Below are 226,352 nucleotides of genomic sequence, written 5' to 3'. Positions count from 1 at the left end.
CTGGAATCGTTGACGAAAATATGTATTTTTAGGAAACATTACTAGATATGATACAATGTCATGTAGATAGAGGTGTTCAACAACTACGTAATGAGGCTGACCTACTTGCCCTGCTTATGCGATTATGTTATAGGTCCAATTCCACTTCTACTTGAATATTTTTAGGCACAGGTTTTTACCATTCACTGTGATTTTTAAAAGTATAAGAATTTTAATTATTGAAATGTTCATTAGAACGAAGTGAAATAGTACGTGTCTTTTACTATTTATTCCAAGATTCTACACTGATTCTACACGTCAGTAGTGTCAGTAGCCATTCACTCGCGGGGATACAACTTTCAACTTGAAAAGTATCACAGTCAACTCCGATTAACTGCTACAAATATGCCCTCGATCCCTACTTCCTTTTCTACTTCTATTTGAGAGGTTTGATGTGTCTTGAAAATGGCTTCTTTTACTCGTAATCGAATCGAGTAGAAACCAATTGCACTACGTCTACTTTTACTTTGGGTAGCCAATAAAAAATTAACCTCCGAGTCTCCGTGTAGGTATCGATGTCTTGACGCGCATCGCATGCATCTCGTAATTCCCCACCATGCTAATATTCATGCGAAATTATGAACTTTATATAGAGCTGTCTACTCACGCGATGGACAACAAGATCTTCTGGGTCTCCTACGTGCTGCACGAAAGGACTTCTCAGTCGATTCACCGTCGTTAAAGCCATCTATAGAGTATAACCGATGAAATCGAGCCAGCAGTAGTAGACGAAACCATAAAAGAAAAGAGGTTTCATCAATCGCGCATTCTATCCCGCGAAGACACGTATTATCATAATTACATAACCATTGAAAGAGTGAGCACTGAGCATGCTTGGCAATGGCTGGACAATTGTTCCATACGCGAGATAGGACGGACCTTATTTGATCCGGTCACAACGAATCGGGTACTCGAATAAAAGTCAACTGTAGAATCAACTGTAGTAAATATTGTCACCATCGGTGCCCTCATACTTTGACTCGCCGTATCGCGGCATGCACACATTAAGCACAAGCTTGCGAACATCCATCGGAACCACAATTCTGTAATGAAACTGCTATATGCTATGAATCATCACGTTCGGGAAGAAAGAGTGATATTTAATGGGTTAGTCTGGAATGAGACTACTTGTGGTAGCAAAAGAGACATATTTAACCTGTTAAGTCGTTCTTAGAGTAGCTTCGCCATAGTGAGTGGTACCCGAATAATTGAATTGAAGTTTAATACTAGACTGGATCGAATCTGCCCGGTAATCAATTCCGCACAGCCCGACTATAATGGAATTGACGCATTGCATTTCTGTGATAGATACTGAACCTTATATGGTCCGATAAAGAAGATGAATCTTTGCCCTCAGACAGAGTAATAGTGCGGTAAAAATACAAATGAAATGCAAAATATTTACATAGTCTGGTCAATTGGTCAGTGGTCAAGGCTTGTAGCAGTAGGCTAAAGCAAAATCACTCAAATATGAGGTGTTAAATGCCATTTTCAATTCTGGAGATTTACTTTGATCGAACTTATTATCCGCGTGATAAAGCTGCCGAGTAGCCTATACTCCGTCAATTTCAAGACATCCTTTCAAACAAGTGAAATCAGTGTATAGAAGACTGAAAAATGCACATTGCACATACCAAAAGGTCGCAGTCGAGATCATTATATTTGTTTAAACTCAAACTTACCGATGTCGAGATCTGGCGGCCGCACGGGTTGCCAAATCTCCTCTAAGGATTGTCGATTATATATACGACGAGCTTCCCTTACTTTCTGCACCCTGCACCGCACACAAACACTCATCGCAAGACCGTATTTGAAATACACACTGAAAAATATAGGCTAATAGCATTTCGTTAACGTTACACATCGTACAACCTAGACGACGCCCGCAACACTATCAAATCTGAATAAATTTTGCTGACAACAAACGATACATAATCTAGTACTGCGAGAGTTTCACACTTCCTAAAAAGCCAGACATTCGCTACGGGTAACGGCAAATACACTCAATAAGTCTGCAACGAACATGCGGGTCATTAATTGCAAATAATTACTGGAATGCCGACACCAAGGATTCCAGACTCGACGTACGCACTTTGCTCTCAACCACTACCTCTTCACGTTCGAAAATATAGAGGCGCGGGTTTCGTTTGTGCAGGCTAGACTCTTCTGATGGATAATTATCATAGATAGGCAAAACAGTCACTCATTTGCGGCACGAATTACATAAAAACGCATCGCGGGATAATACGGGCTGATTATACGTACGACCAAGGAAAAGTCTTGCTGTAGCACTTACATATAGTCATCTAGCATTGTTCACAGTTAAAACACATGCAGATTGTACTGAATAAATGCTAGTGAGCGCTTGAGACTATCTGACGCCGATACCACATATCGACTTTGCAATATAGAGTAAACCGACATCCGCCACGTCATGGCCGTCATTCGGCATTATATCCTCTTCGTTTACGTTTTGTTCAATGTATATGCCGCTTAGGTATATATATGTTCTAGGACAAGGGCACCCCACAATTCTGGAGTTTGTCGCAGGGGGTCACCGGTGATCAAGACGCACTCTCAACCAATACATCTGATTTGTTGTGATAACCTCGTCTTCGCGATCATTTGGTTTCAGTCAACTAGACGCGATTAATAGTGGAATTGTGACTCTTGAGTGTGTGTTGCAGATTAGCGTTCAGGCTTCCCTGGCCAACAATGTTGACAACTACTCCTTCGAACAAATGGGCGAGTGGTTGAAAGAATGTACTGCAAGTTGCTTCTTCTCCTTTTTGCGTTTCTGTCGAGTATGGCATTATTACGAGAACCATCACAGAAAAAAGATGCATTGCAGAAATTTTTGCGGCAAAGCAAATGTCAAAATACAATTTAGGAAATGTTTGTCCAAACTAATTTCTCTTCACTTCACAAAGCAGCTCTTCGCACAACAGTAGTGAAGTTGAGCATTCTCATTGCGCACAGGAGTAGAAGACCCCAAACTGAATCGAATCCGATTACGGTAGATCGTCATAAGGCAGTCAGTCATGATCTCGGGATAAAGAATCACTTGCAGAACAATTGAGCTAGAAGTAGTGGTACCGATGGATCAAAAATTGCAAAATGACCTCTGGCCCCCAAACCTTCGGCCGAGAATAGCATATCTTTTGCTGTCTCAACACTTCGATACAAGCTCTATCTATCGCGGATATTTGCATGAATATCCGCCTTTTCAAAAAAATATTTATAAACGTTTAAAGTTTGTTGCTCGAACGTGTCATCGGTCCCCACCCGGTGGGTCCAAAGGCACACGACCATGAGACCTATGAGACATACGCTTAAAAACTCAAATTTGTTACCTTGTTTCGTTGTGTACTATAAGCTAAGCTACAGCAAGCCAATGAATAATGTTTCGTCACGACCTTCAAGAATAAAATAGATTATTTCAACCAAAATGTTGGCATAAAATGATGTTTTGATTTACGCCTAAACTTACAAAATTAATGCCACATACATATTACCCGCAAATCGACATTTTGACTTGCAAATATCTCGTAACAGCGGTAAAACACCACAGGTTACTATGATTTACAGCAGAGGTCTCAAACTCAAATATGCTTGCGGGCCAGTTTTCCAGTTTTGACGACGCCGCGGGCCGCATCATTTATAGGGGTATTCTATGTCTTTCCAAGTAGGCATTATTTGGCGGGAATGAATTGTCCTATTGAAAGTGAACCGATCCAGCAGGACTGACAGTAAACACACATTGTCAAAATGTGATTTACTCTTGTATCAATTTAGGCCTGACACGAAAAGAACCATCACATCTATAACTATTTGAATAGAATTGTTGTTGTACTCCACTCAACGATTAAACATAATATATATTAATGATAAGTAGACACCATAGGGACGGACAAACGTATGATGCCATCATAAAAGCTATCGGGTTATAATTTTGCAGCTACTAAGAATATTTTTAATTTAACAGATTGATAACATAGACTGATCAGATATCAAAACATTTTTAGGTTGAGCATTGTAATTCCAATCCAGGATTCGGATATACTTCTGATAAGTAGGCTATTAATATCTTCAAGGAGCAGAAAAAAATATAAATATAATATAAATCTATTGATGAATGTGTGCTAGTGATTGAAATGTCGGAACACCGAACGGCCCACTGTTGTTACATCGTTGGAGCGTACCACTACGGTATTATCGGTACCTTTAAGTGACCCTATTAACATGGTTTAGCGACCAAAGATGTAACTAACAGATTGCCAATGGTTGCCAAAACTACTTGCTTAGTTAGCGAAATACCAAGCTGCGACCTTCTGATCTATTAGTATCACCCTTGTACCCGACTAGTTTGTTGCGTCCATGGTTATAACAAATTCACGGTATTCCGAGTCCACTCGAGTCATTTTCATTTTGCCATCGAGTTAGGCCGAGTTTGAGTAATTCTAAAAAAGTCACGTCCAAGTCCAACTCACAAATTTCAGTCACGAATCGTCTAAGGGTCAGGTTTTGTCATCATGAATTGGAAATGTGGCGAAATAGTGAATCTTCTACTGCGGCAACGTTTGCAATTGATGTGATACTGATGTTTGATGAATAGTTTCAGGCTTTCGGGGCAATTTAAGAGGGAACATTCACTTTATAACATGAAAAGATCTATGTGACACTCATATATTGTCAAATTAATAAAAATCTAAAATGTCGTCGCGGGCCGCACAAAATGCTATGGCGGGCCGCATGCGGCCCGCGGGCCGCGTGTTTGAGACCTCTGATTTACAGCCTATATATATGTAGGCGAGTTTCTGTTTTTAAGTGATTAGTTGGTCAATCTATTTTGCTTGATTTGGCTATGGTACCATATGTCCCCCACCCCATAAATATTGTAATCGACTTAAAAATAGTCCACTCGAGGATGGTATTGATTCAAATTATATGTCCCATTATATACCCTGATACAAGCCCTACACTTCACATCAAAAATTATGGCGGGTTTGTTAGTCTGAAAGGTGATATAGAAAAATGCAAATGTCGATCCAAATTTACTTTACTGCCCTTAAAACGTAAATCATTCGTCACAGACCCCATAACTGACGCAGGTCGATTTTTTTGCGCGCGAGGAAAGATTCTGTCAGCATGTAATTGTAGACAAATTCACGGAGTCTAATCATGGAATTATCATGGAGAATATTTCAAGTATTTTTGGTCCCAGTGATCCATCGGTACCACATCTCCTCTAGTAGACACAACAGTGTTGGAATGACTCGAGCCAGACTCGAGTGACCTTTTTGTATGTCTTGACTTGACTCGAGTCACTTCGTAAAAATGACTTGACTAGACGTGATTCGGTGCATCCGAAAAGTCGATTGACTCGTGACTCGGAGCAAAATTTTTCGAGTCGATTTCAAGTCATGACTGTAATCGGTGTCGATAAAACTCACTGCATCTTGCACATGTTCGGATTGGTCGCGAAACACTGGTGTTGCCTGTGAGAGCGACCAATCATTCAATGAGCGTGCGTTTTACTAAGCCTCCATCGTTCCGTCACAAATAAAGTAACCATAAACGAAGTGATCGGCGCTTACAGCTTACGTTGTCGTAAACTAGTAGTAAAGGGTTTGGTATCACAATATTTATATCTGTTCTATAGACTGCTAATATTGCTCCGTTATCACCTTAACTAAATCTATTGCTTGATTTCAATAGAATTATAATATATAGTTTGTAAAAGTTTATATTACTCTTCAACCATTGTCGTATATAGGCTTGAATTGTATCTCTTGGATGTGTAACGGTTAGTGCATTGCATCATTTCGATTAGTTTCTAATTTCTGAGGTTTCGTATTCTGTTCTCTATTTTGGCTGATAACTATAGACTGAGGCTAAATAGAAACTTATGTAGTTTAACAGATATACGTATGTGTGCGTGCAAGTATATTTAGCCCTATATTCGTTCCTCGATTTAAAATAAATGACCACTCAATCTGTATTTCGAACAGCTAGTAAAATGCAATGACGTAATCATGCCTCGCACTCCGAAAAGGCAACCTGACTTGAATTATGACTTGACTCGTGACATAACTTGGCTTGACTCGACTTGAATCGAGTCACCTCAAAACATCGAGTGACTTGACTTGACTCGAGTCACCTTCAAAAATGAATTGACTTGACTTGACTCGAATCAAAATGTGCAATGACTCGAGATGAATTGTGACTCGAAGGTAGTGACTTGATCCCAACACTGAGACACAATGCTACTTTTCACCATTCAAACTATGAAAGGTCAACAGTTTCGCCTTGAAAACTGTTCAAGTCGAATTGGAAGTGGTCTGAAAGGCAATCACTGAGGTAAGTGTGGCAAGTAAGTAAACCCTACTCTGAGTACTCCGAATAAATAAATGTAGCTTATGGTGATTTTTCCGACACCTTCGATTTTATATTCGACGTACACTAGCATTGCTCTTTTTGACATGTAGTATTATCTTTTACAGCTACCTAAACATGTACCTAATACGAGTTCTCGGAATGATTAAAAGTACTTATTTACTGACCACTGCCGGTAGTAGATGCAGCCTATATACTACAACAAACGATATGTATACATCTTTCAAAATTTATTCCACTTGAAGCTTTTCGATTGACGCTCATCATGAGCGAAGGTCGTAAATGCGGATAACCTAATTCGAAACCTAGAATGAATGATGTTTTGCCTGTGACGTTATCATGACAAGATCGCCGAGTCGAGAAAAGCAGACGAGAACGCACTGTAACGGTAAAACAGATACAAATTCAACTATAAAATATCCGAATGTAATATTCCCAGCGTATGGAGATCTCCATTGTGGCGGCAGATGAGCGTCTTTTTCAGCATTATACTGGTGGACTCGAGGACCCTGAAATGAAAAATAGAGTGGCGACGAACAACTACGGAAACTTATTGCTATTATAATGTTTGCTTCAGTGGGTGCTGTCTGATGGCGGAATTACATGCCGTTATCTTAGGATAATCGCAAATGGCATGCAATGGAGACTTCTCAGAGACTGTGATGATGAAGAAGTGTCATCTCATCATCAATCAACATAGAACATGTTGACATATAGGCCTGCGTTGCTGCAATCGCTGAGATGCGCGACTGTCGCATCGGCACGTATATTGTAGGGATGGTGTGAACCTCTGAAACGTTTACGTGAACGCGAACATTTTTAAAAGGTTCTGATTGAACGCGTACGTGAACCTCATGACGTCACGTGACGTTACATTGCTAATTCCAACCCTACGTCTCAGTGAAAGGATAGCCTATATCAATGTACAATATACATTGTACACGATACCTATAGCGACTACTCGGGCTACATAATGCCACAATGCCCAAGTACATATTGACGTTTTAAACATCGCCCAGTGTATGAACTGGGGCAATCAAATGATAAAATAATCCCATATAATCAATATCATCTGTCACTTTCCCAACAATGTCGACGCAAGGGAATATAAACTTATGCCAGACCGGACAGTGTACTCGGCTTCTGTGTATTGCTACGTTGATATTGAGCAGAGTGTAAAACGTGCTTCTATACTTGCTACCGATATTACCCCATTGACAAGTTATACAGCAGTAGCCAACAGGAACACCCGCAATCACACGGATTAGGTTTTCATGATACAATAAAAATATGAAGTCAAGATTGACCCTGTACGCCTGCTAGATTTTTTACATGAGACAACGATATCAATTTCATTGATTGATTGAATGATCCTCATTCGCTGACTACATGTAGTGTATTTCGCTATTGATGTTGTGTGATTGCGGTTTCATCTCACAGCAGAGAGTCGCTAAATATTGGCAAACGGAAAGCTGGATATTTCGAGCCAACTTTTATAACAAAGCAGTAAAATTTTTGAGAATGTCAAGGTGCATCCTCGTTTGGTGCTGATTTTTTTTATACTGCCAGCGCCATGCATCGAGCGGCCCTCGGTTGAAATGCAATAAATTGTGAAAATTGTAAAACTATAACACAGAAGAACGGCGAAGGTGAACCTCACGTTCACACCATCCCTAGTATATTGAATATCAATCTGAACAATCACACGTAGGGGAGATGTGGTACCGATGGATCACTGGGACCGAAAATACTTTGAAAATTCTCTATGATAACTCCATGATTACACTCCGTGAGCTTGTCTACAATTGCATGCTGGCAAAATCTTTCCTCACATACAAAAAAATTCGACGTGCGCGAGCAATGGGGTCTCTCACAGATGATTTTTGTTTTAGGGGGTGTAAACTAAATTCAGATCGACATATACATTTTTCTTTGTAACCTTCAACACGAACAAACCAGCAATCATTTTTATTGTGAAGTGTAGGGCATGTATCAGGCTATATCATGGCACCTATTATTTTTTTCAGTACTTTCCTTGAGTGGACTTTTTTTCGATTCATGTATAAAATTCGTAGGGTGGGGACCGATGATACAATAGCCAAATCAAGCAAAATAATCAAGCATACTAATCATGAAACAAATGAAACATGTCTACGTACAGAAAATCTTTATGTAATAATTGCATATGATGTTTTATCGCTATAACGAGGTATTTGGAAGTCACACTGTCAATTTTCGGACAATATGTATGTACCCTCAAATTTGTAAGTCCGAGCCTAAATCGAAACGTGATTTTATGACAACATTTGAGTTAATATTTATTCTATTTTTTGACAGTTGCGACCAAACATTCTTCTTTGGCTTGCTGTAACTTAGATTATAATACTGAGCAAGAAAAGTAGTGACATTTGAGTTTTTTAGGGTATATGTGTCATAGGTCCCCGGGTCGTGTGTCATTGGACCCACCGGGTGGGGACCGATGACACGTTCGAGCAACAAATTTTGAACGTCCATAAATATTTTCTGAAAAGACGGATATTCATGCATATGTGCGCGATAGGTAGAGCTTGTATCAAAGTGCTGAGCCAGCAAAAGATCTGCTGTTTTCGGCTGAACATTTCAGGGCCAGCGATCATTTTCCGATTTTTGATCCATCGGTACCACATCTCCCCTATCACATCCTGTCACATTGCCGTTTGCAAGCATTCGGTAGTCAGAAATTGTTCCACTCGTGAAAAACAATGGCTCGCTGAGGATACAATTTGCGTTTCGTACCTGTTACAAACAACGCCAATCCAAGGATGATGTAAATAGATCGCCGACGTATGTGCGGTTCGGTCCATCGAAGAAGAATACGCAGTAGCATAACACACGCAACTCTTCAGGCAAGTCATTTCCAACCGCTAGAATAACAGATATTAGTTATGTTTAACTTACTCAAGGCCGGGACGAGAATCATTTCGGATTAGCATCAGACGCTATAGAACGAATACCGTTCATATTACAGAATATATCTTGATTTGTACTGGTTATAGACCTTTTGTTTCTTCTGTGAAGAGCGCATCATGTCCATTGCCTATTTAATTTGCCAACATGAAAATAACGGCTAAAAGCTAAGCATAAATCACAAAAAGTCCGACATCTATTTTGAAGAATATTTCTCCTCAAACTTGAGCATATTGTATGTATGAAGAGCTGTCACATATCGCAACATAAACATATATAGCCTACCTATCGTACGTTGGAGTAATGATATGCATTGCAGTTTGGTCCATTTAATAGCATTCGCCAATCAGAATCTATCGATGCTAAAAGAACCGATATGGTATCTATAGCAGTCCATGTGCTGGTACTAGTGTTGGGATGACTTTTTCGTATGACTTGACTTGACTCAGGTCACTCGTCAAAATTGACTTGACTTGGAATGGCGCTTCAGAAATATGTAATGACTCGTGACGCGGAGCAAAATTTACGAGTCAACTTCAAGTCATCAAGTTATCGATGCCTATTATTTACATCACTGTATCTTGTGTATTTTCGGATCGCTCGCGGTGTCACTTGTGAGAGCAACCGGTCATTGACTGATAGTACGTTTCACTCATCGTCCATAGTTGCATCCCAGATAAATAGACCACAAACACAGATTATGTTTTCGTAGTAGCATTATGTTAATCTAATAGCAACGTGTCTCTGTTTCTTAGACTGCGCAGTCCTCATCTTTATCAACCCCTTGTATGATTTAAATCGAGCTAATATAGTTTATGCGTTTATATTCTCACGGGTGTATAGATGGATATTTGTACCAAATTAATTTCTTTCAACTTCTCGGGGCTTGGTATTCGATCCTATATTTTGACTCATAATAACATACTGTAGCACGTAGTGATGTAGTTACTCACTTATTTTATTAACAGTTCTACGTGTGCGTGTGCGATACAACGCCTTTTGCATGTATATTTAAGTTTTGTATTCGTTAGTTGATTCCAGATAAATGTCCAATTAATCTGTCTTTCACAGAGCTAGCTAAATATATTGACTTTGAATCATCAGTTATACTTCGAAAATTCAATTTGACTTGAATTGTGACTTGATTCGTGACTTGACTTGACTTGACTCGAGGCAAAACGTGCAATGAGTCTAGATGACTCGTGACTCGAAGGTATGGTTACAACACTGGCTTGTACACGCTTTGAAATGTTCGTTATAAGTAGGCTACTTAGCAGTTTTTTCATGCTGCTCCGTACATACTCTGATGTTCGGAATGCGGATCCGACACCCAAAAAGGTTAGGGGCCACTGCTTCAGATCCTAGTCTAGAGTCACATCGTTAGAAAACCACCCTGTTAAAGCGGTAGTTTCTAACACGAAGAAAGATCGACTAAGCGCAACTTACACAGAATCAGTGCGTAATTCGTAACATATTTTCAACATCTAACGTTATATTGTGCATTCAAGTCACAAAAATAAACACATTGCTAAAGTATATGCCAGTGTGTTGCTTAGCGTTCAACGACCTTCAAATATACCGTAATAGAAAACCACATTGAGAATAGTGGTATCCTAGGATATTCAACGTCATTAGCACAGCAATGACGACGAACAGAACATATTTTCTTTACATAACAACAAACCTAATGAATAAAATTAAATCAATTTCAGGCTCAACTTTATCAATGACAATTACCAAATATTTGATATGATGAATAATAGCAACGGAATTTTCTGAAATCCCATAAATGCATGCACCCGACTCAATAAAGGTGAACATCAGCTGGTTGATCATTGGGAGTGACGATATTCCAGATAAAAATCGTGGCGTTGTTGACAAATATCAGAATGAAATACCTACCATTCACGCTGACGCCGCCGTCGTGCTCCTTATAATAGTAGTATTCACATGCTAGCAGTGCGGCTACCATTCCAATGAGATTGAGGATATACACGATACCGAGTGCGAAACCTCGACCACCTGGAAACGTCGAGAACATAATGTAATTTTCGAAATCGGCCAACTATATAAGATAGTAATTCTATTAATGACCCGGGCAGGCCTTCAGGAAACCCTAAATATTCGATGAGTCACAAAAACAAAAATCCAACTCATTACTCATGGAATACATTACTAGGAGTAGAACTACACGAAATTCCGTCAACATAGTGTTAACGGGACAAAACAATTACCACAAAACCAAGATATTATATTAAATATTTCTTGCAAATCATTGCCATTTACGCTGTTCCCATTCAGAGACTATAGTTCAAAAATGCGAGGCTTCACATTGGAAAGCGCCATGGTATTGCTCGGTCGAACATACATACGTTAAACAGTGGCGAGATAGCGTAGTGATCTAATCCACCAGTACAAGACCAATGGGTTGTAGGTTGAAGTCCGACCGAGATAGACTCCAGAATTTCTACTTAAGTGTTGGAGGTTTATCTTGGCTCCTCCTCGCCATCTCATTCGCGTGTAAGGGTTGTCATACAAAAAGCCCAGTAGTGGGGCCGTGCAACAAGTCGGAAGATACGGAAACAAAAATAAGGTATATTGGCCTGGCGTAAATGACCATTGTAGTCGACAAACACCATGAATACCACAAACAACAAAGATACGTTATACTAATTGCCAAATCGCAAAAGAGTTTTGTTTGTTCGTGGTGTTAATCGACTACTATGGTCATTTACACCAGGCCTATATTCTTCCTTTTTATTTCGTAGCTGCCGACTTGTAGCAAGTCCCACTTCCAAGCTTTTATAAGACACCACTTGCACGGATGACATGGCGAGGAGAAGCCTAGCTCCAGATAAACCTCTAACACTTAGGTAGGAATTCTGGAGTCGACCTCGGTCAAACTCGAACCCGCAATCCATTGGTGGTGCAGCCTCACCCTGTCCAATACCAAGTACGCCACTGCACGTGAAGTAACCGCGCAATAATCGCGACTTAACTACCGATCCCGCATTGCCTGCAACCAATGGTGTTCAGGACGAGTGTCTCGTCACAAATGATATGTGTAAGTTTAATGTGTGCATTGACCCCCAGGGAGCCCCTGGGACTTGCTCAGGGAACCATGGTTTAGAACCACTGATATAACATATCATCTCATCAATGCAGAAGTCCTTGGAAAGAAACTATTCATATTATTTCAGTGTATTCAAGTAGGCTAGTTAGTACCTGATTCGATTATTTACACCAGTGTTTCTGTTTTGGGAATACTTCCTCTTCTGATTGAAAAGTTTTTAGTCATATTCTATAATGTTTTTTACAATTTTGACAGGTAGAAAGTCCTTTTTGCGAGTCTCCACCAATTATATGAGGTAAGCTATCACGAATATCCCGTGAAATAGCCCCATCTCTCAAGTTGAATGAATATATTTTATATGATTCCATCTGCGCGTAGTGTCACTATAGTCATTTGCGTTAGTCGCGAATATATATCATATGAACAACATCGAAAGTTGCCACCTTCGAATAACTGCTAAATGTAACAAACATAGGCCTACTCGTTGAAACTACCTATTTCGGTTGCATTGAAGATCCTATGTTTCTAATTTTTATTGAAGAGGTTTTACATAAGTCGCAAAGCTGACTACTTTGACCACATCTGCATATTTGTTACGGAAAGGACAGCTCAATTTATTCTCTTGGTCCCTGTATCGGTATCGATATTCCCACCCGTCTACTTGAAGAAGCGCTTAGAGCTTTTAATACTCATATCAACTCAACATCAGGCGAATGTTCAGTTGCCACGACCTGAAACTCGTAATTCCCCATAACGACAATTTACATGCCAAAATGTGGATTTTCTTATACTCACACGATGGGGAAGATCTTTTGGATCCATTAGGTGATCGAGCAGGCTTCTCCGTCGACTCAGCATCTTTCCAGCAATCTAAAAGTCGTGAAATTGATGAAATCGGCCACCAGGAGTCGATGTGAGCATTGCGCACAGTGTGGTGTCATTGATAACACCGGTCTACAGTATTTTTGCGCCATGACCTCTTTGGGTCATTCATGCCTAATTTGGGGGCGCTCAATACGAATCTGACGTTATTTTCGCTCTATCACATCACGTTTTTGAGATATTATATATGTTGAATTATTCTTCTTTTTCGAGGTACTCAAGTAGATTTTGATTACTAGCAGTAGTTACTGAGCTGGTAATGTTTTACAACTACTTAAATATCTACATGAACAGTATTCTATATGAACTAATTACGTTTGCAATTCGGTTATTGTAAAGTAGAAAACAGTGTTGGGATGACTCGAGTCACCTTTTTCGTATGACTTGACTTGACTCGAGTCACTTTGCTAAGATGACTTCACTTGACTTGACTCGCCCTATCAGAAATGTGGATTGACTCGTGACTCGGAGCAAAATTCACGAGTCAATTTCAAGTCATCAAGTGATCGGTATCGATCAAGATCACTGTATCTTGCATATGCTCGGATTGTTCGTGAAACGCTGGTGTAACCCGTGAGAGCGACCAATCATTTAATGATCGTGCGTTTTACTGAGCCTCCATTGTTCTCTCACAAATAAATTGACCGCAAATGAAGTGATCGAAGCTTACAGCTTACGTTGTCGTAAACTAGTATAGTGAAGTAATTTCTGTTCTCCGATTTTTCCTTAACTAAACCTCTTGTTTTATTGAAACTGAATTTGAATGTTGTTTCTTTGTCCTCAACCATTGGCGCAGGCTCGAATTGTATCATATCGATTTGTAAATGTGTAATGTATTGCATTACTTGAAATAGTTTTCACATGTCGTAGAAATTCGTAATTCTACTTGTAATTGAGTAGCAATGTAAGGTGTTGCTTGTGCGACCTGAGTAGCAACGCTGATCACTTCGACCAACTCTAGTTCATAGTAAAATGTTACGGTAAATCAGGAACCGCCAAAAATTTGAATCGTTTAGTTTTTAGAACAGGCGTTTAATCTTACAAAACACTAACAAAAAGGATCGAAACCATTTAAAAGCATCACTGGAAATTAACCAATGCTCATCTCCGGCACTGCTTCAGCATAGAACACATGGTATTTGGTGTATGCCACAGAATGTCCTATGTCAAGACGGATCGACAGTCCTAGAACCGATGAATATTTATTTCTATTGTGAACTAACACGCACTTCGGGTTTCGTGTTGATCTGTTAGTAAGCGGTCTCCCTTCATCTGGTTGTGTAGAATAGACAATGTAAAATAAGCCTTTTATATCATGGCAATTAACCAAAAGAAAAACAATTAAAAAACAGCTTTCCTCGATTCCGATAAAATGTGACGGTATATGGAAACCGGGGAAAACGAATTAGCATAAGTACAGGCGAAGAGTAATGATGATAAATTCTTTCCATTTGTCATGATAAGCACTTTTTCCGTTGTAAATGCAGACATCCTGTTTATATTATTGTTTCAAAACAAGCTTAACGGGCCTCATATTTCGGTCATGTACCTGAGTGAACAATTCTGTTTTACTTAATATACCAAAAAATGCAATGCTTATGGTTTTCAAACTTTCACGTTTTACGAAAGAGCAATGTGCTGTCAGAAAATGCATTGACCATTTAAGTCTGGAGGACAGATATATAAATAGCTAATTTAGGGAACTGAATTAGGTACAGAGTTACTAATCACAATCTTTAAACGAAGAGTGGTATATAAAGATAATGACTGCTACCGAATACAAATAGTTGCATCCACATAAAAATTCATGGGTCGAAAAGAGGTCCTGATCGAAATAAGATATCAAACTACTGCATTTAAGTTCACCGAAAACCGAGTTGTTCTGCTCTACAACAACCCAGGTTTCATCAGTTTATTTAGGGTGGAGTGAAAATGACTTTTTTTTATATCGAAAAAAGGGGGTTCTTAAATCCCGACAAATGATGTAAAACTTCAATAGAAATGAACTGGAGTAACCACATTTTCCAGCCGGTAAGCCCATCATTTCTGCGGGGGGGGGGGGGGGGTGAATGGACCATCTCGGGAACCGCTGGTCGTATAGTCATGATATATAGCTCAAAAGCAGCGGAAACATCATGGTTCTATCTGTCCTAAGAAGAAAGTTTTCTCTATTGTGAACACAAAGCGAGTTATGTGGTATTGTGACTCAACCAGTCCATCTGAGCAGCTCAGGAGCAAGCGCGCACTAAAGTGACAGTGCGGATGCTAAATCGGTTGCGCAACAATGGCCATTACTCTAGCTCTAGCGGTTTGCGCTGTCACTCACCTGCTCCCAGACGGCATCATTGCGTCACAATACCAAACTCAGTTACAATGCAACATGCGAGGCTAATTTTTGGGGGTTCTAGGAGCACGAGCAGAACAAAATTTGTCTTTTTGCAATCAGTACCGCGGTGGCTCTCGATTGATACCCGTTTTATCAAATTTAATGCTCGACAAGCCGGTCTAAAATTAACGTCAAGTTGCATTTGAACAAATGGAAAGTGTGACGTAGACCAATTTCACTGAGCCGTGAGATTTGCTTGTGTCCACACCATATAGGACACTGATGGAACACTAGGATTCCGCGAGCGAATCTCAGGCGCAACTGGAGGTCAAGTCACGCACTGAGCTCATACATATGATTTTTGAAGATACGCTCGTCCTGGCCATCATTTGTTGAAGGTAATGAGGTCCGACCACTAGAAACATTATAGTCCCAACAAATAAAAACAGTGTAGTGAATACTTTTAGAAATTCAGCATCATGTATGCTGTTACCTTACAGAGACCCTCTTTTCGTACTGTAGAAACGCATACGTGGCACCAATTTCTTGATTACAAATGAAATAAAATCGGCACTGCACACGACGTATCATCAATAATAGCCACAATTTAAATACTGATCATACCGAATTGCGTGCAACCAATAATGGCTAAGAGGGACGTGCATGGTTACAAATCATATGTACAAGTCGAGTCTGTATCCTCACGTTCAGCGATCCCCGGTTAGGAAAGACTGATATCAAATACATTATCATAGACTAGAGGTTACTCGCCGATATTTTTTATTATGCTTCCGTAACTATCGGCTTGTCGCAAGGTCCCTCCTAGGCTTTTGTGACATGTCACTTACGCCGATCAGATCGCTATGATCAGCATTTATAAACCGATTCTTGAGTCAACCTCGGTCGGACTCGAACCCGTAACCCATTGCTGTAGCAACTATTGATCACACCACTACGACATCTTGCCACTATAGCTTATGTAGGTTTTTCATGATTCAATTATACTTACTCAAAGAGTTTCAGTCTTTGGACTGCTTTCGCCCTTCTTTTTTTCACAATTTCCCGATTTGTTAAGATAAAAGGTAGTTTTGGTGTAAGTTTTTATTACTTTCATGAGGTGAATGATTGTTAAAATCTCGTGAAATGCCCCTTTTCGTACGCTCAGAGAATATTTTTAAAGAATGCGACTGACGTGTCACTAGTAATTCTGCTTCAGTCAAAAACATACATCCTGCAACCAACTTCGAAAGACGCCACTTTTGAGTAACTGCTAAATGTATGCGACCGCATCAATCAAATACACTTTTTAAAATTACCTACTCGAGTAGTATTGAGAACTTTAATTTTATAAATTCAATTTACCAGGTTTTGCCAGGACTTGGAAAGTGCTGCTTTTACTCGTAATTAGAATTACGGAAGCACTTCTAATTCTACTTGAGTTGTAACGCCGACTATTAGGCCACATCTGCATATTTGTAAGATAATATCAATTGTATCTCCATATCGGTATCGATATTCTCATCCGAATATAGTGATATACCGATTAGAACTGTCATTACTCGTATCAATACAACATCAAACGAATATTAAGTTATTAAGTCGTAATTCGTCATAACGGTAATATAGGCTACATGCTTAAATATGAAATTCATAACTAGAGTAATCTATACTCACACGATGGACTGAATCTTCCGGAGGTACTGTATGGTCGATGGGGCGTCCTGGTCGATTCACCGTCTTTGAAGTAATCTAAATATTTGTGGCACTGATGTAATCACCCAGTGGTTTCATTGATAATGCATATTCCGTGGAGACAAACAACGACATAATTCAGTAATCACTGGAATAATGCTCAGAATTATTCCCACATGAGTCAAAGAGAACAGGCTATTATTATTGGCAGGACATAACTATATTCAAGTAGCTATAAACATGCTATACCTGTACAAGGACTATGTCACAAACTTAACATTCGTGAGCATTGCACCGTGCGATGTTATATATCAGGTTATTGGTATTTTGTATAGATTGAAATCATGTATTCGTCAAATACCACATGACGATTTCCCCATCGAAGCATTAGAAATCAGCGGCTACTGATATAAATCATAACCGAACTGTTCTCTGCCGTTACTCGTGAGTTAAATCATTCTGAAGTAACCGTAATCGCTATCGATTAGCCTACATCGATGAAGTAATCAACCCAGTCTGGACAGAGCAATGCGCTTACCGGACGTGCTCAGTCAGGATCCTTATTACGTGATCTAAAACTCACCCATGTTGAGATCTGACGGTAATCTGGGTTGACTTATCCCCTTCCAATATTGTCGACTATATGCAGTACGTGCATCACGTACTTTCTGGATTCTGCACCTCACACAAACACACATCGTGATAAATTACTGTAAAATGACACTGTAAATTACAGGTTGAAGATGTTAGTCTAACGGAGACTAATACCGGATCAGGACTGATGTATTTGTCGATAAAGCCGGATTCGTACTTTGTTGGTGCGACTGGGGCCGTATCATGCCGGCGTAGTGACGCTAATGAACATGACTGTTGTAGCTACAAACTAGCTGCCAGCCAGTCGCCATTTCCAAGTCAGTGCGAATATAAACGAGCCATTATTATATTAGCTATTGTTTGTATAGATTACTTGGTATGGGACATTATCGGATCGGTTGTGGCACAATAAAAAATAATCCGGAGTCGCATTAGTGTTGGGTACCACCATGAAGAAAATTAGTCTTTAACGAACAAGAGTCGCTTGTTGCATAATTAGTTAAATGTAGGCACCGAGAATTCCAGGTTTGAAGTAAACACTAAACAGTTCTTATTTTACCGCTCCTTCTTTATGCTCACGGTGAATATAAATGCGCGAATTGCGTTTGCACAAGCGCGATATAAAAGAGCAAAATATGTAGGTAGGCCTATATACAAATACAGTCATCCTCAGCACGAATTACGTGAAAAGGCAAAACTCTACAAAAAAAAACGAAAAAACTCCGGCTTCTTGGTCGCTAGGTCGTGGGTTCGATCCCCGGCCGGTTCAGACCAAAAACTCGAAACTGATATCTGCGGCTATCTTGCTAGACACACAGCAATCACGGGTAGCATGGAGGAGAAAAATAGGGGTGAAGACTATATGAACTTACTATAGAGGCTGTATCGCATCTCCGTGGTCCAAGCATCTTGGTGGTGCAGGCAAAAAAAATATCGTCTCTCTCTCTCTCTACATAAATATAATTATTACTTTGCAAGTGGACGTTAAATATGGTGTGAAAGCAACCAAGATCTTATTAGCCTATTATCTACAAAATATGATAGACCACGATCGTAGCACATCCGGCAGTCGACGAGCATGTCAACATTCAAGTCAAAGTACCAGCAGATTATATGAATAAATACTAATTAGTGCTCCATACTAACGGACACCCATCTGACATCGACGTCGCCTTGACATCTGTCACACATCATTCCTATCGCTTTTCCTTTTATGTTACCATCTGTTATTTTCGTTTCAGTGCAGACTACATACCTCTTATATGCAAGTTCCGGGACAAGGTGCCTGATTGAAAGACTAATACGAGTCTTTCAACTCCTTCTTATCTTTTCGTTTTATTGTAATCTTGAGGTGTCCTGAGCTGGTTAAAATATCTATAAAACGTGGAAATGGTTGTTGACGTCTTGGGCACACTGAATATCTTGCAATATATAGCTCATTCGTCCTTCCTAAAACACTGGCACAGGTATATTTTTATCGATAACAAGACAAGATCAATCGCAGAGATTTATGGAACATAGCCGACTGTAGAACACCATTATAGAAAGTTTCATCGAGACTGAATTCACACATCAACCTTTCACACTGCTGACGCGTAACTGTGTAAGCTCAGTGCTCACTGACCTATAAGACTTCCAGCTGCAGAGAATTAGATAACAGCCTGGCAGTCAGACTTGCGTTAGGATTCGAGAATCGATCGCGTATTTATTGAGCATATGGCCGAATGAATGGATCGATTAATCCGGATAATAATTGGGGTATAACGCGAAGCATTCTTGCCTAATCAAGCACGCAGTATCTCGACTTTAATACGCGTATCCCTGCGAAATCGATCTTCTGACGTCTGAGAGGTGACATAGGCTATAACCAATAATATAGACATTGGGATCTTGGTGCTTTCGCCCCTAATTTGCCAGACTAGTTGACCCTACCCAGAGTTACATCGATCACACCCTGTCCTACACTGGTAATTTTCATGTTATTGTTTCATACGCCGATATTATTTTTATTATGGTTAAACGAATCAATAATTTTTCTTCATCTGTGAAGTAATAATGTTATTAATTACACAGACTGTCGGAGCGCTGCTCCTTCATCAGATATATGTGAGATTTGTGAAAGACGTATATTATTCCATCAAGGCAGTGGCTTTACTACCTAAACGACTAAGGAGATACGTGGAAAACACTTACTGGCCACGATATAATGTAGTAAATAGAGTGAGCGAAGCTGTTAAATAACGAAGTACCAATTTTTAGGATTCCACGAGTAGATTGTGCCTACCTTCACTGCTTTCAAAAGTGGTTATGTGCCGTTGCCACAAATACGACGGCCACCATAGCTCAGTGGTAAGAGCACTGGTCTCGTACACCAGAGGTCGAGAGTTCAATTCTCACTGGTGGCTCAGTTGTCGTGGCCGAGTGGTTAAGGCGACAGACTAGAAATCTGTTGGGCTCTGCCCGCGCAGGTTCGAGTCCTGCCGACAACGTTTAGCACGGTTTTGTAACTGTATTGGCGAGTGGACCATGATTTACATGGATTGGGACTCCATATTGGGTCACGCATTTATTTTTACATATGTTTAGCCCGTGGTTCATAACCTTTACTACCCCGCGTCACGCTTACGCTAATCCACCGCTGTCCCCTTTCAGATACGCGTTCAGAAATGTGAGGCTTCACCTTGGTAAATCGCATCGTACCATCCCATGCGTACGACATTGTACCCGACGTACAATCACAACAGTCATAATTCGACTACTGATCGTGCTAAGATATCTGCAACCATCAACACCGGCCCAGACATCCGTATCATCACAAATCATATGTATGAGTTGAACGTAGTCTGTGTCCTGGCATCCAGGCAACCCCTAGTGTTCCGTGGGACACCGATTGACAACCACTGCAGTAATTATTGAGACGGAATTGGCATTTAAAAGGGACTAGGTTTCGACAGGTAGAAATTTAGAACATAACTTCTGACTTTAAAATGTATTTAGTTCTGTAGCGGTGACGGTTGCCGGAGAACCCGGCACTTGGAGAACCCGTCCCTACCAACTCGGCCCTCGGAGAACCCGGCCCTTGGAGAACCCGGCCCTCGGTGAATTCCTCGGGAAATTTTGAAATTAAGTGTATTCACAAGTATTATTATGAATTAATAAAGTAATAATGTTATTATCAACTGATTTGTCAGTCTTGTAAGGAGGTCAGGGCATGCGTAGGTCACGCAGTCACGGCGTGATCAGATCACGGATTGCGCAAGCGCCAAGCGCGGGAAAGAACGCGACTTTCACATATCGACCACGCGTGATTTTGTCGTTTTTATTTATATTAGATGTGATTTTGTCGTTTTTATTCCATTATATTAGATGTGACATTTACCTGATTCAATTGATTGTGTGAAGTTGGTCAGAGCAGGCTGTTAAGGGCAATGCAACTGTAGGTTGAGGTGGGGTAGGGAGACATTAGGGTTCGGGGAGTGGAATATTGGGTTCAGGTAGGATACTAGGGTTGGGGGAGGGGGGATATTAGGGTTAGGGTTAGGATATTAGGGTTGCCGGGGGTGGGATATTAGGGTTAGGGTTAGGATATTAGGGGTAAGGTTAGGGTTGTCGGAGGTGGGATATTAGGGTTAGGGTTGTCGGGGTGGGATATTAGGGTTGTCGGGGTGGGATATTAGGGTTGCCGGAGGTGGGATATTAGGGGTAGGGTTAGGATATTAGGGTTGCCGGAGGTGGGATATTAGGATTGCCGGTGAATACAAAATTTCCCGAGGGCCGGGTACACATTTAATGCATTTTTAATTCAAAATTGTTCGAGGGCCGCATTCACCGAGGTCCAGAGTAGTCGAAAAACACCGTGAATACCACAACAAGTAGACCACGCGTGCTTGATATACAAAATGTCCCGAGGGCCGGGTTCTCCAAGGGCCGGGTTCTCCGAGGGCCGAGTTGGTAGGGACGGGTTCTTCAAGTGCCGGGTTCTCTGGTAATCGCGGTGACTACTGAGACTATCGCGCTGTTTCCGCCCCATAACAATTAGATAGTCATCTTTGTTGTGTAATTCTTACCAAAGTGTGGTTTCATCTGCACACTCCCGGATAGAAAATGACTATAAGAAATACCTGCGGCAATCGTCGCTCCAGTGGCGCAATCGGTTAGCGCGCCGTACTTATAAGACAGATACGGGGTCATGCGGAGGTTGCGAGTTCGAGCCTCGCCTGGAGCAAGTTTTTGTTGTCTCATTACACTGGTCTACAAATTTGGAGAAAAAAAAATGCGCCAACATGTTTGATGATTGGTTTTGGCTAATGTCATGTTGCTGAATCCGATTCGGTGCTCAGGATTTCTCCATCACGTCAGTTTTTTTTTTGGTTTGTATTATTTTCATTTTCATAAATTATTTAGTTAGTGACATTACGCTGAGCGTACAACAGAAACCGATCAACTATATTGTTATTGAAATCATCTATAATGATGAAACCTGTGTTGTTCTACAACAGAACTACTGAGTTTTCGGTAAACTTGAATCAAGTGGTTCTCCATTTTCTTTCAATCTGGACCCCTTTTCGACCCATAAAATTATAAGTTGACATAACCATTTTTAGACGGTAGCAGTTTTTATCGTTATTTACCTCTCTTCGTTTAAAGATTGTGACTAGTAGCTCGCTATACGTTATCTGTCTTTATATATCTGTCCTGCAGACTTAATCGATCAATGCATTTTGTGACAACACACCAGAGTTGGATCAATTGTAATTTGTAATTGAGCTGAATGTAATTAATTACATTTGTTCATGTAATTGTAATTGTAATTGTAATTGAAGCATTTCTGTTTTGTGTAATTGTAATTGTAATTGTAATTTGATCAAAATTTTGCTCAATCACTATCTCAATTACATTTTCATGGTAACCTGAGAATCACAACATAAAATAATAATTCAATCAATCATTTATTCGTCGCACCAGTGAAAATCCGGTACGAACCAGGATGACGACGAGGGGCCTTAAGACCTATAAACAGTCACGACATGTAATAATTAGCCTATTTACATCGGTGTTGTATGCGTGCGGCGTTGTGACTAGATAATTCAGTCACGCTAAACTGTTTCCCATACTTCAGTAGCAACAGAAAACTTTGTGAATTACAATATAGGCTAAACTAGTGGTTCTCAAACTGGGGGCGTGCCCCCTTTTGAGGCGTGAAAGCATCTGAACGGGGCGCGACGCTCCAGTGAACTGAAATCTTTTCCGCGCTGGCGCTTGGCTCCATTCACCTTCGTTTTATGGTTATTGCTCGGTGTATAGTCTGAATTTCGTATTGGAGAATTCTCTCATCAACAGTCATGACCTTCCATACCATCAAACTATATGTAAGGATTTCTAACTTTCTGGTTTCATTGTGTGCTACGACGATAAGGGGGGCACGAAATATTCACTGTCATAAAGGGGGGCGTGTTTAAAAAAGTTAGAGAACAAGTGGGCTAAACGAAATCCTAATATTTCAAAAATGGATGAACAGCAAATAAATTCTTTTGAAACCTGGGCTGAACCATTTCCTACACCACGGTCAAAGTTTTTTTTAATCTCTGACCAGTGCCGAGGCTTGTTGCAACAATAGCAAAAAAAATTCAAGTTTCCAACCAAGGCTTCATCAAACTTGACCATGCATTTGTAGAGATGTTATCCCAATCTTACCTCCAATCTTGGCCAGAAACTTTTCGCACCCTTATGTTCATCAAATGCAATCTAACAGTTTCCGAGCAAGTGAAAATGTAAATGCGAACCAAAATATTGTAATTCGTAGCTATCAGGAGGTTCTTTCCTTTTGCATTTATTTTAATTTTGCACACCTTATCGGTATCATCCTTATCGCTGACACGTTACCAATTACATTTCATTATCCTGACTCAGCTCTGAGTAGCCTACTCGTTTGGTTACATTTCATTGACTGTCCTGTAGCCTATTCGCTGTTAGTCGCTCAAACCTTTGGTTCTCAATAGTCGGTTGAAACATTTTATTTGCTTGTAGTTTTCAGTACTCATGATTAGGAATAGTTCGAATACGTTCGAGTTTTTTTTTAATTAACGGGTATTCTACATATCAGGAATGAAACATGAATAGCCTGAGATTGTTGCTAATGACGTCGCTATGGTTGTCAAAGAACACCTCTTTGCTGAATCAATCACCTGTTTAAAAGTAATTGTAATTGTAATTATAATTGTAATTAATTACATATTTAACAGTAATTGTAATTGCGATTGTAATTTGATATTTTTAGCATTGAGTAATTGTAATTGTAATGTAATTGAAACATGCAAGGAAGTAATTGTAATTGTAATTGAATCAAAACATTGTAATTGATCCAACTCTGCAACACACTTCTCTTTCGTAAAACAGAAATGTTTGCGAACAATAAACATTATATTGTCGGAATATTGTGCAGAAGAAAATTGTTCACTACGGCGCATGGCTCAAATATGTGAAACATTAAATGACACAGAATGTCTGGTTTTCCAAATAAAAAAGTACTTATCATGCTAACTTGAAATGATTCATCATCATTAATCTCTGTCTGTACTTATTATGGTAATTCTTCTTCTCCAGTTTCCATATACTGTCACATTTTATCGGAATTGAGGAAAGCTGTTTCTGAACTGTTTTTCTTTTGGTTTATGGTTACGAGATAAAGGGCTTACTTTGCACTGTCTATTATATACAACCTTATAAATAGAGACTACTTACTATAACAGCTCAACACGAAGCCTGAAGTGCGTGTTACTTCCCAACAGAAATAAATATACATCGGTACTAGGATACTCTACCCATGTCGACATAGGACATTCTGTGGCTCACACCAAATACCATATTTTTTATACTGGAACAGAGCCAGAGACGAGTATTGGTTAATTTCTAGTGTTATTTTAAAATGGTTTCGAGACTTTTTGTTTGCGTTTTGCATGATCAAACGCCAGTTATAAATAAAAGTAGCTTTACATTTTTGGTGGTTTCTGATTTGCCCTAATTTTGTACTATGAACCTGAGTTGGTCGAAGTGATCGGCGTTGCTACTCAAGTAGTACACGTAACGCCTTATATTTCTACTCAATTAAAAGTGGAAGTAGTAATTTCTAAAACATGTCAAAACTACCTCAGGTGGCGGACCAAATCAAAGGTCTGCGGATTACTAAAAGTCAGTAAATATCTAAGTATATTTGATCGGGAAGAGGGTGGTCGCAAACTTTCAACAGTTAGTTGGAGGTGGCTACAGGCTAACACAAAATGTCTATAATGACACTATCCGTAGGTAGAATCTTCGAAAATATATATTCAGTCACCGTGCTTTAGGGGCTGTGTGACGCAATGATCATGTAATCTATGAGAGTGGTGCATTCTTTTCCTTAAACTACTTTCTACTTTTCAAAATCCAAATTGCAAAAGTAAGTAGTTTATCCAAAATATTGCTCAGGTAAAAGTGGTAGTAGTCTGAAAACATATCAACTTCATTAATACTGAAAGCAGAATAAATCTATTTGACTACCCCGGTAAAATAGTAAAAATTGACGTACATATTATATCCCTAAAGTGACGAGATTGAAGAAAACTAACGCCATATTCGTATTCAGCGCCTCCAAATTAGAAAAAAATGAACCAAAGGATTGCTGGCGCAAAATCGTGTAGACCAGGGTCTTAGAACAGTTTCAAATTGTGTGGCATTGTAAAATAAATTCATACGTCACAAATGGTATTTTGTATCAGGATACGAACGCTTTGTGCTGAGACTGGCTGGTAGTCGAACATATCGAATATGGCGAAACGCAGCCATATTTTAAACACGAGTACAACATACCACACACACTTTTGGCGGTGCCGTTGAGGCTAACACGCCGGCCGCCATAGCTCAGTGGTAAGAGCACTGGTCTCGTAAACCAGGGGTCGTGAGTTCGATTCTCGCTGGTGGCTCAGTTGTCGTGGCCGAGTGGTTAAGGCGACAGACTAGAAATCTGTTGGGCTATGCCCGCGCAGGTTCGAGTCCTGCCGACAACGTTTGCATTTGTTTGCATTTGCAGTCATTGTAACTGTCGCGGCGATTGTACCACGATTTACATGACTCCACTCTTGGATCACGCATTTATGGTTACGTACCTTTATACCAGTGGTTAATAACATTTACTACCCCGCGAAACGATTACGGTAATCTGCAAGCCGTATGCTGTTTCCAGTGGCGGCTCGTGACAATATCGGGTGGTGGGGCAAGGGCCACAAGCGACTTGTTATCAATATGACGTCACAGTAGCGTTTTTCAACGTTCATGATGGTCACATGAATTTCCCGTAAACAATGATTTTGGGATTTTTGGTGCGCTTTCACACGCTCTGACAAATGCTTCAGATCGCGATAACCAATTTTGTTCCAACAAGAGCCACTGCTTCCGGTACCGGCACTGTCGAATAAAAGACAGTAAAAGCAAAACAAGGCGTTTTTATCCTCGCTATAAGTAAGCCATTCATTTTTATCGAAATGCGCTGAAGAAAAGGCACGAGTGCGTTTTCCTCCGGCGTACGATTGGACCAATGGGCAATTTCTAGGCTGATACGGACCTAGTCGCTTTACCTCTAATTTTTGCTCTAAAGGCAGCTGGCTAAACGGCGTACGGAGCAAAGATTCAACACGATTCATGTTCGCACTTGACCTGACTACTTATCTGCAGAAATGGAAATGACTATAAATCGAGAGATTGCGTATGCCTTACTGGAAAGGTCAACGAGTTCGGACACATACGCAATTGTTATCTCATAGATTGGACAAGGAAATGTCATGTTGAATCCAAAACATCATTCTGAAGAACTACGGATAGCAGCCTCGGAAATTCGGTCCCGGTACAGCTTGGGAGATTTTGACCTTGAGGCTGGAGATTGTCACACGACACATACGGCTTACGGTCTATAGTGTCTACTGTCTATATGTCTGCTGCAAAATCGCCTTCGGAAAATATATTACCGAATAAATACGTGGATGAAAGCCGAAAACTTGGTACACTGTTACATGAAATCATCGAGAAGTAGCCTCATGACCGTTTTCGGTATGGTACACTGTCAAAATTAATACGAATTGATCAACGCCGAATTTTGCGTAAAATTTACTGAGGAATAGGCTGATCAAGCGATAAGCTGTTAGCCGCCATCGAAAACGAAACAGCTATCGCGCTTGACAGGGGTTGTAATTGTGAGCAAATGGCCCGAAGGCCACCATTCCACGGTGAAATTGACATTGGAGAATATGAAATAAAACTAAATATTTGAATGCAAACCGAGGATGTTAGTAAATTGTTTCATGATATCATCATCTCATCACCTATCTCAGTATGGAACACAGATACACCGGCTTTTGCGTGAAATCCGCAATGCGTTAGGTAGGCTAAGTGTCAGATCAGCGCACATCTCTACCATACTCGAACTTGATAACGAAATTGCTGCCCTAATCATTGAGTGCCAACCTTGAGACTTGGCACAGCGTTCGATACTAAAATCAAGACATACCAAGTAAAAGCTCATGACGGATCTAGCTAAGGAGCATCGTTAAAATTAATGGAGACCAATACCGGCTTTGCGTGAAATATGTTTGCGATACATGACGGATCAGCACACACTCGACTTTGGAAACGGAATTACTACGCTAAACTTTGAGTAGAAACCCTGAAACTTAGGACAGTGTTAAATACCACCATCACGACATGACATACCAAGTTTCAAGAATTATCATGGTGTGAAACACCATCAAAATCGACCTATACCAGCAAAGGTCGACTCAACGCATATCACGGTATCCGAGTTCAGATATAGATACGATTGTTACATCACACCTTAGGGGCGACAGGCATATATGCCCCGGTTGCTCGGCCATTTTACGAATAGGAGAGAGTATATCACCGTTTCTTAATTGTGCGCGGCTTTGAGAGAATAGATAGTGAAAGCTTGTTATGAGCGCTACCGGGGCAAGCCCCGGCTAGGCATTCACAAAGCGAAAACACAGAAGAGAATTCGATTTTCGCAGAGACTTCTCTATGTATGGGCATTTGCAAGCGAAAGCACAAGAAGAACGCGGGTTTTGCTGTGATCTCGGTATATATTGAGCGCTGTGCGTCTATAAATGGTTAAATTGTTATTGAACAGAATTTTAGGTGGGGCAATGCCCCAGTTGCCCTATAGGACGAGCCGCCACTGGCTGTTTCCTTTCGGTGATATCGTATTGTTTGGTCGAAACGCAGGCGTGAAGTCAATTTTCATCTCGAAATGCAGGCGTGACAAATGAGCTTATATACATTGGCGTTTTAGAAATACTGAACTTCGGTTTGAATCGCGACCTCTCCTGCGTAGGTTATGCCAAACACATGGCGTACCACCACAATCCACAACACTCGCAATTCAACTACTGATCTGGACAAGATATCCGCATCCATCAATACTGGCCATGTCTTGACCTCCAGGAAATCCCTAGTGTTCGATGGAACACCGATAAACAACCATCACTGTAATTATTGGAGATATAATTGACATTTCAAAAGGAAGGGCTTTCGACAGGTCGAAATTTCTATCTTCACTTTTTCTGACTTGTACTTGTAATTTATTGTACCGTTAACTACTGGGGCCAATGTTCCCTCTAAGCTGCGCACGTACGCAATTGCGCAATGCTGACACGGTCTCTGCGCACAGGAACTCTAAGTTGCGCACAAAAAATCCGAAGTTATAACCTCTTTTTTAGTACCTACGAACTGTTGTCCAAGGGACCGCGCAGTGAGTTAGTGATTGCGCGCATACTCGTCAAAAATTAGAGGGAACATTGACTGGGGCCAACTCACTGTTTCCGCCACAAATATATTATACGAATTAGATAGTCATCTTTGATGTGCAATTCTTACCCAACTCTATTTTCAACTATACACTAGCGGATATTAAATATATTGAATAAATACGACTGTCTCGCATCGCTCCAGTGGCGCAATCGGTTAGCGCGCCGTACTTATAAGTCAGATACGGGGCTAATGCGGAGGTTGCGAGTTCGAGCCTCGCCTGGAGCAAGCTTTTGTTGTCTCATTATGTGTCAGTGTTCGGATCAATTCACTACCTTCGATTCATCTCGAGTCATCATCATCATCATTGGTTTATTAGCAATTTTATCAGTTCAATACACCACAAAAATGCGATACAATGAAAAGACAGGAAGATGTCGAAGCGACAAGGAGTAGTCGATGGAATCTGACACCCACCTTGGCCTAGGCGATGTAAAGAGGAGGCATGCACACTGAATGAAAGTAAAGAAGATAGTATAGAAAAAAGAATGCGACAAGAAATAGGGCGGCATGTCATGGGAAGCGAGATCGATAGGTCAGTCGTGGTCCGGTAATCTTGAGGATGGACTGTCAAGTCAAGTCAATCTATTTTTGAAGTTGTATCGAGTCAAGTAAGTTCGTTCATTTTCGGAGATGACTCGAGTCAAGTAAAATTGAATTTTCGAAGTATGAGTGATGATTCGCAGTCATTACAGTTAGCTTGCCGGGCCAAGGACATATCAATTGGCACTTATCTTGAATAAAATAACGAATATAAAGGTAAGCATATATGCATAAGGCATTGCATCGCGCTGAAAACTTAGAACTGATTATAAATTACGAGAGTAACTGTGTATAGCTCCATTCTACGATTGTTATTCAATCAGCCAAGCAGAGGATCGAATACGAAGCCTCGAGAAGTTGATACAAATTGATATGGTATAATACGCTACCCATCTACACATCCGTGAGAATATAAACGCGTAAACTCCATTCGTGCGATTTAAATCATACAGGTGGATTGATGAAGGTGAGCACTGTAGGCACCGAGCCGCCTAAGTAACAACGATACAATGTACTACTATTACGACAACGTACGCTGGGATGGAGGATAACTTTAACGTAACCATCAGCAAATAACTGGTTGGTCTCACTATTTTTACCGGTGTATCGCGAACACAATCCGAACATACACAAGACACAGTGATGTAATCGACGCCAATTGATGACTTGAAACTGACTCGTAAACTTTGCTCCGAGTCACGCGTCAATCCACATTTCTAAAGCGACGAGTCAAGTCAAGTCATTTTTACAAAGTAACTCAAGTCAAGTCATGTGCTACGAAAAAGTTTACTCGAGTCATCCCAACGGGGTTATGCATGTGTAATGGGGAAATGTGAGTGTTACCCTCATTGGTGGCTATGTCTTTTCTTAGACATAACCAGGGCTGGGCATCATTGTGTACCTGACGTGTTCGATTTTTTATCGGCTTTTTTTCTTCTGGCGTTCTAGTGTCATTCGTCAGTAAGTCATAACGTATGTATAACCTGTAAGGTGCTTACATGAATCTTTTATGCGAATAAAATAAAAGTGATGTCAGTTATTCATCACATTTAGGCTTGGTTTCGAAATGCTGACTACTTTATAGTGTGTAGCATTTTCCTGGCAGCATGGATGCCCTGATATCTCCAGTCGTCAAATCAGAGAAAAAATCTTTTAACTAGCCGCAACAATCGTATCGGCTACTTTCGATGCTCGGAAAATCATCTATCATATTACTCGACAAGGCTCATTGTACTTTTCATTTTATCACACGCTTGTGGAGTTCTGAACTTAAGCCAGAACTTGATTCGGATTCGAGTAGGCCTACTTGTATTGTTGTGGTCAGCCTTGGACACAGCCTTTGTCACATCGGGCATGGTACACATTTTTAATATACATGACCAAGCGGATTTACATGCATGTCTTACCAAAATGTGGCTTGAACTATAAATTCGGGAGCTACGACTCAAGTTACGGACGCACGATAAACGAGAGAGACTGATGGTGGGAGAGCGCGTGAATGGAAGTCGTACGTAATACGACCGAAAAAGGAATTACCACAGATTGATGTAACTGAACTTAATGTACTGGTGCAAATGACCTCATAGTCTAGAAGCGCCAATGTCTTGAATAAAACAAACAAACAAACCAAGCGTGTGGTTTGAACTGTAAATTCCGTGTACAAAAGAAATTAAATCATAAATTGTAGTTTAGTTCATATTTGGTCGTTGTCAGTGGCACCAACCAAGTGCAATTATTTTCATTTAGCTATCCTTGCAGATCAAACGAAAATCAGGTTTGCTTAATTGGGGGGCGTTAATCGAGCAACGCCTACGCACAGGAGTGCATACCTTCATTGTTACGAGTTCTGTAGCGAGATGTCCTAACGATGCTCCACGGCCGCCATAGCTCAGTGATTAGAGCGCTGGTCTTGTGAACCAGGAATCGTATAGGTTCATTAGTTGCTGGCGGCTCAATGTTGTAATGGTCGATACGTTAATCTGTTGCGCTGCACGGTTCCAGCGTTACAAAATATTTCGTAAAAGGCAAATGTTGTAATTGTTTCTAAATTTACGCTGAACTCATACATTCAACCAGTTTTTTTAAGTCATTATTCTAGAATCTAGATAATAACGCTTTCCACCACTAACGAAACAGCACTTACCAGGTATGAGTATTCAAGTTGGTTTTGCCTAATTCCTCTCTACTGATACTCAAGTTGTGGGATTTTTAATGCAAAACCACGTACTCACTTTAGAATTTGCAAAGCATATGCATCGCTTTATTATGGGTGAAATTGTCAAGACGCCTGCAGCCTAACTATTTATTGCATCGCAACTGGCGCGCCAGAGCCCCTATAGTTCAGTGGTTAGACCACTGGTCTTGTAAACCAGCGGTCGTGAGTTCAATTCTCCTCTCTGATGTCATGTAGCTTGTCGTAGAACAACGGTGGTAATGACAATCTATAGTGTCAATGTTTGTCGGTAATTACATTGCATTGTTCCATAAACTAAATTACCAATCCCGTCTACGCGCGTTGACTGTATATCCCCCGGAGCCTGCCCGTGATGAACTAACATCCTTTTACATGGAACTGTGTAAGTGTGTATGCACACCAATTTCATCCAATCGCATTCCATAAATTAAACCTAAAATCCAGCTGCATTCTCAAATTATTATTTTCGAATGATATTATGGTTAGATGAAGGTAGGTTTTCCGTGGACCCTGCATAGGTTCCAATTAGAATTTAATTGCAAATGATAGTTTAAATTAGAAATACATGTCAATTGACGTAATACATTTTCGTTTTAAGGCGCAGCATTCTTTTCAAAAATGTTTTAAGATCACTCTAACATGAATAGTTCAGTGGATCACTATATCACTATACCGTAAACCATGTTGTTTTAAATCCCGAAATAAAAATATCAATTTTGCAAATCCGTTGTGGTGCACAGTCCCAAGTGAATGTAAAATCGCGACACAAGCATGTATTTAACTATATCGACAGGAATCAATAAAGTTTGGAGCGATGCATGCAATCGGTTAGCGTGCCATACTTATACGACGGATGCGGGGACATGCGGGGGTTGCAGGAAACGAGCCTCGCCTGTAATAGTTTTTTGTCTCATAACATAGCCGCAACAAGGATCAGTGAGCTTTATCCTCATTGGTAGGCATGCGATTTCATAGTCACGACCAGTAATGAATGAAACAGAATGAAAACAAAATTTTTTGACAGAACATCTGAGAGCCGTTTCTGGGGTTTTCAAGGTCGCTGATCACGAATATCACAATAGTTTTCCCAGATTGGCCCATGCTCAGAAAATATTTATACCCGTAAAAAGCCCAAAATTACTGTATATCCCCTGGAATATTTCACTTGATAGGAAGAAAATCGTAGTTTTTTCTAACTTTATACTGCACAGAGATAATAATTGAAAATGAAAAACCCTCATATCGTTCTCAGTCATTCTGTGCGAAATATTTGTTTGTCAAAAAAGCAGTTCGTCAAGCCTGAAAATTGTACTTTTGCACAACGGAAATACATATTCTCCTGTATCAATTGATCACAGGGATATCCCTGATTGGTCATTCTACCAAGATTAAAGAGGAGTAAAAAGCTATAAAATTTGTCCTTGAGAAGCTTAGCTACTATACTCATATGCGTCTCATTTCTTTTGACTTGTAAACGGACAATTTTCCGCTGAGTGAGCAAAGTGGGTATACGTATAGTATCCCTATCAAACGAGAAGCCTAAATCTGGTATCTTTGATAGATTTCAGATTCGAATACGGATGAAATATTCCAATTTCATATAGAAAGAAGTTCACTGCATGGAATTTATCCTGAGATGTAGTGAATAAAACCCAACTACAAACAGTTGATCCTAAAATTCATATCTGCGTACGGATGACTTGGAAAAACATGAGCATAAAAGTTCACTTCCTGTTAAGTCATCTTGTTGACTAGCAAGGGGAGAGGTTCCACCAAGACATCAAAACAACAAAATAAAGATATTAGGGCATATGCGATGAACATGTTATGGCAGACCATTGCTGGAACCCATCGAGAAACTGCACAAAATTGCTTACAGGCGAAAATTGTACAAAAACAATTGTGTTTTAAAATAAACGAATAAGATTCTACTCCAAATGATTAACTCAACTTTACAACAGGTGGTGGACGTGAATCTGATTGAATTAATGTCACATCATTAGAGTATCTAGGTAAATACTTATTTACATGACTGGAGTTTATTTATGTACATATGATATCCGGGAAAGTCTATAACTATGATGAATCTAATAGCCTACCCCTAAATATAGTGCTGTAGCTGGATTTTGATTTAGAAGAGTCTTCAGTGTGACAAAATAACAAGTAGATTGAATTTCTAAACTTTATAGTATGCGTGAGCCAATTCTTCATCTAGTCATTATAGCGAAAATGGGAGATTTTGGTCAAAATAGCCCCTGGGTTATCTCAAAAACAAGAGCCAATTTAAAAAAAACTGAAGTCTTATTCGGAATCAGTGCCCTTCAGAACCCCAAAAAACCACTCTTACTTTGTCTGCCTAAAACTATGTGTTGACCAGTGTAATTCAAAACTTTAACTTGATGTCATAACCAATGTTCCCTCTCATTTTTCATGGGTCTGCGCGCACTCACTCACCAACCACCAACTCCCTGCGCTGTCCCTTGGACAACAGTACGTGATGACTAATCAAAAGGTTATCACTTCGGCTTAGATTGTACGCAGTCACTTTATCAGGAGTTCGCGGCCGCCCACGCGCGCAACTTAGAGGGATATTGGTCAACGCAGGGTTCCGCCTATGACCTGAAGTGAAAAGGTGAATCAATTGATTTTCCAACAAAATTCCAATTTGCTAGAATAAGAAGATCTTAATCGCAAAATCGCCCGAAGCTGTTCTGAGGGTGTATCGTCGCCGCCGCCATAGCTCAGTGGTTAGAGCACTGGTCTTGTAAACCAGGGGTCGTGAGTTCGATCCTCACTGGTGGCTCTCACGTTTTGTGACCGGACCCGATGGCAGCCGTCTTGATAACAGTTAGGTTTGGGCGTCGATCCTGCCGCTGTAGATTTTATTCTCGAGATATATTCCCTTTTTGACTCTATATAAGGAGTCTTGAACACGCGGCACGCCATAGCAGTTTGTGCGGCGAAAACAAGTACAACTACTATTTTATTCGAATATTTAAAAATGTGATTTTTCATGCCGGGCGTGAATTGTTACATAGGACATCACATGAGGAATGCCGCTCTGCAATTTCTCGTGAAATAAGGCCTATTTGCCAACTTGGAAGGACATTGGATACCCCACCTATTGATGCTGCTTCCCGCGACTCATGGAAATCTAGGAAATTGGCCTGCGAGCAAATTATAGTTGGAGGCCCCTGCCCTAAATATTCGTGCCAAATCATGGTTCCCTTCGCCGATGGGGGATGGCTCAGAAACTCATCCTGGATCATTGTCTTGATTGCCATGCTTCATCTTTCACATTTACTGGGCGTCTCATTCAGTTGTGGGGGTCGTGAAATATTCGTCTCAGCTATCATATACATTTAGTCACAAATGTTACCTGAAAGCGCATTCCTTACACAACTAATGGTACAAAAGCTCACTATGCGGATGCACAACTCAATCTCCGTAATTAACACAGGCTGTCATTATCGATTCCGCGAAAGTTCTGTTCATTAACGGGTTTGATATAATGACTATTTCGATGTTGACACTCGCAAACGAACCTTTAACAGTTTCTCATCCGTCAACAATTTTATGGAATACCAGTATTTTCGAGCTATCTTAACATCGCTGATCAAAATCTCGTGGATCTGAGCTATACAACCATAAATAAGAGAAGAGGAATTCTAAATATGAGGACCCTTCGTGACGCACAGGTAGAAAATATTCATAAATATATTCAGTCACGGAAACAAATGTGCTATTTCGTGCTGTTCTCGTGACGATTTCAAATAAGTGATGCAAACTTATAACAGGGCTAATTTCTACTTTTCGTATATGGAACTCCATTCCGCCCCATATTAAAGATAAACCTCTCCATATCTTTCAACAGATGTTTCACGAACATCTTGTAGGAAAGTATGAAAATTCTTTATAAATTTGTTAATCATTATCTCTTTGCCTAGTTTGTGCCCCCGTAACCAGTGCCAAAGTGTTGTCCTGACCATTTTTTAGGTTACCTACTGTGAATGTTCCAACTTAGTTTTCATCAGTTTTGATACATTGCGAACATGTTCTGTTTTGCTTTGTGAACGTGCTATAATTTGTTTTAAGTTTCATATTACAACCATCCTTTCAGGCTGTAGCTGACTTGATCATCTCCCGATCCCCTCGCTACAGCCTGGTTCCGAATTGAATTATATAGACCTGGCTTTGTCATGTAGCCTATATATGTATCGTCAATGTTCTCTCTCTCTCTCTCTCTCTCTCTCTCTCTCTCTCTCTCAACGAATTTTAGAGACTAAGCAGTTTTGCCTAGCAGTTGTTGAAGCAGGGGGAAGTATTCTATTATTATAATCACTTAAGTAGATATACAAAACCGTATTGAATACTTCTGAATAACAGAAATAGTCTACTTTATGGACCGACTACCTCCGAATTCTAGTATTTACCATATTGCCGAGGTAGTTGTTGAATTGGGAGGCCAAACATATCGCTTCGTCATCCTCCTTTCTGTTAATGTCGCATAATATCTGTTTTATGGCATTGTATACATCACGTGTGTTGTACGGTTAAAGATAATACTCCAGTAACCACGATGATTGACGTGCTGGTATTGATCGGTTGGGAGCCTCGACTTCCTAACTGAAGTGATTGTGGTTTCAACTCTGACTGACGTTTCAATGTTTGATATGGCATTGGCATATTAACGGTTGTTGACAGATCATCAGTAATACTATTCACACGTAGTTATCAACGGATCTGCTCATTGACAGCTCACATTGACAGTTCTGTGTAACGTATGGATGACAGTTGAACAATAGGTTGCAATGTAAATGCAATGTGCGAACTAGATTCAAATGTTGAAGTGACTAAAGAAGGTCAGATAAATTTATATGTCCGTTTTTCGGTAAAGTTTTGATGGCTAGGCGAAAATGCAGATATTAGCCTTGCAGACAGTGCGCGTTGAAGTACAATGTAATAGAAACTACTTCGCGGGAAAACGTTAACAGCGGGTGCAGCTGTGAAGTTCTTACAAATTAATTTTCTTGGGCTGAGACGCGGTGATTATCGAAAATTGATTCGATATCAACCGCTGACTGACTCATGTACGTATACTATCGATCAGCCCTTTGCAAATTGTTATTCGCGTCAGCAGCAACTATTGGCCCATTGAGTAGATATGTTAGGTAGCTCACGTCCGTTCTTGATACAGTGGGAAGTGATAGCCTCAGAACCGAGACTTATTCTGATGGTTAAGTTACTATTACTTTCATTAGTTGGACATGTCTTGCGATTCTTCGTTTAATTATAAACCAAGATCATGCGGGCTGGTTGCAAATCGATCGAGATATAGATACTCTTGGCCTAGTGACCTACATTCTTCCAATAACTACCGAGATCTCACCGAGTGTCTGAACGGAACAAACAGCGCTGACAATGACAATGCGAGTGATAAAAGGACTCCTATAGGTAACGTTATTGGAAATAAACAACAGTCTCCAATCATATCCAAGACATTTCGTTATTATACAGGTTTATTGGTGAAGGCTCAATGCACTTAGTTGGGATATTCGAATGTTACTTGATATTTCAGCATTTTGAAAAGTGAACCTTGACAATTTTCATACGATGAGAATCCAGCTATACACGCTACTGCTTACTGATAATTCTGAACTAAGGAAAAGATATAAAAAAAAAATGGTTTTCAGCCCGTAGTTAAACCTCGTATTATGCTGGCGAAAATAATTAAAAATTTTTGTAGGACAACGAAAGATACTTTCCTACATTCTCGGGTAGAAAGTGCCAAGAAAGACGTTCAACAGCAGTAATTGTTGGTGACAACTCAGAAGTTGTGCGTACACTGCTGATGACACACCGTGTTGCTTTATTCTGACAACGTTGTCTACATCACAATTTTTCATCACGCGCTTCGTGATATAAGAACCATGCATTGCTTAAGCATTCTTGCTTAGTTAGCATACTGCGGCACGTTGAGCATAACACCATGTCAACCTGATTGTTTCATTTGACCGTTTATGATTCACAATGAGCAGACAATGGGCTGTCTAAAACGGTAGGCCTATAAAGTAGGCTACAAGCTGCAAAATATCAAATGATAAGTTCATCGCCAATGCAAAATCTACAATACAAATGGAGGGGTCAAAAATTGTTTTACTTGGTATACAATTTTTTTTACCAAACGCTTCAATTTGAGAAAATTTGAGTTACTTTGACAGGTCAAAAAATCGACTTACTTATGTCTAAAAAAATCATCAATTGTAAGTCTGGGACTTACATCCCAAAACGTCATATCAGCAGCCAGATGCTGATGGCGGAAGACATATAATCCGGGAACGATGCCCCAAGTTCTGACCTTTTGTTCTTACCATCAACATCAGTATCTGAATGATGACATGGCCTATACCAGGGGTGGCCAGCCTGCGGCCTTAGAAGGAAATTTGTGCGGCAGTGAACGCGTAATTTAATTAGTGTGTGTTGGCGGCCGTCGATATGCACTTTAAATTTACGAATTTACTCCCGATTTCTTGAGAGATTTTAACTGACGTTGAAATTTTCTACGCGCTGCGCGCGATTCAATGAAACTTCATTTTTGTATTTTAATATATAGTACCACCCTTTCCAATCAGCGCCCACAGTACAGATTCACCCCACATTGAAATACAAACTCGCAATCCTCACTATACCAACAATCCTGAATGTAGGTCAAGAAATATCGGCATGAAACAAAGTGACTAATAACAATTAGCCCATCATTTATAACTTGCCTTGAATTTTAGAAAACACCACCTCCATCAACTTTACCAGTGAATCTGGTCGCATGGGCTAAGAAAGGATAAAGGTTAGATAGTAATATATAGACTACTAATATTAATGACGAAATTCATTGGTGAAACTGAAAAAATTTTCGCGCTTCGCGCGACTATGGTCAGTCCTGCAGCATGACTACGCACTCTCCACTCGCGACTTTGGTGCGTATTGTAAGCCTAAAAGGTAAAATAGCTTAGTCCGGAGTTCACCGGAAATGGCCGCAGACACTTTAACATGGGTATTTGGCGTTCAGCTAGTTCGTTACGACTATATGCCCTGGAATGCGGCCGTAGGCGACATCAGTAGTCGATATGCGACCGTCAATGGCAAAAAGGTTGGCCACCCCTGGCCTATACAGAGATGCAGACCCGCGTTGACGACCTTTCATTTAAGTCGTAAACTTCTCGCACGTTTCACTCAATTTAATTGAAGTGCTGTAGTGTGACGGGAACTATTTTTACCTTTCGGAGGGTGCCTCGAGAAAGAAATGGTTTGGATATATCTCCTACATTCAAAAAATTGATCTTACGCAAATTAGATTCGCTTGCGACGCATGCACGTTTGTTTTCAGATTACGAAAATTCCTGTTCCGAACGCCGGAAAGCGGGAAACAGTTGCCATATGTATACGGAGTGTGAGACGAAAGGTAAGTGATCATAGTCACGTAACAAAAACTTTGTCCATAGACATAGCAAATAACAAGAATGGAAATTCGAAATCAGCAAATTATATTTCTGGTATGCTGAATGTATTTATTCAAATCACTGTGTCGCTTGGTATGATCGGTGTTGAAACACGTCATACGTTTTATAAATTATCATGATTCGTACACCCATTCCAGTTTCGGCTTTTCGTCGCTGTAAGTAAAGCCAATTATATAATATAAGTTGGTATTCGGTCAATTTATGCTCTGTATTTCAGACCTAAAACATAGGGAGGCTCCATCCTTTGAACAAGCCGGGAGACGAAATAGACACAATGCAACACTGTTGCAACAGAAATTTGAGTCGACCGCGGGAAACATCTTAAAGGAATTCGTTGTTCCTGGAACTGATTACGCTATTAACCGGAGCGAATCTCAAGGAATTCATAGGTCATCTCAAAACTCCGTCAAGTTTCCCAAAACTGGTACTTGGTCCACGGCAAGTTATGACGACGAAACACACGAGGAAGAAAGCAGTAAGTCTATTTAAAATTGACATTGGTTATATATGGTTCGTATTATACTTGTGTGGGGCTGGGCACAATGATTTCAGTTTTCGAATCTAAATCACGTGTAAATTCAAATGATTGGAGCCAAGTAATAAGACATGATTCTGAGTTTTATTTCATCTCGCGAACCAAGCCTCACGCATCGACATGAGTGCATTTTTATTGTCAGTATGCTACGTATTTACTGACATTTATAATACAGAGAAGGCGAAGACAACCAGTTGTACGCAATGCAGTTCTATAAAACATGTGTGACGCACGCGATTTCAAATCGTGGTATGTTATTTCATCTTTGGGTCACATTTTTACTGCGGGGGTCACATTGCAAGGACGAGACTATCCGTAGGGTTACCATATTTTGGAAATCTGAAAAGAGAACACTTTTTCAAAATTTTCAAAGTTAAAATACTGGAGTAAAATCCAGAAAAATGGAAAATTTTTCCCGACTCTGTGGTCGGTTGACTAGACAGAAAGTCATACTTCCCGCTCAAATCCCGAATTACCGTTTTCCTATGAGATTTTCTGCAGGTTGACTAAAAAAATAGGTCAACTTTCCGGCCCATCTCCCGAAATGCCCGCCAGGACGTTACTTCCGTAGTGTTTTCCTATATCTCAGTCGAATTTCTATCTATATTTAGCCAAAATTGTCAAAAAAGAGGACAAATTAAAATACAAAAGAGGGCATTTGGGCGTCCTCCGAGAGCACATTGAAAAAAGTAAAAAAAGAGGACAAATCCCTTTAAAAGCGGACGCATGATAACCCAAACTATTCGGTGCCCACCATTTCAAGGACCGGGACATATCAATATGGAAAGTTTTGGCAAACCAGCAACGGTCATTGTGGGTCAAGGTTTTATCGCATTTATCCAGCGTTTGTCGCACCGCATGTCGGCTGCAGCCGCAAGTAGGCCGAAACGCAACCGGGAGCGGACGGAAAGGGCAGCCTCAAAATAGCATTGCATCGCCCTAGTTTGAACAAACCCAACGGTCTCCGGTGGCGTTAAGCAATACTAGAAATATTCTGCCCATTCACAATTGCGAATAAAGTTCTTTCATTAGGTTATGCGTATGCAACAAAAGACAGGGTGCGGCAGTTACGAACGAGCTCTTCCCCTACCTGTACCCGGCCCTAGTATTACTTGCGCAAGTTAGACCTTCCCAAACAAACCAATGTCAGACAAATCTTATCAGTATATCAAACCGATTTGTGTAATACGAAGGTCGGCACATTTTCATGATATCTCCATTGCAGTAATGACTTCTCTGCATGTCTCGCTTATTTGCTATTGTACTGAACAGAGTGACTTTGTATGAGTATAAATCAAGCACGGGATATCGCGCCACGTGCGAAGAAAGTTTGTTGTTGCTCGTAATTTAGCAATCGGTTAGGGTGGATGGCGACCCAAATTTATACCCTTCACGACCCATGCTTTAAGAACCCCTGTCCAAAAAATTAATTTATCACAATGAATAATAGATACGATACTATTTTCCACCGTGGAAGGTTGCGAACCTCAATTGAACGTTTTGCAGCATAAGAAACGTGTAGCAAAGATATACACACGTTCTTGGAAATCATATGTCTGTTAATTCGAGATCCGTACACAACATTGGTACAAATAATCTACAACTGTCATTATATAATTTATGGTCGCTCAAAAGGTACATAACAAACAAACTTACCCCTTCATTCATATTGCTGTGTCGTCATAATGAGCGATATTCCAATAATCAACTCGACTCAAAGCCTAATCTCGATTTAGTGTCGAAAACCTCGGGTCGAATTTACACAGCCCTGGGTAGGGTTGAATTTATAACGAACGATGTTTTATAACACTTTGTTCAAAACACATTTAAGCACTGTCTTATACAAATACATATTAAAAACAATTACGTTATTTTAAGTTGTGAAATTAAGCTCTAATTGTGTAAATACTTTCCAAAAAACATGTTGTATGAGCCTGCAGACAATTACCACCCGATATAGCCGACACATATCGTATGGGATGGTTGAAACCCTCAAAATAGTCGGTTCATCAGAAATAGTACAGATATTTCGTCAAAGGAGCTATATTTACCCTATATTTTCAATTATAAATGTAAATCAACTATGACGTCACACTTGAATATTCATGACGCCATGGCTTTAAATAATTAAAAAATAAATATTGTAAACAAGTTTTACACAATACAAAACAAAACTTTTTTTAAACATGTATCTTTAAATTGATTTTTGATTTAAATGCCACCCTGTAGCCCTATATGGTAACGTCCACAACTGAGAGTTTGTCGGAAGCTTTTATGTTCCGGTCGTTACGGAATTAAAAGAAGAAAATTAGCTTAGTGTAAATGACCATAATAGTCAACAAACACCACGACTACCAGAAACAACAACATCATCAACAACAACAACAACAGGAGGGGTTGTGGTTCGAAATAGGACCCCCGTCCTTATGAAATACGAATTCCATCTCCAATATCTGTAACCTCATTTGTAGTTCGGCAATTGATTGCACGCTGCTGTGTTTCGAGATCGCGCAACGATAACACCTGCCAAGATGAGCATCGCATTTCTGAACTGGTATCTTAAAGGGAATAGCGGAATTATCACTAGTTTGAAATAATTTCTCATTATAATGTTTCCGTTTTGCATGAAAATCATATTTTAGGGCGGATATAATAAAGTTAGCAGATCCGGAAGAATGCTAATCGTGTGATTAAATACTGCTAATGGCGAGGCATAAGTTGAAAAAGGTTACGCGTGATGGTTAGAGGAGGCTTTCCGAGTTCTCAATCAAGTGGCGTTATCTGTTGCGTCATAATTCGACAACGAGTTATAGGCTGTCAGTTGTCAATTTGTTGAATGAAACAGCAGTCTGCTGATAACAATACTGCCACTGCATTAGCGAGAATTATGCAATTATCATCATCGCGAAATGAAAGTCGTGTCCAATTCGCACGGCACAGCTAAGAAACGGATTACAGAATATTGATATCGCTCTGCAATGGCGGGTACATAATTCGCTGATTGTATAGTGAAGTCATTACCTAGGAGACAGTCGGTACGGTCATTATGGGAAATATTTGTGCGTAGGAACGGTACTCAGTGTACGCAGTTTTTATTTATAACTAGTTAACTTCAGTTTGTTCCGGTATGTTAAATCATGAGATTAGCACTAACTTTATGCGCTGCGATCAACCATGCAGTCTCCTTAATCCTGGATTGATAAATCCTAACGAACGTGATTATCGAATTTATTACTTATCCAACTTTATCATCTCCGCCCGTAATGTTAGTTTTTACTTTACAACTCTGTTGCTTGAAATGGTTTAGCACCAGTGGCCTATAATATGATTAACGGTTTGTCCACATCTTTCATGCATCTTGGTACCAATTTTATATATTTTACAATTTCAGAATTCACTGAGCAAGCGGCATGCTCGTTTTTCATCGGTACCATCGTGTTACTCATTACCTGGGTGCCACTCGTCATCTGCGCATCGCACGCATTGCCTGACGATGCGGACGGATGTATCACCGCATTTTGGGGTGTGCTTGGGACAGTGCCCGGAGTGAGTTGCTTCGCTTACGGAATTTGCCTGCTTTACAAACGCCATCGACTGATGCGACCAATGTCGTTTAAGGAATTTCAGAAGAAATCTCGCGTACGATGAAAACACGGCGAGATATCAATCTTTTCACTGTCGCGAGGTGATTAGTTTAATTAGTAATGAAACGTCATGTGTCTTGTAGAAACGATTTTTTTTTACATTAAGAATTGAATGGAAAATATGGAATGTCCCGGTGAATTTTCAAGAAAATATACCGGACTAAGAATGGCACGGAATGTAAGAGAGTAGATCGGAGTGGTTCAAATATAAATCCATTATCAGAATGATGATGATTCGTCTCCAATAGTCATAGCTATGAATATAGATTTTGGATAGTAGGTGTGATACTTGAATCGTTATACTGAGGAACGTAGGATTATGTGATCAACGACGTTCGACTGCTCAGTTGGCGAATTGTTCAACTATAGTGATGGTAAAGCTCATATCCAGGACCGTAACTGACGCACCCCGAAACCTCCAATTGGGGGGGGGGCGAACTCGAAGGGGGCCCAAAATTATTTCGTGAATTAGCATAAATGATAGAGTCTCTTTTGAAAATCTACGCAACTTTATCAATTTTTTTTTCTCGCATCGCGCGATTTCAAGTTGCCGAATATCGTGATTTTTGTGTACTCTTCCTCCAAGAAAAAATACGCAAGAATTATAGAAATGGGCATATCGGCGGTGGCCATTACCGCGCCACGTCACATAAAGTTTTAGGCCATGTAACATGCGACTCCAAGAAGTGTGCCAGAATGATTGGCAGCGAGAAAACCTTGGCCGAAAAGAACTGCCCTTATGCTGACCGAACACTTCGTTATACATACAAAATACTGTCTAGGCAATCTGAACCTCACAAAACCAATACCATCCCGCAGGAAAAAATTATATACCAGCAGTGAAGAAATACCAGTTTGAAATCGTGTGTATCTTTTAGTTTAGTAGCCTACGTTTGGGCGATTCTCTATTTTTTGATGTAGCAGACAGAAGGTCACGAAATAACATCATGTTACGGAGTCATAAACCGGTCCTACAGTTTCCAAGACACCTCACTCAGCTCTATCGGTAAATCTGATTACGCGCGACAGAGACGACAAGAGATTGATATCAATATATATGTACAATTCCCGATCATATTAACCTATTGAATCATGAATTATAGAATATTTTCGCGCTTCGCGCGTTTGGGCGAGAAATGCTGACTCACTAAACGCCCCCCAATGTAGATTATAAGTAGCGATAAACAGCGAAGATCCCGCGACGTTCGGTTTATCACCATATGGGGGGGGGGGGGGGGCAAGACCAATGTTTTTTTGGGGGGGCGAAGTGCTGTTACGGCTCTGCTCATATCCATAACTAATCTGTGCGAATCCGGCTCTTGGGAGTTATCAGTATTTTTATATTCATCGCTGCATTTGTTTGTAAAGCTTAATTCTGTCTATTTGAGCATGAGCGATTTTGGATGTGATAATCAAAGTTCTTCGATAGCTCATAGTTGGTAGTGCGGTGGACTGCAGTCCGTTAATTTCGATATCCATAGAGCACTGGTCCGGCAAAAGGTCGCTTGTACATATATAGCAGTGAAGATTCATCGAAACAAAACAGTATTCCTTCGAGCCGGATTCGAACCAGCTAGGTATTGAACGTTAACGGCACTACAGTCCACCGGCCTGCTAACTGAGCTATCGCAGGACGCTGATTCTTGCAGTCAAAACTGCGTAGAATATAGGCCTACGTATGTAATCGAGAACAACAAATATTATCAACTAAGAATAATCAACTTTTTGTTGTTGTCTTGCCGTTGTGTCCTTGTTATATTTATTTTTTAATATTAGTCATAAATTTCGCATTCGAAAGAATAAAAACTCTTTCGAGCCGGAAACGAACCAGCGACCTATGATGGATATCAGCGCCAACTACTTTACAGTCCACCGCTCTACCAACTGAGCTATCGAAGGGAGGCGGTGGTATTCGAATAAGCATATTGCCACTACAAATTAATAAGCTATCGTTTTTTTGTCATTTCGAGTATCCAATGAGGTTTACCAAGCACATCCCTGAATGTATGTCCATTTTAGGTTCTAATATCGGTTTATTCAAATAAAGTTCATGGCAGTTGACTTGCTGTGAGAGTGAGATTCATGGTTGATTGGCCCGTTACTGTCAGATTTACAAATACATGCCGAAAATACCAGCTCATAGCGCAGTTGTTGATTACATTCCATTATGTTGCATAATAGAAGCGGGTATCATTAGAAACAGTGAAAATTTCTCCGAAGCTTAAACCTATATATATATATACCAGCTATCCAACTATAAATAACATTACTAACGGCAGCATAGATTCTGAGCCACCAGTGAGGATTGAACTCACGACCCCTGGTTTACAAGACCAGTGCTCTAACCACTGAGCTATAGCGGCTTACGGTCCCAACACGGTCCACTATACCCCCAAAATTGCTATCATTTCAAGTACTAATCTTCGTTCTGTAGCAGGGTTATCACATGTCCTCCTATAGGAGGAGTTACCCAATACGGACGTTAGAGCGGGTAATTAGCGAGTCGAATCGGTGAGATGACCTTTTCTTTAGGCAACACAACAAGATTTAGATTTCCAGTAAATATTTCAAAATCAGCTATTTAAATTGAAGTAAAGTAAACTAACTTTTGTAGTTTGATTAACGTGTCCTGTTTTCCCCATCCCAAGATACGTTACCCCTTTTCTACGTTACCCCAAGTGAAATTCCATTGGAGCGGTGGAAAAATATACTCAACGTTAACGCTATGCAGGGAACTGCAGGCTATTACGTGATCGTGTCTATAGAAACTCATTTACGACTTCTGAAAAGTTTCCAGACTTTGCGTGTCGGAAGGGTGTTGAATCGAAATATGCGCGTTCATGCATACATACCTCAATATTTATGTTAATGGAAACAACGTCAAAGGACTTTTAGCACCTATGCAATTTGGGTATACAAGAATGCGGGATCAGGTGTTTGTGGTTCCATTGCGCCCAAGTTTAACAGCTACATAAATAAGTGCAAAATATTGCTCCAGGCGAGGCTAGGAACTCGCAATCTCCTAATGTATCCGTATCTGCGGTATGAGCACGGCGCGCTAACCGACTGCTGGAGCACTGGAGTAATGGTGATGAGAGCCGCTAAAAGTGTAAGTGCAAACGTGAACCCGATGAGACGTTGCACTGGCTATTTCATCACAAATAATTTCTTGACTATGACCCTATCAAAGATATTGCCGAAGATATGTAGCTCTGTCACTCGTGAGAATTTTACGGAAACTGTACGTCTTATGACGATATATTATACTCTAAAGCAGCTATAGTACATAGATACCTACGCAATCAGCCTTCATAACGTAGGACTACATTAAATTATAAACCTTTGTAATAAACTTCGCATTCGAAATAATACAAAAAACTCCTACAAGCCGAATTCGGCACCCAGTTTTTGACGGCTGGACTCGAACCTGCGCGGGCACAGCCCAACAGATTTCGGTATTAGGCTACCCGTCTGGGCTTTTCGTATGACACCGCACAAGCAGTGAGGTCGGCGGATGAGGAGCCCACATAAACCTCCGACACATAGAAACATGTCGCCGAGAGAGCCGAGAGTCGAACCAGCAACCATTGGTGTCGTGACTGCAGCGTTTTACCAACTGCACCACTGCGCCCGCGGATTCTTGTGTGATGGTGCTCTACCAGCAGGTATAGTGATATCTGATGAAGTGGTGTTGAATAACAAGTATAGAAAGAGTCACGCTATTATTTAGTTTACATTCCAAATCATTGTGGATGACCGATTCACGTCATATGACGATTCGGGTTAACCCTAACGTTTACGGTGACATAATATATCGTTACTCCTATGGCTGCGGAGGCATGTTAACGTAGCTGATATAAGCACGGTGAAATGATAGCGTTATAGTATAGGGATCGTTCACACGGTTCAAATATCGAGTCGTGACAAATGACCGATCGCATTCGAACTCCAAGTCTTTTTCTCGCTGTCTATTGATTCGTACGTAACCTGAATAGTACGCCGACTTTCAGTTCGGATTATTCGCACCTTCCATACCGCTGTTTCGCACCTACCGAATAGTCTGCTGTTCACAGTCGGGAAAAGAATCACAAGTATACACATTTATACATTCATTGTATTTATTACTCTGAAATCAAAATCTACATGACAGAAATTATCTTCGTTACGTGTGTCCAAAAGGGTTACCGCGCCAACACGAGTTTCGAGGCACAGTGCGAGAGGGCCCATAAGTACCCCTACCATGTCACGAACGATCTACTACGCAGTACTACATAGTATTTGTTACCGTGAATATCTACGACTGTGCACACCACATGGATGACTTCGCCGCATTCTCTGTTCTATTTTGGGATATTAGTCGACTTATTATAATGACCTGTGACACAACCTACTCCGCCGCGGAGGAGTGGAAACTGTTGGCTTGTTAATGTCATCTTCGGGCCATAGCATAGCGATGTTTTCATCCACTGCTGGATTTTTCAGACACACATGCCACCTCAAATGAGGAACCTTTTGCTTCAATACATTAGATAAAGTAAGTCATGAATCTCTGCTACATCATGTAAAAGGCGGAACCGTCCTCACACCATGTTCCAGTACCGGTACTTCAAAACATGTCATATTTTTGTTAGCCTATTTGACTTATAGTCTTTATAATGCCATGTCTAGGTTAGGAACTTTAGCGACTTACGCATTAATTCTTTTTGAGTAAGTGCAAGATAATAGTTACACAGAAGGAATGAGGACGAGAATCAGAAACAATTGGAAGTTTGGCCGGTGGTGGAATTAATTCACCTTTTCTTGTTACATCGTGAATCATGAAAGAATGTACAGTTTTTTCCAATGTCGTTTTGGGAGTTGGAAGAAAATTTGAAATATTTGAGCATCGCGTTGCTTTGCGATAGGTAGGCCTACGTGAATTTACATTGGAAAATAAGGCCAGAAACTGTTAGGACTGAAAAGATTATGAAATTATGAGTGCAAACTATTCCATATCACTCGGTCATAGTTGAAAAAGGTGGATTTGCACTCGAGTCAAAACAATATGACTCGATAATTCAGTTCTCTCAAATTTCATCTCTCGCTATACGACTCTAATAATTATAATTAACACTCAATTCTTCACGTCAATCATAATCAATTTGCAATATCAGGCACAAGGTGAAGTTAATTCCGTTACCCAATAATGTTGCCATCCGTATTTTCTGTCCATACAGCGTAACGTTAGCCGTGTATCACCTCAACGAAAAATAGGACAGTAAAAAGAAGACTATGGAGTTTTTCGATGAAAAAAAAATCACCCTTTGACTGTGAGATATTTTCGATTTTTAATAGTTGATAGTATTGTCTCAGGACTTGTTGTGCTATGTACGACACAGGCAATCCGCAAACCTGATATAAATTTTCACACTATTATATCAAGTTCGTTAGTAGCAAACTTGGACAACTAGTTAATTCTAAAGCCAGACGCTATCAATCTAATTCTAGTTTGATTTGTAAAATGTTTTTACGATCTAATTGTAATTATGATATTGGCCTAATTTCTGGTTTACCTGAAATTGTTATACACGAGAACTGTACACAGCAAATTGAGCCAAGTTTTCTGTGCACAGACATTTGCAATCCTCGTACATATGGGAATGAACTCTCATTTAATATCAACAAACTCCATTCAATTTACAAGTTTTCGCTTAGCCAGTAATTCGAATTTGAAAAAAAACTGTAGCTATTATTTTGCTCCCAACTTAATTTGAAGAAAGAACTAGTTATAATTCTAATTCTAGTCTAATTTGGAAAAACTGTAGCTAATATTCTAATTTTAATCTAATTTGGAATATGCTTTAGCCACAACTTATTCCAAAGTAATATGAGAAAAACAGTTGTAATCCTAATTCTAGCCCAATTCGGAAAAAGAAATGTTAGCCGTAATTCGAATTCTAATCCAACTACAATTTTACCTCGTATGTAATTTGGAAAATATCTAGTATAATTCTACTTTAATCTAATAATTTGGTAAAAAACTGTGTTGCTATTGTTATGTTCGTGCATTTACGTTCGGTGTCGTACAACTCTTTCTTTCTATAGGATTAGTAATTACCGCCAATCATTATTTCCTCGTGTGTCGTGCTTGTATTTATATCCTGTGTTCTGTTGTCTCGTGGTCTTTTCATTTAACTGCACTCTGGATCGTGTCGCCTGTCTTGAAGTTATTCTGCTGTTAATATATACTGATTTCATATTGCAACCTCGTCGTATTGAGTTATTGTTCGAACAAGATCAAGAACATAACAATTGGTCTCAGAAGTCGGATTCATAGTTATTTCTGCGAGGAAGATAAAGCATGGATTCAGGTATACTGAAGCTGCTCGAGAAGCAGCAGGAAATGATGGCGGAACAACGCGCACAGCATGACGAAGCAATGGCGAAAGTGATGGCTGGGTTGAAACAGCAAAAAAACCAACACAAAGAAGACATGAAGCAACAAAATGCTCAGCACAAGGAAGAAATGGCGCAATTAACGCAGAGATTGAATCCCGGTGCATCAACATCTGAAGCTGCCGCTCCCAAGTTTGATTCCTTTGTAAAATCAAAGGAGAAGTGGGACCAATATCTGCAACGATTCAACCATCACCTTGCAATTTACTGCATTTCCAACATGGAGAAGAAAAGAGCGTGTCTACTCTTATGGGTTGGACCTGAAACGTACTCGCTCCTACGTAATTTGTTTGGTGCTGCTGATGTCAGTGCACAAACCTTCGACGCGTTGACCGAGAAGTTGTCTACACACTTCACAGACTCAATTCATGTGCAAGCAGCCAGGTACGAATTTTACAATTGCAAAATGCAACCGGGGCAATCGTACGCTGATTGGATCGCAACTCTACGCGGAATCACCAAGGATTGCAACTTCATATGCTCAAGAGATGGCTGTGATCAGAGCTACGTTGATGAGCTAATGCGTGATCTCATCATTGAAGAAACGCCGCACGCGGATGTGAGACGGCATTGTCTAACACAAACCAATCCATCCCTTGACGACGTTCTCAAAGTAGCCGCAACACACGTGAGAACGCTGGAAACCGATAGGGTTATCCAGGGCGAGAGTAGCGGAAAAGACACTTCCATCGTCAACAAAATGACGGGAAGTTATCAGAAGGGGAGAAAACCTTCCAAATCCAACGAAGGCAACTTCCTGGAAAGACTAAAATCCTGCAGCCGCTGTTTCATCGATCACCAGAGAAAAGACTGTCAATATCGACATTCAGTATGTCAGAAATGTGGTCGTAAAGGTCATATCAAACCTGTCTGCATGTCTACCAAACCTAGTATCACGCAACAGGTCACATCCGTCAATTTCTGCACAGTGCCGCTCCTCTCCTTCGACATCGATCAACTATATCGACGCGTAGGAAACCATCTCTGGATCAACTCCAGCATCAACGGCATTCCGTTGCCGACTCAGTGGGACACTGGTGCACCCTCCGCCATGGTGGGATTGACTGGGTACAAAACTTTGGGCTCTCCGAAACTCTCAGCATACCATTGCTCTTTCGTAGCATACGGCGACAAGCCACTGAAAGTGAAAGGTATTTGCACTGTAACCGTGCAGGTGGGTTCTGAAGTTCGAGTTGGCTTAAAATTGGTAGTTCTCGACGAACACCGTGGGCAAAACATTTTTGGTCTCGATTGGAGCGATGCTTTCTCCATGACCGCTAAGGGAACGTCTGCTTTGGATGCAATTTCCTCGCAGATGGTCAAATCGCAATCATGTAATACTATCGACATTTCTGATTCGAACGACAAATTGGTATCTTTTCAGTCCAAATTTCCCTCCGTTTTCTCTAATGTATTAGGACGATGCACCAAGACAAAGGTGACAATTCACTTGAAACCTAATGCTAAGCCCGTATTCAACAAGCCACGTCCTTTGCCTTTCGCGAGGCAAATCGCTGTTCAAACCGAATTGGATAGATTAGTCGATCAAGGTATTCTCGAACCAATCAATTACAGTGATTGGGCAGCACCAATTGTTGCCGTCACTAAATCAAATGGATCAGTACGCATTTGTGGTGACTTCAAAGCATTGAATCAACACATTCAGATAGATCAACATCCCCTGCCCTCCTTAGATGAAATTCTTCACAAGTTACAGGGTGGTTGTATTTTCACGAAAATTGATCTTGCCGATGCTTATTTTCAGCTAGAATTAGATGATGATGCGAAGAATTTGTGTGTCATCAACACGCAATTCGGTCTATTCCGTTATCGACGCATGTGTTTCGGAGTCGCATCTAGTCCCGCAAATTTCCAACGTTGTATTGATGCCATGATCGCCGGCTTACCCGGTGTTGCTAGTTTTATCGATGACATAATCGTTACTGGCATTAATGAACGCGATCATTTTCGCAACTTATCGCTACTCTTTGAGCGCCTCACCGAATACGGTTTCACCGTCAACTTCGCTAAATGTGAATTTTTCAAAACTAGTATCGAGTATCTTGGTCACATAATTGACAAGGATGGCAAACGCCCGTCTAACAAATCCGTTGAAGCAATCAAACAGTTGCCTAAATCTCAGGATGTTCGCCAGCTACAGGCATTCCAGGGCAAAGTCAATTATTATCGCGCGTTTATTCCAAATTTCACGAATAAAGCCGCTGCCTTGTACCGTCTTCTTCAAAAAGACGCGAAATTCATTTGGAATACGGACTGTGACGCAGCTTATCGCATTCTAAAAAACGACGTAATCGACGCTACGCAGTTAGCTCATTATGATGTAAACAAGCAGCTCATTTTGTCAACTGATGCTTCTCAATCGAGCACAATGGCGAAGAGAGACCGATCCCGCACGCATCGAAAACACTTCCCGATTCGCAAAAATCCTACTCTCAAATAGAGAAGGAAGCTCTGTCAATCATTTACGGAGTCACTAAATTTCGTCAATTCTTGTATGGTAGAAAATTTACGCTCGTAACGGACCACAAACCGCTTTTAGCTATTTTCTCGCCGGACAAGAAAATTCCCGTGATTACGGCGCAACGCTTACAGCGATGGGCACTAACGCTCATGGCTTATCAATACGATATTCGCTATAAACCGATCAATCAGCACGGAAACGCCGACGGTTTATCTCGCCTACCAAAGGGTCCAGACCCCGAGTTTGACGAACTGGAAATTCGTGAAAACGCGGAGATTGTTCACGCTATTAATATGGCATTCGATGGCTTACCGTTACCTCGCAATGAAATTCGGGACGCGACGCTGAAAGACAAAACCATGAAACTAGTAAAATTATCTGTCACTCATGGTAATTGTAATCCCAAGGTGCACATTGATGATTTTTCTTGGTTTTCGACTCGCAAACATTCGCTTTCTCTGCACGAAGACATAGTCATGCTCAACATTGATGGTTTTCAGCGCGTAGTAATTCCGCAGTCACTTCGCTCGCGAGCCTTATCATTGTTGCACGAAGGACATTGGGGTATCGCGAAAATGAAGCAGATGGCTCGACGTTACATCGCATGGCCTTCCATTAATCGAGACATTGAAAATCTCGTGAAGAGTTGCGACGCTTGCCGCAAGGTAATGAAAGCGCCTGATCGTCAGTATCGCGAATGGCCTAAAACTTCTGAAAGCTTTGAACGAATTCACTTGGATTTCGCAGGTCCAATAAACAATAAAATGTTTTTTGTCATCGTCGATGCGCATTCGAAATATCCTTTCGTTAAAGGAATGAATGTCGGTTCTACCACAACCTTGTGTGTGGTCAACGCTTTGAGGGAAGTCTTCTCTATCGAAGGCTTGCCCATAACAATTGTCACGGATGGCGGGCCGCAATTCACATCGAATGAATTCGATACGTTTTGTTCTAATTTGGCAATCAGCCATATAGTATCACCGTCTTTTCACCCTGCCTCAAACGGGGAAGCGGAGCGTTTCGTCCAGACTTTAAAAGCTGGATTAATAAAAAATTGCGACGGGGGAAAAGATCTCAACTTCGCGCTCCAAACACTTCTCGCTACGTACCGATGTGCACCGCACCCGGGCATAGACTGGAAAACGCCTGCCGAGATTTTACATGGTCGACAGCCGCGCAATTTGTTAAGTTTGTGCTCGCCCTTCGACAAATCGAAACCCGTTACGCCTAGACAATCAGTCACTCATTTTGAGATTGGTTCCTCGGTTTACGCTCGCAGTTACCGAAGCGGACCAAAGTGGGTTGCTGGCGTGGTGACAGAAATACTGGGGCGTGTTGTGTACATCATAAAAACAGATAATGGGTATTGGAGGAGGCACAAAAACCAACTCCAACCACGCTTGATTTCCACTGGTCATGATACAGCCACACGGGAAGTTGCTCAGCCTCAACAGTCACAAGCTGAGCAACCATTGGTTAGGAATAGGGCACAACGTCCTGCAGCTAGTCCTGCTCGATCGTCGGGCAGACGTTATCCTATTAGAAATAGAAAACCCACCGATTTCTATAGACCGTAAATGTGGGCAACCCTCTAACTTACAGGGGAGGACTGTTATGTTCGTGCATTTACGTTCGGTGTCGTACAACTCTTTCTTTCTATAGGATTAGTAATTACCGCCAATCATTATTTCCTCGTGTGTCGTGCTTGTATTTATATCCTGTGTTCTGTTGTCTCGTGGTCTTTTCATTTAACTGCACTCTGGATCGTGTCGCCTGTCTTGAAGTTATTCTGCTGTTAATATATACTGATTTCATATTGCAACCTCGTCGTATTGAGTTATTGTTCGAACAAGATCAAGAACATAACAGCTATAATCCTAATTGTAGTCTAATTTGAAAAAGAAAAAAAACATGTGTAGCTATTATTGTAATTATAATCTAATTTGGAATAAACTGTTGCCTAGCAGTAATATTAATCGTATGTTAATTTGAAAAAAAAACTAATGATCCTATTTCTAGTCTAATTTGGAATAAATCTGTTTGCTATAATTCCAGTGTAATTTGTTGGAACTGTAGCTACAATTCTAATTCCAGTCTAGTTCGGTAAAAAACCTGTGTAGGTGTAGCTATTATTGAATTTTTATGCTAATTTGGAATGAACTGTAGCTATAATTTTAATTCCAGCGTAATTTTACATATAATCCAAATTCTAGTGCAATTTGAAAAAAAAACTGTTAGCTATAACTCTCGTCTAGTTAGGAGAAGGATGTGTAGCTAATATTCCATTTTATTCCAATTTGAAATAAACTGTGGCTATCATTTTAATTCTTACCAAATTTGAAAAACACAAGTTATAATAATAATTCTAGTCTAATTTGAAAAAGCACTGTTAGCTAAAATTAGTAGTTAGCTATAATTTGTAAAAACTGTAGGTATTATTCTAATTTTAATCTAATTTGCAATAAACCGTGTCGCCAGGCGCTTAGCCAGCCCAAAAATAAGGAGGTGGTTTTGAAATGAAAGGGAGGTGTTTCGAATTTACTAATATAGCGTCCATTGATTAGGGTTAAGTACATGCGTAAATGGCGATTATAGAATCTTCTCGTGTTGACGACCCCGAAACGCCCTCTCTTGCTACGGGCCTGTGTGTGGCCACAATTCTAATCCGGGTCTAATTTGGATAAACACTGTACAGCAATTATTCTATCTGATATAGAAAATCTGAATATTTGTTGTCCAAGTCTGTGCTGTATTTTAATGCCGGACAATGTTTCCGAGTAACCTGCCAAGGTTCGATTTGTCGCTACGATAGCAAGACTTACAAGCCGCGTTTTTTCGATCTCCATTTCTGCGCGATCGTGTGCGGTCGGATTACGACAAGCGAGAGTCGGAGCATCGTCATATTTATCGCTTCATCAGGACGTTATTTAGAGGGGTGCTATTGACTGCGGAATGTGCAATAATAACTTTTGTGAGGATTTTCTTTTCTTGTCTTAGTCATGGCATTATGACTCGAGTCCAAGTCATTGTGTTGGCTGCTCAGTTTCCAGTTGAAGTCTTGTTAAACCTACTTTTTATAACTCTGTTTAGTGATATCAAATGGTTCGCATCTATGTTACTAATTTTCCTCACTTTTAGCATTTTCTGGTCACATTTTCAAGTAGAGAACCACCAGTACCAATAGAGGAAATCCCAATCGTGTGTTTCCTCAAAATTGCAATGTGATGTCGCTCTTGGCCGTCCGAGTCTCTATTGTCACATGACTTGGTTCAAGTCATGCGCAATGACTCGAGTCCAAGACCAGTCTATACACTTATTGACTGGAGTTGGGTCATTTCCGTATTTTGAGAAAATGACTCGAGTCAAATCGACTCATCAGAAAATTGTGACTCGAATCCAGTCATGACCCGAGTCATTACAACCCTGCTGGCTACCTCACAAAATTGTCAGGTTGTCTGAAAAGCGAAACACAACAATATGGCTCAATTCCAACCAGAAGGAGACTCATTCACTTATAATTTAGCAATTTTTTTGAAATTTGTAATGAATGCCCTCAGAATTGTCAAATATTTTCAAATGTTCAAAAGATAATGCGATTCCATATTCTCTTGTCGCTAGGTGGACGTGCTGCATGCAAAAATCTTTAAAATCGATATTTGTTGCTTTATCGATGGTGGAGAACCAATAAGAATGTCTGATTATACAATTCTGGGGCCAAGGAATTGGAAAAAATCAACTTTATTGCTCTAAACTCGATGGAAAAATGTTACTGATGAAATAAAATCGGGGAAGGGGGGCAGGAATCAAACTTAAAATCAATGTGGAGTTTCCACAAAACAAAAATTATTGCAAATTGTAGGCTACTTTGAAGCAGTATGGTTAATATAAAATAGGATTTAAGAAGTGCAATCTATTCCTTCATGAAATCTCAATTATTGATTGCTTGAAATAGTATTTACGACGAGCAGCACAGACCAGCTGTTCACTGTAAATGCTATTATTAGCCATGAATAATCTGAAAGATCCATAGTAAATACTTGAAGACTATTCCACAGTAAATACTATTTTTTACAAATCCGAAAATTTTGTACTCTAATAACTTTGCTTTTACTGGTTGGAATTAAGCCAAACTTGTTGTGCATTTTTTCTTCATGCAACCTAACAATTTCATGGGATTGCCAGTAATATTTTTATATTGATCTTTATTAAATAAATATATTACTTTTTCTCATATAGCAATGCTTCTATTGGTTGGAATTGTGCCAAAATTTTTTCAGGCAATTCAACAGTTTTATTAAGTGGGCCGTAACATTTGAAAAAATTGTTATTTTTGAACAGTCCTAATAAGCACACCGCTACTTCATCAAGAATGAGACAAACGCCAGTATATTAAAATGATTTTCTCTCATATTGTCTTATTAATATTTCTCAGTCCCCATCCATTTTTTAAACATTACATATTTTCATCAGCTGAAAAATTATATACATCAATATATATGTGCCTATATCCCACTCCCATACACAGTTTTTATATTTAAACTTCAAATCAGTTCTTGATTGTATCGATTGCTTCTTGGTACGCTGCCAATGTTCCTTTGATAGATTATTGATGTCATTAGTGACTTGGTTCTCCCTCTTTTCAGGTTTATTTAAAAAGGTTATTAGCATACCCGGAGATTATTTTATGTCCTGGGAACTGTAAGCGTATCGTGCTAGGTATGTGCACTCGTTAACTGCTTGATAGTCATTAGTAGGCGATTTTTTCTCCTAAAAAATCAGAATTTTGAGATTTTTAACCTTGAAATCTCAATTTTGACCAAATGTGACCTAACGTATGCAAATTAGGGGTATTCACACATAATATTAGAATTATTATTACTTATAAATTCATTTCTAACGAAGTGGTTCGGCCTGAAAAAAAATTTTTTGCCACAAAAACTGACAAATTTTTACATCAAAAAATATCATTTTAATAAAATCTAGCCATATGAAGAATTCCAGTAGTTAGATTACGCATTATGAGAACAATGAGAAAATTTTGTAGCACAACAAATTATATTTTCCTACATTATCGGGTAGAAAGTGTATGCCTTACTGAGTATCTTGTCAAGAGTAGAGAAAGAAAGTTCATATTCTGACCTAAATCTACAATTTTGACATAATTTCAACGAGTGAAAAAAAAATTGCCCTACTGATTATGCCTCACGATGGCTTTCTAGTTGTTCCGCAACTAATTCCTTTTTTTAAAGCACAAGAACTAGAACAAATCTCTTTCAAAACACGCAACTAGAACTAGAACCACTCAAAAAACGGTATTTAGTTAACCTTCAACAAAACGACATTGGTAGTTTGTGCAGGCGAGCCAGGTCTTTACACTGTGGCAATATGCTATGAATGAGAATGTGTTTCATTATATATTCTCTAAATCACAATTTTTGCTTTCCTTATTTAATTATGATAATTTGGTCCATTTGATTGACTATTTATAGCTGGTAATTTGGTCGATTTTGTGTTCAGGAGCTATTCTCTTGTCTTCCAAAGTGTGGGACGACCAAGCTGCCTGGAATGTGGACTGCTGCCAGATTTTGAAAGATATGACTGTGTGTGGAGGATATGTAAGATATCGTATCTTGTTATCAACACTATTATGCATCCAGACGTGAACCTTTTAAAGTGCACGCTGCACCATGGTGTAACAAGAAGAAACGTGAAGTTAAAGAAACTCATTCGGCAGGCAGATGGTTTGAACACCCTGCTATCTTTGTTAGGTGTCACGAAGCCGGCACGTACGGCAGACGAAACCCGTTACTTTACTTGTAAAGCGCTCGTAGGACTTGCGGAATACCATCCAGTGCGTGAGATCTCACCAAAGCTTCACGTGTTGACCAGCAAAATACATGAATCTATCCGGAAGCCCATCCGCAAAGACAACAAACAGCTAGACGTCAAGTTTGGCAACAATGTGAAGTTACTCTTGAAAGGAATCGTAACAAGAAGAGCAATTCTCGACGCTAAATGGAAGAATGTGATGACAAGTAATGTTGCCTCAAAGACTTGCGGCGCAGGGTATGATGATGACTTTCTGCCGATTATTTATATTTGTCTGTTTTGTCGGATCCTCGCAGGACACTTATCGTTGAGGCTTTTCCAGATGCAGATCATAACTTTTTATTCACGGATCAATATGTGAAAAAATTCGAACCTAGCAAAAGGTTTATTGCAGAACATGATATCGCTCGGTGTGTTACTCTCAATTCTTTCATAGAGAAATGCAGCAATCACAAACACTCAAAGTCGAAATCCGGTAGTACCTTTGCCGCCGTTTTCTCTATTCATCCGCCGCCGTTGCTCCAAGCCTACGAACAAAATTGAAGCATCGATCAACATCCAAAAACGACACTGTTATCGACAAGGGGTTTATCCTGAATGGGGCGGTATGAGGCACGAATTGAGAATGATTTACTGCCGATTCAGACCTGCTGGAGAGACCCGGCCTACCAGGGATCAAAATTAGCGCTTCACGTCTGTTGCGTTCAGTCACGATGACGATTGCGAGCTCATTCTCGGAGACAGTGCTGGAAATTTTCACTTCTCCAAAGCGTCAAACTTCAAAGATCGCATCAAGACAGGAGTTTTTGATTCGGCCGTTATTTAGCATCGAACCCTCGTACGCCGGAGACGTGATGCTGACCCGATCATCCAACTGGTACTCCCACAACTGTGTTCTTTTAGCTATATGGACAATACGTTCGACATAAAGGTAACTTTTGACAGTATTGATTATGTCGAATTTTACACGACCGTGCAAGACAAAATAGTCGCCACGAGTATTTTAATGCAAGCAATTATCTACGACCGCAACACTGGCACGGCTATCAACACCTACGGAAATGACGTGAGTGCTGATACCTATATAGAAGACAACCAGTCGTGTTTCTACCAAAACATCGCGCCACGTTTTCGTATGACGACCGGTTAGTCCTAAGCGACGGGTGTTTCTAGGATGTCCGAAAGCACCAGACGTTACCTGTGCATAGATTTGATGAGTTCAACCAAGCCGTCAGCGGTGTATTCCACCGAACCGTTTGGAAGTGATCATAAACACTGAAGTTTGGGATACAAGAGATTTTAAATTGATTCAGTTGGTACCTGCTCTCGATCAATGCCAATTGCTTATCAATCGTAGCCTGAGTGTTATGTACTCCACGAGCCCACGAAGATTGCCACCGAAGAGCGGTCAGGTTTGATGTATTTTATTCCGCACTTCCGACTCGTCGATTTACGAACAGTTGGGTTTTATCTCTGTAAAACAACAAGTGTGCGCTCTCGCATTGGACGATTTGGATCGTAACGTAGCCGTTATCGAAACGTCGAATGCCGGAGAATCGTCCGTGTCTGTGTGTCGGATGCATGAAGTCGGCATTATGAAGGAGACAGATCCAAAAGATCGCTCAGTTCGTATGGAGAATATTCGGGCGACTATGGCAGGGAAAGTAAATGAATGGTGAATTCTGATTTGATCCGGACTTGGCAACTAGATCTGCTGCGTGATGTCTTGTCATGTTAACTCGATCGTCATAAATCATTATCGTTGATTTGGTTCAATACAGATCTCACGGCTATTCAATGGTGTAAGTCTGAGGAAATAAAATAGTGTTAGTTCCGAGTGCTACCTAAGATGCAAAGGAGTCATCGTTGGTACACGAGAGGAAGTGTAACGGCTTTGATTCCGAGTTGAGTACAAGTAGTTATAACGATGTCAAAGACACGTGCAAAGGAAATGTACCGCATGGAAAGTTTTCGAGTAAGTTGTTTGTAATGGCAGATTTTGTCGAGGAGTACCAGACTTTCGGTATCGTTGTTCGGGAGTTACTCCTTTCAATCGGCACAAAAGCAGATTTTTAACAATATGATTAGGAGGCATTTTCGAAAGTCGAGGCCGATGCTGTGACATAGCGGCTACTTTGCGCGGTTTGTTTGCATATTTCATTTATGTAGGTTCAATTTATTATTAACTATTTCATCATTTCAATCCACCACAAGACTGCGATACAATGAAAAGATAGGAACGCGTCGAATAGACTTGGAGTAGTCTTTGAAGTCGGACTTCCACCAGGCCAGGATATGTAGAGAGTGTGCATTGTATATGCCCACTAAATGATTAGTAAAGAAAGATAATAAAAAGGATAGGAGACAAAAAGAGGTGGTATGTGTCTGAAGGCGAGATCGAAATGAGAGCTCGTGTTCCAGCAAACCTGACCCCTGACTAGCATTGATGTAATCATACTTTACACATTAACCAAGGTCCGAAAATTAGGTGGTTTTGACAAATAATATTGTCCAAGGACAAATGGAAGTAGTACAAAAAAGCATGTCTACATGAGCGAGTAGACAAAAACCATTTGAATACGACGCAGAAAACGGTATTTTGCAGGTGATTCAATTTCGAATCAAATATTAGGCTTTGGTTCGAGGATCGCACATTACGGCGTCATAGCAGTATGGAGAAATGGTAAGTTGAAAGATAGATCTCATGTCAGGAAAAAATTACAGGGATACACTGCATTGAAATTTATTTGGTGCTCTTCCAACATAAAAATATTGCATTGCGCTTTGTGACAATACTGCGGGTGGTACACTAGATGCAGGGAAATGTCTCCACGATCTTGCCCAGCTCATACCTGTAGGGTCAAGTGGCGCATAATTCCAGTTGCCGAAATATACCGGCTCTCTCTTCTCCGCTAGAATCATTATCATCGTTATTGCATACGGATTCGAGCACTCGAATCGTCCTATAAGCAGACTAGAAAATTTTCAGTTTCCCAAAATACGTAATAATTATAATTTTAGCTGTAATTTTCTTCCACATTACATTCGAAGCATGACTAAAGTTCTATTTGGATATAGATTGTATTCCGAACTACTGAATTCGCAAAAACTTAATTGACAAGCTCAAATTTAGGGCCTTCCGGGAGTTGTTTCCAATGACTTGAATCAAGTCGCAACTCCGTTTCTTGCGTAGCTCCATATTCAGATTTGTACAGACTACTGGATATTCTATATGCAGAACTAGAACTACAACTAATCGTTTTTTAAAACTCGCGAGTAGAACTGGAACTGGAACTACTCAATTTTAGAAATACTCAACTAGAACTAGAGCTACTCATTTGTTATAACTTGCAACTGGAACTAAAACGACTCTCTTTTGAAAATCCGCCACTTGAAATAGCACTACTCAAAAGAGTCCAAATTTACGCTCATAACCCATAATTATGTAGGTTGTCTAATTTGATACTCGAGTGATAGTCAGCTAACATATGTAAGCTCCAATCTTTTCTGGTATCTTATCCCAATCATCTTCACATATATATCATGGTTGCATGAGCTGTGCATCCTATTGTCTGGCCGCAAAGAAAACAATATTTAAAAGCTGACGCATATGATCCAATCGTGCTGGTGATATTGCAACTACTCAATGTTTCTTTATTGTTCGAGAAGACTAAATGAGTGTGCAATTGTTACTGCACCTAAGACGCAGGGCCGTAACTGCCGCACCCCAAACCCCACATTGGGGGGCGAGCTCGAAGGGGCCCAAAATTATTTCGTGAATTAGCATAAATTATTAGGTATTTTTAAAAATTTATGCAACTTTTCCAAAAATTTCTCGCGCTTCGTGCGTTTTCAGGTTGCCAAATATCTTGATTATCGGGTACTCTTCTCCCAAGCAAAAGTACGCAAGATTTATAGAAATGAGCATATCAGCGTTGGCCATTACCGCGCCACGATGCACCAAGAAATATAAAGTTTTAGACCATGTAACATGCGACTCCAAGACGTGTGTCAGAACAATCGGTAACGATCGAGACAACATCGGTCGAAAAGGACTGCCCTTAAGCTGACCGAAAACTTTGTTATATATACAAAATACATATAGGTTAAATTACCCATAGGCGCCTAAATGACTGGCGCCCAAGCCCAATGTTCCTGTCTTGGCAATCTGAACCTCACAAGACAAATACCACACTACAGGGAAAAATTATATGCCAGGAAGAAATATCAATTTTTGAAAGCGTGTGATCTTTTAGTTTAGTACGTTTGGGCGATTGGGCGTCACGAAATAACATCATGTAACGAAGTCATACCAACGGGTCCGCCCGCCGGAAGATGTTTAATTATTATTTATGGATTCTACAATTTCAAGACAGCTCACTCAGCTCTACCGGTAAATCTGATTAGGTGAGCAGAGAGGGCAAGAAATTGATAGCAATTACATGCAATTCTCGATCTTATAGACCGATTTTATCATTAATTATCGAAAATTTTCGCGCTTCGCGCTGGCTCACTGAACGGTAGCCTGCATCTGTAATTTCGTGGCGAAAGGTAAACAACGTAATGGTGGGTCGGTTTATCACCCAATGGAAGCCCCAAACCAAAGCTGTTGTTTTTTGGGGGGGCTGACGAAGTGCCGTTTCGTTCCTGCCGACGGGTGTACTGTACACTGGTAGGTGTTTAATTATTATTGAGTGGTCCCACACCTTTCAAACACACCTCACTCCGCTCTACCGGTAACCCAGATTACGTGAGCAGAGAGAGGATAAGAAAAATTGATAGCATATGTAATTCCCGATGATATTGAACGATTTAGTCATGAGTTCGAGAATTTTCTCGCGCTTCGCGCGTTTAGATGGGAAAAGCTGACTCACCCAACGGCCCCCAATGTAGATGATAAGTAGCGGGAAACAGCGTATAGCGTGAGGGTTCGCCCCCCAGACGTTAGGTTTGTCACCTTATGGGGGCCCAAGACCAACGTTTTGGGGGGGGGTGACGAAGTTCTGTTACGGCCCTGCTAAGACGGTGCCATTTTGTAGAATGTCACACTTTTTAGGATCCTTTTTGAGCTGCCTATAGGCATTTGCCATTCACTTGAGTTGTAAATCGGAATTCCTAACTCCTCCAGTAATCCGTGGTGACAGTATTATGCCAATACCAGTATCACGGCAATACAAATAGCTACCGATAGTAGGCCGACGAAGAAAAGGCTAATTCTCCTGATCGAAAGTGAGATAACTTCTTTACCTTGCCAAGTAATCTGTTCTCACTTCATAAGAATGTTAAAGGTTCCGAAAGTTTCTATTCCAAGTCCGAAAGCTTATGTCAGATCAATAACTTGTGTTGATGAAATACACCACGTTCTGAATCATCTTCGACTTCAAAACCTTCATCATTAGGCCTGCTATCCATAACATCTTCATCTTGCTTCAATTTATCGAACATAGGCTATAGCAGTTTCAAGTTACACCAGTGCTTTTCAACCTGTGTGACGGTTCGCACTTGTGCGAATGAAAAAAATTGCAGTGTGAATGACGAACATGGTGCGAACGGGGCGAATGAAAATCCCGGATGAGTGCGAATGACGAAGGTGGTGCGAACGGTGCGAATGAAAATCCCGGATAAGTGCGAATGAAAATTGCGAATAGTTATTTTTAATATTTCTGACCTGGAATAATTCAAATAAACCTAATATGAAATTCGAAGGCAGTGTAACTTTTGTTGCTGCGACGCAATAGTAAAACTTGTTTAACTTACGACCTATCACAAATCGTAGCTCTCACAAGCCATAGTGAATTATTATTTTCGCACTATAATTATTACATTACCAAAAGCCTGGTTTGGGAACTTGTGTAGTGGCAGACATACAGTATATCAGCACGTCCGAGTATAGATAACTAACCTAGGTTAACGTAGGTTAGTTATCTATAGTCTGAGCCTGCCACAGACTGGAAAAATGACGTTAAATTGATATTCTGCTTTCTTTCGCTAAACAATCATCATACTTTCGTAATACCTGTTCGATTAGTGCGAGGCACGAGGATAGTAGTATAAATACCATCATTACAGACTCCCATTTGCAAGTTACTGTAACGCAAATTTTACCCCTTCAAGGGTTATTAAGCATGGACCGCAAAGGGTATAATTTTGGGTCGACACGGTGCCAGAGCTATCTGTTAATATGTATATGTAATATTTGTTGAATTTATTGAACCCTGCTATAGTTTTTACAAATCTGATATGAAGGTATTGTGTAGGCCTACTGTAGCCAATAAGCGAGACACGGGGAAAATATGGCTTTATCAAGAGAATTCATGATAAGATTTGTACTACTCTTTTTTCTCCTGGAATACATGGTTGAAGACCGTTGGGATTAGAGCCCGACCGATTATCGGCTCGCCGATAATATCGAGTCGATATAACGGTTGGAGAGAAATATCGGTATCGGCCATTGGAGGTAAAAAAATATCGGCATTTTCGTGACGTCACAACATGGTGGCAGTGAGTCAGAGAAGATGTGAAGTCGGTAAATTATAAAAATAAATGGTCAAGCTGCGTATAGTGCAATACTGCATACAGGGCAGTAGGCGTGCCTATGTGAAAAATATTATAGATCACTAACCTCCGTTATGCCCCACTGACTTCGTGGGAATCCCCCTGCAGTGATCGATCACCAAAGACAGAGAGCAGCTGGATGGATAGTCGTCTGCAGAAGATCTCAATCACTAAGAGAAATGAGAACTTCAATCATGCTGGACTGACCCTCGTGATGATAGAGAAAAGCGTCGCGTCGAAACATTTCTCTGAAGATAGTGCTATTGGTTCGGTACCAACAGCGAGAATTATACCAGTAATGTATGAAGTCGTCTGACTGAGGCCTACGGGGCCACCATGATAGGAAATATGCGAGCATAGAGGGCAAGAAAATCAAGCAACCGTAGAGTAAAGCCAATAATTGCTACGAAAATTTTTGATTCCATGATGGCATTGGCCAATTCTGGCAAACGAGCGTGAAATATTGATCAATTGATTGTTGAAATGCTGGTCATGGTCAAGACCCAAGGGGGATGGGTGGAGCAGTTGCAGACGTGGACAATGTGAGTTGTTTTGCACATTTTCTTCAGCTATTTGTTATTGATGTGCTGAAGGCTCCTGGTGCACTGCCAGAAGAATATCAATATTTGGTGGAACCATTGAAGGAAAGATCCCCTGCAAGGAAGCGGTGGAACCGAATTGAAGAAAGATTTACAATTGCTGTGTCACTAACTATGGTACCAAGTGAAAGACTGCTCACTGTGTTTAGTACTATATACATCATTTATTAAGACCACAGAAGTGCACTCCTTGGAGAAAAGGCCGAGAAATTGTGCTTCGTGAACTGTAATCCGCAACTGCTGGACTGGTGCTTTTGATATATTTTTATAGCTCCTAGATCATTTATTTCATGTTCAAGCATATCAATGGCTGTCAAGTTGTTGAAATGAATGCTCTGAGGTGTTAAATATGGGTCTTGAGCTAGATTCCATATCTTTTGAATATCGGCTGAATATATCGGGGTTATCGGTGAAGGTACTGGATATCGGTCTTATCGGTATCGGCTCAGAAATCCAATATCGGTCGGGCTCTAGTTGAGATGAACTAGTGTAGAAACTATGGATGTGCAACGAGCGAGTCCAGGTCTATGAGACTCATTCATTTCGAGGCCAACCCCTTCTGTTCGGGTCAAATGAAGACGTAAAGTTCTGGTCAACAAACGGCCGTTAAAATGCGGTGTCAAAACAAAAGCGTCGACAAAACCGTGGTCACGAAATGACCGATGCTGGATGACCAAACCATTCGATATGGATATGCTCCGTTGTCGGCACGGAATAGTCCCGTTCTTGCAAACTGAGTAGACAGCAGTACATCTGCGACAGGCAGATGAATTTAATTGACCCTAATTTGAGATCGCGTGCGTCAGATACATTTTGTAGAGCTGTGTTGGATGGAATTGTGGTGTGCGCGTTCTGTATGTCATGCATGTCCGTAAAATCATAGCATATTGGTCTAATTTTAAAAATGAATTCATTTTCATGGGTGAGGCTCGGGTCATAGATGCCGCAAAAACTCAGAATTTGGTCGTATAGTCTAAAAAGCAGGTTTAACGTTATTAAACTGTTATGAATTCTGAAGTTAGATTGAGCTAAAGAGCAGAACACACGTGTGTACATTACATCGTGAGTTTAGTTGCTCTTCCCACATACTCGCGATACAGAATATGGGAAATCGAAAAAAAAATTGGAGCAACGTATCATAAGGTAGCGAGCTCAAATGTGCTTACTCTCCTTGATCGTTTGGGCCTCATTTTCCAAGACACAAGGCAAAAGCCTCAACACAAACAAGTGCGTTTTTCACCATTTTGACATACTGAAGCCTCATCCCGGACCTTTTTGTCAGCTCTCAAAATCGATTTCTTCCAGCAAGCATTTTTCACTGGTGAAAATGCGTTGTATTTTGGATAGGAGTGCAGAACAGATTTTAAAACATGGCTGTCCAAGCACTATTAGACGTTCTTGTACAAAACCCAACAACTTGTTTGGCCGAGAAGGGTTTTAGTGAAATGGACGAAATCAAAACGAGCGTAAGTAGTTGGGTTTTTAATGACACACTTGATAGCTTAAGATAGATAGTAGCCAATTTGTCGCACATCTGAGCAAATTAATGTTGTATTTACATCTTCTTTTTGTATAATAATTTTCGGTTAGATTGTGCGAATGAAATTTATTCTACAAAAAAAGTGCGAATGAAGCTCAAAAAGGTTGAAAAGCACTGAGTTACACTAATAAGCTGAATGGACCATTGGACCTGTATCTGATAGTAGATGTATTATTTATTTATTTTTTTGCCATATCCTGCAGTTTGCCTCAAATATGTGCGTGAAATGTCCTCGGATGGGTGCATCTTCTAACCAAAAATGGATGAAATCATCGGCCTAGATCGATACCAGTACCTATTTTCTAATTAATTCAATTGAGCCCTTGGCTACATAACTTTATTATATGGTCGGAGTGTGGATTTTTATATGATATGGAAAAATAATTAGGCTAAATTCGTGAAAATTTGCATATTTTGGGCATATGTCGTAGAGCAAAAACTGAACGTGATGGAAGAAAACCAGTGGCATTTTTGGAATCAGCACGACAAAATTAGCCTAAATCAGTTGCAAAATCAAAGTCAACAAATATTTCGTTCAAAAGTGTGGACCAGTGTAATCTGGTTACGTTGATTTTTAACTAAACGCGGTTATTCACCTACACTTGCAAACCCACTCGGCTGACTGTTTATTTTGAGGGGACTGCTTATGAGGGAAAATGAACAGACACGGGAATAGCATTCTAAAACTCCTGATTATTAGCAAAATGCTTGCCGAAAAAGGCAGTCACACAAACCTTTCCGTTCCGACCAGATTTCACATGAGCTGGAAAATTTCAAAACCGTACTAATTTGAGTAAGAATTCGATGTTGTGCGTTAGGAATTCCAAATGACTTGGCATAAAACGATGCAATTGGAAAGAACATCGTATATTAATAATCGTATCACAAATATGACGTCACCAGCATTAAAGAGAGAGCGTTCAATGTACTATTTTTAGGTGGTACACGAACTTATTTTGTTGACAGAGTTTTGGTTGGTGTATTTTGATAAAAGTCGACTCCAAGGCACACAAATGGAATTCTGAACGGCCCCGCCCAACGATTCGAAATCGGTCGTCTCGATAATTATTCGGACAAATCGGATTATCTAACAGATGTTTGCTGATGGCAGAATTAATGGCATTTGATCGGTCAGCATCAATCTTAAGCGGATGAGTTAAGGGTGAGCTTTTCACTGAGTGTGAAGCACGTGTTCTGATAAATCTGGGGACATGTTGGTTTATGCGTTCCTGCAGACGTTTTGACGTTCTTCCCACGTAGCCACAATCACAGTGGCACTTATATTCGTACACTACATAAATATAGGACTTAAAACTTAGAATGGTCGACTCGTTGATGAGGTTTTGCAAAAAGAACTGAAATGAAGCGAAATCGTAAAGCCTCGGATAGTTGAGGTCAACATTATGTATCATATCGCAGTCCATACGAGATCAATGCTCGGTCGCTCTCCTCTGGTTTATAGGAGTACGGAATGTTTGCTAATTGTAAATAAATAACGATCCGCTAGCGATAGAAAAGGCGGCCGATGAACTATTAGACTATTATATTACGATGTTACGGATTGCGTTAAAAGAATTATTGCAGAGCGTGTGTCTTGTTGCGCCTTTACAACTTAGCAATATATAGCAGCGAAAACGATTGTTGGTACTCAGAAGATAGGTCACGGCCAATCAGTTATCGGAGTCATTTCAGTAAGAAACCGTACAATTGTCAACTTCCAAGAAAGTAGTTCGGCACAATATTTCACTAATGATTAGCAAATTATATATTGGTTTCGGAATACCTAAAACGAATATTTGTTGTCCAGAAGGTGCCGATCTTACGTATCCATGATTGCGCACAATGCGCAGGCTCCGTACCATAAATTGTCAGTTTGACGTAGTTTAACAACCAGGAGGTAGGCTATACTAGGTCCAGAGTTCTAATCGCAGTTAGAGCCGGTGATGCATATAGACATTTTAGTATAGTTGTAATTCTAAATACGTCAGATCGAACTGGTAGTGGGGATGGTGAAGCTAGTAGTATCGCTACACTTTTATTTATATAGGAACACGCATATTAATTTTCAAAGACTGTAGGAAATCCTGCTATCCACAAAAAATCCAGCCTTCTCGCACGTTTTTACGTCTGAAGCATTCATGTGCAAACTAAGTCATTGGTGTATGCATATATATTTGGCATATTGCTCCGATGCTATAATTCTAATCTCATTACTGGTTTCCTGCAAATGCTACAGGTAACCTGTATAGTGAGAAACGAGCCCATTCTGCTGTATTGGCACACCATACCCATGAGATAAAATCTTATTTGGTAGGAACTGAATATAATTTAATGTCCCAGTATCGGTAAAACCAGTTTAATAGCCTGCACTAATTTACAGACAATATCTTGGGATTTTATACTTTGATACTGTAGGGATATTACACTGCCTTCTCGGCATACTGAGCAAGATTGCCACTACCGCTGACATTGAGCAGATTCCGCTATCTGAAATGTGTTAACAAACTCTACTGGAATCAGAAATGTGTTTGAATACACTAAGAATTTGAAATATCGCAGAAGATCCTATACGATTTATACAGAAACTTATCACCAATATGATATTTTGTTAGATTTTCAGTAATTGTTTCCCGTCCCTAATGATATCGAAGAAACATCAAAGGCTGCGGGTAATTTGGATTTACAATTTGAATAATTTGGGGTTCTAAGAGGGCAGCCGCCCCGCCAGCACAAACGGTATTGCTCGGCATAGCATTTAAATAATTCGTGAACATTTCATTCTGTAATAGACGCTTGCACTTCGCCGTTTTATGTTACGAACTCTGTATGGCCATGAATTCGACGTTACAAAGTTCGAAGTCGTCTCATAGTAAATATGTAACTATGTCAATTCGCCCAAGGTCCACGCAATGTTGCGAAAGCAACGGAAACAAACAAATCATATCGCTCGGTGACTTGCGCCAACATATATCTCGTTGACTATGAGATCAATGTATGCTGCATTGTATAATCAGGAGTAACTTGCTGCTGACTGAATCATAGGCGAAGCTAGCCAAGGGAAAGGATTTTATACTCATGGGAAATATATATTTCCAATGCATATAAAACCAGTTACCATCTGAATATAAAATCAAGTCGCAGTTGATATAGTTGCTGGGAAATAAGTACCTGCATCGCCGTATAGCAAAAATTCACCGCGTAATTTTAATGCATGCTAGATTACGAACGCTAAAAAACAATCAGCGTGGGCTTTAAGAACTCATAGGCCAATTTGAAAAAATATCATGCATAGGAAATGGAATGGAAAATGGAAAAGCCGTAGTTGATTTTTTCCTTGATATTTGAGCGTCAATGAGTGCAACAGTACTTTTGTAAAATGATACTTGACCTGTCAATGAATTTTCGCTGTTCAACAATTTAGGCCTTTGTGCTCAGCTGATATCCTGCAACATTTACAACAATGGTATACGTATACGTACCGTTGATGGCATACACGAAATCACTATGTTGAATGAGTTTGTTGAGTTTGCGGAGTTATTCGAGTTTTTCGTTGATAATTCTCGGATTAACCTTGATCCGGGAATTATCAACGAAAAACTCAAATAGTTCCGCTTCTACTAGTCGGAATTGACTCAAATTTGTTCTACATCGTCTTTAAAGACACCTCAATAATTTCATGGGGTTGACAGAAAAATTTGAGATTTTTTTTTTAAATTTTTATTATTAAATTAAAAATTTCAATTCAAGATTGCACGGCCTTTACTGGTTGGAATTGAGTCAAATTTGGTGTGCATCGTTTTCTTGGACAACCTGACAATTTAGTCAGTAGGCGAGTGAGATTTGGAAGAATAAGTTTTTTTTAACAACCCTAATGACCATAGTAGACGTGTAGCTCTGTAGTACCGACGATAAAGTGCAGGCGTGTAGCGCAACATTATGTTTCCGCCGAAGACTTTGGAAACTGTGAAACCAGCGCACAGCAGGGCATACTAGGTAGCAATGAGTTTCAGTTCAAACTACGTCACTCTCGTGATACTACGCTACTTACACTGCATACAAAGCCCGATTGTTGAGCATCAGTCGAGTCACTTGACGAATGCAACCTCTACTCATATTGCGGGATTGCTGTTATCGGAATCACGCTAATATATTCTGGTGGGATGAAAAATTTGCGCAAATAGACTGAGCATGTCAAATACTGCGAAGCACGCAATATTATTCTGGAGAAACTCATCGGCAATGGGGTTGATGGTTTGATTGTATCACTGAATGCTTCCTTATTCCCGAGCACTGGGAGGTGACCGCACCAATGTTCCCTCTAAGCTGTGCACCTGCGCAAATGCGCAGTGCTGAAACGGTCTCTGCGCACAGAAAATCTACGCTGCGCACAAAAAATCAGAAATGATGTTTTTATTTATAGTTGTTGCGCATTGTTGTGCAATGGACCACCCAGGCGCGCAGATTCGTGAAAATTAAAATGGAACATTGCCAGGGCCAAATAGTGTTATCATTGAAGTCAGAAACCGAGGTACAAGTGCGCCCCGCAAAGGTAACTATTGCGCTCCGTGAAGAAATGAGAGTTCATAATCACCTGCGCCTCACGGAAAATATTTTTTTAGTATGGCCTCGTACACGTGAACGATACTGATATCATTTCAATAGCGAATTATTTTCTGGGAATGGCGAAATAACATGGTTTACCAAAGTTATGAATAACAATGGGCTAGCTCGAAGTTAATCTGCGTGAAACTAACGAATGATAGTCTTCTCCGCGTGGCATGAACATTGCGTAAGATTTACTCAGGACCGTAACTTTCGCCCCCCCCCCCTCATTGGAGGGGCCGAGCTCGAAGGGGGGCCAAAATTATATCGAGAAGTAGCATAAATCATGGTGTATTTTTTGAAATTTTTCAAGAATTTTTTTTTCGCGCTACGCGCGTTTTATTATTGTAAGATATCTGATTATTGGGTACCCTTTCCCAACATTAATTAGGCATGATTTATAGAAATGGGCAGTTGGTCGTCGGCCATTACCGCACCATGACGCGCCAAGACGTATGAACTTAAAGGCTATGTAACATGCGAATCCAAGAAGTGCGCCAGAACGATCAGCAGCGAGAAAACCGTGGGCGAAAAAGACTGCCCCGGTGCCGACCAAAAACTTCGATGTATACAAATATATGTGTAATTGTGCGATGTCCATGGGCGCCTAAATGGCTGGCGCCGAATGTTCCTATCCTCGCGATCCGAGTCCCACAACAAGACAAATGCAATATCGAGGGAACATAATTTTCCAGTTAAGAAATACCAATTTGAAATCGTTTAGGCTACGTTTTCTACTTTAGTACGTTTTGGCGATTTCAATATCTTTTGCCATAGCAGAAGGGGGTCACGAAATCGCATCATGTAACGAAGTCATTATAACAACGGGTACGCCCGCAGATGTTTTATTATTATTTAGAGGACCTATCTATTCCAACACACTTCACTGGATCAGCTCTACCGGTAAATCTGATTATGTGAGAAGAGGATAAATTGATAGCGATACAGGCTATATGCAATTCCCGATCATATTGGCCGATGCAATCACAAATTATAGAAATTTTATCGCGCTTCGCGCGTTTAGGGCCGTTAATGACTACTAAATGGGCACCCAATGTACATGATAAGTACCGGAAGAAGCCTAGAGCCGCAGGGGGGTCTGGGGGGCGAAGCCCCTCAGTAGTTAGTTTTATCACCCTATTGTAGAGTGGTTGCGCACTGTTGTCCGAGGGCCCGCGCAGCGAGTTGGTGTGTTTGCGCAGACTCTTGAAAAATTAAAGGGAACATTGGACCGCACCACCCGCACAGTCGGATAATGCTTGGTGCAGTATATTTACATACTTTGGGATGTTTTCTGACCATATTTAGGCCTACTTTACCTTCGGTGTTGCGTAATACGGATTCCGGATCACTGCACATTATCCGCTACAAAGTTTTGATTTGCCACAGAGATTTGTAATGCGTTCAACCCGCCCACTTCTAGGCAGTATCCTAAAGTCAAGGGCAACAAACAAATCATGTATTAAACGATATCACTCTGTGACTAGTCCAAGTGTATCGCTTATTGACTGATTTCGAAGTATGAACTATAGATCGTAGTACTAATATTTATTAAGGTTTTGCGGGCAGCAGAATTCGTGAATTGACTTTTAATCGAAGATACCCATGAAGCATACTGATTGCATGGTTACTCAACACATCGTTTCCAAATAATATAGGATATTACATATTTGTGGACATGTGACTGTTGTCGGGTCATATTGCTCGACTATATCTATCAGATCTACGATAGTTCAGTGCCAATAACTGATAGACTCGGATAGAACTATAAAAACTAGATTGAACTCAGAAATGATGCATCATATAATGCAATTAATACGTATATTTTCAGTATTACATATATTTTCAGTATCGTCGTAGACGCTATCTCATTCGTACCACGTGAACAACATCATGGCAGAAGGGGGTCGAGATCACGATTTTGGTGTCGCTGATGTCATGTCTACATCAGTGTCACCTGGAACAAGCGGTTAGTAGTGTTTGTTGTATTGGACCGCACATTACTTGAAATTTGAAATAAAAGTTACTTATAGAATAGTGGTAAAGTTATTTGAATACAGCACATTTCGCTCGTTTCATGAATAAGATACAGAAGATAATAAAAGAATCCATATTAGTTTATTATAAGACTATCTATGGAACCTGGCACTCTGTACAGTAGTCACGTGTGTCTTAGGTTCTGCGACCTTGGCGAAAGGTGAAAATGTCACACAAAAGTTCGAAAATAGCAATGTTAACGTCGTGGCCGGAAATCAGCAGATTACTGTAAACAAGTTCGTCTGCAACATTACAAGTGCTGAAGGAGAATCAAGTCTCCTGGGACAAGGTGGGTGCAATGTTTTAATTTCGTTCAATACTGATTGTAATTGAGAACAATGGTCTACTTCAAGGCACAATTTCAATGACGAGCAAAATGTGTTATAAAATATCTTAAGGCAGAGGTCTCAAACACGCGGCCCGCGACGACATTTTAGATTTTCATTAGTTTTACAATATATAAGAGCCAGATATGTCTTTACAAGTTTAAAATTGAAAATTTCTTCTTAAATTGCTCGGAAGGCCTGAAACTATTCAACAAACGTCACTATCTGCGACCATGCAGTAAAAGATTCACTATTTCGCCACATTTCCAATTCACGATGAGAAACCCGGACCCTTCGACGATTGTCGTTTACAGCATTATGCTTAGGCTGACTCGATGGCCATATGATAATGACCCGAGTGGACTCGGAAGGCCGTGAATTAGTTGGAACCATGCACTCAACAAACTATATTCGCGTGTCATGGGAATATATAGTATAATATATCAGAAGGTCGCAGCTTGGTAATTCGCTAAATAAGCAAGTAATTATGGCAACCTACATCTTGGATCGCTAAACCGTAGTGGTACGCTCCAACATCTAACAACAATTGGTTGTTCCGCGTTCCGTCATTCCTCTAACTATGACACATTCATTAATATGTTTATATTGTTATTTTTCTGCTCCAACATTCGAAGGTATTTGAACATGAGCTTAATAACCCACTCATCGGAACTTTACCCGAATCCTGGATTGGGCTACACTGCTAAATAGCAAATACTGTGATATCAGATCAATCTCTATTATCAATCTGTTGAATTCAAAATATTCATAGTAGCTGAAAAATTATAACGTGGTAGCTCTTATGATAACATTATATATCTGTCCGCTTACATGTCGTCTATACATTTAAATTAATATATATCAATTACAATAACACTTCCATTGAAATAGTTATAAATGAGATGATTTCTGGCATGCCAGGCCTAAATTGATCCCAAGAGTATATCACATTTTTATGATGTGTGTTGAATGTCAGTCATCTGCTCAGCTCACTTTCAATAGGACAATCATCCCGTCGAATAAGGCTCATTTGGAAAGACATGGAATACCCCTATTGATGCTGCGGCCCGCGGCGTCGTCAAAACTGGAAGATTGGCCCGTGAGCACATTTGAGTTTGAGACCTCTGTCTTAAGGCTTGCTAGTCATGATATTTTCATTAGTGTTATGGGTATCAGCGCGTTGATATACGCAATGGCACCCAACAGTGTGGTCCGGCTGAACTTCGAAGAGAAGACCTGCTTTTCATTCAAGTATCGTTCGCCCGATACTTAACTGTACGACTAAATGTCAGCGGTGGGCCAACATTGCATTAGTGCTATCGCCTAGAAGCTAGATGGTAATTGTAACGAAGAGTTTTAAAGGCGTGTGAAGGAGCGATGCTACTTGAACGCAAAAAGAAATTGTGGTCCCACTTCATTACGAATTTGATTAGTTTAATATCATTATACTAACACTCAAGCAAACAGCTCGACTCGACAAGAAGACATATTTAGGTGTGCCCTTTGCTTCAGTCCAGGCGTGGCCAACCTGACGCCGTAAGAGGGAAATTTTGAGGCCCTAGACACGCAATTCAATTAGTATGTGTTGGCGGCCGTCGACTTGCAATTCGAATTTACGAATTGACTCCCGATTTCCTGAAAGATTTTAATCTTAATTTTAATCTTAATCTTGAAATTTTCTTCGCGCTGCGCGCGATTGACTGCGATTACATTTTCGATTTTAATATAGTAGCACCCTTTGCAATCAGAGCCCCACAACACAGATGCGAACATCAGTGGAAAATGATGCGACTCACATGCAAATATCAGCTTGGAATCGTTTGCTCCTCACTATACTAAAAATTCTGATGAAAGGTCAAGAATGAACAGCATACTACAAAGTGACTAATACCAATTGGCCCACCCGAAGATGCATCATAATTTATAACTTGCTTTAAATTTTCGAAAACACCCCTACATCAACTATATACCAGTGAATATGATCACACTGGATGAGAAAGGATAAATGTTTGAGGGTAATATGTAAAACTACTAATATCAATGACGAATTTCATTGGTGAATTTGAATTTTTTTAGCGCTTCGCGCTACTATGAGCACTTCCTTCCTTAACATTACCAGTGACCACTCGCGATTTTTATGCGCATAGTAAGTCTATCATTAAATAAATTAGTCCGGAGTTCACCAGAAATGGACATAGCAGTTTCAATTTACCTTACATATCCGACTACGAAAGTTGACATCCGGTGTCGTTAACAAAGTTGGAATACCAGCGGGCTTGATAACAAGTCTTTCAGTTTTCGCAGTATAATCCTAAACTCGGTTGGTTTCTGTGATATAATCCTGCCCTTGCACCATGCGGTCTTCAAGCAGTATCCTAAAATTTGAAGAAAATCAGAGAAAATGATGCATGTACTCAATTTAAATTTGACTACGTGATATTGATGCAAAACACGAAACATTTTCTGCTTATAGGCAATATTGATTTTCAGAATGGATTCACAGCGACCACAGATACAGGTCTGAGTGTGTCTTGATTAGAAAACCTCGAATTGCCTTTGTTATAGAAGTTAGCAAATTAGCTGGATGTTAATGATTACCTAGGAATATGTGCTGTTTGATAACGATCCATGACTGTTGCGCAGCATACGGTAATGCAGTTCGATGTGACGTCGACTTGGTTGAAATTCCCTGACAAGATTTTGTATGGTAACCATCCTAAAATTGAAAAAAATAACATGAGGCATAAACGTTTAGCTGGCAATTTGGACTGGATTCTAAACTGCTAAGGCATCTGATATGTGCACAGATGTTGTCGCATTGACTGGCGTTGTGCTTGAAAATAAGCGAGTCAAAATACAATTTTGCAGCTCACCTTCGTATAGTATATTACTCACCAACAAAATATTTGATTTCACATTCACAAAGTACGAGTCTGCCACTAATATCAATTTCTCCTTGAATCTAACATTAAGAAGATTTGTCCATATTATGCAATGCACAGATCGTGTGTAGGCCTATTTCATATCATGAGTAAAGGAGTGCTTGTATTAGAATTTTCGTGCATTGATAAAAAAAGTGCAGTTTATTAACCTTGGCAAGGCTATGTTTGTCTCATCATATTCATAAAAACATTGAAGACCAAGCTAATCCGTGCACTGTTACACACTGATGTGGCTGTAATAGTGTACGATGATACTCAAGCAGTAGATGTTAATTTTCACTCAAGAACGAGTGTATGAAGCTGGCAATGTCAAATCCATGTCGAAACTACTTTAAATAAAATAAATATATTAATAGTACTCAGATAAGTACAGTAGTTTCAAAATAAGTAGTTTGTTTGACGGGTTACATACTCTTACCAGTTAGTCAGAGGTGGCCACTGTCAAATATGTAAATCATTCTCCTTTTTGTCGCAGATAAGCTATCTGGATGAACGAATCATGCTGGTCATCACTGATAATTCACCCCAAATACCAATGCTTGGGGTGTGTCTCTTATGGTATGGGTGTATTTGGCTTATTCATATCACTAGCATAGGTGTAAGTGACAGATTTAGCACCCAAAAAGTTGTGATGACTCAGAAAATACCCTACACTGGGGTGTGAATTCCAGAACACACACCATGATCGTTTACAGTGTAGTGGTTTTTGACCTTTTATTCCCCAACGTCCAATTTCAAAAAATACCGTGCGCTACGCCCCCACTCCATATTTAAGGCACTGTAATAAAAACAACGATTAAGATGGAGGCAGTAAGACCACTTCGTCAGCTCCTACTCTCAAATACGTTGGCTTTGGTCCCCAATAGGGTGATAAACCAAACTTATGGGGGACTTCACCCCCAAGACTCTCGTCGCGAGTTTTCGATGGTCAGCTTAGTTTATGAGGCCTGGTCGTGTTCGGGGTGAAAAATGTCTATACTGCATGCACGAATCGGAGCAGAATATTGGGAATTACATATATATATTGCTGTAGATTTCCCATCGTCTCAGCCCACGTAATAAAAATTACCGGTTGCGTCGAGTGAGGTGATGTCTTGGAAATTGTAGGGAACGTAATTATTAACTACATATATTCGAGCGGGCCTGTTGGTGTTGTTGTTGTTGTTTTTATTAACGCATATAATTAGCGCTTGCAACATCGTGGTTATTTGCGCCCACACAGTACATTTCATAATGTCATATTGGCATGTCTTCTTGAGCTTGAGTCTTTTTTCGGCTCATTTGCTGCCTCCTTTCACGAGTTCGGCTCTCTCTTCGTCTGGGCTTTTCAATGCGCTGTATTACAGCGGGATCGGCGATGAAGAGACCAGATAAACCTCCGACACATAGAAACATGGCAGAGCCGAGACTCGAACCATCAGCCATCGATGTCCTGACTATACAGTGTTTAACCAACTACGGAACTCGCTTCCCCAGCCTGTTGGTGTAATTACTTCGTTAAATGTTGTTATTTTGTGACCTCCTGTCAAATGATATTGACATCACATAAACGTACAAAACTAAAAGACTCAAACTATTAAAAATTGATATATATCTTCACTGTCAAATAATTTGTATCTTAATGATGTTATTTGATCTGTGGGGTTCAGATTGTCGCGACAGGATAAATCGGCACGAACCATTGAACCACCTGTGGACAATTAGACATATTTGTAATGAAGTTTACAGTCACCATGAGGGCAATCATTTTCGGCTAAGGTTTTCTCGCTGACGATCTGTTTGACACACTTCTCTGAGACCCATATTGGCCCAAACTTGATATGTCTTCGCGCATCGTGGCGTGGTAATGGCCGACGCCGAAATACTAATTTCTATTTTCTTTGAATCATGCGTATCTTTTCGTGGGGAAGGGTACGCAAAAATCAAAAATTTTGCAACGCCAAATCGAAAGTTGAAAAAAGTCGCATAAATTATCCAATAAAATGATGTTTATTCACCGCAATAATTTCGGGCCCCTTCAAGTTCGTCTTCTGAAATTGAGGGTTCCTGGTAAGAGGTCAAGGCATGGTCGGCCATTTCGGGTTAAGACTTTACTATTGAAAATATTTCGCGCTTCAATCTCGCCCAAGGACCACTCGACTAATAAACGATATAATAATTGTACGTGGCGTAGGCTATTCTTGATCAAATCAAGCTTGTTTCAACAGTCATCGGGTACGGGCTCATACCATGTGGCTTGAACCAGATGTACAAATCCCAAATTCGCACTTATTGGGTGTTGTTGTAGTGCTTTATGTGACTACTAAATCAACTGAGAATGTGATGGAGATAACTTCCTACATTGAATTTAGTACTATAGGCTACACCAAGTTATTAATTTTAACATGAAGGTATTCCAAACAAAGCAACTCATATTATATACCATTCCCAAGACGTTGTGGACTACAACACTATATAACAGTGGTTCCCAATGTGGGCGATATCGCCCCCCAGGGGGCGATTTAGCGGCCTAGGGGGGCGAAAATGACGAAGGTGGCCGAAAATGGACAAAGGGGGCGAAAATAGCGAAGAGGGCGATAGGGGGGCGATGACGCGTTAAAACAGCTATATTGGAGTCAATTCGGAGAAATGACCTTTTTTTTAAGTCAACCCAAGGAAATTTGGTTGCAAAAGTGTAAAATTCGACAACGATTGCAGATTGTATACCGATTTTTCGGTTTACAAAATCTGGGGGGCGATGATCAGCGTTGAGCTTGAAAAGGGGGCGATGAGTCGAAAAAGGTTGGAAACCACTGCTATATAGTATCATCATTTATGATATGAAGAAGAAATGTTTGACCATTGAATTTTGCAGCTCTCAAATACCAGTATATCTATGCAATCATTTTGTCTACAAATCCTAAAAGCATATTAATAGCATATTACGACAAGTTCACTAAAACGTAAGCTGTAAGCTCCGATCAACTCGTTTGCAACCAATGTATTTGTAATATAACAATGATGGCTCGGTAAAACGTACAATCATTGAGTAATTGGTTGCTCTCACAGATCACACCAGCGTATCGTTAACAATTTGAACAAGATGAAGCGATTTAGTCGACGTCGATTACTTGATTACTTGTAATTGACTCCTAAATTTTGCTGCACCAGTCAATCCGGATTTCTGAAACTTCGAATCAAGTCTAGTCAAGTCACTTTTGCAAAGTGACTCGTGTCAAGTCAAGTCACACGAAAAAGATGATTCGAGTCATCCCAACACTGCCTGATATACGTGACTCGAATAAGTCACGTAACATGTGTCGATTCTTGCGCAATGACTCGAATACAAGTAGAGTGTAGAGTCGATACATAAATTAACTCAAGTTATGACTCGAGTCTTTACAAACCTGCCGGACCTCATTGCTAGTCGCCTTAGAAAGTTGATGCGCAGTCGAATTGCCATACAAGAAAGGATGGTTCTGGTAACTAGTAATAGTAGATTTGCAATATTACTTTCTTTTCAGATATAAGCTACACAAAACTCATACAAATTTGCAACGAAAATGCTATGGATGTGACGGCCATTGGTATCCTTGATGAATTTAGACATGAAAAGCTTCAGCAACCTGACTTTGAGGTTTACCCACAGATGCGTCAAGTTGACGTTGATGATTATTACAAAGGTCGTTATGACAATAATCAGCTGACACAGGAAGTTGGATTTCTGCGGCAGGAAAGAATGAAAGCGGAAAATATAGGAATCGGTGACGTAGTGGCATCCATATGGCAAAAGAAAGAAATTGACTCACCAAAAACAGTTGGTATAACCGCTATTGTGGCATCTGCAGGATCGGGAAAATCCACACTTACACGCAGAATAGCTCGACAAGCTCTCGGCACATCCCCAATAATTGAGCGTGCTGAAGATCTGTCCCCTTACGGTAAAAAAATGGTACATTATATTGAATTGAAGGACGTCGAAGTGAAGGGCGATATTAAACCATCGAAATTTTTATTTGGAGGGCTCTTCGATAATGAATTTGAAGAGGATCAGGCATTTAAATGGCTGGATAAACATCAATCCGAAGCACTCCTAATATTCGACGGACTTGATCAAGCAAGGTGGGATTTTGAGAAAAATCCACGCAAAATGAAAAAGCACGAAAAAGCAAGCGGCGGGACAATCATGTACAACATTTTATCCCGGAATATCCTACGTCACGTTAATGTCTACATAGCTTCACGTGAATTCAAGGTTTCAGAGTTACCGGCGATGGCGCGACCCGAAACCATTATCACGCTGAATGGCCTTACGTATGAAGACGCGCATAGGCTATTTGCATATTTACTTAAAGAGAATGGTGAGGAGCTCTGGCAGAAGATTGAAACCATATCACCAAGATTGCTCAACCTAATCTCTGTACCCGTTTTTCTGATTCTAACGGCAGTTGTGATGGGAAGGGATCCAGATAAACCCCCTCCAACAACGGTAACAGAGCTATACAACAGGATCATATCAGCTCTTCAAAGCGTCGAAAACATTCGAAATCGGGAACAAATTTTATCGATCGTCAACAAACTGAAGGCATTGTCATTTCATGGCATGAAAAAAGGAAGAGTCGTATTCAGAGAAAGCGACTTGGAAACATTTCAATTGACCGCGGAGGAAGTCCAAGATTTAATGACAAAAGTTCCGGGAAACAATCTACTCAGCCGACATTTGATGCAAGGAGATTTCACATTCTTCTTTTGTCATCAAAGCCTTCAAGAATATCTGGCAGCGATCTTCATAGCAGAAATGAAGATCAGCGAATTTACTCGCTTTGACGAAGAATATCTTCATGGAGAACGATGGTCTGTCGTTCGAAGATTCGTGGCAGGCGTCGTTTTCAAGAAATCAGGAAATGATCTTTACCAAGGTTAGATATCATACATGTTACTGTGTTTTATGATGCCTGATTTCCACTCCTGCAGTGCTAATGGGTACACAAAATCGACTCATGGAGCCTCATAAATTGGTAGAGTCTGAGCAATTCAGTTGGGAGCATAAATTTCCCCATAATAAATGTCGCCTTTTTCGGATTTGTAAATATGGCGGAAGGGCGGCGAAAATTTGTGTCGAGATAGTTAAGGGGGCGATAAGTTGAAAAAAGTTGAGAACCGCTTGAATAGGCAATAAATCCACCCAATATTGTCTTAAATAAACAGACGTTACCTAAATTACACATAGTAGTCTCGAATACTCCGAATAGACTTATCCGGCGGAGTTTCGGTATAATAATCAACTCACAAAACATAGCTGTATTGATGTGTTGATGTAAGCAACTAACAACATGCTGCTAAATGCCAGTTCCACTCCAATATCCTAACATGTAATCATAAGCTTTTGACTATTGCCACGTACAATGTACTTTATTGTGTACGGACCACCGTGATCAGCGAAATTCACTAAAGTTCTGAGAAAACGTGTGAAATTCCTTTTTAGTTGTTCAATTGAAATGTCACAAACAAATATAAAATGCGTGCAGCCGCATTAAATTTAGGATCGATCATGTAGGATTATATAACATGCATATGTATACCAGCCCATTAAAGTGTGGATGTTTATTTGTTCCTCATCTGGAAAACCATACCTGCATTCTTAGGCGTCGACGCGGATATTCTCAAGTCCTATAACTTGGCCTTTAGCTACGTTAGCGACGTGCACCGATTGTTGGTCATACGAAACACGCCAGGACCGCGGTAACGAGGTTCTTATCAATAAAGTCGCCGAATTTCATGTCGCTATAACCAACTTCATGAAATTTTGATATTAGGTCTTTGTCACATCTAAAAATAGCCTAATACTATGGCCTACTTGTTGAAAACCAGTGCTTAAATCTATCAAAGTGAAGGATAAAGCGAGGTGATTGATGTATTATCTGGAAATAACATGTGCTATATATGTTGTTTATGCAACTCATTACTGATACTTATACTGATGTGAGATTTCGTTCGAAATGGCATGATGTTCAGCTATTACTTCGAAATATTTGCTGACAGGTGACAGAGAAGCGGGAAGTAAAGAAACGGGAAGTAATAACTGGTTGAAGAAAATTCATCGAAAGCTTAAAAAGATTTTAAAGTCAAATAACCAAAGTGGTAATGATGGCGGCCTATCCATAATTTTTATTTTATGTATCGTCAACGGGTTGGCTCTATCAACTTAATAACATTAGTGTTTACGTATGTAAGCGTTAATGAACACGCCTCTTCGTACTGACAGATCAATTATAATTCGGCTTGGAGCAAATGACGAGCGGATGTTGATTTTTGAGAATCCGAATCCGATCGACAGTTTTGGTGTCTGCGGAACTATCCGTCCGACTCCGAAGAGCCTCATCCAACTATTCGACTATATCCAAAAATGTCGTCCAATAATCCGAAAAATCCTAATCGAATAATGATATCGCAGAATATCAATTGTACAGCTGAGCTTAGATACAGTTCTGCACTAGAAGATCACGAATTGTATCTATGGAATAAACAAAACCAAAAAGAACAACAATTGGAATTCTAATTATAGGAAGGTCAACGCGAAGAGACAGTGTGTGAACGAAAGTGGGATCTCGGATCAGAAGCAAATGAAAAATGACAGAGATTATTAGTCCATGTATAACAATCACACATTTAACCATATTACCCAATATATATCAAGACGTAATGGCAGGTAGTTTTAGCCATGTAGCAACCAGTGTTGGGATCAAGTCACTACCTTCGAGTCGCGAGTCATTTCGAGTCATTGCACATTTTGACTCGAGTCAAGTCAAGTCATTCGATTTTCAAAAGGTGTCACGAGTCAAGTCAAGTCACTCTATTTTTGCAGGTGACTCGAGTCAAGTCGAGTCAAGTCAAGTCAAGTCATGAGTCAAGTCACATTTCAAGTCAAGTTGCTTTTCCGAAGTATGTATGGGGCATGATTACGTCATTGCAATTTTCCAACTGTCTGAAATACAGTTTGAGTGGTCATTGTTTCCGAACCGATGAACGAATATAGAGTTATATATACACGCAAGAAGGCGCTGTATCCCTCACATATACGTAAAACTGTTCAATTACGTAATTGCTTAGCCACAGTTTATAGTTACCAGCCAAAATGGAGAATACAAAATATGCAATATATTACCCGTTTACAAATAGATATGATACAATTCGAGCTTGCGCCAATGGTTGATGACTAAATAAACTATATATTCGAATATAATTTCAATATAACAATAGGTTTATTGGTTAAGGTAAGAACAGAGAACGGAAACAGACATTTGGCTATTTTATTACTTTACTACCAGAGTTACGACCACGTAAGCTGTAAGCATCGATCACTTCGTTTGCGGTCAATTCATTTGTGAGAGAACAATCCAAGCTCAGTGAAACGCACGATCATTGAATGATTGGTCGCTCTGACGGGTTACATCAGCGTTTCGCGAACAATCCGAACATAAGCAAGATACAGTGATTTTTATCGACACCGATTGCTTGACGACTTGAAATTGACCCGTGAATTTTCCTCCGAGTCACGAGTCAATCCTCATTTCTGATACTCCGAGTCAAGTCAAGTCAAGTCATTTTAGCAAAGTGACTCGAGTCCAGTCACGTCCAGTCCAAGGTGACTCGAGTCTGACTCGAAACAAGTCATGACTCGAGTCATCCCAACACTGGTAGCAACTCGCTGATGCTTATAATACCTTTGGTCATTAATTCTAAGCTTGGATCACGACGCATATGGTCGAATCTAACAAAATGTCAATAATAGCACAATTCTGAAATTACGTCCGTTAATACCATTCCAAATATCCTCTCAATAACAGGTCCGTATCCCCCAATAACAGGTCAGTAGTTGTCTTGCCGACTTGTTTATTGGAAGAGGAGAAAATTATCTTCAACTTTGCTGTATCCTTGGCCTTCCAGACAATGTTCCCTCTAAGCTGCGCACGTGCGCAAATGCGCAGTGCTGAAACGGTCTCTGCGCACAAAAAATCCGAAGTGATGACTTTTTATAGTCGTTGCGCACTGTTCTCCAAGGGACCGCGCAGTGCGCACACACCACCGTAGGTTGCCTTGCCGTGTCAGCAAGGCATCACAAGTTTACTGCAGCCTGGAGGGCATTGAGGTGGAGGTCATTTTGCAGTGTTACAATATCCATATCCAACCGTTCAGCATGCGGACATGACAGATTTCATTTTACCGGACTGCTGCAACGATTACAGAAAGTTAGAAACATGGTACTAAACTGCGTTGAATGTATAGGAAACAAGCTTTGTCAAAAGATGTTGAAGATATTGAAAATATGCTAGTACTTCACGGCTGTCTGCTACACAGCTACCGTATAGTAATTTTCTATTCTGCTGTTACATTCTCCTGGAAGTCGAGCTACCATAACGGACCCCTTCCATTTCAGGAAGACCGTGCCATGGATGGCATTCCGTCATGTTGCATGTATAGTCAGTGCGCCGTATCCTACGGCTTCGATATCTTGTGATTCTATTACATGTTAGTAATTACTAATTGTAATTGACGATATTTGATATCATCATTTTAGGGGTTTATATATTCTCATTTGTAAGTTACATCTGTAAGTTACATGTTAATGCGATATAAACAAGAATCGATAAACCAATCAATCTATATATTGAAATGCCCACTGGTAATAATCTGACGAATATTGGTAAATGCTGCCATTCGATCTATTTTTAGAACAGGCTCGAGGGCTACGTATCTAGTCCTCACGGACACCGCTTTGGTGACCTCTGCTGTAAACGACTCTCGGCGGTAGCACGTTTATCTGGACAAGGCAATTTTGCCTCGACTCAACAGACTCACTACTATAAAATCACATGGATGCCATCATGAAGATAATTAGTTACGATCAAAACCCTCTAAATGTCACTCTCTAGCACCATATAATTGCAAAGAACGGTTGCATACTTTACATTTTGACTTCATATTTATTTTTGAAAGTCCACCGGTCCGCCAGACATTTTTTGAAATTTTACCGGTTCGCGAGGGGGAAAAGGTTGAGAACCACTGGTGTAGACACTAGCGATCGTTCCGCTTCGGCCGTTTGGGAAGGCTGCGTCCAGATGCATTCACTGCCACTTGAGCATAGGGAAAAGTTGTGTTCTAATCAGATGTAGGAAGTTAATTGGTTAGCGCGGTATGATTTCTGTGCGTCATTCTTGATGATGAGATATCAATTTATAAATTAAGATGTCAAATTTTGCTGCCGGTAAGGTTTTTCAGGCAGTGTAACCGGCATGTTATCGTTATCATGCTATATCTACGCCAACATGTCTTTTGTATCATATCAGGCAAGTAATATATCCGACGTTTCTATAATTTTTCAAATGCGACCTGTGCCTGGCACCAAGAATCCTATTCCTACAGTCACACACCTAAGAGAATTGCAAAGTTCAAGGAATTTATTGAATAGCTAGAAGCTGTGGTGCAAGACGCGTATCGGTTACAAGAATTCCACGCCCTTGATCGCTTATGAGAGGAAATGAATGGATTCGATTAACAGAAAGGCCCGTTATCTCTGAATTACTGATGCTTGATGAAGACATTTTGCGAATGCATTCATCGTGGAAAAATATCTATGCCGGAAGTAACTGACGACGAATTTCTTTTATGGAAGTCAGGGTTCATTTTAACACCCTGAATGGAGATCGTTTGGACTACAAAATATGGTCTTAAAAAGCTTGATCAGTCTTAATTTTAGGACAGAATCGTCTTGATAATTCAATATGGTCTTATAAAGCTGAATCAGTCCTAATTTTAAGACCGCATTACCTTGACAATTCAACATGGTCTTAAAAAGTTTGATCCGTCTTAATTTTAAGACCGAATAATCTTGACAATTTAATTTTGTCTTGAAAAGCTGAATCAGTCTCGATTTTAAGACCTCACCTCATCAGAGAGACTAAATTCGCTGAAAATGAGACCAAATCTTCTCAATGTCTTAACTTTAAGACCAAAATTACAAATTATTTTTTGTAGTGTACCATCATGGCTTGAATGCAGAGATTATATTGCATGTTCCCAGCTAGCACGCCCACTTGGTATCCAGGTGGAATTTAGGTGGTTAGGTGGGATGGATAATCGGAATGGGTTAGTGACATGTAACCCACATCGAAACCAAGCGGGATTTCCATCCATAAAGATGCGTGGTTATACCATACCAATCCAGGTAGATTGCAATAAGTCTCTACTAATTGTACCTATCAATTTGAACTCGGGGGAGTTTTACTTGTTGAGTTTTTGATATCAAATCATCTTGAAACATGAGAAATCCACTTATAGAGGAGCTCAGATTTCCCATACATCACCCACACAGGAACCAACCTAATTTTCCATCAATGTTATTTGGTTTATTTCATCGAATAATAAGGGTGGTTCCGTATGTAGCAAAGTTTTCTAGCTATTATGCTATCCCTGTTGGTTGCTCGAACATCGAACATTACCATGCCATGCTTTACTTCGTCAATGTGATTTGAACTATTTAAAATTGACCGTTTGTCACACTGGTGTACTTAAATCTCTGTTGCTAGAGTACTCAATTCCTCACAGCGTGCGTTATAATTTTCTTGCGTAGATCCCATTACCTTTCTCCCTTATCTGTATCTATTATTTTTAACTCAGGATCAATTTTACTCGTAAAATTTCTGTGATCAAATAGTTGGAACTTGTTATTTTCGTCAATGAAGACGGGTCGATTTTTCATACGGCTCTCACATGTGACCGAGTAGTTTTCCAAAATAGATGCTTCTTTTATATTTTCCTACAGCAAGGATTGTTCATCTATATAGTAAAGTCGTATTATAATCGGTTTCCTATTTATTCATTTGCGATGCTGGTCGCTGGGACATTTCCAAATTGAATTCCACCTCCATATGAATTGAATTCGGGTACTGGTGACGATAAGCGCCTAAGAATCGGGCGGCCTCGGTTCGACTCCCCTCGGAGGTTTGTCCGGGCTCCTCTTCTTGCGACATCAGACCCGAGAATGACTTGACGAAAGAATGCACTCACAAGTTATGGAAATCGCTAGCAAGGGCCGTGGCCTCGAAAATGATCAACATAGAGAGTAACTGTGACGGCGGGCACTCTAAGCCGAGGTAGATGTCGGTCTAAAAGACGGCAACTGCGCGTCGGTCGGCATCCTCCTATCTGTTCATTACATTACTTTGTGTCTTATCGCATTGTACATTGTGTGTGTCTTGTTCAGTTGAGAATATAACTCAACGATTACACTTAACCGTTTGGCGCCGGCGTGGGTATTTTTACCCATTGCCGGTACGAGGGAAGCGTACTGTAATAGAACCACTATATGTCCCGTTCTAATCGTGCTAGGTCGCTACTGTTCATTTCTGTGGATAGATATTGCTTGTGCAAGTTCATTGATACCATATTATTTGATATATATTATATCTAAGACGTCGAAATCGGACATCAAATACCGTAGATAAATATGTTGCAAAATACACTGTCTCGGCAACGCGCGTCATTGACCACTCTCACATAACGTACTGTATGTTTTGTTCTGGCCGTCTTAGAGCATAGTTGTTTCTTTCTATGAAAAGCTAGTGTCCATACAAGTTCACACATATCTTCATATCTGATATTAGTTACATATAAGGTGTTCAAAATCTATGTGATAGGCCGCGTGACAAAGATATCCGCCGACCGCATCATTTCGCGGAAACGCGCGTTCCCGATACCCATCATATAACCTGTCGTATATTTGGTTGTATTCGTCATAGCCAGTTGTTGTAGTTGGTTTCTATGAATAGCGCTTGTCAGCTTCTGATTTTCTTGCTAAAACAACTATACTAGTTATGTCTGCATCGCCCAAGGTTGCATTTGAAAATCGGGAAGAGAATTCTCGCAGCCTACCGTACCAGCTTCAAGCAGATGGATGAATACTGGTCACATAACCGGATATATATCGAGTTCTAATAGTGATATACCTTCATAGATTGTGTCTGTGAATAGTTGTTGCCTATACGATTCTAAATAATGGCTACTAGTCAAGTATATTTCGGAATAAATACAATATTACTCAGCGCATATACCTACGCAAAAGTGTGCATCAGGATATACAAAGAGCTGTCGTATAACGATATATATCTTACGTTGTAGTAATGAAAGACATTTACGGATTTTCTCTTTCAATAGAACAAGCCAATCTCCACCTTCAAGGTCAAAATAAACAAAATTAGTTATGCCTATGTCACCCCAAGGCCGCTTCTGAAAATCGTGAAGAGAATCCCTGCAGACGACCACACTAGTGTCAAACGCAGGGACGAATATCCGTATTCCGTAACATAATGTGTTATATCCTGAATTTTATCGGTAGTTGACATTCTTAGATTGTTTCTGTGGAGAGTACATGCCCATAAGATCATATCTACATCAGACTAACAGCTAATAGTGATGTATATATGGCAACAAGACCAATTCTACACGCAGTGTATTCCGCGCAAACGTGTGTATCATGTTTGTATGAAGTGCTACCAACTAACGTCATAAACCTTACGTAGTAGTAAGATATGCGTTTGTGGTTTGTCCTCATGGTTAGGTCTTGACAATCTCCGTTTATCAATACTAAAGTGACCCATTTACGTGCTCTATAAGCTTTGTAAATGCCCTGGAAGGCTACGCTACCTAATAAATACACGCGCGTCACTCGCTCACTCGCCGATGACTCATTCACTCTGCGGCCTGGTGCGTGTTTATTGTGCAAACCGTCAGTACTGTATCTATTGGATAATGGCGATATTAGGGCGTATTATATCGACTGAGCCATCTCCATGATCATGATTTAATCGCCGATATGATTCACAAAAAGCCCATGTCACCGGATATCCATGTTAAGGTTTATAAGAGTGCAGTAAATGTAATACGTTTCTCATCAACGAATTCTCGGCTTGCTCTTGATATAAGCGGCCAGACACAGGGCTCAAAATGAAAGCGAGTGGAGCAATCGGATCCGCGTTGACGTTCTGATTCGAACGCTACCTTGGCTCCCGTGTTCCAATCCCATTAAGGTACAGTTTTTCGTTTTTGAAAAATGAAGCAAAATTTTTCGAAAATTGCAGCCGGTGCCAATCGGTACAGTGAAGACAGCCTCACTCACCCACCGTAAAGGTTATTATATACTCAGATTGCCGTATATATTGGTTTGAGTGAGTGGCGGTAGCAGGTTAATGTACTGTACAGTATACAATGTTAAAGTTAACTAAGGTGTAGGGTTTACCTATCATCGCCTTAGCACATATGTCTACTTCGAATTCTCGGCCCATTTACAATGTCAGTGCTACTGCTGCTGCTACAAGGACCGGGGTCGTGATATTGTCTTCACTACCAGCTTAGTGGGTTACCCACATGGTTCCCCAGAAAATACCTCTATAATATCGGCCCAAAAATGTACGGTTTCCGACTGTTTTCCCCAGCTGGTTACCGCAATTCATCTCACCTTGATACCTTGTGGTACCCAAGTAGTCGTGCTACCTGGGTTATTACCATGGTAATTCCTCTTGGTAAATGGATTTGCAAATATATATTTCAGCATATATGTAGTAAATGCCTTCATTCGCATCACTTGAGAGATGAGAGGGGATCACTAATTGCAGGTCCAGCGGTAGATCTTCTTGATATTTTTCATAGTCATACGAACAAGACTTCCAAGTGATAACCTTCCAACTAGAACCACTTACAGTTACCTGCACTATATTGTGATAGCGTTGGGTCAAGCACCAGTCAGGGTTGATATTGGCTTTATTAAATATATTCAAGAGATATGGCAACGAGTCAGCAAAATTGTTGAGACCAGAGGCATACTCAAAGTTGCAAGTTGTATGAGGAAAATTCAATAGGCATATCTATAAATTGTATGATACAATCATAATAATCAAAGTGCAATACTTTTTTGAACTAATCTGACCAAAATTAATACTCTGTTCTGCACAGTTTGGACAAAAGATATATGCTATATAAATGCGTGAATGCCATTTATGCAGAAACAATTATTCAAGTACAAGTGCTATAGTTCACTCAAGCAGGAAGTATAAATTGTAACTCAAACATCTCCATCTGATTATGCAAGTTATCTTAGGCACATATATTTCACAACAACCAACTGATGGATGACAAAGATGCGTGGTTTTCGGCGTTAATATGCAGAGATCAGTTGACACCGACAGAAGATTGAGGAATTTCTAAAAATGAATGAGATGTAAGCGAGCACCCATACCATCATATTTTTGGCGCTTCGATAGAGGCTCATAACTAGATCGATTTTTTTGACATGTCAAAAAGAGTTGTAGCATCAAGTCAAAAAGTGTCAAAAAAGTTGAAACGTTTTTGCAACCTGCATTTGGTTTGTATCGTAGATTTTGCACTGTCCGTGAACTTATCATTTGACATTTGGAAACTTGTAACATATGCTTACCGTTGTAGACGGCCCACTGTCTGCTTATTGTGAATAACAAACATTCAAAGGAAACATGGTGTTATGCTCAGCGTATCGCAATATCTCAACTGAGACCAGACTGCGTGGGCATTGCATGGTTCTTATATCAAGAAGCGCATGATGAAAATTGTGATGTAGACACCATTGCCAGACTGAAGCAACACGGTTTATTGTTACCTGCAGTGTACTCACAACTTCAGTGTTGTCAGCCAAAAACTACTGCTGTTACTCCATTCTTGGCAAGCTATTTAGTGAGGGGAAAGACACTTTCTACCCGTGAATGCAGGAAAGTATCTTTCGCTGTACTACAAATGTTTTTAAATTATTTCTGACATAATGCGTATTGAATTATTTCTACCACAATGCGTAATGTTAGAATGTAACTTTCGGAATTCTTCATAATGCCAGTCTTCGTTAAAATAAAGTTTTTTCATGTAAAAATTTGTCAGTTTTTGAGGCAAAAAAGTTATGTTTCAGGCCAAACTACTTCATATTGTAAGGACAGACGGTTCCTACCAGAAATGAAGATGAGTATTACAATTCTAACATTATGTGGGAAAACACCTAATTTTCATACGCTAGGTCAAATCTGATCAAAATCAAAATTTTTTGGTCAAAAAGTGTAACAATAATTTTTTAGGTCAAAATCGTCCGTTTTCAAGGTTACAAAATCGCCCTACTCATAACATTTAGTTGCTGGTGGTCAGGAACGAAGTATTTCTACATTTTCATAATAGGATACATTAGTAAACGTTTTGCCTATCTGCACTACTTCTTCAGGTGGCTATGTCTTGGAATACCTCCAGTTCTACCTGGAACCGTTTTCTGTCAAAAGTCCTTTTCACAATGTGGATTTCGAAAAGTATAAATTTGATTCGGGAAAAGTTTGCATCACATTTACAAATTTTCTTGAAAACCACGTGATATAGCCGTATCAAGGTAACTGAATAGATTTTCGAGGAATCTACCTGTACATCATGCCGGTATTGAAATGAACTCAAATATTTTCAGCTGGCACTCTTGCCAAGGGTAATCGTCTGTAGTCGAGTAGATATTTACACAGTTATCTCAATTTCTACTTGAGTAGCAGGGCTGACTACTTTGTCCACCTCTGCATACAGTACTTCAAGTGCTGTGGTAACCGTATTTTGCATATGCTCTATTGATCTCTCTTTCAATTTCACTTCTAGGATGTCAGAATTTTGCGACAAATTTTACCAACATTATCTGTTTAAAGCAGGGGGAGCAACCGTTTTGCTATTCACGGCAGTATTCCGATTACTTATGTAGCCTACGGCCGCATCCCAAGGCATGCCCATAATGGACGCCAAATACCCATGTTTCCCGCCGCCAGCACATAGTACTAATTGAGTTACTGGTCGACGGCCGCAGGTTGGCCACCCCTGATTTGAAGGTACCATCTTGACCGAGGGAACTATGTGACCCCGAACCTCAACGATTCTAAAAAGGTTTTCATAAAGCTTCCGACATACCGTGAGAAAATGTGCATGGCCTCACAAAATCCATCTCCCGAAGAAGCCTCTCGCACAAAAAGACGAAGTTTCTGCTAGGCAAGATATGATTCTGTTGCCCGAATTATTCCACTTCATGTAAGTGATCAATGGGTTGCCGCTGAACTCGGTACTTGGTGAATTCGGCCGTCGGGAAATTTTGTGTTAAAAATGCATTAAAGGCCGTATCAGACGAGGCGATGTCGGCCGATAATTTCTCTACCATCATGTGAGAGATCGTTGCACTTGATTAGTTTCAGAAGGCGTTGACCCGTTGCATTTAAACCTGCTCAGGGATGATTGACATCTGCGAATCGGTTTTTTGTTGTTGTACAGGTGAGGCACACTGTGTACGTACATTAGGGTTGTTCAGAATTGACCGACTTTCAAAAAGTCCAGGTTTTCAGTCCGATTCCCATGCCTTATACCTTAAAAACATATTCTGGCTACTTTTTTTTGTAATTCGTCCCCTGCATCCGTGTGCATGTTGAGCTGGAAGAATATCAGCTGAAAATAGGGGATTCCCCTAAAATCTGAGTGTCACGATTTTCCCTAGCCCAGTTAAAGTAACATATAAAATGGATTTATGCAGCTGTTGCGGTTTGGATTGCTACAAAACCCCACTATATAAGGCATTCCTAGTTCAGGATATCATTTCCATGTCCCACACTGCCTTAGAACTGCTCAAACCTACCTAAAACTGATAATCATTTTGTTGGATCACATATCCTACACCCCTCAAACCTACTCGGCACTGTTCATCAATTTCCTGGATCCCCGTGTGCAAGAATACAACTGTAAATGTAACATCCACTCACAGCCACATAATAAACGTCACAGGAAACGAAAAAATAAGGCAAGAACGAGATCAACTTGGAAAAATATTACATAAATCAGGTGGATGAAATGGTTGCTTTCGAGAAATCTGCATATCTGTTCCGGTGATCTTCCACGGCTTGTAGGAGGCTCGCTCGCTGTTTTTTGTCATCCGTTATGAACGCAGCATAGTCGGTATTCAATTTTACCATACGCTCTGCTGCATCATTAACTACCTCAACACTATTCACAAATTCTTGAGCAGTCACGAAATCCGGATCAGTATGCCATTCCAAAACTGGAATACTCAACCAATCATGTCCCACATGTATAGCATCAAATAGAAACCACGATTCTGGCCCAATCAAATCGACCATACTCATTGACTCAGAGACAGAGTCAGAGATCAGACTGAGAGGTATACCTCTGCGAAATTGTTCAGGGATTGGCATTTTCAGCAATTTAGCAGCCATCGCTTCCTTCACTTTGTCAGGAATCTTTGGATTAGCCGAGAACATGGTAAATACCACCATTTCCTCAGTTAGATACCAATGATGTTTTCGCAATTTCTTGTATGCCACATCAGCAACAGTGAGATCGCATAATGAAAAGTTTTTCATGTCATGAAGGAACTTGAGATCATTCCAAGGTGCGTCACATGCAATACCAGTTTTCAACCAAGCTGGAACATAAAACAAAGCAATGAATGTATTGATTCGTTCCAACTTTTCAAGGAACTCTTCAGAATAGTCCATTTGCTCACTCCACATGAACATTTTTTGACAGTACAGGACTTGACTCATCCATCTAGCGCTATGAGTAGCACCAGGCTTGCGAAAACGATGATCAACATATTTGTCATCCAAAATTGCCAAGGTGCCTGTTGCACATTCTCTGTAGTCATCTCTTATCAAGACTTCTTTCTGCTTTCCATCATAGGGTTTCATCAGTGGAATTATTTCTTGCTTTGCTTCATCAGCTTTCATCGCCAACCAGCTGCCTTCAATAAACTTCAGCGTTTTATAGCTTCTTGATTTATCAATATGTTTCCACTTCTTCTTGAAGGTATTAAAATCCGTGTTTTCTGGGCCTGTGGTTGTCGATCCAAACAAACACTTCCAAACCTCTCGAATGACCAGTTCATAAATATGATGGCGACAGGCATTGTAGAAAACTTTCCTGTTAATCAATTCTTCTAGTAACGGAACCGCACCTTTGTTTTTACCACTGTTTGAGGATGTTGTGTCAAACACAAGAGCTCTAACAGATTTTGTTAAATTCCAAAGTTCCAGCAGTTCAAATGATGCATCAGCCTGTGCTTTTCCTGTAGCACTTTCCAGAGTTTGAATGCCAAGAAGTTTCCCTTTCTTAAATGCGCCGGAATACGCAGACGATGCGAGCACTGCCAAGGCCTCGAATTGATCTCCTAGACGACTCTTGGTGAGCTTTCCATCCCAGTGCAATGCAATGTGCTCTGGTGGATTGGTGGATATTTTTTCAAAGATAGATTCGGAAATTTGCAAACGATTTGCAATGCGCCATCGATAGGTTCCAGATCTTGAAAGATGGAAGTCATTAGGGTTGCCATCGCAAGCTTTAATCAGTGCTGCAGTTATCATGGTAGCGGCATTATCACTGACTTTCAAGCGATCAAAAACCTGGCATAGGTCTTCGTCGCTGAATAGGTTTACAGGCGCTTTTAGAGTCACAAATTTAGCGGAATGACCAGATGTCGACTGTGCAAGTTCAAAATCAGTGCTGTGAGAAGTTTCAGCTACCTGTGAAGATATAGATGAGCTCTCTGTAAATTCACCTTCGCTACTTGATGCTGGTGCAGACTCTCTTGCACTCATGGTCCGTCTCTTTTGTTGCATGATTTTCGCTTTCAACACTTTATCTTTGCCACCGATCGTTGCTAATCTCGGACCCCTTTGATCCTGATAAAATGCTATGTCTTCACGTTTTTTATCGTCAGAAAGAAGTCTACTTGCTTCAATTGTCGCTATCGCGTCAGGGGCTCCTATATCCCATAGCTTACTCAGCTTGGCTTCAAAGTCGCTTTGTTTTTTTGATACATATTTCTGGCCTGCAGTTTTCTTTAGTGACAGCCATTGTTTCCACACTGTTTCCAATCTTTTAGTGGCATTGACTTTTGTGATAGTCTTTATGCCAGCAAGTAACCAAAAACCGATCACTTCATCTACTGCGATCTGGATGTGTGACTTGACTGGTTCATTTTTTAAAAATGAATGCTCTCTCAGGTGTAGCACATATTGCATAACTTGCCTCAGAGTGGGCAACTTCGATCCTGTAATGGCTTCCTCAGATGGCCCAACTAAGAAATGCTGTGCCTGCGATCGTGTTCTTCTAGTTTTCTTCGGTACTGCTGCACTAGATGACGATTTTCTTTTTTTTCAGACATTTCGCACTACAGCTAATCCTAGAAAAACAGATATACATAAACTCAGTCAAGCAACAAAGAATAGTGGAAAACATTTCAGTTCTTTTAGAGTTTTAGGTCGAACACATACTGCATAACTTTCACAGGAGTAGCCAGATTAGATCCAGTTATAGATTATCAAAGATAATTATTCCTAAATTGGAAAAACTCATACCAGTATATTGATATCTTGGGATATAACAAAAAATTAGAGCAACCGACTGGCGGTTTTCCCCAGTCACTGGAATATACATTTGCAAGCTTTGTTTCTATCCCAGTAGAAAGGAAAAGAGTATCAGGTCTATTATATCAAATAGTTGTACACTGCTATAATACTATGTTCACTAATTACGCGCTAAACTCGCTAATAACATGAGTCAAAACGCCGCCTGATAAGTCCTGCACCTCAATCGTAAACACAGTCCATCAACAACAAAGCAGCAAGGCACCTGACTAATCAATGATTCCCGTTTCACAGCCGTGCTCAGCGCTTCATCAACGCTACAACATACGCGTCACGTCAATGAGAACACAGGCCATTCCTGTCGAGTCACTGACAATGGGGGAATCCCCTAATTCGGATTAAATTTTTAGGTGCATGAAAAAACGGCAATATGCACACGGATGCAGGGGATGAATTACAAAAAAAAGTTGCCAGAATTTGTTTTTAAGGTATAAGGCATGGGAAACGGACTGAAAACCTATACTTTTTGAAAGTCGGTCAATTCTGAACAACCCTAACGTACATACAACCGTATTATGATCAGTGATGGGCGGACAGTGATTTCTGAGAATCCGAATCCATCCGACAGCTCAAAGCTCTGAGGAGCAATCCTTCCGAATAAGAACAGTCTCATCCAAATACCCATGCAAATCTGAAAAATCTTGTCCACAATCCAGAAAATCCGAACAGAATAAACATTCCGAAGAATCCCAATTGCGCAGAGGAGCTACATACATTTAGGGCCTAAAGTTGGCCGGTTTATATTTGCTTGGACCTTTGACAGAACAACTTAAGAGTGCCATAAGTCCTATAACAAGGGGTACACTGTCCGTTTTGGCTGTCGAGCTGACGATTTTTTTCTTTCGACTTGAAGTTAAAAGTCACGTCACTTCTGGTCAAAATTATCCAGAAACAAAGTAACAACTAGCCGAAAATATTCGAAACTAATTCTGCAATATGGTTATGATGCCCGTCTAATGTGTTCATGCTACAATGTCTTGTCGAATGAAACCTTCTCGGAACCATGGTAGTATGGTATCTGTAAGGGTAGGTCAAAACAGTTGAAAGTAGCACGAGTTTTGACTGCCGTGATAGCTGCAGAAGAATGTGCGCGTGCTGGTCCTACTCGAAGGTGGTGTGTGCATCCGATTTTGCAACGCCGGCCTATACGGGATACGAGAAGCAGCTCAATAATTTAGTACTACATTACAGTAATTCGTTTCGCAATGTTTCGCCAGAAGGTCCGTCCGCCAAACGGCTTGAGCAAAAGTGACGCTATTCAAGTCTCGACACTGGCTTATATATGGATACGCATGAGCGCATCTCCCACTTCTCTCATCGCCGGCGATGTCGCGGAGTTGATTGACACTGTCAAATAACTTCGGCGGCGATCCGGCCGATAGCAGCGATGATAAAACAAACACTAACGCTCCGCCGACATCGCCTCGTCTGATACAGCCTTAAATATGAATTATGATTCTCAGATAAGGAAGAATCACGTGCCGTGGTAGATCTCGTAGCGGTACCGGTCACCATGATTAGTTACGGAAATGTTTGCCAGTGAACTCGGTACTTTGAGTTTCCTATTGTGACGCAACAATATCATCTGGAATAAGAAGCCGCAGCCAAGCAGCTAGTTGCCTTTGGTCATATGGAAAGAATGACGTATCCTCATCTCGCCTCAGCTTGTGCTCTGTTACTTAATATAACTTACACTGACATCATAACCTTCAACAGCCTGCCCTACTCTAATCAGCTTCACACAAGCAATTGAATCCGGTATACGAGTCCCATTGGCTAAAAGAGAATATCACATCTAATATAAATAAAAACGACAAAAACACATCTAATATAAATAAAAGCGACAAAATCTCATCTAATATAAATAAAAACGACAAAATCACATCTAATATAAACGACAAAATCACAGCTAATATAAATAAAAATCTAATCTAATCAGGTTTGTTCTTCACAAATAGGCCCATTAAATTAATGGCATTAATACCAGCAATTTCTTCTAGTAGGCGACGGGGTGTCTTCCACCCTTTCTTTAATCGATTCCAGAGTTTATATAATTGCCAATCAATCAATCGACACTCTCAGCGGTGTCGTTTCTTTATCTTACCTTCAGAGAGGAGGGCCACCTGTTCGTACGAGAACGACGCTTCCTCATTCAAGAGAAGAATGAGGTTATACATTGGCATGTTGTGCCGTCCTCGCATGTTCAGGCGGGTGTGCCATCCATCGACATCATTGTTCGTGCGGATTGCAGTATCGTAAACGCTCCAATTCTGCGGCTTGAAATTTTTGGATGTGATCCCTGCGGTTGATTCAACAATATCGTCTTCCTGCAAATTACAAATATGGCCAAAACTTGATCACATCCAACTGCATAGCATTGTTTGACTTACGTGGTTGTAAAATGGCACTGATCGAGTTGCATCCAAGGCACGTGCCCCTTCACATGCACATTCAATAAGTTGAGCACCGGCGACGTGCATAATTGGAGATTGAGGTGGTGGCTATAAAATTAAGATGAATAAAACCTAAAAACCAGAAAGCAGGCTTATTCGAATTACTCACAATCAAATCAGGTCGACATTCTGTACATTTGAAGGCCACGCTACAATCTTCCTTAACAATTCTTAAGTAGTCTTCTCGAAACATAATATCTTGTGGGCCACAAGCGATGTGCTGCCACATGCCGCACCCATCGCATTTCAAGGCAGCTTCATCCTCTAAAACTTCATTATTACATGAAACACAGAGATCCATCTTCTTAAACGCCGTACGTCCGTCCCTTGCCAAGTCAAATCAACACTGAGCCGACCACGCATGGTCGATATGTGAACGTCGTGTTAATTCCCGCGCTTGCGCAATCCGTGATCACGTGGTCTAATCACGTCGTGACTGCGTCATCTACGCATGCACCTCCTTACAAGATTGACGAATCACTTGGTTTTGTGGGGATCATGAACTCCGAGGTGGCCCGTTGCTAAGTACCGAATAGTGTCTACAGATTTCTCGTGTAGCAAGCTGAATTGCACTATCACAGTACAGTTTCGCGCTGGTCAAAACGTTAACGTGACGTCAAATACGCGAAAGAACGGAGGGACAGTAAATTGTAGCTGGAAGGGAGTGGCGCGGAACGCGAAAAGATTTCCAGTCTATAATTTTGTTAAACATAATCATGTGCAATGGTAGATAGTAGCAGTAACTGATTATAAGCTCAATCAATAACCAATGACAGGGCTACATGCATTTACTAGTTATTCATCATTCAGGAACATATTCTGGTTAGTGCAAGGTTCGGTATCAGTCAAAATCTAGTATCGAATTATAATTAGAATTGTTGAAGCGTTCTATATGTGAACCTCTGAAATTTAGAGGTTCACGTTCACAAACGAACCTTGATAGGTTATAGATTAGGCTTACCATATTTTGAAAATGCAAAAAGAGGACACTTTTTCAGAAATTAGCAAGATACAAAACCGGAGTACACCGGGTCGACTAAAAAAAAAAAAAGATCTCAAAATACCGTTTTTCTCTCCGCATTGCCAGATGGATGACTAAAAAATAAATAAATAAATAAAAAATGGTCATCTTTTCGCTCAGAGCTAAATTCACCGTTTCACTCCGAAATATCCGCCGGACCGTCACTTCTGTGCTAATTTGCGGCACATCAGACCTAAATTTTCAAAAAATAGGACAAAATCTCAAAATCGAGGACAAAAGGGCGTCCTCCGAGGACACTTTCAAAAAAGTCAAAAAAGAGGACAAATCCTCTTAAAAGAGGACGTATGGTAAGCCTATTATAGATAACTAACCTGCGGATAGATACGCAGCACCCGTCGTCACGCTTGTTTGCCCGAAGGAAATTACTGCTCAGCAATCTGAACGCAACATAATTGCTAATCCCAAAGCTGACGAACCGCGTGCTTAAATTCAATAAAGTTGATCTTATTTGAAAGCTACTGTCGCACTGATTCCGAAAATATACAATAAAATCTAATCAGGGCAATGTAAATCCCTTGAAATACTCTTCAAGGTCTGAAAATCGGCATTGTTCTGAATAATCGCAACCACGCAAGGGCCATTGTCGTGGTCATTGTGCTGAGCCGCTGAGATTATTTAGAACAATGGCAATTTTCAGATTTTGAGGTGTATTTCAAGGGATTTACATTGCCCTGATTGGATTAAAATGCGAATGAAAAATACTCATGTGAACTCGATCCAAAGAGTTCAATCGCTTCATTCTAACCCTGTGTCGCCACAGTAGCATATATCTTCCGATTGTTACGAAAGAGTGCACTGTCAACGATTACCACGATATTGCTTCTTGCGTCACAGTCTCCGATGGAACAGAGAAGCATCAAGTTATTGCTCGATCGCTTCTCCTTCAACTCGAGAAGAACATGAGAGAGAATGTGAACAGCCTCATTCTCATGGAACTTTACACAGCGATCTATGAATCAGACGACGAGGATCTCATGAAAGGCCTTGATGGCATCACTGCATACAACATCTCACTGAGTCGGGATGAAGCTCATATCGTTGGATCGCTTGCAGCAAGGAATCAAAGTCTTCATTATTTGAATTTAGCCAGATGCAGTATCGACGATGAGCTATTGGGCATCATAACAAGGTGTATCAAGGATCGAATTCACGTGAGTCACTTCATTAAATCATAGCTTTCGTAGGAAAACAACAAATAGCGGTTTTCTACATTCATCGAATCGAATTCATACCTGATGTGTTTTTCAATGCGATGCCCTCCGTAGCCAAGTATTCGGTAATGTGTAATCCTCATGCATTCCTCTGGTACAGACCTGGGCAAAGTGTGGCCCGCGGGCCAAATGCGGCCCGCGGAGCTATTCTGTGCGGCCCGCGAAAGGTTTTTTTTGAATTCAAAACATCAAACCTAATTTTTAATGTTGTTGTGTGAACTAAAACCATAGGCTGTATAAACTGAACAGGAACAGGTTTACTTTGAAGCCTGTTCAATAATATGCCACGATTACGCTGGTTACGTACCTGGAAGCATGAGTAATCCACATTCAAAATAAAATCAATGTAGCAATGTATGAGCAGCATTCGGTCCCGTACAAGCCTTCTTGAGGCTCTCATGGACTTAACTTCTACCTGTAGTGGTGATATAAACTTCTATAGATATTTTTCTGTGACGAGCTAATGACCAAACAATTTTACTACCATCGAGATGACAGCTAATAGCCTAGGGTTACCATACGTCCTCTTTTAAGAGGATTTGTCCTCTTTTTGGACTTTTTTGAAAGTGTCCTCGGAGGACGCCCTTTTGTCTCTTTTTTTGAGATTTTGTCCTCTTCTTTGAAAAGTTAGGTCAGATTTAGAGGAAGTTGCGAGTGGTATGCCGCAAATTAGCGCAGAAGTGAAGCTCCGTCGGGTATTTCGGAGGGGAAAGCGGTTATTTTAGCTCAGAGCGAAAAAAGACCTTTTTTTTAGTCATCCAACTGGCAATGTGGAGAGAAAAACGTTATTTTGAGCTCTGAGCGGAAGTGATGAACTTTTTTTTTAGTCAATCGATCACGAAGTGGGAAAAATTTACCGGTTTTTGAGAATTCTTCTCCAGTTTTGCATGTCTGAAATTTCTGTAAAAGTGTCCTCTTTTTACATTTCCAAAATATGGTAAGCCTATAATAGCCGTGAGTTCAATTCTACTCCGCGTATATTCGCAGGCAATGTAAGTCCATTATGGGTGGAAAATAGGTGAATTTACCGGATTTCATCCCTATAGCTGGATGTAAATCAGTTAAGCAGCCCTTTCAAGTATCGAATTTTACCTTGAAAATGAGTTAAATGCACAATTGCACTATGCACATTAGGGCTGCTCAAAAATAACGTTTTTTCGGATTCCAGCAATTCACTGATTATATTGTCAGGTTACCCTGAAAAACGCTGTACACCAAATTAGTTTCGATTCTAACAAGTATAAGCCTCCGCAGATTTGAGTCAAATTTGGTGTGCATCGTTTTTTAGGCAATCTGACGATTTAATCAAGTAGCGAAAAAGATTTGGGAAAAAACAGTTTTTTTTAACAGCTAATGGTTTAACACATGCTAATGGTCGTTATACGTACTTGAGCATTTTCATGCGGCTCCACGCGTACTCTGATATTCGAAATGCGGCTATGACATCAATAAAGGTTGGGAACCACTGGTTTAGAGCATTGAATATTTGTATACTGGAGTCAGGGGTAAACCCGTCATTTTAGTTTGTGCGGAGCAGGTCGCCGAGATTAAGGCTCCTAATTAAAGTCGGTCTTATGACAAAAACACGAAGACAGACACTCGGTCAAGGTAAGGTGAATTTCAGAAGAACTGCAAGCTTCACTAAACATCATGGCTGTTTCACCAAGCTGCACTCTGCTGTGAAGGCATAAGGCGACTATAGACAATAAGCTTTGTACCATCCCAAATACAGTTTACTGCAGGCGTCTCAAACTGGGAGGCGTGAAAGCATCTGAGGAGCACGAAGCCGCAGTGAAATACAAAAATTTCGCGCTTCGCGCGATTCACCCTCAAACTCATGGGTATTACTCTGTGTATTGTCAGACTTTGGCATTTGAGGATTGTCCCAGCAACAGCCATACACCTTCCATGATATCAAACAGTTCATTGAGATTAATAGTATTCTGATTTCTCTCATTAATAACATTCTGTGATATCGCGATAAGGGGGGAGTGTCTAAAAAAGTTTGAGAATCCACTGTTCTAGTGTCTTAGAAGAACGTGGATACTGAATTAAAGAGAGCCAAATATGTATCATGTTTAACATTGTTTCGAATCATGACTGTAAATAAATATTTTTTAACCATCGGTCCCTTTCTCATTACCTAACATCAACAGATTCACTGAGCAGCATTTATTAACAATGTAATTTAGAAATAAAATTAAAATGCGCTGGAGAATATAGCTAAAAAAATTCAATCGGCCCGCCAATGTATTTTCTACTTCTGATTTGGCCCGCGGAGAAAAATAATTGCCCACACCTGCTCTGGTAGCACGAAAAAAATCAGCACGAACCAGCAATCATTTTGCCAATTTTAACATTTTCATTTCCTTTTTTAGTATCCAAACCCAATTCGGCGAATAAATTCCATTTGACAGGGCGAGTGAAACAGATTTGCTTTTCGGTGGATATTTGACTAATGTTTCTGGCTATTTCTTACGCTACATTGCAATTTACATGAAAACATTCGTACGGTATGTGAACTTGAGTTAGAATTGAAATGTCACCTCTAGAGTTACCATGAGTTCATCGAAGCGCATCATTTCGACGTTTCCCCGATTCAGTAATGGTGCACACAGGGATATCTAGAAATCCCTGGGTGCACAACACGAATAGATCGAAGTACCGGTAATCAGATAGGAGCAATAATCTGATGTAGGCCCACCGGTAGTTTAGGTTTATTGTATGAAGGACTGCAATTTTCATATTTGACGTGAACAGCAAATTAGCAACCGTTTCAACTATGATATACATATGGCATGCAGGAAAACAACTTTGTACAATATCTGAAGCTGCTAGACGTCACATTGGTGTGATGGACTCTTTCATCTCCACAACAGATATTATACCAATGTTGACTCTGTGGGCGACGCTTCAATTCCTCCTCAATTGCTAACCTGTTTATGTAAATTGCAAAATTAGTTTACCAGGCTGCCAGACACAGATCAGACCCACAGTTTTTACTTGTCTTTCGAAATATATTCATGTTTACTAAAGGCGAATTAGCCCAGTATAATTCACGGTAATCAGTTTTCATCCCGATCATTTTTTATAAATGAAGATAAAAGAGTGCGTATGCCTTACTGCGATACTGCTCTATTAAACATGAAAAGTTATCCATTTGCGCGTGCGATTGGATATGTGAATCTCAAACATCGACACAGCCAAGTTATATAATTAATTAATAAAGTCGCTGCTGTGCAGGGATGCGGATTGTGTTTTCTCACACGATTAGGTTCGATCCAGCCGATGAGTTTGTCGCTGTTTCGGGTAATCATGGCGTTTTTCGACTGCATCCGTCATTTACGCCAGACCGATATTATTTTTTGTTTGTCTGTCTGCCGTCATGTAGCACGGCCAACTTATAACCGTTTTCTAGCCGATAAGGTTGAAAACGTACGGTATCGTGCCGGTTTCCAGGCACACGCGTTCAGATGTCACTTCGTCGGTGTGTACAATGGACTGCCCTAGTTCGTTTTCGGCTGTGGTACTATACTATGTACATCAAGCGGCAGTGTTGGGATGACTGGATTAAGTCATATTCGAGTCACTTTGACTTGAATCGAGTCACTTTGCAAAAATGAGTTGACTTGACTCGTCGTTTCAGAAATGTCGATTGACTCGTGACTCGGACCAAAATTTACGAGTCAATTTCAAGTCACCAAGTAACGGTGTCGATCAAAATGACGGATCTTGCATATATTCGGATTGTTCTCGATACGCAGGTGTAACCTAGGAGGGTGAGCACTGAGCAATCACTCAAAGATTGTGCGTTTTACTGGGTCTCCGTTCTTCTATCATAAATAAATTGACCGCAAACGAAGTGATCGGAGCTCCTAAACTATAGTAGTAAGATATTCTAATGGCAAAATATATCTCTTTTATAGACTACTCAATTAATAATTCTATAATTTTATAATAAATTATTAAAGAGTTAGTCACTGTAAATACTATTTTATTCAAATCAACATTTTTTTACCGCAATAACTTCGCCTCTACTGGTTGGAATTGAACCAAATTTGGTTTGCATCATCTCTACTGACACCCTGACAACTTTATGGAATCTGCAGAATTTTTTTATATTTTTTATATAATAAGTTCAAAACTTACTACAGCAAGAACCTAGCTTCTACTGGTTGGAATTGAGCCCAATTTGGTTTACAGCGTTGTTTTAGCCAACATAATAATTGTATAAAATAGCCAGTGAAATATTAAAGAAAAGAATCATTTTTGAACAGCACTCTACAGTGCTCATTGGGGTCGACACAGGCGCCGAAATCAAGTATGCTTCTTATGTCGAGTATACCTATGAATTTTTGTGGGTTTGCGGCACACCCAGAAATCCATTAGGCATATAACTGCTGATTCCTAAATCACACAATTCACCAACTAGTCACGCAATGTATTTCATAGTGCTGCTGTTCACTCGGGATAATCAGCAGCAATACATTGATCGAATGCGAGTAGTTAGTTTCATTACAGAAGAGACTTGGCATCTGTGAAAATAGCTCATGGAAATTTAGTTTATTTGCCGTCGTTTGCCGTCGAAATGCGAATTCGTTTGTTCCCGAGACGGACCGATTGTGTATTGCGTATTGACGGGAGATTGTGAGCGCGGAGCCGCCAGTAATCTTATAGCAACGTGAGATGTGGAGTATATATAATAATCATTCGTGCCAGTTCGTTATCACGACGAAGCTGATGCGATCGATGTATTATCAGGATATGGGCATGTACTTAAACCTAATAAATTGATGCTACCTTGGTAAATTTGAAATAAAATCAGCAGGTGGCCCGGCTGGCTCTACGCCAGCTTAGGGGGCACTACTAGTTAAAAATGAATTTTACAGGTGTTCACGTTTGTGGTCATATCTCCCACAAAGTAGATGCAAGCTCCATGATCCGTATATTGCTGGAAAGGGCAGGGAATTTCCTTTCCAAATATGACCTTTACGTTGAACCATAGGCATACCCCCCAAGGGGACAAGAACTCAAAAAAATATGTAAATTTTCACCACCCTTTCACCAAAATCCTAAAAAGTCGAAATGCACTATCGATATTCTTTTCAAAATTGGTGGAGGGATAGTACAGACATTTATCTACAATCCCGTAATGGGATTTTCAAAAAAACGTTTCCTAACACAATTTATGAAATTTTTGGCAGCGAACCCTAAATTTAGGCTTTATCGCAACATTTTTTCCTGTATAAAAATCTCCACAGAAAAAAATTAAGAAAGCGCTTCATCTGTTTATTATATATACCCAAACCATTATTCGTGCAAAATTTCAGATGAGGTGCAGAGAAGATAAAATTTGTGGGCAGAAAATGTAAGTTTTGAGAAAAACTTTAAAAATTTACAACCACAATATCTTCGATAAACAAGGATATGAACGCTCGTCATGATATCAATGGTCACGTTAGTTGATTTGCATCACACAGTGAACCATTTCTAACAAAAATTGATCGTTAATACCCGCCAGGTACCTAATCGGATGTGCCCAAGGACTCGCGAACTCTTTCAGTTTTTCGCTTTTTGACAGCAAACGACTGTTAAGATGCCGTTTTTTTCATTTTTTTGTACACTAAAACCAGTACTTTTTGTAGGAGTATCAACTGGTAAGCTTCAGGCTATCAAAACATAAAAAAAAACACTACATCCAACATTCCAGTTGAGCACACTCAGCGCCACTGCCCGTTTGACTGCTGCAGTTCCAAAGTATCCTTCTTTCCGATACCGTTGCCATAGGATCATGTTCAATGGCTCATATTCACTATGGGCTAGTCCACTTATGTATCTCCTCGAAAAAGATTCATCTGACAACCTCTTACAGAGCCAGAGTGGCAGATTGTGTGGCAAAAAAGACGCTGGGAGCTGCTTTGGTTGCTTTTTCTTTCGGCCCACTGCTGGATCATTTGTATGTATTTCCAATTCTTTGTTCTGTTTCTGTTCAAACCATTCGCGGTGAGTGAAAAACTCTTTAAAAAATGTACTACGTAGCGGGATTCTCTTGAAACAGAGTCCAACCTAATACAGATTCATAACAATCTAAAGTCGAGCATATATCAAGAAACCAGAATACATCAAAAATGAGTAATCAAACGAAACAGAGACGGGGTGCGATAAGATAGCTAAGCAGATAAATTAATATGTAACAATGCCCTGTCAGTAATAATTGCGTTGATGATGAAAGATGTCGCGGGCCGCTAAATAAACCTCTGCGGGCCGCGGCTTGAGAACCCCTGGCCTACTGCGAAGTGTGTACAAAATGTTTTTGGCTATGTCTAAATTTCCGCATTCGACTCTATCTATGCATATTGAAAGCTATAGAAATGAAAAGCAATCCAGCATAGTTATCCACAAACAGTAAATACTACCCAATATTGTCAGTGATCAGTAGGGCGGTTTTTTTTTGACATGTCAAAATTTGTCAAAATTTTGTCAAAATTGTAGCGTTAGGTCAAAATTTGTCAAAATTGTTCATAAAGTCAAAAAATTTTTGACGTCTTTATTTCGTTTGTATCGTAGATTTTGCACTGTCGGTGAAGGTATCATTTGATATTTTACAGCTTGTAGCCTACTTTATAGGCCTCTGTTGTAAACGGCTAATTGTCTGCTCATACTGAATCATCAACGGTCAAATAAAACAAATAGGTGGACATGGTATTATGGTCAACGTGCCGCAATATTCTAACTGGGACATCATTCTTATATTGAGAAGCGCATGATGGAAAATTGTAATAGACAACATTGTCAGAATGAAGCAACATGGTGTGTCACCAGTAGTGTATGCACAACTTGAGTGTTGTCAGCCAACAACTGCTGCCGTTGAACGTCCTTGGCAAGTAAGGACATGCACTTTTTACCCAAGAATATAGGAAAGTATCTCTCGTTGTACTACAATTTTTTTTAAATTATTTCCACCATAATACGTATTGCAACCACTGGAATTCTTCATAGGGCCAGATTTCGTTAAAATATTGTTTTTTATATGTACAAAGTTGCCTGTTTCTATGCCAAAAACGTTTTTTCAGGCCAAACTACTTTGTTGGGACAGCCAGTTACAACCGGAAATGTAGATAACTGGTACAATTTTGACATTATTTGGGAAAACACCTAATTTGCATACGTTAGGTCAAAATTTTGTCAAAATTTTGATTTTTTAGGTCAAAATTTTCTTTTTTTCAAGTAAAAAAAAAACCGCCCTAGTGATCAGTCAACGAATAGAAGAATAAATAAAAACAAAGCCTTCACACCACCTGCTTTCGGTACTGAATCAGTCAAGCAGCCAGGTTTAAGGAAGCAGCAGACTGGCTAGTAGTGGCTATATTACTTATTTCCAGTTCTGCTTAGTATAGAATTCACCAGATGGCGCTATTTCCTCCAATAAAGGTGAATATACACGGCTATATTCGAAATTTGACTGTAATTTAAAATGGCCATCACAATGAGATAGATTTGACCAAGAAGGAGTTGGACTTCAAAAAAGTAGTTACATATTCGGAATCAGCGTGAAATTTCCGTTCTAGATCGATAATAAAAGAAATTTCACAAAATATTTATTTCTAACTAGTAGTGCCCCCTTTAAATCGTAATTTTGTCACCATGTACAACCGACTATTGAGCGTTTGCGAGTCGGCATTGTCGGCATTGTCCATTCTGACTATTATGACGTCAACCCTTCATGACGCCATCGATCCCTCATACCAATGGTAAATTAGAGTTCAGCACCTATAATGGTCGGTACCTAGCTTGTAAAATTTAAAGCGAATTATAATGAAGTTTTTGAGTTTATATTATTCTTCAACCGTCGGCGCATATCTCACGGACGCGTAGCAGGGATGTAATGACTCGAGTCCTGACTCCACGCGACTCGCGATTTTTTGGTGACTATATTTGACTCGAGTCATTTTTTCAAATGCGTAAAATGACTCGACTCGAGTCAATTTGTGCATGAGTCGTACCAAGTCATATGCCTCGAGTTTAGGGCGGCCGAGACAGACATTGTAAATTCGAAGAAAAGTGAAGTCACAACATGATTGAAATTTTGTCCATCAGTCCTGATACTTGGAAAATAGGACCAGAAACTGTTAAAACTGAGGAAACTTACTATTATGAATGCGAGCAATTCTATATCACTCAGGCAGAGTTGAAACAAGTGTGTTGAACCGGATTGAACTAAAACTGAGTAGTGATCATAATTACTTGGACTCGGACTTGACTGAATGGTGAATTGAAAATGACCCGACCTGACTCGAGTCAAAACTATATAAGTGCGATTGACTTGTGATTCGGAACCTTGCGACTTGGTCACAACACTGATGTGTCGGTTGCTACTGCGTTGCATCATATCATTGCGTTTTAACTTTCTGAGGTTTCATATTCTATTCTCTATTTTAGCTGATAATAATAAACTGAGGCTATACAGTTACTTATAGGAAGTTAGGCAGTTGATCGTAGGCCTACGCGTGGGCGATACGACTCGAGTCACCTACAAAATTTGAGTGACTTGACTTGACTCGAATCACCTTCAAAATCCGATTGACTTAACTTGACTCGGGTCAAAATGTGCAATGATTCGAGATGACTCGTAACTCGAAGGTAGGGATTTGATCCCAACACTGTCAAGAGGTAACGAAGGTCTTTGAAAAAGTAGAAGTACTTTGTTACTTTCCTTCGTTACCCATTTTTGAAAGTACTTGAGTAGGTTTTCTCTACTTTTAGTACCTACTTACACAAGTAAATGCAATTTCCTGCTACTTCCACTTTAACTTCGGTTTATTTGGTGAATTACTTATTTAATTTTCGTTATTTACAGTTTGTCAAGAAGAAGTATTTTATTAATCCGATAAGAGAGAGAGAGAGAGAATAAAATCAAGACGATGAAATTCTCGGGCTGTTTTCTCGGAAGTTTTACCATGATTCCCGCAATATATAAATATATATGCCTAATCTCTCTCGTTCGAAATGGTTTATGTAGATGTCCTATGTGCGAACTTCCAGACCGCATCATCGCGATTATGACAGTTTCATCACAATATATGGCACTCATCAAAATGTTAGGAATTATATGATCCTCCATATTTCTAGGTTTCTTCCTCATCGATTAAAGCGTGAATGTGGTATCCGCATCGTTCGTCGTCTTATTAACTACGGGATTTGTACTACGAGAAAAATTGCAAAACCGTCATATATTCTGAAAAGGGGCACTGGGGCCAAAACAAGTACATAACGACTTTTTCATGGCAAAGCTATCATTTGTATTGCATGATGCAAGAGAATCCTTATGCCATAATGATTCCCCGGGGATGTAGCAACACAGAACCAGCTCTTAGTTTCCAGGTTTAAGCGATCTATGAGAGCGTGTTTATTAATGCTTTTTAAAACTACTTACTTACTCGAGTAGTTTTCATAGACAGCAATTCGACTTCCACTTGAAATAGTTTTAAGCAGCTTCGAACAGCACTGCTTCAACTCGTACTTGACTATATATAATTCTGCAACATCATTTCTACTTCAACACGAGAAGCCTTCTTTACTATATTGACCACATTTGAATAACGTAGCCTATATATAAATGTATAATCATGGCGTGATACTAGCCAACGATGGTCGTATGCTACGGGTACCGCACAAAAGCCTTGGTCAATATAACAAATACTGAATCAAATTTCAATACGGCGCTTTCTCGTACTTGCCATAATTAATTCCGACACCATTAGGAAAACTATTACTTTTTATTGATAGGAATACACTAGGTAGATTTATAAGGTGAGAAGTGTGCCGCTGAACATTAGCTGTTTCATAAATATTAGACAATGTGATTGTCGCCCAACGCGCCGTATGAATACCACACTTAGCAAGTAACATAGCTCGACAGTGGGAGCGGAGATATTGCAGTCAAATAATTTGGATTTGATTAAAATAGTATTTACGATGGCTAATTCTGTAACTGGCCACTGTAAATAGGTACCCCCTCCTGAAAATTCATAAGACGCCCAATTTACAGAATTGAGTCTAGCTATATTCACATTTAAAATAGTATTTACGGTGGCTAATTCTGTAACTGGCCACTGTATATACCAGTGATTCCCAACCGCGGCCCCCAGCTAGCCTTTTTGCGGCCCTCACAAAAATATTGAGAAATCGATTTATAAAAAAAAAAATATTTATAAAATACTCTTGCTTGGCTTGGAGTCTGGAGTTTTCAATTAGGATTGCAGGCAAGTTGTGAGTAGACTGCTAAGACGGCGTCGCTGCTGTTTCAATGCAATGTGCCGTAATTTTCCAGTTGAACGGGCAGTACCTATAGATATAGGTATGGATATAGGTATTGACAGGACAGGAACTGCCTCACCCCAAGCCCCCAGCCATCAATTGGGGGGGGGGCGAGCTCGAATGGGGCCCAAAATTATTTAGTGAATTACCATAAATTGTAGAGTATTTTATGAAATTTTATGCAACTTTTTCAAAGTTTTTTCGCGCTGCGCGAGATTTCAAGTTTCCAAGTACCTTAATTATTGGGTATACTCTTCGACCAAGATAAAGTACGCAAGATTTATAGAAGTGGGCATATCGGCGTTGGCCATTATCGCACCACGACGCACGAAGACGTATAAAGTTTTAGGCCATGTAACATGCGACTTCCAGAAGTGTGCCAGAACGATCGGCAGCGAGAAAACCTTGGCCGAAAAGGACTGCCCTTACGCTGACCGAAAACTTCGTTATGTATATTCAAAATACATATAGGCATAATTGACCAAAGGCGCCTAAATGACTGGCGCCAAATGTTCCTGTCTTGACAATCTGCACGTCACGAGACAAATAGGCTACCATCCCGCAGCGAAGAATTATATGCCGGTGAAGAACTACCAATTAGAAATCGTGTGCATCTTTTAGTTTAGTACGCAGTGGGCGATTCTATATTTTTGGATATAGCAGACTGGAGGTCACGAAATAACAAATAACGTCATGTAACGAAGTCGTACCAACGGGTCCGCCTGTCCGAATATGTTTAATTATTATTTACGGGCCCTACAGTTTCCAAGACACCTCACTCAGCTCTACCGGTAAATCTGATCACGTGAGCAGAGAGGACGAATAATTGCTAGCAATACATATGCAATTCCCGATCTTATTGACCTATTTTATTTTGAATTATCGAAAATTTTCGCGCTCCACGCTGGCTCACTAAACGGGGATCCTGATTTCGAGGCAGAAGCGAACAATGGGACGGGGGGTCGGTTTATCACCCTATAGGAGCTCAAGACCTAAGTGTTTTGGGGGCCTGACGAAGTGCTGTTTCGTTCCTGCCAACAGGTATACGCCCGAAGATGTTTAATAATTATTGAGTGGTCCTACCTTTTCAAAAACAACTCACTCGGCTCAACCGGTCAATCTGATTACGTGAGCAGAGAGACGATAAAAATCGATACCAATATATATGCAATTCCCGATTATATTGACCGATTCAATCATGAATTATAGAAACTTTTCGCGCTTCGCGCGATTTGTCGAGATAAGCTGCCTAAAACGGACACCCGATTTAGATGATAAATAGCGGTAAACAGTCATCTAACCTGAGTGGGTCTGGGGGATTGGAAGTTCGGTGTATCACCCTATGGGGGGCCCAAGAGAAACGTTTTTTTTGGGGGGGGGATGGGGGCGACGAAGTGCTGTTACGGCCCTGGGTATTGATAACTAATTTACGGATAGACGTGCAACAAGTGCCTCACGATTGAATACGCCGATATGCCTACTGCTTAGCAGGCAAAAAGCAGCATAATTGGTAGTCCTATAGCTCGCGAGCCAAGCGTCCGAATAATTTGATATGTCTGTGTTTATCGAAAGCAAATGTCGCACTGATTCCAAAAATACGAATTGAAATCTGGCCAGGGCAATGAAACTACTCCGAAATAGCCAGCAAATGTTGATTGTTATGAACAACGGGAGCGCGGCAACACAATGGCCTATGACGACAAGAGAATGATCGGAACAATGCCTATTTTCATATTTTGGTGACTATTTGTGGTTCCTTTCATTGCCCTGGTATTCGTGCGGCCCCGACCGTACTCTGAAATTCTAAATTTGGCCCTGCCATCTAAAAAGGTTGGGAACCACTGGTATATACTATTACATTCAAATCCAAGTTTTTCCACTGCAATAACTCAGCTTGGACTGGTGGAAATTAAGCCAAATTTGCTGAGCGTAGTTTATATAGACAACCTAACAATATAATGGGGTGAACAGAAAATCGTGAACAAATTTCTATTTATTTTTTAAATATTAAATTCATAACTTTCTTCTCTTGTAGCAATACGGCTACTGTTTGGAATTAAACCAAATTTGGTGTGCCGCCTTTAATTAGGTAACCTAAAATTTTTTATCAAGTAGCCTGTACAATTTGAAAAAAGTCATATTTGAACACCCCTATTGCAGGTATGCCGCATTGGCCTACTAAATTACAGGATAAATGCAGCATACTCAACATACCCTGGTTTAAGGACTATGGCTTCTACAACTACTATGTTCTGTCATGGCACTGATAGAGGGGATTTGATTCGTATGCCTTCGTCAAATGCAGAAGCGATATCGAATGCACGGGAAAAATTAAGTCGTACATTCTGACATGTAGCCGATTCCGATAAAATTGAGCTTTGGTTTATTTTGTGATACGGCTGTTGATATTTAATGTCCTTTTCCATTCTCTTCCAGTTGCTGACGATTACATCTATGTAGTATCAGTCAAAAATAATTGGGTCTATTTCAATATGAATAGATTATTCAATCGCATATCGAAGTTCTGTACCTCCAACAAGCTTTTCAAATTACAAATTTAAAATCACAATAGGTGAAAACTTGAGGGCAGTACATAGCCTACATGTCCCCATTGACCAACTTCCTATACTTCAGTGGAGGTCACTGCAATGGTTGTTTTAATACAATTTTTTTAAATAGAAATTCAATATTGTTGATTTCGGAAAAACACTTGTGTGATGCAAGTTCCACGTCAGTGTTGGTGGTTAGAAATTCTACTCTAAAATGATAATAAGTCTCCAAGACTTGTCCTGCAAATTGAATCATTAATATAGTTTAAAGCAAAGCATCTTATCACATTGCACAGTGGTTATGAAACTGGGTGGCGTGAAAGAACGGAATGAGTCTAATATGTGCCGCAAGTTTAAACAGCGTCAATAATCCGAAATATACTACGATTATGAATGTGTTAGTTGAGTTGTAGCGCCCATACATCGGCGCTGGATTGTGACTGATACCGGACCTTGCACCGATCAGAATATATCTCTGAAAGGATTGACTGCTGAATGCGTGTATTATGTGTAGGTGTTAGATATTGCTTGTATAGCCTGTCTGTCAAGCCTCTGTAGAATAGGGGTGTTCAAAAATCACTTTTTTTCTCAAATTGAACTGACTACTCGATGAACTAGATTACCAAATAGATCACCTAATTTGGGTCAATTCTAACCAGTGGCCTCAATGCTACAAGGGGATAAAGTTTTTTATATAATAATTATTAAAATTGTTAAAAATATTAAAATAAATTCTGTTACTGTTCTGATATTGTTAGGCTGTGTACAGAAACGATGGTCAGCGAATTTGGCTCAATTTCAACCAGTGGGAGCGGAGTTATACTTGAAAAATTTGGATTTCAATAAAATAGTGTTTACGGTGACCAGGTTACTATTTTCAGTATATCCAAATTTTTGAACTGCAATATCTCCGCTTCCACATGTTGGACTTGAGCCAAATTTGGTGATCACCGTTTCTGTAGACAACCGAGAACTTTTATGGGGCGAACGAGAAAGTTTGAAAAAAAATTATCTGATTTCTACATAATAAATCCAGTCAAGTCAGCGAGCAGAGTCCGAGTCATGGTAGTATGACTCGAATCCGAGTCCAAGTCATTGTGTTGACTGATGTCTTGATGAACCCACTTTTTATAACTCTGTTTGGTGATATCGAATGGCTCGTATCTATAATCTACTGATTCCCCTCCCTTTTTCAAGTACCAGTACCAAGACGAAATGTCAATAGTGTGGTTACTTAACTATTCCCGTCTGCGTCTCGAGTCATATGACTTGGCTCGAGTCATGCGCAATGACTCGAGTCCAAGACCAGTCAATACACAGATAGACTCGAGTCAAGTCATTTCCGTATTTTAAGAAAATGACTCGAGTCAAGTCGAGTCGTCAGAAAATTGTGACTCGAGTCGGGTCATTACAAACCTGGTATCTAGGCACCCCAGTAGTGTTATTATCGACCTTATAGACCGCCCCTCAGGCTATTTAGAATGTAAACACTCTCATAATATAATTTGCGTCGGACTATGCCCGGTTTATGATGTCATCACAGAGGAATTAGGCGACTGCAATGTTTTGTGAATTTCAATACCGATTTTCCATGTGTATTTAGCAATATGTATTGAATACCTATGCGATTTTGAGCGCTGCGACTTGATAATATCAATCCCTACGCTTCTGATGTATGATTTTTTGTGATAAGGGCCTTGATAACATTCAGAGTCTGCAACGATTGTTTGGATATACATTATAGCAATTCCCCACTAAACTATAGGCGGTTATATTACTCTATTGGTCAGAGATAACTCATCCGTTGTCACCATCGAATCCCTCTGGCTATAACTACCCGATAGTATAATTGAGCCAAATACTCGAGTACTAATTTTAAAGTAGCTTAGGTATCTAAATGAACCAACGGTCAGTAAACCATTTCGAAGTGCAAGTACAGGAATATCATAGTTCTTGAACCGTGCTCAATGCTCAATAGACCATTTTTGCTATTTTTCATCGCCATAAGTCATTCTGGACCGCGTAAACGCATTGTACGTTATAGATGAAACTTATGCAAATCGCCGGAACGCAACAAGAAAAATCGTATGAATTTGTAAACTACTTATTCATGACATAATAATAATAATTCTACTTGTACACATTTTCACATTTTATAACACTTTAAGTAGTACTTGAAAGTTTTGTCAAGTTAACAGGTTAAAAACTTATACTTGAGCACTACGAAATGTACAAGTACTTTACCTTTACACGACGTTTTGTAAAATGAATACTAATTAAAAAATAAAAAATAAAAAAGACCGAAAAATTACATGTTATCCCGGAACGCAACAAGAAAAATCGTAGGAATTTGTAAACTACTTATTCGGTAAACTACTCTTTACTTCACAAAACAAAGTTACAAAAGTAAGCAGATTTATATGAAAACCCGTTAAATAGAAGTAAAAGTAATAACAATGCATCATACCAAATTTGATCGCAATTTCATGATGCAATACCTTTAAAACTAACGCAGTTCTCTATACACTTTTGCGTAAATCTGTGTTTCGCTAGCGTAGCACGTACCTATACATAGTAAGCTTCAATAACGGAATTACCATGCTAATAATCAAATCCCCACCCTGAAACTCGGTACGCGGTTGTAGGATATTATGAAAATACAACATACCAAATTTCATCAGACATTTCATGATGTAACACCTTTAAAACCAACGCAGTTCTATACCGACTTTTGGCTAAATCTGTTATCCATAGCGCAGCACGTACCTATACATAGTCAACTTTAAAACGGAATTACCATGTTAATAATCGGCTCCCCACCTTGAAACTCGGTACGCAGTTGTAAGACATTATGACAATGTAGCATGTCAAATTTTGTTACGCATTTCATGATTGAACAACTTGAAAGCTAACGCAGTTCTATACCGACATTTGCGTGAAACTGTTTTGCGGGAGCTTAGCGCATACCTATGCGTAGTCAACTTTAATGACGGAATTACAGATGTAATTAGGTTTCAACACTTTTACAACGATTCTTCTTGCTTCCTATAACATCGCACTCGAAGCCCTCGTTATTAGGCTATGATCTCAGCCTGAGCTATGTCTTGAAGCCTACGGGACTTTGCAAATTGTTTCGATTTATTCTATACCCGTTTTAATTTAAGGAAGCCCATTTCACTCAATGTATCGATGCCTACAGTATAGAGTATACTCTACAAAATTTTCTGATTAATTCTCCCTATGTTAATTTACCATAAGACAGACAATTTGACTCCTAAAGTCCGAAATACTTGTTCGCTTGAGCTAAGCCGCAGCGCCTGGAGTGGAATTTTATAGTTCTTGTAAAAAGTTGTTTATACACAATATATGTTTAAGGTAAGTCCTACGAATTCATGATTTCGTCCGAGTTTGTATTTTAGTAATATATACTAATACCGCGTTTGTAACTTGTGCAAGTAGGCCTACAGGAATATCATAGGTAAAGTCTCTGTCTTGCATTTAGTTGCCGGCTCTGAAAGCAAGCAAAGTTTGTGGTATTTGCGCAACATCGAAATTTGTACACTTCACGCGGGGCCTACGATACTTACGGCCTAATATGGCACATTACACTTGCTGGATATAAGAGGCCGACACTCCCAACCAGACATCACGACTGACTCAATGATTGCTTGCGATCTCACTTCTCGATACCAGACGCCTCGCCATACAAGTCTAATAAAGTATTATAACAGACAAAATTAGTTCTTTCAGATGAAACAACCCAATTAAGAGCCAAGTGACAGCGTCGCAATGTATTCAATCGTTCGGGTAGACTTGAATCGTGATCCGGATCTCGTAACATAGTAAAATCGAGGTATGTAGTTTAATTACTCACTCACTACTCTATATGTTGGTGGTGGTCATACCCTGCAAACTTTTTTGCTGCGAACGTAGTGTTTCACCTTACATCAGTTGGTTCAATGTATGTACCGGGTTGTGAAAACTGTCGCTGTTTTGACTATGTGTCACAATCAATACTAAATACGAGAATTCGTTACTCGTCGAAACGCCGCAGTCAGACATCGTTAACAGCGATTCCGTGTATGGCAATCTTGAGTTCAATTGCGGTTTTGTGATGTTAACCAAGCGGCTGTGTTTCTGCGGTGTGAAGACTGAATTCGTGTTGTTTCCCTGCAAGAGTGCGATGTCTATTTCACACCTAGAGCAATTATAAAACGCATCTTCGAAACTTTTGGTCTAGTTCATCCGCTTGCATTTCGAAACGGACCATCACGACAAGACTCTAACCCACCACATCCGAGGTTTCAGTTGATCATATCGAAGAATATCATGTCCATCCGTGTTACCACCCACATCTTGGTTGAATGGCCGATGATAAGCCAAATTTAATAACGGAATTACCATGCTTAACATTGAATCCCAACTCTAAACTTGATACGTAGTTGTAGGACAGTATGGCAATGCACCATGCTAGATTTCATCACACATCTAATGATGGAACACCTTTGAAACTATCGCAGTCGAATACCGACTTTTACGCATATCTGTTTTTCGTGAACACAGCATATACCCATACATAGTCAATTTTAATAACAGAATTAGTATGCTAAATATTAAATTCTCACCTTGAACGTTGGTACGCAGTTGTAGGACATAATAAGAATGCACCATACCAAATTTCGTCAGACATTTCATGATGTAACACCTTTAAAACCAACGCAGTTCTATACAGAATTTTGGCTAAGTCTGTTTTTCCGTAGCGTAGCACGTACCTACGCATATAGTCAACTTTAATAACGGAATTATCATGTTAATAATCGACTCCCAACTTTGAAACTCGCTACACCGTTGTAAGACATTATGACAATGCACCATGTCAAATTTTGTTACGCATTTCATGATTGAACAACTTTGAAACTAATCCAGTTCCATGCCGACTTTTACGGGGGCGTAGCACGTACCTATGCATACTCAACTTTAATAACGGAATTACCGAGCTTAACATTGAATGCGCAACTTGAAGATTGGTTCACAGGTGTAGGACATTATGACAATGGAACATACCACTGCGCTAACTTTCAGAATTGTTAAGTATAGTACTCGCACTTTGTGAGAATACCCATGTAGGTTTTTGCCTACATGCACCAAATACTATCAAGTCCTTATGATATTGGAGTACATCAACTTCATGATAGCTAGAGTATTGAACAGAAATAGACCTAGAGTACTAACGTTTTACTTACTCGGAAATGTCTACTTCTACCTTATTTTAAAGGATACCTCGTTCGAAGCGAAATTTATGTGGTTTTGGATAATATCCAATATGTAGGCTCACTTTGAAGGGTACTTCCTAAAACTCAAATATTGCGCAAAAGTACAATTAGGGATTCAAAAGTAACTAATATAGATGGGTATTTTCGTAGATTACTTACCCTCTACTCAAGAGGTTTTTCAGGTGGAACTACCTACTTTTAGGACTGTGTATATCAAAGTAGTTTGAGCTTACGTTTATATCACCTTGACAAGTGACATTATCAGACATGAAAATGATATTATCACGTAATACCAGAAATTAACACACGTCAATGTGTTTCGGAATTCACTATAAATTGGTTACTAAGAGAAGTATATTCATGTGTACACAATAGCGGAGAGAATATTTAAAATGTAGTAAGCAGGCCGATGGATATGCATTGAGTTGTATAAGCATAAAAAACATTCCCGCGCGCGTCTTAGGATTAGGTGGTAGGGTTAGGCAGGGTTGAGTTTAGGAGCGCGCGGGAATGTTTTTTATGCTTATACAACTCAATGCATATCCATCGGCCTGCTTACTACATTTTAAATATTCTCTCCGCTATTGTGTACACATGAATATACTTCTCTTAGTAACCAATTTATAGTGAATTCCGAAACACATTGACGTGTGTTAATTTCTGGTATTACGTGATAATATCATTTTCATGTCTGATAATGTCACTTGTCAAGGTGATATAAACGTAAGCTCAAACTACTTTGATATACACAGTCCTAAAAGTAGGTAGTTCCACCTGAAAAACCTCTTGAGTAGAGGGTAAGTAATCTACGAAAATACCCATCTATATTAGTTACTTTTAAATCCCTAATTGTACTTTTGCGCAATATTTGAGTTTTAGGAAGTACCCTTCAAAGTGAGCCTACATATTGGATATTATCCAAAACCACATAAATTTCGCTTCGAACGAGGTATCCTTTAAAATAAGGTAGAAGTAGACATTTCCGAGTAAGTAAAACGTTAGTACTCTAGGTCTATTTCTGTTCAATACTCTAGCTATCATGAAGTTGATGTACTCCAATATCATAAGGACTTGATAGTATTTGGTGCATGTAGGCAAAAACCTACATGGGTATTCTCACAAAGTGCGAGTACTATACTTAACAATTCTGAAAGTTAGCGCAGTGGTATGTTCCATTGTCATAATGTCCTACACCTGTGAACCAATCTTCAAGTTGCGCATTCAATGTTAAGCTCGGTAATTCCGTTATTAAAGTTGAGTATGCATAGGTACGTGCTACGCCCCCGTAAAAGTCGGCATGGAACTGGATTAGTTTCAAAGTTGTTCAATCATGAAATGCGTAACAAAATTTGACATGGTGCATTGTCATAATGTCTTACAACGGTGTAGCGAGTTTCAAAGTTGGGAGTCGATTATTAACATGATAATTCCGTTATTAAAGTTGACTATATGCGTAGGTACGTGCTACGCTACGGAAAAACAGACTTAGCCAAAATTCTGTATAGAACTGCGTTGGTTTTAAAGGTGTTACATCATGAAATGTCTGACGAAATTTGGTATGGTGCATTCTTATTATGTCCTACAACTGCGTACCAACGTTCAAGGTGAGAATTTAATATTTAGCATACTAATTCTGTTATTAAAATTGACTATGTATGGGTATATGCTGTGTTCACGAAAAACAGATATGCGTAAAAGTCGGTATTCGACTGCGATAGTTTCAAAGGTGTTCCATCATTAGATGTGTGATGAAATCTAGCATGGTGCATTGCCATACTGTCCTACAACTACGTATCAAGTTTAGAGTTGGGATTCAATGTTAAGCATGGTAATTCCGTTATTAAATTTGGCTTATCATCGGCCATTCAACCAAGATGTGGGTGGTAACACGGATGGACATGATATTCTTCGATATGATCAACTGAAACCTCGGATGTGGTGGGTTAGAGTCTTGTCGTGATGGTCCGTTTCGAAATGCAAGCGGATGAACTAGACCAAAAGTTTCGAAGATGCGTTTTATAATTGCTCTAGGTGTGAAATAGACATCGCACTCTTGCAGGGAAACAACACGAATTCAGTCTTCACACCGCAGAAACACAGCCGCTTGGTTAACATCACAAAACCGCAATTGAACTCAAGATTGCCATACACGGAATCGCTGTTAACGATGTCTGACTGCGGCGTTTCGACGAGTAACGAATTCTCGTATTTAGTATTGATTGTGACACATAGTCAAAACAGCGACAGTTTTCACAACCCGGTACATACATTGAACCAACTGATGTAAGGTGAAACACTACGTTCGCAGCAAAAAAGTTTGCAGGGTATGACCACCACCAACATATAGAGTAGTGAGTGAGTAATTAAACTACATACCTCGATTTTACTATGTTACGAGATCCGGATCACGATTCAAGTCTACCCGAACGATTAAATACATTGCGACGCTGTCACTTGGCTCTTAATTGGGTTGTTTCATCTGAAAGAACTAATTTTGTCTGTTATAATACTTTATTAGACTTGTATGGCGAGGCGTCTGGTATCGAGAAGTGAGATCGCAAGCAATCATTGAGTCAGTCGTGATGTCTGGTTGGGAGTGTCGGCCTCTTATATCCAGCAAGTGTAATGTGCCATATTAGGCCGTAAGTATCGTAGGCCCCGCGTGAAGTGTACAAATTTCGATGTTGCGCAAATACCACAAACTTTGCTTGCTTTCAGAGCCGGCAACTAAATGCAAGACAGAGACTTTACCTATGATATTCCTGTAGGCCTACTTGCACAAGTTACAAACGCGGTATTAGTATATATTACTAAAATACAAACTCGGACGAAATCATGAATTCGTAGGACTTACCTTAAACATATATTGTGTATAGACAACTTTTTACAAGAACTATAAAATTCCACTCCAGGCGCTGCGGCTTAGCTCAAGCGAACAAGTATTTCGGACTTTAGGAGTCAAATTGTCTGTCTTATGGTAAATTAACATAGGGAGAATTAATCAGAAAATTTTGTAGAGTATACTCTATACTGTAGGCATCGATACATTGAGTGAAATGGGCTTCCTTAAATTAAAACGGGTATAGAATAAATCGAAACAATTTGCAAAGTCCCGTAGGCTTCAAGACATAGCTCAGGCTGAGATCATAGCCTAATAACGAGGGCTTCGAGTGCGATGTTATAGGAAGCAAGAAGAATCGTTGTAAAAGTGTTGAAACCTAATTACATCTGTAATTCCGTCATTAAAGTTGACTACGCATAGGTATGCGCTAAGCTCCCGCAAAACAGTTTCACGCAAATGTCGGTATAGAACTGCGTTAGCTTTCAAGTTGTTCAATCATGAAATGCGTAACAAAATTTGACATGCTACATTGTCATAATGTCTTACAACTGCGTACCGAGTTTCAAGGTGGGGAGCCGATTATTAACATGGTAATTCCGTTTTAAAGTTGACTATGTATAGGTACGTGCTGCGCTATGGATAACAGATTTAGCCAAAAGTCGGTATAGAACTGCGTTGGTTTTAAAGGTGTTACATCATGAAATGTCTGATGAAATTTGGTATGTTGTATTTTCATAATATCCTACAACCGCGTACCGAGTTTCAGGGTGGGGATTTGATTATTAGCATGGTAATTCCGTTATTGAAGCTTACTATGTATAGGTACGTGCTACGCTAGCGAAACACAGATTTACGCAAAAGTGTATAGAGAACTGCGTTAGTTTTAAAGGTATTGCATCATGAAATTGCGATCAAATTTGGTATGATGCATTGTTATTACTTTTACTTCTATTTAACGGGTTTTCATATAAATCTGCTTACTTTTGTAACTTTGTTTTGTGAAGTAAAGAGTAGTTTACCGAATAAGTAGTTTACAAATTCCTACGATTTTTCTTGTTGCGTTCCGGGATAACATGTAATTTTTCGGTCTTTTTTATTTTTTATTTTTTAATTAGTATTCATTTTACAAAACGTCGTGTAAAGGTAAAGTACTTGTACATTTCGTAGTGCTCAAGTATAAGTTTTTAACCTGTTAACTTGACAAAACTTTCAAGTACTACTTAAAGTGTTATAAAATGTGAAAATGTGTACAAGTAGAATTATTATTATTATGTCATGAATAAGTAGTTTACAAATTCATACGATTTTTCTTGTTGCGTTCCGGCGATTTGCATAAGTTTCATCTATAACGTACAATGCGTTTACACGGTCCAGAATGACTTATGGCGATGAAAAATAGCAAAAATGGTCTATTGAGCATTGAGCACGGTTCAAGAACTATGATATTCCTGTACTTGCACTTCGAAATGGTTTACTGATCGTCGGTTCATTTAGATACCTAAGCTACTTTAAAATTAGTACTCGAGTATTTGGCTCAATTATACTATCGGGTAGTTATAGCCAGAGGGATTCGATGGTGACGTACTAGTATAATGCACATTTTGGAGAGATTAAGTAAAGCAATGATCTCAGATAAATCCGTTAAATTAAGGCAGAAGTAGCAATTTACGAAGAAAGTTAGCATTCTAGGCCTATACTTCTGTTTAATACTGAAAATGTCATGAAGTTGAAGCGAACTGAAATCATAAACACTTTAGTATTAGGTCCATATACGCGATAAGCTACTTTAGTATTCTGATGGTTTGGGATAAAATGTAATTTTTCGTGCTTTTTTATTTTTTAATAAAATCAGTATTCATTTTACAGAAACGTCGTGTAAAGGTAAAGTACTTGTACATTTCGGAGTACTCAAGTATAAGTTCTGGTTAGCTAAATTTCGATGTCATAGAAATACCACAAACTGTGCTACTTGTACTTCTTCAGAGTACTCAATTAGGTTTTTAGCTATATGCAACAAATACTTTCGGGTGTTTTTGATATTGGACTGCTTCAACTCCATGATAATTATAGTATTAAGCAGAAATGAACCTACAATACGAACGTTTTACTTACTCGGAAATGGCTACTTTTACGTTAATTTATAAAACTTAAGTAAAGCTCACGAAATCAATAGTGTAAACGTCTCTAATGCGCTGAAAAAGGCAGAAAAAGTACTCAATACGCTAAATTTGAATCTAAAAATATTAATTCTCGTAAACGTAGTGGGTGTGGGATTCGAACCTATGTGAACACTTGTTCATTGAAACTTCAGTCCAACGCCTTAACCGCTCGCTGAAGCCAGTTCCGTTGCTACGATATCTGAGAAATCTATTAAATTAGGGTAGAAATAACTATTTCCGAGTAAGTTTCACGAAGCCTCGATACGCTATATTTAATCTAAAAATATTAATCCCCATAAAACGTACTGGGTGTGGGGTTCGAAGCCTAGAATAATAAGCGGATCGTGATTGAAAATAGAAGGAGGATCACTGGATTAACGTTTATGGAATACTCCGCAATGTAAAATTAGTATATACTGCACAAAATCCAGCGTGTAAGAGTCTTTACTGCATCGGAATAGTGTAGTTTTCTATCTACTTTACAAAATTTGAGCACGGTTCAAGAACTATGATATTCCTGTACTTGCACTTCGAAATGGTTTACTGACCGTTGGTTCATTTAGATACCTAAGCTACTTTAAAATTAGTACTCGAGTATTTGGCTCAATTATACTATCGGGTAGTTATAGCCAGAGGGATTCGATGGTGACAACGGATGAGTTATCTCTGACCAATAGAGTAATATAACCGCCTATAGTTTAGTGGGGAATTGCTATAATGTATATCCAAACAATCGTTGCAGACTCTGAATGTTATCAAGGCCCTTATCACAAAAAATCATACATCAGAAGCGTAGGGATTGATATTATCAAGTCGCAGCGCTCAAAATCGCATAGGTATTCAATACATATTGCTAAATACACATGGAAAATCGGTATTGAAATTCACAAAACATTGCAGTCGCCTAATTCCTCTGTGATGACATCATAAACCGGGCATAGTCCGACGCAAATTATATTATGAGAGTGTTTACATTCTAAATAGCCTGAGGGGCGGTCTATAAGGTCGATAATAACACTACTCACCCCCTCCTGAAAATTCCTAATACGCCCAATTTACAGAGTTGAGTCTAGCTATATTCACAATTATGAGACAACATGTCGTCCAACATCCGTCTACATGTCTACACTCGCAGAAAGATTGTCGGCGATGAAAACTTGGCATTAAATGATAGACGCATGTTCGCCAAAATCTTTGATATTGATATGTCCACGTCCCGAATAATCCATTCCTTGCCAAATGAGCCCAGCGGTATACAGAGGCGACAAGCAATAAATGCAAGTACCATTATTATTGACGGAATTTATTCACAACCTAGAAAAAATTACTCGCTTCGCCCGGCTATTGCTGGGTTTTAATGACATAATTGCTATCGATTTTGATGCGTTGTAATATAAATCTTGTTTTCACCATTACCTAATACGGTTCGCTCTTATTGGACGACTACTAACATGTCATCAATATTTAAGTGGCATGCGTGATGGTTCTTAAATCTCCTGTGGCCCTTTGGCTGAAAAGGTTGACAACCCCTGGTCTATAGTCCAAACTCGATATTTTAAAGGTAACTCAACAGTCATAACCTTATATAGGCCTACCACCAGACTATGCGTTTGGATTGCAAGTATTCTTGTGGCACTTTTTACAAAATTTTTGATATGGCGATAAAGTGCTGCTAAATATTCCACAGCCGTCAAGGGGGGCGAGTCTAAAATGTTTTAGAATCACTGACATAGCAGGTTGGGTGTCTCGCAAACTTCTTACATGTGCAACTGAATCCGAACGTGAGCGAAACAGTTGGCAGGCTGAACGCTGCTGACCCCTGGTATTATTAATAGTCTTGCAATCCATCAACGACAGTGTCGATTATCGCCTACTCAGTTCTTGTGTGCTACGACCTGGAATTTTATGAAATTGAGTGTATTTGGTTTGATTTCATGCAGGAATCTCTAGTTTTCCATCTTCGGTCGTAGACATATTGTATATAATCTTACTGGCATCTTTATAAAATCATTTTAATGTAAGTATTGACTTTCGATCTTCGCAGAATCATTTGGATATTTTCGGAACACATATTTGTATCATAATGACTGTAGGCTACTCCTGACGCATCATTTCGCATGGATGTTTTTCAAAATTTCTCTAGTTATCTCCAGTATGACCAATTTTTTTGGATCGTTCAATGTGTACGGGATTGCGGATTGCGGCTTACACGCACAATTATGTAAATATGGAATCGGATCCTATCCTTGGAATTCAGATACATAGCGAATGTGAATTTTCAAATTATTTCAAATATAATGGTAATGAATGGAATGATATCACTACATTAGTCACAAACACTCGCAATGGAGATTTTATTCACTGATATCACCACCTTTGAGATATCCCTTTGCAAGTAGGCTACATCAAAGATCCTCAATAGTAAAGCGAATAGATTATGGCTCAGTTACTTTGTATTTCGACGCTGATGATTTGATTTCAGACTGAATTTCAAACTCAGTTTTGGTGAAAACTTCAAAGTATGTTTGCGTCGTTTCAGGTGGAAAAAGTGAATTTGACAGTCAATAATTTCTCGGCAACAGCACTACGTTCATTACTTGGACATCGTCGGATTGAGTCGCTATCTGGAAATCTGGAATGGAAAGTGGGTTCGACTCGAAGATTTAGTTTCTTACGAACAAATGTAGGCGTAATTTCATGTGGATATGCGGCGACTTGTGACGTTACTATCCATCATGATCCGTGATGTCATAGACCAGTGGTTCTCAACCGGTGTGCCCCGGCACACTAGTATACCATTTATGTCTCGCAGGTGTGCCGCGAGCGATTTCTTCGGATTTTGAAATTATGCGCAAAATAATTCTAGTCTATAGCAAACGATCAATAGTAATCTAATTCGAGCTTGATGTGAAGTTTCTACATTTGAAAAATCAAAATTGATGTTATGCCCGCAATCAATACGCCCCCCGAATTCACATAACCGGACAGATCGCGTGCCTTGAAGACTGAATTCAGTTTTGCAAAATACGTTGATTGACGGCAGAGAAGAGCAGGCTTAACGGCGCCTGTATGACAATGCAGTTTTCTAATCCTCATGGTCCACCCAATCATCAGCGAGAAATGAACTCCTCTGGAATTGACGTTAGTGTTTAAAATTTCGAATTACAAGCATGGCAATCCGCATTGCGATTGTTAGGTATCATGCGGGCACTTCCGGTAAAATGTAGGGTTGTAGCACGACGCTGTGTTACTGACGACGAATATGAGAGTTGAGAAATAATGTTGATCAAATTATATCAGTTAACAAACCTCTTTGCCGCCGAGGTTATATTCTTGGTTTGTTGGAAATATAATTGAACTGCGGGTGGCTGCCAGTACAACCATTGAGGTATGGCTATGCTCATGCTCACGCGTTCTGCACGATCAACGTGAAAATGGATTGTACAGTAGGGGTATTCAAAAATGACTTTTTTTTCTCAAATCATACTGACAACTTGATAAAGTTGTTAGGTTACCTAATTTAAGCCTACACACCAAATTTGGTTCAATTCCAGCCAATAGCCGCATTGCTACAGGAGAAGAGTGTTTCGGTTTATTATATAAAAATAAATGATAAAAAGATTGAAAATTTTCTGTTCACCCCGTCAATGTGTTACGTTGTCTATAGGAATGATGTTAAGAAATTTGGTTCAATTCCAACCAGTGGAAGCAAAGTTATTGCCGTCGAAAATTTTGATTTGAATAATATAGTATTTTCGGTGAGCAGAACTATAATCAATAATTAAAGAATCAGTTAGTTTTACTTGAATAAGTACTAGAAGTAGTTGAAAACGACTTGTGTACTTAAAAAAGTAGAAGTACTTCGTCACAGACTTCCTTCGGTAACAAGCAAAATTACTGGGAGCGCGGCAATTCTAGAGTTCGCATGTAGACATGAATTAGCACGCAGAAGATGATTTCAAGTCCTCAAGGAAGCGCTCATCTAATAGTAATTAGGGCTGGGCAAAATCGAGTACCTGAGTGATTCGATTCTGAATCACGTGTTACGCTTCGAGTCGAGTCGAGTATTCGAGTATCACTCACTATGACGTCACAACAGAATGCACTATGTCAAAGTTCCAAAATGGATTTTTTATGCCACCACAAAGAACATATACTGCCTGTTATCCGTCACATTGAAGATTATTTGGTATTTCTTCGACCATACCGATTTCATTGCACTTCTTGGGATGATCATGACTTCGGAAATGAGTTATTTCAGTAACGTTAGTAAATTTGCACTATGTCACGTATGCTGCGACACAGCCAATCAAGGTTTCAAGACTTTCTCAGTGGAAGATTTTATCCAGACTATAATTCGCGCTAGTAAATTAGCTTTCAGTTGAGAGGAGCGTATAATTTCAGTACTCGAAAATATCGTCTTTTACTACTCGACTCGAATCATTAACATTTATACTCGATTCAGATTCGAGTACTCGAATCATTGTGCCCGGCCCTAATAGTAATAGGTCAACACAGTGAGTTCTGACATCGCCTCTGCAAATTGTTTGCCGATAATAACAGTGTGACAGTATAGTAGAAGTCACTATCATGCCATATCAGGTCTCCTCATAATACATGAATACAATATTATACAATACACATATAGACATTAGGATTGTTCAAAAATAACTCATCAAATTGTCAGGCTGGTTAAATATTCGCTACACATCAAATTTGGCTTGATTACAACCAGTATAATCCGACGCAGAGCCAATTGAAACTTTGAATTTATCATAAAAAAATTGAAAATAAATTTTTCAACTTTTACTGTCAACTCTATAAAATTGTTAAGTTGCCTAAAAGAACGAATCATGACAATTTTTGCTCCATTCCAACCGGCAGATGCGAAGTTATTGCAGTTGAAAGTTTTAAATTTGCAAAAATAGCATTGTCGGTGGGAAAACCGAAAATTATTAATGAAAAACTCAAATAACTTGGCTTCTATGGGTTGGAGTTACGTCAAATTTGTTTCGCATCGTTTTCGTAGACAACTCAACAATTTCATGAGGATTACAGTAATTGTTATTAAAAATAATAAATTTCAACTCGCTGTGTGTTGGCCTCTACTGGTAGGAATTGAGCGAAATTTAGCGGGCAGCGTTTTTTAGGCAACCTAACAATATAATCAGTGAATCCCGGGGATCCGAAAAATAGTTACTTTTGAACTACCCTTATATAGTATATATAATTAATTAATTAACATGCTCACAATGACAAATTGTTCAATTTCGCGCGCCGATTATAAAGACGAAAATCCCTCAAAAATGTCTCGTGAATTAGTGTAAATGCTGGAATACCCTTTGCGGTACTTACAGTACAGTTTCAAGTCAACTATATCAACCAGTGTGAATTTTGGCTTATTACGCAGAATTTTCCACGATTTCTTTCGCTAAGTCAGTGTATCGCGGTGTCGGTGATGTTTTCGATGCTATTGTCATCACTGTATGTCTGATATGACGTCACAATATTTTTCGGATGATGGAATACTCGAGTTTCTGAACAATTTTCAGGTTGTCATGCGGACTCTAGCTGATGGAGATGTTGAATTGACGAACGGAGAAGATATCATCCAGATAACTGGCTATGTTAGCGGTGACTTTAACATCAAGGTTGATCTGATGAAATCATTACTAATGATCAGATCTTTGTTTATTTTACCATAGCGACCTATATATGGTGTGAACACAGTGAGATTGAACGACTCACTGCATTTAGGTTGGGTCATACTTTCCATTTGACCAAAGGCTATCTAAGGTCAATTTTGACCGACTTGCAGAGTGGGAAATTAGATAAAACGTGTACCAATGGAAATTTACTGCTGTACCGATTACGAAAATATACATTTTATTTCACCCATGGCACTGGAACGCCCCTAAAATCAGCCTCGTATTTTACATTGCGTTGTAGTTTGACATTGTGACGCAACAATGCTATCTGACAAAACGATACTGCAGCTCAGGAGCAAGAGCCAGGCAGCATTGGTGTGTCACAATGCCAAACTCCATCACAATGCGAAATTCGCGCTGATTTTGGGGGGTTCCAGAGCCGCGGGCAAAATAAAATTTATTATTTTATATTTGACGGGTTCATGCTGATGATCGGATCTTTGTTTATTTCACCGATTTCACTACAAAGCTGTAGAGCAACACAATAATAACATACAGCAATGGATTCACGGTGCAGTGTAGCCAGGCTGTAGCTTATGACATAATTATGAGCGTTATTATGGCGTAAGCAGAACTTGACGGTATCATCATCAGGTCATACCGGAGAGAGGGCGATTAAGAATCGAATATTTCTTTCACTCAATTCCAATCACCTTTTATCAAACTTTAGTCGACTTTACTAAATTTAAATAACCGTGCGACACAAGGAAAGGTTGGTTGGGAGTATTCTATCATTTCAAATCCAGAGGAGGAACTTCTTCTACTTTTTCCCAAGTACTCGAGTATTTACCTCTACTTGCCGTACTCACTCAAGTAGATCAAGTTTTCCGCCGGTCTACTTCTACTTGTATTTTGTCATATTTTGTGAGTCGTCAGCTTAAAGATTTTCGTGACACTTCGGGCAGAATAGATATGGAGGGAGTTGATATATTTCCATGAAATTCTCAGTATATATAGTTCATGTATTGGTTGGGTAGTTCATGTGCACATTTTCAGATCACTCGTTTGGCAAGCTACATTCTGTTAACGAGGCCACATTATCTTGCTCGCAGTGGTTATATTATGTAGTAAAAATGTTCTCTCATGATTGATCGTATCTCTGAGAATGATTTGTCCGTCGGTTGTGATGTAGTAACTGACAATGTTTTCACAGAAATCTACTCTGTCTTTCGACCTGGTTAACCATCTAGCCGACATTGGATTTCTCGGGATACTTTTCGAGGCAAAATTTATCAAATTTGACGAACAGCGACAACTGTTGGTCAGGCAGGATGACTTGCGGCAGTTGTCAGATTGCAGATTGAACAGGGTCAGTTACTGATATTTTTATTCTCATAAATATACAGTTTAAAGTTGGCTTCAAACTTGAACATTGAATCATAGTTAGCCGATTCTTTATTTTTTTCTTCTTCTACTTTGATCCATACTTTATCCGCAAGTAGGTGGTCAAGTAATCATGGTCTAACCATATACCAGATATCGGGAATAGAACGATTTCTTGTGCGCGCCTGAATCAAGCATAATTCAAGGTGTTTCGTCTGCATATGCGCTATTTCTTTTCAGATCTGCACGGAATGACTTTCTGTTGCAATTCAAGTAAGGTTGATATGGTGTTTCGGAATTTCAAGTTTTACTATTTTTATTGAGAAAGACATATTAAATACGGTATTTGATTTGATATTTTTAGTAAATATAGGATGCGCAATTCATTAAGACGGATTTTTCAATTCAAAATTGTGTTGTCAATGACTCCTCATCTTGCGTCTCCAATAGGGTTGTTAAAAAAAAACTTTTTTTTTCAAATTTTATCGGTTTTGTTGTCAAATCGCGAGGTAACCTAAAAAAAGCGTTGCACACCAAATTTGACTCAACTCCAACCAGTAGAAGCCGTAGTCACTCAAATTGAAATTTCAGTCATTTTTGAAATGTTAGTATTCAAGGTGACCAATTTCGTCACTCCGAAATGACCATAAATCGTGTTCCAGGTATGCCTGTAGTGTCAGGGCTGTATTTTCTACTTGTTTTGATCTTGAGAAAGGCCTATGGTGGGGTTTGGATGAAGACATCGCCAGTAAACGAAAACAAAAGATATGGCACGGATTACCTGGAAATTGATCCACTTCATTGAAATCGACACCTTAGAACGATGGTGGGATAATTTTCAAATAGGGTACTTTACACACTGAAATTAACGACCACGAAAAGGACATGAACTGACAATAAGCACGCCAAATGTGGGTAAATATATTTCTCAAGTGATAGTCAATATCCATATTCTTTGTCGGTCCAATGTAGATTTCTTCACGATACAATTTGATATTATATGATATTTTATTATTTGCTCTGCAGCACGTCTATAGTGATATATCTCAGGTGAATTATAAGACTAATGGGCATCGTGACCGATCTTTTTCCTATCAGAAGTTGTCGTCCTCTCTTCATCTCATCCTCCATATTCGGTAACTACCATCTAATTGTATCCTTATGTCGCGGTAAAACACCAATGCTTTTTATTTCTCTATGACAAGGGGGCGCAGGTGATATTGAAAGAGCAGAAAATGACTAACATGCTTTATAAGCTCATTGGGTTACCATTTGGTTTCCTTGAATTTCGCAAAGTTTCAAGCACATAAAAAGCTTTAGCATCAACGCTTATGTGAAGTGTCAGAAATGTTTTTCAACTCACAAATACGATTCAGTAGCATAGCCCATTTTGAATTGCAATCTACAACATTTTCAACGCCTTAGATAAGTCAATGTCAAGTAGCAGTGAAATATTCGAACACGGAGCTGCTGAGGAATGCAACTGACGTCTCTGTGGTGGATATTTTGGGAATGGAGAGTTTGCAATGAGTAAAAACTTTGAATCAAGGCAGAGAGGCATCGGTATGTCTTGCATAATTGGGATGGATGTCGTGAAATGTAAATTGGTCCGACAAAAATACTTCTTTACTATCACTTGAGAAATATATTTACCTGTATTTTACCTTCTTGTCAGTTCATTTCCTTTACGTGGTCAGTAATTTCAGTGTGTAAAGTACTCTATTTGAAAATTATCTCACCATCGTTTCGACATCGTTTCGATGTCAATGAAGTGAACCAATTTTCAGGTAATCCGTGTCATATCATTTTTCGTTTACTGGCGATGTCTTTATCCAAACCCGGGGTTGTAACCAAGTCACAAGGCACCGAGTCACAAGTCGAGTCATTTTCAATTCACCACCGAGTCAAGTCCGAGTCCAAGTGAGCGAAAAGAAGGTCGAGTCCGAGTCATAGTATTATGACTCGAGTCGAGTCGAAGTGATTGTGTTGACTGCTCAGTTTTCAGTTAAAATCTTCTTAAACCCCCATTTTATACCTCTGTTTGATGATATCGAATGATTCGCATCTATAATATACTAATTTTCCTCACTTTTAGTGGTTTCTGGTCACATTTTCAAGTACAAGTACCAATAGACGAAATCCCACTAGGGTGGATACTTTACTATTTTTCGAAAATACAATGAAATGTCGGTCTTGGCCGTCTGCGTCTCGAGTCATATGACAGATTGACTCGAGTCGGGTTGAGTCATTTCCGTATTTTGACATAATGACTTGACTCGAGTCGAGTCAGACTTGAGTCGAGTCATTACAACCCTGTCCAAACCCCATCATAGGTCCTTATCAAGATCAAAACAAGTGGAAAATACATCCCTGCCACTTCAGGCATACCTGAAACACGGTTTTTGGTCATGTCGGTGTGACAAAATTGGTCACCGTAGATACTATTATTTCAAAAATGACCGAAATTTCAATTTGAGTGACCTCGGCTTCTACCGGTTGGAACTGAGTCAAATTTGATGTGTAAGGATTTTTAGGTAACCTGATGATTTGACAACCCAGCCGATGTAATTTGAAAAAAAAAAGTTTTTTTTTTAACACCCCAGTCTCCAATACTGCGAGTCGAGTCTCGAATGTACGCAGAGCTGGTCAAAATACTCAGCCTTGCTAATCAAGTAGAAGTAGACGTAACTTGTTGAATTTATACGCGATTACAAGTAGAACCAGCTCTTTAAAAGACCTAATAAAAATACTTCACGTGAAAGTGGAAAATGTATGATCTTATTAGTTGGCCTGGGCAAGATCAAGTTCCTGAGTGATTCGAATCTTAATAACGTAATGCGCTTCGAGTAATCCATAATGCCTCGTTATGACGTCATAACAGAATGTAACATGTCAAAGTTCAAATGTGTACCTATTAGGCGACCGCAAAGAACATATTGCCTGTTCTCCATCACATGAAAGATACTTTGGTATTTTTTCGACTATACCGATTTCATTGCACTTGGTGACAATGTTGTGGGATGATCATGATTTTGGAAATGTGCTACACACTTTGTACTTTATGTTTCTTATGCTACGAACCAACCATTCATGGTTTCAAGGCTTCAATAGTGAAAATTAGTATCGAAACTATAATTTTCGTTGATAAATTCACTTTCAGTGGCGAGAGTATAATTTCGCTGCTCGAAAAAATTGTGTTTTACTACTCGACTCGAATCATTAAAATTGATACTCGATTCAGATTTGAGTACTGGAATCATTTTGCCCAGCCCTACTTATAAGTACTCCAAATAAATAGTTTTCAAAAGTTTTTTTATTCGACGGTTTGCAAATATTCGACAGTTCATCGGTGCTGGCTACCTTCTTGATTGCGAGATGCGTCTCTTAGACGAACGCAAAATGATTAGTCACGTCACAAGTAGGTTTAATCATTAAGTCATGTGAAAATTGTGATATTAACCTCGCACTTTTGAGAAGTAGAAGTAAATCGTTACTTCCCATCAGACTTGGACAACTAGATCATTCTAGCTGACTAATCTCACTAATTTACGGCGAAATGCCAGTAATCTAATTCTAATCTAATTTGTGAAATGTTCCTATGCTCTAATTTTAATTCTAATATAGTTTATTGTTTTCCCTAGAATGGTTATTTGTCCGCGGCATTTCACAGGGAAATCCGGTGCCAAGTCGCCATCGCATTGCTTACAACGTACAGTCATTCAGGAGAGCTATATAGTGTAGATGTCGTCAACTCAAAACGGATCGTTGGCCACTTTTCAAAATTCGTGCAGACCGCGGGCCACAAGAATGCTATGTCAAGACAAAATAGGCAATATAGTTGAGCAGCCACATTTTAAAACTTTATGTTAGTACAACGCTGTCCTCCCTAACAGGTGCGATTGGCATGCTTACCACATCGGAAATAATATTTTAATAAAGTAGCACAAATACAACCAGAAATATCATGATTACAAACTTCATTTTATTTTAAACTATATGAGCTGCCAAGATACCTCGCAACGCTCTTGGGCGCTTTAAGCCGTTTTCTATAAGCCTCTTGGTCTTGTCAGTGTCTGAGTCATTGCACGTCAAGGCAATATACTTATACTCAAGAACTCCGCTTACGCTGGTTGGGATTGAGCCAAATTTGGTAAACATCGTTTGTACAGAAAACCGAATAATTTCATGGGATGAAAAGAAAATTTTGAATTTTTTCAAACATTTTTACATAATGAACGTAAAAACATTCTTCTCCAGTAGCAATGCGGCTACTGGTTAGAATAGAACCAAACTTATTGTTTAGGTAACTTATTAGGTACCTTACCAATTTTATCAAATAGCCAATAAAATTTGGAAAAAAAAATCATTTTTGTACACCCTTACTGTGTAGCACTAATTCCAATTCTAATCTAATTCGAAAAAAAACCGTAGCTCTTATTCTAATCCTAACGCATCGTAATTTTTTAAAACTGTATAACTCTAATTCGAATCTAATTTGAAAAAAAAACTCTGTACCTTAAATTCAAATTCTAATCTTATTCTGAAAAAAATATGGGTAGCTTCTATTCTAATTCCAATCAAATTTAGAAAATAACGTTATCTGTAATTCTAATTTCAGTCTAATTTGGAAAGAATTGAGGAGCTCAAATTCTAATTCCAATCTAATATGGAAGAAACTTTGTAGCTCTAATTCTATTCTAATCTAATTCTGAAAAGAACTAACTTCTATTCTAATTCCAATCGAATTTGAAAAAACTGTGTAACTGTGTAGCAATTCTAATTTCATTCTACTTCGTAAAAATCTGTGTAGCTCTATTCCAAATTCTAATCTAATTCGGAAAAAACTGTGTAGATCTAATTCTAATTCATTCTAATCTGGAAAAAACTGTGTAGCTCTAATTCTAATTCTAATCTAATTTAAAAAAACTTTGTAACTCTAATCTAATTTCTAAAATCTGTATATATAACTATAATCCCAATTTTAATCTAATTCGTAAAAACCTGTGTAACCCTAATTCCAATCCTAATCTAATTGAAAAAAAAACTGTGTAGCTTCTATTCTAATTCTAATCTAATTTTGAAAAACTGTTGCTCTAACTCTAATTTCAATCTAATTTGGAAAAAATTTGTAGCTCAAATTCTAATTCTAATCATATTTGAAAAAAAAACTGTATAGCTCTAATTCTAATCTAATTTGAAAAAAAGTGTGTATCTCAGATTATAATCTTATTTAGAAAAAAACTGTGTAGCTCCAATTCTAATCCTAATCTTATTTAAAAATAACAAAACTGCGTAGCTCTAATGATAATTTTATTTAGAAAAAAAATGTGTAGCTCTAATTCCAATCTTATTTGCAACAAAACTGTGTAGCTCTAATTCTAATCCTTATCTCATTTAAAAAAAAATTGTGTAGCTCTAATTCTAATCCTAATCTTATTTTTTTTTAAATGTGTAGCTCTAATTCTAATCCTAATCTTATTTTTAAAAAATTGTGTAGCTCCAATTCGAATCCTAATCTTATTTAGAAAAAAACTGTGTAGCTCCAATTCTATTCCTAATCTTATTTTTAAAAAGCTGTGTAGCTCCAATTCTAATCCTAATCTTATTTAGAAAAAAAAAAACTGTAGCTCCAATTCTAATTCTAATCTTATTTAGAAAAAAACTGTGTAGCTCCAATTCTAATCCTAATCTTATTTGGTAAAAACTCTATAGCTCCAATTATCATTTTATTTGGAAAAAAAAATGTGTAGATCTTATTCTAATCTTATTTGGAAAAAAATGTGTAGATCTTATTCTAATCTAATTTGAAAAAAAAAATGTATAGCTCCAATAGCAATCTTATTCGTAAAAAAAACTGTGTTGCTCTAATTCTAATTCTAAGCTAATTTTGAAAAACTGTGTAACTCTAGTTTTAATTCTTGGCTTGGAGTACTTATTTTTTACTTACTTGTATATCGCTAATACTACGTGAGTAGAAATGTACTTGAATACTTCTACTTGAGTATCGACGACGACTACTTTGACCACCACTACTTGTATTATATGTTTATAGAATACATAAAATATTCGTGGGTAGATTCTAATTTGAGATCATGCTCAGGAATGCGACTAAAACCAATGCAGTGTATGCATTGTGTATAATCAAATAATTGTAACAAATCACTATTATACTGTAAAAACATGAACATCGATTTCAAGACATGATCACGTCACGATGATGCCATCTTACCTCATGAAACCAATATTGTGTTCAGGTAAACAAGATATTGCTCGATTGCACGGAGGAAGAAGATATCGATTGGTCGGTAATTGAAACTTACCGGAAAAAGTATCAAGTACGATTCCTCATGGCATGTTTTCGAACGCATATATATTACACTATAATTTTATCTCGAAAATAGGAATTGATAATTCTTTCGGCGTCTATCGTAGCTTCCAGGAATAACTATCTTTAATCAAATTACCGAATCTTATTTCAAGAATTCCCAACTTATGTCTTTCGCATTTGAGATGGAGGTCTTGGAAATTGCTGTGAATGGCCAGATTTCCGTCGAGGATTACAACAGTATTTTGGACCGCGGTAGAGCAATTTCTGTTTTTGACAGTATCCATGCAATGTTCTGCTTCGAGGATGAAGATGAATTCAGAAATATTGTGGCAGCTTGCAAGCAAAAGAAGGTAGTAATTATGATTCGGTGGTATTTGCATAGATGCAACGTACTTCTCCCTACCACCCACAGCTTTATTATTGAATTCTCCTGTGCAGTTCAAGTCCCCTTCACAAGAATTTACTTATTTTTCTTGTCCTAGATATCCATCCCAGTTGGTGAGTTCGTGCTTCTTATCAATAAGTTCATCTAAAGCAGGGATGGGCAACTTGCGGCCGTAGATTGGAATTTGTGCAGCTTTCGACACATGTTTCAATTAGTATATGTTGGTGGCCGCCGACATGTATATTCAATTAACAAACCGACTCCCGATATTGATCAATAAGGATAATTTATTCGCGCCTCGTGTGATTTTAATATAGAAGCGCCCTTTGCATTGTGAGCCCCGCAACACATATGTGAACAGCATAGAAAATGATTCCCCCCTTATAGAAATACTAACTTGGAATCGTGAGCTCCTCACGAAAGAAAATGATTTGTGGTACGCTTGGGCGAGAAATCACAGCTAGCATGCAACAAAGTGACTGATAACAGTTGACCCACCCGAAGATCAATCATCATTTATGATCTTCCCTAAATGTTCGAAAACACTCACCCATATTACCTCTACTGGTGAATCTGATCGCATGGGCTGGGAAAACATAATTGAATGTTTCATAGTAATATGTGAAACTACTTATAATCTTATATTAATGACGAAATTCATTCCCGAATGTGAAAAAAATTTTCGCGGCTCGCCAGACTATAACGGGTCCCAGAAATCACTCACATTAAATAGAGTAGTCTGGAGTTCACCGGCATTGGATATGGGCAGTTTAACATGGATATTCGGCGCCAAGTTAGTCCATTACGACTATGTCCTGAAATACGGCCGTATAAGCGACATGAGTGATTGAAATGTGGCCGTGAATAGCAAAAGGATTGGCCATCCTTGATCCAAATTATTTTCTAACAAATCATATCCCTTTGAAGAAATAGCAAGAAACATCATTATAATACACAATATTAAAAGTAATAATCTCCTGCCGCAGATCGAATATATCAGATGCATATTCTACTTTGGATGTCGTACTTCAGTCGATGACATTTCGTCTCTCGTCAAAAAGTCCAATTTGAAGAAAGTATCATTGATATACTGCAGTGAATATGACATGTTGAAAGGAGACGAATTGAACAAAGCCGAGAAGATTGCAAATGATATCGATACTGAGTTGGAAGTTTTGCAATGTAAGTTATTGTTTGGTTAGGTATGTTATTATGTAAAAGTCTTCAAATATTGAGTATAATAAATATGTGTGATCATTTTGCATGAAATGCTCCTTTCACGTTACATGCCTAATGCGTTACTAACACAACTAGAAATCACGTGGCTATGACATGGTAGGGATAGAGATGGTATTCTTTTTCGCCTGCACCATCGAGATGCTTTGACGACAGAGATGCGATACGGCCTTTATAGTAAGGTCATCTAGTCTGCACCCCCGGCTTTTTCTGCTCCATGCTATCCGTGATTGCTGAGCGCCCTAGCAGGATAGCTGCGGTTACCAATTTTCGAGTATTCGGTATGACCCGGCCGGGGACCGAACCCACGACCTACCGATCGAGAAGTTTGATTCGAGATTCTATATTGAATACAGATCATTGTTTTACGCTTTTCACTCGACAATATCAAGATTGCAAAAATCAGTAGCCTATTTCAGCAATAAAATCTGACGTAGAAGTAGTATTCAAATCAAATTACTTGAGTAAGTGAACGAGTCGCTGTAGACTAGTTGCGTACTGGAGAAAAGTGGAAGTAATTCGCGCCTGATGATACCCCAGCTTTCAAGGCTGTGATAAAGATTCATAGAGCTTAATGAAGGGCAATGAGTCATAGAAATGTGGGGACTCGTATATTTTCGTAACTATAGGAGAAAATACAGTGCTCTATGCGGATCTTTTGCGCCATCTAGTGAGCATACTGACACCCATTGTTTCTGAAAGTTGCTAACACCAACTCTTGTATCATGAGAGGCGTTATCATATGAGTCGTTTCAAAAGTAGATTTAGTTGAGGTGTTGCTTCTGTTACTGCAGTAATCTGCAGTGTGTAGTAATTATCACTAATTAATTAGGCGCCCAATTGTGGTTCTCTATATATGTTGATTGGCCGCCGCCTCTATTTTATTCGGTTCAGTCGTTGGTACTAGCTACGTTGAGTTGGTACGTTGGTAGTTGTTTTTTGTGTCCTATGTGGTCTCTACTTACTGACACGTGTTTCTATTGTTTACGCTTGTCTTCCATAACCGCAGGCGACCACTATTTTGAAACCTAATTCCTCGACTAACCTTATTTGCTGCATCTGGGACATTCATTTGTTACGTCGTTCATTCCGAGCGAGCGAGATAGCGACCGAGGGAGATAGTGTAATGGTTATGCGTCCGGCTTCTCGAGCGGTAGGTCGTGGGTACGATCCCCGGCCGGGTCATACCAAAGACTCGAAAATTGATATCCGCAGCTATCCTGCTAGGCGCTCAGCAATCACGGATAGCATGGAGGAGAAAAAAACGGGGGCGCAGATTAGATGACCTCATGGGGCCGTATCGCAACTCCGTCGCCAAAGCATCTCGATGGTGCAGGCGAAAAAGAATATTATATATATCTATCTCTCTCTCTCTCTCATTCGAATATATTCATTTCAACATTCATCGTTTGTCATTATCGGTCGTGGGATTTGAGTTCAATTAAAAGTGGTTTCAATAACTCTCCTTACGTTAGGAGCAGTTATGTTACTTTTAGCAGTTAACATAAGATATCTACTTTCTAAGTTACAAGATGTATCAAAATGACTAAATTCACAGCAAGTGAGCGAAATATTGTAAAATAGATTCAGTTACCGCGATACATGGGCTATTTCGCTCGGCTCCTACGACACTTTCACTGAACAAAAATGACGATAAATTATCGCGCAACTACTTGATACTTGTCAAAATCCAAATTGTATGAAGTCAGTAGTTTGTCCAGCAATTCTTACTACAAGCAGAAATGGAAGTTGTCTAAAATTTTATCGACTTGATCGATTGGTGCAATTAGAGAACACTACTTGAGTACTCTGATAAAATAGAATTACTCCGTTACTGACCACCGATACCAAATTAATTATGGATTTCGATTTGTATTTGAAATTTTATTTAGCAACGGGATTCAGATTTTAGCTCAGCGCAGATATCTTCTACTATTCAAGTATTTGGTATATTTGGAAATTATTTCTCAATTCAGTGACTCGAAAAACAGATGCCTGCATGCTACTCGACAACAAATTTTGGCGGAGGTGAGTAAATGTCGCGAAGTCTGAACGTTCTAGAAATGGGGGTTGAGATTTATCCTTCAATTCCATGCTCGATCCATTCTCATACACGGTAAAAATTATTTACATAGATCAATTATAAATGTGAGTGTCATCATGACGATGTCACACGGTGCATCGTTATGTCGAAAAATAACTTTGTTTATTCTGCAAGAATATAATAACGATGCCATGCATCATAGTAAATAATGAAATTGGGCAAAAGTACTTTTATAATTGGAAAAAGTATAAGTACTTGGTTACTGACAACCTCTGCCAATGTATGACACGGAAGTTGATCTCGACAGTAGGTCAACATTTCAATACATGATTACGTGCTACATTCAGTTGCTGCATATCATATTTTCTTGCTAGAAGTATTGGATAATAAAATCTGAGATTTGACGACATGCCCGCATGATTGACATGGCAAAAGTCAATCTGCATTGTGTAGCTGCTGAAAGTGAAAAATAGAGTTGCTGGTCGGAATATGTGGTCGCATCGTTTGTAGAAACTATCGAAATAGTCATTGATTCGACTCGTGCAGAAGTTGAAGTGATCCCGCCCATTTTTTACTTGGGTACAAGTACAAGTATTTTGAATGAAGGTTTCGAAATTACTGAATTATGTGAAGATAAAATAAGATTACTGTTCGGGTTGTCGAATAATTTTCTTACATATTGCAAGTGGTATCTTACAAATTTTCCGTACGTATCGTATTGAACAACGTGTTGTCAAGAAGTGGGCCGAAAATCGACGCACTTTGGGAATTGACAACAGTCAGATTTGGACAACTATAAAATTAGAACTATAGTTAAACAGGTATTTCCAAATTGAATTAAAGTATAGCAGTGGTACCCAAACGGTGAGGAATTCCCCGCTGGTGGGAATGCAATGGTTTCTGGTGGGGAATAGACGCGTTTGTTTAAAATTATAAAGGGGACAGTCCACATATTCACGGAGACACATGCGCAATTACCGTTACTAGTTAACTGCTCTGGAATGTATGTATCGAAAATTATATTGCGTGTTGTTCACAAAACCACATTTCTACCTCTGGATGGCCAATCATGGCGTCACAAAAGCATCGAGCACGACTCGTTTGACGTGAAATAACGCTTTCGCGAAATTTTGAGCGTTACTGACATTTATGCCACTTTTTCAAAAAAAATTCGCGATGGTTGTGCGATTTAATATTGCTGAACATTCAATTATTGGGTACCTTTCCCCCACGAAAATACGTAGCATTTATAGAAATGGAGACTTCGGCGTCGACCATTACTGCGCCACGACGCACCAAGGCATATGAAGTTATACGGCATGTAACATGCAACTCCGAGAAGTGTGCAAGAACGATCAACAGTGAGAAAACCTTGGCCGAGAAGGAATGCCCTTGTGGTGACCCAAAACTTCGATATATATACAACATACATATATATGTCTGGCGCTGAATGTTCCTGTCTTGGCGATTTGAACCCCAACAGGACAAATGCCGTCCCGCAGGGAAAAATTACACTGGTTTACAAAATGAAAAAAACATTTTAGGCAGAACATCTGAGAGCCGTTTCTGGGGTTTTTGAGGTTGTGGATTACGAATATCACATTAGTTTTGTCAGATTGGCTCTCTGTCAGAAGATATTTATACCCTTAAAAATGCCCAAAATTTCAGTATTTATAGCCTTTAATATTTCACTTGGTGAGAAGAAAATCGTAGTTTTTTCTAATTTTATACTGCGCATAAATGGCTAATTGACTATGAAGAACCCTCATGTCATTCTCAGTCATTCTATCAATATTAACATGGCATTATGCGAAATATTTGTTTATTAAAAAAGCAGTTTGTCAAGCCTAGAAATTGTACTTTTCAAAAACGGAAATTCATCTTCTCCTGTATCAATTGGTCATTCTACCAAGATTAAAGAGGAGTATAAAACTATAAAATTTGTCCTTCAAAGACTTAACTACAATAGTTATATGTGTCTCATTTCTTTTGACTGGTAAATGGATAATTTTCCACTGAGTCAACGAAGTGGGTATACCTAGTAACCCTATCAAACGAGAAGCTTCAATCTGGTATCTGGCATATTCGAATACCGATGAAAGATTCCAATTTCACATTACGAGGAGTTCACAGCATGTAATTCCTCCTAAGATGTAGTACAGTTGGTTTGTGGTACAGAACTTGAAGATAGCTTTCAATACAACATCCATTGTAGTAAAATATTTATTCAACTCGAAGACTTTTCGGGTGCCTCTTTTCAAGAGTTAACGGCACACTGAAGGGATTTAAACAGAATGAAAAGCAAAACCAGAAAGGCGAAGTATGACGCAACAATCAGAAATTACATACCATGAAGTCCGCAATGTAACGATGGCAACAATAACAAACTTGAAGAGTACGATCCAAGTAACATAGCAATTTTGAAACCAAACAATAACAAACACGAATTAGAACGCACTAATGGGAAATTTGTAAGTTATACAGAAAATCTTTTTGTCTACATAAAATAGGCTTGGTAAAATGGATGATTGTTGGATTCTAGGGCTTTCAAATGAAACAAGGATCTGCCTCGCGCAATGACAGTAAACATTTGGTCATTATAGTTTTAAGCACAAGAAGGGTTCTCACTTAAATGTTGGCCAATTGCCGAAGCGTATGCTTGGTAATCGTCGTAACAGTCGGTTTTGGCGGCTGATTTGCATTGTCGTGCGAACTCCGTACGGTCATTTGCGCAAGTTTTTGAGCGAATCAATTTGGGAATGTGTTGCGTTATCCGTCCAAACAATCTTTGTGATGTACGTCCCACATACCTACTATCACAGTGGCACTTAAATTCGTAGACGACGTTACTTGTATTTAAAGCAGGAAGTACATCCTTTCGGAAGTTTGGCAGAAGTGGTTTGGTTGTATACACCACATGCGCATTTACTTTTTAGCTGATCACAAAGCACCCAACTACAAACAGTTGGTCCGAAAATTCGTATGTGCATAACGAAAACTTGGAACAAACATGAGCATAAAAAGTCACTTCCTGTTTAGTCATCTTGATATATTTCCCGATCATCATGTTGATTAGCAAGGGGAGAGGTTATAACAAGACATCAGAACAACAATAGAAAGATACCAGGGCAGATGAGATGAACCATTGATCATATTAAGTCAGACCGTTGCCGGAACCTTTCGAGAAACTGCACTAAATAGCTTACAGGCGAAAATCGTACAAAAAAAAACAATTTCGATTTAAAATATATCAATAATATTGTATTCCAAGCCAACTGATTATTTCAAATTTACAATAGGTGGTTGACGTAAAACTGATTGAATTAATGCCACGTTATTTGAATATCTAGGTAAATACTTCTATACATGACAGGAGTTTATTTATGTACATGATATCCGTGAAAGTATGTAACTATGATAAATCTAATACCCCAAAATATAGTGCTGTTGCTGTATTTTGATTTAATATAGTCTTCTGTGTGTAAAAATAACAAGCAGATTGAATTTCTAAACTTTATAGTACCACTAAGCCGATTTTATATTCAGTCATTACTGCGAAAATGGGAGATTTGGGTCAACACAGCCCTATGGGCTTCTTGTTATCTTCACAACAAGAGCCAATTTGAAAAATACTAAGGTCATATTCGGAATCAGTGCCCTTCAGAACCTCCGAAACCACTCTTACTTTATCTGCCTAAAAATATGTGTTGACCAGTGTTATTTGCCAGTAAAGCAATACCAATTTGAAAGCGTGTGTGCCTTTTAGTTTTGACGATTTCCATATCTTTTGCCATAGCAGATGTAGGAGGTCAAGAAATAGCATAATGTAACGAAGTCAATATACCAACAAGCCCGCCCGAAGATGTTTAATTCTTATTTAGGGTTCCTACCTTTTCCAACACACCTCACTCAGCTCTACCGGTAAACCTGATTACGTGAGCAGAGGGGGGATAAAAATTGATAGCAATAAATATGCAATTCCCTATCATATTTGCCGATTCAAACACGAATCATTTAAATTTTTCGCGCTTCGCGCGTTTAGTCGAAGTAAGGCAACGCTCTTAACAGTAGACCCAATGGCGGGGCTGACAAAGTGCTGCTACGGTCCTGTTGGGGAATGAAGGCTCGGAATAAATCTGAAGTGGGGAATGAAGACAAAAAGGATGGGAAACACTGATTTAGAGTGATACCGACACAGCTTTTTTTCAAAATTAGATTAGAATTAGAATTACTGCATTCTCGAAAACTTGGACATTGAATCAGGTTCCGTTCATATCAAATCATGGATCCTGCTCATGAGCATGATAAAAGAAAATGTCTGTAGACCAATCTGGGATCGTTTCGCACAATACTGTTCTCTCAGTAGCATTCACAGGAAAACCAGATATTAGATGAGAATCAGAATGATAGCCACAAATTATTTCACGAATCATATTCGAATCTGATTACCGACATTTCGCTCTGTTTAGTGTAATTAGACGACTAGAATTATCCAATTATCCAAGTGTGATACCAGTACGCTTATCGTCACTTATTTAGGGTTAACTTGATGCAGAAATGCACGACCCTATTTTTATGACATTACTGCTCAAATAGATGATCCTAGTGGCACTAAAGACACTTTCTATCAAACAAAGTGTTGAGCTACTTTTCGAAGTGTCATTGATACTCCGCATTTTTGACTGCACTGTAATTTACGTAATGGAGACTTAAAGTGTCAACAAAGTCCACTAGGCAGTACAGCGTCCCGGATAATGCCGCTCCCTGATATACGATATGTTACCTGAAAGTTTATTTTCGTGAAAGGCGTGTACTGAATTGATATGTTGCCGGATATTGGATTGTGAGCTGAAGATACTTGAGAATCGTGTTGCAAAAATAGAAATCAATAGTCCATCTATTGATTAAATCCCTACAATGCATCCGACTATGAGCCCAGGTCGTTTACAAAAAGTCTAATTATATTTACACGCTGCAATGACGTAAACGAGCGAACGCTGCACCTCCGTCTGATAATCCGAATAGTAGGAAAACTTGTTTGATTAACTAGGATATTGTTTCATTCAGAGGTACTTGTTTTTCAGCCACTAATAAAAAAGGCGGCAGATGCAACAACGTTAATCATGTACAAGAGCCAACAATTCCTAATCAACAAAATTAAGATTTACGAGCGTGGACTGCGTTGCATTTCAGAATTCAAGCTGACGATTTCGCATTCGATCGATACAATTGACACGATACAATGTAATGATGCGATTTATATCGTGCATTTACAGTTCGGTAACGGGAAAACGTTACCAACATCAACATTCATATCAGCAAATATCGTTTCGTTTCTCGCCTTTTCATCAGATGAACGTTTTACGGCGTTAATGACTGATTCAATGGATTTGAACACAAAATTTGTTCCACTAGAGTAGAATTGAAGCCGTCATTATGTAGGATGTTTTGCTTTTGTGATCATTGATACGCAAGTTACAATGGAATAGCTTCATTTCAAAATAGATATCATCTGTCTTCTATGATGAATTATTGCCATACTGAATATTTCGTTGTAGCAACCAATATTCTCTTTCTAAATCATCAAGTCGGAGAATGTCAAATAATAATTGTTCTTGAATTTATTTGTCAAATCAGCAATCGCATTCCAACTGCAATCAATATTTTCGGCCAGCTGTTACACTCGTTATCACATATATTCGTGATGTTACTATCTCAAGCCGATTTACATTTTGTGCAAACTTTCACGATGATTGTAGAAGGTAGTTACATGTATATACATACGAAACCTCAATGTGTCTTAGTGATCAAGTGGTTTTATAGCTTCAAATAATTGAATATGTTAGAAATAGCCCACAAAAAAATGAGAAAATGAAAAAAATATATTACCAATCCTAAATGCATCGTGTGTATAGTGTTTAACCATTTTGAATGGTGAATTATGATACAAACAAAATACAAAAATAAAAAAATAAAAAAATTGAAAAAAAAAAACACCTTTTGTTGAACGTAAATGTATCTAATGTATGAATCTCAATGTAATATCAATAAATGTAGTATCTTATATGTTCCGTCATCATTTTGTGATCACTTTTCAAGTCTTTAGTACAGTTGACATCAGCAGAAAAAGTGAATAGTAATCTAACCGGGTTTATACCTTCCATTGCTAAATTATTTCATGGATAATTCTAGTCAAAAACCCTGATATTATTCTGCTTTAGAATGCCGGTCCCTGTACTTGAAGCGAATGATTTTTATTGCTTCTATATTGAAGTTCGGTTGTTCACATTTTCTGCTACCTTGGTGATTCTACATGCCAAAATCAAAATATCATCGGCTTGTACCCCTCAGTTACCCGGTTTATTATTGAAATGCGAGTGTGTAATTCTCAATGACCTAACATACTGAAGTTAACCGAAAAAGAGACAATTTCTAAATGTATACCAATCGTAATTTCTGATAACCGTATAAATGTGATTCAAAGAGCTTCTTGGAGGTACAGAACTTCAAGATACAATTGAATAGTATATTTATTCTTCCCAATCTGTACTAGTTGCTGACGATCACCCCTGACGAGGGTCAGCCAAAAGTATTCGGGTTAATCTCAATAGGAATATACTATTAAAATATGATTCATTATTCACTTATAACAGAAATATTATGATTCACTGCTTGACATTCTATAACTTGTTGTTGTTGACACTGATCACGCATCTTGTGATTGATATGAAATACAGTTACCATATTTTGGGAATCTGAAAAGAGGACACTTTTGTAAAAATTTACATACGGGAGAAATATCCGGACAAAATTGATAAATTTATTTCTAATTTGTAGTTGGTTGACTAAAAAAAGGTCATCAGGTCGATTCGACTCCTGATGCACCCACTTTTTATCCGTTATATTTCAGGTAATTTTTAACATATATTCAACCAGATATTTAGGGGCCCTCGGAGGACACGTATGGTAACCCTATATCAGACAACACTGATAATATCCACAACCCTGAGTTTGATGAATGTCTTCCAAGCACTTTAACCTTAGGCTTGGCGTGAAGTGGCTGAATGAATTATTGCTGATTGTATTTTCCTCATGTAGTGCATTTTCATGTTATGTAATGTGTAGAATTGGTGTGAAATAAAAATTAATTTGTCATTTGAGCTTGACATTTCCGTTGCATTATCGGGATGTAAGGAGACTCAATCAGTGTATGTTATTAGGGAGAGAAAGAGGGTCTTCATTGTTTCATCCGACCAAAATACATAACAAACAGATGGCAATGATGGTGCTACAGAAAATAGGCCCTGTGGATATTCTCGGGTATCAGCTGTATCAACCAGGTATCTCTCTGCATAATACGCTGACTACGTCTTGGATGTGAAATATTCAGGTATCACCCAAGCATCATCTGTATCACTCAGATACCAGCTGTATTATGACAGTCCAGTGTTCCTTTATGTCACCAAGAAATGACAGATATTAGGGTTTGAAGGTGGGTTAGGGTTACGGTTGGGGTAAGTGTATCCCAAGATTAGGGTTGGGGAAGACGGCCCATAAGATTAAGTTGGGAAAGAGGAATATTGGGGTTGGAGGGGGATATTAGACGATCTTGTGGCAGTCGGATATAAGATTCCGATATTATGGCAGATTTTTTCGGACATTGTCAGATAACTGTAACTTTTTCATGCGGGTAGATCCGGATAGTTATAACCAGATGTAAGATTTGATAACAGGCCAATAGGACAAAGTCTTTAAATTGATAATAAAATACAGACAGCTGACACCTTGAGTTATGACTGGTAGCAGTCTAAAATGCTTGTCAAGAGTCCAAGATCTAAAATGCTTGTCAAGAGTCCAAGTAAATATAAATCAACTATCCCACTACCATTCAAGAGTAGACAATACTCAAAGGTCAGCCATGTTATCACATTTATTTACTAAAACATATCAAGTATGCCATACTTGCCAGTCTAACGATATATGATATGAGAACTGATAAAAGATATTATGATTAGACCTTTAGACGTGAGCTCTCCTTAGTAAGGTATTCTCGCGGAGATGTGTCTGAAGTTCACAAACGGTATTGTTTCAATATCAGTCGCGGAACTGCATTTTCTCCAGTGGCGGCTCGTGACAACATCGGGTGATGGTGCAAGGGCTGCGAGCGACTTTTATCAAGATGACGTCACAATGGCGTTTTCCAAAGTAAAAAAAGTAACTTTATGATCGTCACATGAATTTCCCGACAACAGTGATTTTAACGTAGGTGCCGCGAGAGGTTTGCCGGCGAGCCGTGACTTGAAGTGTGGTAACAAATGTTTTACTCATTTTTTTTAATCAAAGGATTATTTTACAAAATGTACGTGAACTAAGAATCGTTCCTATGCCACGAATCAATTATCAGGTCATCCTTAGTAGCAGGCATTATGATTTCATGGTAGAGTTAGCGATTACGCAAATCGATAGGCCCTAATTATTCTAAACCCGTCCGAAAGTGTTTCGTACACGATCCCGGTGTGTTACGACCACTGAGCTGGTGGCTACGATGACCAGGTGATAGGCAACCAAAGCGGAGGTACCCGGCGTACGATTGGATCAATGGACTGGACAATTTCTAGACCTCTAATTTTCGCTCTAGGCAGCTGCGTAAACTACGTACGGAGCAAAGATTCAATACGATTCATGTTCGCACTTGACTTGACCTGACTAATTCCAATGACTAGAACTCGAGAGATTGCGTAAGCCTAACTGCAAACGTCAACGAGTTCGGACACATACGCAATTGTTATCTCATAGATTTGGCCTGTCATATTGAATCCAGAACATCAATTTGAATCGTCTTTGAAGAACTGTGAGGACAGCAGCCTCGAAACTTCGGTCTCGGAGCAACATAGTACATTTTGGCCTTGAAACTGGAGACTGTGACACAACACATACGGCTTACTGTCTATACGTCTGCTGCGAAATCGCCGTTGGAAATATATTAATCAATAAATACATGAAAGAAAGCCGTAAACTTAGTATACTGTTACATGAAATCATCGAGAAGTAGCATTCGCAATCTTATAACCCACTCCGGCATGATACACTGTCAAAATCAATACAAACAGACGAACGCCGAACTTTGAGTAAAATAGATCGAGGAATAGGCTGATCGAATGATCAGCTGTTAGCCGACATCGAAAATGAAATAGCTATCGCGTTTGACAGGGGATTGTAAGCAAATGGTTTGAAGGCCACAATTTCACAGTGAAATGGACATTGGCGGACATGAAATTATGTGAATATTTGAATGCTAACCGAGAATCTTAGTTAGCTGTTTCATGCGATAATCGAGATATACCATTGGGAATATCATCACCGATCTCGTTATGGAACGCCGACTAGATTAGCATAGACAGACACCGGCTTTTGCGTGAGATCCGCAATGATGTCGGTAGGCTAAGTATCAGACATGGGGTGATTACTTCATGAATGTAATCGATTGCGATTACGATTACTTCGGAATCCCGCGATTACGATTACGATTACGATTACAGCAAAATCAGGAAGTAGTCGATTACGATTACATTGGAAAAGTAATCACGATTACTCACGATTACATTTATTTTGCATCTTAGTAGTTATATCGAAGACAATACATGGATTGCGCTGAAAAGGCCTTTCTTTGAAACAGATGCGATATTTGCTTGTTACGTCATAATATACATATTTCCTATTTTATAAACGACGATTTATCGCACCCAATGATTTGCATTCTTGCCAGGTCCATAACTGCTGCACCCCAAATTCCCCAATAGCGTGGGGACTCAAAGTATTTCGTGAACCAACATAAATTATAGAGTATTCTTGACAGATTTCTTTAACTTGAAAATTCTCTTTGAGCTTTGCCATTTAAATGTCTCTAGATAGCTTGGATTCGAAAGGCAAATGTCTCCCCTCAAGAAATAAAGGATGCATAACTCATAGTAATAGGCATTTTGCTGCCAGTCAATACCGCGCCTCGAAACACCAAAAGACATATGCAGTTTCGGCCAACATGCGACTCTACGAAGTGTGCTATCAAAGAAAGACGTTAGCCGAAATTTGGGGTATGTGTCCATTGTCAATAGCCGCGCTGGGTGGGCTAGACTAACAGTCCTGTCCTTCCAATCTGAGCCTACGATGCAAATGCCACGCAGGCACCCACAGAGCATTAGACATGACAATTTGTGTGTGTGTCTCAGGGAAGTTTTTCTTTTAGTCTGCTAAGTTTGGGCCACTACAATATCTTTTGACTATATAACAGACCGGAGGTCACGAATTAACAACATGCACTACAGTAATTATTGCAAGATACCCGATGTTATAATTATGGATTACGCGCCCCCTGCTCTTCAGGTAAGTCTGACCATCGGGGGCTGAAATAGGATTAAAAATGCAATATAATGAAATTACCAATGGTATTGACGAAATTAAATCTTCAAGTTAAAAATTAACTACCCTTTGGGGCCCAAGACCAACGTTTGGAGTGGAGGATCATTTTGCTGTTTTGATCCTGATTCTAGCTACAACCCACGCTAACATGGTATATAAGCCGATGGCTATGGCGGCAGGTCCAAATCTTCAGTAAAGAATCGTGAAATAGCAATTGACGCCCGTTTTGAGTAGAATATTATGAGAATAAGAGAAGGTGAAAATAAAATTCTGCCTTCAACTTAATACAGATAATGTAATGCAAGCTGCCATTACGAGAAACGGCAAAAACGGCGCGGTTATGATATATATATATCAGCAGCTGTTGATTTTTAATGCTTCGTTGTGGAAACCGTAATATTTTATTTGACGAGTACAAAATTTCAAACTTTTGTCTGGTGTACGTTCGTACCAGCACATAGGCCTACTGCTCGCCAAGCAGCAACGGTCAAATTTCGTTTAACTTATCATAACCAAACATCAATATAAATGTTGCTATTGTAAACTAGGCAGAGAGGTCATTGATTATCCTGCAGCGAGGTAATGGCGTCTGAAATGTACTGATAACCCGATATACTGAACGGTGGGTGTTTTACAATCACACTAATGTACATCGAATATCTATTTACTAGGAGTGTGGAATGTGGATACTTCTTTCGCAAAGACTACCAAAGCTGATAGGCTACTTCTGACGTAATAATGAGCGATGGCATTTGAAAATCAGACGTTTGTGACTCAATAACTGGTATTTTATCTCTTGCTTGTTAACGAATGTTCAGTTTATGTCACAGTCGTCGTACAAATAAAAAGTAATCGTTCTTTCACAAAGAAATCGATTAAATATGCGAAGTAGTCGATTACGATTACGATTACTTCGGAATTTTTTCGAATGTAATCGATTACGATTACGATTACTTGAAAATGCTGTAATCGTCGTAATCGATTACGATTACTAATCGCGATTACCCCATGTCTGCTAAGTATCATATCAGCGCGCATCTCTACCATACTCGACCTCGAAAACGAAATAACTGCCTCAATCATTGATTGTCAACTTTAAGACTTGGCACCGCGTTCGATACTAAAATCAAGACCTACCGTGCAAAAGCTCATGACAGATCTAGGTATGGAACATCGTTAAAATCAATAGAGATCAATAACGGTTTTTGCGTAAATCCGTTAGCGATAAATGAAGAATCACCTCTCACTCGATTTTGGAGACGAAATTACCACCCACATAGTTCAGTGACAAACTTAAAACTTGTTACAGCGGTTGATACTAACATTAAGACTTACCGTGCCAAATGTCACGACCGATCTCGGTATGGAACATCGTCAAAATCAATGGAGACCAATACCGGCTTTTGAGTAAAATCTGTTTGCTGTACAATGTACAGTACATGATAGATCCGCACACACTGAACTTCGGAAACGAAATTACTACCCTTATCTTTAAGTAGCAAGCCTGAAACTTGGAGCAGTGCTAAATACTACCTTCACAACATATCATACCAAGTTTCAAGAATTATCATGGTGCGAAACACCGTCAAAATCGACCTATAGCAGCAAAGGTCGACTCAACGCATATTACGGTAACTGATATAGATGCGATTGTTACATCACACCGTAGGGGCAAACAGGCATAGTTGCCCCACTTGCTCGTCCATTTTACGAATAGGAGAGAGTAAATCACCGTTTCTTTATTGTGCGCGGCTTTGAGAGAATAGATAGTGAAAGCTTGTTATGAGCGCTACCGGGGCAAGCCCCGGCTAGGCATTCACAAAGCGTAAACACAGAAAGAGAATTCGATTTTCGCAGAGACTTCGCTATGTATGGGCATTTGCAAGCGAAAGCACAATAAGAACGCAGGTTTCGCTGTGATCTCGGTATATATTGATTGCTGTGCGTCTATAAATGGTTAAATTGTTATTGAACAGAATTTTAGGTAGGGCGATGCCCCAGTTGCCCTATAGGACGAGCCGCAACTGATTTTCTCCCACCTTGACATGTAGATTTTAAATCCATACCTGACGAATGTCAAAATAAGGCATAGGCCCACAATCCCTGGAATCATGTTGTTGTGGAAGTCAACAAGTGAAATCCCTCTTTGCGCACTTTGTTGCATGACTGTTTTTCATGCTACCACATAGTTGCACGATGCCCTTTCAATCAGCACCATACAGCGGCGCTTGTGCTACGTCACAATCTTTAGCTACTATGAGTCTTCCAGCAGTTCATGATTATAACGAAATATATCTTGATGACGTTCAACAATGTGATAACTCCATTTTGAGAGAAAGTATTCCAGTGTGGACTTGGACTCTGCGTCAGCAATCAAATAAGAATATGCATACAAACATATACAAGTAACTTTCTGGAGTCATATAATTATACTAAATGCATGGATGTTATCATAATGACGCCTTGGCGATACAGTAGCCTAGTAGTAGCCTAACCAGGTCCTCTTGGTCTTTGATATTATTCAAGGTACATGCATACCCCACTAAAGTAAATTAATAACGTCTATCAAGGCTATTAAATCCAGAATTCCCAAACAGTTCCAACGAAACGCAAACCTATTCAACTCCTGCTTACACTTTCCTTAGTGCCATGTAAAGTCAGTTAAGTCACATTTTTTCCTATGCATCAGTAAGTCGTAAAATCACTCCCTTTGTGGACTAGCATAACAAATTCAGTACATACCGCATTAAATCATTTTGTACTGACTTCGCGCATACTTGACACGACCACGACGGCCGTCGCAGAAAGTACACATTCCGAACTTCCCTTTGGCGCCTTTTAAAATGGAGTGTTTGGAGTGGAAGGTGGGTGTCCCGGACGTTGCTTATTGCATGGGCATGTCTGAGTGAAGTCATTGGACCCAAGTTCTTTGTTGCTCCGCGGTCGAAGGATTTGGTGAGTATATTCGTTTGTAAAAATATGTATAGGATTCTATACACCATCAATCACATAGCCAGAAGTAATATCGATCAATAATGTGTTATTCTTCTAGGCAAAGTTGAAAATGGGAAGTGGTGCTAATTTGCATCATTAGCCCTTTGTTGGTAAATTCTGCCAACATTCCTTCTACTGAAATATTTCCATATGGAATAGGTACTTCCGTGAGAAAAGAGGGGAATAGATTCACCGACTTCACGAGTCAAGAAAATGCCTTTTGATGCCTCACATAATGACAATCAATATGTAAACTAGCTACTTGAATAGTGCTAAAAAGGTAACAAATATTCTCAATAATTTCAATCAGAAATTGCTGTCGCAGAAATGGATACCAGATGTTTTTATGATGAAAAATCACTCATCAAGTGAAGGTAAACTGGAAAGGCAGTAAAGATGGTGGCAGGGATTCTGACGATGAAGAACGTTCTACTGCAGCAACTTCTGCTGCTATGTGATGAATGAGTTCAGATGAATCCTCTTCTCCCGATGAATCTGACGAAGATTCCTCAATCGTGTTTTCAAAAGTAGAGAAAGGGAAAACAACGGCTCATATTGCATGTACACCGCATGATCCGAAACGAAAACCTATATGGAAAACAATTCAAGGTGACAATATCCGTGGCTACTATTTTCCTATATGGAAGGCAGAATTGCTCGACAGTGACTACTCTATTTCTTCTCCGCACACATATTTCGAATATTTTGTTGGAGCGGAATTGCTGGACTGGATTGTTTATGAGAGCAATTTATTTGCCGTTCAAACTAATCCAATGAAGGCAATACATAGACTGGAGATGATATTGAAAAAGACTTGGGATGTTGTATGCATATGTCTATCGTGAAAATGCCAAGATCCTATATGTAATGGGCTAACCATACTAGATATGATAAAGTTTCTGATATCATGTCCCGAGATCGATGGAAGCAGATCAAATCCTTCTTGCTGATATATGAACTATAGTTCATCTCGCATGTGATTTTTTGCAGTAGGAGCTGTGAGATCAAGCATAGCCTACTGTGTGGCTGTCAATTCAGTTGGTACAGACTTCAGGACAAGGAGAGTGAGATTTGTAGTAAAGGAGGTTTCTCTGGACGGCATTAGCATTCGGGCAGTAAAGTGGTATGACAATCGCAGTGTGATACTGGCCAGTACCTTTTTCAAAGCAAATCCTGTAAGTAAAATTGAAAGATGGGACCGGAAACGAAGTAACGCTCACATGTCGACTACCCATTTATTGTCGAACAGTACAATTGATTTATGGGTGAGGTTGATCTTCTGGATGCCTATATCTGGCTTATTACAGACCATGTATCCGCTCAAAACATACTAATGTAATTGTACTTGATTTGGTTAATCTTGCTGTCGCCAATAGTTGATTGCTGTACAGACGGGACTGTGTTTTTGTGCAATTTCCGAAACAGATGCAAAAATGTCCGCTTAATACAGATCATATGCGGAATACCTGGTAAAGTATGGAAAATTTGTGACCGGGGGAAAAGACCGAGGGCATCTATCTGTATCCAGCAGGAGTATCATAAGAAAAGGAAAAGCGGACCAACAAAGCCCACTCCAACGTGACCAAGTGGGTCACACGCCTTCCATCGACACCACGCAGAGAAGCAAGAGACATACCTATGAAGAACAACCTGTTATAAAATGTGTCAAATGTCATGTACATCTGTGCCGAACAAAAACTACAACTGTTTTGCTAATTTTGACCAATAATTTCAATTGTCAAAATTGCCCTGTTTTGTTTCGATTTTTGTCGTGAAAGCCTGATGTCGAAAATTTGCGACAAACATTTAAAATAATAAATAATAAAAGAAAAATTTAAATTTTGTTGACCAATGTCTAAGTTGAGGCAAAACAATTAAAGTTACGCATATAAATAATTTTTCCAACCATAGAAAATATATTCAGTCAACAAAGGGTTAACGCAAAAACTGCATCCCTATGAGGTATATTAAGAAAGTTATAAAGTCATATAAAGTCATATTTTCCATATTTTTGAGTTATAAAGTCATATCGTTGTATAATTTTTGAAAACGTTTTTAGGCCGTGAAACAATTAAGCACTAAGAAAGTAAAGAAGTTAGTCGTTGGGGTAGCTGGTTGAATGGTGCTCACTATTATGCCGAGAGACTTCCACAGGTGATAGAAATAGTCAATGCATAGGAAGGTGAAGAAGTTAGTGTAAAGACCGTCAAAGACCGTCAAAAATTCAGTTGACTAGTCAGTTGGCAGAAATATGCCTCCACTATAACAATATGTCAAAATTAATACTCAAAATGGAAAGTTGTACGTACACCATCAAAGAGGCCCATGGTGATCTAAATACCCTTCACGAATTACATTAAGAAGCGATTGGACAAAAACGACATGAAACAAATTATGGAGCAACAAAGACAAGACATTTCACCAGTGCTTTATGCAAAACAGCAAAGTGTCAACAACCCACACCTGCGTCTGCGGAGCGCTCATTTTCCTTACTAAAGTCATTTTACGTCCATATCGCCATTTCATTCTACACTACATGAAACTGTACCACAACAGTGGTTTAAAATAAAAAGTGATGTGTAGGCTATTACTGTTACGTTGCGTATGTTTTACTCTTCAGTTTTGTGAGTGACGTTGTTCGCATGTTAAAATACACGATTTCCACATAAAGTCATATAAAGTCATATTTTCCAAAAAATAAAGTCATGTTATTGATTTTTCAAGGTCATGTAAAATGGCCCTACTTCCCATCCTTCAGCAGCTACATTTTCTTCAATATGATTGACGGGATAAATCATCCAGAACAACTGAGCCGTATAAACTGAACCTGTTAGTTGTTTCTTGTCAAGCAATGGTATGTTCAAGTACATTTAGGGTGGGTTTCAAATAGTCGACTTAGGCCCGTCGCCGGGCTTAAGCTACACCCCTCAGGCTGAAATCGGTTTCAAAACTGTGACTTGAGGGGATTTCCCCTCCAGCGTGCGCTTTGTTAAGACAGATATCCAAGCCAGCTAGGGGGTAGGCTGAAGTCAACAGTGCTGATAACTGTTGTGCTGTTTGTTGAAGGATACTGGCCGTTCTTCTGATGTATAGCTTGGCAAATCGGATTAGATCATTGTATATTGATGTCAGGCAGTTTGGAACAATGTTTATACCACAAACGTGACAAGTTGGTATCATATACCGTTATAGTGGGATTTACAGTGGAATGCTGCAGGGGTCTTCGTATACTGAACGGATTTCATTTCAAATGGATAGCCAGAGCCCTGAGGCACACAGGACACATCAGCACTTCTTCCATAACCGCACCATATAGTATCAAGCAATGTTCCCCATGACCACCATAACCCGCGTTCGCTGGCTCCAATCGATTCGGTTACTAATATGATATGACTATGGTTACGAGACACGGGAAGTGATATTTGGGGTAAGGCGTAAAGGTGTGCCTAGCGTTGGACTTGCGAATCCCGCCCATTTTGGCAAAGAAAGGTCAGCGATAAGAATCCGCTACGGGTAATGATGCTGATCAGTGGTCATGGGGAACATCAGTTAATATAGTGCATGTATCGAAGAAGCCCCAAGATGAGATTTTAGGTTGCGGCAGATCAACAGATCCTTTATTGATAGCCTACATGCTACGTCAACTCATCATTATAGTTTTCTCGACTGGTTACGTCTTTTAACTTATTCACGTTGACGTTTTGACAGTTTGGCTTTGCTGTGGTTATAGCCAAAAAGTGAACACACGACGCATCACCAGAAAATGGAAAATATGTATCATGCTCATTTTGTTGAGCCTAATCAATGTTGCACCACTTGCACGCAACTGTGATTGATTGCAGGGTTCCCCTCAATATCCATTTTCGCTCCACCCCTATGAGCATTGTCATAAATATGTTTAACTGCTACTTTCTAGAATAGTGCCGACTACATGGAACTTTGATCAATATGTGTCTATTCAACCAGCATTGTATTGATATTCCGTTCACTGCACGCGCACCGAATTTCAGCATACTGGATAAAGATCCAGAAGTTTCGGAAAGAAAAATGACATGACTTTGCATGAAGTTGTTAGTGAATTGCTATAGATGTGAAGCAATGTTCCCTCTAATTTTTGACGAGTCTGTGCGTACACTCAAGAACTCACTACGCCAGTGGTTCCCAACCTTTTTCCACCCACGTACCATTTCGAGGTTTTACGCAGTGCTCGCGTACCACCTACATAAGTTACGCGTTCCGAAGCCGGTCAAAATTTTTCTGCCATTTATGACGTCATAATCACGTATTTGTCCTGTGCGAGGTGTAATAACAAATTCTATTAAACTATAGGCCAGGGGTCGGCCAACTCCGGCAAGCGTGCCATTTGTGGCACGCGAGATGATTTTTCATGGCTCGCCAAATGATCTGACGGAAACAAGATATTATAACCATGTATTGCAAGAAGTGAAACAAAAGTTTTTTAAATGTACAAAGCTCGTATAGGCGACCAGTAGTATAGTTGGTATCGTTTGTTACCGCCCCTCAGGCTATTTAGAATGTAAACACTCTCATAATATAATTAACGTCGGACTATGGCCGGTCCATGCATCCGAGAAATAAATAACATTCATTATACGTTAGATGATACTTTCCTTAGATAATATAGTATGTGTATTTAGGACTAATATTCTAATATGTGTATTTAGGACTAATGCGACTACTTCGAAAACGCGTACTGATCTGTTTTTGGGAATATGAATTCTCGCTTATTCTTATGTGAATTTAGAACTTTGTATTTTCGCGGATCAATAATTAATTAATGTTCATTTATAAACGCGTAACAGAAATCACGCAAAAGTCGATATTACTTTGTGATGATTTTGATGTTGTTCCATACCGATTGGGAAGATAGCACACTCAATTTCGTAACCAACTACATAATCCCTAGTTACGTAGTCAGACGCATAACGGCATTTACGCAAAATCGGTATTGCTTAGCGATAATTTTGATCACTATGTTTTATCGCTCGCCGCCAGACTATTGCCGTTTGTATTTATGAACAAATTTCGAAAACTATGATGTCTACGCAAGACTATATTCGCAAGATATTCTATTATGTGTATTTAGGACTGTGTATTTTCGCGGATAGTATGAGCTCTCAGATAACACTCATCCACATTGAACTATAGGCGTGGTTATTTGATGATGTATTAAAATTCTACGCACATTTCGCGCGATCAACATAATATTAATACCTAGTAACGATTCAACTTCATGACATTTTCAGTATTAAACAGAAATATAGACCTAGAATACTAACTTTTATTCATTAACGTAGTAAAACGCATAACAGAATTCACGCAAAAGTCGATCGGTATTTGCAATAAAGCCTAAAAATTAGAGTCGCATCTTTTCGCAATTTATGCAGCTATTCGCGTAGACTTTGCCGCATTTGCTGTATCTGAAGTAGAATTTCAGCGTCGTTATTCGCTATAAGCCGGGAAATGCACCTTCGCGCAATTTATATAGCCAAACGCATTAACTTTTCTGCATCTGAAGTAGAATTTCAGCGTCGTTATTTGTTATAAGCCGAGAAATGTACCTTCGCGCAATTTTTACAGGCAGTCTCACCCACTTTGCTGCGTCTGAAGTAGAATTTCAGCGTCGTTGTTTGCTATAAGCCGGGAAATTAGAGTCGCTGCTTCGCGCCATTTTACAGCCAGTCTCACACACTTTGCTGCATCTGAGCTTCATACTAATACATGCATAATTTTTGCATGACGAGAATACGGGTAATACGGTCAATAAACGCCGGAGGCGAGTCATTTAAACCTTGTTGCTAGATAATACCGCTTTCGGCTACAACAAAGTTGCCCTGCAACAAAAAATAGAAGCCCTAATGATCATGCAGAGGAAAGTTCAATTATACATCGAATTATTCGAATAGACTATCTACATTGTATAGGTATGAAGTGAAATAGAACGGAGTTTACGCAAAAGCTGCTATTGATCATAGACCAAGCTTGCTTTCAGAGCTGGAAATTAAATGCACATGAAAATTTAACTAGGTTTCTCCCACACGCATCAAATGTAGGCCTACTCAAGTGTTTATGAGGTGGCGAATAGTTCGAAGGTTGTTGGCATGCAAGGACGTCACATAGAATTGTGGAGTTTTCTGTAAACTATAATCCAGTGATCTATTTTCAATCACTATACTTTTAATAATCTAAAGTAAGTAGCCTACTTGAATGTCATTAAAGAAAGCAGATTTGTATGAAAACTCGTTAAATAGAAGTAAAAGTAGCCTAGAAACATGACTACTTACTGAAAAATCGTTACGTAGAAGTGGGGTTAGTCTACGAACATAACCACTTACTTACTTTGAAATCTCTACTTGTACTTGTATTCGTACTTTACCTTTACACGTCGTTTTTTGTATAATGGATACTAATTTTATTAAAAATTAATAAAGTGCGAAAAATTACATTTTATCCCGGAACGTAGCAGGAAAAATCGTATAAATTTTGTAAAGTAGATGGAAAACTACACTATTCCGATGCAGTAAAGACTCTTACACTCTGGATTTTGTGCAGTATATACTAATTTTACATTGCGGAGTATTCCATAAACGTTAATCCAGTGATCCTCCTTCTATTTTCAATCACGATCCGCTTATTATTCTAGGCTTCGAACCCCACACCCAGTACGTTTTACGGGGATTATTATTTTTGGAATAAATATAGCGTATCGAGACTTCATGAAACTTACTTGGAAATAGTTATTTCTACCCTAATTTAATAGATTTCTCAGATATCGTAGCAACGGAACTGGCTTGAGCGAGCGGTTAAGGCGTTGGACTTGAGTTTCAATGAACAAGTGTTATAAGTTACTCATGTTTACAACGCAACCTAAACGCAAAGTGCACGAATTTCCATATTGATCCAATACCACAAACTTTGCTGGCTTTCAGAGTTAGTAACTAAGCGCGTAACAGAATTTACCTAAAAAAGTCAGTACTCCAAAATTTTTGTAAAGTATAGCTTTTTGGCGTTGGATTTAAGTTCCAATGAACAAGTGTTCACATATAGGTTCGAATCCCACACCCACTACGTTTTACGAGAATTAATATTTTTGGATTCAAATTTAGCGTATTGAGTACTTTTTCTGCCTTTTTCAGCGCATTAGAGACGTTTACACTATGGATTTCGTGAGCTTTACTTGAGTTTTATAAATTAACGTAAAAGTAGTCATTTCCGAGTAAGTAAAACGATCGTATTGTAGGTTCATTTCTGCTTAATACTATAATTACCATGGAGTTGAAGCAGTCCAATATCAAAAACACCCGAAAGTATTTGTTGCATATAGCTAAAAACCTAATTGAGTACTCTGAAGAAGTACAAGTTGCACAGTTTGTGGTATTTCTATGACATCGAAATTTAGCTGACCAGAACTTATACTTGAGTACTTCGAAATGTACAAGTACTTTACCTTCACACGACGTTTCTGTAAAATGAATACTGATTTTATTAAAAAATAAAAAAGCACGAAAAATTACATTTTATCCCAAACCATCAGAATACTAAAGTAGCTTATCACGTATATGGACCTAATACTAAAGTGTTTATGATTTCCGTTCGCTTCAACTTCATGACATTTTCAGTATTAAACAGAATTATAGGCCTAGAATGCTAACTTTCTTCGTAAATTGGTACTTCTGCCTTAATTTAACGGATTTATCTGAGATCATTGCTTTACTTAATCTCTCCAAAATGTGCATTATACTAGTACGTCACCATGTTTGTATGACATCAAAATTTACGTACTTTTCGCTTACCTTATGTTAATAGTGTTCCTCGTCTATCTACTTTATAAGATTCAGTGTAGAAATTCAGTAGAAATGTAAACACGCTTGAATATGACTAAAACTCGCATAAGCATTACACTATGATTGATTATTTCAATTAGCAAGCATAATAGATCATCACCTAATGAATGCAAGGACGAGTTCGCAAGTGGGAAATAAGTCAGATCGCTCGAAATAATAGTCCCGAGTTGCGTAAAGCTAATGTTCTCCCCGTAGCTGAGATCAAGGTTAGCAATTTCGCCTATGGGAATGAGGTATTAGAAAATACCAATTCGAGAGGTTCTCTACTAGATAGTGCCTATACTCACGTTTACAACACAACCTAAACGCAAAGCGCACGAATTTCCATATTGATCAAATACCACAAACTTTGCTGGCTTTCAGAGTTAGTAACTAAGCGCGTAACAGAATTTACCTAAAAAAGTCAGTACTCCAAAATTTTTGTAAAGTATAGCTTTTTGGCGTTGGATTTAAGTTCCAATGAACAAGTGTTCACGTAGGTTCGAATGCCACACCCACTACGTTTTACGAGAATTAATATTTTTAGATTCAAATTTAGCGTATTGAGTACTTTTTCAGCGCATTAGAGACGTTTACACTATGGATTTCGTGAGCTTTACTTGAGTTTTATAAATTAACGTAAAAGTAGTCATTTCCGAGTAAGTAAAACGTTCGTATTGTAGGTTCATTTCTGCTTAATACTATAATTACCATGGAGTTGAAGCAGTCCAATATCAAAAACACCCGAAAGTATTTGTTGCATATAGCTAAAAACCTAATTGAGTACTCTGAAGAAGTACAAGTTGCACAGTTTGTGGTATTTCTATGACATCGAAATTTAGCTGACCAGAACTTATACTTGAGTACTTCGAAATGTACAAGTACTTTACCTTCACACGACGTTTCTGTAAAATGAATACTGATTTTATTAAAAAATAAAAAATACCTAGAGCAATTATAAAACGCATCTTCGAAACTTTTGGTCTAGTTCATCCGCTTGCATTTCGAAACGAACCATCACGACAAGACTCTAACCCCCCACATTGAAAAGGAATAAGGCATCGGGTTTGCAGAAAAAAGAAGAAGCAAAAGATGCTAAGTAAAGTGGCTACCAGGGTTTTGTAATTACTCGAGTCAACCAAAAGTTTCGAAGATGCGTTTTATAATTGCTCTAGGTGTGAAATAGACATCGCACTCTTGCGGGGAAACAACACGAATTCAGTCTTCACACCGCAGAAACACAGCCGCTTGGTTAACATCACAAAACCGCAATTGAACTCAAGATTGCCATACACGGAATCGCTGTTAACGATGTCTGACTGCGGCGTTTCGACGAGTAACGAATTCTCGTATTTAGTATTGATTGTGACACATACTCAAAACAGCGACAGTTTTCACAACCCGGTACATACATTGAACCAACTGATGTAAGGTGAAACATTACGTTCACACCAAAAAAAAAGTTTGCAGGGTATGACCACCACCAACATATAGAGTAGTGAGTGAGTAATTAAACTACATACCCCGATTTTACTATATTCCGAGATCCGGATCACGATTCAAGTCTACCTGAGAATCCGAACTACCCTGTGAAGTTGATATATCAAGTTGTGAACCGTGAAAGGGTTGTAATCTCGTTGAAATAGTGTGCGACACATTTTTTCACAAGTCGAATGCATGTCGGTTCATACTAAGACCATGTTACGGTCAAATATGTGTGTTTTTCTGTCTCCAAGTCAGCTACCCCCACATTGAATGTACAGAGTCGGTGCATGTATGAGACTTCAGAACATGAATTTGTAATCCATGATGCTTGTAGTGCCGGCCATGATGTTATCCATGATGTAATTAATGTCACACACCTCCTTTACGCGAATACTTGGTATCTATGAACAATCGTGAAGTATACTGGATGTGTAATGTCTTGTTATTTTCATGGAAAAACGGGGGTGTAACATGTTTGAATATTGTTCATTGGTTTGTCGATTCAGAGTTGATATCCGGATCCGGTTAATACTTTCTCGGGTTTCCGATTTCAAACTGAACGGCGGGATATGTATTGACCAATAAAGAGTGACACAATATAGTAAACATGTGTGAGAAAACTCACAAGTAACCCGGATTTGTTAGCGCGACGGGGACATAAATTCAACCATTATCCGTGTACCAAGCAGTTACCAAAGTCATGGAGGTTGCTAATTTCAACATATTGACTCTGTAGGAGGCTAAAGCACGAACCGGGACACACACAGACACACACACCAGGACACACAATATACGTCGATTTCCAAAGCATACATTTCGATATACAAGAGCATATTGTTATTTCATGTGGTTAACTGTTGATATAGATGCGATGCGATCGACGCGGGTATACTCTGAAACCGGTTGTCCGTTTATATGAGAAAAGATGCTGTGAAGGGCTTTAAAAAGCGGCAATTGAGCATAGTTGTGTCGAGTTACCGAATGATTTTTTCCTTACATCAAAACAACTAGAATGTGTAACTACATTAAACACGTATCTAAATGAGCTCCAGGGCATTGTGATTATGCAGCATACCAAATTGCATCACACATTTACATTTCATGATGGAATAACTTTAAAACTAATTCAGTTCTATAGCAACTTTTGCCTACATCTGTTTCGCTAGCGTGTACAACTGTACATGTACATATACATAGTCAGCTTTAATACCAGAATTACCATGCTAATATGTGAATCCTCACCTTGAAACTTGGTACGTAGTTGTAGGACATTGTGATTATGCAGCATACGAAATTTCCTCACGCATTTCATAATGGAACAACTTTAAAACTAACGCGGCTCCTACATCGACATTTTGCGTACATCTGTTTTGTGGGGGCGTATAGTACGTACCCATACATAGCCAACTTTAATAACGGAATTACCATGCTTAACATTGAATCCCAACTCTAAACTTGATACGTAGTTGTAGGACATTATGGCAATGCACCATGCTAGATTTCATCATCCCACATCTAATGATGGAGCACCTTTGAAACTATCGCAGTCGAATACCGACTTTTACACATATCTGCTTTTCGTGAACACAGCATATACCCATACATAGTCAATTTTAATAACAGAATTAGTATGCTAAACATCAAATTCTCACCTTGAACGTTGGTACACAGTTGTAGGACATAATAAGAATGAACCATACCAAATTTCGTCACACATTTCATGATGTAACACCTTCAAAACCAACGCAGTTCTATACAGACTTTTGGCTAAGTCTGTTTTTCCGTAGCGTAGCACGTGCCTATGCATAGTCAACTTTAATAACGGAATTACCATGTTAATAATCGGCTCCCAACCTTGAAACTCGCTACACCGTTGTAAGACATTATGACAATGCACCATGTCAAATTTTGTTACGCATTTCATGATTGAACAACTTTAAAACTAATCCAGTTCCATGCCGACTTTTGCGGGGGGGGCGTAGCACGTACCTATGCATACTCAACTTTAATAACGGAATTACCGAGCTTAACATTGAATGCGCAACTTGAAGATCGGTTCACGGGTGTAGGACATTATGACAATGGAACATACCACTGCGCTAACTTTCAGAATTGTTAAGTATAGTACTCGCACTTTGTGAGAATACCCAAGGAGGTTTTTTTGCCTACATGCACCAAATACTCTCAAGTCCTTATGATATTGGAGTACATCAACTTCATGATAGCTAGAGTATTGAACAGAAATGGACCTAGAGTACTAACGTTTTACTTACTCGGAAATGACTACTTCTACCTTATTTTAAAGGATACCTCGTTCGAAGCGAAATTTATGTGGTTTTGGATAATATCCAAGATGTAGGCTCACTTTGAAGGGTACTTCCTAAAACTCAAATATTGCGCAAAAGTACAATTAGGGATCTAAAAGTAACTAATATAGATGGTTATTTCCGTAGATAACTTACCCTCTACTCAAGAGGTTTTTCAGGTGGAACTACCTACTTTTAGGACTGTTTATGTCAAAGTAGTTTGAGCTTACGTTTATATCACCTTGACAAGTGACATTATCAGACATGAAAATGATATTATCACGTAATACCAGAAGTTAACACACGTCAATGTGTTTCGGAATTCACGAGAAATTGCTTACTAAGAGAAGTATATTCTTGTGTACACAATAGCGGAGAGAATATTTAAAATGTAGTAAGCAGGCCGATGGGTATTCATTGAGTTGTATAAGCATAAAAAACATTCCCGCGCGCTCCTAAACCCTGCCTAACCCTACCACCTAATCCTAAGACGCGCGCGGGAATGTTTTTTATGCTTATACAACTCAATGAATACCCATCGGCCTGCTTACTACATTTTAAATATTCTCTCCGCTATTGTGTACACAAGAATATACTTCTCTTAGTAAGCAATTTCTCGTGAATTCCGAAACACATTGACGTGTGTTAACTTCTGGTATTACGTGATAATATCATTTTCATGTCTGATAATGTCACTTGTCAAGGTGATATAAACGTAAGCTCAAACTACTTTGACATAAACAGTCCTAAAAGTAGGTAGTTCCACCTGAAAAACCTCTTGAGTAGAGGGTAAGTTATCTACGGAAATAACCATCTATATTAGTTACTTTTAGATCCCTAATTGTACTTTTGCGCAATATTTGAGTTTTAGGAAGTACCCTTCAAAGTGAGCCTACATCTTGGATATTATCCAAAACCACATAAATTTCGCTTCGAACGAGGTATCCTTTAAAATAAGGTAGAAGTAGTCATTTCCGAGTAAGTAAAACGTTAGTACTCTAGGTCCATTTCTGTTCAATACTCTAGCTATCATGAAGTTGATGTACTCCAATATCATAAGGACTTGAGAGTATTTGGTGCATGTAGGCAAAAAAACCTCCTTGGGTATTCTCACAAAGTGCGAGTACTATACTTAACAATTCTGAAAGTTAGCGCAGTGGTATGTTCCATTGTCATAATGTCCTACACCCGTGAACCGATCTTCAAGTTGCGCATTCAATGTTAAGCTCGGTAATTCCGTTATTAAAGTTGAGTATGCATAGGTACGTGCTACGCCCCCCCGCAAAAGTCGGCATGGAACTGGATTAGTTTTAAAGTTGTTCAATCATGAAATGCGTAACAAAATTTGACATGGTGCATTGTCATAATGTCTTACAACGGTGTAGCGAGTTTCAAGGTTGGGAGCCGATTATTAACATGGTAATTCCGTTATTAAAGTTGACTATGCATAGGTACGTGCTACGCTACGGAAAAACAGACTTAGCCAAAAGTCTGTATAGAACTGCGTTGGTTTTGAAGGTGTTACATCATGAAATGTGTGACGAAATTTGGTATGGTTCATTCTTATTATGTCCTACAACTGTGTACCAACGTTCAAGGTGAGAATTTGATGTTTAGCATACTAATTCTGTTATTAAAATTGACTATGTATGGGTATATGCTGTGTTCACGAAAAGCAGATATGCGTAAAAGTCGGTATTCGACTGCGATAGTTTCAAAGGTGCTCCATCATTAGATGTGGGATGATGAAATCTAGCATGGTGCATTGCCATAATGTCCTACAACTACGTATCAAGTTTAGAGTTGGGATTCAATGTTAAGCATGGTAATTCCGTTATTAAAGTTGGCTATGTATGGGTACGTACTATACGCCCCCACAAAACAGATGTACGCAAAATGTCGATGTAGGAGCCGCGTTAGTTTTAAAGTTGTTCCATTATGAAATGCGTGAGGAAATTTCGTATGCTGCATAATCACAATGTCCTACAACTACGTACCAAGTTTCAAGGTGAGGATTCACATATTAGCATGGTAATTCTGGTATTAAAGCTGACTATGTATATGTACATGTACAGTTGTACACGCTAGCGAAACAGATGTAGGCAAAAGTTGCTATAGAACTGAATTAGTTTTAAAGTTATTCCATCATGAAATGTAAATGTGTGATGCAATTTGGTATGCTGCATAATCACAATGCCCTGGAGCTCATTTAGATACGTGTTTAATGTAGTTACACATTCTAGTTGTTTTGATGTAAGGAAAAAATCATTCGGTAACTCGACACAACTATGCTCAATTGCCGCTTTTTAAAGCCCTTCACAGCATCTTTTCTCATATAAACGGACAACCGGTTTCAGAGTATACCCGCGTCGATCGCATCGCATCTATATCAACAGTTAACCACATGAAATAACAATATGCTCTTGTATATCGAAATGTATGCTTTGGAAATCGACGTATATTGTGTGTCCTGGTGTGTGTGTCTGTGTGTGTCCCGGTTCGTGCTTTAGCCTCCTACAGAGTCAATATGTTGAAATTAGCAACCTCCATGACTTTGGTAACTGCTTGGTACACGGATAATGGTTGAATTTATGTCCCCGTCGCGCTAACAAATCCGGGTTACTTGTGAGTTTTCTCACACATGTTTACTATATTGTGTCACTCTTTATTGGTCAATACATATCCCGCCGTTCAGTTTGAAATCGGAAACCCGAGAAAGTATTAACCGGATCCGGATATCAACTCTGAATCGACAAACCAATGAACAATATTCAAACATGTTACACCCCCGTGTTTCCATGAAAATAACAAGACATTACACATCCAGTATACTTCACGATTGTTCATAGATACCAAGTATTCGCGTAAAGGAGGTGTGTGACATTAATTACATCATGGATAACATCATGGCCGGCACTACAAGCATCATGGATTACAAATTCATGTTCTGAAGTCTCATACATGCACCGACTCTGTACATTCAATGTGGGGGTAGCTGACTTGGAGACAGAAAAACACACATATTTGACCGTAACATGGTCTTAGTATGAACCGACATGCATTCGACTTGTGAAAAAATGTGTCGCACACTATTTCAACGAGATTACAACCCTTTCACGGTTCACAACTTGATATATCAACTTCACAGGGTAGTTCGGATTCTCAGGTAGACTTGAATCGTGATCCGGATCTCGGAATATAGTAAAATCGGGGTATGTAGTTTAATTACTCACTCACTACTCTATATGTTGGTGGTGGTCATACCCTGCAAACTTTTTTTTTGGTGTGAACGTAATGTTTCACCTTACATCAGTTGGTTCAATGTATGTACCGGGTTGTGAAAACTGTCGCTGTTTTGAGTATGTGTCACAATCAATACTAAATACGAGAATTCGTTACTCGTCGAAACGCCGCAGTCAGACATCGTTAACAGCGATTCCGTGTATGGCAATCTTGAGTTCAATTGTGGTTTTGTGATGTTAACCAAGCGGCTGTGTTTCTGCGGTGTGAAGACTGAATTCGTGTTGTTTCCCCGCAAGAGTGCGATGTCTATTTCACACCTAGAGCAATTATAAAACGCATCTTCGAAACTTTTGGTTGACTCGAGTAATTACAAAACCCTGGTAGCCACTTTACTTAGCATCTTTTGCTTCTTCTTTTTTCTGCAAACCCGATGCCTTATTCCTTTTCAATGTGGGGGGTTAGAGTCTTGTCGTGATGGTTCGTTTCGAAATGCAAGCGGATGAACTAGACCAAAAGTTTCGAAGATGCGTTTTATAATTGCTCTAGGTATTTTTTATTTTTTAATAAAATCAGTATTCATTTTACAGAAACGTCGTGTGAAGGTAAAGTACTTGTACATTTCGAAGTACTCAAGTATAAGTTCTGGTCAGCTAAATTTCGATGTCATAGAAATACCACAAACTGTGCAACTTGTACTTCTTCAGAGTACTCAATTAGGTTTTTAGCTATATGCAACAAATACTTTCGGGTGTTTTTGATATTGGACTGCTTCAACTCCATGGTAATTATAGTATTAAGCAGAAATGAACCTACAATACGAACGTTTTACTTACTCGGAAATGACTACTTTTACGTTAATTTATAAAACTCAAGTAAAGCTCACGAAATCCATAGTGTAAACGTCTCTAATGCGCTGAAAAAGTACTCAATACGCTAAATTTGAATCTAAAAATATTAATTCTCGTAAAACGTAGTGGGTGTGGGATTCGAACCTACGTGAACACTTGTTCATTGGAACTTAAATCCAACGCCAAAAAGCTATACTTTACAAAAATTTTGGAGTACTGACTTTTTTAGGTAAATTCTGTTACGCGCTTAGTTACTAACTCTGAAAGCCAGCAAAGTTTGTGGTATTTGATCAATATGGAAATTCGTGCGCTTTGCGTTTAGGTTGTGTTGTAAACGTGAGTATAGGCACTATCTAGTAGAGAACCTCTCGAATTGGTATTTTCTAATACCTCATTCCCATAGGCGAAATTGCTAACCTTGATCTCAGCTACGGGGAGAACATTAGCTTTACGCAACTCGGGACTATTATTTCGAGCGATCTGACTTATTTCCCACTTGCGAACTCGTCCTTGCATTCATTAGGTGATGATCTATTATGCTTGCTAATTGAAATAATCAATCATAGTGTAATGCTTATGCGAGTTTTAGTCATATTCAAGCGTGTTTACATTTCTACTGAATTTCTACACTGAATCTTATAAAGTACACTGTTAGAAAAATCCGTAAATTTACACCTTTTTGAGCAGTAAACGAGTTTACATACGTGGACGTAAGGAAATTTACTGTTCTTTACGCTGTATTCAATTACGGACATGAGATCGTAACTCGATTCACCGAAACAATCCGTAAATTATTTCATTTGTCACATGTATGGGCGGGCATTTCTTGTGGTCAAGAAAGAAAGATTTTGATAAAATTGTAATTCCATATACAGTAGGGTTGCGCAAACGCGTAGAGTGCTACGATCTTGCCAGTACGGTTTTAGTAGGGCGTGTCAGAGATTGCTGAAAATCAGCATATTGAAAATAGGCATTTAATAGAAATAGGAATTCAATATCGCAACAATCAATAGGTTCATATTGACATAATTTCAGTAGGCCAGCCGTTCCAACACCAAGTAGGCTTCAGAATAGAATGTAATGTGGGACATCGATTTTAAGGCTTATCGTCATCTTCAACTTTAATAACAACAGGAACTATTCAGGCGGGAAGCCAGCGATAGTCCTTTTGTTCAAAATCCCTGGGGATTAGCGATGAAGATTGAGGTTAGGAATCACCAGAGTGGAAACAGCGGTTGTTTTCAGCGAAAGGTTGCGCGTGTGACAGAAGGGTTTCTTTCCCAGAATAAGGAACTAAATGGAAGGTTGCTCGTGACGATTGGAGAATTCGCCAGGATTGATTGAAAAACGGAGAAGTTTTAGTTCACGCAGCTCAAGTACCGCACCGCGAATTTAGGATTGGGCGTTTGTTAGCCTGGGATTAAAACGAAACTCGTGCTGGTGGCGCGGCATATTTGGTGGTATTCCACAAACAAACGGAAGCGGATTTGAGATGCCCTGTGAGAATTTGTGGAATGAAACTCCCGTCAAGGCGTCAACATCTGCTGTTTTGTCACTTGAAAGGCCATATTCGATCTGGAATTATAGTTTAATGTCCGCGCATTTTGCAGCGGTTCTTAAAGGTATGCTGTGGTTTCGTCGTTTTCGAGCCACGTTAGCCGAAATCATACCGTTATTGAACACCATGAAAATATGGTTCTGCTTACTATGGTACTGAAAATGCGTTGAATAGTTCAATTGCTGACGACCGGGTGCTTGATACCAATGCTGTGAAGTGTAAACGGAGCTATGAATCGGGGAATTATTATATCACTTGTGGTGTTTGTATCGGCAGTCGTCACGATTCACTTGCGAGCCAACTATATAATAGAGTGGAAAATCAACGGCGAAAGAATAAATCGAAGGACCAGAATATGAACAATTCAAGTGTTAATAAAATAAAAAAGAATGATGTGCAAGAATACGGCTGCATTAATTGGTCGCCCCCTATACTAATAATCTGAAAGAATTAGAAATAGACCAGCAATGGCTGCTCGAAGAAATCAGGAAAACCGTACGAGACACTGGAAGAGCGAGATCATTGATGACAACAACTTATCCGCTGGAGCGATCAATAATCAGTGAACGTGCGTCGGTATCCGCAATCAGGATTAAGTGGCTCATCCTGTTTGAAGATCAGTATATGGTTGCGCTTGCGCATTATTCCAAGCTTACTGGTAGGGTTGATGGAAAGGAACACACCATTCGCATGATGGACGGTAACTGGTGCCTCATTCAAAAGTAAGTATAAATAGCTATCCCTATATTTTGATATAGATAATGCTTAGTCACTATATATCTCGATTGTGATTACATAGTCTGTCGCCGAGAAAAGCTCCTCAAAATTAGTTGCGTTTCAATATTGAGTTGTGAATGTTTGCAGACAACTCTCTTCACTTCACTGTCATCTTACATTTTATAAAAGGTGCCCGTTCTCTTTGCAGGGCGTTGAAAAACGTGAAGTCACTGAAGGTTGTCACCACGATGGAAAGAGTTTCGACAATATGCAAAATGCTTCAATCACAATCATATACGGCCACTAGTCTATTGGCATGCTGGAGTTATATTCTGGCGAATGGTAAGCAAAAAGCCTTTTTTTAGATGTTAGCCTATACCAGGATTTGTGCGTTAATTCCCCTTGTGTGCCTTCTTGTCCTTCTTGTCCATTCCTCAATTCATGAAAGGACATTCCTAGTCCAAATCTTAAAATGTTGTTCAGGACTTCGGAAATGTTCAACGTCCAGTAACCTTGTTAGCTTTTGTACTATAGGCTATGTATCGTACACTTTGATATATGGTACAATCAATGTTTCAAAGCTTCAAAAAATATAAATTAGTATCGAAACTATAATTCTCGTTGATAAATCAACTTTCAGTGGAGGGACGCGTATACTTTCAGTACACGAAAAAATGTCTTCTACTCGACTCAAATCATTAGAATTAATACTTGATTAAGATTCGAGTAGTCGAATCAATGTGCCTTGCTCCAGCAATCGAACAAGTCCAAGTGATGTCGATGAAGGTGTGCTTTAATAACTAATAATCCATATCTGTTTTCAGGAAAGTGTTCAAGAAGACTTTGTGGAGGAGGCTCCATACCATTCGTTCTTGATCGCATTCGGTAAGTCATTGTTTAGATTGCAATGCAATAGTTTTGGAAGTGACATTTTATGCCTATGATTACATAAACACGTTAGCGACACGCGTTATATAATTTTAGGAATTAGCGTCGAAAGTTGGTGTAGCCAGTTGGCCAAATCTACATGAGTAGTGAGCACTCATATAAAAGAGGAATTATTTACCATCATAGGCGCCGACTTTTATTTTTTTACGAGAGTCATGCGACGTCATAATTTTTCCTTATCGATGACGTCACTGTCGCCCGGAAACGCACTTCACTACATGCCGCTGGGGTACTTGCAGTGTTAATCCTATTTTGCCCTGCACTCATTATTATCAAACCAAGTAGTCGAGTTATTAAATGGAGTCTTGAAACGGTACGATCATTCGAAAGTGTAACTGCGCTACCAGTCCGTCCGACGGAATGCATCGAACAAAACTCACAATTTAAGTCACTGAGAATTTGGCAACTTTATTTGATAACTTTATGACTTGAAATTGACTCGTGAATTAGGCCCCGAGTCACGAGTCAGTTCAACTTTCTGATACGTCAAGTCATTTTAGCAAATTGACACGAGTCAAGTCGAATCGTACGAAAAAGGTGACTCGAGTCAAGTCATGACTCGAGTCATTCCAACACTGGTTTACCATAAACACCTCTAAATTGGATAATTTATTAGGATGCTGATGTGACTATAATACCCGTGCATTTTTAGGCTCGACTGTCCACTCTACAGAAAAGTTTCCGGTAACCGCCGAAAAATCGATCATTTATTCGACGGAATCCTTCTACTCTGCAGTAGCTTATTTCTTCGTCTACTTCTATGTCTTCAATATGGAGTACCCAGAAGAAGCAACAGCAAAGGTTCATGCAAAGGTGAGCTATGAGCGAGAGTGAGACCACAATTGAAACAGATTATACTGAATTTATTTGATAATAATTGTGCACCTAGACTCCCCGAAACAGTGCTGATCTCGACTATGCCTACCTTCCATGCTTTACAAGACGACAACTTCTATCTTTAATTCTTGTCCCAAGCAGTCTCTGATGCTACTCGAGTAGAAGTAATCAATTACCTAATTGATGCATCCCATAACCACTAAAATGCTTGTGTAGAAGTGCTTCGTAGTGCTTCGCCAACCCGAGGGCCCCGTGAGAGTGACCAGCCACGGTGTAATTTTCTAAATTGGCCAACCCTGGTCAAAGTAAATCAGGGATGGCCAAACCGTGGCCCGCGAGAAGAATTTGAGTGGCGCACGAAGTAATTCTCGAAGTTAGTTATAATTTCAAAAAATATATTACCCAGGTAATTTATTGTGAACTTGCAAGGCCAACCAAAAATTGATCAGCCTGACTGTGAAATACAGGATGTTGATGACTAAAATATCAATATAATCAATCCAGTCATTGCCAAGCCAAATGAGCCCAGCGCGATATGGAGATGACCCACAATATTTCAAGTGCCATTATTATTGACCGAAGTCCGAATTCATTCATTACCTTGAGAAATTTTCGCGCTTGCCGCGACTATGTACTCCGTATTTTAATAACACAATTGTTATCGATTTTGATGCGCTGTAATATTAGTGTCGTTTTCACCGTTACCTCATCTGGTTCGCTCTTCATTGGAGGACTACTGAATGGTCATCAATATTGACGTGGCCTGCGCAATGGTTCGTAAATCTTATGCGGCCCATAGGCTGAAAAGCTTGGCCACCCCTGTGCTAGAATACACCATTACTCACAGCTGGCAATCTTTGATTCTATTTCCTTGTTAGTAATATCTATTTCATTTACAGGTACTTTGCTGGGATAGCAGAGCAAGGCTCAAAAGTCATCTAAAAGAAGACAAACTGACGTTTACCCTAAAGTGATCAAGTTTGCAAAGTTGCTGAAAAAAGCTCCATGAATACATCAATAAATGCTTCGACGCTGCAATTGATGATTAGTGTGGGCTCGTGGCCAGGTCTGGGGTCGAGGAAATTGTCTGTGGATTTACCAGCGAATCAGGCAACATATATGCCGTGATTCCGTATTGCGCCAAAGAGTCGTATTTAGTTTTACAAATTGGCAGTAAATTTACTAGGAAACAGTATTAATCCTACTGCTATTAGCCGTAATTTCATTTACCTTCTGGAAGCAGTTTTTAGTTTTACAATAGGCAGTAAATTTACTAGCAAACCAGTAATAGATCTTACTGCTATTGCAGTAAATTTACTAGCAAACAAGTAATAAATCTTACTGCTGTAACACCGTAATTTGATTGACTTTCTAGAAGCAGTAATTACATTTACAAATTGCAGTAAAACTGCTGCCTGCTATTTGAGCAGTAAATTTACTGGTATTTTTTTAACAGTGTAGATAGACGAGGAACACTATTAACATAAGGTAAGCGAAAAGTACGTAAATTTTGATGTCATACAAACATGGTGACGTACTAGTATAATGCACATTTTGGAGAGATTAAGTAAAGCAATGATCTCAGATAAATCCGTTAAATTAAGGCAGAAGTACCAATTTACGAAGAAAGTTAGCATTCTAGGCCTATAATTCTGTTTAATACTGAAAATGTCATGAAGTTGAAGCGAACGGAAATCATAAACACTTTAGTATTAGGTCCATATACGTGATAAGCTACTTTAGTATTCTGATGGTTTGGGATAAAATGTAATTTTTCGTGCTTTTTTATTTTTTAATAAAATCAGTATTCATTTTACAGAAACGTCGTGTGAAGGTAAAGTACTTGTACATTTCGAAGTACTCAAGTATAAGTTCTGGTCAGCTAAATTTCGATGTCATAGAAATACCACAAACTGTGCAACTTGTACTTCTTCAGAGTACTCAATTAGGTTTTTAGCTATATGCAACAAATACTTTCGGGTGTTTTTGATATTGGACTGCTTCAACTCCATGGTAATTATAGTATTAAGCAGAAATGAACCTACAATACGAACGTTTTACTTACTCGGAAATGACTACTTTTACGTTAATTTATAAAACTCAAGTAAAGCTCACGAAATCCATAGTGTAAACGTCTCTAATGCGCTGAAAAAGGCAGAAAAAGTACTCAATACGCTAAATTTGAATCCAAAAATATTAATTCTCGTAAAACGTAGTGGGTGTGGGATTCGAACCTATATGTGAACACTTGTTCATTGGAACTTAAATCCAACGCCAAAAAGCTATACTTTACAAAAATTTTGGAGTACTGACTTTTTTAGGTAAATTCTGTTACGCGCTTAGTTACTAACTCTGAAAGCCAGCAAAGTTTGTGGTATTTGATCAATATGGAAATTCGTGCACTTTGCGTTTAGGTTGTGTTGTAAACATGAGTAACTTATAACACTTGTTCATTGAAACTCAAGTCCAACGCCTTAACCGCTCGCTCAAGCCAGTTCCGTTGCTACGATATCTGAGAAATCTATTAAATTAGGGTAGAAATAACTATTTCCAAGTAAGTTTCATGAAGTCTCGATACGCTATATTTATTCCAAAAATAATAATCCCCGTAAAACGTACTGGGTGTGGGGTTCGAAGCCTAGAATAATAAGCGGATCGTGATTGAAAATAGAAGGAGGATCACTGGATTAACGTTTATGGAATACTCCGCAATGGAAAATTAGTATATACTGCACAAAATCCAGAGTGTAAGAGTCTTTACTGCATCGGAATAGTGTAGTTTTCCATCTACTTTACAAAATTTATACGATTTTTCCTGCTACGTTCCGGGATAAAATGTAATTTTTCGCACTTTATTAATTTTTAATAAAATTAGTATCCATTATACAAAAAACGACGTGTAAAGGTAAAGTACGAATACAAGTACAAGTAGAGATTTCAAAGTAAGTAAGTGGTTATGTTCGTAGACTAACCCCACTTCTACGTAACGATTTTTCAGTAAGTAGTCATGTTTCTAGGCTACTTTTACTTCTATTTAACGAGTTTTCATACAAATCTGCTTTCTTTAATGACATTCAAGTAGGCTACTTACTTTAGATTATTAAAAGTATAGTGATTGAAAATAGATCACTGGATTATAGTTTACAGAAAACTCCACAATTCTATGTGACGTCCTTGCATGCCAACAACCTTCGAACTATTCGCCACCTCATAAACACTTGAGTAGGCCTACATTTGATGCGTGTGGGAGAAACCTAGTTAAATTTTCATGTGCATTTAATTTCCAGCTCTGAAAGCAAGCTTGGTCTATGATCAATAGCAGCTTTTGCGTAAACTCCGTTCTATTTCACTTCATACCTATACAATGTAGATAGTCTATTCGAATAATTCGATGTATAATTGAACTTTCCTCTGCATGATCATTAGGGCTTCTATTTTTTGTTGCAGGGCAACTTTGTTGTAGCCGAAAGCGGTATTATCTAGCAACAAGGTTTAAATGACTCGCCTCCGGCGTTTATTGACCGTATTACCCGTATTCTCGTCATGCAAAAATTATGCATGTATTAGTATGAAGCTCAGATGCAGCAAAGTGTGTGAGACTGGCTGTAAAATGGCGCGAAGCAGCGACTCTAATTTCCCGGCTTATAGCAAACAACGACGCTGAAATTCTACTTCAGACGCAGCAAAGTGGGTGAGACTGCCTGTAAAAATTGCGCGAAGGTACATTTCTCGGCTTATAACAAATAACGACGCTGAAATTCTACTTCAGATGCAGAAAAGTTAATGCGTTTGGCTATATAAATTGCGCGAAGGTGCATTTCCCGGCTTATAGCGAATAACGACGCTGAAATTCTACTTCAGATACAGCAAATGCGGCAAAGTCTACGCGAATAGCTGCATAAATTGCGAAAAGATGCGACTCTAATTTTTAGGCTTTATTGCAAATACCGATCGACTTTTGCGTGAATTCTGTTATGCGTTTTACTACGTTAATGAATAAAAGTTAGTATTCTAGGTCTATATTTCTGTTTAATACTGAAAATGTCATGAAGTTGAATCGTTACTAGGTATTAATATTATGTTGATCGCGCGAAATGTGCGTAGAATTTTAATACATCATCAAATAACCACGCCTATAGTTCAATGTGGATGAGTGTTATCTGAGAGCTCATACTATCCGCGAAAATACACAGTCCTAAATACACATAATAGAATATCTTGCGAATATAGTCTTGCGTAGACATCATAGTTTTCGAAATTTGTTCATAAATACAAACGGCAATAGTCTGGCGGCGAGCGATAAAACATAGTGATCAAAATTATCGCTAAGCAATACCGATTTTGCGTAAATGCCGTTATGCGTCTGACTACGTAACTAGGGATTATGTAGTTGGTTACGAAATTGAGTGTGCTATCTTCCCAATCGGTATGGAACAACATCAAAATCATCACAAAGTAATATCGACTTTTGCGTGATTTCTGTTACGCGTTTATAAATGAACATTAATTAATTATTGATCCGCGAAAATACAAAGTTCTAAATTCACATAAGAATAAGCGAGAATTCATATTCCCAAAAACAGATCAGTACGCGTTTTCGAAGTAGTCGCATTAGTCCTAAATACACATATTAGAATATTAGTCCTAAATACACATACTATATTATCTAAGGAAAGTATCATCTAACGTATAATGAATGTTATTTATTTCTCGGATGCATGGACCGGCCATAGTCCGACGTTAATTATATTATGAGAGTGTTTACATTCTAAATAGCCTGAGGGGCGGTAACAAACGATACCAACTATACTACTGCGACCCCAAATTATTTCGCAAATCAACACTAAATAGAGTCTTTTTGGCAGATTTTATTTATCTAGCAAAATTTTCCGCGCTTTGCGTGATTTACTGGGACCAGATTTCTTTAGTATATTTTTTAAATTTGCATAATGTGCAGAAATGAGTCCACCCGTATTAGCAGTTATGAAAGAATGGCAATTTATAATGTCGTATGAAAACGGTCGAACGCTTAAGTGCAGCCTGCGGGAGCACGACTATAGTATGCTATATGAACCGGCATTTCGGCGCTGAGCATTTTCACGCTAGGAGACATGACCTGGACATAACGTTTCTGGGAAACATGCGACCATTCGACTCCGTGCGGTTAGTGCGCTGTCAAAATGAATGGGGGCGCTAATGAATAAAATAACCGCTACATTCCGGTCAAAACGTTCGACATTGATGTGTACACTGCCCATGCGCCGTATGGTAAATTCGCCCCAGCTTGGTCCCCACGTATCAAATGAGGTCCGCCGAAGATAATAATGAGTCCGGTGTCGAACTTCGAATTTGGAATCGTGTTCGTATCACGAAAGGAAATATTCTTTTAGTTTCGTCTGATACGTCTTATCGATACCAATATATCTGGAGCAACGACCTTGACCGCTTTACCGCAACCTTTCGTGCTTTGCAGACAAATCTAGTGCCAGACCAACCCTAATGTGACATCAAACCGACATGTACGATACAGGGTTGGGCACATTTTTCATCATCAGGCCATATCATCGTAACAACATTTATGTGCCTGTCATTTATTGGCTATATGGAACCGAATACAGCGGACTTGGAAACGATCAAAGCAACCACAGAATAGGCTATTGATCACAGCGCGACTAAAAATAAATGATTCATATATTACGTATATTAAGCATATTACATGTAGTGCGGGAGCGACCAAAATTTATTCCCTTTGCGACCAATAGGCTACTTTAAGACTCACTGGCGTAACTGATGCCGTACTTGCCAGCTGAAATTAAGCGGTTGGTGAGATTCCTTGCTTGAAACGAAAATATGACAAAATTAAAAATGTTTGGCACGCGAGTTGGTAATATTTTGTCATTTTGGCAATCTGCATGCGTAAGGTTGCCGAGCCCTGAACTTGGCAATATCAGCCAGGGTTGATGGAATGCGTGGAATTGTTTTTTCACCACCAGTCGCAAGAAGAACAACATAATGAAATAACAACAAAAAACTTAAAATCACCACCACCTGGAATAATAACTCCATTCGACCGAAAAAAGCAGAATCTGCTCGCGTACCATCTGGCAGACCTTCGCGTACCACTAGTGGTACGCGTACCACAGGTTGGGAACCACTGCACTACGCAGACCCTCGGAAAACAGTGCGTAACGACTAAAAAAGGGTCATGACTTCAGATTTTCTGTGTGCATAAACCGTGTCAGCACTGCGCATTTGCGCATGTATGCAGCTTAAAGGGGCCATTGATGTGAAGTGATATATGCCAATAATATTCAAAGTGCAGTACATGCTAACGCTTCAGTAATCCAAATGTTTTGAGATATATGTCAATTCAACATTGATTTTCACAGATTTGCTACCCTGTCATAGTATCGACATAGTAGCATAATCAGTCCATGTAAAAATTATTATATAGCTGTGCAATGTGCCACCAGAGTGAGCTGCAGGCTGTGAAACAAATGATAGCACCATTCTTTTGGAACACAGAGAAAATCAAACGAGCAGTGATGTGCCAAGCCATCAAATAGGTATTTATCTATCTATCCGTATATGTGAGTGTGAATGCGCATACCAATATCCAGTTCCTTTTATATTAAGGTTTTTCTGAAAGCACTGTGCTTGAGCTTTATCCAGTTCCTCGCACCACGATACCAACACTGGGCTGTAAGTATGTCATTTCCATTCATATTTATACCATGCTTGATAAGTTGTTTTGTGATAGATGCTGACCCATCTGATGTGCCAACTTATGGAGTAGCAGTGGGAGCTGCATCTGCTAGTTGTTTGGGCAACATTTCCAACCAAATCAAGGTAAGTTTGCATTCATTACTAGGCCATCAATTGTCTGTTTGTTATCTCATTATTATTGCTATTAATTATTATCTCATTATTATTGCTATTAATTATTATCTCATTATTATTGCTATTAACATTCGTATAGTTTGCTGATGCTATGTATTACAATAGACTATTGAGTTTTGTATGGATAGCAACAGTATAAAATTTATCGAAATTTATCAGTTATATCTCTACCAACAGGTCACCGAAGTCCAGGCCCGAAGTCAACTATGAAGCAGCGAAGATTTGAAAATCAGTGATAAAGCAGAAGAGAATGAAACAAGTTGAGCATGGTCTCAACGTTAATAATTATAGAAGATGCTGAACAACATTAATTTGACGCTAGCCAAATCTAGAGTCAAAACATGTCTTTTGTACATTTGATTCAATTTTGTTCAGCTGTTCATGTTCGCCTGCTCCAGTTTTCCAAGCCCCTTGCAATAACTTCGCTATCTTGTGTCCAAATTTATGAACTTGAACTTACTTGAAGCCATAATGCACATTTTACCTCATTTTAACGTGTCACAAGAAATAAAGCACGAGTATGTTTTGGAATGTAATCAAATGTATTGCAAAAATCTCTAGATCATGCGTTGTCGTGCAGATTTCTCTGTAGGAGTCGATACTGAGGGAGTGCGGTCAATGCTTCCAGTTGCAGTATGTCATCAAATTCAGCTCCATCTGCCTTGTCAGCATTGCTATGATTGTAAAGGCAGAAGCAGGCTATTGTCATATCGATATTCTGAGGTTCTTCCTTGAATATAGCCAATGCGCGAGATATTTTCTTCAACACAAAGCACTGCGCTCTGCCAGAGGGTAGCACTGCGCTCTGCCAGAGGGTAACGATATGCATGAAAACAATAGTGACTTTTTTCGGTCAAAGTTCTTGGGCATAATAGTGGCGTGAGTAATAGGTCCTCAGTGGAGATTCAGCATCTCCAAGAGCATAATCTTCATCAATTAATATGCCAAAATGCTGGGCAGTTGTGTCTTCAAAAATCGGTATCACAGCCGCACTATTTCTTCGAATACTTTGCGATAACGTGCTGATCATTTGCCAGATACTTCCTCGGGGTTCCGTTCTGATCATCCGTCCGTAAATTTCAACAACTCAAGCAATTCCGTATTCCTTCACAGCATCGCTACCATACTATACGACAGGGGTTCTCAACTTCCCTAGTATCACGGGCCGCATTTTAACAGAAAAAGACGCTGCGGGCCGCAGAACAATGTTACCTTGTATTCATGGGCTACTATTAAATTTAGGCTATTGTAGCCTATTTACCAGTCGTATACCGGCATTTAGTACATTTCTATGCATTATAAAGTAATAATGGACAGCGTTCGTAAGTTTGCAGCTGCTGCTCGTGAGAATATGTATCTTCTAGCGACGCATGCAAATCCCTTCATGGAGGGTGCATTACATTCGTTGTCAAGTCAGTATATGCAACTTCAAATCCTTCCACCGGAGAGCCGAACTCTCTGTTCCAATGCGTGGGCGAGCAAGTTTAAAATTAATATAACTTTTGCCTTACTGAGACCATTATCACATTGAGCTCTGAGTGATATGAGAAGAAGTCTGGTGTTTGGGGGCATTTCTGAGCAAACCAATCAACCTTTCTCCTTTCCGTTCATGCCTGGGGCCCTGTACCAATAGCTACAGAAGTCAGCTTTGTCAAGTTGATATTTTTCGCTGGTCCCCTCTCAACGTTTGCCCAACCAGCATTTCTCTACATATATGTCCACTCTGATAAAATTCAACCAAATAATTAGTTATACAATGTCGGTGGATTCATCCAAGGCTGTGTAAAAGTAGTCTACGCTGCAACGTGTTTCAGAACAGGCGATTAAAGATTGACTGGTATTGATGTTACTTGTCTGGTCAGGATTGAATCAAATGATTGTATCTTGGAAATTTGTCAGGTGATGTTGTCTTTGCTGCTAAGTTCCGGAAACAGCGAATATTAGCAAAGTATGTTACAATTTCATTGAAATCGCACCTTCTATATCAGATTTCTTGGGTTTAGTGATATTCGAAGCAATTTTAAACGATGCTTCTGTAACGTCGTCGGCAATCTCAACAACCGTTCGCAGTGAGTAAAACACTCTTTAAAAGTGTAGGCCTACTAAGTAGCGGGATTCTCTTGAACCAGAGTCCAGCTGAATAATCATTCAAAACAATAACAATCTGAATTCGAGCATATATCAAGAAACGAGAACACATTGAAGCAGTGGTTCTCAAACTTTCCTTAGTCACGCCCCCCCCCCCCTTTTGATAGGGAAAAATTTCGTGCCCCCTTATCGTCATATAACAAAATGCAACCAGAATGCTAGCATAGAAGGTTATAGCCGTTGATTAAAGAATTCTCAAATAAGGAATTCGGACTATATACAGAGAAATAACTATGAATTGGGATAAATTGCGCGCAGCGCGAATTTTTTTTCAGTTGACCGCAGCTTCGCGCCCCCTTCAGATGCTTCACGCACCCAAGGGGAGGCGCCCCCCCAGTTTGAGAACCACTGTCTTCAAGAATGAGTAATCAAACGAAACAGAGACGGTGCGATAAAAGAGCGAAGTATCTAAATCAATGTGTAACAATACCGTGTCATTAGTAATTGCGTTTATAATGAAAGATGTCGCGGGCCGCAAAATATACGTCTGCGGGCCGCATGCGGCCCGCGGGCCGCGGGTTGAGAACCCCTGCTATACGACATCAGCAAGCAACTCAAAACAATAACAACTGGCCTCGGTTCCGTGTTGAACTCGCTACAGCGACGAAGTAGACAGTAATTACTCGCAACTAACGGACTTGGCCGATCGCGGCGCCAAATTGACATTTGAAACCGAATTAAGACCGCCGACGTCTGGCGTCTTGAGCAAGTCAATCACTGGCCTTAAGCCAGGTCTAAATTAAGACAACTTTTTGAAACCCACCCTTAATATCCATTGAAAAATTGTGAAAAACAACTTTAAGGTGATTATAATTAGGGCTGGGCACAATGATTCGAGTGATCGAATTCTAATGAATCGAGTCGAGCAGTAAAACATGATTTTTTCTAGTAATGAAATTATACGCTCCTGGCAACTGAAACGTACCATTTTCCACTGAGGAAGCGTTGAGACCTAGACTGGCCGTGTTGCAGCATACGAGACATAGTACAAAGCTACGAACGCTAATGAAAATAACACATTTCCGAAGTCATGATCATATCCCACAATATTGTCAAGAAGTGCAATGAAGTCGGTATGGTCGAAAAAATACCAAAGTATCTGCAATGTGATGGATATATAGGCATTATGTTCTTTGTGGTGGCATAAAATTATAGATAACTAAGGTACATATTTGAACTTTGACATAGTACATTCTGCTGAGACGTCATAATGAGTGATACTCGATTACTCGACTCGACTCGAAGCATAATACGTGATTCATAATCGAATCACTCCGGTAATCGATTTTGCCCAGCCTTAATTATGGTGCCTTTCTATATTATTTAAACGAGAGACCATGTAAACAATTTGAAAGTCAACGCCAAGGAGTGTTGATAAGTGCGTTAGTGATGCATCATGTCTCTTGAGTAGAGCTGAAACTCTTCGTCTGAGCTCTGAGGTGTGAGAACCTATAGTCTGCGCATAGTGTCCTGTATGGTGTCGACACAAGCAAATCTCACGGCTCAGTGAAATTGTATCACGTCACAATTTCCATTTGGCTACAGGCAATTTCACGGTCATTTTTGACCGGCTTGCCGAGCATTAAATTTGGTGAAACGGGTATCAATCGAAAGCTGACTCTGCACTGATTACGAAAATAGGAATTTTATTCCGCTCGTGGCCCTGGAACCACCACAATCAGCCTTGAAATTTTCATTGTTATGGAGATTGGCATTGAGACGCAACAATGCTGTCTGGTGAAACGAGAGAGTAACATGAGACTAACTCTCGAAGTTGTATTGTGGACTTCTATTTGGTGTCATCATGACGTCACGAATCTCCGACTTTTGCTCACATTCGAGTTTTAGTCTCAATTCGAACGAGTGGAAGCGAAGTTCTTGGAGTGGAAAGTTTTGGATTTGAAAAAAAGCATTTTCGGTGGAAATGAATTCCTTGAATATTTGAGAATTTCCGCAATCACTGATTTTCATACTGGACTGGACGATTGATACCCGTTTTACCAAATTTAATGCTCGGCAAGCCGGTCAAAAATGAAAGTGAAATTGCCTGTAGCCAAATGGAAATTGTGACGTGATACAATTTCACTGAGCCGTGAGATTTGCTTGTGTCGACACCATATAGGACACTATGGTGTGAATGTCGATTTCAGCTGTGATTCCGTTGTCTGTGTTTCGTTTGTTCATTGTAATGGATTGAGGAAAGTCGACGTTTCGAGAGATAGCACAGAAAGAGTGAGGTATTGAGTGGTTGCAACCTGGTTTATGGCACACTGGCTCCGCTGAATGGTGATTGCAATAATTGCTATGTGAAATGAATCAAATCGAACACCATAAGTTTTCAAGCAGGGTTGTATTGACTCGAGTCATGGCTGGACGCAGGTCACGATTTTATGATGACTCGACGTGACTCAAGTATTTTTTCTCAATATACGGAAATGACTCGACTCAAGTCAATGTGTGTATCACTACAAAAAGGGACACTGGGAAACCCGTAACACCCACAAAACCCGCAAAACCTGTAAAACTAGCAGGGTTTTGCGGGTTACCACTAGCACGGTTTAGCGGTTGACTAGCAGGGTTTTGCGGGTGATAAAGCGGATTTGTGCGGGTGAATAGCAGGATTTTGCGGGTGAATAGCAGGGTGTTGCGGGTGGCCCTCCTGGAAGTTCGGTACGTTTTGCCCGATATATCAGGTGGGCAGCGATGATTCTCCAAGTTGAAGTAATGTAATAAAAAATAAATAAAAAAACATAGTGTGAGCGCACTCAGCACAGGGCACCGATTCCATACAGGGCGGGTGGCAAAACGGATTTTGCGGTTAAGTAGCAGGATTTTGCGGGTGAATAGCAGGGTTTTGCGGCCGACAAAAAGCGGGTTTTGGGCTTGAATAGCAAGGTTTTGCGGGTGACAAAGCGAGTTTTGCGGGTGGCACACATAACAATACCCACAAAAGCAAGGCATATTCAGGTAATGTACGTGTATCTTTTACAATATCATCACTTCATGGCAAAGGTTTAGGTCATCTAATTATACCTTGATCCATTGTTTAGTCACCAATTGGAAAAGTCCGAGTGCCGAAATTTCTGACTCTATATGTACCAGGACCATAAACACACTCTAGCAAACAATCACAATTCCCATTTATTTACTGGTTTTGCGTACGAATAGTTGGGTTTCCTTTTATCAATAATTATCCATTCCATGATTACTTGGGGCCATGAAGTGATGATATTGTAAAAGAAAAGATAGACACATTACCTGAATATGCCTTGCTTTTGTGTGTATTGTTGTGTGTGCCACTCGGAAACCCTGCTATTCACCCGCAAAACCCGCTTTATCAGCCACAAAACCCTGCAAATCACCCGCAACCCCTGCTATTCACCGGCAAAACCTGCTTTATCACCCACAAAACTCTGTTAGCTAACCAAGAAATCCGTTTTGCCACCCGCCCTGTATGGAATCAGCGTCCTGTGCAGAGTGTGCTCACACTATGTTTTATTTTAATAATATTTTTTATTACATTAGCTTACTTCAACTTGGAGAATCATCGCTGCCCACTTAGTATATCAGGGAAAACGTACCGAGATTCCAGTAGAGCAGTGGTTCTTAGCCTTGTCTCCAGCGCCCCCCAGGGGGCAATTTAGATTTTAAAGGGGGTGGAAACGCGCAGGGGGCGATATGGGGGGCGCTGGGCTTAGGGGGGCACTGTATGGGGGCGCTGAAGAAAAAGTCGTCGCAGGAGATGGTGCGTAGTAGAGGCATATGATTATGATTATATTGTAGAACAAGAGTTCTATATATCCCTGAGTTCTCATTACAAATTAACACTCGACAAAATCTGTCAAATCTCGAAATTTTCCGTCGCGCGCCGCGCTACGCTATTTCCATAACTGCAGTGGTTTAATATAATTCATGTAAAATGAATTGAGCGTACTTTTGGATAGCCAATTCACCCGCAAAACCCTGCTAGTTTTACAGGTTTTGTGGGTTTTGCGGGTTTTATAGGTTTTGCGGGTTTTGTGGGTTTTGCGGGTTTTGCGGGTTTTGCGGGTTTTGCTGGTTTTGCGGGTTTTACAGGTTTTACAGGTTTTGCGGGTTTTGTGGGTTTTAAGGGTTTTACAGTGTCCCCTAAGAAAATTAATTTGCAATTTTGGTCTCAAATTTAAGACATTGAGAAGATTTGGTCTCATTTTCAGCAAATTCAGTCTTACTGATGAAGTGAGGTCTTAAAATCGAGACTGATTCAGCTTTTCAAGAACATATTGAATTGTCACGATTAGTCGGTCTTAAAATGATAACTGATTCAGCTTTTTGATACGGTACCATATTCAATCATGTCAAGATTATTCGGCATTAAAATTAAGGTCATATTGAATTCTCAAGATTATTCAGTCTTGAAATGATTACTGATTCCGCTTTATAAGACATGCAATTTGTCTCTTGGCTTCAAGCGAAAATGGTCTTAATTTTGAGATGAAAAATTCTTATTGAGACAGATTGGTCTTTAACACATTTTTTCATAAAAAGTCACTTTAAGACCATAAGACCAAATTTGTCTTATTGTTTGTCGTGTATTGACTCGACGTGAACTCAAGTCATCACTCGAACCAAGTCATATGACTCGAGACTCAGCCGCCCAAGACCGACATTTCATTGTAAAGTCGAAGAATAGTAAAGTAGCCTAACCACACTATTGGGATTTTGTCTATTGGTACTGGTACTTGAAAGTGCGACCAAAAACTGCTAAAAATGAGTAAAATTAGTATATTATGGATGCGAACCATTCGATATCACCAAACAGATTTACAAAAATTGATTTAGCAAGATTTGAACTGGAAACTGGTCAGTCAACACAATGACTTGGACTCCACTCGAGTCATAATACCATGACTCGGACTCGACCCTCTTCTCACTGACTTGGACTCGGACTTGACTGGGTGGTGAATTGAATATGACTCGACTTGACTCGAGTCAAACCTATAAAAGTGAGATTGACTTGTGACTCGGAGCCTTGTGACTTGATTACAACCCAATGTTCAAGTGGTACAATGCACCTTACAAACCATATCCGAAAGCCAAGGACACAGCACAGTTAAAGATGAGTTTTTTCTCTTCCAATAAACGAGTCGGCAAGAATGGAGAGGAAATTTGGACAACTAAGGGACATAATTTCAGGATGGTGCTATTTTTGACATTTTGTGCGACTCGACTATAAGCGTCGTGCTCCAAGCTTTGAACCGATTGACCTAAGGCAGTGGTGGGCAAACTACGGCCCACGGGCCGCATGCAGCCCGCAACACCGTTATGTGCGGCCCGCGAGAGCCTAAAGAAACTTATTAAAAATATTGATAAAATGCGTACTAAATATCGAATTAATGCAGGGGCTTGATTAAACTTTTTCTTAGTATTATTCATCATGATATTTCTAAGGCAGTGGTTCACCAACAGGGGGCGTGACCCTTGGGGGCGTGAAAGCATCTGAATTGAGCGCGAAGCTGACCTCAACAGAAAATTTTGTGCGCGCTCCGCGCGATTTACACCAAATTCCTGGTTATTGCTCTGTATTTAGTCCGAATTTCATATCGAATAATCTCTCATCCACAGTCGTAGCCTTCCATGCCATCAAACTATCCGTTAGGTTTGCTAGCATCGCGGTCCCGTTTTGTGATGTGACGATAAGGGGGCGCAAAATCTTTCACCATCATAAGGGGGTCATCTCCCAATTATTCTGAGAACCACTGTTCTAAGGTAAATACTTCATATATTGTGTTTTTTGTTTAAATTTTTGCACGAATATCTTAAGCCCCACGCAGTTTGAAAAGTTTCAATAGAGTCTCAAGCTATTGTCCAGAAAATGTCACCTTGAAGATATTTAGTTTCTGCATTTCCAGAATTTTCTTATACACTTGCTGATTATTTCCATACTATCAATGCAATATGGAAGATGGTGGTAAAGCTCGTAGTTCTGACATCGCTGATGTCACGCCTACATCGTCATTACCCGGAACTAGCAGTAAGTACTGCATGTATTATTTCAGCCCATACTACTCTTTTTCAAATAAACATTTTCACATAAAACAGTTATTTAAATACAATGCATTTCGCTCGTTGCGTACAAAATCACCCCCAAGTGCGAAAGACTTTCGATCTGTCGAATGGGGCATGTTGATTAGGCGCACTGCGCGCAATTGTCGTCGAAGGTCGATGGTGCCAAGTGGACTGTGTGTCATTGCTCTGCATTTGTTCTCCTGGGAAGGCTGCTCCAAAATGTGGAAAAGTCGATTGCAGTTTCTAATGCGGAGACCACGTAGTATAATGTAATACTGTACGTTCTGATTCCCCGGATCTGGAATTGGGCCCCGGCCTAACGAACCCGGGTGCAGGGTGTGAGGCCCCAAATGAAAAAAAGTTTGATAGCAACTGCATTCTCAGCTTGGTTCTCTAAACCACCCTCATTCTCAAAATTCATCTTGTTGCTTGAACTATCCTGGATTCTTTTGATCTCCGGGTCAACAGTGAAGCGGCAAACAAGTTTATTGCAAGCAACACTCGAGCGAACTGAACAAAGCACATTCAATCCGAGTTACATATAAAGCAACATTACAATGTAATGAGAAAACATTTACGCTTCGAAGACCACAGTTGTGCTACCGCATGGTCATGATATTCAACTGTGGCCGAAAGTGGAAATGTCAATCGAAAGTGCTCAAAAGCTCGGGCTGGTTTCGATCTCACCGTTATTGTCGTCGCCGCGCTATCGTTAAACACAATTTCCTCCAAATAGAGGGCATTTATTCAATGATAAGATCCGTGAAAGGGCGTATAGTCTGAATTTAAGTTGAACATATATTCGGGAGTATACTTTACATTTTATTTTCGGTACCTCATCAATATTCAGTACACGAACGCATTCAGTAGATCTTTTGCGACAGTCGATTTTACGATTTCTTTTTTCTTAGTGACACATAGCCTATATGTCAGAGATGAAAACCAATAGTATGCGTCATAATCAGGACCGCAACTGCCGCACCCCAAACATAAATTCTAGATTTATTATCGCCAAATATCTTGTTTATGTGGTACCCATCCCCGAAGAAAACATACACATAAAGTAGGCCCGTAGAAATGGATATTTCTACCCCCAGAGAAAAATTATTTGCCAGTGAAGAAATTCCCATCTGTAGGTTTGGGCAATTTCAATATCTTTTAACGTAGCAGACAGGATGTCACGCAATAACATCATATAGCGATGTCATTATCAGACATGGGGTGATTACTTCATGAATGTAATCGATTGCGATTACGATTACTTATGAATCACGCGATTACGATTACGATTACAGCAAAATCCGCGAGTAGTCGATTACGATTACGATTACTTTGGAAAAGTAATCACGATTACTCACGATTACATTCATTTTGCTTCTGAGAAGTTATCTTTGGAAGACAACAATGCGATGAAAAGGCCTCATGAGAGAAGGTCTTTATTTATAATGACGTCATTTACTGTGTATGACATAATATACCATGGCATGATTTACACAGAAATAGGCATTTCGGTGCCAGCCAATACCGCGTCGCAACACAACTAGACATGCTACATTGGCCGAAACATTGTGTATTTGTCCATTGTCCATAGCCGCGCTGGATGGTCGCGAAGAAAATTCTTCTCAATCTCAGCCCCACAATACAAATGCCACCGGGGGCACTCACTGAGGAAAATGATGAACCACGTGCATAAATGACAATTTTTGGTGCGTCTCACAAAAGTTTTTCGTTTAGTTTTCTTTTCGTCCGCTACGTTTGGGCGACTCCAATATCTGCTGACTATATAGCAGACAGGAGGTCACGAGTTAACAACATACAATAAAGTTATAGTCCTAAATTATGTGCCTAAATATTCGCGCCTGGCGCGACTTGACAGCAAATTCACAGCGGATCCATCGCATCAAATCGTGTTTTCTAGTTCTTGTGAAAATCCCGGCCTTAAAGGGGGTTCTGGGGGACTTCGCCCGCCACAAGCCTTATTGATCGCCTTATGGGGAGCACAAGATCACGATTTGTGAGAATGGCGGTGGCGAAGTGCTGTTTCGGTACTGATTCTAGCTGAAATCCACGCTAACATGGTGTGTAAGCGGATGGCTAGTGGCATATTCGAATGATGAGTACAAAATTGCGAAAGAACAATTGTTGCCCGTTTTAAATAGGGCCGTATGAGAATATGATAAGGTAAACATCAACTTCTGACTGCAATCCACTTAATACATATATTTCGATCTGCCGTTATACGAGTAACGGAAAATAACGGCTCGGTTATGATTTTTTTATCAGCAGCCTGGTTTTTAATGCTTCGATGTAGAAATTGTCATGTTTAATTTGACGGGTACAAAATTTCAAATCGTTGTCCTTTGTATACGCAAATAGGCCTACCGCTCGCCAATCAGCTACGGTCAGATTGCGTTTTTTTTTTTTTAGGGGTAACCTGGAGGAACCGCAGTAAACCTCCACCCCGTTACGCTTGTGGCAGCCGCATGGCACTACACCATGTTGCTATTGCCACAAGCGCCTTTATAGGTCACTCTTGGGTCCAAAGTACCCAAGAGATCCTACAAGGTTGCTTCTGGTTCTGTTTTCCCTTCAAAGTTTCTCTTCAACTTGTTGGTACTAACAGCTGTCACAAGCAGGCTTTGGCTGGGGGCGTCTGCGGAGCCTTGTCCCGCCGCCACCATACTTGTGACTGGGATACTGGCCAGTCAAGCTGACACAGATCCCGGTTCGGAATATGAAGGCCTAAAAGGCCATACTCTTCCGAGGTGTGAGAGTGATTGGAAGTATCGGTTGTACCACAAGGGTTTCGCATCAGCCAGATAGGTCGATGCTTTTTTTTTTTAGGGGTAACCTGGAGGAACCGCAGTAAACCTCCACCCCGTTACGCTTGTGGCAGCCGCATGGCACTACACCATGTTGCTATTGCCACAAGCGCCTTTATAGGTCACTCTTGGGTCCAAAGTACCCAAGAGATCCCACAAGGTTGCTTCTGGTTCTGTTTTCCCTTCAAAGTTTCTCTTCAACTTGTTGGTACTAACAGCTGTCACAAGCAGGCTTTGGCTGGGGGCGTCTGCGGAGGCTTGTCCCGCCGCCACCATACTTGTGACTGGGATACTGGCCAGTCAAGCTGACACAGATCCCGGTTCGGAGCATGAAGGCCTGACGGCCATACTTCTCCTGGGTGTGAGAGTGATTGAAGTATTATGGTTGGACCACTAGGGTTTCGCACCGGCCAGCGTCCAGTAAGCCGATGCTTATTTTTTTTTCGGTCGCCGCAGCGATCCCAATTTTATTCCAGGAAGAATTTCAATACAAATAACAGGAATATATATATCTCTATTTTCAGGCACACTTCACAATTCATAAAAATCTCAGACACAGCCGATGCTTACCTTAATACAATCAAATATATATATATTTTTTTAAATAAGGTGTTTGAACGGTTTTCGAACTTAATTTAAACGGTTACTTCTTTTCTTGTTTACTCTATTTATTTTCGGTGGTTATGGCGCGTTGCCATGCATACTCATCACGAGGGAGTAGGTTTGCTTGTATCTTAGTGCAACCAAATACTCCAATGTTTGAGGTTGGTATTCTCATCATTCTCTTCGTATTTTCGTTTACGGGTCAGAGGCTGCCCGCCGGACGCGAGTGGTTTAGAGGTTTTTTCGGCCCCTCCCCTTTCGCCCGAAGACATTTTTTCCCCCTTAATTTTAGTTGAGGTGGCCAAACTTTCGTTTGGGACCCGACTTTAGGGGGTGTTATGCTTTCTTCATATTTTGTTGTCCTGCTCACGTGTATTACGTTATCATGTCTATTTTGCCGAGTATCGTGCGTGTGTGTGAGTCAGCTTCTATTCGGCTGACTCGTTTTTTAATTATTGTGATTATCTTTTTTTGTTATATTTTCGTCTGCGACTTTTCGGTTTTCTATGTCTAATGCTATTTTGAAGTTTATGATTGATTTTTTATATATGGACAGTACTGTCCACTGTCCAGTCTGTTTTTTGGTTTCCAATGTTATATAAGATGTTGTTTGTGTTCAGCTTCCTCCCCACGATGTTTTCTAGCTGGGTTAGGATTTTTCTTGTTGCATGATGTGAGAATATGTATCACGTCATCATCATTTGCGTTGCAGAATTTGCATTTTAGGTCTAGTGCTACTCCTGTGTTGGAGTGTGTGAGATTTCGGCTTCTTTTTTTGTTTCCAAATATATATGCGTTGTGTGCCGTTTTATAGTTAATAATCGATTCTTCGTTTGTGATGGTTTTGTAAATTCCATACTTGGTTCGATTTATTTTATTCCAATTGATTTTGTCCCCCCTTTCGGTTCTGATTTCTGGACGATTTTCCTTTAGGCTTTTTATTGCCTTGTATAAGGATTTGTGGGTGGCGTCTTGCCACTCTTTTTCGTCGAAATCTATTTTTTTGCTGATGTCAATGCTGTCGATCCAGTTTTTTGGGGTGGGATATTTATGTGGTTCGCTGTTTTTGTATAGTTTATCGTTGATTTCTTTTATTTTCGTTCCAATTTCGTATATTGTGTGTTGATGCCAAAATTCGGTGGGTTTATCAAGTTTTTTCAGTATTTGGATTTTTTCGAGTTCACAGGCTTTATTTCTTGATTCCACGTCAGGTATATCATAGCCTCCTTTATCCTTCTCTGCGATAAGTGTTTTTTTCGAGTGGATTCCAGAGAAAGTTAAAATATAGCTTTTCGACTTGTTTTTGCTGATCTTTTAGCATTGGGATTACTCGGGCATCATAGATAATTTGGCTCGCGGCAATAGAGTTCAGTATAGTTTTCTTCCCTACCCAGGACAATTTCCTGTGTTTGTAGGCTGAGAGTACTCGCTTTATTTTCATGATTCTCATATCCCATGTGTCATTAATTTGATTTATGCCAAAATGTTGTCCGAGTATTTTGATGCTCGGCTTTGTGAGTTCTTGATATTTTGTTTTCTGGGTTGGGATGCTCCCTTTCGGTTTTATGTGCAAAATTTCTGTTTTTTGTGCGTTGAGTTTTTGGCCCGTTGCACGTTCACATCTTTCGAATTCCTGGAATATGAGATCGATATCTTTTTCTCGCGTTAGGTAGCAAGTGAGGTCATCCGCATATTGCTGGATTTTCTTTTTGGTACCTCCTATCCTGAATGCCTCGATGTTCGGTTTTTTTTCTATAAGCCTAGCCAGGGGGTCACTACAGATGGCGTAAAGGCTCATGCTGAGCGGACATCCCTGTCTTATGCCTCTTCCTAGTTTTATTTTATTTGTTAGAGCTCCATTGACTAAGATTCTGCTGCTAGCTTCGCTGTAGATATTTTTGATTAATTTCGTGAAATGAGAGGGCAGTCCGTATCCTTCCAGGATTTTGTGCAGATATTGGTGGTTAATTTTATCAAATGCTTTTTCCTGGTCAAGGTTGACTACCAGGAGTTCCTTGCCTCTTTCTTTCGCGTATTTTATTGCAGCGTTGGTGTTCCTCAGCACTTCTGGTATTTGTCTTCCTTTTATGCCGCATTTTTGCGTTTCGTTGGCGATGTTCGGAAGTATAGGTGTGAGTCTTGCTGTTAGCATTGCAGTTAATATCTTATAATCAGTATTCAATAAGGTAATAGGCCTCCAGTTTTTTAGTTCCTGACCATGTTTTACATATACCTCCAAAGAGGTATGAGTTGTTTAAAACTTCCTGGAGGTCACTTTTGATCAGATTATAGTAGGCAACGTAGAATTCCTTGGCCAGATCATCTGGTCCGGGTGTCTTGCCGTTGTCCATTTTCTGGATTATGCACTTAATTTCATCTTCCGTAATCGGAGTTTCAAGATCTTCCCGCTGGTCGGGGGTGATCTTGATCTCTTTAACCGTATCGAGGTATTTAGTTTGTAAATATGCGTTTGCGTTCATTGATTTGCTCCACAGATCTGTGTAGAAATTTTCCACCGTATCTAGGATTTCTTCTTTGGTGGTGACTTCTGCACCGTTTCCGTTTACTACGGAGCTGAGGATTCTACTTTCCCTTCGCTGTTGTAGTTTCTGGAAGAAATACCTCGTAGGTTTTTCATTTTCCTCTATATCTTTTATTTTGTGAAGTTGGCATTGATGCCGTATCTCTTCATCCTCGAGCCTTTTTAGTTCTTTAACTGCGTCGATTGGGTTCTCATCCGGGTTTTGTTGGTTTTGTATGCGTCTTATTTTTTCTTGTAGCGCTTTTATTTTATTGTCTTTTTCGAGTTTCTTTTGCCAGCTAAGCTGTTTTTTCATTTCCTTTTTGAGGTAATCCCACCATTAGTACACGTCATTGAAATGTGGTTTCTCCCAGTAAACACTTTACAGACCAAAGATGTAGAAAAGCTGAGTCGATATAGTAGATATTAGATCTCGGCAGGTCGTAGAAAGGGGGATTTTTTGTCGACTCGTTTTAATGTCTTTTCCATGTCTTTCAAGAATGTAAATATTACGCATATACTACAGCGTTTTCATCAGCGCGTGGGATGTAGATCCGCTGGTTAAAAGACCACCCTGACACACTCCCTTCCTGCTTCACCTATTTAAGCATACCTGATCATAATAGCATGCCGTCACATATGCAATGGTATCCACTACCCATTACTTTGTATTATATAAAGATCATAAAACAGATAATAACATGAAATGAGTTGGAGAAGCGAAAACAAATTAGAATTGACATTATAGAAAAAGCCAAGACAACTAACAATACAATAAAACGAGAATCAAGAAACTTAACTGAGTGGATAATATGTCTCTGCAATGAGTAATAAAATTGCTTTCAAGTGTAGGCAGATACAAAATATTACAGTTACTATGACAAATATCCATACATATTAGGATACAGCACATGAAAAGTTTACTATATAGTCCAGTGGTTCTCAACCTTTTTGACCTCGCGGCACCCTTTGAAAAGGATAAATAGTTCGCGGCACACTAGCACAGTGTTTCTCAACATATTTTAGCTTACGGCACCTGAAAACAACCAGCGTACTTAGCGGCACCCACAGTTGTGCAGACGCGGTATCTGACGAAGTACTTCTACATTTTACGATCAGTCAAGTAGGATTTGCTCAACTTCAAAGAAGAAATTACGTAATCTTCTGAATCTGCGGTCGTGTCACAAATACCTGCCTACTACCGCATTGTCGATGTAATTAATCATCGCATCGAAGAGGCCAAGCCCGATCGCCACAAACGAATAACGATGCTTATAGGCTTGTGGCCCTACGATTGGGGGAGGGCTGATCGAGACTATGAAATCGCAGCTTCCGGGGTCTCCGCATCCCAGACCCCCATTTCGCGTCTATTATTACCAACTTAGTATTAGTGCGCCATCTGGAACGGAATTACGTGATGTGTATATGACACTATAACACGGCTTTGAAGCAGGCCTAAATAGAATGGTGATACAACTGCTGCAGGCTAAATGACCACACTAATCTGGAAAGCTATCGGCTGACATTTCTAATGAGCCAGCATACCACGTCAAGGTTTGAGCCAGGCGCTGGATTAGGTCATATCTATTATCGCATGGTTGCAAGGATAGACTACATCAAAACTAAGAACCTCTACCGCATGTAGAGACTTGATGATTATCGGGATATGGGACCTTTCTAACAACTGCAGAGATTTGATGATTGACCCATCTGACGGATTTCCACGTCTATTCGCTCTAACCCTTGAAAAAAGTGTTTAAACTAAAGAGGGGGGCCCGTCGACCAGTGGAGGCGGAAGACCGACCACCTCGCCCACCCCAAAAGCCACCACTGCTTAGAGGAGTATATACAAATACACACAAGGATGCCAAACGCATTTCCACGAAGATCGTATAGCACGCGTGACGATAGCAATACCTCAATACTTCTACTGGCAGTGTCATCCACCAGCAGTTCAATAATAGTTCCAAAAATCTGGATAATAACCGCAGCGGCGGGCAATTTGGTAACTGATGTAATCAGATCAACTTTTCTTCTCAATTTTCAATGTCGTCGCCGGTAACATAACGTTGCGCTCATAGCCTACATTTTAACAGTAGTGCCGACACGCTGCCAAACAATCGCAATATGGATGTTTATTGTCTGTACTTCGAATTTGTAACCGTGAACATCATTTCCAAAGGAATTCATTTCTCGGTGATGATTAGGAGGACGATGAGGATTTGAAAACTGCATTGTCATAGGCGCCGTCATGTCTGCTCTTCTCCGCGTTTAATCAACGCAATGTGCAAAACTTATTGCAACATTCCAAGCAGGCTATGTCGGGTGAAGCAAATTTGCGAGGGATATTGATTGCAGGCATGATGATGATTTTGACCTGTCAAATGTACTGTACAAGCTTCATTCACATCGTGCCCGTTTTTGATTATTGATCGTTTGCTATATAGACTATAATTATTTAGCGAATAATTTCAAACTTCTCGAATAAATCGCTCGCGGCACACTTGCGAGACGTAAATGGCACACTAGTGTGCCGCGGCACACCGGTTGAGAACCACTGATATAGTCAATAGACCGAACCAAGAACATCCAAATATCATCATATTATGGAAGTAGATACTGAGGTCAGCGGATTGCATGGATTCAGTGACAGAAAGGTTTATGTAACAGTTATGGCACAGTACGCAAGGATTAGGTTGGAGAGATAAATACTCGAGTCTAGAAAGTGGAATGATACTCTGCCTGGTTAGCTGAAGACCTAACAATATTGTGTACAGAGAACAAAACATTTGAGTGGCTGCACTGGTATAGACATTACCAAATTATTAGAATTGACAGCAAGATAACCAACAAGACATTAAAATGAGAATTAGTGCAGTTTCTTAGGCTGTAGTGATACTCAGCCAGGAAAGTAATTGACCTAGCAGAGAGCAAAACGTTGTAAATAAAGCGAGCGAAACCTCCGACAAATGATACGATAAAAGATTAGAATCGACAGTCTTACTAGAAGCAGAATAACTATCATGAGGGGTTAGACAACAGAAGCCCGGGAAGTGACCATCAGAAATTACTGCATACTGGCCAAACAAATCCATGACCACTAACAAATTGTCTTTTAATAGTCAATATTGATACCAAATGACACCACCCCTATTTCACCGCAACATTTAGCAAATACAGCGCTGGAGTCAACCTTATATAAGCGCTAACCAAACGCTCCATTAGTTTTCCCATCTACTACTTAGCGCTTCGCGGATGTGAATACGCATTAAAGCGAACGGACGCGACTTGTCATACTCTTGCTATTTCTGCTCCTTATTTCTCTTCGTTCCTCTTCTCTGTCGCTTCCGCTTGAGGAGAGAAACAGTCGGACGCGTTTACGGATCGTGAATTCCCGGCTTAAGGGTGATTCTTCCTCCAATGGTCAGCACCTTGAAAATTGAGAACAATGTTGTTGCAAAATGCATGACAATTTGAAAGTTACATCATTCTAATTATTGCAGTTATGGCCGTGAATCGTTACAAGTGCGGTAACCATAAGTATTATTACTATACTTCAACTACAATATATTGTATAAAATAATTAACAATTCTTTTACGTTGATCGAGTCCCAAATAGATGAAATATGTCAAAGAATTTGTTAAAATTTTTTGTATAATTTGACAGATTCCGAAATCTTCTCAGAGTGCACCTTTCAAAAATTTGATTTCAAGACTCCCAACATTTTACAATTCGAAGTTAGATGGCTTTACCAATACAAGTGAACAGTTTGTATCGCAATTGACAATTATGTAGAGAACGCTGCGAGACATGTGAGTAGGCCTACCCTTAAACGTTTCTCTGACATGGACATTAGGGCTCTTAAAAAATTTGAAAATTTTCTGTTCACCCCATGTAAGTGTTAGGTTATGTATAGAAACGATGTTCATCAAATTTGGTTCGATTCAAACAACTGGAAGCGGAGTTATTGCCATCGAAAAATTTGGATTTGAATAAAATAGTATTTACGGTGGGCACCACTATAATAAATAATTAAAGAATTGTGTCACGCTGTCATACTGTTCTTCGGGTTTCAATAACGTTTATCATGAAGGTACTTTTGAAAGCAGTATCAAAATTTTGTACCACCAACCAGTTATTCAATTACTATTTATATTCAAAGTAAATGCTCATTGCATGAAGCAGTTGTTGTAATGACTCGAGTCATGATTTTCTGTCGACTCGACTTGACTCAGGTCATCTTCTCAAAGTAGGGAAATGACTTGACTCATTGCGCATGACTTGAGACTCAGACGGCCAAGACCGACATTTCATGGTTATTTCAAAGAATAGTACAGTAAACTGCTATTGGGATTTCGTCTATTGACACTGGTATTTGAAAGTGTGACCAGAAACTGCTCAATGTAAGGAAAATTAGTATATTATAAATGCGACCCACTCGATATCACAAAAAAATGTAAAAAGCTGGTTTAACAGGACTTAAATTGAAAACTGAGCAGCTAACACAATGACTTAGACTCTGACTCGAGTCATAATACCATAACTCGGTGGTGAATTGAAAATGACTCGAGTCAAAACTATAAAAGTGAGATTGACTTGTGACTCGGAGCCTTGTGACTTGGTTACAACTAGGGCTGGGCAAAATCGAGTACCTGAGTGATTCGATTCTGAATCACGTAAAATGCTTCGTAATCGAGTATCACTCATTATGACGTCACAACAGAATGTAATATGTCAAAATTCAAATATGTTCCTTTTAAGCGACGACAAAGACTATTATTCCTGGTATCCATCAAATGAAAGATACTTTGGTATTTTTCGACCATGCTGATTTCATTGCACTTGGTGACAATGTTGTGGGATGATCATGACTTCGGAAATGAATTATTTCCAGTAACGTTCGTAGCTTTGTACTATATGTTTTGTATGCTACGATACGGCCAATCAAGGTTTCAAGGCTTCTACAGGGATAATTAGTATCGAAACTATAATTCTCTTTGTTAAATTACCTTGCAGTGTAGAGGGGAGTATAATTTCAGTACTCGAAAAAATCGTCTTTTACTACTCGACTCAAATCATTAAAATTAATACTCGATTCAGATTCGAGTACTCGAAACATTGTGCCCAGCCCCAGTTACAACCCTGGCATGAAGCCTCAATAGTTACATGAGTGGGGTGACTAGACAAAGAACACAGTCACATTTGCAGCATATCATGAATGTCACTTACTATATGTGATCTTGTTCAAATAGAGGTTGATGAAAGCGTATTTCCCATTCTTTCCGACTCTGCTATAATTACACCAGATTGGCAACCTTCTTCATGATGATTCTTGCTGACCGAACAATATTGTCGCCGCCAACGGTACTGAGTGCAAATGTCTGATATGTCAATATAGGAACAGAATTAGTTGACTGTTCATTAGGGCTCTTCAAAAATGACCTTTTATCTCAAATCGTATTGGCTACTTGATAAAATTGTTAGGTTGCCTAATTCAAGCCTAAACACAAAATTTGGTTCAATTCCAGCCAGTAACCGCTTTGCTACAGGAGAAGAAAGTTTCTATTTATCACATAAAAATAAATAGGTAATAAAAATTATTAAAATTTTCTGTTCACCTGTAACCTAACAATTTTATCAAGTAGCCAGTACGATTTAAAAAAAAAAGATATTTCTAAAAAGCCCTACTGTTCATGACCGTCCACGTTCAGAGTTGCATCTCAAAGATGCTGAAATAAGCCTAAATATAATCCAAGCAATACGATCGTCCACTTTGACTGACTGAATTTCTAAAAATAATAAACGTAACACCTTGATAGCTTCCACATCTTACGTTTATATATACCGTCTGCTATCGGCACAACAAAGTATTTAAAAATAACAAAACAGATTCAACATACCACAGCTCTCGCAAAGGCTTTTGCTTTCATTCAATTTGTCATCAAACTTCTTTAAATCCTCCTTTGTGGAGAGTGGCTTTGGAATTCTTTTAGGATCAATTCCGATATCGTTTTATCATATACAATCTATGGCGGGATAAAAGTTTCGGATAAGTTCTAAAACGAACACAATTTTCCACACAAAAGTCAATTGCCACACGAAATGCCAAATGCTACGGTCTCATTTTACAAGGTATGGCGAGGAAACGTAGTGGTACGTTCCATTATAGCTAAACACCAATGAATTGCGGGTTCGAGCCTGACACGTCGACTCCATAATTCCTACAGAAGTGTTGGCCGTTTATCTAGGCTCCTCCTCGCCATCTGATCCGCATAGCCATGTCTTAAAAAGCCTGGGAGTGGGCCGTGCTATAAGTGGGCAGATGGTTGTCGATGAACTCGGCCGCACGAACTCGGCACTTGGTGAATTCGGCCCTCAGGAAATTTTGAAATGAAGTGTATTTACAGCTATTAATATGAATTATCAAACTAATAATAGTATTATCAAGTGATTCGTCAATCTTGTCAGGTCAGGGCATCCGTAGATCACGCAGTCACGGCGTGATTAGATCACGTATTGCGTAGCCGCGGGAAATAACGCAGCGCTCATATACTGACCACGCGCGGTCTGCTTGGAATTGATGGCGTGAGTGACGGGCCTGTGTCGTGTAAGTTTTGAGAAGATGGATCTTGGCGTTGTATGTGAGATGGAAACTGTGGAAGATCAAACGGCACTTCTTCGTTTATCGATCACGACAAGCCATTGTTCCTCATCAACAAATGTTTCGCATGATCACGTCAAAATAAATTATTTTTTGCCTTTGGAGAGACGATTCCACTCAAAATTACCAGATCTACCACGAGCCACGACACGTTTAAATCTCCTTTTTGATACTGTTCATTCATATTAAATGCATTTCTAATGCGAAGGTGTTCTAGTGCCAATTCCTCCAGAGCCGAGTTCACCAAGTGAAGAGCGTCGCGTTATTTCCCGCGATTACGCAATCTGTGATCTAATCACGCCGTGACTGTGTGATCTACGCATGCCCTGACCCCCTTACAACATTGACAACCACTCAAAGTGCCAAGTTCACCGGCAAACATTCCAGTAACCAATCATGGTGACCGGTACCGCTACGAGATCTACCACGGCCGAATTCACCAAGTGCCGAGTTTGTGCGGCCGAATTCACTAAGTGCCGAGTTCACTGGTAATCGGGCAGATAGGAATGATAATAATAAGAACCAGCCTGGTGTAAAATGACCAGTGTAGTCGAACCACCACCATGAACACCACAAACAAACAAACAAACATCTAACATGGAAAAGAAATTACCTTTACAGCCTTTGACAAACACAGTTACCATTGAAACCAGCAATTTAGGTCTTATTCGAAAGCAAAATAACAACTGTTTCAGCGGACATATCAAATCAAATGTAGGAAAGTTCATGTAAAATAGCCCAAAATTTCATCTTACTGTGACCATATTCTATCAATATGATCTGGCTAGCCAAATTCTCTGGGCCAACATACACAAGCTGCGTTTGGTTTTAATGATTATTAATCTTGTCACTTGATTCGAGGTATAATTGCACTCAAATATCAAATTTTGCTCCATTAATCAACATCAAGTTGAAATGTCCATTCTTGCACCAACTTTTATAAAATCACGAATCAGTGTTCAACAGGTATGTATCTATATGACTTGACTTATGTACCTAGAAAATTCAAGCATAAATATTATGATATACCGTAGGTAGGCTTATAGGTACCGGTAATTCAGATGTTTGAAGCGACTTGGACAACTAGATAATTATAGTGGTCTAATTTCACTAAATTAGAGCGAAATGCCAGCAATATTTTCAGGTGGCGACTGTGTACTAAGGCCTTGCGGCCCCTCGTCGTCATCCTGGTCCGTACCGGATTTTCACTGGTGTGACAAATAAATGATTGATTGATTGATATGATTGTAATCTAATTCGGAAAAAACGGTTTAGCTATAATTCTAACCTGGAAAAGCGGAAACTTTTCTATAGTTGTCTACACCTGTTTTGCAGAAAGTCAAACAGCTCTAGGCGTCATATACTACAGGCAATTCGAAATACCCCATAAGCTATATGCTACTGCGTATATACCTTTAACCCGCTACCTCAGTCAGTCACAATTCCTATATATTTACGGCATTTACCATACAGAAAGAGCGAACTATGCCTGGCTGAGACCTGTTGCGCGTCAAATCTTTGTCCGGCGCGATGACGTAAAATTTGAATCGCCGAAATATTCTAGAAGTCACGCATCGATAATCATATTCCTAAACGTACAACATCTCACTTATTTAGTTATTCTCTGAATAAAACTATTAGCCATACTCGTTGAACATGCGAGATTACCGAAAGAGCGGATATATATAATGAAGATCATATATATCAGAAGAAAACAAAACTGTTCGACCTTACAGCAACAACACGAATATACAACACCGGTGACATCCTCACGCAATAAAACGAAGGGAGAACATTGTTTTCTAATGGATAGAACGAAGCTACTGCATGAGATCGAACAAAACCGGATGGGAATTCATCATGATTGAATGTACCGACAAAGTCGTCCTTTCTACGTATTTTAGTCATACCAGCGAGAGATAGAAAATTTGCATTATTAGGTTAACTACCGGATATAACGAAGCCTAATGCATGAGATGGAACAACACCGAGTATGAATTTATTCTGATTGAATATAACCACAAGACCATCCTACTACGTATTTTAGACATTCCCTCGACACTTAGAAAATCAGAACCTAATCGAGATGATCCCGGATGATCCTTTTACGGTTTTGTGTTTGTTGGGCTGTTCTGTGCACCTCTGGTGGGTTGCTTTAATTTTGGTATACAGCACCTCGTCTTGTAGGTGTCTGGTATCGTTTTTCCAAATACCATGACCCCATTTGTTGTTATTTGGTGTTTTGATTTGGATTTGCTGCAAGAATATATGATCAGAGATGGTGTTGAGTTTATATGATACGCTCTTCACTCTTGCGAGGAGGCGTTCTGATACGTATATTCGGTCAATTCGCCTTGATTGCAGTGCCTTCATTATAGTATATAGTTTTTTAGTTGGGTTTCGCCAACGCCATACGTCTCGTATTTTGTAGACATCTACAAAGTTTTTCCAAATTTTGGCGGCTAGCGTCAGTTTAAAATTCTCGGTGTTTTTGGAATCTAGCTTATCTGTGACGATATTGAAGTCGCCACAGATAATGGCGCTCTCTGGGGTGTTGTTTTCAATGTGGCTAATCAGATCTTTGTAGAAGTCTGTTTGATATTTTCCGACATCGCTAGGCCCATACACATTGTATAGGGTAGCGATGTCGTTCGTTTCCTTTCCAGTTAAGCGTAGCGTCTGTGCCCTATCCTGTCGCAGTATCGAGTGATCTATGCTGTACTTTGTTTGTAATTCCTTTTTAACGAATATTGCTGTACCTCTGTAGTAATGTTTTTTATTTTCTTCCAGGTCTGTCCAGTTTTGGCCTATGTTTATGTGGTTTGGAAAGTATAATACGTCGTTTTGTTGTGCCCATTTTTCAATTCTCCTTATGTCTATTCTGTGTGTCTCTTGGACACATATTATATTCCAGTTCTTTTCCTTTCTAAATAAATTTTTCATTTTGTGCCAATGTGTTTGCATTCCATTGGCGTTCAGAGATATGGCATTAATCGCCATCGGAATTGGACAGGATAGGAGACAGGGTTATTTATTTTTTGGCTTTTCTTCTTTGGTTTTTTTGTTTGTCGGTCGGGCTTTGCTCTTCCCTGCTCCTTTTGTTTGGGGAGCGGGTTGCCCCGAAAAATTCTGCCGCCGTGAAGGTACGGTTTTCAAATTTCGCTCTTAATATCGAGGTTGATCCGCTTGCTTGGTGTTTGGTGTTATCTACCTGGGATCCGGCCTCATCCTCACTTGTTACTAGGACCAAGTCCCCTTCGTTAGTGCTTCCGCTACTAATTTCTTCATCTTGCGTTCCTGGTTTAATTGTCGTGTCATGCTCATTCTTTTCAGGTGTGTCGCCGCTTTCGGCAATTTCTCTGAAAAGATCTAACGTGTCGTTTTCATCTTGTTTTTCCTCGTCTGTTTGTTGTTCGTCAGTGTTTTGTTCTGCACTTTCCATTTGTTCCATTGTTTCTTGGGTGTTGGCGCTATTTCGTAAGAATTGTGTCAATGGGGTGGCGTCTCTCTCCCTTAATTGAGTCTGTTGTGTTTGTTGTATCACGTCAGATCTCTCTCTGTTTAGTTCAGCCACCGGCTCGTATTGCAAGAGTCTTCTTGCACTAGAGTTGTTGTTTGTGTTCTTATCTGTGGGGTCTTTTTGTGTTGTCTGTTGTATTGGTGCATCGTCTTTGTTTTTCGGGCAGTTTTTTTTTTGTGTCCGTATTCCTTGCATATAAGACATGCAGTTTGGTTCGGACAGTCTTTGGAGCCGTGTCCTGGAAGGAGACACCTGTAACACGTTTGGTTTGTTGTGTCTTCTTCTGGAAGGTAGATTTTACAAGGAGCCCTGCCCAAGTAGACGAAGGGCGGTATTCTGCCTGGTGTGTAGTTCTCAATTGCTACCTGTCTATATCCGTTAAGGATATTTGTACCTCGGTGGTATATCAAGGTGATCTCCTTGATCGTACCACATTGGTATTTGGTAAATTTCTTTCTGATTTCGGCTTCTTCGACTTCCGTCGGGACCGCTCTAACATTTATTTTAACCGTGGGCAGTCTGGGTTGTTCAATGTGTATTGTACCTTTTTCCGTGACAATCCCGTTGTGTATTGTGTCCAGAAAGATCCTTTTCAATCTTTCTATCGGTGCGTCGGCAGGAAACGTTAGATTGCAAGTGTTCCTGCCTATTTGGAACAAAGAAAGGATGTTATCCTTGTGTTCAGCGAGTGTTGGGTGCGTTCGTATTGCATCTATGACCAGAGGAGTCGAGTCCTGGCGAGGGAGAACTGGAGAGTCTGAAGGAGACTCGAAGGTGAAGTCCGAACGTTGGCGAAAAGAGTGAAGACAGAAGTGGGTAGCCTACTTAAATCCCTAGGTACAAACTAAGAGTTACGGTAGTTAACTAATGCCCAAGCGGCTCCGGTACGTTCCTCGATCCTGTAAATAGCCGTTAGTAAACTCACGTGTGGTTGCTACTAGGGATGGTGTGAACCTCTGAAAGGTTCGGGTTCGTGTGAACGCGAACCTTTTTGAAAGGTTCTGTGTGAACACGAACGTGAACCTCGTGACGTCATATTGCTAATTCCAACCATATCTTTCAATGAAGTGATAGCCTATATTAATGTACATTGTACACGATACCTAGCGAACACTCGGGCCACATAATGTCACATTGCTGAAGTACATATTGGCGTTCTAAACGTCGCTAAATGTATCAACCGCGGTTATCAAGGCATATAATTATCTCATAAAATCAATACAATCCGTCGCTTTGCCAAGAATTTCGACGAGGACTTACCAGGGAATAGGCCTATAAGCTTACGCCTTAACGGTCTTTGCCAGACCGGACAATGTGTTCGGAGTCTGAGTATTGCTACATTGATATTGAGCAGAGTGTAAAACGGGTTTCCATACTCCCTACCGATACCATAAACAACAAGTTATATAGCAGTAGCCAGCACCTTAATCGCACGGATTTAGTTTTAATGATACAGTAAAGATATGAAGTCAAGATTGACCCCGTACGCCCACTCGATTTTTTACATCAGAAAACGATATCAATGTTATTGATTCGCTGAATAAGCATCATTCGCTCGTGATGTGAGAGAGAGAGAGAGAGATATGATATTCTTTCTCGCCTGCACCATCGAGATGCTTTGGCGACGGAGTTGCGATACGGCCCCATGAGGTCATCTAGTCTGCGCCCCCGTTTTTTTTCTCCTCCATGCTATCCGTGATTGCTGAGCGCCTAGCAGGATAGCTGCGGATACCATTTTTCCAGTCTTTGGTATGACCCGGCCGGGGATCGAACCCACGACCTACCGCTCGAGAAGTCGGACGCATAACCATTACACTATCTGATTGCAGGTCAAGCTCACAGCAGAGAGTCACTAAATATTCACAAACGGAAAGCTGGAAATTTCGAGAAATTTTTTGTAACAAAAAAAGCGAGTAAAATTTTCAATGTTGTCAAGGTGCATGCTCGTTTAGTGTTGATTTTTTATGCTGCCAGTGCCATGCATAGAGTGACCCGCAGTTGAAATGCAATAAATTTTAACCGAAGATCTTATTTATGAAGTGCAAATTACAATTTACCAAAAAAGGTTCACAGTGCAGATCCTACCAAAGGTTCTGTTGTGAACGCGAACCTCTTAATTTCCGAGGTTCACACACAGAACGCGAACGTGAACCTCACGTTCACACCATCCCTAGTTGCTACCTTAATACAACCAAATATTTTTTATTATTTTAGGGGTCTGGAGGAACCGCAGTAAACCTCCCCCGGGGTGAAGCGCTTGCTGCAGACTGTGGTTCAACAAAACATCTATAGATTGTACAATGTACAATTTGTACATATGCATTACTATTCGAAACTAGGCCGTGTGGAGATTATTATCCTGCTGCGAGGTGGTGGCGTGTGCAATCTGCAATGTAACGATCAGTGCAGTGACATAATCCACAGCGGGTGTTCTTACAATCACAGTACTACAATATTTACATCGAATATCTATTTACTACGTGCGGATAATTCGTTACGCAATCAAGAACGAATCTAATACTTGTGACGCAATAATGAGTATAGAGGCGTTTGAAAACCCGACATTTCTGCTATCCAAATCCTGTTTTAAATCACACTCTTCGTTGCTCATGAATGTTCATAGTTCAGTTTATGTCATGAGCATTGCACAAATGAAAAGTAATCGTTCTTTCACAAAGAAATCGATTAGATATGTGAAGTAGTCGATTACGATTACGATTACTTCTGATTTTTTTCGAATGTAATCGATTGCGATTACGATTACTTGGAAATGCTGTAATCGTCGTAATCGATTACGATTACTAATCACGATTACCCCATGTCTGCAACAGATAAACGTTTATGTAGAGGTACAGTTTTGCTTTCACATTATCAGGTGGTTGACCAGAAAAAGGTCAACTTTCCTGCTCAGCTCCCGAAATAGTCGCCGGAGCGTTACTTTAGTGCTGATTTACTGTTATCTTCGTCGAATTCGCCCTACATTTACCAAAAATTCTCAAAACTGAGGACAAAATCTCAAAAAGGAGGCTACTTCTTAAAATTGTTCGATTTTCTAAAATAACCTAAATTTAGCTCAGTTCTAACCAGTATTATTATTATTGTTATTATTGACATTTTTACAGTGGTGCTTCTCGCCTTTTCCAGGCTATGTGCACCACGACAGTAATTTTGGTAATGTTCATTTCTTCGACTTTGGTAATCTTGGGGACGACTTCTTCATTCTTTCTCTCTGTCAATCATCACGCTCTCTCACACCCATGCGTCCCCGTCGTGGTCTTTGCTGCCGACTTGAAGCACGGCTCACTTTCAGTCTGGGCTTTTGAATGCACTGCAACCGCAATGAGGTCGGTGATGAGGAGCCCAGAGAAACCTCCGACACATAGAAGTTGGTCCGAACCGGGATTCGAACCACTACCATTGGTGTCGTGACGCTGGCGATTAACCAACTGCGCCACTCGCTTCCCCAGTTCTAACCAGTAGAAAGCAATGCTAAGAGAAAATATTTTGGATTAATTACAAATAGAGATTTTCGAATTTTACCGGCTACCTCATGATATTGTTAGATTGTGTAAAAATATGATTCATAGCGAATTTGGCTCAATTTCAACTAGAACAGTGGTTCTCAACCTTTTTTGACACGCGCCCTCCTAGAAGATGTTAAAAAAAAATCGCGCGCCCCCTGAGCTCCCTTGCATTTATCGTCATGTCAAAAAGAGAACATCATCTAATACAGAGGTGGGCAACGTTTTTGATAATCATGGCCGCATTTCGATTGATTATATAGCGCAGTGCTTTTCAACCTGTGTGACGGTTCGCACTAGTGCGAATGAAAAAAATTTCAGTGCGAATGACAAGCGTGGTGCGAATGGTGCGAATGAAAAATCGGGATGAGTGCGAACGGCAAGCGTGGTGCAAATGGTGCGAATGAAAAGTCCGGATGAGTGCGAATGAAAATTGTCCATGTTTCTCACTTTTTCCGACGTAGAATAATTCAAATATTAAGTACACGATATTAAGTACAATGAGCCCGTAAATTTTGTCGCTTGGAAGGAATTCTAGAAAGTTGTTGGTAGCTAGGCTTTTCCAGTTAATAAGTGAGGAACGCTCAGGGTTGCCGGACATCTTTTGCGAAAAAGGGCCAAACAGCGCCAGAAAAGGGGCCAAAAATGGCCAAATTGTTCAATAACGTCAATAACGTTGCAACATTACCCATAGACACCTGGAATTCCAGTTTTATATTGTTGATACTATCGAATGTCACATTCGATATTGATACTATTGTAGGACACCAAATCCACTACCTGCAACTACACTGGATCCAACTACAATAACTGTTTCATTATTTCAAGCCTTTTCCGACTGAATATAAAATCGTAAAATAAAACTTTTTGTGCTATAATATGAGAGTGATTAAATCTCATGAATTTTAATTAAACATTGAGAGAATAGTTTCTTTGCATTTGAAACTTATCCAACTTAGATACCTAATTTTTAGGTTTTACACCAAAAAACTCTACGGTTATGTTGAATTTTTTTCTTTGAAATTTCTATCAATCATTAAGTACCATAATGGTGCTCTTCTTCAGACTTTTTCTGCTACATAGCTTCCAGCCATGTTCGCTGCTTTTTCGTCCACCTGTTCACAAATCTGTATTTACAATTCCAACACAGTCTACATTCTACAAAAACAAATCCAAATCTTCTACAGTGTTTCCACTCGAATCTTTGACATTGGCATAAACATTGTAGCTCAATTTGCGAGACAGATTTATTTGAATACTTAGTTTGACGGTATGTCTCAACTGCTTCCAAAAAGGGCCAAAAATTGAAAATAAAGGGCCAAGGGGCCAAATTATTATTTTGGGGCCAACTGCCTCTAAAAAGGGCCAAATTTCACGAATTTGGCTCCGAAAGGGCCAATCTGGCAACCCTGGGAACGCTCCCAATGCGTGTATTGCATAATGTATATTGCAAAGTTTAAGAGAATATTTCCGCGCGAGAGGATTACGTCACTGCTTGGAAAAAAAAGGAGTGGAATCGGTATCAGTTGCTCGGAAACATCCACAATGTATGGATGGATTGGATATTGAATACGGACCTAGTAGGAATGTAGGTAATAGTGGCCGATGCCAGTGTTGACATTTGGCATATTTGAATGCAAAATGTTGGAATTTTGGCACACATTCGTGTTGGTTTACAGTAGAATTTAGCGTTTCTTCAACTATAACAATTAGCACATTAGATCCATAACAAGTGCTGTTACTCGTGTACCTAACCAAGGATTAGAGTCTGTAAAAAATAAAATTGGTGTCAGCACATTAGTGCCTTACGTCCAATGAATATTTATCTTGCATCACATCGAATTATTAGGTCACTGGGCAGTTTATCTACTGACCAGTGCAATGGCCTGTTTGTAATGCGAACTTCACCATTTAGGCTTAGGCACGCTTTCCTGTTCTAGCTTGGACCGATGATCCCAGGCCAAGTCTAGATCGTAAAGGCATAGGCCTATATATAACATATTGGTGATGCCACTAAGCTTGCTGATCCATAGGAAAAGTTTGCCTAGTTCGTGTTCGTACCGCCTTTGTACTACAAACTTCGTAATATTCCGAACTCTACCGATTTAGCTTGAGCAGATGAGCAGTGAGCATGAGCACCCTCTGCAGAGCAAAATCAAATCCACCTAGCCATATGTCTTACGATATATCTTTTGCAGCCTAATTTAAGCTTAATTAGACTGTTAGACCTTATTACTCTTCATGTATAAGGAAATGTGGGATAGTAATGTGGCCGAACGTTGTTATTGAAAGATATGTTGATTTGTGTACTGCATAGATAAGAAGTGAATGGAGCCTAAGCTTATCCATAAATAACAGTCATCAATTACTCGGATTGTGTGGGTTTGTATAGCAATGTATTTCTGATTTCAACGTCCACCGTACCATCCAATCGGCTAACATACCTTAGTACGTGTAGCATATTTTCGAATGTTTTCAGAAAATGAACCAAAGGTGCTAGTCGCAACACTGATGCTACGATTCACAGTGCAGTTTCACTATTTTGTGCGTTCTAAATGCGAACACATTCACATCGCGGTGACGTAACATGTGAATTTAGTGGCAAAGTGATTATGTTGCGAGTGAATATTGTTCTTGGGTTCGCCCTTTAAGCTTCGAAGGAAATCACTGCACGATACTCCCGGAAAATGCAACGAACTTCTTGAGAACAACGATATCTGTGATTTTTCTACTGCAGTGATTTTAGTGCTTGATTAATCAATAATACGATACGCCGAATGCAAAATAATGAAGCTCAGTACCTCCAAGAAGCTCTTCGAATACAAGAGTGATAAGTTTCTTCATTTTCTTTTCGTGTACTAAATTTCGGCTGACTGGTGCGAATGAAATTATTTTTCAAAAAAAAAAGTGCGAATGGAGCTCAAAAAGGTTGAAAAGCACTGATATAGCGTAAGGCCGCATTCCAGGGCATAGCCGCAATGAACGATCTGGACGCAAAATTCATATGGTAAACTGTCCATATCCGTTCCCGGTGAACTCCGGACTATTCTACTTTTCACAATGGCCTATTATACGCACCGAAATCGCAAGTGGCAATGTTATGAATAGTTGCCAGGAGGTGCACATTGTCGCGCGGAGCGCGAAAATTTTTCAGGGCCGCGAACGAATTGTTATTTCTTGCCAATTCCCATTCCGGCTCAGATTAAGAAGGGCGCTACTGCATTAAAATTGAAAAATGAAGTCTTGTTGAATTGCGCGGAGGGCGAAGAAAATTTCAAGAGTAATTAAACTCTCTCGAAAATGCGGGAGTGAATTCGTAATTGCAATTTGCATGTCTACGGCCGCCAACACATACTAATTGAATTAGGCGTCGACGGCCGCTCAAATTCCCTTCTACGGCCGCAGGCTGCCCACCCCTTATCTAATAGTATACATATAAGGTATATCTTACGCCAATTTTGAATCTGCAATCTAGTTGTTGAGTCTTTTATTACATTGCTGACAAATTCCTCCAAACTTGTTCAATGTTTTTTGTTGTACTAACTACCAGCATCAGGATTAGTATCAGAGTGACCTACCTGGAAATTAATTAATGGATGTCTTGTTCATTGTCTTTTTTGTTATTTTCAAACGAGACATCCATTAATTAATTTCCAGGTAGGTCACCCTGAGACTAATCCTGATGCTGGTAGTGAGTACAGAGAGCAAGGCGTTGTTCTGTCCTGTCAGGCTAAATTTAATCAGTTTTGGAAATTAATTAAATTGGGTTGATTTATAGCCTAATTGAGGGCGAAACCGGGCAACCTATGTTGCATCTAAGTCTGTATTAGGCAGTGCAGTTCGCAAGCTACTAACAAGAGCTGCCCAGCGCGACAAGCTTTAGGCTACTGTCAAAGCTATGAAGCAATGAATGACTTACACGTGGGAATTGCTCTCTATATCTCCAAAGAATTTCAAAAATTTGCTCAAATGAAGTTGAAATCAGACTATACTCCGTTGAGCGCGGTTGCTAGAGTTTGTATTTTGCAAGCTTTCCTGAATATGGAATATATTTCATCTTCATTAATCGTTTTCTCATAATGGATGGGAAACACATGTTTAGACACGTACAATTTATACTGACTTTGTCAATTTCTCGCGCCCCCCCCCCTATACTGACTTCGTCAATTTCTCGCGACCCCCCTGAGAGCCTCCCGCGCCCCCAAAGGGGGGCGCGCCCCCCAGGTTGAGAACCCCTGAATTAGAAGAAGCGAAGTTATTAGAGTGGAATATTTGGGATATGAAAAAATAGTCGACTTACTATACTAGTATGTAATTATATTATATGAAAGCATTTCTCACTGAAAATACTCCATTTATTTTCAGATCCAAAATTTTCTCCTCTCATATCATTGATTCTACTTTAAAAATTAAGCCAGATTCAGTGTTCTTTTTATGCAACATAACAATTTTATCAAGTAGCCACCCAGTAGATTAAAAAAGAAGTTATTTTTGATCAGCCCTATTGCACAAACATCCCACAACATTAGCCATTCATTATTACTCACGTGCACAATGCACATACCCAACAAAACGTCAAATGGACGGAGGGTATTGTGTGTTTTTACAGACAGCAGATCAAATCAATGAGTTACACTTAAAAATACTAAAGTATAAAGGAGATTCTCATATATGTTAAAGCGGCATGGCCTTGGAATAAATCCACGTCCATTGGATACACGTTCCACTGGTGCATTAGATGCATGAATTGACAAGCATTTTTGAACCACACTGAAGAGCATTAGATACTCATCCTTTCTAGTCACCCAAAAATGCAACGAATCATGGCCTTCAAATCTACACATGAGCTTAGCAGTCTCTTCCAAGTAGACTACTTGACCATTTGAGTCGTTTCATTGGCTCTAATTGAACTTTGCTTCGATTGTATGCTTGTATATTTGAAAAGTCTTGAGTACTTTGATTGCGGAGGATCTATTACCTCTTCATCACTGGATGATTTTGTACAATGCATTGTTACTATGTACCATACCATTATCTTTTGTTGTTTCCGGCGGCATATCTGATATCAGACGAGTGCAACGAAAGCAGTGGTGACAAATAGTGATGTCGACCGAATTCGTCACATGCGTTGACCTAACCATTGTGATTGGCAAAATTTCTTCACCTTCAAGTCATATAAAATAGGCCGAGTCAATGACTTGAGTCGAGTCATGCGTAATGACTCGGGTACAAGTCGAGACATTTTCCCATTTCAAGAAAATGGCTCGAGTCAAGTCGAGTCACAAAAAAATCGTGACTCGAGTCGAGTCATGACTAGGGTTGGGACTTCGGGATCAGATTTGAAATCCCGGGATCGGGATTTCCGGGATTTTAGCTTCTCAATCCCGGGATTGGCAAAGTAGTGAAATACACATACAAGCTACACAAACAACATTTATTTCTTGTAATATTGCCGCAAAAACATGAGAGCATCAAGAGTATCATCATTTAGACGGTTTCGTATTTTGTTGGCGAAATATCCAAGAGCTGAAAACGCACGTTCAGCCTCAACAGATGTTGGCTTAATAGTTTTCATTGATTCATATAACTTGCTCAAGTTTTCTGGCCGTTTTTTGCTGGCTTCATATAGCAGCATTTCTTTTTGTAGTACTCGTGCGCCAACATTTTCGTTTTGTTCTTGGCGACTTTCATCATCTGTCACGAAAGCATGCAGCTCTTGCGCCAATGTCATTTGCGGAATCTGGCTAATAAAGGGATCTTCGTGCTGTTCCGCAGATTGTCGATCCATTTCTATAGTTTGGCTTGGAAACAATCTTTGAAGAGCGTCAGTGGCCAAGGCAACGATTTTCTGACGTTTTATTTTATGACCAAGCTGATCCTTCTCTTGATCAATGTAGGAAGGATTCTTCAGGTACTCAAAAAGGTGAACCAGTTCGACATTCCGACGCTGGTCGATTCGAGACCTAAAGCTTTTATTCAAATCCTTGCTAATTTCCGAATTTAGTTGTTCGAGCTTCTTGAAAATAAATGCGATTATCTTTTCTGATAACAGCAAATCTGCCTCCTCGCTCGATAGTGCGTCAATACCGGCCTTAAATGGGGCAAGAGCTTCACACATGTCTTTAATTGCCTCCAACTCTGCATCAGACAAATCAAATTGAATGTCAAGCTGCAGCAACGCCATTTTGATCTGTTTCCTCAACTCGTAGAATCTCTCCAGCATTGAAAGCAAACTGTTCCATCTGGTCTTACAATCCAATAGAAGCATCTTCTCTTTTCCAAAAGCTTCCACAACAAACGGCTGAAGATTGTCGTCATTTTTGACGGGAGAACGTCTAAAGATTTTGACAGTTTCGCGCACTTTCTTAATCAAGTTCTGCAGGTTAGGTGACAGTGAAGGAGTGACTTCGTCTTCGTCTTCATCATCCGAAGCGGAATCGGGGACAATTTTGCAGCAATTTGCATTAGTTGAAGGTACTCTTCTCGTATGTTTTATATACAGAATGTCACAAACAGCTAAATGGATCGCGTGGGCATAACAAGTCACATGGTAAGGACTGGTGTCTTTTCCAAATTTTACCATAAGACTTGCGCCATCGGTGACTGTTGCCACTACATTTGTGTTCAGATTCATGCCAAAGGATTCCAATCTTTCTTCAACCAATTTGATTGCCGTTGCCGAATTCATGCTCCCGTGAATACGTATGAAACCCAGCGATCGAAAGCCACCATAATAATGAGCGTTTAAATTCATGTACCGCCTGTTCCGCGTAGATGTTGATTCGTCCAACGTGATTGAAAAACGCCCATTATTCCGTTTCATTGCCATAATCTCTTCTCCCACACTTTTGCGAATTATTTTATTGTGCTCCATAACCAAGTCCCGAACTCGTTTGTGAGATCTTGGCAAGTCATAGCCGTCAGCCTTGAAGGCCCTGCGAATTCGCTCACTTTGAGCAATTTGATTAAATGTTAGCCCGTCCACAGCAGTTAGTTGGCTAATAAGTTGATCGAGGGGAGGCTTATGCGTTTTACAAAAGGAATCGATCTTCCCCATCTTCATTTTTGGCTGATCTTTCTTGGACGGGTATGATTGAGCCATGCATGATTTAACTACTATCTTGTGTACGGACCTTAAATGCGTCATCAGTCTCTTTGTGCTTGACCCTGAAGCTTTCAAGATAGTTTGACACAAATTGCATTTAGCCTTTTCTGTCTATTTACAAAACAAAAAGTGTTGCCACACATCAGACTTTCTCTTTGCACTTACATCTTCGAAACTCGCCATTGTTCCGACCTGTATTCCACTTAAACAGCAGAGCCCTTTTAACGCTGGTACTCACAACTCAGTTACACTGCTGCTACGCTCCGTAGACTACGACGTCAGTGATTGTGTAGTTTATTGTTACGGCATTATTGGTATTGAAATCACATAATTGTGAATCGTTTTAGACCAGTGGTTCTTAACCTTTTTTCCTCCAGCGCCCCCTTTCAAAGATTATCGGGCTCCAGCGCCCCCCAACCTCATATTGTAAGGAATGTACCAAAGACAATGAGTAAGAGGGAGGGCCGTAACAGAACTTCGTCAACTCCCCTAAAAACGATTGCCTTGCGCACCCATAGCGTGATAAACCAAACTTCTGAGGGCTTCGCCCCAATAACCCCGTAGCGTGATTTCGATGGTCAGCAAAGTTTGTGTGGCCTAGGCCTGGTCGCTTTGGGTGCCAAAATATTCTATAATGCATAAATGAATAGGTGGTAATTACATATATGTCGCTATAAACTTTTTATCCTCTCAGCCCACTTAATCAGATTTACCAGTAGCGCTGAGCTGTTGTATTGGAAAATAAAACATATTCGGGCGGGCCCGTAGGTACAATTAATTCGTTACCAGGGCCGTAACAGCACTTCGTCAGCCCCCCAAAAAACGTTGGTCTTGAGTCCCCCATAGGGAGATAAACCAAACTTCCGGGGGGCTCCGCCCCCAGAGCCCCCTTCGGCTATCCGCTATTTGTTGATACTGGTCATCTACATTGGGTGTGCATTTACTGAGCCAGCTATTCTCGCCTAGACGCGCCAAGCGCGAAAAATTTCAATAATTATTGATTGAATTGGTCAATATGATCGGGAAGTGCATATATATTAATATCAATTTTTATCCTTTCTCTGCTCACGTAAACAGATTTACCGGTAGAGCTGAGTGATGTGTGATTGAAATGGTAGGACCCCTCAATAATAATTATACATCTTAGGGCGTATACCCGTTGACAGGAACGAAACGACACTTCGTCAGGTCCGCCGAAAAAACTTGGGTCTTGGGCTTCCATAGGGTGATAAACCGACCGGCCCCCATCACGTTGTTCGCTTTTGCCACGAAATCAGCTGTACTGTTTAGCGAGACAGTGCGAAGCGCGAAAATTTTCGATAATTCACGATAAAATCGGTCAATAAGATCGGGAATTGCATATATATTGCTATCAATTTCTTTTCCTCTCTGCTCAAGTTACCAGATTTACCGGTAGAGCTGAGTGAGGTGCAATGTTCCATCTAAGCTGCGCACGTGCGCAGTGCTGACACGGTCTCTGCGCACAAAAAATCTACGTTGCGCACAACAAATCCGAAGTTATGACCTTTTTTTAGTCGTTACGCACTGTTGTCCAAGGGTCTCCGCAGTGAGTTTGTGAGTGTGCGCAGACTCGTCAAAACGTAGAGGGGACATTGTGAGGTGTCTTGGAAACTGTAGGGCCCGTAAGTAATAATTAAACATAGCCGGGCGGGCGGACTCGTTGATATGACTTCGTAGCATGATGTTATTTCGTGACCTCCTGTGTGCTATATCAAAAAAATATAGAATCGCCCAACAGGGATATCGTCCAACGGGGATATCTAGTTCTATATATCCCTGTCGTCCAATCGTACTAAACTAAAAGACGCACACGATTTCAAATTGGTATTTCTTCACTGGCATATTATTTTTCCCTGCCAGATGAAATTCGTCTTCTGAGGTTCAGATTGCCAAGACAGGAACATTCAGTGCCAGTCATTTAGGCGCCTATGGACAATCAAACCTATATGTCTTTTGTAGGCTATAAATAACGAAGTTTTCGGTGTTAATTCGCTCTGAATATATTCATTAAGGATATGTCCTACTACCACATCATCTACTGCGAAGCCATTTTTCTCCAGCGCCCCCCATACCGCCCCCCTGAGCCCAGCGCCCCCCATACCGCCCCCTGAGCGTTTCCGCCCCCTTCAAAATCGCCAGCGCCCCCTGGGGGGCGCTGGAGGCAAGGTTAAGAACCACTGTTTTAGACAATCAGCAGAGTTTGTGATACTACTTTATCACTAAATTAAGAGATGTGGCGCTACTTCAGCCTTGGTCGATGTTGTTTACAAATCCCGGGATTCCATTGGGATTAATCCCGGGATCGGGATTGCTTCGAATCCCGGGATCCCGGAATCGGGATTTCCCGGGGTCCCAACGCTAGTCATGACTCGAGTCATTACAACCCTGGTTTGTAATCTGTGCCTGTCTTTCGTAATCCAGAATTGTCGTGCCGTGTTACTGCTGCGCCGTGTTACTGCTCGGTACAGCGACGAATGCCGAGTGCGCGGCAATTGATGACCTAATTTCGCATCAACTCAGAGGGGATCGCGTCGCGTTACGTTGTGCGATGCGATATGCGTACACAGACGAATCTCGTTAATTGGTCGCGGCCCCGCGAAACACTGATAATACGACTTCTTGAATTGCAACTGAATATTAGCGTCAGAATGGTCATTTCAAAAGGACAGGGTTTCGACAACCACTGGCTACGCGCTTGCCTCTACCCCATGCAAAAATAGCAGTCGACGCCCCGCAAAACACTGATAATACGACTTCTTGAATTGCAACTGAATATTAGCGTCAGAATGGTCATTTCAAAAGGACAGGGTTTCGACAACCCCTGGCTACGCGCTTGCCTCCCCCCATGCAAAAATAGAAGTCGACGCATATGATTGCAACGACTATTTAGGTTAGAAATGACCTGGATTGTTTACCTGCATTCAATGCGTATAAGCAATCGCTAATTATCGCAAATTTCTTGTAAAACAATCTAATCGTACCGAACGTACCAACACTTACAGCAGGGCATACTTGGTAGCAATGAGCTCAAGTGAAAATTAAAGGATGGTGTGAACTGAAAGCGAACGTTTTTGAAAGGCTCTGTGTGAACGCGAACTTGAACCTTATGACGTCACGTGACGTCATATTGGTGATTCCAACCCTACTTTTAAGTGAAGTAATAGCCTATATTCATGTTCACTACAGACGACTCGGGCCACATAATGCCGCAATGCAGAAGTACATATTGGAGTTTTAAACGTTGCTGAATGTATCAACTGGATCAATCAAATGATATAATAATCCCATAAAATCAATATCTTCCGTCGCTTTACCAACAATTTCGACGAGAACTTACAAGAGAATACAGGCTTACACCTTTACGGTCCCGGCCAGACCGGACAATGTATTCGGCGTCTGAGTATTGCTACTTTGATATTGAGCAGAGTTTAAAACGGGTTCATATACTTGCTACCGATATTACCCCCTTAACAAGTGATACATCGATAAACAACACCCCATTCGCACGGATTTAGTTTTTATGTTGCCATAAACATATCAAATCAAGATTGACTTCGTACACCTCGGGGCTGTGGAGTCGGAGTCGGAGTCTGGGTAATGTTCGCTTGCTGGAGTCGGAGTCGCAGTTGGTGGGAAAATACTGACTGGAGTCGGACTCCGACTCCGAATCCAACTTCTCTATCATGAAAACGTTTGCTTTCAAAGAATTTTCAATAGAATTTTTATGTAGCACCAATCACTGTTATTAATATCCATACAGATCAGGTGCGGTCAGCCCATGGCACGCAGGCTAAATTTGGCACACGAGAAGGTTAAGTGTGGCCTGCGAGGTAATTCTCGAAATTGTTTATGACATCAGGTACAATTGCAAGGCCAACCAAAATTTGATTAGCATGACCGCGAAATTTCATGATGACTAAAACAGCAGTTCTGACGCATTGACGTATCCAGGGGCCAGCCACATTTATCCCAGATCTTCGTATATGACCATAAAGTAGAATTTTCATAGCAGATTTATTTGAGTTGAAATTTTTCTCGGTACTTCGCATGATTCATTGTCACTATATTTCTTGCATTCAGTATTTGAGCCCTCTTCTGAAAGTTATAAATACATTATTCACAGAATTTAATCAAACTATATTCGCTATTAGGAGATAACGTTTCGTCCAACATGCGGCTTCGCGTGTGCACTTGCAGTGAGATCGTCGACGAAACATTTGCACAAAATGATAGAGGAATGTTCACTGACACCGTCGATTTTGCTATGTCTAAACGTCGAAAAATCCTGTCCTTGTCAAATGAGCCCAGTGGTATACAGATGCGGCCCCCAATGTATGTTAGCAACATATTTATTGATATAATTCAGTCATTATCTTGCAAAAAAATTGTGCGCTTGGCGCGACCAGGGCCTGATTGCGCACAGCACAGTTGCATCAAATATTATTATCAATTTTAGACCGTAATAATATAAGTTTTGTTTGCAATGTTACCTAATTCGGTTCGCTCCTATCGGACAAATAAAAAAAGGTTATCAACATTCAAGTTGCCCGCGCAATGGTTCGTAAATCTCATGTGTCCCTCTTTGGCCGAAAAAGTTGCCCACCCCTGATATAGTTAAAATTAGACATTAGCTGCAAATTACAACTCAGTTGCACGGGGGCAGAAAATCGCAATATGCGTCTTCGCGATGATGTCAAAATGGATGCAATTTTTGGAATTATACCATTATACTGTGACAGAGCAAATGCATCGGCTGGTTTTGTAAAATTGTAAAAATGATGTAAATATGACCAAACGATGCTTCCCACTTGACAAAATTAAAAAAAAATTTGTAGCTTAGCTGTTTGGGTCGAACAAATGATTAAGAAAGACTGCAAGTCTCCCAATCCTTGAATACTTAATCAAGTACATGCAGACTAGACATAGGCTATGGTCCTTGACTACTTAACCAAATTCCATTTATGACCAATGTCCATTAGTAGTAAGAGTGTGTGTGCTTGTAATCAGGATAGTGTGCAATGACCAAATTAGTAAGTTCAATCTCTTTATTAGTTCCTGACTCATAACCAAGAGCTACACTTGGATTTTTTAGCTACATTTTTTTTTATACAGGATTTAAAGACCCAGGAGTCGGAGTCGGAGTCGGAGTCGGTACGTTTAAAGACTCTGGAGTCGGAGTCGGTATATTGAAAATGGGTGGAGTCGGAGTCGGAACCGGAGTCGGTGGTAAAATTTACCGACTCCACAGCCCTGGTATACCTGTTAGATTTTTTTTTGCATCTGACAACGATATCAATTTCATTGATTGGTTGAATAAGCATCATTCGGTGACTACCTATTGTAGTGTATATTTCGATCTTGATGCTGTGTTATTGCGAACTCACAGCAGATGGTAACTAAGTATTCACAAGTGGAAAGATAGATATTTCGAGCAAACATTTGTAACAAAAAAGCAAGTAAGATTTTTGAGATCGTCAAGATGCATGCTCGTTTAATGTTGATTCTTTTTTATGCTGCCGGCGCCATGCATGGAGTGGCCCAAGGATGTTATATTGAAGCGAAAATTGTAATGTATGAAAAAGGTTCACACAGAGAACGCAAACGTGAATAAGAATTACGTCATCCTCCTGATACTACAATACTTACACTGCATACAAATTGTCAAATATCAGTCGCGTTACTTAACAACTGCAACTTCTCGCGATGTTGTCTGGGTGTTGTTATCTGAAACGCTCTAATACATTCTGGTGGGATCAGAAATGTGCGCCAATAAACTGAGCAATATAAATACTGTAAAACATGCGATATTATGCTAGAGAAACTAATTACTAATGCGGTTGACGGTTTGAGTTTATAACTGACTGCTTCCTTATTGCAAAAAAAAAAAACAGGAATTTGCCGCACCGCCCTCACAACCAGATAATGCTTGGTCTAATATTGTCATGGTTTGGGATGTTTTCAGACCGTAGTCACTGGTTTAACTTCGCTGGTGCATATTACGGATTACGAATCTATGAACATTATCCGCTGCAAACGTTGGACTTGCGACATAGATCAGTGGTTCTCAATCTTTTTCACCTCGCGGACCGGTAAAATTTCAAAAGATATTTGCCGGACCGGTGGACCTTAAAAAATTGAAATCAACCCCAAGTGTAATGTATGCAGCCGTTTTCTGCAAGCATGGTACTAGAGCAAGGGTGGCCAACCGTATTGCTATTTATAGCCGCATTTCGAATACTTAGATGGCCTACGGCCGCATACTAGGACATAGTGGTAATGAACCAACTGAACGCGAAATACAATGTTAAATTGTGGATGTTCATTTCTGGAACTCGGACCAATCTACTTTTTCATATGGTCTTGCTATATGCACCGAAATCCCTACATAGTGGTCATGTTATGACTAATTACTGGGAACTACTGAGATCGCGTAAAGCGCGAAGATTTTTTCCGATTTACGAATAAATTCGTAGTTTCACCTGTTACTATCAAATATCCATCATTTCTCAAACAATGCGATCAGATTCATCGGTAGAGTTGCTGGAGGGTGTGTTTTCGGAAATTTAGGGCCAGATATAAATGATGATGCATTTTCGGGTGGGCCCATTATGTTAATAAAGTCACTCTGTTGCCTGTTGTTATTTCTCGATCTCCCAACAGGATTGCCAGTATAGTGGAAAGATATTGGAATCTTCCAAACGTACCAGAAACAAATTTCTTTCGTGAGGAGCGCATGATTCCAAGTTCGTAATTCTATACGGGGTCCAATTGAATAAAATCGAATGTTCGCAAACATGTGCGATTGCTTGCGTGCATGCGTAATTGATTTACGCAGAAAGGTCTACTTAATTCGAAAAAAAATCGAAACCCCCTCATTTTATTTCAACTCGCCCCTTATTTTTCGGCTGGCTATGCGCCTGATCACGTGCATTTCTCAAGGGGAATGAGAGCGAGCTGTCATGTCATCAATTCCAGTACCGGCTATTCCGTCCTTCCAGTACTGTAAACGCAAACAACAGAATGGTCCAAAAGGAATGTAAAATGTCTTCGAAGTTTCTGGGAAACGACCTGCCAACGTTCAGACTCTCTGCGAGCTCCGGTCCCATCTAGAGGATTCCACAATTGACGCAGTGTGGTTAGAAGGAGGGCTTTGCAGAACAGTGAACGTGAAATTAGCGTGATTTTTCTCGTATTCGCTCGTACTGAGCGTGTACGTGGATCAACAATAAAACTGTGCAATGATTTCCCGATTAATGTTTCATGAAAACCTCGTGAAATCGATTGTCTCACTTAACAGTAATTATCCGGTTAACCGGTTACATAAATTCCTGAGGTCATGCCTTCATCAATATCACCGGGAACAAGCTGTAAGTGATTCCTGATGTAATGGAACGCAGATTACGTGGAATTCAAAATAATATTATCAATATGAAATAGCAGTGAGGTTGTGTAAATACAGTAGGTCTGCATTTCGCTCTTTCCATAAATTAAATACAGAACGTGATAAAATCCGTATTATATTATGATAAGTCTATATGTATGGAGCTTGGCACGCAGTATAGAATTCACGCGTGTCTTAGTATCGGCAACTTTAGCTGAAATAGGAAATGTCAGTCAAAAGTTCGAAAATTGCTCTATTAACATCGTGGTCGGAGATCTGATCAATGACGAGCAAAATGTGTTTTAAAATAGTTTAAGGCCTACTAGTCACAATAGTTTTATTCGGAGGCATCAGTACGTTAATAGTCATACATAAATTATGCGCAATGAAACTCCATGCGTTGGCTGTATGAACTGAGAATAATGTACCTGCTATTCATTCTAGTACAAGTTGCTACATACTTATAGATGCGGTAAAATTAAAACGGAATGTTTATTAATGGAAACTTCATCCTAGGGAACTGCCGCATGGAACGTCATAACCTCGAACTAATCCTTGATGTAAACGATTCTGACTGCTTTCGGCGACATAACATAATACCGAAATCATCTGGATTAAGTTTTACGAAGCGCCAGATAATCGAATCGGTCGAGGAAACACAGAGTCTGCATAACAATGAATGCATTATTGTATATCAGCAAATGTATATACATTTGCTTTGTTCGTATTGCCCACTGGACTTAGTTCTTAATCGTAGCAGCAAAGAACGGCTCGAATAATTCGTTACGCAATTATAAGCAAACCTAATACTCGTGGCGTAATAATGACCGTGGCGTTTGCAAATCAAACATTTCTGTTATAAATGACGTGGTATAATATCGCACTGCTAGTTCAGGTTCATCTCCCAAATTCTCTAAAGATATATGTCGTAGCGAATTGCGTTTGGTTTCTATTGAGAGCCAGACATCTTCTGATTTATATGATACCCAATTTGAAGATATAGGGCATGACGATTTTCGAATACCGACGATCTGACACGAGGAGTTCGGCCGAAAATACGCATGCCTAGAATTTCCAGATATTTTCCGAGTAGGAAATATAGGCAGAAATTCTGCCAGAACATCAGAAGTAGGGTTCCGGTTTAAATCATTTTGCCTCTGATTAAAATCGATTTTAATCGAGTAATTAATTCATATCATGATTTTTTTGATTTTTTTGTTTTTTTTACTCATAATAACAACAACATGAACAACAGAAAATGGGATGAATGACGACACTGTCAATCAAGGTGATGAAGGATAACGCTTAAACTTTCATAATGTGGGGCTGTGAATCATCATGCACATAGCTGTAAACGTTTAACCTATGTGGTAATGATGGGTCGTTAGAATAATTACTGATCCGTTCTAGTAGCGACGAAACATGTTGATTTATCTCGGGACCATCCATAATTGTTGCATCTTCATCTTGATTGATGGATTGGTCTCTGCCAGCAAACTGTTGATCTTCATGAACTCTTTACTGCTTTGTTAGTACCATAGTCCATGAAGTGATCTTTCACTCGCAGCATCACTTCAAGATTTGCCTGTGGCAAGCAATCACGACTCTTGTTTGCACTTGCGGCCGCACATGACCGATGCCCCGCACAAGATGCAGCATGTGCAACGGACGAAAGGCGAGTCTTGAAAGTTCTGGAGAACACCGGCATGATCCATCCAGAATAATGCTGGCTGATGAATTAGATATGGTACCGAAATACTCGATTCTGCATCGAAAATTCCTAAAAATCGAGGGAAGATAAGAGACATTCAGTGTGTGTGGAGTATACACAATTATACTCACCAACTTTACACAATCAATCCAATCCAGCGTTCGATTATAGGTTACCAGCAGACCAATCATTGCATTCTGGTTCCATCTTCGAAACTAATCATTTTGCCAGGTCTCGAACAACTCTTTTGCGATTCATGTCCATTGTCCAAGCCACATACTCTAACTCATCTGTGACAACATCAGACTTTATAGACCGCACAAAGAGCAATAGTCTTTTTAATCTCGAGCTTGAGCCACATCCAGCTTGATAAGAGAAGGGCAGCAGAGGTATTGTCCAGAGATGGCTGCAAAAATGCAAGATTTTTAATTCAGACATGCGATTAGTCAAAAAAAGTTTTGAAACCACTGGTCGAAATCTTTTCTTTCTATATGTTTTGATGTCGCTATCAGTACTTGGTTATTCTATGTAATTGGAGCTTGCTTGTTCTGAGCACAGCATGCATGTTCAAGTCAAAAACCAAGTGCCATATTGTCTCTCTCTTTCTGAAGTAAAATTAAATGTAAATGGCAATCTCACGAGCTACCATATTTTTGGTTAACAAATACAAGCGGGATTGTCCAATAGATGTTCGCCAATGGCAAAAGTTATGGCCTTTGATTGCTCAGCATCGAGCTTGAGGGGATGAGGCAAAGGTGAGATTTTCGTCGAACGTCGTGCGCATGTTCTGAATCTGATAAATCTAGCCCTAGGGACATGCTGTTTTACGGTATTCGTTCCTGTTTACGGTACACACAGATTCGTTTCTATTTTAATCTATAACCAGTATTCAATTAGCTATATAAATATGAATCACACATAATGACATGGTATCTTACTTGCACTAGTTGCACTTGTTTTCACATCCCACAGCCACACGGCTAGTTGGCCCATCGTTCCAGCCCATAATAACTGCAAATTGCTTTTTGCAACGCTTAGGCATCAGAGATGAGGGAATCTTTCGATAGAGACTCCGGATTGCGCTTCCTTTTCGGTATCCCACGAGTGCCTCGGAAATAGCAGCAGCATGTCGTAGACAACTGACTATCCACAGCACAAACGCTAACATATTGATTAACTACCGCTCTCTGCTCTTTTCGCGCCTGTCTGTCAAATAGCTGAACCATAACGGTGCCGGTGACGAAATACTAT

The 226,352-nt window shown here is 39.7% G+C and overlaps 6 protein-coding genes and 9 non-coding genes across 17 annotated transcripts; 11 read left to right on the top strand and 4 right to left on the bottom strand.

Annotated features, from left to right (window-relative positions):
* Positions 1-6,648: 6,648 nt before the first annotated feature.
* Positions 6,649-18,889, bottom strand: LOC145446256 (uncharacterized). Of its 2 annotated transcripts, XM_080324499.1 has the most exons (6): positions 17,938-18,883; positions 17,337-17,411; positions 13,250-13,324; positions 11,284-11,403; positions 9,211-9,338; positions 6,649-6,944 (listed from the first exon to the last, which is right to left on the bottom strand). In XM_080324499.1, the coding sequence occupies exons 1-5, from the start codon at positions 18,050-18,052 to the stop codon at positions 9,214-9,216; spliced, it is 510 nt and encodes a 169-aa protein (XP_080180625.1). In that variant the 5' UTR covers positions 18,053-18,883; the 3' UTR covers positions 6,649-6,944; positions 9,211-9,213. The 2 variants fall into 2 exon arrangements, with proteins under 2 accessions (XP_080180625.1, XP_080180635.1); XM_080324509.1 differs by lacking the exon at positions 13,250-13,324 and having other exon boundaries at positions 17,938-18,889.
* Positions 18,890-20,280: 1,391 nt separating this feature from the next.
* Trnat-cgu (transfer RNA threonine (anticodon CGU)) lies at positions 20,281-20,353 on the top strand. Its single transcript has one exon. It is a non-coding gene; the product is annotated as a tRNA-Thr (tRNA).
* A 2-nt stretch (positions 20,354-20,355) lies between these two features.
* On the top strand, positions 20,356-20,437 carry Trnas-aga (transfer RNA serine (anticodon AGA)). Its single transcript has one exon. It is a non-coding gene; the product is annotated as a tRNA-Ser (tRNA).
* Positions 20,438-22,083: 1,646 nt separating this feature from the next.
* On the top strand, positions 22,084-22,173 carry Trnai-uau (transfer RNA isoleucine (anticodon UAU)). Its single transcript is given in 2 exon segments — positions 22,084-22,121; positions 22,138-22,173. It is a non-coding gene; the product is annotated as a tRNA-Ile (tRNA).
* A 3,660-nt stretch (positions 22,174-25,833) lies between these two features.
* Trnat-cgu (transfer RNA threonine (anticodon CGU)) lies at positions 25,834-25,906 on the top strand. The gene has a single exon. It is a non-coding gene; the product is annotated as a tRNA-Thr (tRNA).
* A 2-nt stretch (positions 25,907-25,908) lies between these two features.
* Trnas-aga (transfer RNA serine (anticodon AGA)) lies at positions 25,909-25,990 on the top strand. Its single transcript has one exon. It is a non-coding gene; the product is annotated as a tRNA-Ser (tRNA).
* Positions 25,991-28,930: 2,940 nt separating this feature from the next.
* Positions 28,931-29,021, top strand: Trnai-uau (transfer RNA isoleucine (anticodon UAU)). Its single transcript is given in 2 exon segments — positions 28,931-28,968; positions 28,986-29,021. It is a non-coding gene; the product is annotated as a tRNA-Ile (tRNA).
* Positions 29,022-34,260: 5,239 nt separating this feature from the next.
* On the top strand, positions 34,261-34,333 carry Trnat-ugu (transfer RNA threonine (anticodon UGU)). Its single transcript has one exon. It is a non-coding gene; the product is annotated as a tRNA-Thr (tRNA).
* A 1,957-nt stretch (positions 34,334-36,290) lies between these two features.
* LOC145446244 (uncharacterized) lies at positions 36,291-43,447 on the top strand. Its single transcript, XM_080324493.1, has 4 exons — positions 36,291-36,984; positions 38,915-38,989; positions 39,265-39,522; positions 42,974-43,447. The coding sequence occupies exons 1-4, from the start codon at positions 36,798-36,800 to the stop codon at positions 43,228-43,230; spliced, it is 777 nt and encodes a 258-aa protein (XP_080180619.1). The 5' UTR covers positions 36,291-36,797; the 3' UTR covers positions 43,231-43,447.
* Positions 43,448-45,033: 1,586 nt separating this feature from the next.
* On the bottom strand, positions 45,034-45,125 carry Trnay-gua (transfer RNA tyrosine (anticodon GUA)). Its single transcript is given in 2 exon segments — positions 45,034-45,072; positions 45,089-45,125. It is a non-coding gene; the product is annotated as a tRNA-Tyr (tRNA).
* Positions 45,126-45,516: 391 nt separating this feature from the next.
* On the bottom strand, positions 45,517-45,589 carry Trnat-ugu (transfer RNA threonine (anticodon UGU)). The gene has a single exon. It is a non-coding gene; the product is annotated as a tRNA-Thr (tRNA).
* Positions 45,590-79,416: 33,827 nt separating this feature from the next.
* On the top strand, positions 79,417-83,083 carry LOC145446235 (protein NLRC3-like). The gene is made up of 2 exons (XM_080324484.1): positions 79,417-81,471; positions 82,595-83,083. The coding sequence occupies exons 1-2, from the start codon at positions 80,121-80,123 to the stop codon at positions 82,759-82,761; spliced, it is 1,518 nt and encodes a 505-aa protein (XP_080180610.1). The 5' UTR covers positions 79,417-80,120; the 3' UTR covers positions 82,762-83,083.
* Positions 83,084-93,147: 10,064 nt separating this feature from the next.
* LOC145446415 (uncharacterized) lies at positions 93,148-207,560 on the bottom strand. The gene is made up of 2 exons (XM_080324706.1): positions 207,544-207,560; positions 93,148-95,828 (listed from the first exon to the last, which is right to left on the bottom strand). The coding sequence occupies exon 2, from the start codon at positions 95,665-95,667 to the stop codon at positions 93,466-93,468; it is 2,202 nt and encodes a 733-aa protein (XP_080180832.1). The 5' UTR covers positions 95,668-95,828; positions 207,544-207,560; the 3' UTR covers positions 93,148-93,465.
* LOC145438830 (uncharacterized) lies at positions 130,501-138,879 on the top strand. The gene is made up of 4 exons (XM_080316198.1): positions 130,501-130,935; positions 137,204-137,284; positions 137,460-137,627; positions 138,649-138,879. The coding sequence occupies exons 1-4, from the start codon at positions 130,768-130,770 to the stop codon at positions 138,862-138,864; spliced, it is 633 nt and encodes a 210-aa protein (XP_080172324.1). The 5' UTR covers positions 130,501-130,767; the 3' UTR covers positions 138,865-138,879.
* On the top strand, positions 170,737-175,176 carry LOC145446221 (uncharacterized). Of its 2 annotated transcripts, XM_080324472.1 has the most exons (6): positions 170,737-172,212; positions 172,253-172,358; positions 172,562-172,695; positions 173,178-173,238; positions 173,954-174,114; positions 175,038-175,176. In XM_080324472.1, the coding sequence occupies exons 2-6, from the start codon at positions 172,261-172,263 to the stop codon at positions 175,052-175,054; spliced, it is 471 nt and encodes a 156-aa protein (XP_080180598.1). In that variant the 5' UTR covers positions 170,737-172,212; positions 172,253-172,260; the 3' UTR covers positions 175,055-175,176. The 2 variants fall into 2 exon arrangements, with proteins under 2 accessions (XP_080180598.1, XP_080180591.1); XM_080324465.1 differs by having other exon boundaries at positions 170,740-172,358.
* Positions 207,561-226,352: the final 18,792 nt, after the last annotated feature.

This window comes from Botryllus schlosseri, chromosome 1, assembly GCF_051294905.1.
Source record: "Botryllus schlosseri isolate E-star chromosome 1, Bs_hap1, whole genome shotgun sequence".
Lineage (NCBI taxonomy): Eukaryota > Metazoa > Chordata > Ascidiacea > Stolidobranchia > Styelidae > Botryllus > Botryllus schlosseri.
The sequence above is the reverse complement of the archived record's forward strand: the minus strand, read 5'-3'. Positions and strand labels throughout refer to the sequence as shown.

Bases quoted from the DNA above. Each gene is read 5' to 3' on its own strand.
- LOC145446256 (XM_080324499.1), bottom strand. From the start codon at position 18,052: ATGTGTGTTTGTGTGAGGTGCAGAATCCAGAAAGTACGTGATGCACGT. The intron at 17,412-17,937 runs GTGAGTTTTAGA...ACAAATATTTAG, and splicing joins ACCGTCAGATCTCAACATGG to ATTACTTCAAAGACGGTGAA. The intron at 11,404-13,249 runs GTGAGTATAAGA...CGACGTTTCCAG, and splicing joins CAAAAGATCTTCCCCATCGT to GTGGTCGAGGTTTCGCACTC.
- LOC145446244 (XM_080324493.1), top strand. From the start codon at position 36,798: ATGTCTTGCGATTCTTCGTTTAATTATAAACCAAGATCATGCGGGCTG. The intron at 38,990-39,264 runs GTAAGTGATCAT...TCTGTATTTCAG, and splicing joins TACGGAGTGTGAGACGAAAG to ACCTAAAACATAGGGAGGCT. The intron at 39,523-42,973 runs GTAAGTCTATTT...TTACAATTTCAG, and splicing joins AACACACGAGGAAGAAAGCA to AATTCACTGAGCAAGCGGCA.
- LOC145446235 (XM_080324484.1), top strand. From the start codon at position 80,121: ATGGATGTGACGGCCATTGGTATCCTTGATGAATTTAGACATGAAAAG. The intron at 81,472-82,594 runs GTTAGATATCAT...ATTTGCTGACAG, and splicing joins AGGAAATGATCTTTACCAAG to GTGACAGAGAAGCGGGAAGT.
- LOC145446415 (XM_080324706.1), bottom strand. From the start codon at position 95,667: ATGCAATATGTGCTACACCTGAGAGAGCATTCATTTTTAAAAAATGAA.
- LOC145438830 (XM_080316198.1), top strand. From the start codon at position 130,768: ATGTTTTCACAGAAATCTACTCTGTCTTTCGACCTGGTTAACCATCTA. The intron at 130,936-137,203 runs GTCAGTTACTGA...TATTGTGTTCAG, and splicing joins CAGATTGCAGATTGAACAGG to GTAAACAAGATATTGCTCGA. The intron at 137,628-138,648 runs GTAGTAATTATG...CTCCTGCCGCAG, and splicing joins CAGCTTGCAAGCAAAAGAAG to ATCGAATATATCAGATGCAT.
- LOC145446221 (XM_080324465.1), top strand. From the start codon at position 172,162: ATGACAACAACTTATCCGCTGGAGCGATCAATAATCAGTGAACGTGCG. The intron at 172,359-172,561 runs GTAAGTATAAAT...TTCTCTTTGCAG, and splicing joins AACTGGTGCCTCATTCAAAA to GGCGTTGAAAAACGTGAAGT. The intron at 173,239-173,953 runs GTAAGTCATTGT...GTGCATTTTTAG, and splicing joins TTCGTTCTTGATCGCATTCG to GCTCGACTGTCCACTCTACA.